General features: G+C 34.7%; 1 pseudogene; it reads left to right on the forward strand.

Moving 5' to 3' along the window:
• Positions 1-18,956: 18,956 nt before the first annotated feature.
• LOC131762038 (ubiquitin-like modifier-activating enzyme 5 pseudogene) lies at positions 18,957-149,267 on the forward strand (annotated as a pseudogene).
• The last annotated feature ends 139,091 nt before the right edge of the window (positions 149,268-288,358 follow it).

A 288,358-nucleotide genomic window follows, 5' to 3' on the forward strand; every position in this document is an offset into this window, starting at 1 on the left:
ATGGGATACTCCATTAATGAGCCTAAAATATAGTGGGACAGATTTTCAAATGATGATCCACAATCAAAGGAATGATCAGATAATTGGTATCAAAAGGATATAAACAATGTGGTAATAGTAATGGTGAGTAGAATTCCAGACTGAGGGAATGCTGCACAGAGAAAGGAAAGCTATTCTTACATTCCGGATTTAAGTGTAGCTGGAGACTAGAGGGTAAGTTTGTGTTTGTATCTACATATACATAAATGTGTCATATGTGTCTATGGAAGTGGAATTGTAATGGCCTGTGGAGTTAAAACATATAATTGAAGTTATGGTTACTTTCTGCAAACGAGCTCCTACAAAAAGCATGCCAAGTTGCCATCCTTATCACATTACAGCTATACCACGTTGAACAATAGATTCTCACGTCTGCTGAACAACGTGGATCCTGCTTTGCTATGTTAGCCACATCTCCATTTTCTCAGAAGCTGTATCTGAGCAATTCATCCAAAGGTGCCATGACTAATTTGTGTATGGATAGGAGATAAACACAGTAGAATAATAGGTCACTCTTTCTTGTTCTGTGACTCTGTAAGTCATCTGTCTGTATTTAACAGACCAAGGCCAGAGCTCCTCATATTCACCAACTGGTAGACATCCAGACAATTGTTAAAACAAATTAGATGGAAATAAGGCTGTGATATTTGAAATGGAAAACTAGATAATTTTCTTGATATCTCTATTATATAAAGTTCTAAAAAAAATTCTTAAATATCACATATTTACCTGGTTACTAATAGAATGAATTTAGAGTATTATAAGATTCATGGGAAAAAAAAAGATTCATGGGATCTAAGTGTGTTTGTTTTATTGTGGAAATGTAGAGGAAGAACATTTAAGTTCAGCAGAAATTAGTAAATTATAGTTCTCCAAGGCATAACCTCATTCTCTACCACTGAAGAAGTTCTGATAAAAGTAAGAAGCTTGATTCCTTTTCTGTCATTACCATCTCTTTCAGTCCTGCCTTAATGAATTTTTGCATAGGCTTTTCTTCTCTCAAACATTTACTGATTATATTTTGTAATCTCCTAATTACATGATTTGGCTTGAGAAAAATATTTTAAAATTTGAAGTTAAACAATTATGAATTAACAGATTGATATTATTTCAAGCTTCGTATAGATTGTATCTGCATGTTACATTTTACAATCTGCTATATAGGGTGTATATGAAAAAATTCCTTGCTGCTACTAGAGTTGCCCACACGATAAGCAGTTTAGTCACAAATCAATGTTTCCATGTTTCTAACTCTGAGCATCTACCCTGGAGCCTCACAGTCAAAACTACAAATACTCATTAGGTTCTCCAGTCTTTTGAAACAAGAGTGGTTTGATCATTCATTAAAAAAAACAGTTTAGCAGCTTATTGTGAGATAGGCACTGTTCAGGCTAATGGGGAACTAGAAATAAATGGGATATGCAATAGCTCTGTCCTTACCAAACTTACCTTCTATTAAGGGGAAGAAATCGATTTCCCTTACGTTCTTCCTACACTGTTGTGGTGTCTGTGGGGGTGGGGTATACCTCTGTGTAGACATAGAGAGATGGATAGATACACAGATAGATTGATTGAAATAATGTCCAGTTTCTGTAGGCTGTTTCATCCAATAATATTTCAATAGGACATTTTGGATTATGTAACATAAATTGTGGAGCCTATTTTAAACTACCATTTGCTTGCTTTATTTGTAGCGTCTTCCTGTCTCAATCTGTGCTGCATGGTTATTTTGTCATACCTCAGCTGCTCTGCTTTGCTGCTGTCTATATTCTTGGGTCCCTAAGTTTCTCCCACATTGACATCAACTCAGTTGCCCTTGAAAAGCCACAGCCTTCCTATCACCTCTCAACATTATTCACATTCACTTGCCATCAAAAAAGTATTTTTCAACTGTTATATATAGGTTGTCATTCCTCTCAGACACTATCAAAATTCTCTGTCTTTTTAGCTCTCAGTAGTGTGGAACTAAGACTTATTGATCTTCAGATTGCGATCTTGTCCAGTTTAATTTGTGTTTATTCACTAAAAAAGTGAAATTAAGATCAATTACTTTGGAAAATTAATATGAGCCCCCAAATATATAATTATAGAAACATTTGAAACATGTCAATTTCTGAAATCATCTACTGAAAATATGAAAATAACTATATTTCTTGCAACCCTATTATGCTTACAAGAAAAAGACATACATAAAACCTTTAAATCCCTCAAAATGAGAAGCAAACTCCTCAAAATTATATCAGTAAAATTTGTAACTTCTCATGATGTGTTTAAAAACGGATAGAAATTCAGATAGTTTTGTTTTTGTAGTATTGTATATGTGTTAAATTAATTAAAACAAATTTATGAATAATATGTATAAAATGTAATACAGTGGTAAATATTGATTTATAAGGAACCTAATATTAAGGCTAAGATCTATTGTTTATAAATAATTCAAACAACCAATGTTGCCATCACTGTTGTTGTCTTTAAATGTAATTGAAGGTCAGATGGTAATACAGATTAATTGAGTTACTTGTTATCTTATATATTTCTGTCCTTTCCTTCACATTTAAGATTTTACCAAGATAGAAGCCATGACAGATTTAGTCACACTTCTATACACTGTACTTAGCATGGTGTCTGAGTCCATGAAAGGAGCTCAGTAGGTGTTCAGTAAATAAATGACAAAATAAATAAATTTGGTTATGTTTGTAAAATAAAATATAATCAATATAAATTTGGAGCATTTATATAAAAATATGAAAAAAAGAAGTATAGGTAGGTGGTATTATGTCAATAGTTTTATTGAGAATTCACTGTGCAATTGCTTTCTAGAGAAACTCAGGATACAAAATGTTTAGGTACATAATTTGGTTAGAAGCAGACACTCATTCCAGAGTCTCATAGAGACCTTTTATCTAAAGCCATAACATATAAACGAATGGGAAATAAACCGTTGGTGCTATTTGTGTATAAAGTGAAGTAACTCACCTGACACTGAAACAGATGAAGGGCATGAGCAGAGAGGAGGCAGCTTATGTGCCTATGTGTCTGTCAGTCTGTGGGAGGCACTAGGAAGGTGAATAAAAGATAATAAAGTTGCTTGCTTACTCACATCCTTGGTGTCACTTGTAGTTAAACAAGTTTAATTTTCATTTCTTTAACAAAGGGGTTCATGTTTGGTCAAAGAGAAAAAAAGGTAAATTGCTAATAAAACTCTACATTCTAGAATCTTTTGTACATATTCATAATCACTGAGCAAAATTATCTAAGGACAAGGATTTTACTAATTGTGTACCTGAAAAACAAGTCATCAGTAAATAAACAATGACTGAAAAGAGGCATTTTTCCTTCTTTATTAGCTGTGGATTAAGCTGTAGATTGATATGGAGGCAGAGATTATTATCAGTTAAATACTGAACAATGACTGAAGAAGACTATTATGTTTTCCAGATGATGATCCTTACCACACAATTTTAAAAAATATGTAGGCAATTTTTATTTAACATTAATTCATTAAATATCATTTGTGCATGAAGATGTTGATGTTACAAAAGGGCCTAGAAAAGACAAGTATTTAATAAGAGTTTATTCCAATCTTGAAATTTCTGAATAGAGCAATAAGAATAAGCATGCACTCAGGAACTTTAATACACAATGATGTGTTATTTGACATTCAAGAATCCATTGGACCCATGAGTCAATAAGTCATTTTCATGACTAGCTTAATAATTTTCTTTGAACTGCATGACTATTTTTAAGCAATTACAAAACCCAGGGAGCAGAATAGAAGAAAATTATCAAAAAATTAGAAAACACTTTATATTAAGGTAGGTTATAATCTAAATAATACCATTTTAAAAAAAAATGGTCCTCCAAAGTAAGACTTCTACAACTTGTGGCAGATGTCTAAAAGTCTATTAAGCTGGAGTGATAGTTTTCTTCTCAAAGTAGTGACTCTACCTCAGGAGATAAATCATTGATATGTGATATATACAATTGAAGAAACTAAAGGAAGACTTGATTGAAAATAAAGAATTAGGGTCCTTACAGGTGAATGGGGTTTCCCATGTAGAATGTGTAGAGCTGGAAGAGAGGAAGCAGAGAGCTGAGGAACCTCAACACGGGATGACCACAATAAACTGATTTGGCCACATTAAATTACTGACAAAATTCATATATACATTTGTTCAAATCACAATTCTGCCCCCCCAAAATAATAATAATCACTTTATATTAAGATGAATGCTGATGTTAAATGCACATCTATGATGTATAAATACAAGATTAGGTGTTAATGTTAGTTAATGTTCTTCATTTACAGAAACAAACACTTCAAAGTATTCTTGTTACAAAAGTTGATCAGAACTTAATGTGATTTATGTATGGCATGAGTACTAATATAATCTTTTTGCTATATTTAAGAGTTTACCTTTTTCTTAAAATTTATTGAACTAATCACCAAAATAGAATTTTACTTAAAATAGTTTTATTAGAAATAATAAAGTAATTTAAAATATAACTCAGAAGCATTTAATAATCTCTATTATATGTTTAAAAACTATATATTAACAGTCATGAATACAATGGCATATGTGATACATATGCAATGCGTATTTACTTTTTTCTAAATATGGAAACTAACTTATTACTCTATAATCATTACTTTTTGGAAGAAAGGTTTTTACAATTGAATACAATTTCATTAAAAGCAGGAAGTATGTAATTTGTCATCATTCAATTGAGAAATTCCAATTAAAGCCAAAAGTCAGTAATTAAAAATCTATTTTAGTTTCAGTAAGAGTTAGTAGCCTAATGTTGCTGATTCATTATGTGTTTGGTTTTAATTTAAATTTATTCCCTTAAATTATATATTTTGCACTTACACTATAGTTTTTCACCAGATCCATTTTAGATGATTTTGAGGAGTACGTTCTACTCGTGTTTGTGGTCATTGGCTACATATATCCAGTTCTTCTCCCTTCTAATCACGTTAGATGTGCAATTTTTTGACTTTTTTTTTAAACATCTTTATTGGAGTATAATTGCTTTACGATGGTGTGTTAGTTTCTGCTTTAAAAAAAAGTGAATCAGCTATACGTATACATATATCCCTATATCTCTTCCCTCTTGCGTCTTCCTCCCTCACACCCTCCCTATCCTACCCCTCTAGGTGGTCACAAAGCACCAAGCTGATCTCCCTGTGCTATGTGGCTGCTTCCCACCAACATCTATTTTACATTTGGTAGTTTATATATGTCCATGCACTCTCTCACTTTGTTCCAGCTTACCCTTCCCCCTCCCCGTGTCTTCAAGTCCATCCTCTAGTAGGTCTGTGTCTTTATTCCCATCTTGCCCCTAGGTTCTTCATGACCATTTTTTTTTATTACATAGATATGTGTTAGCATACAGTATTTGTTTTTCTGTTTCTGACTTACTTCACTCTGTATGACAGACTCTAGGCCCATCCACCTCACTACAAATAACTCAATTTCATTTCTTTTTATGACTGATTAATATTCCATTGTATATATGTGCCACATCTTCTTTATCCATTCATCTATTGATGGACACGTAGGTTGCTTCCATGTCCTGGCTATTGTAAATAGAGCTGCAATGAACATTGCTGTACATGACTCTTTTTGAATTATGGTTTTCTCAGGGTATATGCCCAGTAGTGGGATTGCTGGGTTGTATGGTAGCTCTATTTTTAGTTTTTTAAGAAACCTCCATACTGTTCTCCATAGTGGCTGTATCAACTTACATTCCCACCAACAGTGCAAGAGGGTCCCCTTTTCTCCACACCCTATCCAGCATTTATTGTTTGTACATTTTTTGATGATGGCCATTCTGACTGGTGTGAGATGATATTTCATTGTAGTTTTGATTTGAATTTCTCTAATGATTAATGATGTTGAGCATTCTTTCATGTGTTTGTTGGCAATCTGTATATCTTCTTTGGAGAAATGTCTGTTTAGATCTTCTGCCCATTTTTGGATTGAGTTTGTTTTTTTGATATTGAGCTGCATGAGCATTTGTAAATTTTGGAGACTAATCCTTTGTCAGTTGCTTCATTTGCAAATATTTTCTCCCATTCTGAGGGTTGTCTTTTCCTCTTGTTTATGGTTTCCTTTGCTGTGCAAAAGCTTTTAAATTTCATTAGGTCCCATTTGTGTATTTTTGTTTTTATTTCCATTTCTCTAGGAGGTGGGTCAAAAAGGATCTTGCTGTGATTTATATCATAGAGTGTTCTGCCTATGTTTTCATATAAGAGTTTGATAGTGTCTGACCTTACATTTAGGTCTTTAATCCCTTTTGAGTTTATTTTTGTGTATGGTGTTAGGGAGTGTTCTAATTTCATTCTTTTACATGTAGCGGTCCAGTTTTCCTAGCCCCACCTATTGAAGAGACTGTCTTTTCTCCATTGTATATTCTTGCCTCCTTTATCAAAGATAAGATGACCGTATGTGCGGGGGTTTATCTCTGGGCTTTCTATCCTGTTCCATTGATCTGTATTTCTGGTTTTGTACCAATACCATACTGTCTTGATTACTGTAGCTTTGTAGTATAATCTGAAGTCAGGGAGCCTGATTCCTCCAGCTGTTTCTCTTTCTCAAGATTGCTTTGGCTATTCAGGGTCTTTTGTGTTTCCATACGAATTGTGAAATTTTTTGTTCTAGTTCTGTGAAAACTGCCATTGGTAGTTTGATAGGGATTGCATTGAATGTGTAGATTGCTTTGGGTAGTATAGTCATTTTCACAATGTCGATTCTTCCCATCCAACAACATGGTATATCTCTCTGTCTATTTGTATCATCTTTAATTACTTTCATCAGTGCCTTATAGTTTTCTGCATATAGGTCTTTTGTCTCCTTAGGTAGGTTTATTCCTAGGTATTTTATTCTTCTTGTTGCAGTGGTCAATGGGAGTGTTTTCTTAATTTCACTTTCAGATTTTTCATCATTAGTGTATAGGAATGGAAGAGATTTCTGTGCATTAATTTTGTATCCTGCTACATTATGAAATTCATTGATTAGCTGTAGTAGTTTTCTGGTAGCATCTTTAGGATTCTCTATGTAGAGTATCATGTTATCTGCAAACAGTGACAGCTTTACTTTTTCTTTTCCGATTTGGATTCTTTTTATTTTTGTTTCTTCTCTGATGGCTGTGGCTGCAACTTCCAAAACAATGTTGAATGATAGTGGTGAGAGTGGGCAACTTTGTCTTGTTCCTTATCTTAGTGGAAATGGTTTCAGTTTTTCACCATTGAGGAAGATGTTGACTGTGGGTTTATCATATATAGCCTTTATTATATTGAGGTAAGTTCCCTCTATGCCTACTTTCTGGAGCCTTTTTATCATAAATCGGTGTTGAATTTTGTCAAAATCTTTTTCTGTACCTATTGAGATGATCATATGGTTTTTATTATTCAATTTGTTTATATGGTGTGTCACATTGGTTGATTTGCATATATTGAAGATTCCTTGGATTCCTGGGATAAACCCCATTTGATCATGGTGTATGATCCTTGCAATGTCCTGTTGTATTCTGTTTGCTAGTATTTTGTTGAGGATTTTTGCATCAGTGTTCATTAGTGATACCAGCCTGTAGTTTTCTTTCTTTGTAACATCTTTGTCTGGTTTTGGTATCAGGATGGTAGTGGCCTCGTAGAATGAGTTTGGGAGTGTTCCTCCCTCTGCTATATTTTGGAAGAGTTTGAGAAGGATAGGTGTTAGCTCTTCTCTAAATGTTTGATAGAATTCCTCTGTGAAGCCATGTGGTCATGGACTTGTGTTTGTTGGAAGACTGTAAGCCACAGTTTCAATTTCAGTGCTTGCGACTGGTCTGTTTATATTTTCTATTTCTTCCTGGTTCAGTCTCAGAAGGTTGTGCTTTTCTAAGAATTTGTCCATTTCTTCCAGGTTGTCCATTTTATTGGCATATAGTAGCTTGTAGTAATCTCTCATGATCCTTTGTATTTCTGCAGTGTCAGTTGTTACTTTCCCTTATTTATTTCTAATTCTTTTGATTTCAGTCTTCTCCCTTTTTTTCTTGATGACTCTGGCTAATGGTTTATCAATTTAGCTTATCTTCTCGAAGAACCAGCTTTTAGATTTATTGTTCTTTGCTATTTTTTCCTTCATTTCTTTTTCATTTATTTCTGATCTGATCTTTATGATTTCTTTCCTTCTGCTAACTTTGGGGGTTTTTTGTTCTTCTTTCTCTAATTGCTTTAGATGTAAGGTTAGGTTGTTTATTTGAGATGTTTCTTGTTTCTTAAGGTAGGATTGTATTGCTATAAACTTGCCTCTTAGAACTGCTTTGCTGCATCCCATAGGTTTTGTGTCATCATGTTTTCATTGTCATTTGTTCCTAGGTATTTTTTTATTTCCTCTTTGATTTCTTCAGTGATCTCTCTTGGTTATTAAGTTGTATATTATTTAGCCTCCATGTGTTTGTATGTCTTACAGATTTTTTTCCTGTAATGAATATCTAGTCTCATAGCATTGTGGTCGGAAAAGATACTTGATATGATTTCAATTTTCTTAAATTTACCAAGGCTTGATTTGTCACCCAAGATATGATCTATCCTAGAGAATGTTCCATGAGCACTTGAGAAGAAAGTGTATTCTGTGGTTTTTGGATGGAATGTCCTGTAAATATCAATTAAGTCCATCTTGTGTAGTGTATCATTTAAAGCTTGTGTTTCCTTATTTATTTTCATTTTGGATGATCTGTCCATTGGTGAAAGTGGGGTGTTAAAGTCTCCTACTATGATTGTGTTACTGTTTATTTCCCCTTTTATTGGTGCTAGTATTTGCCTTATGTATTGAGGTGCCCCTATGTTGGGTGCATAAATATTTACAATTGTTAAATCTTCTTCTTGGATTGATCCCATGATAATTATGTAGTGTCCTTCTTTGTCTCTTGTAATAGTCTTTGTTTTAAAGTCTATTTTGTCTGATAGGAGAATTGCTACTCCAGTTTTCTTTTGATTTCCATTTGCATGGAATATCTTTTTTTTTTTTTTTTTTTTGTGGTACGCGGGCCTCTCACTGTTGTGGCCTCTCCCATTGCGGAGCGCAGGCTCCGGACGCGCAGGCTCAGCGGCCATGGCTCACGCGCCCAGCCGCTCTGCGTCATGTGGGATCTTCCCGGACCGGGGCACGAACCCGTGTCCCCTGCATCGGCAGGCGGATTCTCAACCACTGCGCCACCAGGGAAGCCCTGCATGGAATATCTTTTTGATCCCCTCACTTTCAGTCTGTATGTGTCCCCAGATTTGAAGTGGGTCTTTTATAGACAGCATATATAGGGCTCTTGTTTTTGTATCCATTCAGCTAATCTATGTCTTTCAGCTGGAGTATTTAATCCATTTACATTTAAGGTAATTATCAATATGTATGTTCCTATTACCATTTTGTAAATTGTTTTGTGTTTGTTATTGTAGTTCTTTTCCTTCTTTTGTGCTTCCTGTCCAGAGAAGTTCCTTTAGCATTTGTTGTAGAGCTGGTTTGGTGGTGCTGAATTCTCTTAGCTTTTGCTTGTCTGTAAAGGTTTTAATTTCTCCGTCAAATCTGAATGAGATCCTTGCTGGGTAAAGTAATCTTGGTTTTCGGTTTTTCCCTTTCATCTCTTTACATATGTCCTGCCACTGCCTTCTCTCTTGTAGAGTTTCTGCTGAAAGATAAGCCGTTAACCATATGTGGATTCCCTTTTATGTTTTTTCTTGTTTTTCCCTTGCTGCTTTTAATATTTTTTCTTAGTATTTAATTTTTGATACTTTGATTAATATATGTCTTGGCGTGTTTCTCCTTGGATTTTTCCCGTATGGGATTCTCTATGCTTCCTGTACTTCATTAACTATTTTCTTTCCCATATTAAGGAAGTTTTCAACTCTAATCTCTTCAAATGTTTTCTAAGTCCCTTTCTTTTTCTCTTTTTCTTCTGGGACCCCTATAATTCGAATGTTGGTGTGTGTAATGTTGTCACAGATGTCTCTGAGACTGTCCTGAATGGTTTTCATTGTTTTTTCTTTATTCTGCTCTGCAATAGTTATTTCCACTATTTTATCTTCCAGGTGCCTTATCCGTTCTTCTGTCTCAGTTATTCTGCTATTGATTCTTTCTTGAGAATTTTTAATTTAATTTATTGTGTTGTTCATCTTTGCTTGTTTGCTCTTTAGTTCTTTAGGTCCTTGTTAAATGTTTCTTGTATTTTCTGTATTCTATTTCCAAAATTTTGGATCATCTTTACTATCATTATTCTGAATTCTTTTCCAGGTATACTGCCTATTTCCTCTTCATTTTCTAGGTCTGGTAGGTTTCTACCTTGCTCCTTCATCTGCTGTTTATTTCTCTGTCTTCTCATTTAGCTTAATTTACTGTGTTTGGGGTCTCCTTTTTGCAGGCTGCAAGTTCGTAGTTCCCATTGTTTTTGGTGCCTGCCCCCAGTGGGTAAGGTTGGTTCAGTGGGTTGTGTAGGCTTCTTTGGTGGAGGGGACTAGTTCCTGTGTTTTGGGGGATGAGGCTGGATCTTGTCTTTCTGGTGGGCAGGTCCATGTCTGGTGGTGTGTTTTGGGGTGTCTGTGACCTTATTATGATTTTAGGTATCCTCTCTGCTAATGGGTGGGGTTGTGTTCCTGTCTTGCTCGTTGTTTGGCATAGGGTGTTCAGCACTGTAGCTTGCTGGTCGTTGAGTGGAGCTGGGTCTTGGTGTTGAGATGGAGATCTCTGGGAGATTTTTGCCATTTGATATTATGTAGAGCTGGGGGTCTCTGGTGGACCAATGTCCTGAACTTGGCTCTCCCACCTCAGAGGCACAGCCCTGATGCTTCGCCGGAGCACCAAGACCCTGTCATCCACACAGCTCAGAATCAAAGGGAGAAAAAAAAGAAAGAAAGAAAGAAAGAAAGAGAGGGAGGGGGAGGGGGAGGGGGAGGGGGAGGGGAAGGGAGAAAGGAAATAAAATGAAATAAAATAGTTATTAAAATAATAAATAGGGCTTCCCTGGTGGCACAGTGGTTGTGAGTCCGCCTGCCGATGCAGGGGACGTGGGTTCGTGCCCCAGTCCGGGAAGATCCCACGTGCTGCGGAGTGGCTAGGCCCGTGAGCCATGGCCGCTGAGCCTGTGCGTCCGGAGCCTGTGCTCCACAATGGGAGGCCACAACAGTGAGAGGCCCGAGTACCACAAAAAACAAACAAACAAACAAAACAAACAAACAAACAATAAATAAATAAATATTTAAAAAATGTATACAGTAATGAAAAAAAAAAGAAAGAAGAGAGCAACCAAACCAAAAAACGAATCCACCAGTGATAACAAGTGCTTAAAACTATACTAAAAAACAGACAGACAGAACCTTATGACTAATGGTAAAAGCAAAACTATACAGACACAATCACACACAGAAGCATACACATTCACACTCATGAAAAGAGAAAAAGGGCGAAAAAAATATATATCCTTGCTCCCCTAGTCCACCTCCTCAATTTGGGATGATTCATTGTCTATTCAGGTATTCCACGGAGGCAGGGTACATCATGTTGATTGTGGAAATTTAATCCGCTGCTCCTGAGGCTGCTGGGAGAGATTTCTCTTTCTCTTCTTGTTTGCACAGCTACTGGGGTTCAGCTTTGGATTTGACCCCACCTTTGCATGTAGATTGCCTGAGGGCATCTGTTCCCACTAAGATAAGACGGGGTTAACGGAGCAGCTGATTCGGGTACTCTGGCTCAATCAGGCCGGTTGGGGGTGGGGGAAGGTAGGATACGGAATGTAGAGTGAGCCTATGGCCTGCGGCAGAGGCTGGTGTGATGTTTAGACAGCCTGAGGCGCCGCTGTGTGTTCTCCCGGGGAAATTGTCCCTGGATCACGGGACCCTGGCAGTGGCGGGCTGCACAGGCTCCCGGGAGGGGAGGTGTGGACAGTGACCTGTGCTTGCACACAGGCTTCTTGGTGGTGGCGGCAGCGGCCTTAGCATCTCATGCCCGTCTCAGGGGTCCGCACTGATAGCCACTGCTCATGTCTGTCTCTGGAGCTCCTTTAAGCAGCGCTCTTAATCCCCTCTCCTCGCACGCCAGGAAACAGAGGCAAGAAAAAGTTTCTTGCCTCTTCGGCAGCTCCAGACCTTTTACTGGACTCCTTCCTGGCTTGCCGTGGCGCACTAGCCCCCTTCAGGCTGTGTTCACGCCACCAACCCCAGTCCTCTCCCTGGAATCCGACCGAAGCCCGAGCCTCAGCTCCCAGCCCCGCCCACCCCGGTGGGTGAGCAGACAAGCCTCTCGGGCTGGTGAGTGCCCGTCGGCACCGATCCTCTGTGCGGGAATCTCTCCGCTTTGCCCTCTGCACCCCTGTTGCTGCACTCTCCTCCGCGGCTCCGAAGCTTCCCCCCTCTGCCACCCGCAGTCTCCGCCCATGAAGGGGCTTCCTAGTGTGTGGAAACCTTTCCTCCTTCAAAGCTCCCTTCCACTGGTGCAGGTCCCGTCCCTATTCTTTTGTCTCTGTTTATTCTTTTTTAGTTTGCCCTATCCAGGTATGTGGGGAGTTTCTTGCCTTTTGGGAGGTCTGAGATCTTCTGCCAGCCTTCAGTAGGTGTTCTGTATGGGTTGTTCCATGTGTAGATGTATTTCTGATGTATTTGTGGGGAGGAAGGTGATCTCTATGTCTTATTCTTCCACCATCTTGAAGCTCCTCTCTACCTGACTTTCTTATATAGTAACTATGTGATTGATTATGGCTAATGAGAATGTTACTTCCAGACTGAGCATTTAATTATTATTATTATTATTTGTGGTACACGGGCCTCTCACTGTTGTGACCTCTCCCATTGCAGAGCACAGGCTCTGGATGCACAGGCTCAGTGGCCATGGCCCACGGGCCCAGCTGCTCCGTGGCATGTGGGATCTTCCTGGACCGGGGCACAAACCCGTGTTCCCTGCATCGGCAGGCGGACTCTCAACCACTGCACCCCCAGGGAAGCCCTAATTATTATTTTTTGATTCTTTCCAAAACATCCTTCTTTCCTCTGCTATGGCAACTAGCAGTGTTTAAGACTGTGCCTACTCCATCATCCTGAGAGAATTCTCTCTCCATCTTTGATGAGTAATGTGTGACCAAGAAATAAGTTTTTGTTATGTAAGTGATAAAGATTTTGAATTTTTTTGTTACTATAGCATGATTCAGCCGATCCTTATGATATAGAATTTGGTACCTAGATAGGGGGGTACTACCGTAATAAAATCAGTTATAAACCATGTAGTAAGCAGGGAAAAAGTTATAATTAGAGGGTTGGAGAAAGGAATTTCTAATGCAGTGGCAAAACATTTGGTAAATTTGTTGTCTGCAATGGTGTTAAAAAGAAATAATATGCTTAAAGTGTTATATTCCAGAAGAAGAGGTTAGAAAATAGAATGCTAACAGCCTTTGGTCGTTACTATTGTCTCCATTTAAAAAGTACTAAAGGAAGAGACAAACATGAAATAATTGGCTGTTGTAACAAAGAAAAATGAAAAGAAATAGAGGGTTCAGAGATTTGGCGACTTAAGTGAGTTAGAAGAGGCAACTGCTCTCATCTCCAATGCGTAAAATATAAAACTGAGAAGGTTTTGATCAACAAAGTCTGCTTAGAACCTATCCTTTTGCATAATTGAAATCACTAGTCACATTCACACTCATATACCCACTACTAAAACCTCAATTTTTTGAGGTGATGCCCAGGAAATTCTTTCAGAGGAAGGAATTATGGCTTTCCTTTTAAAAACTGATAGACCCAATGTGCCATATTTTTGTTTTTCAAGTTGTAGAGAGGCATGTCTCCAAAAAGAATAAAAATACTCTGTGAAATTGTTACCACATAAAACTGACTAGAAGCTAATCTAGTAGGAAGTTGCCTAAGCTTGTGGAAAGCAGCATAAAAAATCCATAAATGTGGATTAGGACAGTTTGTGACTTAAAGTCTAAACAATCATTGGCTCAACTTCTGGATATGATACCCAGCATTCATTTAGGGGCTAGCGTCTATCTCCCTGACTTCCTTGACCCTGGCTTGATGCAGCAACAGGATTGTACTTTTGTTTCCCTTGAAAGGTGAGGGAAGAGTAACACATTTTGAGTGTGTGAAGGAGGGTGAGTGGATCTTTTGACAGCCAGAAAGGAGAACTATAATACTTATTTATACTGTTTACCAAATATTTCTTTTCCCTTTACCTTTTGGGATTTCATTTTGGGGTCTGCTTATGGTTGAATGGGAACATTTGAGTAGTTCTGGCCTATGGTTTATATATAAGCATAAGTGATGCATGACATTCTCATGGCAGGAATTTATTTAAACTAAAGACCTCTGGAATAACATTTCCTCTGGAATGGCATCCAATAACATTTGATGGAGGCTTCTCTATCAAGTTTGTTTTTGGATGGATGATTAGGAGACTGCCCATCCTCCACCCATTACTGACTTTCAGTGAACACAAAGTAAAGAGAAGAAATACACTTTTGTTGTTTTATACTATTGAGACTGGGGAGTATTTATAAGTGAACATGATCAAGCCTTTGGTGAGTGACACAGGGAAGTATGTTAGTTTGATGAATTCTCCATGCACAATGGAATCAACCTTTCAAAGGCCCAAGTAGAGCATGAAAATTAAGGCCTTATTTAGTAGGAAATGATTGCAGTACTTACCATATTGTTGAAGAGAAAGTGGATTAGGGTAATAGGTTTCCTTATGTTGTGTTCTCACATATGGTCTAGTGGCTTATTATGGATGAGAGGTCAAATGTTTCTTGTGGTATTACTACAAAGGAAAGCTTTAGTTGACTCCAGAACTTGTAGACTGGGAGAACCAGGATCCCTACATTATTTTGACAGAATAGTTAGATTCTGAGCAATAACCTCCTTGTACAGTAACTGTGCCTGGCATCTGTACTCTAGGCTTCCCATATCATGATTGGAGAGGCTTTTTTTTTAATCCAAAGTATTTGTTAAATTACAGAGTATAAACTTAGAGTTGTCATAGACCTAGGATAAGATTAACTATAGATCTAGAAATACTGATGAGATAAATAGTTTAATAAAAGTTTTTAAGTCAGAAAGTAACTTTAAATGCCAAGAAAATTGTTCTAAAGTCACAGGCATATTACTATAAAAATTTCCTATTTCTCAGGTATAACTTTGAGGTTCTAATAGATAAAAAATCCTCTTATAGACTAATAGGAAATAACAGGAGTTTGACCAAAATAGCATTCTTACCCATGGTGGTACAGCCTTTGTTGCAACCCATTTAAAAATAAAGTAAAAGAAAAAAAGAAAAGAAGCCTGAGTTTGATTAGAAAGGTAGCCTATTTCACTTTCACCCTTTACTCTGCTTGAGGAATAAAATAGCAAGGAAGTTGAAATTGCAAAGCGAGAACAAGGATAGGATGCTGGATCATTTTGGAACATTTTGAAAGAACAAAAAGATTGCCTTTACTGCCATTTTTGCTTGAGGAAACATCATTTCTTGTTAGGCCACTGTGCATTGTGCTGGACAAGTTTGGGCTAATGATGTTCATTCCCATCCGGGCCATCATTACTACAGCAGTGCTGATAGAGGAAGTGGACAACAAGTTCTCTTAAGCTGAAGGTATTTTAACCTCCTTTCAAAAATACCTTGTATAAACTCCTACGTGGTTTTAAATAGCAACAGTATGAATCATGAGTTTATTTGATATTAATTCAAGAAATTACAAAAACACTATTTTAAATAAATTTTTAGGGCCCTAGAGTAAAACTCTTAGCTAACCTGATGGTGTTCTACCTTTACATGAACAGATCACATTTTGCCAAATAAATGAAGAAATGTGAAAGGGTCAAGAGATTTTTCTGTGTAGAATGTTTGGTGAAGGGTTCTAATGATAGCGGTTACTGAAGAGAAGTTTCCTGCAAGGAAGGAGATTACTTGTCTTCAGTACCAAGATTTCTGTTAGGTTTTATAAGTAAGTAAATAAACACACAAAATCATCCTTTCAGGCTGTTAAAAGGATAAAATTCAAAGCAGAAATGATAAAGGCACACTGTCTGTGGGTATTTAGAATTGGTAATCATTCAGGTGGGGAAAAAAGAGCTTTGGTACCTGAAGATAATTTAAAACTCTGAAGACCAAATACTGCACATGTGAAACTTGCTTAAATTTTAACAACAACAAAAACAAAGTAAAAACTTTGGCCTGAGAAACAGTCAACAGGACTGTCTCAGGAGTCAAGGTTCCTCTTTAGAGAAACAGAAGTGGTCGGGTTAGCCTTGAAATGATTTGGCTTTTAACACAAAGATGAAATATAACCTTTGATTTCTAAATCTCCTATTTCTAAATCTCCTAGCTACCTGGATAGAAAATTAATGTACTGTGCTATTTGAGCAATTTTTTTCTGAAATGTATTCCACTGAATATAATGACATTGTTTGGATTTATTTTGATTCTTTGATTAAAAATAGGCATGCATAATCCTTATGGATTATTGTTACGCAGCTGAACACATCAGTGACACATATAAAATGCCAATTGATACATTTGGGATAACCTTATTTTTTTATACCTAATTTCTCCAGGAAATAATTCTTTACAAATATGTGAAAAACTTAATTTCCAGAATAAAGTATGCCTTGCTTTGGGGGCAAAGCCTATATTTATCTTGGTTTTTATTGGTCTGATCAAGGTCATATGCATTCAGGACAATAGCCTGTCAAATATAGATGTTAGGCTCTCTCTGATTGAAGCTAGACTTGCTAGAATGTTCATCTAGTAAATACTTTTAGCTTCATAAAATCATTCTTTTAAATTTTATTTGGAGGCCCTCTGCTAATTTTCAATTTAAAGTATACTAATATATTTTGGCTAGTTCAGAAACAGAATTAAGATGTGTCAATTAATTCATCCATTCAAAAATTGCTTATTTAGCATTAGGCATTATGCTAGATTCTAGGAAAATCCTTCTTAATATAATAGACATGGAACCTGGATTCTAGGAGCATCATTCTCAAATAAAATGACACAACTTACAGTCCAGTTATGGAAACAGGCAAATAATAATAATAATCACGCAAATATATATTTACTTGTGATAAGGTGCTAAGAGCTATGTTACATTTATTCAGAGACATTTCATTTATGCTGGAAATCTGAGCACGGACTTTTTTGACAACAAAATGTGGAGTATAGCAGAAGAAGAGAGCAGCATATATCAAGCGCTCATGTAGAAAGAACATTGAAGGATATAATTGAAGCATAGTTAGTGAAGGAAGAATGGTACAAGCTGAATTTGGAATTAAGCAGGTGCTTAGTTATACGAAACCTTGACCAAAAACTAAAACAAGAATATATACATAAAAACACACACGATGGGCTTCCCTGGTGGCGCAGTGGTTGAGAATCCGCCTGCCAATGCAGGGGACACAGGTTCGTGCCCCGGTCTGGTAAGATCCCACATGCAGCGGAGTGGCTGGGCCTGTGAGCCATGGCCGCTGATGAGCCTGCGCGTCCAGAGCCTGTGCTCCACAACAGTGAGAGGCCCGCGTATCACAAAAAAAACACCCCAAAAAACCAAAACAAAACAAAAACAAAAACACACACAAATGTCAGGATAGTATGAAGCTGAGGATGTTTGTGTGTGTGTATTTGTTCAAATTATACGTAGAGCCTAGATTTCTAGTAACATTGAAATTAGTCAAAAAAGTCTGGGATTGTGGAAATGAAACAAATCATGACAATGTTATAGAAAAGTCTGTTTGCTTTGTTAGTAAAATGGAGAGAGAAAGAACTGGAATTTGTATGTAGCTACTTCAGAGAAGTTCAGAATGTTTTCTATTTTCTTCATGCTGGGAATGAGAGGAAAAATACACGAGAAAATATTTTCTTACAAAGTGTTAGGTTCCTTTCTACCCCAAGTCAGTTCATGAAATAGGGAGAGCTGAAGGACTCACTTCTCTTCAGAACAGGCTATAACCATGTAAATATCTTCAACTGGTAGGGAAAACAAAGATTTAATTCTAGGTTTCTACTTAGATGTATATATACCTCTAGGTTAAGTAGAACTCTGCGTGTGTGTGTGTGTGTGTGTGTGTGTGTGTGTGTGTGTGTGTATTTGGAGAAACAGAGACCTCTGCCTCTATAGGTATACCTCATTTTATTGCCCTTCACTTTATCGTGCTTTGCAGATACTGCATTTTTAAATTGAAATTTTGTGGCAACTTTACATCGAGCAAGTCTATTTGTATCATTTTTCCAACATCATTTATTCACTTCATCTCTCTGTGTCACATTTTGGTAATTCTTGCACTATTTCAAACTTTATTATATTTGTTATGGTAATCTGTGATCAATGATCTTTGAGGCTACTATTGGAATTGGACAGCTCTCATAAAAGCCTGCAAACTTAATACATGTTTTGTGTGTTTTGACTGCTCCACTGACTGGCTATTCCCCCATCTCTCTCCCTCTCTTTGCCTTTCATATTCCCTGACACAAAACAGTATTGAAATTACGCCAATTAATAAGCCTACAATGGCCTCTAAGGGTTCAAGTGAAAGGAAGAGTAGCACGTCTCTCACTTTAAATCAGAAGCTAGAAATGATTAATCTTAGTGAGGAAGGCATGTTGAAACCTGAGACAGACTGAAAGCTAGGCCTCTTTTGCCAAAGAGGTAGCCAAATTTGAATGCATAGGAAAAGTTCGTGAAGTTAAAAGTGCTACTCCAGTGAACGCAAATGATAAGAAAGCAAAACAGCCTTCTTACTGATATGGAGGAAGTTTTAGTTATTTGGATAGAAGATCAGACCATCCACAACATTCCCTTAAGCTATAGCCTAATCCATAGCAAGGCCCTCACTCTCTTCAATTTCATGAAGGCTGAGAGGTGAGGAAGCTGTAGGAGAAAACTTTGAAGCTAGCAGAGATTGGTTCATGAAGTTTAAGGAAAGACGCCATCTTCAAAACACAAAAGTGAAAGGTGAAGCAACAAGTGCTGATATAGAAGCTGCAGAAAATTATCCAGAAGATCTAGCTGAGATAATTAATTCAGGTGGCTACACTAAACAACAGATTTTCAGTGTAGATGAAACAACCTTCTGTTAGAAGAAGATGCCATCTAGGACTTTCACAGCTAGAGAGGAGAAGTCAACATCTGCATTCAAAGCTTCAAAGGACAGGCTGACTTTCTTGTTAGGGGCTAATGTAGCCGGTGACTTTAAGTTGAAGTTATGCTCATTTACCATTTTGAAAATCTGAAGCATTACACTAAATTGACTCTTCACATGCTCTATAATTAGAACAACAAAGCCTGAATGGCAACACATGTGTGTACAGCATGGTTTACTGAGTATTTTTAGCCCATTGTTGAGACCTACTGCTCAGAAATAGAGATTCTTTTCAAAATATTACTGCTCATTGACAGTGCACTTGGTCACTCAAGAGCTCTGATGGAGATGTACAATGAGATTAATGTTGTTTTTATGCCTGCTAACACAACATCCATCCTGCAGCCCAGGGATCAAAGAGTAATTTGGACTTTTAAGTCTTACTATTAAAGAAGTACATTTCATACGGCTATAGCTGCCATAGATAGTGATTACTCTGATGGATCTGGGCAAAGTAGATTGAAAACCTTCTGGAAAGGATTCGCCATTCTAGATGACATTAAGGACATTTATGACTCATGAGAAGAGGTCAGAATATCAACATAAACAGGAGTTTGGAAGAAGTTGATTCCAACCCTAATGGATGACTTTGAGGGGTTCAAGACTTCAGTGGAGAAAGTAGCTGCAGATGTGGTAGAAATAGCAAGAAAACCAGAATTAGAAGTGGAGCCTGAAGATGTGACTGAATTGCCGCAATCTCATGATAAAACTTGAATGGATGAGGAGTTTCTTCTTATGGATGAGCAAAGAAAGTGGTTTCTTGAGATCGAATCTAACTCCTGGTGAAGATGCTGTGAAGATTGTTGAAATGACAACAAAGGATTTAGAATAACTGATAAAGCATGGACAGGCTTTGAGGGGGTTGACTCCAGTTTTGAAAGATGTCCTACTTTCGGTGAAATGCTATCAAATAGCACTGTATGCTACAGAGAAACTGTTCATGAAAAGAAGAGTCACTCGATGCAGCAAACTTCATTACTGTCTTATTTTAAGAAATTGCCACGGCCACCCCAACCTTTAGTTACCACCTCCCTGATCAGTCAGAGCCATCAACATCAAGGCAAGACCCTCCACCAACAAAAAGATTATGACTAGCTGAAGGCTCAGATGATGGTTATCATTTTATAACAATAAAGTATTTTCAACTAAGGTATATACATTTTTTTAACACATAATGCTACTTCATAATTAATAGAATCTAGCATAGCGTAAATAAAACTTTAATATGCACTGGGAGACCAAAATATTTGTGAGTCTCTTTGCTGCAATATTCACTTTATTGGGGTGGTCTGGAACTGAACTCACCATATCTCCCTCTGAGGTATGCCTGTATTTCCTTTTTTATTTGTTTCTTATTTATTTAAGTAAAGATTTATTTTAATACAGTAGATATAACATACACATGTTTAATAACCCTATAAAATGTTTAACATTAAAAAAATGCTAAATGCTAAAACATATACAGTAGATAAAATGGAAAAAAATACATGGGGTAACTTAAAGGAAATACACCAAAATGTTAATTATGGGTGAAATTATCAGTGATTAAATTTTCCTTTATATTATTTCCCTATTTTTAGAATTTTCTTTTTTTATAAAAACGTTTTTTATTATATTTGAGTATAGCCAATTAACAATGTTGTGGTAGTTTTCTTCCAGTTTTATTGAGATATAATTGATATGCAGGACTGTATAAGTTTAGGTTATACTGCATAATGACTTGACTTACGTACATCATGAAATGATTAATCACAATAAGTTTAGTGAACCTCCATCATCTCATATAATACAAAATTAAAGAAATTAATAGAATATTTTTCCTGTGATGAGAACTCAGGATTTACTTTCTTAACAACTTTTCATGTATAACAACTGTTAATTGTATTTATCATATTGTATACTGCATCCTAGTACTTATTTATCTGATAACTGGAAGCTTGTACCTTTTGATGATCTTCATCCTGTATTTCTTATATGCTGATTCCTTGTTTTCTGACTTCACATAGAAGCACAGGCAGAAGAAAACTGAAAGTAGAGATTCCCTCTATGTGAGTGTTAATTTTGTCATCCTGACATTAAAAAATAGAAATACCTAACAAATATAAATTCAAAGCATCTTATATTACAATGTCTACTTTTATTTCTTTCTTTTACTAAAACGTGAAGCAATTTCCTATGCTAGGGCAGAATTCAATAATAGCCTTACATCAGATTTTCTTGTTCACAGTCTGCTCAGCTTGAGCTTACAATAACCACAAATCTGACATGAGGTTTAAAACAAGTGCCTCTCACTAGACTTTTCTTATACCCTGAGACTCAGTGGAGACATCTGAATCTCATTTCTCTGAAATGGGACTTTAAACCTATATTTTTAGTTAAGTCCCTGTTAACTTGAAGTTACCATTTCCCCACTCAATATGTATTGCTTATTTTCTGTATATTATTTGAATCTCCACACTAGATTATAAACTAATTTATGACTGTTTGCTTTAGTCTTTGCATATACTAGATGCCCAGTAAATAATTTCTAAATATTCCCAAATATAATTCAATTGTAGAATTATTTCCCATATAAGACCATTCATATTCCTGGTTAGGTTTCATTCATGGGATATTCTTTATGTACGTTTGAGGGAATATGGTGTGCTCCATAGACCTCTCAGCATTATATTAGATCTACATAAAAGAACATGTCAATACAAATAGTGCCCTACGGTTTACCCAGTGTCCCTTCTCCCCTGAATAAAAAAAAAAAAAAAATTGAAAAAATAGAGGAGTGAGGTTAAGTGTATCAATAAGGAGGTTCCATGAATAGTTGACTTGACAAAGTTTTAAAGACTAAATATTAGGTATACCAAAAAGGCAGAGAATTCTGTGGTGCATGGATTCATCAAGTTCTTTACATGACATAATGAATGTTACATTTCTATGACCAAAATATTTCTGAGACTACATCTCATACTGAAGAAAAGGTCAATTGACACTTCATTAGGTTAACTTACCAATCCAGTTGCTCTATAAGTGAATTATGATTATAAGATTTATAAAGTTGGACAAAGAATTGTATTTCTAGTGAATTCTTAAAGAGCTTTTCAAACTGTTATTTGAGCCGGGAGTTGAAAAAGAAAGAAGTATCTATTAAGACACCAGCAAAAGAAATGGCATGTCTAGAATAATAGCCAATCTTTTCTGAGCACTTGCTATGTGCCATACATTATCCTAAGAGCTTCATTTACACAAAGTCATTTATTTCTCAAAACCCTATGCGGTAGGTATTTTATTATCTGCCTACTTTCTGAAGAGCAGAAAGTTGAATTAACTTGTCTCAACTAGTAAGTGGTCAAGTACAGAATTCAAAAGTGCATTGTGTTATTGAGCCATGGTAAGCAGCTCAGCATGGCTAAGTCACAGAGAAATACAGAATGTAATATTTAAAAAATATTTAAACTACATATTTATATCTTACATATTTACACACACACACACACACACACACACACACACACACACACACACACACCAGTGGTCCACTTGGATGTCATAATGTATATAAGTCCAGCTCTATGACTTATTACATGTGTGACTTTGGAGAAGGTCTTTTATTCTCATTCTGTTTCAGCTTCATCTTTGAAATGGATATGATGTTTATACTTACCCTGCAGGGGTTTGGTAAGGATTAATGAATTAATATGTGAAAAGTTCTTGGAGCAGTGCCTGGAATATTCCAAGTGCTCAACAAATGTTAGTTATGAAGACGATGATTGTTATGATGATGATGAAGATACATGGACACACTAAAACACAGAGTAAGCATTCTTTTGTTCATCTAAACCCTATAGCCAAATAAGTTTCTGTAGTACATTTTACTCTACAATCAGAACTTCTGGTCTCAATTGCATTCTCCTTATATTCGCCAGTCCTAATATCATTTCATTACAAAGATCTCTCTGGATTGGATCTACCACTGTTTTTGTAGCAAACACTATGTGGCTTATCTCCACTTAAAATTCAAGCTCATAGAAATTGGGATCTATATTCTGCTTATAAATGTGAATCATATTACACATCTAATAGGTGCTTAATAATGAACAATCAAGAAATAAGGAATAACCCCAATATTTGTCTGTGACTGCTTAGTCATTCTAGGTCATCTCAGGTGATGAAATAAGATGCAAACAAATGAGTTTTATATAGTTTAAATACCATGACTTTACAAAAGCATGCATAGCATAACCTGCCAGAATTTCATATATCTTGAAAAATCAGGTCAGCTGATACTTATTTTAAAATACCACAAAGTATAATTCTGAACAGAATTTCAGAAATGTCATTTTGATTGGGCACAGGGAAGAAAGGGCATAACTTAGAAACAAAACTTGCAGTTGAGGTTCAATGTGACTATTCCATAAGTAAATGCCTATTTTGTACTATTTTATCTATTCTGGATGTGGAAGCTGTGAGTTTTAAGTCAGGTCAAAAAAAAAAAAAAAAACCAAACAAGCCAAAAAAAAAAAAAAAACAACAAAGAAAAGAGAAAGAAAGCTATTTGTTAAAAAGAAAAAAATCTAGGCCACATTTGGCTTTAAAAACTTCTTTGCTCATTTTTTGACTGTTGGCCTAAATTTAAAAAGTCAAATTGCAAATAAAATAGTTTTTTTTTGTATCAGTTTTTGGGCTACAGATGAGGACAGAAAATAATAAATATTTTGGCATTTATGTCTTCAAGTGTCTATTTTATCTCTATTGTTTATTGCTAACACTCAAATCTTAAAATCATGTGTCTAACAGTAGTTCAACATTTTTGGTCTAGAATTTGTAATTCATTTATTTAATAACCATTTATTGATTCTATATTAAAACCTTACTCTACATGAGGCTTGAGAGTGGGGCTAAAATCTATTTCATCTTAATTAAATCTTCAGTACCTTAGCTTAGTAGAGAGGGAACCTCAACATATATATACTGAATGAATCTATTAATAAAAGATGTTGTGTAATATCTTCATTGTCAGTAGGAAAGAACTGAAGACCTTACACGTTAAGTACTTTGCCAAAGGTAACTTAAATGAAATTAACTGATTAATATTATTAAAAAGTGAAGAGTTTATCAGGATTTAGGCATAGGTGAACCTAAAGGCTCAAATTTGATTGTCAGGCTGTCTCTGGATTGATTAGACAGCGTCTTGCTACAAGGTAGGAAGATGGCTGTCACACACACAGACACACACATAAGCACATACACAGACACACACCTTTCTTTCGAAGCATACATAATCAAAGAGCATTCATGCCTAATTTATATATTGTATGATATCTAAGAATTGAGGTGCTTGGCTTCATATTCAAGCACCTAATTTTTCTAGCTGTAAGACTTTGAGCTAGTTTTAAAAAAATGATCTGAGGCTTTGTTTAAGCATCTGCAAGAATGGGAATAATAATGATATCTACCTCATAGAATTGCCTGAAGGACAACATGAAATTATCTAACTTGAAAGGCAGGTATCATGCCTGGCAAATAGTAGTTATTCAGTAAATGATAATTGTTATTAATATCATTATTGTTATGATACTTTCACACATAGTAAAAAATGCCCTCACCAATGCCCAAGGTAGACAACCCTATATCTCATCATCTGCTAAATCCCAAATTGATGTCATGGGGCAAATGTTCTCTGAATCTAGAATGCTCAATCAATATGCCTTCCTCAAATCAGGTATGGATGTTGTTTATCATGGTCCAGAAATCTTCGGCTAAATAATAAACTTAACTACTCATAATACCTCCAATATATGATCATGGGGAAACAGCAACAGAACAGACAGGTGGGGTGATTAGAGTCTCAGATACCATTTGAAGGTGAATAGAAGACATACAGCATGCAAAATCCAGTGTTCAACAGCATATGTCATGTTTATCTGGAATGGGATATCCGCTATATTCCCTGTCTTGCCCATGGCATGAATTATTGGTTCTATATATGTTTATCTCAATTTCTGTTCTCTGAAAGGATTTATTTTGCTCAATTTATCTATGACCATATCTAAGAGACGGGAGGCGGGGCCTATAACACTTTAGCAGAACTCTTCTTATTCTTGTGTGTTTAAGAACTGGGGATTTCGTTAGGGATGAGCTATACTAGGCCCATGTTTCCAGATTAAAGTATCTCTGGAACTATAACTCCCTTAAAACTCTGTATAATGCCCCTCATTTTAATTACTGGAAACTCCAGGAACTACAAACACAAATCTCAAATCTTGACAATAGTCTTTGTTCCAAAATCTGCTTTGCCCAATAGTGATATAGATACTTTATCCTTTTTTTAAAATAAATGTTTTCATGTTATACCTTTTTTCATCTTTTAATTTTTAGCCTAACTGAAGGCTTATATTTAATATGGATTTATTGTAGGCAGCATATAGTTGGATCTTCATTTTAAATAAAAATTTTCAATCTCTGCTTTTGAATTGAAGTGTTTATACAATTTAATCTGATTGATTTGGTTGGGCTTACTTCTATATCTCACTAATTATTATTTTCCTATCCACTTTTTAGTGCTTTTCTGCTTTTTTCCTACCTTCATTTGGGCTAATTATTTTTATGATTCTGTTTATCTCAGATATTGCTTATTAGCTACAACTTCTTTTGTACTTTGTTTTTGGTGGTTGCATCAGGGTCTGTAATGTACGTCATGGACTTATCACAATTTACTTTCAAGTAATAGTTATACCACTTCAATTATGGTTTAAGGACTTTACAACACTGTATTTCCATTTTCCCCTCCCATCCTTTGTGCTATTTTTATTATATATTTTATTTCTATGTATGTCATATACCTCCAAAGACACTCTACTTTATCCAGTTAATTACATTTTGAAAGAGGTTTAAAAAATGACAAAAATATATTTATCACATATTTATTATTTCCAGTATTATTCACTGAATTTAAATCCAAATTTCTGTTATTATTTTTCTTCTGCAAAAATCCTTTCTTTAAAATTTGTCTTGTAGTGCATATTTGCTGGTAAGTTCTATTAGTGTTTGACTATCTGAAAAAAGTATTTCTTATTTACTGAAAATATTGATTTATAAATGCATAAAATAAATGTTTAAGTATGTAGTCTGATATGTATTGACATATGTTTACAATCTAGATAATGGACTTTTCCATCAACCCCAAATTTTCTCAAATTCCTTCCTACTGCTATTTACCACCCATTCTGATCACCAGCAACCATTAATCTACTTTCAGTTGCTATGGATTAGATTGCATTTTCTACAGTTTTATATAAATGGGTTCTTACAGTATGTACTCTATCTGGCATCTTCAGCTCAGCGTAATTACTTTGAAATTCATCCATTTTATTGCATACAGCAAATTGCTGAGCATTTCATTCCATCAAGGAGTGGAAGGACTGAATGGTAGAGTTGGTGTGTATTTAACTGTTAAGAAACTGTCAAATTATTTACCACTGCAACAGAAGGATGTGAGACTTCAAGGTGCTCCACATTCTTGGTAACACTTCGTATGTTCAATCTTTTTAGTCTTAGAACTAATAGGTTTGTAGGGATATCTCATTGCAGTTTTACAGCTAATAACGTGGAACATCTTTTAGTATTATTTGCCATCCATATGTTGATTTGATTAAATGTTTATTTAAGGTTTTTTGCCCACTTGTAGTTGGCTTGTATGCTTCCTTTTTATTGAATTTTGAGTTCTGTATGTATTTTGAATATAGGACCTTTATAAGATATGTGATTTGAATATATTTTCTCCCAGTTTGTGCCTTATTTTTTCATTCTCAACATTATCATTTAAAGAGTAGAAGTTCTTAATTCAGATAAACTTCAGTGTATTGATTTTGTCTCATAAATTATGCTTTTGGTGTTGTATCTAAGAAATCTTTGCCTAACCAAAGTTCACAAACTCTTTTTACTATGTTTTCTTCTAGAAGTTTTATAGTTTTGGGTTTTACATTTAAGTGTATGAGCCATTTGATTTAATTTTTATAAATGTGAAGTGTAGATAAAAGTTCATTTCTTTTTTTCATGTGAATTTCCAAAAATTCAGGCACTATTTATTGAAAAGACAATTATTTTTTTACTGATCTTCCTTTGTGTCTTTGTTAAAAACTAAATAAGTACATATGTGTAGATCTATTTCTGTACTTCCTATTATTCTATTTATCTATCTATTTGATACCTAATCCACATTTTCATAATTTCTATAGCTATAATGCAGGTAGTGTAAGTTCTCCAACTTTATTCTTCTTTCTAAAAAATATTTGTTATTCTAGGTCCTTTCAGTTTCTGTATAAAGTTTAGAAGTAACTTGTTAATCTCTACAAAGAAGCCTGCTGGGACTTTGATCTGAATTGCATTGGGTTTGCGGATAATTGATCCTTTAACAATATTGAGTTTTCTTATCCATAAACATGGTATATTTATTTATGTAGCTCTGTAAAAAATATTTTCTGTATATTTTGTAGCTTTCAGTATATAAAGCTGCACATTTTTGTTAGATTTTCCCTTAAATATCCCATATATTTGATGCTAATGTTATTTCTTTAAAATTTTCAATTTCTTATTGATTATTGATAGGATATAGGTTATGAAAATATCATATAATTTATATAATGATCTTATGTTCTACTGCTGTGCTAGTCTGACTTATTAATTCTAATAGTTTTTTGTAGATACCAAAAGATTTTTTTTTTTTTTTTTTTTTTTTTTTTTTTTGCGGTACACGGGCCTCTCACTGTTGTGGCCTCTCCCATTGCGGAGCACAGGCTCTGGACGTGCAGGCTCAGCAGCCATAGCTCACGGGGCCAGCCGCTCTGTGGCATGTGGGATCTTCCTGGACCGGGGCACGAACTCATGTCCCCTGCATCGGCAGGCAGACTCTCAACCACTGTGCCACCAGGGAAGCCCCCAAAAGATTTTTTTTTTAAAGATTTTTGACATAGATGATATTGTCATGATCTTGTCATCTGTGAGTAAAGGTAGCTTACTTTTTATGGATTTGTGTACTTTTGTCTTTTCTAATATGTGTTTGATGCTATGTATTTTGCTTTAAACGCTGCTTTAGCTGCACTCCTCAAATTTGATGTTTGTTTTTTATTTTCATTCAATTAAAATTACTTTGTATTTTTTTTATTCTAAGTTTTTCTTTGACCCATGGTTATTTAGAAGTATATTATTTCATTTGCAAGTACTTGGGAGATATTTCAGAAATCTTTCAATTATTTATTTCAAATTTAATTACAGTTTGGTTGGAGAATGTGCCTTTTATGATTTTTCATTTTTTAAAAATTTATTGACTTTTGCTTTATTTTATATGTTGGTATCTATCAATTAAGTTTTACATATATTTCTCACATAACATAAAATTTACCATCTTATCCATTAAAAAAATTATTTATTATTTATTTATTTATTTTTTGGCTACGTTGTGTCTTCATCACTGCACTCAGGCTTTCTCTAGTTGCAGCAAGCGGGGGCTACTCTATGTTGCGGTGTGCAGGCTTCTCATTGCACTGGCTTTTCTCGTTACGAAGCACAGGCTCTAGGCACGTGGGCTTCAGTAGTTGTGGCTCATGGGCTCGAGAGCGCAGGCTCAGTAGTTGTGGTGCACAGGCTTAGTTGCTCCATGGCACATGGGATTTTCCTGGACCAGGGCTCGAACCCATGTCCCCTGCATTGGCAGGCAGATTCTTAACCACTGTGCCACCAGAGAAGTCCCCCAACTTATCCATTTTTACTTTTACTGTTCAATAGTATTAAGTATATTCATGCTGTTGTGCAGTCAGTCTCCAGAACTTTTTGATCTTGCAGAACTGAAACTGAATATTCATTAAGCAACAGTACCCCATCCTCTACCAAAATTTGGTAACCAACATTCTACTTTTGTCTCTATGAATTTGATTATTCTATGTACCTCATTTCAGTGGAACCATACAGTATTTGTTCTTTTGTGACTGGCTTATTTTACTTAGTATGTCCATAATCTGTTTCCTTTTTGAGATTGAATAATGTTCCATTTTATGTATATACCACATTTTTGTTTACCCATTTATCCATAAATGGACATGTGGGTCCCTTCTACCTTTAGGCTATTATGAATGCTGCTTTGAAGGTGGGTGTACAAATATCTCTTGAAGACACTGATCTTGGTTTTTTTCTTTTGTTATATATACCCAAAAGTGGAATTGCTGAATCAAGCAGAAATCCTCTCATTATTTGAGGAACTGCCATACTCTTTCCCATAGTGACTGTACCAGTTTACATTCACACCAATAGTATGATCATTCCACTTTCTCCACATTTTCACCAATATTTGTTACTTTACGGTTTTTTTTTGATAGCACGTGATCTCATTTTGGTTTTGATTTGTATTTCGTATGATTAGGAATTCTTTACATATTCTGGATATTAATCCTTTATCGGATGTAAATGTTAAAAATCATTTTTTTCCCCATTCGTTTACAGCCTTTTTACTTTATTGGTTCTGTCCTTTGATACACAAAAGCTTTCAATTTTGGTGTGGTCAAATTTAACTATTTTTACTTTCATTGCCTATACTTCGGTATCATATTTATATAATCACTACCACATTCAGTGTCATGAAACTTTTTCCCTATGTTTTCTTCTAAGTTTTATAAGTTTAGCTCTTACATTTGGGTCTTTGATCCATTTTGGATTAATTTTTGTAAGGTGTTAAAGAAGGGTCCAACTTCATTTTTTTGCATGTAGATATCCAGTTTTTCCAACACCATTTGTTGAAAAGCCTGTCCTTTCCCCATTGTATGTTTTTGGCACCTTTATCAAAAACATTTGACCATATATGTGAAAACTTATTTCTATTCCATTGGTCTGTATGTCTGCCTTTATTGATATTACCACACAATTTTAATTATTATAGCTTTGTAATTTTGAAATCAGGAAGTATGAGTCCTCCAACTTTATGTTTTCTTTTTCAAGATTGTTTTGGCAATTCAGGGTCCCTTGAGACTTCTTGTGAGTTTTAGGTTGGATTTTTTCTGTTCCTTCAAATAATACTGTTGGGATTTTGATAAGGATTGCATTAAATCTGTAGATCACTTTGTGTAGTATTGACATCTTAACAATATTAAGTCTTCCAATCCATGAACATGAGATGTCTTTCCATTTATTTGTGTCTTCTTTAATACTTTCAGTAATTTTTTTGTAGTTCTTATTTGTACAAGTGTTTTGAATCTGTGCAAAAGTTTAATCTTTAGTATATAATTCATTGTGATTCTATTGTAAATGGAACTGTTTTTAAATTTCCCTTTTGCATTGTTCATTGAAGTTTTATTTTTTTTATTTTTCTGTATAGTTGATTTATAATATTATATTAGTTTCAGGTGTTTCTGTTGTTCTATAAGTGTTATTCAGGTCATGTTGACTAACAGTTTTTCTTATTTTTTGCTTTTTTTTGTCTTTTATACCTACTGATTTTCTGCCTAGTGTACTATCAATTATTGAGGGGAATATTGAAATCTCCAACTTTATTTGATGAGTTACAATGCCATTAGGTTTTATTTTATGTACTTTGAAGTTCTTTTTCAGGCATAAAACTGTTAAGCATTATAACGTCCTCTGAATTAAATGACCCTCTCTTGTCATTATGAAATGACTCCCTAAAGAGAGTGATCTAAATTAAAATGACAGTTGAATTAAAGGAGTTGGTAACATTTCTGAATATGGAAAGAGAATTAAAGAGGGTAAAACAAAGATAAATTCAACCCTAAATACAATGAATGGCAAGCCCAGAACACAGAATAACTATTAGACTATGACTATTTTAGTCAAGTAACAACTTCTATGGCCCCCAATAAATATTCTTTTTTTTCCTCTCTGAGTCATGAAGGAGTACAAACCAGAGTTAGCAATATGAATGAGAGAGTATAGAAGAGCAAGTTTGAGAAAGAAAAAAGCCTATCATAACTCCTTTTTCTTCTAAAGGAGGGGTACCCTGCCAAAGACTGAGTTGAGCTTTATCATTAAATAAAGTTTATAAAATTTAATTATTCATTTGTACTGGCATTATTAACTACTGACCTGACACTACTTTTATGACTGCAAATGATTGTAGGAATTTATGTTATCTACAAGTGTACATAGAAGCTATAGAACTTTCTCTGATTTACCTAAAAAATCAGAAGTGAATTTGATCACACTATGAAAGACAAAAATCAAATCATTCCTGGCTTTCTTTCATAATCTTGCTTTTAATCTAACATTTACATTTATTTTGATGTCTTTCCAATTTTGCCTTTGGCTTTTTCCTAGACTTCCTTGATCTGACCTGCCTCTTATTAGATGCCAGTTTTTGTAAATTCTACAAAACTACTTCCTTCTCATCTTTGAAGCATCTTTAATTGTCAATGAGATGACAGAGTTTAAGTCAAGACAGGAAATGAAACTCAGAGTCCAGTTTTTACTGGCTTTTCATGTAAGGCAGTTAGCAAGGATTTTGATTGAGGAGCTTTATTTTGAAAAGAAGGATATTACCAGGTTACTTATCAAAAAGTTTTGAAGAGGCCTCAAAAAAGCATCCTTCTTTCCACATTTTTTGCCTCTCTATTCTTCAGTTGACAATAAAAAAATTGAGTTTAGCTATATAAACATCATACTAATCACATTGATTTATGCAGGCTGCTTAACATTGTGCCTAATTACCATGAAGCACAATAACGATTAGTTGCATTATTAACTATGCTAGATAATTTTGCTGTAAATTGTATTGATTAAAACCCTAAATCCTGCTCATATGTGTTCAGACATCCTATTATGTTGCTCAGGAAACACAGTTATCTACTCACAACTTGGAAAAGAAAGCCCATTCTTTCCTTTTTTTTGTCATTTTCTATCCTGCCATTCAAAGTTCTCTTAATGGCCCACATGGCCTTTTATTCACAAGTAGATGGCTCTAGCATGCTGAGGACATGTTGTGTAGGCAGTAGTTTCTTCTTCTTCTTCTTTTTTTTTTTTTTTTAATTTTTATTGGAGTATAGTTGATTTACAATGTTGTGTTAGTTCAGGTGTCCTTTGGACTTTTCTTATCTACCCTCTTTCTAGGCCATGGGATTTCTCAGGCCATGTCATAAGCCCTCTTTTTTTTTCATTCAAGGAGAGTGTAGAGTCTTCTCATCTTTACTCATGGCTTTATGTTTCATCTGTATGTAAAAGTTTATAAATCTTTATCTTCTATCTAGATTGCTTCATTCCACTTCTCTTTCTCAACTCTGATGAATCCACATCTCCATTTTGAAGATTCAGAAGCATTTCCAAATTAATGTATCCAAATATTCCACATGAAACCCTCAACCTGTAGTTGTTATTATCTCAGTAAATAGTACCACTTATTTCACTTATTGAATAGATATTAATTCAGTGCCTGCTATATTAAATACATTGATTCAGGCACTAGGTAATAGCTTTAAATAAAAGAATGACCCTGTCTTTATGGTGCTTATGCCCCAATATGTCCAGTTTTTCAAATCAAATAATGAGGACTGTCTTAAGAATTCACTTTCACTTTAACCTTATAGATTTAACCTCCAATCTACATATCAAATGAGTCTACTTCTCTTATTTTCCACTGCTACCATAGTTGTTCAAGACCCTACTTTGAATTTTTCAGTGGTTTCCTATTTTACTTACACCAAATTTTTACCAAGACCTTTATGGTCCTGTAAAATTTAGCCCCTACTCAAGGGGGAGAAGGAGAGAAGAAGGGAGTAAGGAAGAGTGAGATGGGAGCTCTTTCCTTTTTTTTTTTTTCTTTTCTCTTCTGTGGAAACCTAGATAATTTTCTAATTTTGTATTTTTCTGTTTTTTTCTTGCTGTCATGATATATTCTTTTGTGGATTTTCCTTACTTGTTAATGAATAAATGTTAACATACATTGTGTTCTAGTTAGGATATAGACTAGACTTCTGTGACAATAACACTCCTGTGTTTAATAAAATCACTCTGTAACAAGAATACTTTTTGCTTAAAAAGACAGAAGTTTCTTTCACATGGAATTGTCCAGAGAGGAACTTTCCATGGCTGTTGAGGCAGCTCTCTCATCCTCTATATGATGCTTTCATGTCCAGGTTCATGGTAGTGCTTTTGTTGCTGCCTTTCCAATGAGAAGGGAGAAATAGGTGGGGAGAAAGAAACTTTCATTTTTAAATAGTACCATTTGGAGGTTGCACACGCATCCCATTGACCTAAACTTAGTCACATAGCTACATCTATCAATAGCTACAATAAGATGCTGGAAAATATAGCTTTAGTTGAGTAACTGTCTAGCAGCTAAAACACGTTGGAGAAATGGATTGACGTTCCATCACTAAAAGAACATAGAGACAGTGACTCCTGGGAATGAATCAGTAGGCTGTATCCCAATTAGATCTTGTACAAATTTTGCTTTGTAGAAATTGTGCATTATTTTTGTCTCTTCTTCATGCTTTTCCTTGTCTGTTTTAAGCATGAAACATAGTGTATTAATCAGTCAATGTGCATGATCAAATGAATATTTCAAGAAGGACCTCTCTGAGCTGAATTTTTAATTTAGTAAATCATAATTTTTAAAGTATAGCACATCTTAAATAGTAGTTTATAGAACACAAGAACTGTAGAAAATATTGTTATGAAATTGGCACAAATTTTGTCTTTCATTAAGAAAATGATGACCAAGCTCCATGCAGATTTAATCTCATTTCTCATCTGTCTTCATATTCATTAAAAATTAGCCACACAGATTTCTAAGTAAAGATGATAGTGGGAAGTCAAACTATAGATTTTCCATACACCACATATACTTAAATAATTCACATATCAAAAATAAATAAATAAAAGTAAAGTCTCTAGTGATTGTTAAACAAGAAAAATTCCTCAACTGTATAGCATAAACTTTAAAGAAGCAAAAGTCCAAGGAAAAGAGGAGAAAGATTCTAACACAGAATAGTGACACTTTTTATAAAGCTCCCATTTACCAAAAGTGGAATTGACACATCAAGAGGATCTTGAAAATTGTTACTACATTTCCCCACATTCTAATAGAAATTGATAGATTGGTTGAATAAGTATGATGGCACAGCAAAAACTGCTTCTGTAATTTTACAAGCAAAATGATGAAGGTGAATGAATAGAAGTGGTTTCATCCTGAATTGGAAGAGTAATCCCCATCTTAAGAGTATTTCTCTATGGGAATAAAACAGTCTCCTTCTAGGTAGAATAAACCCAGGAAAGGATATGTAACAAATTCCAAGAAGAGACGACATAGTTTAGGTTGTCCACAACCAGCTCTAGCTGAGTTCTTTCCCTCTCTATAGATAGTTTTGCTTTAGGGTACCGAGTAGATTCTCAACTTGTGAGTGAGAAGTGAAGATAAACATCTCAGATTATGTGGAAAGTGCAAGAAGAAAAAGCCATCCCTAGATCAAAGCCAGGAGATTGGCTGAATTGAACTTTCCAGGAATAAAAGAAAACCATATGGCCTGAAAGAAGCAAAAGTATAAGGCAACAACAAATATATTAAAAGGAAAGGGGAGTCTAAGAGTTAGATGAAAATATCTAGCATTGAATAATACATAACCCAAGAAATAGAAGAAAATTCCGCAATGCTGACTTCATACTATAGAATAACTTAATGAGATAGTGAATTTTATAAGGAAGGGATAGTTGAGACATCATACATTCAAACAACAGAATGAGATTAACATGGAAACTGCAAAACTGAGGAAACAAAAATAACATCACTATAGAACAAAAAATAAAAAGAAACTGAAAGGAAGGCAGTAGAGACCAGTGACTTTTTATTTACTGATAGAGGAAAAGCCTTGAGTTAATAACTAGAAATCAAAGACAAGAAAGGATAAAGAGGTCACATCAACTCACAAAATGTTTAATAGAGAAGACAGGAAAAATTGTACTATGAAAGAATAATTGAAATTCCCAATGGGTGGAACAAAAAGCTGAACACAAACACATGTGCCATTTCTCCCTAGAGAAACATATCTTCAAGGCCAATATTACAATGATTGGAGTATTGCCATTATAAAAAGTGTCTTATTGAGAGGTTTCCATGCTCATCTATTTTCTAAAATATTATTCTTGTTTGAGTATTTTTAGTAACATGAATTTAACTGGAATCTCTAGAAGTATTAGCATATCATTTTTCAAATAGTAAAGCCATTTTGTTTCAGTCAAAACTAGTGATCCCAATGCTTTTGCTAATCATGACAAGTTTTTACTAATTTCAAAAGGATATGATCTTACATTAATCAATAAATCCATTGATAGAGCTGTTTTGTTTCAGAAGCTTTTCATTATTTTCTAAGTACAGAGTCTGATAGAAACTACAAAAAGCTCCTACAAATAAGGATATAAGAGAAATATATAAAAATGTATGTCTCTATATACTAGCAGTGAATGTTTAGACACTAAAATAAAAATAATTTAGAATAGTATAAAAATACACTTATTGAGTCTTCTGAACCAGGATATGTAAAAATGTCACCATTTACTTATGTCTTTAAAAATTTTTCTCAGCAATGTTTTGCAGTTTTCAGTGTATAGGTCTTGCATGTTTTTCATTAGACTTACCACAAAGTGTTTCATATTTGTATATCCAAAATAAGTTGTGCATGACCTATACACTGAAAACTATAAAATATCACTTAGTGAAATTTTTTTTAAAGATCTAAATAAATGGGACTATAATGAGTTCATATTTCTAAAGACTCAATATTGTTAAGATGTCAGTTCTTTCCAAATTAATCAATAAATAGAATTCAGTCTCAATACAAGTCCCTGCAGGGACTTCAAGACTTACTATAAAGCTACAGTAATCAAGACAGTATAGTATTGGTGAATGAATAGAGAAATAGTTCAATGGAACATAATAAGACAGCTCAGAAATAGACCCATTTACATATTGTCAACTGATCTTTGACAGAGGAACAAAGGCAATACAGTGTAGCGAAGGTAGTCTTTTCAATAAGTGGTCCTCTAACAACTGGACATTCAAATGCAAAAAAATTATTAATCTAGACACAGACCTTATATACTTAAAAATGTACTCAAGATAGATCTTAGACTTAAATGTAAAAATGAAAAACTATAAAACTCCTAGGATATATCATAGGAGAAAACCTAGATGACCTTGGGTTTGGTGATGACTTTTTTAGAGATAACACCAAAGGCATGAAAGAAAAAAAATGAGAAGCTACACTTCATTAAAATTAAGAACTTCTGCTATATGAAAGACACTTAACAGGGATTTAAAAGACAAGCCACAGACTAGAAGAAAATATTTGCAAAAGATATATCTGATAAAGGACTGTTAACCAAAATATACAAAGAACTCTTAAAACTCAACAATGAGAAAACAACCAGATAAATAATTGGGCTAAAGACCTTACTGACACCTTGCCAAAGAAGATATACAGATGGCAAATAAGCATATAAAAAGTTGATCCACATCATCTATCATCATGGAAATGCAAATTACAAGATACTACTTCACACCTATTAGAAAGGCCAGAATGCAGTACACTGACAATACCAAATGCTAGCGAGATTGTGCAGCAATAGGAACTCTCTCATTTGTTGCTGGCGGGAATGCAAATTTAACAGCCACTTGGGAAGACATTTTGGTGTTTTCTTATAAAACTAAATATACTCTTACCCCAATGAGTTTACTCAAATGAGTTGAAAAATTACGTGCACACAAAAACCTACAACAGATGTTTATAGCAACTTTATAATTGCCAAAACTTGGAAGCAACCATGGTGTCTTTCCATAGGTGACTGGTTAAATTAATTGTGGTACATCAAGAAAATGGAATATTATCCAGCACTAAAAAGAAATGAACTAACGAACCATAAAAATAAATAGAGGAAACTTAAAAGCATATTAGTTAATGAAAGAAGCTAATCTAAAAGACTATATATTGTGTAATTCCAACTATATAATATTCTAGAACAGGCAAAAATATGGAGACAATAAAATGGTCAGTGGTTACCAGGGGTTAAGGTTGTGGGGAAGAAAGGGTAAATAGGTGAAGCACTGAGGATTTTAGGGCAGCAAAATCATTCCTTGTGATACTACAATGGTGTATACCTGTCATTATGCATTTGTCAAGAGTCATAGAATGTATAACACCAATAATGAATCCTGATGTAAACCATGCATGGACTTTGGGTGATAATGATATATCAACTAAAGTTCATCAGTTTTAACTGTTTATTTCTCTGGCTGGACATGTTGGAATGGAAGAGTCTATGCATGTGCAGAGGCAGAGAATATATAGGGAATTGTACTGTGAACCTAAAACTGCTCTAAAAAAACAGTCTAGTTTTGGAAATTTTTGGAAATTGACAAACTGATTCTCAAATATATATGTAAATGACAATAACCTAGAATAACCAAAACTACTGAGATAGAGAATGAACAACACTATCTTATTTCAAGATTTGTTTTAAACTACCTTAACCAATACAGTGTTACTGGCATAAGATAGACAAATTGAATAATGGGACATAATAAAGAGTACGTAAATAGCCCTAATCACATATGGATGACTAATTTTCAGCAAAGGCAATCAAGTGGTAAAAAGTGTTTTTAACACATGGATGGAATAATTGGATATTCATGTTTAAAAATAAACTTCAATAAAAACTTTGCACTATGTAAAATAAATAACTGAGAATGGATAATAGATCTAAATGTAATAGCTAAAATTTCACAACTTGTAGAAAAAAATTGGAGAAAATATTTGTGATTTTGGCTTAGGCAAAGAATATTTAACATATAACATCAAAAGCATGATCCATGAAAAGTAAACTGATAAATTAGATTTAAGCAACAATTTAAACCTCCTGTTTTCAATAGACACTGTTAAGAAAATGGATAGTCAAATTACAGACTGCAAGAACGTTCAGTAAATTATTTTCAGTTCCTAAGCACATAGCATCTTCATCATCATCATCATCTAAACTCTATTATTTATTTTTTTATTGCCATATGCCTGGTACTGTGCTAAATGTTTAACATGCATTATTTCATTAAATTATTTGAACAGTCCTATAAGGAGGATATAATTTTCCTTATTTCACACATGAATAAAGAGATTTGAAGGATTAGGTAAATTGCTTTGGGTCAAAGAGCTAAAACATCTGAATATGAATATGCATTTAGTCTTCTCTTCCCCTACTACCTGACAAAATAAAGCACCGCAATTATTGACTGATGTAATAATTCTTGAATAAATGAATTGAACACGATGAGAAATGAAGACTGTCACTGGCCACTCAACAGGTCAGCAAAAACAGAGCTTAGTGATTGAACTTCAATGCACTGACTAGTCCAGAGCACACGTATTGTATTATACGTGTGTCAGTCTTTTTTTTTTTTTTTTTTTTTTTTTTTTTTTTTTTTTTTTGCGGTATGCGGGCCTCTCACTGTTGTGGCCTCTCCCGTTGCGGAGCACAGGCTCCGGACGCGCAGGCCCAGCGGCCATGGCTCACGGGCTCAGTTGCTCCGCGGCATGTGGGATCTTCCCGGACCAGGGCACGAACCCGTGTCTCCTGCATCGGCAGGCGGATTCTCAACCACTGCGCCACCAGGGAAGCCCTTCAGTCTTAAATATCCAGATTATTTCTTATTTGCTGCTTCCTCTCTCACTCCCAGACCACCAGTACAATGCTGTCTTCTTTTCCTTGCTTTTCCTTCTACTAAGTGATGCCAGATTGCCATTTAGGGTGAATTTTAATACTCTAAACATCACTTACTTATCAGTACATCAGTGTATCACGCTGTTTACCAGATTCCCACTAGATTTTAAACATACATATGCAAAATACTGAAAAATGGAAGTTACTAACTTTTGTGGGTTTTGTCCTCCCTCTCCTATTTGGACATATTCATTCAAATGTATACTTTTTTCCAAGAAAAAAATAGAGGGATTCATAAAATTGGATCCATTTAGACTAAATTCTTCCCAGAGAGTTTTTGAAGATGCAGTTGAGATAAATACAATTAGAATTTCTTAGTGACTACTACGATGGATAAAATTATTTAGAAAATATGACTATGCCCAGATGGTGTGTATTTACTTCTCTCTCCTCAGCAGTTCCTGCCTTTTCGAATGTGTTAACACAATGTGAATTTCACTTTACTAATGGAATCAAATCTGAATGAATACGAAATAATGGCTCCTAATTGTGCCAAAAGACCTTCCTGAATTAGCCCATCTTCCAAACAGCTTCTACTTTGGTTTCATATTTAGGCTCTGAGCAGTTTTAAATCATATCTATGGCAGTGTGAATTGCATTACTTTTCTATATTTTGTAAAATATTGGCTGACTTTCCCAAGTGAAACTCTCTTTTTCTCTTTATTTAGCAGAATCCAAGTAATTAAAGTGCATTTCCCCCTCACTTTTATTTAATCTTTCTCAAGGTGCTTTTATCTGACTGAAAAACAATGCTTTCAATTTTCTTACAGATCAAAATATCCTAGTAGAAACTTTCACATTTGCAGAATAGGTTTTACGTTGCAGCTTTATATATTTTCAGTGGACCTTAGACTAATTCATAAAATATAAAAGAGTAAATTATTTGTCCACTTTTTGGAATGCATGGGAGAAAAGAGGCTTGGATATCTACCTAACCTTCATGTATTCCTCTTCATAAACGCAGACTTGTTAGACATCTGTCCCAGGTAAAAAGTAAACTTTGTGATTACTAAAAACACTTCCAATGAGAGAGATACTGTACTTTCTAAATGGACTGCATACTGCTCAAAACATCAAGTGACTAATTTGTTTGATACAGACAGGAATCAATCTAATTAAAAAAATAAAATAAATCCTTAATAGATATAAAGTCAAAACATATGAACAATTTGACATGAGAAATATATTTACATAGAAATATAAGGAAACATGTTCAACCTCATCAGTAATCCAGTTAAAACTGATTAGGTTAATCTCTCATCTGCTAAATTAACTGGCATTACTAATAATACTGATAAGAAAATGGTGAGACTACTATACTCGGTTACTATTGGAGCATATAACCCTCCATATATTTAAGACATTTATTAAACACATATGCTAAACATTGATGACACATCAGTAAACAAGAAGAATAATAAGGCTCCTGCTGTTATGGAAAATGTGGTCTATAATGGGAAGAAGTTAAATAATTAAATAAAAATAGTTACAAATTTCCTTCCATCTTAAAAGGCACCGTTTTCCTCTTTTAATTCAAATAAAGTTTAGAATTTGGTAATATATTTCTGTGAATGGATTTTGTCTTACAATCACATATTGCATATGCATGCAACTTGTAAGTCAAGTTTCTTCCCTTCTGCAGATATTAATATAAATTAATAAATTAGTTAATATAACTGAGGAGTTAGCATGATTTCTCCAAAATAATTCAAAGAATAATAAAAATTATGTTCAGAAAAATCTTTACTGTCTAAATATTTAAAATACTCTAATGTTCTTGTTCACCATCCATTTAGACCCTAAGGTAATTCAGGTAAACAATGAGGCATAGAAAGTAATGAGGTAAAATCTGTACAGTTTTTGAGAATAGTGCCTTAATTCATGATATCCCCCAATATCCTTCACTCCTTATAGTGTTCTCTGATAAATATATTTTTAAAACTAAAAAGTTCTGTAGGCCATTAATTTTGAACTGGGACCTAACAAGTTCTGGGCCTACTGTGAGAAGCGGTGTGCTGCAGTGGGTAAAACACTGACTCTAGGGTCAAGCATCTTGCATTGAAATCTCAGCTCTCACATCTGCTTTGTGAATTTGGGCAAAATACTAAGTTCAGTTGTTTTGTTTGTTTTTAATTTGTATTATAGTAATAATAGTAATGATAAAAGCTACATTAGTCCCCTACATTAGCAGGGATTTTCATTTTGTTTATTGCTTTATAGTCAGTGCCTAGAATGGTGCATTGCAGATAGAAGATGTTCAGTTAAATACTGTTAAGTAAAGTAATCAACTTATAAATGAATAATAAAGTCCAATTCATAACATTCATGTGAAAATTAAGTTGGAATGTTAATTACGATTAAGCACTTAGCAGTTCATGTAATGCAACATTCCATTTCTTTTATGTCCTCTGGGTTTTGAAGGTACATTTTGTACTTTATTATGCATTGGTCAAGGGTGTATAGAGGAATTATATTGTTTATGTGATTGTGTAGATACACCCATTTTGAATTCCTATAGAAAATACGCAGTGACCAGACATAATAATAATCACAGCAATTCACTGACATGTTACACTCTGTTGGTACAGTGATACATATCAGACACATGTAGGACCATTGGGGGATCTCAGGGATAAAGATATTATCCTAATAAATGTCATTCCTACTCTAAAGTCTACAAAAAAAATTTTATAAATTATGCAAGCTTTTAAAAATATACATTATAGAAGTAATCATTGAAGCACGATTTAAAAATAGAAAATAAAATCTATACGTTTCAGTCTTCTTAAGATTCACTATCTAGGGACTTCCCTGGCGGTCCAGTGATTAGGACTTGCAAGCTCCCAATGCAAGGGGTGTGGGAACTAAGATCCCACATGCCTCGCAGCCAAAAAAAAAAATCACTAAGCCTAAATTTAAACATAAGCCGTTTCATTTTCATATTTCTTTTGTGTCAGTGTAAACTTATAAAGTCTTTTTGGAAGTCAATTTAGTGGTATTCAGCCAAATATTAAACAGAAGTACATTTTGATCCCCCCAGACACTTTATACATGAGTCTGTTCTATAGGGATATATAAATGCACAAGGATATTAATGCATTTCTGTATCTGTACATATGTGTGTATTTACAAAAGCTATGAGAACTTGGAAAATGTAAATGTACATCAATCATTAGGGGACTAATAAAACATATTTTAGGATGCCCAATATTTAGAATAATATGTAGTCAATTAAACAAATAAGATGTACCTAAATATTACAAAATAGAAAGAACTCCAAGATAAAGGAATATATATATGTTGTATATGTGTGCATTATATGTGTATAAATTATATATGTTATATATATAAACACATACATTCTATTTCCTTATAAAATTATTTTCTTCATACATGATATGTATATTATATTTATAGAGGTAATAAACCTTCAAATATGAGTGTGTTCATTTAGGTGGGAGGGTTAGTGAGAGAATGTTATGAGTGAGTTTTGATGTAAATTCATGATCCTAAGCATACACTTACAACTGTAAAACTGTTAAGATGGTTACAGTTAGAGTGGGGATTCTGGGAAAGTGATGAGTAGGAAGAGTTATTTTTAGATTTTTCTGTTTATTTCCATATGGTTGAATGTTTTCCAGAGAATATTTTCACATATACCTATGTAATTTAAAAAGAACCAAAAATAGAATTAACAGTTCTTCTTATTCTTTAGAACATTAATTTATTAATTTGGCACATTAAATACATATATTATTAATGAAAAATATTGTCTGCTCTCACCTACTTCCCAGTCTGATTTTGGTAGATCAGGAAGCATTTAGGCTTTCGCACCAACTCCTCTAGATTTAACTTCTTTCTTTGCCTCATTTCCTCTTCTGAATGGGAAAGTGCTTGGTGGAGAGGGGAATTTTTATGTTTCCTATTTCTTCATTTAGAAGTCTTTGGAACACTTAAATTGTATTACTCTATTAATCAATTGTAGAGTGACAGTCAAGGTATTGATTGTTAGATGTAAAATTCAATAATTCTGTTTATCAAAATAGAATATATTTATCTCCCTACTCTGTGTTCTTCCCTCTGCTAGGTAAAGGAAATACTTTATGTAAGTCAGGGGTTCACAAACTTAGCATTCATCACGTATCAGGCTTCTCAACTCACAGATTTCTGACCCCCTCTCAAAGTATCTATGATTAGTTTTTTCTGGGTTGGAATGGGTTAATTATCATTTTAGTAAGTCCCCAGATGTTCTGAGACTGTGAATTCAGGTACCATACTTTAACAATCAATGGAATAAGTAAAAGAGAGGAAATAATTCCAGACTTCATGGAATTTATAATCTAGCTAGGGTTTTATTAGTTTTCTATTATTGCTGTAACAAATTACAGCAAGTTTAGTGGTTTAAAACAACACAAATTTATTATCTTAAAGTTCTTGAGGTCAGAAATCTAAAGTGGTTTGGTAGGACCATGTTCCTTCTGGAGGCTTGAGGTGAGAATTTTTTTTTCCAGTTTCTAGAGACTTCATGCATTCCTTGGCTCATGACCCTATCTTCAAGGCACAGTGTTTTCATCTCTCTCTCTCGCTCGCTCGCTCCTACCTTTGTCATCACTTCTTCTCTGGTTCTGATCCTTCTGCGCTTCTGTAATAATCGCATTGGAACTACTCTAAGAAAATCCTTCCATCTTCTTTATCTTTTGCTCTGTAAGGTAACATATTCAGAGATTTTTGGGATTAGGATGTGGATATGACACGTTCTGAACCATAGAAAAGCATACTTGTAGGTATGGTGGTAAGTTGAAAGTAGCATTGAACCAAAAGATAAAAAGCTGAAGCTGTGTGTGTGTGTGTGTGTGTGTGTGTGTGTGTGTGTGTGTGTGTGTTGCTTTCAGAGAACTAGCCAACGAATCAACTGTACAACCTTGGCTAACTGAGTAGATCTTTTGAACATTTATTTCATTGTAAATGGAGTGATTGATTTAGTGATTTCTAAAATAACTAATAGTTCTTAATGGGATTCTACAACTAGGGACTAGCTCTGATGTTTTTATGACAGTCAAAGGTAAAATAGGTGCTGATTTAAAAAATGCAAATAGTCGAGATTTCAGGGTTTCTGTCTTTATATTTCAGTATATGTTTCTTTTCTTTTATAATGTAATTTCTGTTTGTACAATTACGTTATGGCTATGTTTGCCTGAAAAAATGTTGCCTTTCTCATAGCAGAAGCCCATTTTAGATGGCATCTAACATACAATCAAGCATATAGAGATTGCAAGGATAAAAAAGAATATATTAAATTAAGTTGATAAGTTGCATTCTTTTTTTTTTAACATTTATTTATTTTTGGCTGTGTTGGGTCTTCGTTGCTGTGCACGGGCTTTCTCTAGTTGTGGAGAGTGGGAGCTACTCTTCGTTGCAGTGTGTGGGCTTCTCATTGAGGTGGCTTCTCTTGCGGCACAGGCTCTAGGCGTGCGGGCTTCAGTAGTTGTGGCACGTGGGCTCAGTAGTTATGGCTCAAGGGCTCTAGAGCGCAGGCTCTGTAATTGTGGCACACAGGCATGTGGGATCTTCCCGGACCAGGAATCGAACTCGTGTTCCTTGCATTGGCAGGCAGATTCTTAACCACTGCGCTACCAGGGAAGTCCCAATAAGTTGCATTCTTTATACAGATCTTCAGAGTACTGTGCCAGTAAAGAGAGACATGGTTTTCCCAATCTTCAAGCAGACACATACAACGTGAAAAAGGCTTCTTGGGGCAGTGCAGAGAACTGGATGGTAAGGTAGTTGGGGTTTATTTCAAGGGGTTGAATGAAGAAATTCTGAGACTTTGTAAATTTTTTCTTGGTGGATTTTTAATCAAAATTCAAATGGGAAGAGGAGTTCATCAAAGAATTTAATTCAGTCTTGGCAATACCATTCACAAGCAGAGACATGGTGACACTTTTCATGTAGTGAAATTTGTTTCACTAAATTCCAAAGGGACTGAAATGTCCCAACAACATCCAAAACCATTAAACATGTGAATTCGTTAATGTAAACTATAAGGTTTTATTCTACTCTAATTTGTGTAAATGTGAGATTTGCTGTAGCAACACGGTGTTTTCAGTATATTTTTAACCTTTATTAAGTACCACTAGAGGGCAGGGTTATTTCTCAATTTTACTTAAATTGATTTCCTAAATTATGAGATTAACAAAATAGCATCATACTTACATTTTTGTTAACTTTTATTTATTTATTTATTTATTGTGGTACGCGGGCCTCTCACTGTTGTGGCCTCTCCCGTTGCAGAGCACAGGCTCCGGACGTGCAGGCTCAGCGGCCATGGCTCACGGGCCCAGCCGCTCTGTGGCATGTGGGATCTTCCCGGACCGGGGCACGAACCCGTGTCCCCTGCATCGGCAGGCGGATTTTCAACCACTGCGCCACCAGGGAAGCCCTGTTAACTTTTATTGAAAGGCAATTTTTATATGATGGCACTTTCAGATTAACTTCATTATAATCATTTAAGATCTTTTTAAAAAATTTCAAATTCCATCCTACTTCACAAATTATTTTACACATTTAAAAAAAGACATTAATAGTTCAAGGACAGATGCTGTTTTAAGTTTGAACAATCCCTGGTTTATTCAAGTATAGGAGAAGATGATTTTTGTTTTTGGGGGATTCTTTTCAGTCAAGAAGGACATCAAGGGAAATAACAGTGTAATTATATTATATTGTCAAAATATCATTTTAGGGCTTCCCTGGTGGCGCAGTGGTTGCGAGTCCGCCTGCCGATGCAGGGAACACGGGTTCGTGCCCCAGTCCGGGGGGATTCCACATGCCGCGGAGCGGCTGAGACCGTGAGTCATGGCCGCTGAGCCTGTGCTACCGGAGCCTGTGCTGCGCAACGGAAGAGGCCACAACAGTGAGAGGCCAGCGTACCACAAAAAAACCCCAAAAAACGAAAAAAAATTTTAGATTCAACAAGTCATTAAATATTTCTTAATTATTGACCATTTTTTAGTTCCTGAGGATGGGCATAGTAAAACATGTTATTGTAGATATTATTTTCTTTTGAAAACTGACCTTTATCCCCCTTTCCAGAAATGAATTTGAGTACTTCCTATGTGCTTATGTACTTACTTCCATCTCAGAATTTAAAACATTGTGCTAGAATTGCCCTCACAAGACTTGTGAGCTCTTTGGGCAACGATTCAAAATTTTGTCCACACTGTAGGTCAGCAAGCAAAATAGGATTTGCCAGAGAATAGATACTCAATAGAAATTTGCATCTTTATTTTAGTAGGGTAGAAAAAAAATCAATGAAAAATTAATCATTTACTATGGTAATATCTGTACTGTGTATTATTTTATTTTATTCAGTTTCACATTAATGTAGTATTGATTTTAAAATGATGTATGGAGAAAAGTGAGCCAACAACAACTTGGTTCTCAATTCAGTTCAGCAAGCATTTCTTGGGGACCTAATATGTTTCTTGTATTATGCCCAGTGCTGGGCATAAAAAGATTAAAAAATAGTCTCAGCCCTTAAAGGACCAGTGCAAATAAAAGCACATAAAACAGATAACTTTAATGTTCGTGAGATAAAGCATTTTGGTCAACTTATAACTGATTTTCAGGCCAGCTAAGAAAAAAATGTCATGTTCAACTTTTGGATTATGCAGCTACACAAGAAAATGGAGAACAAATGTTTTGCCAAATGACTCTGTAACATAATAAATTCAAGCTATATCATTAAATGATATGTAATATAAAGCATGATATCAAACTAATGGGTGGATAACAAGAGTGCTCTTGGGCAGTGATAGCCTTTAAGAAGTGCTACTTATTTGGCCTGCCAGCCCTGGCCTCAAAACCTTGTGTAACAGTAGCCACAGAGTCTGTCAGATTCAAAAACTCTTCTTGTCGATACTAGAAAATAATTTAGGAAATTTCAAGGATATCTGTATCATGTGTATTTATTCATTCAAGTGTTTGCTTATACTGCATATTTATATACTGTGTTAAATATATTCAGAAATATATACACACAGACATATTCATACACATGCACATAATATCAACTACAAACACTATTTAGTTTTAATGTTAGGAGATTATGTGTTTAAAATACTCAGACCCTTCTTTATAAACATCTGATGAAACTGTAAGCCAGATGTGACTAAGATACATATCATCATTCTAGTCTAATTCATATCTTCCCCGTTTCTCTTAACTTGTGTTCTGTCATTTGCTGAAATACATGTGTCTGTGACATTTGGTTTACATAGTCTTCCCTGTTATTTGGATATATTTTTGTATCAGAGCTGTGTCTGCTTTTATTTGTTGTATGTTTTATATTTTAATTTACAGGGTCTTCAGATACTATGTTTTTTTTTCCCTTCAGATATTTCTGTTTATGTTTGATCTTGTACTGACTTATGATAATTCAGGAAGATTGAGGTGAACACATATATGAAGTGGTAGTCCATAAATATTACTCTGGGAAATGAAGTGAAAATTAATTGGACTAAGCAGACTGGGGTGAAAAAATAAAAGAGTGGCTTAAGATTGGAGAACCTTCTTATTAAAGGAACAGGTCAAGTATACTGGGAATAACAACAACAATAAAGAAGCTGTAATTATAAAGTATGATCAGAGACAGGTTTTTAAATTTCAGTGTTAATCAGCTGTCTGATTAAAAGAAGAAGGATAAAAACTTTCTCTCTGTTGCCAGGACATTTCATGGAGTGAGAGATACTCTCTGAGGGTGGCTTAAATTTCTCTACTCTGAATTTTAAGGACTGTACTTTATCCTGACTTCCCATTTCACCATGTCCTTTACAAGTAGCAGGAGTTAGAACTGTACTTGAGGTCCTCAAGCACTTGTGATATATTGTATGTAATATATGAAATATATTATATTATTAAATATATAATTAACATATAAGTATATATTATTAATTATATATACTTATATGTATGTATGGGAAAAAACGTGATGGGACCCTCAGTTTCTTTTTTTCCTGCATTTTCCTGTTGTATGTAGGAAATAATTATTTTTCTAAATTAAACAGCTCGTACTATTGTGAACACAGGAATGATTGCTTTTTCCTTGAGTGCATTTACTAGCACACGAGGGTAAATATTTAGAGCAATGCATAGGGATTTAGCCTTGTGATTCCCATTATTATGAAGAAAGATAAATATTTACAGTATATTTATCCTATGATGTTTGTCCTAGGACTCAGTATAATGAAATGAAACTATTTAAAAAAAAGTTATCTGAAGCCTTGAATAAATTTATGACAACATGATGTAGGAGACATTATGGCTTCCTACTATCTTTGGATGCACTAACATAATCAGTCTAAATATAGCCAACACTCGAAAGACAAAGTTGAAGTAATGAGTAATCCATAAGTGGTTTAAGAAATGTGATATTTTTTTAAAATGTGGAAAAAGGGGAACTGTTAATTACAATTCTCCACATTGTTCCATAAACATAGAGAGACAGCATGATAATTTTGCTGATTCTTTTTTTAAAAAACACAATATGTTACACACTCTGCCAGTGTAGAAATATAAGTAAATTTTCCTTAAATGATATGTTCTGAGGATGTATCATGTTAGCAGAAGAGAAGAATATATTATTATAGCATAGCCTCTGTTTTTAGGATAAGTAAAATCATGCCATTTTTGCTTTCTCTCTTTTTAAATTCACAGTCATAATTTGAAGGGATTAAAAGCTCTGGTTTTTATTTTATTTTATTTTTTTAAGATTCATCCACTTTATTTTTATTTATTTATTTTTAACATATTTATTGGAGTATAATTACGTTAAAATGGTGTGTTAGTTTCTGCTTTATAACAAAGTGAATCAGCTATACATATACATATATCCCCATATCTTCTGCCTCTTGCATCTCCCTCCCACCCTCCCTATCCCACCACTATAGGTGATCACAAAACACCGAGGTGATTCTCCCTGTGCTATGCAGCTGCTTCCCACTAGTTATCTATTTTACATTTGGTAGTGTATATATCTCCATGTCACTCTCTCACTTCGTTCCAGCTTACTCTTCCGACTCCCCATTTCCTCAAGTCCATTCTCTATGTCTGCGTCTTTATTCCTGTCCTGCCCATAGGTTCTTCAGAACCATTTTTTTTTAGGTTCCATATATATATATATATATATATATATATATATATATATATATGTGTGTGTGTGTGTTAGCATACAGTATTTATTTTTCAATTTCTGACATACTTCACACTGTATGACAGACTCTAGGTCGAACCACCTCTCTACAAATAACTCGGTTTCGTTTCTTTTTATGGCTGAGTCATATTCCATTGTGTATATGTGCCACATCTTCTTTGTCCATTCATCTGTCAGTGGACACTTAAGTTGCTTCCATATCCTGGCTATTGTAAATAGAGCTGCAATGAACATTGTGGTACATGACTCTTTTTGAATTATGTCTTTCTCAGGGTATATGCCCAGTAGTGGGATTGCTGGGTCGTATGGTAGTTATGTTTTTAGATTTTTAAGGAACCTCCTTACTGTTCTCCATAGTGGCTGTATCGATTTACATTCCCCCCAACAGTGCAAGACGGTTCCCTTTTCTCCACACCCTACCAGCTTTTATTGTTTGTAGATTTTTTCATGATAGCCATTCTGACCGGTATGAGATGTTACCTCATTGTAGTTTTGATTCACATTTCTCTAATAATTAGTGATGTTGAGCATCCTTTCATGTGTTTGTTGGCAATATGTATATCTTTTTTGGAGAAATGTCTGTTTAGATCTTATGCCCATTTTTGAATTGGGTTGTTTGTTTTTTTGTTATTGAGCTGAATGAGCTGCTTGTAAAATTTAGAGATTAATCATTTGTCAGTTGCTTCATTTCCAAATATTTTCTCCCATTCGGAGGGTTGTCTATTGGTCTTGTTTATGGCTTCCTTTGCTGTGCAAAAGCTTTAAAGCTTCATTAGATACCATTGTTATTTTTTGTTTTTATTTCAATTTCTCTAGGAGGTGGGTCAAAAAGGATCTTGCTGTGATTTATATCATAGAGTGTTCTGCGTATGTTTCCTCTAAGAGTTTTATACTGCCTGGCCTTACATTTAACTCTTTAATCCATTTTGAGTTTATTTTCGTGTATGGTGTTGGGGAGTGTTCTAATTTCATTCTTTTACATGTAGCTGTCGAGTTTTCCCAGCACCATTTATCGAAGAGGCTGTCTTTTCTCCACTGTATATTCTTGCCTCCTTTGTCAAAGATAAGGTGATCATATGTGCATGGATTTATCTCTGGGCTTTCTTTCCTGTTCCATTGATCTATATTTCTGTTTTTCTACCAGTACCATACTCTCTTGATTACTGTAGCTTTGTAGTGTAGTCTGAAGTCCAGGAGTCTGATTCCTCCAGCTCTGTTTTTATTTCTCAAGATTGCTTTGGCTATTCGGGGTCTTTTGTGTTTCCATACAAATTGTGCAATTTTTTGTTCTAGTTCTGTGAAAACTGCCATTGGTAGTTTGATAGGGATTGCACTGAATCTGTAGATTGCTTTGGGTGGTATAGTCATTTTCACAATGTTGATTCTTCCAATCCAAGAACGTGGTATATCTCTCTGTCTATTTGTATCATCTTTAATTACTTTCATCAGTGTCTTATAGTTTTCTGCATACAGGTCTTTTGTCTCCTTAAGTAGATTTATTCCTAGGTATTTTATTATTTTTGTTGCAGTGGTAAATGGGAGTATTTCCTTAATTTCTCTTTCAGATTTTTCATCATTACTGTACAGGAATGCAAGAGATTTCTGTGCATTAATTTTGTATCCTGCTACTTTACCAAATTCATTGATTAACTCTAGTAGTTTTCTGGTAGCATCTTTAGGATTCTCTATGTATAGTATCATGCCATCTGCAAACAGTGACAGCTTTACTTCTTCTTTTCCTATTTGGATTCCTTTTATTTCTTTATTTTCTCTGATTGCTGTGGCTAGAACTTCCAAAACTAGGTTGAATAAGAGTGGTGAGAGTGGGCAACCTTGTCATCTTCCTGATCTTAGTGGAAATGGTTTCAGTTTTTCACCATTGAGAACAATGTTGTTTATCATATATGTGTGTTTGTCATATATGATCTTTATTATGTTGAGGTAAGTTCCTTCTATGCCTATTTTCTGAGGGTTTTTAACATAAATGGGTGTTGAATTTTGTTGGAAGATTTTTCTGCATCTATTGAGATGATGATATGTTTTTTCTCCTTCAGTTTGTTAATATGGTGTATCACATTGATTGATTTGCATATATTGAAGAATCCTTTCATTCCTGAGATAAACCCTATTTGATCATGGTGTATGATTCTTTTAATGTGCTGTTGGATTCTGTTTGCTAGTATTTTGTTGAGGAATTTTGCAAATATGTTCATCAGTGATATTGGTCTGTAATTTTTTTGTGTTTGTGACATCTTCGTCTGGCTTTGTTATTAGGATGATGGTGCCGTTGTAGAATGAGTGTGGGAGTGTTCCTCCCTCCACTATATTCTGGAAGAGTTTGAGAAGGATAGGTGTTAGCTCTTCTCTAAATGTTTGATAGAATTTGCCTGTGAAGCCATTTGGTCCTGGGCTTTTGTTGTTGTAAGGTTTTTAATCACAATCTCAATTTAAGTGCTAGTGATTGGTCTGTTTATATTTTCTATTTCTTTGTGGTTCAGTCTTGGAAGGTTATGCTTTTCTAAGAATTTGTCCATTTCTTCCAGGTTGTCCATTTTATTGGCATATAGTTCCTTGTAGTAATCTCTCGTGATCCTTTGTGTTTCTGCAGTGTCAGTTGTTACTTTTTTATTTATAATTCTATTGATTTGAGTCTTCTCCCTTTTTTTCTTTTTTTTTTTTTTTTTTTTTTTTTTTTGCGGTACGCGGGCCTCTCACTGTTGTGGCCTCTCCCATTGCGGAGCACAGGCTCCGGATGCGCAGGCCCAGCGGCCATGGCTCACGGGCCCAGCTGCTCCGCGGTATGTGGGATCCTCCCGGACCGGGGCACGAACCCGTGTCCCCTGCATCGGCAGGTGGATTCTCGACCACTGCGCCACCAGGGAAGCCCTCCCTTTTTTTCTTAATGAGTCTGGCTAATGCTTTTTCAACTTTATCTTCTCAAAGAACCAGGTTTTAGTTTTATTGTACTTTGCTATTGTTTCCTTCATTTCTTTTTCATTTATTTCTGCTCTGCTCTTTATGATTTCTTTCCTTCTGCTAACTTTGGGTTTTTTGGTTCTTCTTTCTCTAATTGCTTTAGGTGTAAGGTTAGGTTGTTTATTTGACATGTTTCTTGTTTCTTGAGGTAGGATTGTATTGCTATAAAATTCCATCTTAGAACTGCTTTTGCTGCATCCCATAGGTTTTGGGTCATCATGTTTTCATTGTTATTTATTTCTAGGTATATTTTGATATCCTCTTTGATTTCTTCAGTAATCTCTTGGTTATTTAGTAATGTTATCTTTTAGCCTCCATGTATTTGTATTGTTTCCAGATTTTTTCCTGTATTTGATATCTAGTCCCATAGCATTCTGCTTGGAAAAGATACTTGATATGGTATCAGTTTTGTTGAATTTACCAAAGCTTGATGTGTGACCCAAGACATGATCTGTTCTGGAGAATGTTCCATGAACACTTGAGATTAAAGTGTAATCTGCTGCTTTGGAATGGAATGTCCTATAAATATCAATTAAGTCCATCTTGTTTAATGTATCATTTGAAGCTTACATTTCGTATTTATTTTCATTTTGGATGATCTGTCCATTGGTGAAGGTGGGGTGTTAAAGTCCCCTACTATGATTGTGTTACTGTCTATTTCCCCCTTTATGGCTGTTAACATTTGCCTTACGTATTGAGGTGCTCCTATTTTGGGTGCATAAATATTTACAATTGTTATATCTTCTTGGTTGTGTGAACCCTTGATCATTATGTAGTGTCCTTCTTTGTCTCTTGTAATAGTCTGTATTTTAAAATCAATTTTGTCTGATATGAGAATTGCTACTCCAGCTTTCTTTTGATTTCCATTTGCATGGAGTATCTTTTTCCATCCCCTCACTTTCATTCTGTATGTATCCCTAGGTCTGAAGTGGATCTCTTGTATACAGCATATATAGGGGTCTTCTTTTTGTGTCCATTCAGCCTGTCTATGTCTTTTGGTTGGAGCATTTAATCCATTTACCTTTAAGGTAGTTATCACTATGTATGTTCCTATTACCATTTTCTTAATTGTTTTGGGTTTGCATTCATAGGTGTTTTCCCTCTCTTGTGTTTCCTGCCTAGAGAAGTTCCTTTAGCATTTGTTGTAGAGCTGGTTTGGCGGTGCTGAATTCTCTTAGCTTTTGCTTGTCTGTAAAGGTTTTAATTTCTCTGTCAATCTGAATGAGATCCTTGCGAGGTAGAGTAATCTTGGTTGTAGGTTTTTCCCTTTCATCACTTTAAATATGTCCTGCCCCTCCCTTCTGGCTTGCAGGGTTTCTGCTTAAAGATCAGCTGTTAACCTTATAGGGATTCCCTTGCATGTTAATTGTTGCTCTTCCTTTGCTGCTTTTAATATTTTTTCTTTGTATTTAATATTTGATACTTTTATTAATATGTGTCTTGTCATGTTTCTTCTTGCATTTATCCTGTATGGGACTCTTTGCGCTTCCTGGACTTCATTGCCTATTTCCTTTCCTATGCTAGGGAAGTTTTCAACTATAATCTCTTCAAATATTTTCTCAGTCCCTTCCTTTTTCTCTTCTTTTTCTGGGACCCCTGTAATTCAAATGTTGGTATGTTTAATGTTTTCTCAGATGTCTCTGAGACTGTCCTCAAGTCGTTTCATTCTTTTTCCTTTATTCTGCTCTGCAGTAGTTATTTCCACTATTTTATCTTCCAGGTCAGTAATCTGTTCTTCTGCCTCAGTTATTCTGCTATTGGTCCCTTCTAGAGAATTTTTAGTTTCATTTATTGTGTTTTTCTTCATTGTTTGTTTGCCCTTTAAATCTTCTTGGTCCTCATTAAACATTTCTTGTATTTTCTCCATTCTATTTCTAAGATTTTAGATCATCTTTGTTATCAATACTCTCGATTATTTTTCAGGTAGACTGCCTATTTCCTCTTCATTTGTTTGGTCTGATGGTTTTTTATGTTGCTCCTTCATCTGCTGTGTGTTTCTCTGTCTTCTCATTTTGCTTAACTTACTGTGTTTGGGGTCTCCTTTTCGCAGGCTGCAGGTTTGTAGTTCCTGTTGTTTTTGGTGTCTGCCCCCAGTGGCTAAGGTTGGTTCTGTGGGTTGTGTAGGTTTCCTGGTGTAGGGGACTGGTGCCTGTGTTCTGGTGGATGAGGCTGGACCTTGTGTTTCTGCTGGGCAGGACCACTTCTGGAGGTATGTTTTGGTGTGCCTGTGCCCTTATTATGATTTTAAGCAGCCTCTCTGCTAATGGGTGGGGTTGTGTTCCTGTCTTGCTAGTTGTTTGTCATAGGGTATCTAGCATGGTAGATTGCTAGTCGTTGAGTGGAGTTGGATCTTAGCGTTGAGATGGAGATCTCTGGGAGAGCTTTCACCACTTGATATTATGTGGAGCCAGGAGGTTTCTGGTGGACCAGTGTCCTGAACTTGGCTGTCCCACCTCAGAGGCACAGACCTGACACCTGGCCACAGCACCAAGACCCTGTCAGCTACACAGCTCAGAAGAAAAGGGAGAAAAGAAAGAGAGAAATAAATAAATAAAATAAAATAAAATAATAAAATAAAGTAAAAGTTATGAAAGTAAAATATAAAATTGTTAAAAATTAAAAAAATTATAAAGTAATAAATAGAATTTTTAAAATGGACAGACAGAACCCTAGAATAAATGGTAAAAGCAAAGCTATACAGACAAAGTCACACAAAGAATCATACACATATCCACTCACAAAAAGAGAAAAAGAAAAAAAAATTTAAATATAATATATAATAATATATATTATAATATTAATATATTATTATCATATTATTATATCATAGTATAAAGTAAAAATTCATGAGTCTATATATATGTAAAAACTAAATGAATAAGTAAGTGATGACAATAATATTTTATAGCATCAAAGTATCTCCCAACAAAATACTCACTAATTACAAATGAAAACAAAAGTGCAGAATCCTGACAGACACAACCTTAACTGAGTATCAAAGTGAATATTACCAAGAATAAAGCAAGTTGAATTTGTGTGCTAGCTGATAGGAATGGTGGAGAAAAACACATTATTCCTATAGTATTCCTGCCAAAGATGCATAATCTGAATATAATCAAAAGGATATCTCAGACAAACCTAAGTCTAAGGCCATTCTGTAAAATAATGGGCTGTAATCCTCAAAAATATTAAGATCATGAAAAACAAGACTGAGGAACTGTTTCATAGTGAGGAGGTTAATAAGTGAATACAACACTATTTCTGAACTGAATCCTTTATTAGAAAGGATTGTTTTAGGAGGATATTTGGCAAAACTTGAGGGGGGTTTGAGGATTAGATGATTGTAATGTATTATTCTAGTTATCTATTTTTGCATATGAAATCATTCTTAACTTAGTGGCATAAAACAATAATTATTTTATCACGTTCGTGGATTCTGAGAGTTAGGAATTTGGGAAGAGTTCAATGGAGATGATTTCTTCTTGCTCTGTGATATCAGGGGTTTCAGCTAAAAATACTTGCTGACTACAGTGAAGTAAGTCAGAAAGAGAAAAACAAATACCATATGCTAACACATATGTATGGAATCCCCCCCCCTAAAAAAATGGTTCTGATGAACCTAGGGTCAGGACAGGAATAAAGATGCAGACATAGAGAATGGACTTGAGAACACAGTGGGGGGGAAAGGGTAAGCTGGGATAAAGTGAGAGGGTAGCAGTGACGTATATACACTACCAAATATAAAATAGCTGGTGGGAAGCAGTTGCATCACATGGGGAGATCAGCTCGGTGCTTTGTGATCACCTAGAGAGGTGGGATAGGGAGGATGGGAGGGAGATGCAAGAGGGAGGGGATGTGGGGGTATATGTATACATATAGCTGATTCACTTTGTTATATAGCAGAAACTAATACAACTTTGTAAAGAAATTATACTTCAATAAAGATGTTTAAAAAAATAAAAATACTTGCTGGTTGGTAGCAGGAATCATCTGAAGGCTTATTTATTCACATGTCCAGTTGTTGATTCTGACTGTTGGCTCAGAACCTGGAATTCACTGTGGACTCTCCATGCCCATGCTTACACTTCCTGACAGCATGGTGGCTCAGTCCCAGTAGTGGTTGTGCTAGGAGAATCAGACAGATTTATCACCACTTATGAATTAGCCTCAGAAGTCACAGGGCCTACCCAAATTCAAGGAGAGGAAATAAAGACTTTCCCACTTTACTTCCCCAGGCCTAAACCATACATTCCCTGAGGAATGTAAAACTCACTTTGTAAGAAGAGCATGTGAAATGGAAGAGATACTGATTGTAGTCATCTTTAGAAAATAATCTGTCTTATGTGTAATGATAATTAACAGATTTTGATAGTTGTGCTGTGGTTTTATAAGACAGTCACCTTAAATGTGGCAAATTGCCCACAAATGGTTCGGGAAAAGTATTTAATAGAAATGTTCTGTTCTTACAAAGCTTCTGTAAGTTTTTAATAATTTCAAAACCAAAAGTAAGGCAAACAAACATCTAAGAATACAAGTGGAGATTTCCAGGAGGATCTAATTGAGACTACTTTGTAAAATGGAAAGGGAGAAATCTACTTGAGGTAATATCTGTGGGAGGGAGGGAGGTTGGGAGAGAGAGGTATAGAGTGCTATTCATAGGGGAATGTTAAGCTATAACAGCGAGGATGTGAATACAAGGGTTTAGTTAAATGTGAATATTTGAATCAGATGTTCAATGGTAATCAACCATAGACACACTCTGCCCTCTACCTCACCCTCCACCAGGGTATGTGGAAATGCATGGGAGAGTTTTTAGTCATTACAATGAATGGAGAGGCACTATTAGAATTTAGTGAGGAGGCACTGTAACAGCACGCATCCTTCTCTGGGAAATGAATCGTGTATCTGAAATGCTATAGTGCTGCCTTCAAAATATACTGGCTGGGTGAATAAGTGAATTAAGTAGAAGAGATACATAAATATATTCTAAACAATTAGAATGATTTTTCATAGAGCAATAGAAATATAATAGAACATTGTTTTTTATGATGTGCAATCAGGCATTCATAACACAAACATAAGTACAATTGATAATTTGATTATTCCGTCTCGAAAGTTAGAGTGGTATTTCGGATAGCACTTTCATGCTACAGTAATATTAGACAGTAAATCATAGTTGTTAAAGGTACAGGCTTGGGCTTCCCTGGTGGCGCAGTGGTTGAGAGTCCGCCCGCCAATGCAGGGGACATGGGTTTGTGCCCCGGTCCGGGAGGATCCCACATGCCGCAGAGCGGCTGGGCCCGTGAGTCATGGCCGCTGAGCCTGCGGGTCCGGAGCCTGTGGTCCGCAACGGGAGAGGCCACAGCAGTGAGGGGCCCGTGTACCACAAAAAAAAAAAAAAAGGTACAGGCTTTATGGCAGATCTTGCCTCTATTACTTACTAGTTTTGTGACCTTGAGCAAATTATTTATTTGTTTTTATTTTCCTGTGAAATAGACTTAATATCTTATAATATTATTGTAAGATAAACAGATCTCAGGTACTTAGCACAGTACGTTCTTATGTATCTAATACATGACAGATGTTATTGTGAATAATCGCAGTACCAGTGGTGGTGGTAACAATGATGGCAGGAAGAGTAAATAGAAGACTTCCTAAGTTTCATCTACTAAGGAGAAGAAGAACTAACTGTTGTTTCACAGAAATGTCATAGTATTCCTGAATGGGGGAATTGAGTTTTCAGCCCCTGCTTCAAGTAGAAAATAGCCTATCCTGTCAGTAAAGGTTAAAATTGTTAAAAAATTTTTTTCCTTACCAATTTTTCAGGAAAAACAAAAAACAAAAAACTGTACTTTAAAGTTAATGTAAATGTAGGAGAGATTGAGGGAAAGATTTTTCAGGTTAGAAAGACAGAATTGGAGGAATCATACATCTTTCTTGTATGATTCAACTATCTTTCTTAGCTATAATCAACTATCTTTCTTAGCTATAATGCTTAAGTGTTGTTTTAAATTCCTAAGTGGATGAGAAATTATAATTGCTATCAGAATCCACATTTTATTCTCTAGAACAGCACTGTTCAATGGAAATGTAATGATAACCACATATGTAATAATAAATTTAACAGTAGCCATATCATAGAAAAAGTAGAAAGGAAAAGTTAATTTTAACAACATATTTTAACTCAAAATGATAAAAATATTATTTTAACATGTAATAAATGGTAGAAATTATTGGGATTTTTTTTTTAGAGTGAGTCTTCAAAATCTGAAGTGTATTTTATATTTAGAGCACATCTCAATTGGATGAGCCACATTTCAAAAGTACTCAATAGCCTCATTGGACTAGTGGCTGCCATATTGGACAGTACATCTCTGTAGACTATACGTATACATAGTACCCAACATATAGTTTTATTACTGAATATGGACTCAGTATTTGCCAGTAAAACCTTCTGCTATTTTAAAGTCCCAGATTGAATAATGCTATTCAGATACTATTATGTATCTATATCTGAAATGTTTGAATCCTAGATACTTAATCCAGTAAATATTCAGATGCCCAAGGAGTCTCAGCAATATTTCTTACACAAGTACTTTCTCTGAGACTTATTCACTGTGGGCAAGGCAAGAATTTATTCCAAAAATTAATTAAAAAATTTTTTTACACCCCAGTGCAGATACTTTGCAAAAATCACTTCTCATAAAGGAAAGCCAAAATTGAAGAGATTTTGTCGAAGTGTCAGAAATTCCCTGACTGAAAAGACATCGAATGTCCTCTGGAGAGAGGATATTCAAGATTTCTGAGCTAATGGTAGAGGGAACTTCAGTACCAGTAAGGGGTGATGACTTCTTGAAAAGTTTGATTCTGCAGACTTGCTGCTTATTGGATGACTGTGCCTCTGATAATTATTAATTATTAATTTCTGAATGTTACTAGGATGCAGTATGACATCAGTTTATAATTTAATTTACTAAAATACTTAACTAAGATATCATCTCATTTAGCAGCAAATGGAAGGCAGGAGGATCAACCATGAATCTAAATACTGAGGTATGGGTCCAAACAGAGGCAAGGGTAAGAGTGTATTTAATGTGAACAGAGTTAAGTTCTTTATATGCATTTGTTTATTTAACCTTTACAGTAACACTTAATGGACAGTATAACCATTAACCACCAGTATTTCCAATGGGAAGTAGGGAAGTTAAGGTAATTGCCCAGGTCATATAGGTAGTAGGAGGTATATAGCCAGGATTCAAACTCAAATTAGTCTGACCCTAGAGTCAGTGACCTTAACATCTAGACTGCCTGTCTACCTGTCAAAAAAAAAAAATGAAATTGTTTCTCCCATGAACCCACCATTTATTCAGTTATTTCTGATGTATACATTCTTTGGGCTGTATCATATTAAAGAATTTTTTCCAGTTTAATTTGACTACATATGAATAAAAGTTAAATTTATTTTCAAGCTTAGAAGTTTTGAAATTATGTACCTCTACTAAGTTGAACAAAATATCCACTTAAGGGTGCCTAGTGACCATCATCTTTATCGGCCTCAGTAATCTCCCAAGTCTTTTTTGGTGTAACCATTCTGAATTCTATGTGCTCTTCCTCTCAGTGTGACTAACACTTTAATTTTTTTCCCAACTTTGAAACCAAATAAAATTTAGTACTTCCATTTCCCTCTGTGACTTCTAACTGATTTCCTCTGTTCTGAACCAGTGGAGAATAACCACAGGCAGTAGAATTTCTCTGTGTCCCAAACTATCCTCACTTATTCTGCTGGCTGCATCAAAGATTGCCTAGCTGGCATTTCACTATGCTGCTAGAAATTTAACAGTAAACAGAGCAATATCCAGTGTACTCCACCCATCAGTTCATGCACACGTACCTAAGTCACTCATCCAGGACTCAGGGGGGTAATGAAGTATTTCTCTGCCATCTCAGCAGTATACCCCCATTTATTTCAGAATAATAAAACTGACAATGCTGCCAAAAGATCATTCTGTTTTGAAGACCTCCCTGACTGGTGTCAATCTTGTTACTGTTTTTTTTTTTTTTTTTTTTTTTTCCTTTTCTGTTTAAATTATAACCATTCACAAGTTTTTAAATCTGTGGTCTCTCTAAATGCTATATTTGAAAAACAAAAACAAAAACAAAAACAAGTGTTTACTGACTGTATGACTCAAGGCAATAGGAACCCACAGTTTTACTTAACAGCAGGTGCCCTATAACATTCCTAATCAGCCTCTTTCTGGTTAGGTTTAACTGGGACCAAATAGCAGCTTTATTTCTTAATTGGTAAAGGATGCAAGATCTACTTTTCTTAAGGCATCTAGACTAGGTTGACACAAAAATTAGCACTTGAAAGAAATAATTTTATTTTGGCATAAAAATAAGTGCTGAGAGTTTGATCTCTGTAGCTGATGAAACGAGTTCAATTAATCAGTAGTCTATCTGAATATTCTATTTTCATGAAAAATAAATCAATTTTCCACTGGATGAATAATCTCAAATAAGGAATTCTATTCTGCTCTTTAGAAGGACCCCTCCCTCTGTTCTCCACTTAACAGTAAGAATAAAAACAGTAAAACGTGATTTTTCCATAAAGCAGAACACTCATGACATAAATCACAGCAAGATCCTTTTTGACCCACCTCCGAGAAATGGAAATAAAAACAAAAATTAACAAATAGGACCTAATGAAACTTAAAAGCTTTTGCACAGCAAAGGAAACCATAAACAAGACCAAAAGACAACCCTCAGAATGGGAGAAAATATTTGCAAATGAAGCAACTGACAAAGGATTAATCTCCAAAATTTACAAGCAGCTCGTGCAGCTCAATAACAAAAAAAAAAAACAACCCAATCCAAAAATGGACAGAAGACCTAAATAGACATTTCTCCAAAGAAGATATACGGATTACCCACAAACACATGAAAGAATGCTCAACATCATTAATCATTAGAGAAATGCAAATGAAAACTACAATGAGATATCTCATACCAGTAAGAATGGCCATCAGCAAAAACTCTAGAAACAATAAATGCTGGAGAGGTTGTGGAGAAAAGGGAACCCTCCTGCACTGCTGGTGGGAATGTAAATTGATACAGCCACTATGGAGAACAGTATGGAGGTTCCTTAAAAAACTAAAAATAGAACTATCATATGACCCATCAATCCCACTACTGGGCATATACCCTGAGAAAGCCATAATTCAAAAAGAGTCATGTACCAAAATGTTCATTGCAGCTCTATTTACAATAGACAGGACATGGAAGCAACCTAAGTGTCCATCATCGGATGGATGGATAAAGAAGATGTGGCACATATATACAATGGAATATTACTCAGCCATAAAAAAGAAACGAAATTGAGTTATTTGTAGTGAGGTGAATGGACCTAGAGTTTGTCATACAGAGTGAAGTAAGTCAGAAAGAGAAAAACAAATACCATATGCTAACACATATATATGGAATCTAAGAAAAGAAAACAAATGTCATGAAGAACCTAGGGGTAAGACAGGAATAAAGACACAGACCTACTAGAGCATGGACTTGAGGATATGGGAAAGGGGAAGGGTAAGCTGTGACGATGTGAGAGAGTGGCAGGGACATATATACACTACCAAATGTAAAATAGATAGCTAATGGGAAGCAGCCGCATAGCACAGCAAGATCAGCTCGGTGCTTTGTGACCACCTAGAGGGGTGGGACAGGGAGGGTGGGAGGGAGAGAGACACAAGAGGGAAGAGATATGGGAACATATGTATATGTATAACTGATTCACTTTGTTATAAAGCAGAAACTAACACACCATTGTAAAACAGTTATACTCCAATAAAGATGTTAAAAAATACAAAAAACAAACAAACAAAACAGTAACACATGATTTTTCCAAACTGCTTCAGTTTCCATCTTCCATTGTTTCCATTTTTAAGGTAAGCTCTAGTAGTCTTGGCATGAAGTGGTGACACGGTTACCTAGAATTACCATCTGTAGATGCCTACCTTGTATTCAAGCACCTAGAAAGAGAAAGGAGAAATACTGCATGACAAGTAGTTGCTGCCATGAAACATTTTAGTGAAAATAAACAGTAAAATTGAGTTGGTTGGTTGCTTATAAATACAGTGGAGAACTTGTAGAAGTAAAATCATGAGCTTTGGGCTATAAATACACAACTCAAGTTCATGGGATTAGTAAACTTCTATGACTGCCCTGTAAGAAACCCTTATTTCTTGTAGCTATATGGTTGTGATTTCTGAAAACTAAACTAAAGTCGATTTCTGCATATAGTTGGCTTGCATGCAAATTGAATTCTCCTGCTCATAGGATCCCTTATATTAGATGTAGGGCATTGATTGGGAAGGACTTAGTTTCTGAAAATTGGAATGGGAACATACAGACAGATTTCCATGAAGCTGGGGACCTTAATCTCTTAAATTCTACAGAGCCTCATTTCATAGTAAGAATAGCCCTTCCTTCTATCTCCGAAGTTAGTCTTCTTTTGCCTGAAGATCTTGTAATGTATGTTTTTAAGGGATTGTTGATCCTCTTCAGGAAGATCATGGCTTCTAGATATATAACTAGACTTAAGTCCCAGTTGGTTCCAGAGAATTAATTACAAAGTATGAACAATTGATACTATAGTCTACACCAATATAATTGTATTATTTTCCCAATTTATGACAGACATTTATGACAAAAAACATTTATGGGGAAAAATGTGTCCTAAGGGTGTTGGGTTCAGTTGGGAAGAATATAATGTTTGGTCAGGCTGAATATTTTATAGATGTGAGATTCTCAACTGAACCAATTAGCTCAAATAGAAAGGAGTAGCTCTAACAGTTTCATGTTGACTGATACGTGGACCCAAATGTGGTCTACACCAGAGAAAATTGAAATGTCAGAACTTTTTGGGTATGTTGTAGAGGAAGTTATCCAAAGGTTTTAAGGAGATTGGTATTGATTATATTGTACTACTTCTATCTTGGAAGAAGTGACACTGTTATTTTTTTCACGGGAGCAAATACTTACTCAGGATCTGAATTTGCCTTCTTTGCCTGTAATGCTTTTGCTAAAATCCATGGACTTACAGGATGCCTAACTCACTATCAAATAGCATTTTACAGCAAGTGAAGGGCAGTAATATGATCATGTTCATGGAATCTACTTCTCCTACCATTTTACTCATCATCTTGAAACAGTTTGCCTGACATCCGGTGAACTGGCCTAGTGAAGTCTAAGTTATGATGCTACACTGTGGTTATGTTGCCCAGGATAGAACATATGGCTTAAATCAGTGATAAATTTGTGGTGATTTTTTTGAACCATAGCCAAGATTCACAAGTCCAGGAAATAAGTGTCCTTTCTTACTCTTACCCCCTGTGAAAATGTTTGCTTCCCATACCTACAGTTTTGAGCTCTGCTGGTCTAGATGTTCTAGTACCCAAGGGAAAATAGTTCCACCAGGGGTTAAACTAATAGTTTCATTAAACTTAGAGCTGAAACTTTAAATAGCTGCTTTGTGTCTTAATGTTAGTGAATCATCAGGCAAAGGTTAGGACTGGGTAATTTGTCCTGTCAAAGGATATTCAGTTGTTACTATACAGGAAGAGTGAGAAAGGACATGTCTATAATTCAGGAACCCCCCTGGAATACCTCTTAGAATTTCCATGTTTTCTGATTAAATAGAAAACTACCATAATCTAATCTTACAGAACTTCTAATGACTCAGATTCTTCAGGAATGAAGGTGTTAGACAACCCACCATGCAAGAAACCATGACTAGCCAAGGGACTATGGAATGGCTTGTGGAAGAACTTTGGCCATGACCAGTTGCAGAATCAGGCACTGCAATAATTATGCGTTTCTTCCTTATTGTGATATTATATCTGTGCATAAATGAATCAGTTATTTCTCCCCCTCTGTCATTCCCCTACCATCTAACATAAACTGAATTAATAGTAGTAGTAGTTTATCTTGTAATCTCAGTGTTTAAGTTATAAGATACCTAAGGGTACCGTTCATCTAGAAGAACTTTCTTTTGGAAAGAAACTGCCTCTTTTGGGGCTGTGCTTAGCATATTTTCTGTTGCACAAGGAGTACTTTCAGCATGTTAGGCAAAATCACGGTTTGTTCTCTTTATTTGGGAATTTAAGGATGCATATTTGCCAGGAAGTGGACTTCAGTGCTTTTATCGATTTAGCTAAGCTAGTACTGCATTTCCCCAGATTTCCTCACTGTGTGGTTCTGTGTTAGCATTGTCATAAGAAGCATTCAGATGCTTTGGGGAAAGCAAAGAGAAATAGCAGGTGTGTTCTTTTACACTCTGAAGGCCTTTGTAGGTTGCCACAATAACTCTGGCACATTGACACTGATTTGATAGCTTATCTTGTTGGTGTAAGGCAGCACCTAGATCTTCAGCTCCTGCCAAATCTCTTCTTTCAGCTTCTCTGAGTCCTAGGCCAAGTACATGTGTAGCTTTCTGGTGAAGGGGAGCAGCATTTATTTATTTATTTATTTTCCTTCCAGTTTTATTGAGATATAATTGACATACAGCACTGTATAAATTTAAGGTGTACAGCATGACAAATTTTTGTGATGAGAACTCTCAGGATTTACTCTCTTAACAGCTTTCATATATAACATACAGCAGTGGTAATTATATTCATCATGTTGTACATTATATCCTTAGTACTTATTTATCTTATAACTGGAAGTTTGTAACTTTTAACTGCCTTCATCCAATTCCGCCTTTCCCTCTTATAACCACAATTTTAGTCTCTTCTTCTGTATGTTCGTTTGTTTTTGAAGTATAATTTACCTACAACCCTATGCTAGTTCCTGTTATACAACATAGTGATTTGGTATATCTATACATTTCAAATGATTGCCGTAATAAGTCTAGTTACAGTATGTCACCATACAAAGATAGTACATAGTTATTGACTTATATTCACCACACTGTACATTTCATACCTGTGACTCATTTATTTTGCATTTGAAAGTTTGTACCTCTTAGTCTCCTTCACCTATTTCTTTCCTGTCCCCATCCTCCTCCCCTGTAGCAACCACCTTTTTGTTCTCTGTATTTATAACTGTTTCTGTTATTTGTTCATTTGTTTTGTTTTTTAGATTCCACATATAAGTGAAATCATGTATTATATGTCTTTATAATGTCTGACTTACTTCACTTAGCATAATACCCTCTAGGTTCATCCATGTTTTTGCAAATGGCAAAATATCATTCTTTTTATGACTAAGTGATATTCCATTTTATATGTATACACCACATATTCTTTATCTATTCATCTGTGGATGGACACTTAGGTTGCTTCCATATCTTGGCTATTGTAAATAATGCTGCAATGAACATACAGATGCCTATATCTTTTGAATTAGTGTTTTTGTTTTCTTTGGATAAATACCCAGGAGTGGAATTGCTGGATCATCTGGTAGTTCTACTTTCACTTTTTCAAAGAATATCCATACTGTTTTTCATAGTGGCTGCACCAGTTTACATTCCCAGCAACAGTACATGAGGGTTTCCTTTTCTCTACATCTTCACCAGCACTTATTTGTTGTCTGTTTGATAATAATCATTCTGGCAAGTGTGAGCTGATATCTCATTGTGGTTTTGATTCGCATTTGCCTGATGATCAGTGTATCAACGTTGGAGGTAGTGCAAGACAGGTGTGAGTTGTATTTCATCCTTTTGGGTTCCATTTTGCCCTTATTCTTTTCCATATCTAGCTTGTCTTTTTTATTATTTTCTGGCTAAGTTATAGTGACTCATGTTCAACACTATTTGTAGAGACCTTAACCCACAGAAACTGATCCACCAAGTCCCATAGTTGCTTAAACTCTAACCCTTGTAATAAATCACTTACTCTATATTACTCATATTGATTTTGCTTTTCTTTGTACACTGACTGATACACATATTAGTGTAAATGCAGTGGATCTTGTAGCACTGCACCTTAGGAATTTGAATTGTGTGAAGTGCTCATTCAACATGCTGAAAGCTGAAAGTAATCAGGATAACCACAGAGCTAACTTAAAAAGCATTGCTGCCTCTTACGAAATAATAAGAGGAAAAACAAAATCAGAATTGGTTTTTCATAATCTATTTAGAAACTATTAATGAAACAAAGAAGAAAAGTTAGAGATAAAAATTAAAGGCTAGACAGCAGAGCTCACTAAATTTTGAATGTATGCTCTGAATGACAGTAAAGTTTCATCCTCATTTTTTTTTCCCTTCAGCCAGCTACTATGCATCACTGTTGTTTTTGAGAGCAGAGGATAAAAAGCATGTTGGCACTTCCAAGTGCCTCTTTTATTCTTCAAAGAAACACTCATGTAACAGAGACTGTGAATAGCTGGCAGGCCTTGTTTAGACCAACTTAGTTTTTTTAAACTCTCACCATGCATACAAAGTGTTGCAACTACACTATTGATATAGATCTCCTGATTTTGTTCAAGCGGTACCTCTGTATATTTAGAGACACTGAAATTACCTTCACCTTTTCTAGCTGATATTGATGTGTCAGCTCTCATTTCAGGAGTAAACGTGACACTATGTGGCTTCATCCGTGGATGTTTTGTTTAATCCTTTCTTTATCTCTCTACTTTTCTTCTTCCTTTGTTGGGTCTTTTACTGTAAGCTTCTAATAATGCTAAGTAGGATCTCATTCTTTTCTTTCCATTTCATTTTAAATTACTTGAAATTTTGTACCCTGATGCACAAAGTTTGTATCATCATTTGAACTCAAATTTTTTCTCAACATGAGCTGAGAAAATTTAAACAAATAGAAGACAAAATAATTTGAGACAATTGTTATTTTATAAATAATCTTTACACAATTTGTTTCTGCCAGGAATATTAGATTTAAAGATCAGGGATCAGACTATATCAATACAACCTCAGACCCATTAAGTTTAAAAGTAAGATGGTTTTTGTTTGTATAATTTTTATAGACAGTCAGTTTTACCTTCTTTTAAAATTAGACATTTTTTTCTCTTTGCAAACTTTTTTTCTTAAAATGTAACCTTTGTAATATATTCTAAATGTTTTGTCATTAAGTTTTAACATCATTTTATCTTTCTTTTTAACTGAAAGCACAGTAATACTCCTGTTTTTGGTGACAACTGGTCAGCATCGACAGTGGAAAACAACAGTCCTACTCTCCAACCCCCTCCCCCCAATAACATTGGCACCAGGATATCAGGAAATGCTCCTGCTGCTTGATCATGCCAAACAACATTTAGAGAGGTGTGACCTATTTAAATTCTGGGCTTTGAAGCCCTACTCCACATTCTTGAGAATAACAGATATGTTATGGTATTTTATGTTCCAAGAAGCATCACTGCAAAGACTGATCTATAGGTGAGTAATTAATGATCAGTGAAAGGCTGACACATAGCACAAGGTATAATAACTATTATGGTTAAGAATCTGATATGCTGTCAGCAGAGTTTCTTCAATTCACACTTCCATTTCCTTATTACCTTGATGCTTGGATATAGCACAGGTAAAATGAGGGTGAGACCACAAATGAAAGGCTTTTAGAAGAAAAGCAGGAAATCTTATTGATGAGCTCTTTCAATCATATCTTTTGAATTCACACTGAAATTCTTTCCATTCCTCAAAGGTGCTGTACTAAAACTAGCCTCATAGCCTATGCACATGCTGTTTCCTTTGCCAGGAATATACTTTCCCTTAAATTGTCTTCCTTTTACTTCCTTTCTTTGACTGAGACTTCAAATTATAGCTTAACTGCATTTTCTCGTAGAAACCTTACTTGGCACACCATATTAAATAAAGTCTACCATTAATTACTCTTATATCTCCCTGTACATTTTTCTTAAAAAAATAAAATTTTTTGTTGTTTGTCATTACTTTATGTGCTTTTAAAATACTTTACTCAACATTTTCTAAGCCCCTTAAGGCCAGAAATAATATATTTTGTTCAACATTACCTTCCTAGCATCTAGCACAGTGCCTGGCAAATAGGTGGTTGTTGCAGATACCAAAGGTGGCACCCATTTCCCACATTTCCTTACTAGCAGAATCTAGTTTGGTTCAGGTGTGCACTGCACCCACACATGACTGAAGTAATTGCATTCCTCACTTCAGCTCCTAGGATAATTCTTTGTTGATCTAAGTCAATCATTATGATCCAACTCCCCTTTCAGGTGACTGGCTAGGGTTTGACATGTGACACATTCTCCCCACTGAGACTTGAAAATCTATTTGAGGACTTAAAGGAAAAAATCCCTTGCTCTTAAAATTTGATACATGAAAAGAAACAGTACCTCTTCTGCTTCCTTCTTGAGTTCATGAGGTGGGTAAAGCAGAGATGGCAGGACAGAAAGGTGGAATGAATCCTGGTACTGGTTAACATTGTTAAAGTCACCAAGTTAGTCCATTTTAAAGCTATATTACTTTTAAAAATCTTATGTGATATAAACAGTCTTGAAATCCATCAAGAGAATTTTTTGTTCTTTTCAGCTAAAAGTTTCCTATTTATATGTACTCGACACCTATTTCTTGAATGAATGAAAAGTTATATACTTAGTGCCTAGTAAACAATACACATAGTACATGGACCTGTTTCCAAGACTGGGAAACAGACTTCCTCAGCTTGAATACCTTCCTTATCCTCACTTCACCAACTCCCAGTCTTTCAAGACTCAGAACAGGTCTCCAGGATGTCCTTTCTTTTACATAACTAGGTCAACAGCCCCTGTTTATACTATCACACCAACCTGGACTGCTACCATAGTCTACTGTATTATATTCTTATTATATCTTTCCTTGTGCCTTTTCCCTCACTCAGCCAAAAATCTCCATGAAAGAAGGGGCCACAATGACTAAGACTGAGCCTGGTATTGAATATATAAGAGCTCTTCAGAGGGAAGGAATTGCATACACTGAATAACTAGGGAGAGCTTTGTTGAATAAGTGGGAATTCAGTTGAGACATGGCAGACAGCTAGATCTTTATAATGTTTGGAGGGTGAATGAAATGAGAATTGCTGTAGGAGATCATAAAATGGCAGAAAACTCATTTTTTTCTTCAGGAAGTTGGTGATTAGAGCATTAGAGTATATATTGGTAGGGATACTATGAGGAAAGATTGGAACAACAAATTACATTGGAGCAGCTTCTGAATGTCACTCAGGAGTTTGGATTTCACTTTGCAGATGTAGGAACGACATGTTGAGAATATTCATATAACAGTACATAAGAAGAGTTGGCAGTGATGGTGAAAGATGGGTAAAGTGACAATTGCAAGAGTCAATGATACAAGAAAACTAAGGTTTTGAAAATAGGTGGTGGTATTGGATATGAAAGAATATACCTTGGAAATAAATAATAAAAAGATCTATTGCCAGGTCAATGAGTTTTTTGAAACTTAGTTTATCCACAGTTTAAGTTATAATAAAGTGAAAAGAGCACAATTCTCTCTTTTAAAAGTCCGTTTTCATATATTTTACTGAAGCAATAAAAGACATTGACAAGTTTACTGGTGACCATTTTGATCATCCATAGGATGCAAATAATTTATTTTGTCATCAAATATATTTACTGAATTTCCAAAACTGTATAACTTAACTGTGACATGTGTGGTGGCAGCAATCAAGGCATTTTCACTTAAAAGTTCTACTGATATAATATATAAAGCAGTGGAAAATTATTGCTCTATATTTTATGTGTATTTATGTTTCAAGTTAGAAATGATGTGAACAAGAGGAGGTGGATTATTCTAAATCTAAACTTGAAATTCAGGGTTGTAAAGTCTGGAGGAAGAGACCACTTACTTAAATGTACAGATACCAACACAGGGATACAAGGGTCACCAAAAATCAAGTAAACATGAAATCACCAAAGAAAGTAATAAAGCTCCAATAACTGACCCTAAAGAAATGGACATTTATAAACTATCTGACAAAGATTTCAGAATAATACTTTTAAAGTTCAGTGAACTATAAGAACACACAGAGAGAAAACTAAACAAAATTGGGCAGATAATTCAAAAAGAAAATAAGTTCAACAAAAATGTAGAACTCATCCAAAAATCCAAACAGAATTCCTAGAGCTGAAGAATACAATGACTAAATTGAAGAATTTAATAAAGAACTTTAACAGGCTCAGCCAAGCAGAAGAATAAATGAATTCAAAGACAGATTATTTGAAATAGAAAACAATGAGCAAAATGGCAATAGTAAGTCCTTGTCTATCATTATTACTTTAAAAGTAGAGATTAAATTATCTAATAAACAACATTAAAAACCTGAACAGATTTTAAAAAATCAAGATTCAATGGTATGCTGTCTACAGGAGACTCACTTTAGCTTTAAGGCTGTATATAGGCTGAGAGTAAAAGGATGAAAAAAGATACTTCAAACAAATGGTAACCAAAAGTAAGCAGAGAAAGCTATATTTATGTTATAAAAAGAGATTTTTTAAATGGTCACAAGAGACAGAGAGTATTATTATGTAATGATAAAAGGAGTTAATTCATCAAGAAGATATAACAATTGTAAATATGAAACAAACATCAAAACACCTAAATATATAAAACAAATAGAACTAAAAGGAGACATACATAACAATACAATAATAGTTGAGGCCTCCACTTTCAACAATGGATAGATCATACAGACAGAAAATCACTAAAGAGTCAGTAGATTTGAACAACAGTATAGACCAAATGAACTTAATAGACATATACAAGACATTCCATCCAACAGCAGTAGAATACACATGTTTCTTAAGCACATATGGAGCATTTTCTAGGATCATTTGTAAGGCCACACAATAGATTTCAACAAATTCAATAGAATGGAAATGATATTAAGTATCTTTTCTGACCACAATTATATGGAACTAGAGCTATAACAGAAGAAAAGCTGGGCAATTCACACACAGAAAAAGTGGAAATTAAACAGCATGCTCTTTAAAAACCACTGGAACAAAAAGGAAATCAAAGGTAAATTAAAAAAAAAAAAAACACCTTGAGATAAAAATAGAAATGCAGCATACTAAAACTTATGGTATGCAGGAAAAAGACGTGACAAGAAAAGAAAACTAAGGGTCAGTATCCCTGATGAATATGGATGAATTCAAAATTCTTAGTGAAATGTTAGCAAATGGAATTCAAGGGCACATTATATACTATGATCCAGTGGGATTCGTCTCTGGGATGCAAACATGCTTTAACATATACAAATCAATAAATGTGATACATCCCATTATAGGATGAAAGGTACAAAACATGATCATCTCAATGCACAAAAAGAATTTTTTTTTTTTTTTTTTTTTTTTTTTTTTTTGCCACGTGCTGCAGCATGTGGGATCTTAGTTCCCTGACCAGGGATCGAGCCCGCACCCCCTGGAGTGGAAGCATGAAGTCTTAACCTCTGGACCACCAGGGAAGTCCCCAGGAAAAGAATTTGATAAAATTCAATATCCTTTCATGATGAAAGCTCTCAACAATTTGGTTATAGAAAGAACACACATCCGCATAATGAAGTCGTATGTGACAATTCAATATCACAATCAATGATGTGTAACATCACATGGCTAACATCATACTCAGTAGTGAAAGTTTGAAAGCTTTTCCTCTAAGATCAGTAACAAAACAAGGGTACTCACTCTCATCAATCCTATTCAACATAGAACTAAAATCTTATCCAGAGCAATAAAGCAAGACAAAGAATAAAAGTCATCCAGATTAGAAAAGAAGAAGTAAAATTGTCTCTGTTTGCTAATAACATGATCTTATATGTAGAAAACCCTGAATACCAAAAAAACTCCTAGAACTAATAAATTCAATAAAGTTTCAGGATGCAAAGTCAACAAAATCACAACAAAAATCAGTTGTGTGTCTATACACTAACAACAAGCTGTAAGAAAAAGAAATAAGGGAAACAATGTCATTTAAATCTCATTTAAGATATTATCAAAACAGTAAAATACTTAGGAATAAATTTAAATGATTTGAGGTGATGAAAGATCTATATCCTGAAAACTGCAAGATATTGATGAAAGAAATTGAAGACCCATGTAAGTGGAACACTATCTAATGTTCATTGATCAGAAGAATTCATCTTGTTAAAATGTCAATATTGCTCAAAAGCATCTATGGATTCAATGCAATCTCTATCAAAATTTCAGTGGCATTTTTTGTTAGAAATGGAAAAAACAATCCTACAGTTTGTATGGAACAACAAAAGACTCTGAATAGCCAAAGCAATCTTGAGAAAGAACAGAGCTGGTGTATCACACTTCCTGATTTTAAACTATACTACAAAGCTATTGTAATCAAAACACTCTGTTACTGGCATTTAAAAAGACACATAGACTAATGGAACAGAATTGAGATCCCAGCAGTAAACTCATGCATATAGTCAACAAATATTTGACATGGGAGCCAAGAACACTCAGTAGAGAAACGACAGTCTCTTCAAAATATCATGTTGAGATAACTGGATATTCACATGCAAGGGAATGAAATTGGACCCCTATCCTACACCACTCACAAAAATTAACTTTAAATTGTTTAAAGACTTAAATGTAAGACCTGAAACCATAAAACTCCTAAAAGAAAACATAGAGGGTAAACTCCTTGATATTTGTCATGGAAATTATTTTTTATAGATGGCACCAAAAGCATAAGCAGCAAAAGCAAAAATAAACAAATGGGATTGCATAAAACTGAAAAGTTTCTGCACAGCAAAAGAATGTTCAACAAAATGAAAGACAATCTATATAATTGGAGAAGATATCTGCAAACCACACATCTGAGAAGAGTTTAATATACAAATGGTATAAGGAACTCACATACAAATGGTATAAGGAACTTATATACCTCAATAGCAAAAAACAACAACAACAATTAAAAATGGATAAATGACCTTAACAGACATTTTTCCAAAGACGATATACAAATGACTTACAGATATCACTTCACATCTGTTACAATGGCTAGTATCAAAAAGACAAGAGTTAAGTTTGGTGAGGATGTGGAGAAAAGGAACCCTTGTGCACTGTTGTTGGGAATATAAGTTGGTACAGCTACTATGGATAAGAGAATGGAAGTTCCTCAAAAATTAATGATAGAACTACCATATAACCCAGGATTCCCACTTCTGGATATACATCCATAAGAAATAAAAATAGGATATCAAAGAGATACCTGCATTTCAATGTGTATTGCAGCATTATTTATAATAGCCAAAATATGGAAACAACCTAATTGTCCATAGCTGAATGAATGGCTGAAGAAATACACACACACACACACACACACACTGAAGTATTATTCAGTCATAAAAATAAGAAATCTTGCCATTTTTCATGACATGGATGAAACTTGAGGCATCATACTAAGTGAAGTAAGTCAGACAAAGAATGACAAATAGTGTAAGATCTCATATGTGGAATCTAAAACAAATTCATAGAATCATAGTGTAGAATTGCAGTTGCCAAGTGCAAATGAGAGAAGGTGATCAAAGCATACAAACTTCCAGTTATAAGATACATAAATTCTGGGGATTTAATGTACTGCATGGTGACTGTAATCAACTGTGTTATATTTTATACTTGAAAGTTACTAAGAGAGTAGATCTTAAGTGTTACCACCACACAGAAAGAAGACAACTATGTGAATTGATAAATGTGTTGTTTAACATATTGTGGTAATCACTTAACAATATATAGGTGCATCAAATCATCACATTGTACACCTTAAACTTATACAATATTACATATCAATTATATCTCAATAAAGTTGGAAAAAATAAAAAAGAAACTCGATATCAACTTGTCAATTTAATGCAGTGTTCTTATCTTTATAGCTTGCTTGCAACACCCACCTAGTCAGTGAAACAGATAAGAAATTTTGTGTGTGTGTGAGTTTTTTCAGGGGAATATATAATACAAATTTTATTTAAAGCACAGTACAGATTACAATATAAAACTTTAAAAATTTGTATTATTATAAATAGTAATTTAAAAGACAGTTCATATTAATGATAATGTTATTCCAATCATACCCCTATACACCTTGGATGCATGCCCTCCAACCTTTTTACCATTAGGAAACATTTGAAAGTCCTAGGATAAGGACAAAACCCTTGGTTCTGTAGTAACACTGTTATGAACTCATCATAGAATCAGTTTTGTGTGAGTCTCATAATTTCTCTGACCAAACTCTCATAATTTTTCAATATAGAAGAGTTAATTAGATTATTACTAAAATGTTTCAAATGATATCTGCAAAATAGAGAATCCTCAGAAGTTGATAATGCAATGAGAACAATAATAGTGAAAAATTAATAAAGCATTACATACTTTTTCTGGAATTGTGTTTTTGGAGAACATTTATAATTAATAACTAAATAACTTAAAATTTCACATTCAACCTAAATCAATGTTTTACCACCCTTTTCCATTAAAATTGGGTTCTAGCTAAATGATGCTAAGCTACCTGTGTACTTGTTTGCATTTAGAAGGATTGACATCCTTTTCATCCCTAAGGTTTGTTGTGCCTTGTACTGATAGCAGGATCAAGTTTGATACTTTGCTTTTATCATACAATGATAGGTCTACAGGCATTTTAATGATCTGTTACTCCGTATGTACCAACTTTAACTTTGAATCAGTTGTTTGACTTCTTAAAATTCCCACCGTTCATTTTAACTATTGGGAAGGTGAGCCCCTTTGTCAGTTATTCCCTACTATGTCCAATGTAAACCCAGGAAGGTCTGAGAAATTCAGTCATTGCTTACATCTGGACAAAGTGGATCAAAAAGTATCTCAGGATCTTTCACAATATCATTTCAGTAATAAGGTTTGGCCTAAATATTTTTCAGTTATTCTGTTATTGTTTCTGTCTCTCATGCACAGCCATGTGTGATAAGCAATTGCAGAGGATCATGTTTGAAATTGCATTATGTTGTGCTGTGTTCTGTGTTATATGTAACCCAAGGCATTTATCTTTACAACATTGAATTAATTAAAAGAATGTGGAATAGTTGGAAGATAATAAGAGCAAGTGACTCAACAATTTGACATTTAACTGTTAGGAGTGATTCTCAAGGTTATATCAAATACAAAGTATTTTCTGTCCTTTTTGTCTTTGTATTTAGAAATGTGAAAGAACAAACAGTAGGGAATGCAGCATATATTTAATTTTAGCTGTGAGCAACTTCCATTGTGAATCAAGAATTGATTCAAAGCACATCTGACTTATGGTTTAGCTTTTAACAGTAAAAGTGGCAACATCTAACCTCGTCGCAGGTGAAGACAAAGTGATTTTATTTTTTAGAGAGCCACATATTTTTAGATTTCAGATAATTGCAACAGCTTGCAAAATGTAGGGAAAAGATGAGCCTTGTAGTTCCTTCAAATAAAGAAAACTTCCACCTAAATCAGAATACCATACTAGGTGTGCTACATACATGGGAAATGAAGCTCAGCTCTGTGATTATTATTTTTTCAATTGTTAATAAACAAATACAGGTGAAAAAAATTTTGTGCTCATTTTTTTCCTTTGATAGGGAATAACAGGGCAAAAATGCAGTATATCCTGATGTAGAATTCATAGTGTAGCATATAAAATATGAAATACCTTATTATTTACTTTGCTAATTGTGTCTAAATTTCACATAGAAAATATGGTAAGACTGCATCCATTTTATAACTATGCCATGTGAATTTGGAAAGGGATTAGTATTCCTAAATTTCATCTATTTCCAGAATCCATGAAGCATAGTGCCATTAAGGATAGTTGATTTGTCACTGTGTTGTCAGATAAGACAAAGATGATAGTGAATCTTCAAAGGAAGAAAGCTTCCTGAGATCCACTGATTCCATGGCAGGTAGGGTACATTTCAAAACAGAACACTAAAGAACCTATAGCTCATAAACTATCTTCAAAACCATACATTTCTGGGCTTCCTTGGTGGCGCAGTGGTTAAGAGTCCACCTGCCAATTCAGGGGACACGGGTTCGAGCCCTCGGCCGGGAAGATCCCACATGCCGTGGAGCAACTAAACCCTTGTGCCACAACTACTGAGCCTGTGCTTTAGAGCCCACGAGTGACAACTACTGAGCCCATGTGCCACAACTACTGAAGCCCACGCACCTAGAGCCCATGTTCCTCAACAAGAGAAGCCACTGCAATGAGAAGCCCGCAAAGAAGAGTAGCCCCAGCTCGCCACAACTAGACCTGCAACGAAGACCCAATGCAGCCAAAAATAAATAAATAAATAAATAAATTTTAAAAGCCCCTACATTTCCCAACAATCCTTAATATTGCCATTTAGAGTTTTAGAACTAAACCTCAACTATATATGTGTGTGTGTGTGTGTGTGTGTGTGTGTGTGTGTATGTATATATATATATATTTTATTACATATTGATATATATATGTAATAAAACTACTAAGCAATTGCTGGATTTCTGATTGATGTGTAAATAATCAGTATGTCAGGATGTCAGGAAAGAGCTTTCACTGGGTAGAATCTTACAGCAACATTACATTCCTTGAAATGTATTGAAGAAGTTCTTTTTTTTGCTACTGGATGAAAATTCAGGCTGTTCCATACCTTTTCAAATAATACCTAGTATCATCATCATCATCATCCCATGATCACTATGAGCTGCCAAATATAGCAGCAGGTTATTTTGTTCATTCTTATATAATGCTCAAAATTCTAACCATTTGATTTTTTTAAAGCTAAATCTTTTTCCCTCCATCAGGCAGGCTTGCAATTGGTGGAAGGGGATGTCTCCTTCTCTCTCTACCTCTCACTCAGCTCACCTTTAGTATTTCTGAACTCTCTGCAATTGAAAGTGAAGAGAGTCAAGAGAGATAAGGAGGCACAGCAAAATTCTTACCTAACTGCTACTGCCATGAGATATAACACTAAGCTTTTTAGACCTGGCTAATATTTAAAGTTTCCTTTACTTCAGAGGGGACATTTTTGGTATATCAGGTAGCTTTTTTTGTGAGCAAATTGTCCCAACACTTGGTGTCTTAAAACACAGCTCTTTATTTATTTTTCATTAGTCCACGGGTCAGCTGTGTACTTCTGCTGACTGGGCCAGGCCTTTCTTCTCTTGGTTGGGTTGGCTCATATGTCAGATCATGGCTAAACTGGGACTGGATGGTTTCAGAAGGCCTTACTTATATGTTTGGAGGTAGGTTTACTATCGCCTGAGACAGCAGGCTTAGCTGTGTTTAATGTCTCATCTTTAAAGAGGATAATATGCCCTCTTCACATGACAAGGTGCAAAGAACAGGAAAAAGGAAGACTATCCCTGATGCACAAGCACTTTTCAAATTTCTGCCAGTTTTGCTTTTATTCTATTGGAAAAAAAAAAAAAAAAAATTATGTGACCAAGCACAGAGTCGGCATGAGAAGGGACAACCGAAGGGTGTGGTTACAGGGATTTGTGACAAATTGTCATTCATTATTGTAACAACTTATCACATATGGCCTTTTCAGAGAGCGAGTCCCTGGTCATCTGTAACATTTCTTTCCCTCAATGCAGATCTTGCACTCTCCTCTGTCTTGCTGCTTACTTATTTAGCAGCTCCAAAGAATCTACTGATATCCGTGGTTTCTCTTTGTTGAGGTTTCCAGCCCATTATCCAAGAAAACCTAAAGCCACCTCTCTTACTCATGTGGCCTATACTTGGTCTCTGGGAAATATATCTTTTGTCCAAACCAGGAAATATAAGCTGATCCCGATTCAATTATCTCTTATTTGCTCCCACATTTGGAAGGTCTAGCCATCCCACCTCTCCCCTTTTAACTGCAGGAGTCAAAGTGTCCACTTTATCACCCCAACTTCAGGAAACACATATCAAGCTCTCCACACAATTCTGTTGAAGCCACTCTCACTAATCTTGAGATAAGGGTCAGGCATCCATTATCCTTTACACTTGGGAATTACTTGACTCACAGTACACCAATAGCTATCTCCAAAATATATCTTTCAGATCTCTCTTAATCACCAATGACATGATTCTTTAAGAGCCTGGATCTAGGTAATGGATTAAGAATTATGTAACAAGATTTTTTTTCTTCGAAATATTCATCTTAGTCTGACACTTCAGTTTAGAGTTTCATAAATATTATACCTGTGGTCTCTTGGCGCCTCAGTTAAAACTGCTTAATTAACATCTTTTTGTATGTGGAAAGTGACAAAATTCATGAAATATGCATTTACCCTCCAAGTAAGAAGAATGATGAAACAAATTATAATAAAAATGTATTTAATTTTGTATGTATTGATTTAAACTCATCATTATGAGCTAGGTAGATTATCTTAAAGACCACTCTTTGATTATTGCATTACTTCTTTCACCCAGATCTATACCAATTAAAAATCTGATGGTTGTGCTAATTTTGCTTTTATTTAAGTAAATGGTAGACCTGTTGAAGAATAGAGAGCCAATAACAAAGTCTAAGTCTTGCCATGAGTGAATTTCCTACTGGTTGAAATAGAGTTATTCACAATTTATTTATTAAACATTCTAGGTTATTTTTCAGCAAAGGGTGAAAAGCCAAATGTCACATGAAAACTCCAAAGGAATGAATTAGTTGAGGTCATTTATTATTACTATGAATTAGTTGAGGTAGAACACAGGATCTGACACACAGTAGAAATGCAACAAATGTTAGCTATTCCTACTATTGTGATAACATGTTTGCATGGATCCTTAGGTTAGCAACTACTAGAGTTAAGGTTAAATTTCTCATATGTTCTTTGTTTAACCACCTACCCTCTGAACTCTCCATTTCACCAAACATCCAAACAGCATCTACTACATAGACTCTAACAATTCTTTATTTTGAAATAATTATAAAATTAATCTCTCTTTGGACATATCCTGAATATAGGAGGAGGGTCCAGGATAATAGTAGGCCTAGCTTTTCAGATTGCACAAGGTTGCTGCTAGTCTCTGAGAGATACTTTTTCTAAAATCCTATCAACACCCACACATGTGCTACTGTCTGAAAATCCATTTCTCTACTATCTCTTCTACTATTCTTAAATGATGAGAATTTAGGCCTTTAACTTGCCTTGCAATAAAGCAACTGTTCTTCCAGAAACAGGGATTGAACAGATTGATTGCCTTACCTAGACCATTTCATTGATCCTAGGGCAGACTTCCCAGATTCCCTTTACCCTTTGGGGAAGCTCTTCCTAGGGAGCTCAGGACTGCAAGGCAGGCCACTCATGTGCCTTAACCACAGGCCTCTTATGGTCCCTTTGTGTTTGTCTCTGACTTAACACTCAACCAAAAATTGATTTAGTTCTGTCTCCCAATTTCATTTTCTCACAGCAGGCAATGGTACCTATACATCTTCAATCATTACAGTCTTCTTTTCTTTCATACCTCTTTCAAGAAGTACTCTGATATTTTTCTCTTCTTTCTACCCTTTCCTTGTAGAAGGTAGTTAACTACTTTGACTTATATTTCTTTTCTAAGAAGTCTATAAACTTTTAATATTTCTTCCAGTTGACTCTTTTATTTGCTTTTTATTTTTTATTTTTTTTTCGGTACGTGGGCCTCTCACTGTTGTGGCCTCTCCCGTTGCGGGGCACAGGCTCCAGACGCGCAGGCTCAGCGGCCATGGCTCACGGGCCCAGCCGCTCCGCGGCATGTGGGATCCTCCCAGACCAGGGCACGAACCCGTGTCCCCTGCATCGGCAGGCGGACTCTCAACCACTGCGCCACCAGGGAAGCCCTATTTGCTTTTAATAAGGACATAAGCTGGGGATTTAGCACTCATGCATAGTTTATTTTAATAACATTCACACTAGTTTCTCCCACTAGAATATGGATAGGACTTTGATTTGCTTACCACTTGTATTAGTCTGCTCAGGCTGCTGTAATAAAATACCAGAGACTGTGTGGCTTAAACAACAGTAGTTTATCTTCTCAAGCACAGTGTGCCGGTTGATTCAGTTCCTGGTGAGAGCTCTCTTCCTGGTTTGCAGATAGCTGCCTTCTCCCTGTGTCCCCACAAGGTAAAGAGAAAGAGTCTCTGGTGTCTCCTGTTATAAGGACGTTAATCTTATTGGATTAGGGTCCTACCCTTATGATTCTGTTTAACCTTAATTATTTCCTTACTCCAAATATAGTCATGTTGGGGGTTAAGTTTTCAACATGTAAGTTGTGAGAGGACACAACACAATCCTTAGTACCACTTTAGCCCAGGACCTAAAAGTGGTGGATATATAGTAGTCTCTTTATGAATATTTATTGAATGAAAATATATATGAATGAATGGAATATTTCTCTGCTGAGGTGTCTATATACCACAGTATTACAAATGAGTTTTCTATCAAAATGATTAACCTATTAATCATCCTAAGGAGCCATACTGTATATAATACTTATATTATGAAAAGATGAATTTTATTCCTCACTTCATACCAGAGTCCAGATAGCTCATGTTCAACCAAATTGTAACATTTATTGAGTTCCTGTGCTACAAAAGTACGTGGAGTCCAGATCAAGTGGGAGAGTCTATGAAAGCACAGAATAGTATATAAATAATGGTCGAAAGGAAACAATGACAAAAGGGAAATATAAAAATAAACTCTGATAGTGTCTAGGAGGGACATTATATCACTTTTAGCATGGGAAGTATTCAGGGAAAGTGTCATAAGGAGATTTGATTGTTGGGTAGAAATTGCTCTAAAATAGAAGGGAATTTGGATAGAGCTAAAAATCAGAGCCAGAGCATGGATACAGGAATGTCAAATGGTCCAGTTTCAGAGTGGGAAAAATCTGGGCATGTTCCAAATCATATTCAATATTTTCCTTAAACATACTGTACATATTCTTGTATCTGCATTAGAGATGGTACCCTTCACTGAGTTGCTATAATCTTAATCCTCCCTAAATTTTATTTCCTAACCTTATGCCTCACACAGAGACACTCGATAAGTTTTTTTTGGTAATTACATATTATAAAGTTAAAAAAATAGTGAAGTTTTCTGAATTCGGAACTCAAATATTAAAGGTAGATCAGTGATGACTGGGAGTTTGTTGGGGACCGAGGAGTACATGGGGGGAATTAAGTGATCAGAGATGGTAGGCTGGGGTTACCGCTAGGCCACGGTTCTCTCACTGAGCATCTTGGAGACAGCCATGTGAATGTCCCTTTGGCAATCAGCTCCTAGCATTCACAGGCGTGATATCCCATAGACTAGAAATGAGAAGAGTAAAGAGATGTTTGAGATAAAACTGGTTCAGTACCACTGAGATGATACTGCTGTTAAGGAGCTGGACCTGGATTAAAAGAAGGAAATTGCTAGTTGAGATTTATGTTGTACTAAATTACTACAATGTGGTTGAGAAAGATGGACTGAAGGAGCAAGAAACAAGGTAGCAGGACCACTTAGAAGGCCACAGCAAGGGCATGACTCAGAGGTGATGAAGACCTTAATTTAAACAAGGAGAGAGAGAGAGAGAGAGAGAGAGAGAGAGAGAGAGAGAGAGAGAGAGAGAGAGAGAGAGAAGAGAGGTGAATCCTTATAATGCTGCAAAATATTTATAATTCTGAAAGTTTGCATTCCCATACTGACCCGGAGTCTCACAATCACTTGCATGTTTTCAAGGAGGTAGAATCAGTTCAGTGTCTGGATGGCTAAAAGGTAACAACATAATTTCATCTGAAAATTTCAGTGGCACCTGAAGAAAAGGAGAGGAATAAATTGAGACTTAGTACTAAAAAGAAAAAAAGCAACTCAATAAGAAAGAGGGGGGAAGTTTCAACAAAACAAATATAAAAACGACCATTAGCACATAAAAAAAGAAGTATTCAACATCGTTTGTCATCTGGAAAAAGAAAATTAAAACCATGATGAAATATCACTATACACTGGGCGAAATAGCTAAAATTTAAAAGGTTGGAAACAATAAATGTCACTGAATGCTAGCTTGGCAATGAGAATTCTCATAGTGATTTTGGAGGTACAAAGTATCAATATGGCCTCTCCTGGCTTTAGTTGTAATTATAATCACCTGTGTTTATGCAAAGTTTATTATTTTCAAATTACTCACCAGGGACCTGATTAAAAATGGTGTGCATGCTCGTCATTCCTTAGTTCACTAAACTCCTCTGATAATGCATGTTTCCCTTTTCAGTCATGCTACAGGGAGGTAAGAAATCTAAGGAAAAGACAGAAGGAAGAAAAATAAAATTAAAAGAAATTAACACTGCCCAAAGGTACATATGTATCTCTATGGTAGAAATTAGGCACATACATCAGAGAGAAGAGAAAAATTCCCATGTTAGGAAACTGCCTATTGCCTACTACAAGTTTGTTCCCAGCCTTCAATATCTTCAATATATGCTCTATTTGCTGGATCTCTAAGGATGCTTTAATTCTTCATGACATTGTCAATAGCTCACCAGAACCTCCAATATTACTGCTGGTTTTGTATGCAAGTAGGATAAAAAATAACTGTGCAAAAAGAAAATTGGATAAGATTAATTTTACTTATTAAAAATTACAAGAATTACAAGAAATACAAAATTCATTGCCTATTGCAAATCTTCAGGCCAGCCTGAGGGTAAAAGATTATGTTTTTCTTATATATGCCAATTGTTACTACCACATTACTTCTTAGGGTGAAGTAAAAATATAGCCAAACCATTAAGGACATTTCAGTCTCAAAAGTTATAGGCATAGGTATAGATATGGCAATAGTAAAAGTAATAGGAATAGGAACAGATATAGGGATGGATATATAGATGATATATAGGTATAGATATAGATATAGGAGAGTATGCAGTTGTGAAAATAGAAGTGAGTGTAGGTATAGGTTTAGGTGTCAAGACTTAGGTATAGGTATTGTTATTATTTTTTAACATCTTTATTGGAGTATAATTGATTTACATTTTTGTGTTAGTTACTGCTGTATAAAAAAGTGAATCAGCTATATGTATATATATATCCCCATAACCCCTCCCCCTTGCTTCTCCCTCCCACCCTCCCTATCTCACCCTCTAGGTGGTCATAAAACACTTAGCTGATCTCCCTGTGCTATGCGGCTGCTTCCCACTAGCTGTACATTTTACATTTGGTAGTGTATATATGTCCATGCCACTCTCTCACTTCGTCCCAGCTTACCCTTCCCCCTCCCCATGTCCTCAGGTCCATTCTCTACAAATGCGTCTTTATTCCTGTCCTACCCCTAGGTTCTTCAGAAACATTATTATTATTAGTTTTAGATTACATATTTATGTGTTAACATACGGTATTTATTTTTCTTTTTCTGACCACTCTGGATGACAGACTCTTGGTCCATCCGCCTCACTACAAATAACTCAATTTCGTTTCTATTTATGGCTGAGTCATATTCCATTGTGTATATGTGCCACGTCTTCGTTATCCATTCATCTGTCGATGGACACTTAGGTGGCTTCCATGTCCTGGCTATTGTAAATAGTGCTGCAGTGAACATTGTGGTACATGACTCTGAATTCTGGTTTTTTCAGCGTATTTGCCCAGGAGTGGGATTGTTGGGTCATATGGTAGTTCTATTTTTAGTTTTTTAAGGAACATGCATACTCTTCTCCATAGCAGCTGTATCAATTTACATTCCCACCAACAGTGCAAGAGGGTTCCCTTTTCTCCACACACTCTCCAGCATTTATTGTTTCTAGATTTTTTGAGATGGCCATTCTGACCAGTGTGAGGACATACCTCATTGTAGTTTTGATTTACATTTCTCCAATGATTAATAATATTGATCCTTTCATGTGTTTGTTGTCAATCTGTATATCTTCTTTGGAGAAATGTCTATTTAGATTTTCTGCCCATTTTTGGATTGGGTCGTTTGTTTTTTTGTTATTGAGCTCCATGAGCTGCTTGTAAATTTTGGAGATTAATCCTTTGTCAGTTCCTTTGTTTGCAAATATTTTCTCCCATTCTGAGGGTTGTCTTTTGGTCTTGTTTATGCTTTCCTTTGCTGTGCAAAAGCTTTTAACTTTCATTAGGTCCCATTTGTTTACTTTTGTTTTTATTTCCATTTCTCTAGGAGGTGGGTCAAAAAGGATCTTGCTGTGACTTATGTCATAGAGTGTTCTGCCTATGTTTTCCTTTAAGAGTTTGATAGTGTCTGGCCTTACATTTAGGTCTTTAACCCATTTTGAGTTATTTTTGTGTATGGTGTTAGGGAGTGTTCTAATTTCATACTTTTACATGTACCTGTCCAGTTTTCTCTGCACCACTTATTGAAGAGGCTGTCTTTTTTCCACTGTATATTCTTGCCTCCTTTATCAAAGATAAGGTGACCATATGTGTGTGGGATTATCTCTGGGCTTTCTGTTTTTGTGCCAGTACCATACTGTATTGTTTACTGTAGCTTTCTAGCATAGTCTGAAGCCAGGAAGCCTGATTCCTCAAGCTCCATTTTTCTTTCTCAACATTGCTTTTGCTATTCAGGGTCTTTTGTGTTTCCATATAAATTGTGAAATTCTTTGTTCTAGTTCTGTGAAAAATGCCATTGGTAGTTTGATAGTGGCTGTATTGAATCTGTAGATTGCTTTAGGTAGGATAGTCATTTTCACAATGTTGATTCTTCCAGTCCAAGAATGTGGTATATCTCTCCATCTGTTTGTATCATCTTTAATTTCTTTCATCAGAGTATTATAGTTTTCTGCATACAGGTGTTTTGTCTCCTTAGGTAGGTTTATTCCTAGGTATTTTATTATTTTTTTTGCAGTGGTAAATGGGAGTGTTTTCTTAATTTCACTTTCAGATTTTTCACCATTACTGTATAGGAATGCAATAGATTTCTGTGTATTAAGTTTGTATCCTGCTACGTTACCAAATTCATTGATTAGCTCTAGTAGTTTTCTGGTAGTATCTTTAGTATTCTATATGTAGAGTATCATGTCATCTGCAAACAGTGACAGCTTTGCTTCTTTCCAATTTGATTTCCTTTTATTTCTTTTCCGTTTCTGATAGTTGTGGCTAAAACTTCCAAAACTATGTTGAGTAATAACGGTGAGAGTAGACGACCTTGTCTTGTTCCTGATCTTAGAGGAAATGGTTTCAGTTTTTCACCATTGAGAATGATGTTGGCTGTGTGTTTGTCATATATGGCCTTTATTATGTTGAGATAAGTTACCTCTATGCATACTTTCTGGAGAGTTTTTGTCACAAATGGGTGTTGACTTTTTCGAAAGCTTTTTCTGCATCTATTTGGATAATCATATGGTTTTTCTCCAATTTTTTTAATATGGTGTATCACATTGATTGATTTGTGTATATTGAAGAATCCTTGCATTCCTGGGATAACCCCACTTGAACATGGTATATGATCCTTTTAATGTGCTGCTGGATTCTGTTTGCTAGTATATCGTTGAGGATTTTTGCATCGATGTTCATCAGTGATATCGGCCTGTAGTTTTCTCTTTCTGTGACATCTTTGTCAGGTTTTGGTATCAGAGTCATGGTAGCCTCATAGAATGAGTATGGGAGTGTTCTTTCCTCTGCTGTTTTTGGAAGAATTTGAGAAGGATAGGTGTTAGCTCTTCTCTAAATGTTTGATAGAATTCTCCTGGGCAGCCATCTGGTCCTAGGCTTTTGTTTGTTGGAAGATTTTTATCACAGTTTCAATTTCAGTGCTTGTGATTGGACTGTTTACATGCTCTATTTCTTCCTGGTTCAGTCTCAGATGTTTGAGCTTTTTCAAGAATTTCTCCATGTCTTCCAGGTTGTCCATTTTATTGGCATATAGTTGCTTGTAGTAATCTCTCATGATCCTTTGTATTTCTGCAGTGTCAGTTGTTACTTCTTCTTTTTCATTTCCAGTTCTGTTGATTCGAGTCTTTTTCCTTTTTTTCTTGATGAGTCTGGCTAATGGTTTATCAATTTTGTTTATCTTCTCAAATAACCAGGTTTTAGTTTTTTTCTACTTTGCTATTGTTTCCTTCATTTCTTTTTCATTTATTTTTGATCTGATCTTTATGATTTCTTTCCTTCTGCTAACTTTGTTTTTTTGTTTGTTTGTTTGTTTTCTTTCTCTAATTCCTTTAGGTGTAAGTTTAGGTTGTTTATTTGAGATTTTTCTTGTTTCTTGAGGTAGGATTGTATTGCTATAAACTTCCCTCTTTGAACTTCTTTTGCTGCATCCCATAGGTGTTGGATTGTTGTGTTTTCATTGTCATTTGTTTCTAGGTATTTTTTGATTTCCTCTTTGATTTCTTCAGTGATCTCTTGGTTTTTTAGTAGTGTATTGTTACGCTCCATGTGTTTGTATTTTTTACAATTTTTTTTCCTGTAATTGATACTTAGTCTCCTAGTGTTGTGGTCAGAAAAGATACTTGATACAATTTCATTTTTCTTAACTTTACCAAGGCTTGATTTTTGACCCAAGATATGATGGATCCTGTAGAATGTTCCATGAGCCCTTGAGAAGAAAGAGTATTCTGTTCTTTTTGGATTGAATGTACTATATATATCAATTAAGTCCATCTTGTTTAATGTACCATTTAAAGATTCTGTCCTTACCTTATTTATTTTCATTTTGGTTGGTCTGTCCATTGGTGAAAGTAGGGTGTTAAAGTCTCCTACTATGATTGTATTCCTGTTGATTTTCCCTTTTATGGCTGTTAGCATTTGCCTTATGTATTGAGGTACCCCTATGTTGGGTTCATAAATATTTACAATTGTTATTCTTCTTCATGGATTGATCCATTGATCTTTATGTAGTGTCCTTCTTTGTTCTGTGTAATAGTCTTTATTTTAAAGCCTATTTTGTCTGATATGGAAATTGCTACTCCAGCTTTCTTTGGATTTTCATATCATGGAATATCTTTTTCCATCCTCTCAGTTGCAGTCTGTATGTGTCCCTAGGTCTGAAATGGGTCTCTTGTAGACAGCATATGTATGAGTCTTGTTTTTGTATCCATCCAGCCAGCCTCTGTCCTTTGGTTGGAGCATTTAATCAATTTTCATTTAAGTTATTTATCGATATGTATGTTCCTATTACCATTTTCTTAATTGTTTTGTGTTTGTAATTGTAAATCTTTTCCTTCTCTTGTGTTTCCTGCCTAGGGAAGTTCCTTTAGCATGTGTTGTAGAGCTGGTTTGGTGGTTCTGAATTTTCTTAGCTTTTGTTTGTCTGTAAAGGTTTTAATTTCTCCATCAAATCTGAATGAGATCTTTGCTGGACAGAGTAATCTTGGTTGTAGGTTTTTCCCTTTCATCACTTTAAATATGTCCTGCCACTTCCTTCTGGCTGCAGAATTTCTGCTGAAAGATCAGCTGTTAACCTTATGGGGATTCCTTTGTATATTATTTGTTACTTTTTCCTTGCTGCTTTCAATATTTTTTCTTTGTATTTAATTTTTGATAGATTGATTAATATGTGCTTTGGAGTGTTTCTCCTTGGATTTATCCTGTATGGGACTCTCTATGCTTCCTGGACTTGATTATTTCCTTTCCCATATTAAGGAAGTTTTCAACTATAACCTCTTCAAATGCTTACTCAGTCCCTTTCTATTTCTCTTGTTCTTCTGGGACCTCCGTAATTTGAATATTGGTGTGTTTAATGTTGTCCCAGAGGTCTCTGAGACTGTTCTCAATTATTTTCATTGTTTTTTCTTTATTCTGCTCTGTGGTAGTTATTTCCACTATTTTATCTTCCAGGTCACTTATCTGTTCTTCTGTCTCAGTTATTCTGCTATTGCTTCCTTCTAGAGAATTTTAAGTTTCATTTGTTTTGTTGTTCATCATTGTTTGTTTGCTCTTTATTTCTTTTAGGTGCTTGTTAAATGTTTCTTGTATTTTCTCCATTCTATTTCTAAGATTGTGGATCATCTTTACTATCATTATTCTGAATTGTTTTTCAGGTAGACTGCCTATTTCCTCTTCATTAGTTTGGTCTGTGGGTTTTTACCTTGCTCCTTCATCTGCTGTGTATTTCTCTGTCTTCTCATTTTTCTTAACTTACTGTTTTTGAGGTCTCCTTTTCTAAGGCTGCAAGTTCATAGTTCCTGTTGTTTTGGTCTCTGCTCTCAGAGGGTAAGGTTGGTTCAGTGGGTTGTGTAGGCTTCCTGGTGTAGGGGACTGGTGCCTGTGTTCTGGTGGATGAGGCTGGATCCTTTCTTTCTGGTGGGCAGTACTGCGTCTGGTGGTGTGTTTGGGGGTGCCTTTGACCTTATTATGATTTTAGGAAACCTCTCTCCTAATGGGTGGAGTTGTGTTCCTGTCTTGTTTGGCATGGGGTGTCCAGCACTGGAGCTTGCTGGTCGTTGAGTGGAACTGGGTCTTAGCGTTGAGATGGAGATCTCTGGGAGAGCTTTCACCTATTGATATTACGTGGGGCTGGGAGGTCTCTGTTGGACCAGTGTCCTCATCTCGGTTCTCCCACCCCAGAGGCTCAGGTCTGACACCCAGCCGGAGCACCAAGACCCTGTCAGGCCCACAGCTTCTAGAATTAACAGTGCTCATGATTCTTCCCTGTCCACAATACACAGGGATTCATCTAGCCAAGTGTGCTGCTCTGCATCTTTCAGCTCACTGATCCCAATCCAGTGGTCATGCACATTTCACACATTTAAGAAACTCCAGGGAGAGCCTCTGCACATCTGAAGCAAGGTCCCAGAGCAACACCACACCATGTACAGCAGTTGGCAGGCAGGATATGGCAGCAGTCTTTGCTTCCCGGGGCAGGAGGAGGTTAGCAGTTATCGGTATAGGTATTGTTATATACAAAATGTGTAAGAAATGTAAAATAATAAGAATTATGAAGAGTAAGGCAGTAGTTTTGTAGAAGTCTGTGGTAAGCATTAAACCTATTGCTAGTCATCTTAGATACCCAATGATAAAAAGCTTAATAAACCTTTTTAATTTTTATTTAGTTATATTTTTATTGAAAAATAGTTGATTTGCAATGTTATATTAGTTTCAGGTGTACAACATATTGATTCATTATTTTTATAGATTATACTCTGTTTAAAGTTATTACAAAATAGTGGCTATATTTCCTTGTCTGTACAATATATCCTTGTTGTTTATAACAAAAAATTGTCTACTATTTAAGGGAGATTTGTTCTTCTTTTATTTTTTAAACAAAGTTCTAGAAGAGTTTTGTCATGTGATGCTTTAAATAAGGAACAGAATTACATAATGAACAATGTTTTAAGCAGCAGTTTTTCAGCATCAGTCGTTAAAGGCCTGGCCCAGTTAGTGAACCACTTGATGGTTAAGTCAACAAGAAGATGTCTGCAGACAGTGAAGTAATTGTGATGTTATATATAGCCCTGCAGGGCTAAGGATGGAAACAAGGAGCTGATAAGCAGGGCTCTCTAGATCTGGTCAACTAAAGTTCCAAGGACTCAGTAATCAGCGACAAATCATGCATTTTAAATGCTTAAGCTTAACTTTAATATATATTTCTATATGCTGTGACTCCATATAGTATGAAACTACAAAAATAAAGCTGAAATTCAGAAATGCAAAGAAGATAATGCTGTTATATTTTTGATAACTTTGCTAGTCTGCTTCTCAAGCTGTGAACCATTTTATCTGGGTCCTTCAATGTCTGGAGAACCTCCCCTGTCAATTCCAACCCATATAGCTTCTTCTGATGTTGGGGATCTCACTCTAGCCTGCCTATGACCTCGCATTGATCTCTAGCTGTCTGCCTTGAAGCCATAGGCCACAGAATTGCTTTGTGCCATCATTCCCCAGCCTCCCTGATCCTATACACATACACATACACACCCAGTCAGAGACAACATTCAAGGATAAGTTACCATCTGGCATCAGAAGCTACATTTTGGTTTCCCCATGGGACAGAGGGAGAACTCTGGACCCCTATTACAGTATTCAAACTCAAACTAAGGGAAACTGAAAAGTAGAAACTCAGATCCTCTGTCCCTGCCTCCTCACCACACCACCATTTTTACTCTGTTGGAGACTTTTCTTTACACATGGTCATAGTTTGTCCCTGAGAAGCACTGTTCATTTACCTCCATGGAGATCCCTATGGAACATGGGACACCAAACCCTCCACTTTGAATTTCCATCACCCAGTCTAACACTTCTTTCCCATTAGCATGTTGTCTCTGGAAAAGTGCCTGTGTTACAGAACACTTTCCAATCTTCTCTTTCCTTCAGCTTCTCAACCAGTAGCTCTTCCTTTCACCCTTGCCATTGGACGAGGAATTGTCCCTTGTCACATTCTTGCTCAAGTGGCATTTGTCTTTTCTCTTTCCTGGGGCCATCCTGTCAGTGTGTTCCAAACCTGCTTCAAAAGGAAGAGGAATAAAAAGTATACTTGTTCATTCAATATGTTCAAAATATCTTAATTATACTGAATTCATTTTTCAACTTATCCCCTCATCCATATTGCTGCCTCTGCCATAACAATTTGGCTACGTTAAAATTTTAGATGACACCTATAGAGCAATTAAAAATTTTTCTGGCATTGGAGAGAAAACACACAAGTATATTTCCTAGATAACTGAATCATATCCATTGAGTCCAATGCTTTTTGAATTAATGAACAATTTTAATGCAAACATTTGTGGAATAAACATTATATCATCTTTTCTTCATAAACAGATTATTAAACATAATATTATGGAAACAAATACTTCCAGAAGATTTTTATTAAAATAAGCAATTGCATAATGATATAATATGGTAATATCCCCAGAAATCTTTGAAAGATTGTATAAGGCTTTTGCTCCTACAGTTATTGGCTGTGTATTCCTACATGTTTGGTACACTTGTTTTTAAACCTCTTCTTACTGTTGATAATGTCCCTGTCTATTAAATACTTTCCACTTGATAGAAAGCAGTGAAGGCAAGATTCAAAACCTTGTCTACTTGACTCAAAATCTCCTGTTTTTCTAACTGTAACATATTGCGCATGAAAACTATAAGTCTAAGACCATAAAATCTCTAAAATCACCTTATTCTAAAATCAGTATGGGGCTTCCCTGGTGGCGCAGTGGTTGAGAGTCCGCCTGCCGATGCAGGGGACGCAAGTTCATGCTCCGGTCCGGGAAGATCCCACATGCCACAGAGCGGCTGGGCCCGTGAGCCATGGCCGCTGAGCCTGCGCGTCCGGAGCCTGTGCTCCGTGACGGGAGAGGCCACAACAGTGAGAGGCCCACGTTCCGCAAAAAAAAAAAAAAAATCAGTATGAAGCAGTTTTAGTGCTAGTAAATTGTAAAATGGATTCCAGTACCTGTTCAATGAGATTTAGTTGGATCATATTACAGATAAAGAAGACTATTATATAAATATCCTCCAGATCAGTAAGATGACAGTCCATGTATACTATTTATGAAGATAAATGAAAGTTCATTAAATATTAAGAATTTTTAGGAAAAAAAAGTGCTGCATCAATTGATATAATAGAAACCTTTCTGGAGAGTCATGAAATCAGGTGTGTAACTCCTCTTCTTGATGGAGTCTCATTCAATTAAGTAGATTTCTCTATAGATGAGAGAGTAAGAAATTGATAGGAAAAAGTCAGGAAAATCATATAAACATAAAAGTGCTATACTAGGATTTCATATAGACCCATTATACATGTCTGGAATTCAGACTTCTGTTCTTTTGGAGGAAAAGATTCAAGACTTCCTCCCTAAGGTAAATGCCCCTTCCCTGTATCCATTCCATTTCATTAGAGCACCTTTAAAATATATTTATCACAATATTTAGCAAATAGAATCTGAAGTATTGATTTAACTATTTTCTTCCTCTTCCTTATCTGTGTGCTGTTGAAGGCAAAACTGTTTTTCACCTTCGTTTATCTAGTTTCTAGTAAAATGCCCAGATCCAGACCATTATTTACTGAATTATTTCAATTCAGTTTATTTAATGAATATTTAAACCTTCAAAAAATCTGGCATGATTTTCCTGCTTCAAGAGAATTTTGAACTGATAACATATTGAATATTTTTTTTCTTTCTGTGAAATATATTTGCATATATATTCCCATCACTGCCATTGAATCTGAGGTGGACCAATAGCATAAATCAATACACTGGTGAATCCAGGTTCAATTCTTATTGTATACATTTGTGCTCACTTCCCCTCACTAATTTCACGTGGCTAAAATAAGTTCTCCCTAACGTTCTATGCAGAAATAACAAGGAGTCAATCCATGTAATTTTTCAGAGTTTACTCTTTAAACATTTGCTGCAATACTTAATAGGTGAAATTATTTAGGTTTTTAAAAAAGTCTTACATGTCATAGTGTAGGTCCAAAAAGAAATAGTCAAATTAACATCCTAAGCACAATGGTCAACATACAGTCCTGTCCCTACAATTCTTGTTTAGCTTTAACACTTTTGAATTATTGCCTTCCTCTAACTGTGGAAGTATTTGTCTGATTGTTACTCAAGCCCTCAAAATGTGATGCCAGTCACACTCTCCAATCTTAAATCTCTGAGCTTCCTTTCACAAATTTTTGAACTACGTAAATTCTTTAAATGTTTTTCCCCACACATGTCCTGAGGTACAGTCTAGATCCAAGCTAGAAAACAGAAGAAGACAGTGAAGTTTGGATTTGCCCCAGGTTCAAATCCTAGTCTAGAAAATTATTAGCTATGAACTTCTGTGTTTTAGTTTTCTCATCTATAAAATGGAGGAGATGTTATTTACCTCATGTAGCTTTATTGATATTGAGAAGAAAATATCATGTTTAAAGCATCAACATGATATCTAGCTATAGAGTGCTCAGAACATGCTAGTAATTGGTACTAATGGTGCTATCAGCATCCCTAGCATTATCCCCGCACTCATGGTATTCCCTCTGTTTGAAATTATGTGCTCTGCATCTTTAACATATCAAATTCTTTTTAGTCTTTAGAATCTAACAGCCATCTCATTTTTTTTTAATGTAAAAAAAAAAAATAATTAAAGCACTAAACTGATTAGATCTCTCACTCTTTTGAGTCCCTACAGGAAGAGATTGTGTTGCTTTTATAGACTTCACTATATCTGCCTGATATTATAGTAATTCATATACATGCTTTACAATGTTTATCATTTATTTTGTTTCCTATAAAGCAAGTAGAACAGAGATGTATAAATTTTAAGTTCTTGCAAGTCTACTTTCTATCCACAGTAACTGTAATGAAGAGAGTTTGAACTGAATTCTACCCAACTCCTTCCCCACTTTGGATCTTTGAGACAAGAAAATCAAAAGGGAAAACTCCCTACCAGAAAACGGAAGATGTTTAGGGACAGATTAAGAAATTTTATGTATATAAATCACATTCCATAGAATTTGCCCTTTTGAGGTATACAGTTCTGTGGATTTGGTTATATTCACAGAGTTGCTCAGCCAGCACCACTATCTGATTTTAGAATATTTCTTTGTGTCCAGAAGAAATCCCATAGGGCTTCCCTGGTGGTGCAGTGGTTGAGAGTCCGCCTGCCGATGCAGGGGACACGGGTTTGTGCCCCGGTCCGGGAAGATCCCACATGCCGCAGAGTGGCTGGGCCCGTGATCCATGGCCGCTGAGCCTGCTTGTCCGGAGCCTGTGCTCTGCAACGGGAGAGGCCACAGCAGTGAGAGGCCCAGGTACTGCAAAAAAACAAACAAACAAAAGAAATCCCATAACCATTAAGAGTCACTTTCCACTCCCTCTTCTCCCCAGCTTCTGGTAACCACTAAATCTATTTTCTGTCTCCATATATTTGCCTATTCTGCACACTTAATATAAATGGAATTATACAATATGTGGCCTGTTGTCACAGGCTTATTTCATTAGTATAACGTTTTCAAGGTTTATTCATGTTATAGCATGTATCATTTCTTTATTCTTTTTATAGCTGTGTAATATTCCATTTTACTGATACACCACATTTTGTTTATCCATTCATCAATTGACATTTGTGTTGTTTCCACTTTTGGCTATTAGGAATAATGCTACTATGAGCATTTTTAATTTCTAAAAAACCCTCACCAATATTTGTTAGTTCTCTTTTTGTTTTTAGTTATCCTAGTGAGTGTGGAGTGGTATGTCATTCAGGTTTTACTTTACATTTCCCTAATGACTAATGATGTGATCAAATTTACATATGCTTATTGACCATTTGCATGTCATCATTCAAGAAAAGTCTATTCAAATCATTTGTTCATTTTTAAACTACACTATTTTTCTTTTAATTGTGTATATACATTTTGAATACAAGTCTCTTATCAGATATATGATTTGCAAATATTTTCTCCCATGCTATGGGTTATCGTTTTACTTTCTTGATGGTGTCCCTTGAAGCACAAGTCTGTTTTTTTTTTTAATTTTTATGCTTTTAATTGATGTCCAATTTGTCTACCTTTTCTTTTGTCAGTTTTGCTTTTAGTATCATTGCTTTTAGAAAGCATTGCCTAACCCAAAGTCACAAGATTTACTCATTTTTTAATCTAAGATTTTTATAGTTTTTGCTTTTAAATTTAGGTCTGATCCAATTTGGGTTAATTTTTATGTACAGTGTGTGAGGTAGAAGTCCAAATTTCATTCTTCTGCAGTTTATATTGAGTCCCACCATTGTTTGATGAAAAAAACTATTCTTTCTCAATTGAATTTTCCTGGCACCCTTGCCAAAAATCAGTTCATCATAAAAGTGAGGGTTAGGGCTTCCCTGGTGGCGCAGTGGTTGAGAGTCCACCTGCCGATGCAGGGGACGCGGGTTCGTGCCCTGGTCCGGGAAGATCCCACATGCCGCGGAGCGGCTGGGCCCGTGAGCCATGGCCGCTGAGCCTGAGCGTCCGGAGCCTGTGCTCCGCAACGGGAGAGGCCACAACAGTGAGAGGCCCGCGTACTGAAAAAAAAAAAAAAAAAAAAAAAAAGTGAGGGTTTATTTCTGTACTCTCAATTCTATTCTGGTCTATATGTCTATTCTTATGCCAGTACTATGTTGTCTTCATTACTGTTGCTTTCTAATAAATTTTGAAAGTGAGTCTTTCAGATTTGTTCTTTTTCATGACTTTTTTGTTATTCCTGGTCCCATACACTCCCATATGAACTTTAAGATCAAATTGTGAATTTCTGGAAAGAACAAAGCCAGCTTGGACATTGATAGGAATTATGTTGAAAATGGGACTTTGTTATTTTATATATATATATATATATATATATATATATGTTTATAACTGTTATGTATTCCTGAAGGATTATCATTTTATCATTATGAAATGATTTTCCTTGTATCTAGTAACAGTTTGTCTGAAAGTCTTTTTTTTCTTTTTTTTTTTGTATAGTTATATCCACTCCAACTCTGTTTTGCATACTGTTTGCATGGTATTGGTATATATTTTCCCATTCTTTTACTTTCAACCTATTTGTGTATTTGAATCTAAAGTGTGGCTTTTGTTAAACATTGTAAGTTTGATAATTTTTTAATCAATTCTGCTAAACTTTATTTTGATTGGAGTGTTTGCTCTATTTAACTTATATTAAGTACTGATAGTGTAGGATTATAGTCTGCCATTTTCTGTTTTTTTCTATATGTCTTATATCTTTCTTATTCCATTCTTCTATTACTGCTTTATTTTGCATTAAAGAATTAAATTCTATTATTCAATATTTTCTAGCATCTTATTTTAAATTCCTTCTTGTTTCTTTTACTGTTTGAATTATTTTTTATTTTACTAGTTGCCCTGGGGATTGCATTAATTTTTGTTGTGGACTGAATGTCTATATTCTCCCCACCCCAAACAGTTTCATATGTTCAAGTCCCATTCCTCAACATGATAGTGTTTGGAGGTTGTGTTGTTGGGAGGTAATTAGATTTAGATGAAGTCATGGGGGCCCTACCTTATAAGAAGAAGAGAGAACAGAACTTATTCTTTCTGTGCATGCATGAATATGAGGTCATGTAAGCACACAGTGAGCACACACATCTACCAGCCAAGAAAAGAGACTTTAGAATGAAACCTATCGTGCCAGCCTCTTAATCTTGGACTTCTCAGCCTTCAGAACTGCAAAAAATAAATTTTTACTGTTTAAGCAACTCGATCTATGGTATTTTGTTATGGCAGGCTGATAAGAATAAGACAACATCTTAACCTAAAACAATCTCATTTGAATTAATACCAGTGTAATTTCAGTAGTGTATAAAAACTTGTGTGCAATATAGCTCTGGTCCCTCCACTCTTCTTGTGCTATTATGGTCATATAAATTACATCTTTGTACATTACAAACCCATCAAAATGATTTAATCATTATATCTCTCTGCAGTTGCTTTTTAAATCAGAGAAGCAAAGAGGTTACAAATAAAAATGAATTAACTGTGTTTTATATGTAACACCATAGTTACCTTTTCTGATACTCTTGATTGTGTGAGTGAGTATGTGTGTGTGTGTGTGTGTGTGTGTGTGTGTGTGTGTGTGTATGTGTGAGCAGATTTGAGTTACTGTGCAGTGTAATTTCATTTCAACCTGAAAACTCCTTTTAGTATTTCTTGTAGGGCATGTCTGCTAGTGACAGTTTATCTCAGCCTTTGTCTGAAATGTCATAATTTCCCCTTTATTTTTGAAGATTGTTTTGTGACATATAGAATTCTTATTTGGCATTATTTTTCTTTCAGCACTTGGAATATGTTATCCCACTGAATTATTTGTTGTGTGTGGCCAGTGAAATGTATGCTCAATTTGATTAATAGTCAGCTAATGAATGAGCAGAGATTTCCTTAAATGCCTTTTAACTAGTAAGGCTCCATCCTTTGCTAAGGGTTTCTGTGTATGTTGGGACACAACTTCAGTACTTTAGCAATCTGCAACTTTGCGTTACCTATAACTTCCTAATTGCACAGGACCTCAAGGTTAGCCATTGGTCAGAGATGGGGCCTTCTCAGTCCTTTCCTGTGTATGCACACACTCCTGGATATGGGAATGTCCTTCTAGATCCTTAGGAATATGTCATAGCTTTTCAAAGCCATTGTGGATAACTCATTTCACAGATTTTTCGTGTAAGTTTTGCCAAGTTTCTTGTTTGTCCAATTGGTATTGCCTCCTTAGGCAGCTGCAATGTTAAACCATTGTTGCTGTTTTTTTTTTTTTTTTTTTTTTTAACAAAACCCTGGGGGATAGGGCTTTTCTCACTGAGTAGGCTCTGAATCATATCAAATAAAGACAAGCCCTTGGAGTGGGTCTTCTCCAGAGAGCTAATATACAAGTCAAATAACAATTCTCTGAGGAACCTTCTAAGGATCTTCAAACCTATTTGGCATCCTTCAGTTACTCCTAGACTGATTTTCAAAGCTGACTTGGTTGCATGATTAATGGTTTACAAGTCTACCCTGGAGCTGCAGAGAAACGGATGGGAAAAGGACAAATTAAAATACCACAGAACTCCCTCTTCTTCCTAAGATCATTATTTTCCTTAAGAAAATAATCCTCAGAATGTATCAATCCTTTGTGAATTACTAGGATTCAAAAAAAGTTGATACTGACCATTTTTGGCAGTGTTCTCATTCCTTTTATGGGAGAGTAGATCTTTGTATGTCCTTACTGTGCCATTCCAAAAAGTAAAATGGATTTCTATAGAAAGGAAGTAAAATATACCTGAAGGGTAAAATAGGTATTAAAAATTTCAGAATAAAAAGGAAATTCAATTTATACTGGTAGATGATAAATATGACTACAAAAGTTATCCATAAAGTGGGTTTTTAGAGATGAATTAATGATTTTGCAGTGGCGGGAAAAAATAATTTAAAAACTGCATTGGACAGGAAGTTATTGACAATTGGTGCATTCTAGTAATGTTGCACACTATTTTTCTATTTTAATTATTTTTCTCAAAACTCTAAAATATACACCCCCATGTGTATATTTTAATCTATGTGACTATGTATATACTGGCCAAATATATAAATGAAAATAAAGTGATTTTTCTTCATAGAAAAAGAACACATGCCTTTCAGCTTTAATAGAACTGATCACAGAAGGTGAATTAGTACACCACAGAGGGCCATAATGGTTTTGAGATAGTAATATTGAATAATCACGTATATCATTTTTCAGAGTTAATTTATTGTCCAATCTATAAGACTGATCTGCTATTTAAAATTTCCTTTTGAAATTTTTACCTAATAAATTTCTGGATGCCTCAGAAGAGATGAATGAATACTTTTCTAAAAGGAATGTTTGAAATTGTACTTGTGCATAAAAGCTTTTTAGTAAGTACTGTCTTTAGCCACCATATACACAAGTCATCTTGTGTGACCCTGATCGCCTGCCCTGCCACTATTCAATTAACCTGTCATCCTATGTTCCAACAAAGGACACAGAGGATTACACATCATAAATGGCTCACAAGTGAGCTCACTCAGCTGTGGTAAATACATTATGTGTGCCTCGAGCAGAAGGGGAACTCATAAAGATACAATTCTACTATCCCTTTGTGTTTAGGTAAATTTCTCTCAGTAATCCAATTCACCATGCTCTCTCAACTCCCAACAGTCTCTCTTGTCAAAATAAGTGACCATAACAAAAGAATATTAGACTTTGTTATGCTATATTCCAATCACATTTATTCTTGTACTCCAGGGGAGCCTTTAAATGGCTATTAACAAGCTATACCGATTTTTTATTACAGAATGCTTGTTCTCAGATCTTTTTTTTTCTTTTGTTTTTCTTTTTTTGGTACTACTAGCAGGGATCTTACACATAACTTTCTAAATATAAACCATGTCAGTGTCCTTATTCTGCATGCATATGTTTGTCTTTTAATGCTCAGGTAATGTCCTCAGCATTTTGTTTCTTTTTAATTTGAGATTTTTTCTTCATCTTTACATATGTGAAAGGAATGGGTACAAAGGTTAAGTGTGATAGGCACATGAAAGCAGATTCTTTAACTTGCTGATTTAGGGGTACTCAAGATCATCTTCTCATTGAGGAGTCTGCTTGTGTAATATATTTTAAAAGCTGTTTTTTTTTTTTTTAAGTCTGAAGAGCTACTTTCTGCTTCATTGTTTTGCTTATGTAAATATAATTAATTCATTAACTCTTGCCAGAAAGCAATGTGACTGATATTAAGTGATTTTTCTACATGGAATTTCAGAGATCATTTTTTTACTTTCCAATTAAGAGGCAATTTACTGCTAATCATAGAGCCATCTGTGTGAAGCTCAGTGTCCTTCAGTCTGAAAAATGAGGAGTTTGTATCTCAAACTAGAAGGAGTAATGCAACCCATCTTTCCCACAGGGAGGAAGTTTTGGAATCTCACAAATCTGGAATTTCAATCCTGAATTAATATTTACTATCTATAAGACCTTTACCAAATTATTTTACCTTTCTGAGCCTCAATTTCCTCATCTGAAATACAGGGTTGATGGTATTATTTATTTTATGGGTTCCTTGTGAGGATAAGATGAGATAACGTTTTAAATTCCAAGAGCCTGTGAAAGTATGCAGTGGGTAACAGATACATGGTTAAAATTTTTTTTTACTATATGTATATTTCCACTTCTTAAGACTCTCCTCTCTCTCTTTCTTGCTCTCCTTCTCTTGTACATTTTCTGTTTTACTCTCTATCTCACTCTGACTCACCCATTCACACACAAATATGCAATGTAATACAAATAAATAGACTACATTATATTGGGAAAAATACATATATCTTCTTTACCTGAAAATAAGGTTTTACTTATTCCATTATCATTAGTATTTATAGAAAGCCTATTTTCAAATGAATGTGCAAAACAAAATCAAGTGACTAATTAGTTGCTTTCAAATGCTTTTTGAGAAGGCATTGAATTCTCAGTGATTTTTATTTTCTTAACCCATTACATTTATTATTTTTTCACACACTGTCAATTGGAAGATTACTAGGGAATATTAATCTATGAACTAAAAGCACCTACAGTTAACTCTTAAGTAAACCATGAGGAAAACCCACTAAATCAGGACTGGGAAGGACCGATAGTGAAATAAAGGTTTTGTTTCTTTTGTTCTTGCTATCGTTATTGTTTTAATAGTATATATTTCCTGCTGACTATACAACTTTATGTTAGTTTTCATACTGTCACTCAAGAATTTAGCTGTCTTTGACAATAGCTCAGAAGAAAATTTATTTGAATCATTAGTTTTATACCTTCATTAGACTGAAACCATCAAGGACACAGAGTAAAACACAGTAGATTCTCAGTAAATATTTATTGAAATACTGGTTAAATGAATTAATGAGTTAATGAATGAATTATGGAAAAATACACCTATGACATCAAGTTCCCAGTAAAGTGTTCAAAGTAGCTGTGCACCTAGAACAGAAACCTCATATACTCTTTACTCCCATTCTTTGATTTCCAAAGATCATTTAAGAGCCTTTCTTCTCAGCAAGATCTCTGTTACTCATAAGTTGCTTCATATATTAAAGATATATTGCAGTTTAATTAAAAGTTTAAAAATAATACAGGATAACACAGGATGATTTTGTTCACCTAACAGAAAAATTATTAGAATTTTATTTTTTTAAACCTACAAACTCACAGTTAAGTGCTTCTGAAACTTTAATATCCAGATAAATTACATGGAGATTCTTTAGCATGTAGATTCTGATTTAATAGGCTTTGGATGGGACCTAAAATTCTTCATTTCTAACCAGCTTCCAGATAATATTAGTTCTGCTAATCTGGGACCACACTTTGAGTAGAAAGTAGCAACTCAGTCTCAGAAATTTTAGTTTAAATGGGGAGGAGGATCAAGCAAGCCCAAGATTAAGCAGGGAGGAGACATAGTTTTATTTAGATAAAGGCGTACTGAACAAACAGGGTGAGGTAAAAAATATCATTGGAATCAGGAGGACTAATGCTCTAAGTGAAGTGGACTAAGGCAGGGGTAACTGTAGCTCTAGAAAACTGGTTATAAGCTGGGGACTCAGAAAAACCAGGAAGCAAGCAAATTTATTGTACTAGACAGAGAGAGAAGAGCAATTGGTCCTAGAAAATATAGTTCCCATGAGAATCGACCAAATGAAACATTATTATAAATTATTACTCTTTATTATTTGTTTTAATCTGGAGACATCAAGTCTACATGGTTTCATCTCCAACATCAATGTGTGCATGTGTGTTTTAATTTTCAGTTTTAAAAAACTAAGTTCAATAATGAACAGTTTTATCTCCCCAATGTCAGAATCTATCTTCAAATATTCCTAAATATTGGTTGTGTTCATTTATTCATCCATTGAATATTTAATGAAAACCACCACTCATTCCTAAATGTTTTTGTAAACAAAGAATATTGCCTGCCATTCAAATTCTATAAGGATTTAGTCATTAATCACTACAGTCACTGACCTATAAATACTCTCAAAAGGAATTTGGGGTGAAGCATTCTATGTTTTGGTTTTATGGGCCCCTAGAAAGTTGAAATGCATATCTAAGGAAGAGTTTCAATGACCCTCGATTCTTGCATCTCCCCTTACATAGATAAGCACTAAAAATCATTAACTGAGATTTCTGATCCATGTAACTAGCAGCAAACTTTTACCAAGATATATACAACTACAACAAGATATATACAACTACCAATATATACACAACTACAACAAATTAAAGATGTAAGAAATTGTTGAGACTGAAAAACGCAATCTGTGTGCTAATCTCAAGGGAAGAATAGTTAGACACCTCAGGTTTAAACAATAAATTTGTTATGGAAGATTTTTGGTGGAAGTACATGTTACCAAAATGTACTGTTTGGGGAGTTCCCAGCACAGCTTACCAACTATTTTCCCAGTAGGACATTTTACTGCTTTTAAAACGAGAAGATAAAATAGCACTTTTCAGTATATATATTTTTAAACGAAATAAATAAGCAGAATCTAGTTTGTGTACAATAAGGAAGTAATGCAATGATGCCAGAAAATTCACATCAAGGTTTTTAAATTCTTCCCTTTTTTTTCTTTGCATTTGCTGATTCCTGCTGGATATAGTAGGTGTGTTTATTACAGGTGGAGTAAAATTAAGATACACTGAATATAGTAAAATAGGTATATCATGCCAGGATACTTAACTCCTAAGCCAAGTAAATATGTACTCCAAGGTATAATTGAATCTCTGCATCAGAAAGTTTATTTTATTCTTATTGGGAAAATATCCTTTCCAAATATTTTTAGTTTAATAGTCTTTAACACATAACTTTAAAAGATGGATTTTAGTTTTTATCAAACTAACCTTGAGATATTTGATATGTACTAGGTAATCAAAGACTTGGAAAAACAAAGTCAATATGTATATTTTAAAATCAGTAAATTGCAAGCAACTTCCGTTATCACTTATATTTTTCATGCTTGTTTCTTCTAGCATTTTATTTTGTTACTTCTTTTCACTTGGAGAATAAGAGAAAGCCAAGCAATATATCGAGAATTAATACTCATAGAATAAGAGGCAGTAGAGAACCAAAAGATGCAGTTTCAAGAAAGTGGAGGTGCCAGTCAATAAGTTCATAAGCCGTAGACTGGGGTGTGGAGATTGCTGCAAATACTGTCAGTAGAGTGGTAGGGACTGAAGTTAAACTGCATAGGTTGGGAAAAAATGTGTGGTTTGGAAGCAGAAAAAGCAAGTCTAAAAAACTGTACTTAGAATATCAGAAATATAATAGGTGCTCAAGAACAGTTTGCCATAGTTTGATAGTAGAGGGAAATGTATCTAAAATGAGAGCTTGAGGAGGAAGAAAAGTTACTTCTAGATTGTTTTAGGAGAGGAGAGAATTAAAGTTTTCCAATGAGCTGCCAACAGAAAGGGCAAGAAGAAAAATAGAAGGGAGAGAATAATTAATGGTTTAAAATACCATTGAGAACAATTTGGACAAAGAAAAAATAGAGAAAGTTGGAGACAAAAGCTGGAGAGAATATGAAGCATTTGCACTATGTGTTCATTTGTTTGTGTCTCTTAATGTGGAAGATTGATTGCACAAATGGCTCCAATTATCCACCCTCCCTGCACCCACATGCTTTAAATATGATTTTAGAGCACTTTCCATCAAGAAGGGAATCTACTTCCACATCCTTTGAATACTGTTCTTATAACTTCTTTAATTAATAGAATGAAGCTGTTGTGAAAGTAAGTCAGTTCTAACCTTTGTTCTCAAAAGGTCCTGCACATTTCCTCCGTCTCTCTCTCTCCTTTGCCTTCAGCATGAGGACATGCCCAGAATAGCCTTCTCTTGAGTGTCTGCTTAGACTATTAAAACCAGCCCAGGCTAGTCTAGTAGAGGATGAGAGATGACATGATGCAGAGACAAGTTGTCCTACCTAAGGTCATTTTAGAGCAGCTGTTCCCTAGGTCACTTGCCAGGTAACCACAAACACATGGGAGGTACCAGCTAAGATGCGCTAACCTGGCTCAGATCAGCAGTCACCCTGTTGATCTATAGAGTAATGAACAAAAATAAATGTTTATTGTAGTATACCACCAATGGCTTTGAGCTTGGTTGTTACACAGCATTGCTGTTGCTGTAGATAACTGATACATCTGCTCAAGACTAATACATCTTTGAAACAGAAACAGTATATTGTTTACAGTTATAGCTCCCAGATCTATCATAGGCTCTGAGATAATAAATGAATTTTAAAAATTACGTATTTTATGAATGGATAGATGATGGCTGGATGAATGACTTGATGAATGAAGGAGATATTTTTAAAAAAAGAAATTTTCTGTATATTAAGCAAAGACAAAGTCTGATTTTACAATGCTTTATATGTTAGGATTAGGAGTTAAGATACTACATGTATGATCAAAGGAGAATGTTTTCATTTCCATTTTTTTAATACAGTATAATTTGATGAAAACATTGATGCTATTTTAAGATACTTATAGCAGTTTACAAAGAGCTGTCACATTTTATTCAACTTTGATTTCACAGTAAATTGGTGTATCAAATAAGTATTTGAATGAATATTTTATAGGTGTGGAAAAAATAGTTTAGGGAGATTCATCACCTAGAGCCAACTATTCTAATATCATTTAGTCTAATATTCCCACTATATGACAAACAGTGATTGTTTTAGGAAAAGTAACTTGGTGGAATGAGAGACATATGAGGATTTTAATGTGAGACATTGATTAATATTAAAAAATAATATGCTAAAGCAACATTCTCCCATAGGAGTAATGTACAGGAAAAAGAGTGATTACCTGGTAGATAATAATATGTAAATTGCCTTGTTTATTAATTTAAATACATTTGATGCAAATACAATTCTATTCCTGGCCTTGCATACTATAAATGACTAAGAACAATGAAACACCATGCAGTCAAATCTAGTATTTCCAACATGAGGAATAGATAATTAGTGAATGTTTGTTATTTAAAAATAAAACTCCTAGAAACATTTTTAGGCATTGGTATTTTGCATTCCTTTTCCTGAAATTTTGTAATGTTAAGATCTTACTGATTTGATTTTTTTACTATTTTTTTGTTTTCTTTCTTTACAAATCAATATAGTAAGCAAAAGAGAAAAAGTTGATATATGTTAAGTGATAAAAAGACTCGAAGGCATGAACATGACTATGCCTAAAAAATGGTAAAATATTTTAAAAACTGTCTCACAGCAGTGGTTTATTGTAACTTGTTACATGTGTTTGATTTCATGTAAAGACCTACAAAGAAACTGACAAGTCACTTTTGTTCACTATGTCACCTCCATCTTCTATGCCTACCTTATTTTTTGCCACTTATATTCCAAAGGAGCCATGAAAGCTTACTCTTATCTTACATACATTTTCATGAACCCAAACCACAAAACCCTCCAGAGGCTCCTGATAGAGAGCAATAAAAAGAATAGTCTCAGATGGGAGAACAATGGTTGGTAAATATTCAGGATACATACCTCCAACTTGCACTTCAAAAATTTTCTTCAGATACCATATCACCCAGATCCCAAGGGGTTTCATCTCTCAGCAACTGCCTCAAAGCTGTGGTCCAAGTGGTTCATGGAACTTATATATATATAATATATATATATATATATAATATATATATAATATATATATATATTTGTAAAATCCATAATATATATGGAGCTTTACTACATTTGGGGGGAGAAAGAACTTAATTACATTTGGGGTGAGACCACAGATAGGAAACACAAAGAGAAACTTCTAAATTAAAGTTTATTTTATTATCTACATTAAATATCCTCAACCCCAAGATTACTGATCCAACTTCATAGGGTAATTACCTGTAATAAGTACTATTACATTTGCCCACATTAAAGGCTAGATTACAGGAAATAAATCACATATTCTGTTTAATTTTTAAAGGGCACATTTAAACTTAAAATTTTTGTTTTGCCATTTTCCTAAAGTTATTATTCCTAAGTAATCATTTAATTCAATCCAACTCCCTGGGTAGAAATAATGGATGTGACAAGTCAGGCAAACACTGAGGTTGAGGGCACAGTCCCCCAGACTGCCAAGTCTGCCCAGGACCCCCATCGTAAGGAGTTAGGGCTCAAATACAAAGTTAGAGGGAAGGGCCCACACAAGGCCATCCTCAGGTTTGATAATTCACTAGAAAGACAGAAGTAACTGAAAGCTATTATAGCTGTTGATTATAGGAAAAGTCTACAGAAAATCAGCAAAGGAAAAGATGCATAGGGCAGAGTCTGAGAACATTCCAAATGTGAAACTTCTATTGTCCTCAGGATGCTTTATTCTCTCAGAGTTGATGTTTGACCATCTGCACAGAATACTGCCAACTTGAAAAGCTCATGAGAGCTTTGAGTCCAGAGGTTTTATTAAGGTTGTTAGTTGCACATGTGGTTGCTTGTTCTTTTTATATGCTCATCATCCACCTTAAGACCATTGGATATCATTGGCCTCAACCTGACTCATCTTGTTAGCATAAAATATCAGGTATGGTCATTGAGGCCCACATGAATAACAAAGACACTCCTATTCTTATAGAAATTTCAAGGGTCTAGAGATTATCTTCCAGGAGCCAAGGATGAAGGTCATGCCTCTCTTTGAGTGAGGCCAAATTTCTCAGTACACAGAATGTAAGATGAGAGGGCTTAAGGAAACATCCATCTAACAAAAAAGTAGAAGTATTCCACACACTAGCACTAGCACAAGCCTACCAGTGATACTAGTTATTCTTCATTACATATGCACATGAAACAATTACATTGCTAGTTCTTGGCATTATAACCTTGTATCATAGTAATACTTTAACAGTAAAATAATCATAGGAATTATACACAGAGTAATAGAAAAGCTATTTAAACTTATAAAAGTGACCCCTAATAAGATAAAAAAGAGACATATCCCTTTCATATCATAAGAGGGAAAGAGATACAAACCATACAGCAAAAAAAAAAAAAAAAATCTAAATAAATACATATGTACTTAAAGACACTTATCTAGGAGGATGCTTAAACAAGTGTCAGTGGGAGTTCTTTTTCTGAGAGGTGGACTTTTAGTGGATTTTTGCTTTTTCATAATTGTTTCTTGTCCTTCCTGAATTTTATACAAGCATGAATATTTTTGTAAACAAATTAAACACATAGATTGTAGTTACTAGATGATATATATACAGGCCTCCTATGCATATGACTTGTGGATTTGTTTGCAAGAAACCACAGCCATCATCCTTTTCTTCCAAGAGTTTTCTGTTTCTGCATCATGTGGGAGATTCAAATCTTCTCAGTTAATTTAGGAATAGTAAGTGTTCGACTGCAATCTTAGTCTGTATGATTAATCAAGGATGTCTTGTCTTCTTCCTCATTTACTATGTCATCCCATAGTCCTTTACAGACAGCCTAAAATACCTTGTACTTGATACGTTCAAAGGACACAACAGTAAATAAGATATGCTACCAATCCTCAAGAAATTCAAAGACTAGCAGGAAAGTTAGTTTTCAGAGGGTATCATATCGCCTTCACAGGAGGTAGTACTAAGTGAGTTCATGGCCAGGGTCCTGAGCTTCTGAATCCTGAGTCTGAATATACAGAGCCTCTGATTCCTAAGTGTAGTAGATAAGTTGAACCTTAAATCTCTCTTTGCCCTGCTTATGGTAGATAATTTGTAGATTTGACATCAGCCTGGTTTAGGGTTCTGATGCCTGGGTGATTTCATTCCACAAACATCTGCATCAGATAATTAGGGAAAGTGACAACAGAAATATTTAGAATGCTAGAAATAAATTTAGCTTGTATTTGTCTGCAAGCATCTTTATTACAACTATTTTTGAAGGATATATTTGCTGTGTATTATAAGTTAGCAGTTAGTATCTTTTGGCCCATAATTTATTCAGTTGTCTTCAGACTTCCATATTCTCTTGTAAAGTCAGCTGTAAGTCTTATTTCTATGCCTTTGCAGATACTGTGTCTTTTTTTTTTTTCATTTAGTTAGTTTAAAATTTTATTTTCATCTTTGATATTTTGCAGTTTCACAATGATATGCTTAGATAGTTGTCCAGATATGTCTCTTGGGGTTCACTGACCTTACCTTTGAATCTGTGAGTTGATATGTTTCTTCAGTTTTAGGAAATACTTAGCCTTACCTTTTTCATATTGTTTATGCTCATCATATCTCCCCACTTTGTCTGGGCCTCTTATTTTGTGTTAACTTTTTAAATTTTGTCCTAAATTTTTTCTTGTATTCTTTTCCATTCATTTTTCCTCCATGTTTCAATTTCTGCATTTCTATTAAAATATATTTTAGTTCACTAATCCTATATTCTTTTATGTCTAATCTGTATTAAAACTTATCCAAACTGTTCTTAAATTCATAGTTTTTCAGTTCTAGATTAATTGTTTATTTCTGTGAATTTTAATTCTTTGTTACTTTCATCCATTTTATCTATATATTTTTCTATTTTGTGTACATACTAAACTTTTTAGAGTCCTTCTATCCTAACTTAAATAGGTGGCTCAGCTGTTGGTGTGCTTTTAGTCTATTTTTTCCTCGTGTGACATTCCTGGAACTTTTTATTAAATGCTAAACTTTATTAACAAAAAACTGTATTGGCTTCAGATAATATTCTCTTACCCAAATGACAGATCTCCTGTTCTATCTCTGTCTATCTCTGTCTTTCACATACACTCTGCTAGATTTATCTTTCTGAAATGTCATCTTTGTTAGATTGTTTCTCCATTTACAAAACTTGATTGCTCTCTCTTGCCTGCAGAATAAAGTTCAAATGCCCTAGGCTTCAAATCAGTTAAGACATTTTCAGAATAAAACATTAAATAAATCTGATTTTTCTGTCTTAAAATGTGAGGTGTGTATTATTTTGCATAATCAAAAGTCATGTGCTGTTTGTCCCAGGGGTAGCGGACTCCATGAATTGACCAGTATTATCAAACATACATGTTCAATCCATCTACTGAAAGGGTCATTCAAAGTCTGTTGACTTTTTTAATGGCTAGTCCCTCATTGTTATGCATGTATTCCACAATCCAGGAGCAGGTACTAACATGCCTAGTGGGGGAAGGTGATTATTTCTTCTTACTATCTTTCTTTTATGAGCAAGGAAACATTTCCCAGCAAACCCACAGAGGCAAAGTGCTAGAGCCCATGGAAGTCAAAATGGGAGTCTGAATATGGCTTAGACTAATTAGAATATAATCATAAATCACATGGGAGTGGGATAGACTTAACTCCTTAAAATGCAGATTCTGCTAACATGGAAAAAGTGCATAACGGCTTTGGCACATGAACGCAACACTCTTTTTCAAAGCCAATTAATAACATCATCTGCAGTGTAGTCTCAAGCAACCATCAACTATCACTTTATCATCATCTCCTCTTCTTCCTCCTCCTATTCACCCTCCTGCTTCTCATCTTTCTTCTTTTCCTTCTCTTCTGAGAGTGCCTTGCATCTGTTAGAGGAATTGGGGGTGGGGTCCATGTCTCTAAGGAGGTTTTGGTTTCTCAGAGAGAGGGTATGGAGGAGGTGATAGTATGTACATTAGAAAGCATTTAATGTAACCTATAATATAAATGATCTTATAATATGAGTTATAGAAAATAAAGCCTGATGCTCTATCTATTCTGGTAAACATATATAGTGAATGTGTCTATTTAAAGGGAGTTAATAGGAAGATAGGTTTTGGTATATTAAATTGTGCTATATGAATAAGTGGTTGGAATTCAAACATTTCTAATATTAAGGCATATTTGCACTATAAATACATAGAACTATAGATATTTCCTAGGAAAATTATTCTTACAATTTACTGAAAATTTAACCATATTTCTGATTCTTCATATATACCAAATTATTTCATTAAAAATTATAATATATAATGGCTTTAGTGCAAAGAAACACATTGTATACATATGGTAGTCCCAGATGCATATATATTAAATATTAAAACTGCATAGATAATACACATTTAAGGGAAAAGTCACATAAAAAAAAAAAACACCATAGATAATGTTTAACATGGACTGAATCTGAAAACCTTCTTTCTAATCTAGGCACTCCTTATAACAAATAGGTTTTGGGGATTATCTTATAGACTCTTCAGTTTCCTATAAAATGAGAAGTGTTTTAAAATTTCCATCCATTTCTGATAGTCTAAAATCAATAAAAAAGGAAACCAAATATACAGATGAAGAAATTGAGATACAAAGTATTTCCCCTTTAAAAAAATACTTTTGGCTGTTTTCCTTCCACCAGTTTCACGGTAAAATATTCACATTTATTTAACTTAGTGTCAGATACTTTCTATAGTCAAAGTCAGTTGCTTAATAAGGTTGCCTTTAATCTCTCTAAAGCTGATTTAGCTTTTTTTTTTTTTTCTTTTTAAAATATATCCTATGGGCTTCCCTGGTGGCGCAGTGGTTGAGAGTCCGCCTGCCGATGCAGGGAACACGGGTTCATGCCCCGGTCCGGGAAGATCCCACATGCCGTGGAGCAGCTGGGCCCGTGAGCCATGGCCGCTGAGCCTGCGCGTCTGGAGCCTGTGCTCCCCAATGGGAGAGGCCACAACAGTGAGAGGCCCACGTACCGAAAAAAAAAAAAAAAAAATCCTATTTGACAACTTTTATCTCTTATTTTAATGCACATACTGTCAGTAGGCCAGAGATCAGTGCCTTCTTCCTGACCATTTTTCAGTCCTTATCACCTGTGAGTATCTTTCTGTCTCTTTCTTATCATGCAATTGCATAGTCTTTAGTGGTTTCAATTCTCTCTCTTCTCAGAGCAGTACTGACTCTAGCATATCAGTGTGACAAGTTACACATTTCTAATGGAGCCATAGTCTTTTGTTGTTGACCAATAGCATGTGAAAGTTAATTCATTTAAGATTGATTCAATGAATCAAATACTTTTCAAATTATGATGTTTATTTCAACAATGAAGGATGTTAAGTCACCAAAACACATACAATTTTACCAATATAAAATTGTTTAAAAAAAGACTTTGATTTTTATTAAGAACAATGATGGTGTATGATTTGAGGATCTCCTTTTCACTCACTGAGAATAAGCTAGTCTGGCACAGTACTTTAATAATTCATGAGAGAAGAATAAAAGATTTATCAACAAAAACAGGGTCAAGTTCCCAGTGCAGAGCTTTAAAATATAAGTATATGCTAGAACAGAACAGCATCAGAGAAGAAATTATATATTTGAATTCATCCAGTGCAGATCTTTGTTAATAACTTAATACAGGAAATTCTCATGCCATCACAAAGCCTAGAATATTTGAGAATCACCGATTTTTAAATATTACTCTTGGGGAAAATCCTCTCATGCCTCTGAAATTATTTTCCACTATATCAGTTTTTAAGAACCACTCAAGTATCCTTAACATAGTAAGAGAAGGGTTTTCTTCCAACACAGGCACTCTTATAGCCTCGTGCAGTGTGGCATTTTTAAAGGGAATATCGCATAAACTTCTTGTCATCTAATACATATGATGTTATGTTTGATTCATATATATGTGTGGCTGTAGTATATTTATGCTACATATTCTTATATTTGATGAAGCTATAGGTGAATGATGAGGCAAGACCTTGTGGGTGTGATTACATGGCAGGCGTACATTTATCAGGAGTGGAGGAAGAACTGTCAGCTAATGTCCCTGCAAACAGCAATCATAACGACCCTGACAGGTTGCTGCCAAGCAGGCAGGGGCATTCCAGAGGTAGCACAACTGACAAAAGCAAGACAAATGTGTTTAGAATTGGTAATAAATCATATCAGCTGTCTCAAACTTCTCCTTAGTGTATTGACTATAATTAAAATAAACTAATTAGTTAGAATTATAATGATGATACACATAAATGTTGAGCTCACAGATGAGAGGGAAATGGCACTGTGGATTCTAGGGTGATGTTTAACAGTGATAAGGATGAACTGAATTTGGAAACCTCACCTGTTAAGCATGCGGAGAAATGATTATAGATTTTTTTTACACAAATATTCTGACCATATCAATTTCCTACTTAAAGGCTTTTTTTTTTTTTTCCCCTTAAAATTCCCTCTCCTAGGAACTCTCCCTTCCAGGAAGCTATGATATAATGTTAATTAATTGGTCACTTTTAATCACATTACCCTAAGTGCACCATAGTGTCATAATACAGATTATTTTAGAATTATTATTAATTTCATTAATAATACTCAACACACATTTACAAGGCATATACCTGATAATACATTTTAAAAAGGATTATATTTGTTCTTAAAAATCACATGATTTTTATCACCATAATTTTCCTCACACATTTGACAGTTTATTGTTTACAAATGGTAATGATGAAAGGCAACCCCTGCGCCTGAGATTTGCTAAAGTCCCTGAAACAATTTGCTCTTAGTCTTTGCTATAATATTAGTGTCCTAACAAAAGTACACGATTCTCTTGGTAGATACTGTGGAGTTTACTAAATGTGAATCTATATTATGGAGAACAGGATATCATCATCAATATTTATTTAGACTCGGATTTCAATGGATTCCAAAATAAATAGCAATACAATATCACTATATATGACTTTAAAAAATGGATATTTCCTCCTTGGGAATTTCTTTCATTAACTTACAACTTATTCGGAATGCCATATACAGAAATATTAAATTTAAAAGAAATTCCACAGCCTACCTTACAGAGAACTTTTTTTTTAAAAAGGGATACTGGATTGGGAGACAGTGAATTATTGTAAATAATATCTCATGGGCTATACATAAAAATGTTGAGAATTTTATTCTTAGAATTTTAATATATTGCTGGTACACTGTCAGCAGTGGAAGAATAGCAATTTTAAAGCTGCTTAACTTGTAGTCAGAAGTGATTTCTTAATTTAGAAGGATTGGTAACAGATATGAAAAATTCATAACTTCAACTGAGCAGTGAACTTTTTTTATTATACCCAAGTGTATATATCAGCATTGAATTTAACTGTGATGTTGCATGGGCACCTATAAATTGCTGAGCTTTTACTCTCTATTTTTTAAAAATAAATCTGATAATAACTAATACTCATTGGACAGATGTTAAGTGCTAAGGACTGTGTATGAGCTTTATTTATATATATTCCTTTTATCCAGTATAATAACCCTGTTTATAACATAGATATTACCCCCGATACACTTTTAGTGGTGTGTCTTGCCCAAAATAACAGAGTAGCAGTGGCTGAGGCAGCATGTGGCTCTATGACAGAACAGCCTTTGAAAACAAAGTCTTTGGTCATAAAAATAAAAGCAAGAATTATAATAGATTAAGGTTTGTAGGATGGTATAGCCTATTATACCATTAATCCCCAAATGTAATCAAGAACAAAGCTACAGTCCTTGAATGATGAAAGCTAGGATTCACAGATGGTTTGAGGTGAAAATAGTCTTTATTAAATACATCAGCAATTGACCTAAGGGCTTCCTTCTAATTAAACACCTGCTCACCTTACTACTATTACATACAAGAGTCTGTGAGGATAAAAACTGTAGCAACAGTAGACTTCCTTGAAGTACTTTACTTAAAAAAATAAATCCTTGGAAATGTTTAAGTAAATATAAATTTGTATAGGGCCTCATTCAATTAAGCATGCATATATTAAGTATTTTTAATGCATAATACACAGAACTGGTCTATTACAGTAAAACGATAGGTAAATAAAATCTTTGTCTCACATTACTCTCAATGAAGTGGGAGAGACAAATAAGGAAGTGCAAGATGATTTGATAAACATTGAGATAAGAAGGTATGGCTAGGGTACCACTGAAGCAAAAAATGTGGCCCAAATTTGGATCTGCCTGTTTCAGTCAGGTTTGAGCAGAGAAGCATAACCACTAGGAGATGATATAAAGCCACAAAATAAGATGGTCTGGAAGGAAAAATGGATAGGAAATGGGGAAAGCAAGGAAAAACTGGAATCTGCAAGGGTGAGCTGAAATCCACTACAGTGGACAGAAATGTCAGTATGTCAGTGTCTGATCACCTACACACTCAAAACACTGATGATAGAGGTGATTTGTATGAAAGGTTGATGCCATTTGAGCCTGAATTACATATGAACTTGACCAAGGTGTCAGTGAGGCTGAAGAAAGAAGACTGGCAAAGCTGGAAAACCTTCAGTCCTGGCTGCTGCCCTGCACCAACAAAGTGAGCCAGCAAAAAAGCAATAATATGTGTGATAAATATTGTAGGACCCTGGGCCCTGCACCAACTGTCTTCTGTGTAAAAAAGAATGTCCACCTTTTTCTTTTCTGCTTTTTTTTCCCATACAAAAAAAAAAAAAAAAAAAAAAAAAAGTGGCTCACCAAAATTGGAAATAAAATGGAAGGGAATTCTAGGAAAGGTGGTTCCAGCTTAGCTAATTTGATACCATAAAAATTCATCCCACTGCCTGAATATTCAAGAGATGTTAGATATCAGAGATGGGAAACCTGAATGAATAAAGAAGGCATTCACAAGTTGAAAAGAGCTCAATCATATTTGAAAAATGTTTACTATTGTAGTAGAAATGTGCCAGATACTTATATAGCTTTACAAAATACTCCTAATTTTTCTGACTTCTAAAAATTTTACTTTTATTTTATGCAGTATAGTTTCATAAAATGTGAAACAGTACAAAGTTTCCTATCCTAGAAACGTTTAGTTTGCAAATATCGAATGGGATGTATGCTTTGATTTTCATGTGTAAACAGATGGTTGAATACTTAAGATGAGGATGATAAGATGTCAGACATATAGTAGTGGGCACTCAATATTTTTGAATTAAAACACAAATACATTCATTCATTAAACATTCATTAAAATGAATGCTTACATTTATGATGTAATTGAAAATAAACTCTTTAAAAACAAACTTTGAAAGCTAACCATGTCAAAATGAGTTTTATAATGAAAAATATAAGAAAAAGGCATTGCTTTTGTGGATATGTATTATTTTTACATATGCAAGTCAGAAAATTGCACATTTACAAATACTATCCTAGTAATAAAAATACAAGAGTAAATTATTCACTATTAAAATGAGATAAAAAGAAGTATAACTAATATGCTAAGAAAGAAGAGAAAATGAAATCATATAAAATGCTCAATTAAAAGCACAAAAGGCAGAAAAAGAGTGGAAGACAAAAATAGGAACAAAGAATAAAGGTAACAAATAGAAAATAGTAAACAATATGACAGGTACTAATCCAGCTACATCAATAAACACTTTGAATGTTAATGGTCTAAATGCACCAATTAAAAGACAGAGATTGAGAGAGTGGATCAAGAAACAAGAACTAACTATATGTTGTCCTCAAGAAACCCACTTTAAATATAAAGATACACGTAAATTAAAAGTTAATAGAGAAAGATACCATGCTGAAACTAACCAAAGAAAGCAGGAATAGCTATATTAATTTCAGACAGAGCACACTACAGACCAAAGAATGTTATCAGAGATAAAGAGGGATGAGAATTTACCAAAATTTACATAAGAAGAAATAGACAATTTTATTAGACCTATATCTCAAAGATAATCTTTTTAACAAATGATGTTGAAACAACTGGACATATATATGTAAAAAAATTAATCTAAACACAGACCTTATATCCTTCACAAAAATTAATTCAAAGTGAGTAACAGACCTAACCTAAATGTAAAACCACAACTATAAAACTCTCAGAAGGTAACACAGGAGAAAATCTAGACAACCTTGAGTTTGTTGATGACTTTAGATAAAAGGCACAATCCATGAAAGAAAGAATTGATAAGCTGAACTTCATTAAAATTATAAACTTCTGCTTCACGAAAGACAGTGTCAAAAGAATTAAAAGAAAAAACCCAAATTAGGAGAAAATATTTTCAAAAGACATATAAAGGATATTTATGCAAAATAACTATCCTATAACAAAGAACTCTTAAAACTCAGAAATAAGAAAACAATCAACTTGGTTTAAAAATGGGCCACAGGGGCTTCCCTGGTGGCGCAGTGGTTGAGAGTCCGCCTGCCGATGCAGGGGACACGGGTTCGTGCCCCGGTCTGGGAAGATCCCACATGCCGCGGAGCGGCTGGGCCCGTGAGCCATGGCCGCTGAGCCTGCGCGTCCGGAGCCTGTGCTCCGCAACGGGAGAGGCCACGAGAGGCCACAACAGTGAGGCCCGCGTACCACAAAAAAAAAAAAAAAAAAAAAAAAAAATGGGCCACAGACCTTTAACACTTTGCCAAAGACAATATACAGATGATGAATACATATATGAAAAAAGATGTTCCACATTATATGTCATCAGGGAAATACAAATTAAAACAACAATGAGATACCACCACACACCTATTAGAGAATGGCCAAAATCCAAGAAACTGATGACACCAAATGCTGGTGAGGGTATGCAGCAACAGGAACTCTCATACAGTGCTAGTGGGACTACAATATGGTACAGCAGCTTTGGCAGACCATTTGGCAGTTTCTTACAAAACAAAACATACTCTTACTATTCAGTCTAACAATTACACTCCTTGGTATTTACCCCCCAAAAGTTCTAAATTTGGATCTACACAAAAGCACAGAAATGTTTATAGCAGCTTTATTCATAATTGCCCAAACCTGGAAGCAACCAAGATGTTCTTCAGGAGGTGAATAGATAAATAAAATGTGGTGTAGCCAAGGAATGGAATGTTTTTCAGAGCTATCAAGCCATGAAAAGACACAGAGGGACCCTAAGTGGATATTACTAAGTGAAATAAGCCAATCTGGAAAGTCTATATAGTATGTGATTCTACCTATATGACAGTCTGGAAAAGGCAAAACTGTGGACACAGTAAATAAATCAGTGATTACTAGGAGTTAAGGGAGAGGGAGGGATGAATAGGCAGAGCACAGAGAATTTTTAGGGCAGTGAAACTGTTCTCTATATCATACTATAATGGTGGATACATGCCATTATATATTTGTCCAAACCCATAGAAGGTGTAACACCAAGAGTGAAACCTAATGTAAACTATGAACTTTGGATGATATTGATATGTTAATGTTGGTTCATAGTTGTAACAATTGTACCAGTCTGGTGGGAGAAATTAATAACTGGGGAAATTATGTATGTTTAGGGACAGGGTGTATATAGAGAATCTCCATATTTTTCCCTCAATTTTGCTGTGAAACTAGAACAAGTCTAAAAAATATAGTCTATTTAAATAAGTAAACAAATCATTCTTTAGAGAGGGAGTTTTACACATCAGCATCCCAACTTAAATGGTTAGGCATTAAAACAGAGTAAGAGCTCATGCTTTAGAATTTGAACTTACCTGCATTCACACCCGGAGTCTGTACTGTGTATCCTGATACAGTTTACTTAATGTCATTGTCTCAGTTTTTTTCCTGTGTTAATAGGAATGTTGATTATGTACAGATCACATGTTTTTTTTTTTTTCCACTGGAGTCTAAATAATATATTTTATTTAAATAAAATCTGTTGAGTACTTCCAAGTACCAAGCACTGTGAAATTCTTTTTAAAAGTTTAAGTATGTAGGCTGCAGAAACTTGAGGAAGGGTAGTTTTGCTGCTTCTGTCATCCCTCCACCACCTCCCTGTCATAAGTTTTTCATATAATGTTCCCTCAGCTTTATTTTTCTGATGCACACTGATTGCCTTAAATATAACATACCTGGTTTCAGCCTGTTATCTCCATTAACATGAAAATTATACCAGTAATGACATCCAGTCCCAATGGTCACATCATTATATTCTACCTTACTTTCTTCATAGCATTATGACATGTCTTCTATTTTGTTAATTTTCTTCTACAAACTCCCTAGAAGTGGACATTCCTCTAGTTACTGCTGCTAATACACATTTCTTATACAGTTTGCCTTGGAGATTCTCATCTGTACCTTTGTGCTCAGTAACCCCTATTTGTAGCTAACTACCAAGTCTATATACTGTGATTTGTATGGATAACATACATATAGATACTATATAGTATAAATATATGCTAACTATATATATACTTGATAATATATATTAATGTATATATGTATACTAGTAGCTATAATTCTCTATAGCTATATCTATAATCACTTAAAATCTATACCCCTTTCTATTGAACCAGAGATCTGCTTTTCCAAATAACTGCTCTTTCTTAAAATTTACATGTATAATACTAGATTATATAGAGAGAAGCCTATCCACCACATAAAAGCTCACTTGTCTTCTCATATGTCTGCTCTTATCCTAGATTTTATAAGCTTTGCTTAACTGTAGTACCTTCTAAAATGAGCGATTATATCATATGAATGAGAATAATTTAAACTTTACTGTATATTTGCATAAAGAATAAACCCAGCTCCTTCTTAATTTTCTAAGTATATCTGGTAAGTCTCAGTAACTTTGGCAAGTCATGCTCAAGACCCATCCTGTCATATTCTCCCACTCTGGCAGTTTCCTGTCCAAGAATCTACTTTAGGGGATTGGAGGGTCTTTTTTCTACCCACATTGCTTTAAGCATTCTGATTTTTATGTCATGGGTTCTCTCTCTCAACTCTGCTTTGAGATTTCAAAGTGGAACCGTGGCTCCTCAGTCCTCACTATAAACAAGTCATTTTAAAATGGGGCAGTCTGCCCACCACATTCGATCACACTTTCTCTTCCATTAGGAACCCAGAGCAGTGATTTCTGTGGCTTAAAAAAGTAATTCAGCTTTTATTTGCAAGACTTCTTTCTATACTTTTTAGAAGTATGTCAGGAGTATCTGGAAACAAAATCTTAAAATGTGCAGTTGATTCAAAATGAAAAACAATGGTAATAAATAGATCAAGGAAAGGACACTATTATAGTGTGAGAACTGGAACAAGAAGGCAGAGCACCATCTCCTTCAACCTGAACTGGGAATAAACGAGTTGAATGAGATAAATTTTTCTCCATTCTGAGCATGTCTGCTAATGACCGCAAAGTATTGCTTTTGGGGTTGCAAATACATTGTAGTGAGTAAGCTAATTTACAAATACAGACTCTGTGAATAATGAGGATCAACTCTATTATGTTGTTCTACCTGTATTCTAATTCTGGGGTGTTTTATGAGATTGAATATATTTTATGAGTCTCAGGAGAAAGAGAAAAATCAATTTGAAATATATCAAATACTAATCTATCCATTAAATATGTATATCATTGACACTCTCACTGAGTATAAATTCTTTTTATTTTGATTTTTTGATTTTGTCTAAACATTTTTGTTCAAAGTGGTATTTAGAAAATCTCAGATGATTAAATATGATGAAGTATCTAATTTGGAACAATCGTGATTTTTGTTTTGTCATAGCTTGCTTATATGACGAATATAATTGAAATACTTAGACATTCACAGGATAATGCTATAAATTATGGGTTATTTTTATTCCTTTATAATGTATTATAGAAAATATTTTTCAAACAATCACTATGTTTAAATTTCAGCACTACTAAGAGATGGTAAAAAATGTTCTCCACAATGTCCTAAGCAAAACTGCTGGGAAAGAATGCTCTTAATATAAAAGTATCAACATCTTTCCAGAACACTACCATCCTGAAGCCAGTTTTCCCTTGGTAAACACATCATTCTCTCTGTATATATATAGATAGACAGATAGATAGAGAAACAGAGAGAGAGAGGGAACGTTCTATATATAGAAATAAATATATATATATGTTTATTTATTTTTGGCTCTGTTGGGTCTTCGTCGCTGTGCTCTGTCTTTCTTTAGTTGCGGCGAGCGGGGGCTACTCTTCCTTGTGGTGTGTGGGCTTCTCATTGCGGTGGCTTCTCTTGTTGCAGAGCATGGGCTCTAGGCATGTGGGCTTCAGTAGTTGTCGTGCACAGGCTTCAGTAGTTGGGGCTCCCGGGCTCTAGAGCACAGGCTCAGTAGTTGTGGCGCACGGGCTTAGTTGCTCCGTGGCATGTGGGATCTTCCCAGACCAGGGCTTGAACCCGTGTCCCCTGCATTGGCAGGAGGATTCTTAACCACTGCACCACCAGAGGAGCCCTGGTAAACACATCTGTAATGCACTGGTAAAATTTCTTACAGTAAAATGTGCTAAACAGGAAAAAAAACATGGAAAATGGGATTTAGTCTTATGGGAAAGTAAATCCCATAGATAGATTTTCATCTTTAATACTTCTCCAAATTATTTATGGAATTGTTTTTTATAAAGATCTTCCTGAGTGAAAGTACCATTGGATGTCTGTGAAGACTTGGCATTTTCCAAAAGAATTTTGCAGAATATTAGTGCCTTTGACATGTTCAGTATTCCTTTTCATAGGACTTCTGTAGTCAAAAAAAAAAGTGGGCAGCTCTGTACATGATTCCCTCTTGGAGATTCAAAACAAATCTTAAGTATTCTAAAATGTCCTGTGTTCAGCTGAGTTTGCTCTGGTGAAGCCAGTGTTTCCCAAGTTTATTTGAGCAAAAATATGTACTGATGAAAGTGTAGGTGATGCTTAAAGTTAGATTACAGAGTCAGACTGCCTGCCTTTGAATCTTAGTCTGACTGCTCACTAGCACTGTGAAGCAGGGCAAATTGTTTAGCCTCTCTTAGATCAGTTTCTTCACTAAGGGCAATACTCACCTTCTAAAGTTTGGGGAGCATTCAATAAGAATAGTACTTATTCCAAATTAAACTCTCACAAAACAATAGCTATTACAAAAAAGAAAATGGCCTTCATAAAGACAGTTTAGGAAACATCATCAAAGGATATTCAAGGTATTTTTAATACTCTCCTTTTTATTTAAATTTATTTCAAAATTGAATTTAATGAATTAGTTCTGGGCCTTGGATACCATTTTCTTTTTTGGGTGACGAAAGTAAACCTTGGAAGGACCAAATGACTTGTCCAAGGTCACACAACTCATTTGTGGCACAAGTAGGTTAAGAAATCAGGTCTCCTAACTGCTAATTGAATAGTGTTTTCTTTGCACTTGGCTGCCTTTCATATACTCAGATATTGACATATTGATTCTCTTTCAATCTAAGGGAAAACCCACTATGCAAGGGAGAGATGTTAGGAAATCAATTTCCTATTACGTAAGTCATTAATGCTATCAAATATCATGCTTTCTCATCACCAGTACTTCCTTATCCTTGAAACACTTCAAGGTTATGGTCAACTATGACACAAAGATTATTTTCTACCCAAAATACTAGGCTTTATATTCTGCCAGTTTGTACTTCTAATAGTATACTGTTTATTAATTATTCTTTTAAATTTATTCCATTAGCATGTTATTATTTTTCTTCTTAAACATGGTCAGTGTTAAACTTATTTCGCAAGAGCACAAGCAACTCCTATTTTCAGCATCTGCATTCTAAAATTTATTCAGCTTTATTATTTGTCTAAATAATATGCTATATGTTACAGAAAGTCACTATATTATTTCAGGTTAATATTAACCCACACATAGCAATGGTTTTCATGTAACATTTAAGTTGGTCAGTTATATGACTGATTCTTTAAAAATGCAAATTTTATTAATTCAATATTGAGTATCTCATATAGCTCAGAATGAGAAATTTTGCAAAAGTCAGTATCTATAAAAATACCTAAAGGACATCTACAAATTCATTAGAAAATGATGAATATGCCAATACAATAGAAATAGAAACACAGACAAATAACTTGGATGAGAAATTTATTTTTTAGATATCCAATAAGGAGATTTAAATTATCCACTTTTTAAAATCAGAAAAGCAAATTAAAACAAAATCATGTTCAGTAGGGTAATTAATGCATGCAAGAAACTAGCACTTACCTGAACTGCTTAAAAAATTCACTTGCACGAACTGATTGGCACAAATTTTCTGAAGGCCATTTGTGCATTCTCCCAAAGGCTTTTTAGAGGGTTATAGGAAAGATGTAGCTACAACAGTGCATCTCACAAAGTTGTTTATAAAAATCCAGATTTAGTATTTCCAATTTCCAACATTAAGAATGTTGATTAAATACATGACATGTAGAACATATCAAAAATACTATAAAAATGCAGGAGGATAAAAGATATTACAGAAATTTGCTGAATGATTCGATTTTCACCTTAAGTATATAAAAATGTCTAGATTAGGTTACATAGAGTAAGATGTTAACAATACCGGTCTCTGGGAAGTGAGACTTTTAGTGCATTTTACTTATTTATTTTGCCCTTGAGTGTGTATTACTTTGATGATAAAAGTGTGTCTATTTAAAATTACAACACCGTAATAATTTGTGTTGTGCTGCTCTCCATATGGAGAAATCAGAGGTGTAAAAGCCAAGTCATTGTTAATCTTTACTCCAAAAGTATGATTAGAAATTAGAGTTTGAAAATATGATTTTACTATAAAACTATAAGAGGAAGACATAGGGATGTGAACAGAATTTGCCCTTGACAATTTTTAAAATATATAACCAAGAAATTCGAATTCAGAATAATTGTTCTTTAAGGTAATATATCCATTATTAATTTCACTATTATCTTAAATGATTAATAAATAGTATAATTAAGCTTTTGTTTGTTTTCGAAGGATTGCTTCCAACAAACTGGTTGCTATTAGGAAATGTAATATTCTTAATGGATTAATTAGCACTTGATATTTTAAAATTCTTTGAAAAGACTACTTGGAACAAATTATGATCTTTGCTATTTCTCATTTCATTTTATGCATTTTATGCACATCATCATTTATCATGTGTGTTCGGTAAAAGAGATCTTCCTACTCATGTTCTTTCAAATATCAATCTGTATCCCCACAATAAATGATCTGTCCACTCTAAGTCTGAATACACAAGTGAAATGAGATTGTACCTTCTTTTTTTTTTTGGCTAATAACTAAATTTTTCATGACGATTTTATTTAATGCAAGCCTTTGCATGAAGAGAATATAGTCATCGCTTTAGTTCTCATTCAGTGAGCAGGCTACTTTTGCAAGTGGTGCATTGTTCTGTATTCCATAAGCAAAGCACCTTAAAAACTCAGGAAAGATAATAGCATGGTCAGTAGTCTATGGCAGGGCTCACCTAGTAGGTAAGCACCTAGGGAAACCAGACATTACTGGTAAAGTACTTTATTTTGTTTGTAAAGGGACTGATTACTTTGTAGTAATTTAAAATATAGTTAAAGGTTAGTATAGGTATTGTAGTAGTGCTTTTCCAAATAAAATGTGATGGAGCTCAGTTACAAATTGAGAAACGTCCTTTATACTACAGTGCTTTCTTCATTTCCAAAACTGCTTTGTTCTAACTAATATTTCCTGTAAAATATCTTAGCTTATTATCAAATAATAGGAAAGGGGAATACTCTTTGCATATGAACTATACCAAATACTTTTCTAAAAATGAGAGCTCCAAAACTATTTGGAAATGGAGGAAAAGGGCAGAGATAATCTTATTAGTGTTAGCAGGAATTTAACACAACAGATGCCAGATTGTTCTACCTATATATAATCCATCTTCCTGGGAGTTGCTGACCTTTGTAAAGGGCACCGAGAGTTGCCTAACTACACAGAGAAAAAAACGTCCTGTATAAATACCCATGTGTTGCAAATAATTCGGGTTGACAGCATATTTTGTATTCCTATCATCATCTAATCTATGCATCTTAATTTGTTAAAAGTCTTTTATTTACCCTTCAAATTTCCTAATTTCATTCGTATTAGGACACTATACTTGATCTTCATTCTTCAGTGTATACGCTCACATAAAATATATCCATTAAAATATCATTTTGCTATCTGAATCTATAAAACTTTCTATGCAAATTCTTAAGAACTAAGTAAGCACTTTCCAGTTAGTGTCTCTCAGGCCTGACCACAGTTCAAATAGAAAGCTTTCTCAATGCAACAGTAACAGTTTAAAGATGGAATAGGTATGTGTTATACAAAATCTTTAACCTCTGATTATTTTCAAGAGTGTTTTTAGTTCCATTATATGATAATATCTCATAAAATATTATTTTCCCTCAAAATAATATAGTTTAGGTTTTTACTGTTTAAATTCAATTCAATGACACAGCATCAACACATTTCTATAAACAGTACAGTTTTTACCTCAAATTAAATTACTAACAGGTTCCAGCAGAAGTTAAGAAAGGGAACAGGCCTGGAATTGAATTCTCACAACCTGAACCTCAACCTTCGTATTCTCAATGGTACCTCCATTCTACAGAATGTGTGCTTGTAAAGTCTACTCATTTGTTTTAGCTATCTAAAGTGCCCCTTTTAAAGTATTGATCTAACATCTCTGTAGTTTTTGACGTTGAAGAACACTTCCTCATTATTAAATTTACTGTAAGTTTTCCAGTTTTCACACTATGGTATTCTCATCTTAATTCTCAGTTTCTACTTCTAGCCTCTATATAATTTTTACCGGCAGAGAAGGGATAGTAAATACGCTTTAACTTTTACTCAAACTGATTGACAAGTAACAACTGCCTATTAGGCAAGATTTGAGGCTGCATTTATAAATCCTTTAACTATCACCCCCCAAAATCCTCTAAGAGAAATAATGCTTCTTCCCATATGCATTCCACTGCAACTTGAAGGAACCTTTATTAGAACCATAGCACATGGTTCTCTAATTTGCATGAGAAACTATTGCATTGGCCAAAAGGTTTGTTCAATTTTTCCATAAGATGGCTCTAGTAGCACTTAGTTGTCTTTAACTTCATTCGAAACAATTTTGTTAGATTGTATGTGACACCTGTCATATCAGCATGCATTTAAATAAAGACATCAAAATGAATTTTGAATTTTTGTGTAACCATTTAAATATTGAATATGGAAGAAAAAAAGCAATATTTTTGGCATATTGTGCTTTATTATTTCAAGAAAGGTAAAAACGTAACTCAAACACAAAAAAAGATTTGTGCAGTATATGAAGATACTGTGACTGATTGAATGTGTCAAAATTGCGAAGTCTCATGCTGGTAATTTCTCTCTGGATGATGCTCCACGGTTGGGAAGGCCAGTTGAAGTTGATAGTGATCAAATCAAGACATTAATTGAGAACAATCAATGTTATACAACACAGGAGATAGCCGACATACTCAAAATATCCAAGTCAAGCATTGAAAATCATTTGCACCAGCTTAGTTATGTGAATCACTTTGATGTTTGGGTTCCACATAAGTTAAGCAAAAATAACCATCTTGACCGTATTTCTGTATGTAATTCTCTACTTAAACATAATGAAAACATTCTGTTTTTAAAACAAATTGTGACAGGCAATGAAAAGTGAATACTGTACAATAATGTGGAATGGAAGAGATCATGGGGCAAGTGAAATGAACCACCACTAACCACACCAAAGTCCTGTCTTCATCCAAAGAAGGTGATGTTATGTATATGGTGAGATTGGAAGGGAGTGCTCTATTATGAGCTGTTTCTGGAAAACCAATTGATTAATTCCAACAAGTGCTGCTCCCAGTTAGACCAACTGAAAGCAGCACTCGAAGAAAAGCATCCAGAATTAGTTAACAGGAAATGCATAATTTTCCATCAGGATAACGCAAGACCACATGTTTCTTTGTTGACCAGGAAAAAACTGTTACAGCATGGCTGGGAAGTTCTGATTCGTCCATCATATTCAGACATTTCACCTTCAGATTTCCATTTATTTAGGTCTTTACAAAATTCTCTTAATGGAAAAAAATTCAGTTCCCTGGAAGAGTGTAAAAGGAACCTGGAACAGTTCTTTGCTCAAAAAGATAAAAAGTTTTGGGAAGATGGAATTACAAATTTGCCTGAAAAATGGCAGAAGGTAGTGGAACAGAAGGGTGAATACATTGTTCAATAAAGTTCTTGGAGAAAATGAAAAATGTGTCTTTTATTTTTACTTAAAAACGGAAGGCACTTTTTGGCCAACCCAATAGTCCATTTAGGTAAGCTTGGGAATGTTCACTTCTCAGTTTCCTGTTCCTAGCCCAGTGTCTATCACAGAGAAGCCACTCAGCAAATGCTTTTGAATAATTAATTAATTTTGAAAAATTAAATATTTTTGAAAAATAAATGAATATATGCCAGATCTTCTGGACCTTTGACTTTCATGCTCAAAGTTTGGACAATGTGATGAAGCAATTTGATCAGGGAAAAGAAATACTTTTTTTTTTTTTTTTTTTTCTGCAATAAGACCTGTGTTAATTTGACTTAAAGATGAAATCAACTGAAAGGATCACTGACATTTGTGATACTTCTTCTGAGAAGAATATTTTATTTATTTATTTATTTATTAACATCTTTATTGGAGTATAATTGCTTTACAACGGTGTGTTAGTTTCTGCTTTATAAGAAAGGGAATCAGCTATAAGTATACATAGATCCCCATATCTCCTCTGTCTTGCGTCTCCCTCCCACCCTCCCTATCCCACCCCTCTAGGTGGTCACAAAGCACCAAGCTGATCTCCCTGTGCTATGCGGCTGCTTCCCACTAGCTGTCTATTTTACATTTGGTAGTGTATATATGTCCATGCCACTCTCACTTCGTCCCAGCTTACCCTTCCCCCTCCGCATATCCTCAAGTCTGTTCTCTACTTCTACATCTTTATTCCTGTCCTGCCCCTATGTTCTTCAGAACCGTTTTTTTTCCTAGATTCCATATATATGTGTTAGCATACGGCATTTTTTGTTTTTCTTTCTGACTTACTTCACTCTGTATGACAGACTCTAGGTCCATCCACCTCACTACAAATAACTCAATTTTGTTTCTTTATATGGCTGAGTAATATTCCATTGTATATATGTGCCACATCTTCTTTATCCATTCATCTGTTGATGGACACTTAGGTTGCTTCCATGTCCTGGCTACTGTAAATAGAGCTGCAATGAACATTGTGGTACATGACTCTTTTTGAATTATGGTTTTCTCAGGGTATATGCCCAGTAGTAGGATTGCTATGTCATATGGTAGACGAAAAGACGACCCTCAGAATGGGAGAAAATATTTGCAAATGAAGCAACTGACAAAGGATTAATCTCCATAATTTACGAGCAGCTCATGCAGCTCAATATCAAAAACACAAACAACCCAATCCAAAAATGGTCAGAAGACCTAAATAGACATTTCTCCAAAGAAGATATACAGATTGCCAACAACACATGAAAGAATGCTCAACATCACTAATCATTAGAGAAATGCAAATCAAAACTACAATGAGGGGCTTCCCTGGTGGCGCTGTGGTTGAGAGTCTGCCTGCGGATGCAGGGGACATGGGTTCGTGCCCTGGTCCGGGAAGATCCCACATGCCGTGGAGCGACTAGGCTCGTGAGCCATGGCTGCTGAGCCTGCGCGTCCGGACCCTATGCTCCACAAAGGGAGAGGCCACAACAGTGAGAGCCCCGCGTACTGCAAAAAAACAAAACAAAACAAAAACTACAATGAGGTCCAGTCATAATGGCCATCTCAAAAAAATCTAGAAACAATAAATGCTGGAGAGGGTATGGAGAAAAGGGAACCCTCTTGCACTGTTGGTGGGAATGTAAATTGATACAGCCACTATGGAGAACAGTATGGAGGTTCCTTAAAAAACTACAAATAGAATGTGTTATTCTTAATTGTTAAAAATATTAGTAGCCCCCAGCACAACCTTCTGAGAAGAGTGGGCAAAATGACCCAAACTGACACAATGAATGTTATTCTAATAATTATTACATGTTATATATTTCTAAGGCACAATATTTGTATATCTTATGTAAACTAAGGTTCCAGACAGTATGACAATTCAGAAGATACACTAGTCACCCTCCTAGATACATTGCCCCATTTCTCTCTTTTTTAAAAATAATCTGCTCAGATGATGGTAAAAACAAATGAATAGAGGGTATCTTCTCTGATCTGATTTGTATCTTACTAAAAGGAAAAAAATAAAGTGGAATAAAACATGATACTAATCTATGATGTTGTCTATATATGCCACTCTAATTCATCTTGCACATGTTTTTCAAAAACATGAGGTTTTCCATAAAAAAGAGAAGCATCTCTAATTATGAAATATCAATATTTAATCTTTTGTAGTATGAACAAAGCTAGTGGTAAAGCAAAGCCACTGCCCCCCTTCTCCAAACCCTGTACCCAGGCACACAAAATGGAGATAGCAGTTATTTGAAAACAGATTCATTTGCATGTTGTTACTTTGGATTTTTATGCAAATAGGTTTTTAAGAAGTATTTTGGAACATTGCCTGTAATTAAGAGGCTAGCATCTTTTTGTCTCATTGCTTTAGAATTGTGACTCTTAAAATCAGAAACAGGCAATAGCCTTGTTTACCTCAAATAATTATCATGAAAACTCAAATAAAGAAAAAAGAGCCATTTATTGACCTCATGGGATAATTCTCTGTGAAATTGTTAGATTTTGGTTGATGTATCTTTTTTTAAGTTTGTGTGAATGTGCCTATGTTCATGAGCAATTTTAGACTTGCTGAGTTAAATTGCATGCTGCATTCTAGTTTTTGTTCTGATAATGTCATAACAAGAAAAAATATTATAAATATTATAACCACCAAAAACCTTTAACTTTATGCATTGGCATGTAAGACTGTGTATGTGTGTGTGTTTGTGTGTGTGTGTGTATGTATTTCTTTATCAGGAATGTAATAGGATTATTCTTTAATAAGAAAATGTTTTTCTAAGTAGTTCAAAGTAATTCTAAACATTCGAATATTGTATTTGGTACTTGTGATTATAAATTTGAGGGCCAGTAAATAGTTACTATTATATATCATTCAGGTAGGATTAAAATAGAGCAACTTTGAAGTAAATTTCCATTGATGGCTGAATAAAATATTAACAAATTCAACAAAGTAAATATTATTTGACTTTGAAACAAAGAGCCAGTTTCATATGTGTTATTTTATTTTATTTAAATCTCTAGAGCTAGCAAAAAGGCAACACAAAGGTTGCAATCAGACATATTTCCTTTTCTTTTAACTGTAAGAAAAAAGAAATGTGGCATTATATCCCCCAGTCCTTCCCTTGATCATATGAATGCAACCTTTCAAAATGGCCTGAGGTGACAGTGGGCATTTTATCAGTGATCTCAGAAGACATATTCTAGAAGTTATATTTCTTTGCCTTTTTTTTGAATCTCTTATTTTCAACAGACTCTTTGTGGCAAAACATACCTACTCTTTTCCTGAATTTTTCAAAAATCAAATAACTTTTGCACTTTTCTAAAATAAAATATAAATTTACATCTTTATGTGAGGTGATAATTTTTTTTTGTGGTATGTGGGCCTCTCACTGTTGTGGCCTTTCCCGTTGCGGAGCACAGGCTCCGGACGCGCAGGCTCAGCGGCCATGGCTCACGGGCCCAGCTGCTCCGCGGCATGTGGGATCTTCCCGGACCAGGGCACGAACCCGTGTCCCCTGCATCAGCAGGCGGATTCTAAACCACTGCACCACCAGGGAAGCCCGAGGTGATAAATTTTTAAACTCAGAAAGTCTATTAATATTGCCAACAAGTTACTTCATTCTTTTTTTCCTACAGCTTACTTTATATTGTTTTTTTCTCTTGCATATTATGTGCTACACTGTAAACATTTTGAGAAGCTTTACTGATTTAATTTTGTTATTGTGCTTGATTTATTGAAAATAATGAGATAAATTTTAATGGGAGTTATACATTTAACAAATTTCAAATCTTAACTTGTGGCTCTTTTGGTCCCATTTTCTTTCCTTTTTAATTTTCTTTTATTATCATTGACAGTTTATCATAATCATTTTTTTCTTTGAAATATTCCCAATAACCTCCAATGTACAGTTGCAGGGGAGAGATGTTAATTTGCCCCCTGTCCTTTCAGGAAATACCAGCATCTTCAGTGATTACTGCAAGTCATTTTTTAGCAATTCAATTTGTCACCAAACTCTTGCCTTCCAAAAATTCTTTTTTTTCTATCCTAAAGGTAGGATTTACTGATCCTCGCTTTGTTAACTCCGCCAAAGCCTTGATAAACCTACTCTTTGAGCATCCTACTTATTATATTGTACCTCACAATTAGCTTGAAGAATGGGTATCACGGGCTTCCCTGGTGGCACAGTGGTTGCGAGTCCGCCTGCCGATGTAGGGAACACGGGGTTCGTGCCCTGGTCTGGGAAGGTCCCACATGCCGCGGAGCGGCTAGGCCCGTGAGCCATGGCCGCTGAGCCTGTGCGTCTGGAGCCTGTGCTCCGCAACGGGAGAGGGGTATCACAATTATATCTCCTCACTAAAGGTAAACATTCCTTGCTGTCTGGCTTAATTATCCTCATTTCTATATGTATCTCTTTGTTTGTATTTATTATTTTTAATAACAACAATGTAAATTTTTCACATTACTTTAATTATATACATGTTCATAGGATTATGAGCATTTTATTGTATTTTAGCTATACAGTAGATCTATGGGCAGACTTATTTGAGTTTACAGATACAGAAACTCGGAAACATTGTTTATCCTTCTGGTAATTGGATGAGACAGAACACAAACCCAAACAAAAGTAAAGACCAGTGAGCTTCCTAGGGTGCCATAGCTGTCACCTGAGTAAGAGAAGGTGTGTAGACTGGGTAGAATCTATATATTCTACTCACCTTGGAATGGGCTCATAAAAGGGCTAATCGTTGATGAGGATCTCATAAATACTGAAAATTACAGCTGACACTGACTTCATTAGGTGATTAGTAAACTGATTAATTGATAGGGAAATAATAGAATGCTCTCAAAGAATGCATAGTGTATCATTTTAGAAATGGTGCTTGGCATTGCCTTCTGAATATGCATTTCATTGATCCCAGCACTGAAAGGCACATTGTATACCTGAGAGCCTGGCTAATACTTTTGACTTTCCATTTATATTTCTCTTAATTTATCTCCTTATCTTATTACCTCCTCAACCTCAGATAATAATTTACAGAAATCTATAATGGAAAATGAACCCAAATATCAATGTCAATAGTATTTGTTATGATAATGTATGAAATTTTAATATTATTGATGTTAAATAATTAACTTTCTATTAGCCTCAGGGGAAAAAAAAATGTAATCTTTTCCTCAGGTTAGAGACATTTTTATTCATTGGAGCCATTGTATCAACATAGTATTCTTTTATTTTCCAATATTTTCCACATTCAATGAAGAGAACAGATTCTTTTTTCTATTCTATGAATAATTACATAGAGTAAATTCTAATTTGAATCAACGATCTTAGGAATTTAGAAAGCATTTAAAAGTTATTATCAGTAATACTTATTTTCTCAATTTAGTTTTAGTTTACACAATTACTTTCAATTGCATTTGTGAAGTCCTAGAGATTAATAAGAAAATGGTCCAAATAGCATTTTTCTATTTAGGGAGCTGAATAATGATTATTCATCTTTGCAAAAAGCACAAAAAATAACACAGTATTTTCAGCCTTATTCTCCCTTATTTTCGTGGTACCATTCAATGTGAAATGGGTAAAAATGCCTTTTCAGGTTCTTCTCTAAAATAAGTAATTACCTGAGGGTCACTCATTCAATTTGTCCACACATATCTTTTACACCAGAAATTAATTTAGAAAGATTGACTAAGTGATCACCTATGTCAGAGACAGAAGAAGCCATCCAATCACTGTTAATCCTTACGAGCAAGGATTTTGGAAGTAAGATGAATATATGTTATAGTATGATATTATATATTGTGTATTATCTGATATAAGTATAAATATAGACTTAATATACACATAATTCTTACAGATCAGTAATATAAATATTACCTTAATTAAATATACAAATACATGAACAGATATTTTAAAAAGAAGTAATACAAATGGTGAATATGCATGTTTTTTTAAAAAATCAACCTTCTAAAAATCAATAAAGCAATTATAATAAAATTCTTTTTTTTGTTATACACTTATACAATCATCCCCTACAGACACATTCTTGGACAAGGTGTTGAGAAACACTTTAACAAAGTTAAAGATAAATATGACAATATGTATGATAAGTTTTAGAAATCTTCATATTCTTAGATCTACTAACTCTTCTAATAATTCATCCCATGAAAATAATCTTAGCATAAATGCCCTCAAATAACTGTAAACAAGAATTTTCAGCACTGCCTTTATGATTGCATCAATGACAAACCTAATATCTAAGTTGCAAATATATTAAATAAAGCATTATCTATCTATATATAGAATTTTAGAAATCACATTTTCAAAACTAAGAAATAAGATATAGTATATAGTGATAATGTAATTGTAAGCAAAAAATCAAGAAATAAAGCTTTATATAGTATAAGATACAATGTATTTAATACAATATAAAATAAAATGTATATTTTATAAATATACATATACATTTATACATGAAATAGCCATACAATAAATTACCACATTTTTAGAATAGATATTACTGTGTGATATCCATACCTTATTCTATACATTGAATTATATTTCTCTGTTTTCAAATTTCATCAATAAATATGTATTATATTATAATTAGAAACATATTACCAAACGTTTTAAAAGCTACACATTTTATATTGAAAAATTAAAATAGTGACATGTAAAGTATAAATGAGTTCAATACAACAGCAAGTATTTTTGGTAAGCTGCATTTAAATCAATTTTAAAAGTTAACCTCTGGGCTTCCCTGGTGGCGCGGTGATTGAGAGTCCGCCTGCCGATGCAGGGGACACGGGTTCGTGCCCCGGTCCGGGAGGGTCCCACATGCCGCGGAGCGGCTGGGCCCGTGAGCCATGGCCGCTGAGCCTGCGCGTCCGGAGCCTGTGCTCCGCAACGGGAGAGGCCACAACAGTGAGAGGCCCGCATACCGAAAAAAAAAAAAAAAAAAAAAAAAAGTTAACCTCTGTATAAATTAGTGTATGTAAGATAAAAAAGAAAAAGCAGAGAAAGAACAGGCAATCCATCAAATAACTATAAATAATTAATAAACATGGGAATGTTGTTCATAATCTTAAGCAATTAAAGCTATATAAGTGTAACCATTATAAAATTTTCAACTGTAAATTTGACAAAGATTAAGTAAAACACATGCATACTATTCAATGTTGAAGAGGTAAAAAGAGATGGGCTAATACACTACACATAGAAAATTAAAGTTGTACAATATCTGTGTAGAAGGTAGTTTAGAAATTTGCTTTTCTCTTACCTCCAGGAAGTAAGGTCTTCCTTTCCCTCAAGTACGATTGTATTTTTTGAAGTAGAGATTAAAAAGAGTTGTTCCACAAAAATGTGTTCTCCCTCCAGTCTAAAAACAGGTTGACTTTCTTCCTATATCCAGTTTCTGTATTAGAGATCCCACTTATGCAGGAGAGGCCCACACCTACCTAAAAAGGACTGTAAGCTTACTCTATGATACCTGCAAGATAACTTATCAAAATATTGCAGAATAAGACTAATATCTTAACAGCTAAAAACAAACTAACAAACAAAACTAGAAGCAGTGGCCTATGTATTTTTTACAGATATGATCAAATATGTTTACAACAGTGTTATTTACTAAAGTAAATAATTGGAAACCAGTAAATATTCAACAATAAAAAATAAACTATCCTGCAGCCATAGGATGTAATATGTATTTATTAAAAATAAGTTTTGAAGAATTATAATACCAGAAGGTTAAAAAAGCATAATGTAAGGATGTCTCTGCATTATGATCTGTTGTATCTCATACATGTGTGGGTGTGGGTGTGGGAATGTGTGGAAAAAAAGAGAGTGTCGGGGTGTGTGTAGGGAAGAAATGGCTTATGCGAAATATACCACATTTTAATGGGGGTTATATTTGGTTTCTGGAATTATTTTCTCTCACAATTTTTGCATTTGCTAAATTATTTTGAATCAGAAAATATTCAAAAAGCTTAAATTATCTGCTCTCATACTTCCACTATAAAGTTCAAATATTTAAAATAGGCTTACCAAGACTTAGGCATGAATGAATTTAAAAATACATTGACCAATAAAAATGGTCAATATTATTAACAATTTATCAATTTAAAAAATCATAGATGATATTACCATTTGTATCTGTCAGACTGTAATATTAACAATCTTCCTATTACCCAGTGGATGGGGGAAAAAAATCATACTCATACTATTACTGAGAGTATTAATGGATGACACAGTTTAGGAGGGTAGGCAGCAATGAACACCTGAACACATATATTCCTTTATTTAGGAATTTACACTTTTTCTGATCAAAAGTTAGGAATTTATGCTTTTTCTAATCAAAAACAAGTGCGTAGAGATAAATACGAATAATCTCTGTGATTTTTTTTTTCTAATAGCAAAAAATATATATGTTATGTAGTAACGATGCAGTGTTTGGAGGGTGTAAAATTAAATGTAAAGTGGGCTATAAGTAAAGATGTAGAAAAGTCTTTCAAGTTATTTTGTTAATTAAAAACATCTGATTTCAGAATGATATGTAAAATATTTTTACATTTTTGCATAATATACAGATTAAGCAGGAAGCTATCAATCATTTCAATAATTTATAAAATACAATTGTCCATACTTTGTGTCTGCATAGAAAATTTAGGAAAGAATACACTACAGATCTTTGACAATGTTTGTACTGATTGAGGTTCATGAATTTTTACTTTCTACTCTTTGTCCCGTGGTGTACACTACTTTCATAATAGTATTATTATAGTTAATAATGATAAGAAAAGCATGCCACTTTCTGCCATTTATTTCACTGCCATTAAGGTCGGAGCTGATTTAATTTTCCTTAATTAGTATGCTGAATCTGATATTATAGTTTGAAATTGAAAAAGTATAAATGCCCTCTTTTTTAACAAGGGAGTAAACATTTTCACTTTCAGAATAATGACTTGCTTTTGCTTTGTTCAGTCATACTTTATTGCTGTTAGGTTGGATTTCACTAAATCCTCCTGTGTTATCTGGGTATTATATAGAATAATAAACATTTTATTGCATTTAATTATTTTAGCAATTGAAAGCTCACTAATAATTTCCATTTTTACTTTTTTTTCAAAATCATAATTTTTATCCATCAGAAGTAATTCTTAATGAGATTTTTAAAAAACCTAAAAAATAAAAACTAAAACACTCACTCTGGAGGCAATCAGGATATCCAGAAGTAATTGATATTACAATTACCGAAAACAAAGAGAGGTGGAAGTATTGGGTGATAGTTAATTCTATAGAAAATAAGTCCTGATATCAGTACCTAAAGACTAAATATGTAAATCCTTAAATTTCAGTTAAGGGTGATAATAATAAATTTTGTTGTATCAGTTAAAACATTGAACTCAGTTAATAGAGGATATACCAAATACACAGTAACGTTAAAATTAGAACCATGCCTATTATTTTTCAACACAGTTAATTTCAAAAGAGAAGATGTATATCCTAAAATAACTCATTGTATGTAAAAATATTTTACAATTACTTTGAGTTCCAAAGAGTCATTTTATAGACAATATAATGCATTCCTCAAAATAAGCAAATGGATAAAAATACATTTATATACACTAGAAAATACTACACACACACACATACACACCCTAAATTAGTTTAATTCTTAAGTGTCCAAAGGAAAAAAAATAAGCTACCAATAAACCAGGGGTTGTTTCCCCAAATTGAGATTTTCCTGTTCAATATCTTTGATTTTTTTATCAAAGATTTTTTATCAGTAAACCTTTGCCAAACCTTTGTTTTACACATTTGAATTTACATCGTAGACCAAAGATACAATAGGGTAACTGCATTCAATTGTTAAATTCAAGCTTTCCCATTCATCTAATTTTTTTTATTACCATCATTTCTGTAGTTCCTTTCACTATGTTCTCTTATTGTGAAATGCAATTTGCTCTCCACAATTTGAAACCCTCCCACCCAAGTTCACAAACTAGCGCTCTTTTTATGTTAGACATAATCATTTGAATGGTCTTGTTAGGAATTAGTGGTAGAACTAGCAATGAATGTTTATTATTTTTGAGGCAATTATTAAGACAAAAGAGGCACGTTATTGACATGAAACCACATCTAACAAGGGCCCTAATCTAGGATCCATGATAGGTCTGGATTGCATCACAGAATGAAAGAGTCTGAAAATTGTGTGTGTGTGTGTGTGTGTGTGTGTGTGTGTGTGTGTGTGTGTGTGTGTTTCTGTGGGAGTCCTAAACTTTCATTGACTTAAGAACAGTGGGGAAACACTTTCCGCAAAGACTTCAGTAACTGGTTAAACAATCACCAATCACCCCTAGTTAGTTTTCTTCTCTCCTGAAAGCTAAAATGGTTGTTGCTGAGCTCCACCCCAAAAGAAAACTACTTGTTTTATAGTATTCAACTACATCAGGTATTGATTTTAGAATAATATTCAATTCAATATTATGTTGCTTAGATTATTTTTAAATTATTGATCTAAAGATCATAATACATAGTATTGTTTAAGCCTGTATAAGAGAGTTAGAAGGAAAATAGAGTATATTATTTTGATGTCCAATTAACAGGGCAAGAGAGACTCTCAGATGAGAAATAGTTGCGACCTAAGAGTTATTTTTTTATTCCTCAATTCCGCTTTACTAACTGAAAATATTGATTAGAAAATAATAAAGTTAGACCTCAGTGCCACATCCATCTTCTTGTGTTAAGAGGGCAGCACTAGCAGAGAGGTTCCTATTAAATATAGGTGTCATTTTTATTCCTTACGCACTTCTTTCTTTTCTGCACAGTTTCCTGAGGGATGTGAAAATAAACACACTTAAGAGATTTCACAAGAACTGTATTACTTCAAGATGATATGCTGCAATTTTTTTTCTCGAAAAAATATCAGATCTTTTATTATTGTGTCACTTATTCATATATTGGGCTTTTAATCTGTAATTGTGAGTGTGTCCAGAACATAAATACCATAATTAACATGAAAAGCATTTAAATGGAACAACAACCAATATTGGTTAAAAGCAATTCCACTGTACAAGAAGCTACATACCACATGTGGCAGAAATAAAAGTAGAAATTTGATTAAACAGCAGTGCAGGACACCTACCACAAAAATAGTGAGGTACAGATTTGTGAATTACAGGGCATACGAAATATGTGTTCTTAACTTCTAAGTGTATTGAGACAGAGATTGGGATATTATTTTATTGTTAGTTAATAACTGTATTAAATTATACTCTGAGAATGAAATTTGCATAAAAAGACCCATTTTAGGATATTTTTGTTTGAAAATCCTTTGTGACCTATTACACATGAATGAAGAGAATATGCATCATCTATTTTTCAGGAATAGGATCAATCTGTTTGTCTATGTGTCAATGAATTCATACACAGACATAAAATCAAAATTTTAAGTTTTTCTGTTCAACTCATATTGCCTCACTAAAATTGCAAGGCTTTATCTAACAAATCATTTTATGTGATTTTTTTTTTAATACCACTGTTCTATTACTTTACTCACTTTCAACTTCTTTATCAGTCTCTGAGACAGATGCGTGAAAATCTGCTGTGATTGTGGATTTTCCAATTTCTCCTTTTAATTATTAACATTATTTTAAAATATCTCTGGTAGTAACTTTACTAACATCATAGTGTGTATTGTTCTTTTTGCTGTTATAAACACTTTTTATTTCTATATTTGTGCAAATATTATTTTGAAAAAGGAGGATTAGCTTACATTAATTTACCTTTTATTGGGGTGAACAATGAACATTAAAACTGATTACTCTGTAATATTGAGGAGTGACATCTGATATAAGGAAAAATAAAGCTAGGTAAAGAGATAGCGTGTGATGGCAAGCTGCTTTGAGATGATGCTTTGAGATAGAGTCCTGACAGTTCGTGATAGATTAAGTCATGTTGGTTACTGGCAAATAGTGTTCCAGGAAGTAACCACAGGTTCTTCCAGGTCTGAGGAAGGTAGGCTTAAAGGAAAATTTCAGTAATGGAAAGGCTACCTGGATAGAGTGAGCAATGGGAAATGTGGAATAAAATGGTATTAGAGGAAGAGTTTAAGCCATGCAGAGGATTAAATTTGAGTTTTGATCCATTTGGTACTGAAAGCTACTAGAGTCTGTTAAATCTGCTGAAGCAGATTTCTATTAGTATTTACTAGGCATATTTTCTTCCATCTCTTATTTTGATATAGTATAGGTAATTTTGTTTTATGTGTATGTTTTAAAGAGCACCTTGCTGCTTGTTTGTCTCTTTTAATTGAGTTATATTTGACATACAACACTGTAAGTTTAAGATGTACAACATTGATTTGATACATTTATATTGTGGTATGATTACCATAGTGGCATTAGCTAACACTTGTATTGCTTCATATAATTGTCAGTTTTTCTTGTCTTGGGAACAGTTAAAACCTAATCTCTTAGAAAGTTTAATGTTGATAATATAGGTTGGTTGTCTATAATCACTATACTGTTTATTAAGTGTCTAGGACTTATTTATCTACTTGTTGCAAGTATGTACCCTTAAACAACATCTCTCCCATAACCCCCATGCCCCAACTCCTGGTAACCATCATTTAACTCTCTGCTTTTACAATTTCCAGTTTTTTTAGATGTCACATATAAGAGATATCATATAGTATTTGTCTTTCTCTGTCTGATTTATCTCACATATCATAATGTCCTCAAGATCCATCTATGTTGTTGCAAATGGAAGAATTTCCTTTTTTCTCATGACCAAATAGTATTCCATTGTATAAATATACCACACTCCCATGTTTATTGCAGTATTATTCATAATAGCCAAGATATAGAAATAACCTAAGTGACCATCAATGGATATTGTTTTTATCTAATCTATGATTGTCTGTATTTTTATGAGACAGAATAGAATGGTAATCAACAAAATGTTCTCTGGATTCAGTTTTGTGACCTTGGACAAATTTAAATTATCTAGACTGTGGCTTCCTTTTTGTGAAATAAGAATAATTATAGTACTTATATGATGAGTTTGCTTGGAGAAGTAAAAAATGTAATATATGTAAAGCCTTTAGAATAGTGACTAGTTTATGTACTTAGCATAAAATTAGCGTTTATAATATTATTAATGATTTGTTACATTCACATTTATTGTAGTGATTTTATACACACAGTTGCATGCACACATATACACATATATGTAATTATTAGTAATATCACACTGTGAGTTGTTTTCTTTCTTTGCTTATGTTTTCTTCCAACTTTAGGTTGGATTAACAGATTTCTTTTAACTACTTTGTTTAATCCATACAGTACAGAAGCTAATTGTATTGTATTTTTGTTTTGTTAGTGGCTATCCAATTAAGAATTTCTAAAAACTCTGCTTTTAGACATAAGGAAAGAAAATGATGTCTGTTTATGAACTAAAAGTGTATTGAAAATAAACAAGTAAAATATCAATGTGACAACACTGACTACTGGCACTAATATTGAGTATTTAGTATACTCAATTATTGTCTCATTGAACAAATTAAACAACATAGATTTTTAGCTTTAGAATAAATAAGTGCATGAATAAACTATTGCTTCTGGTATAACTTTTGTGACATGGACTACTGAAAATTTTCAGGAAAAAGGATTGGGGAGAAATCACAATAGTAAGTGGTCTTTCAGTAACTGATTTGGCAGGTTGTAGTGCATATCTTACTTATTTGAATGATATTTTGAGAATAAATCAATTCTTTTTGCTTTCTCTGTAAAAAAGAAATAAAAATTGTGGACCATATCTATCCAAACCTTTGTCCAAAAGGAGACATCCCTACGATACCCATTGAGGAAGGATACCTAGGACAAAAGAATGTTCTTCTTTGGGGACTGTAAGTGGAACTGATTATTGCTTTTGTTCTCCATAGGATTAACCAATTAGACCTCTTTTAAGACCTGCCTTAGTTGATTGGCCTATGGGATAAAGGAGATTGGACTACACAGTTTCCTTTGGTGCTTGGATCCTCTAAGTAACTCTATTCCAATGACATAAAGTTCTAAATCACCATTATTAATTTTAGTTAGAAACTCCGTTTATTAAGGAAAATTGTTCACAAGTTAGAGAAACCAATTGAAACTAGCTTAGGCAAAAGATATTCAAGTTTATTATGGGAATGCAGGGAGAATACATGAAACCAGAGGAGGGACGACTCTTGCCATCTTTCATTTCTGCTCCTCTTTCAGCATCTGCTTCATTCTTCTCTGACTCTGTGCACTGGCTTTTCTGTTTCTAAATGCACATGATGACAGTACAGTCTTACATCTTCTCTCTTTAAAAGGAAAACAAATATTGAAAATTAAATTCCTTAGTCACAATTCTAAGTTCCCAGAGAAATGACCATAGATCAGAACATATCATTGGATTGATTAACTGGTATAAAACATTATTGTTTTGTGTGTATTGAAAGTGAGTCTTTGGGGAAAAATTCTGAGTGGAGAATATTTAACAAACAAAGAGATACTTATCTCAGAAACCAAAAGTGTACTGAATAGGATCACCACTGTGAAAGAATAACCCTCATTTCTCTATGTACATATGATTCTGGCTATCCTAGTTATGGACTTATTTTCAGGGTCTGATATTTATTAGGTCCTTATATATTAGTTATTAAGATATGTTTATAAGGTTCAACCACATTCCTATGACTGGCCTGGAAAAGATAAATATCTTTAGATGGAAAAAACAACTAAATATGGGACCTAAAGTATACTTCTTAATAGCTCATTGCCTCTAAACATGTGTCAGTATATTTTCAATTACATATGAAATCTTCGTACAGTCAGTTATTTATAAAATAATATACTGTAGTATTATCTAAGTTAATTTTTATTCCTTAAAACAGTTATAGATGTTATGGGAAAGAATCAAGACAGATTACAACTGAAAATATTTTTATCTATCATTGCTCTTCTGTTAACTAAAATGAGACTCAAAAATAAATTGCCAATGACCTTTTAGGATTATAAAAGTTAAAACTTATTTTCCCATGAGTTATTTCTTGCTTATCAACCTATAATATATCAGTTGCCCATTTTGGCTCATATGCTTTATTGAAAACACTACGGCTACAGTTCAGTAGCTGGACTTCTCCTAGATCTTTGCTGGTGGGTAAACCATAGGTAAGAGTGGCCAACTATTAAACATTAAAACATTAAAGTTTTTTCAATAAAATCTGTTTGAAAATACCTCCTTTTAACATTTGTCATGTCTACAACTGAAAATTTAGAAGGTGAAGAAGAGAGATTACCCAAGAAGCCATAAATTGTCATACATGTTTAAAGCAATTAAAAGTGAAATTAAGGTACAATACAGAAGAGTAGTTTCTGTATTCTTTCCTGGCCTAAAGTCTATCATTAGGGCCAATATTTTGATTTATGTTTTAGCATTTCCTAGTCTAGAGTTACGAAATTAAGTATAGATATAACATATATGTATATAATGTATGTTCTAGTCAATGAATTCCACATTTTGATTTCTATACAATATAAAAGTCAAAAAAAGGTCAGAGATGAGAAAACTGAAACCCAAAGAAGAAAAATGTTATTTTTCTAAGGCCACATTAGTAGTAGTGGCAAAACATGATCCAGCACAAGCCTACTGGTTTCCACTTGTACTTTCACTACTTCACACACCCTCACCAGGTAGCCTTCCTGTTACTTGCTTATGGGTGAATTGCAGACTTCTCATCTGTTCTCATCTCACAGTATAAGATCCACTATTTCTACCACGATTGAGTTAGATAAGCAGTATTATTTACAAGACTCTAGTCATAGTGGTCTGAATATTGTTAGGCTGGAGCAAGTTTTGGTTGAAAACAAGTTGATCAACTCAAACATTTGGTTAAAATGACAATTGGTACATCCCAAGGAATAGCTTACTCTTAGATATTTAGTTTCATTCAAAATTTCCCCTTAATATCAAACATCTAACTTCTAAATTTTCTCCATAGCAATCAATGCAGAGTAGAAATAATTCATTACATACTTACATTTGTTTAAAATTGATACAAATGTGGAAACATCCATACATATTTGCAGTGCCACATCATGGTTATTATCAATTATGATTTAGGCCTAAGCTTGCTGTGAATTAACAAAATTGCATATAGCTCTATCATTCAAGTCATTTCACTAGGTACTGTGAATGTTGTGCTATATTATTATGTGAGCATCAAAACGTCTCTTTTTCCTACTCATGAAGTAAATTTATATCCATAAAGAAGCTCACCCCTCAGTAATAAACAAGGCATGCATTCAATGAGTTTATTTCTGAGGAAAAAAAAACCCAGTTATTTCCATCACAGTAATACTTTCTAGTAGTTCCTGTGGATGAGGTTGAAAAGCGGGGACACTCAATGCCTTTTAAAAGGAATGGCAGAGGGCATATTTTATAACTAAAAGCAGACAAGTCTCTTTTCTCCCAAGTAAAAAGGAATGTTTTCTAAAGAAGAAATTCCTTTTTTACAAATCACAGGAGCATTCTCATTTTTTCACCTGAAATACCTCTCCCATTTTTTTCATTGAATGTCCATAGTTCTTGGAACACAAAGAAATTACTTTAAATTATCACTTATTTTACTTTTTATATGAACGCTCTCCATTTTATTGGAAAATGAGTTTATCCTTCAGACATTTCAATAATTTATCTATGTTTCATGACCAGCTGCTTCCAGACATTCTTAAGATTTATCCCAAGTGCTTATGGTCAGTCAGCAATGCAGCACATGTTTATGGAGTATCAGGTTCATGGAAAATCTAGTGTTGGCATAAGTTTCATACAGAACTTAGATTTTAGGAATTATGTTTAAAAATATTTACTATGACTTTATATTCTCTTACCCTTACTTTCTTAGGAAAATAAGAATGTCATTAGAAATGCATATTACCATATATTTATTGAAATTGGTGATAATTATGATGTGAGTAAAAACATCTTTCTTGAAACACTGTTATCTTGGCTGTTTAATATTAGCAGCATTCCTGGTGGATTTTACAATTAAGTTGTTATTTGGTGAACATGCATAAGAGACTCAGATGTATAGGAATTATCACTAATTATAAACTAGCTGGTCATGAATGCATATTGACAGATTTCAATTCTTTTTTCAAATTACAATTAACTTTTCAATAAAAATACCAGAAGTTTTAAATTCAGTAAAAATTTGTGTAAAAATATGTAAAAATGTCTCCTTTTAACATTTATATGTTGGAAAACCAGGTTTTTGTTTTGAAGAAAGAAACCTCATCAAGGCCATGACCCTATTCATACAGTAAGGGCAGTAAAAGCCATTAGAAACACATGATCATGGATTCCTCCAGCCTCGTTAGTGAGTAAAGGATATGCATGTCATAAATCCAACTGAGCCACATCAGCAACACTACATTAAGCAGCATATACAATTTTCACATTTATGGAATGATATGCTTAGCATTTATAAAGACTCATTTTTCTATTGCCTGAAAAGAAACAATACTAATAGTGTGTGCAATTAAGGGCTCCCAAGAATAATGGAAAAATTGGTGACTTGTAACCACATTTAGTACTATGTGCTGCATTGAAAGCAAAATGAATTCCTCCCTATTGTCTTCACAGAACATCAGTGCAGATAAATAATTTATAAAACTGCTAGAATAACACAGGAGATGATGAAGGGATGGTGACCAAGGTAGTCTCTAAAGATGCAGCCTTACTTCCTTATTCATCTCCCATGCCCTAACTTACTGAAGAATCCTCTTGATAAATCAATTCAATTCTAAAAGCATTTATTAATAATCTTCTCTGATAGGTGCTAGACAGTAAGTAGGAGTCCTTTATCTCCAGGAATAATAAAGCACACTGAGAAAAAGAAACAATATCTCTATAGAAAATACAGTTAAGAAGCAAAATGAGTGATGGAAAATAACAAAAAAGTCAAAGAAAAATGCAATAAGAGGAAGGAGAAATTGGGAAATCTTTAGAAATGAGTAGGAACTTGGATAGTTGGTAATGTATGGATATAAAAGTGGTGTGGGAGAGAGACAGAGAGCAAGACAGAGAGAGAGAGAGTAAACAAGCAAGCGAGCAGATAGAAAAATGACTTAATGTGATGATGAAAGTCAGGTTGTCCTGGCCTTGTCCTCAGGGTGGTTTTAGTTCTTAGTTTAGATGTGTGGCCCCTTTGTAGAAAAAAATAATTGCACAATTAGACATCATCACTTCAACCATAGAAGACTCCAGCCAAACCAGAAAACATAGGAACTCTTGGGTTGGACGGTACCTGGGCCAACCCTCATATCATAGGGAACAATACAAACACAGGTGTTTTCTTTTATAGCTTAAGGAAAAGAATTCTACAAGAAAGTGTCAGCCTGGAAACACTGTAAGTTTTCCCAGGTCTACAAACAACATTTTTCACATAACTTCGTCACTCAAATACTGCTTTATCCCCTGCAGAGAATACAATTCTAAAATAATATCAGAATTATAAGGATTATTAAAGGCTACACATTTCAACTGTCAATTATTAGAACAAGTGCAAAGCCCGCAACTGGGCATTGTCTTATATAGGGATTGCTTGATGTCACAGCCTTAATTCCTCTTCTGTGACAACAATTTCCTGTCTTGCCTTTTCTACCACCTCCCTTGTTTCAACTTCAACCACTCTCTGCTCTCATCCTAGCCACCTCTTATTATGCTTCCATTTTCTTCTGGTTTATAAGTACTCTCCCTCCTGTTTTCACAGTCTTTCTTATCTAACAATGAATTGATGGCATAATTTGTTAATTACTCTCTTGTGAGCTTTCTCAAGGTCTTCCATCCTCTGTCCTTTTGTGTCTACAATCCTGAATCAATGTAAACATTTAGCTTCCCCATACCTACACAGTTGGTAAGTATGACTGCAAGAAATCACAAAATTGTGCACGTTGTTGCAACTACAAATATACATGGTATTAAATTTTAAATGGACCCTCAATATCCTTATTTTTATTTGTCTTAACTCCATTTCCTGTTACCCAATTTTGCTATAAAAAACTTAATTGCTTTTAAGTATCTTATTGTACCTTTAGATTAATTACTTTAAAAAAATGATATCTCCTACAGCATATAGAACAGTGAAATCACCATGTAGGAGAATCTTCAAGTTAATGACTTGTGACCCTATGATTATCTATTAAATACCTATTTTTACTTTTTTCTTCCCATCTCAGAAATTTTATTGTTTTCAGATTTTTTTCCTGAATTCTATTTGTTGATTTTGGCCCATCAATTATTTTCTACATCTTCAGCATATTTTTCTCTAGAAGCATCTGTCCTTTGGCACATTTATTTATTGATTTCTTTCCAATTTCTTTTAGCTACTATATCCTTCATACTAAAAATTAAAATTATTTCTTGAAGTACACATACCAGCTTTTGGGAAATCCACAATTACTGTATGATTTAGCATTCAAAAGGGACCACAGTTGAGATTAAAAGAAAGATGATATTAACAAGCAAAATCAGAACTGTGCAGGGCAGAATGAGGTGTATGGCCATCAAAATAATGAACTACCTAATTCCACCTTTGTATACAAATGATTGGAGTATGAATGGATGCTTGGCCTGCCTTGGGGGGCAGGGGTAGTTGGTTCAATTATTGCAATTAGTACTAAAATAAATCCACAGTGTTACCACATTTTCAGGTAATTGTCGATTAAATTGAAGAAGACATATAGAGTGACTCACATATCAACTGGCACCTAAAAATTCTGTGTACAGTAGGAAAGCCATTTGATTCATAAGAAATTAAAATCCCATTCATTTTTGAAGAGTTATAAAATATTTTGTTTTACAAAATTTGAGGAAATACTCTAGGATATTCTATCTGTATACTGGCATATATAAAACAATGATTAGAACTGAAGAGTTAACAGCAAATTTTGTTCTTTTTTCTTTCTGGATGGGTAGAAAGCAGGCAGAATATACTACAATTCCTTAATTAGTGTGCATTCCATTTCTGCTTGTTTTCAAGTTTGTTTTATCATTAAGTTGTCTTACAAATGTATAAAAAATATTGTTTTACCCTTTATTTTTGGATTCCTGGACCTGATTTCAACATGTATGGGTGGAGTCCCTACACGTACAACAAGCAGTGCTCTGACACCAGCTGGGTGTCTTATAATTTAACTCAGTTGTGACACTATTTACTTGGAGATAGCATCAGATTCCACAGGTTAAGCCTTCAGTCTTACAAGACTGCCGCCCGACCCCCACCATTTCAGCTGTTACCTATGCTTCTGCCCAACTAGCTTTAAATCAGAGGTTCCCATAAATCCTCTCCTTGGGTTCTATTAATTTGCTAGAATGGCTCACAGAACTCAGAGAAACATTTTACTAACTAGATCACTAGTTTATTATAAGAGGACATAACTCAAGAGTAGCCAGATGGAAGAGATGCACAGGGCAAGGTATGGGGAAAGGACATGGAGCTTCCATGCTGTCTCTGAGTGCCACTCTCCCTAAATCTCCACTTGTTCACCAACCTGGAAGCTCTCAGACCCCATCCTTTTGGGTTTTTGTGGAGGTTTCATTATATAATGATTGATTAAATCATTGGCTATGGGTAATTGATCCAACCTCCAGCTCTACCCCTGTCCCCAGAGGTCAGAAGGGTGGGACTGAAGACTAAAAGTTCCAATCCTCGAATCACGTGGTTGACTCTTCAGCCAACCAGCCAACAGCCTTAGGTGCTTTCCAAAAGTAACCTCATTAAATAACAAAAGACACGTTTTGCTGTCATCACTTAGGAAATTATAAGGGTTTTAGAATCTCTGTGCCAGAAACAGAGATGAAGACCAAATATACATTTATTATTATAAATCACAGTTGCATCTTTTATACAAAATTTAATTTAGTACTGTTTATATAGGAAATCTAGTTTCTAAGGAAAAACTGCCTCTTATATTAGATTTTTTAAAAAATTGTGTACCTCAGAATACTTATTCACAAAATAATTACAGATATTCAAAGAAAAATGGCAGAAGAAATTATCTATTTTAAAAATATAGTTTATTTTTACATCTCCAATTAATCAGTATGGTGTTTTAAAGCAAGAGTTATTTTTTCCGACATCACACATTAACTTTAAAATAAAAATACATATTTTCACATTAACATATATTTATGTCTTGTAAGCACTGTCAATGGAAATAATGAATCAATCTATAATAGGAATAGAAAAGAGTTTTTCTGAGCCAAACTGAGGACTATAGCCTGGGAGACACAGATTCAAGAAGGATTTTAATTGTGTTACACTGGAGTACTAAATGAAAGAGGCTTATAAAGGCAAAACCCACAAAATTACATAAACTGTTTTTCAATAGTTAGGTTTGGAGCTGGCAAGAAGTAAGGATCCTGCAACTACTAGTAGATATTGTTTTAAGAACAGCTGGTGATGTCCTTGAGTCTGATACAGTTCAGAAAATTCAAATTCTCAGTAATACAGGAACATATCTGAAGCCACATCCACAATGGCCACCCAACTCCATTTTGAATGCCTGAACCACAGAACTACATTCTGATCTATAAATGCTTTGTTTTCTTTAATGGTTAAAGCCGATGTATAATGAATGTTTAATAGGCCATGAAGAAGCTATTTTGGTTAGCCTAAAATTTAAGTTAAATCATGTATAAGTCAGCACGACTTCCCCATACCTCAATATGTGAAAATGTTTTCCATCTGTACCAAGTTAGATCCACAATATTACCACTTTTCAGGTCGGTATTAATTAAGTGATTAACTTGAAGAATATATATAGGGTGAAATACATATATATATATATATATATACACATATATATGACTTTGAATTAATATATGTATACATGTGTTAATATTAGAATAATAACATAAAATGGGAACATATTATAAGAATATGTATATAGTATTAATATAAGAATATATGTAGAGTTACATATATTTATATGTAAATATATATAATTTAAATTTGTCCTAAAAGTAAGGATTAAAGTTTGTTTTGAATAAACATATCTAAAGTAGAAAACAGAAGATTAGATTTTAGAGTATTTTCCACCTTAGAAAAGCCAGGTATTTAGTGCTCTCTGTGAACATAGAGTACTATATTATTATTAAATTATGCATTATTATTATTATTATTATTATTATATTTTGATGCCACATACTATTCGGGGCACAAATGTCTGGCCATATGATTGGACTTTGAAAGCTAATTGTTTAGTATGGGGAATAGATTAGATCTGCCATCAGTGGATTTTTAATACACACTACACTAGGTAATTCAAATCTAAAGACAGAGCATTATATCTAGAAGGTATAGCAGCATGCCACAGGTGGTGGTTTGTGTAAGCAGACTTTGCTAGAGAGATAGACCATGTTATAATATGAGTGTTCAAACAGATAAGTCGAGCGTTATAGCATGGAATCCTAAGAGAGGTAGCTTAAAGAAGTCTTTGCCTGAATCCCAGTGTGTTTTTGCTTCCAAGAGCAGTACTTCCTGCACTTTGTTGTTAGGCCTCACATACCCATTTGCCTGCATTTAGGAAGAGTTGAAAATGTCTGGGAATTAATGTCTCCCCAGAACTAGCATTTAACTAATGACTGAAAGATGAAGATACAAATATTTCAGGTTTCTTGTATACTAATAAAGAAAAGTCTGAACTGTAACATATACCATCTCCAAATTTCTTCTGTATCATTGAGCCAAAAGTAATATTCATAAACATAGATTAGTGTGTCACCCTTACTTGGACTTCCGCCTTTCTCAGTCCCAGTTTCCCACTCTCCTACCAGTTTCCCCTGGGAACACTTCAAATTAATCTCTTTCACACCAATCCTCCTCTCAGGCTCTGCTTCTGGGGAACCCAAATTAAAATATTGTTCACGATGAAGGAATAAAATAGGGCAACAGTGGGTGAGGGGAAAGGCATAACTTTATTTCTGGTGGAACTAATGATACTCATTAGGTTAGTAGAATTGTTTAAGATAGAGAAGGTGAAAAGGTTAGGAATCAGATGCCAGAACTCGAGTACAAGGGACAGGAAGAAGATTATTAACTAAATGTCTTAAAGCTATATAATGAAAATAAGCAGAACATAGATTGAAAATTATTAATTCTGATTTTCTTTATGAAATTTACAACAATAATATCATCACATTGAAAAATTTTCAGTGTTTCATGGGTAGAATAAATAATGGTGCGTTAGAAGAGGGAAAACCTATTGAACTAATTCTTAGCTTTGAGGACAATTTTAAAGTTCAAATAACAAGAAATAGGGCTTTTAATGAACTTGAACAAAGATGTATAGAGTTCAGTGAAAATGCACTTTCAGAACATATGCAGTTTATAATTCCTGGAGAATATTCTTGTTTTGCCTTCACCATTTGCAGTTGTTGCAAATATTGATTAAAAGACTCTGAAACAAAGAGAAATTTTGCAGCGAGTCTTCCTACCAATCTAGGAGTGGTTTCTGGAGCTTAGAACAAAATGTGTTAATCTTCCTGTTAAATTTTGGCACTATAAATTTCTACCTTGGATACACTTCAGCACAGGATTTTTTCCCCTATCATGTTCACGAAGCCAAACCCTAAGTGAGATGACAAAAATTATAGGAAGTAGCAGGTAAAATATAAGAAAAAGATAATGGCATGGCCCAAACAAGGGGTTGATTGGAAGAGATAACACATGAAGATAGTGAGGAGGTATTGAGCTGATATCTGAGATTTCAGAAAAAGAACAAAAAATTATTCAAGTCCAGTTCCTGACTTATCTGAAGGAATTACAGTAATAAGAAAATTCTGTGCCTGATACTACAAAACTCTGATGAGTGAAATAAAGAAAGAACTAAATAAATGGAGAGATAGTCCATGTTCATGGATAGGAAGACTCAATATTATCAAGATGTCAGTACTTCCTAACTTGATTTATAGATTCAGTGAAATCCCAGTAAAATCCCAGCAAGTTATTTTATGGATATGGACAAACTGACTCTAAAGTTTATATGGACAGGCCAAAGACTCAGAATAGCCAGCACAATATTGAAGGAAAAGAACAAAGTTGGAGGACTCATACTACCTATCTTCAAGACTTACTATAAAATTACAGTAATCAAGACAATGTGGTACTGGTGAAAGAATAGACAAATAGACAATTAAAAGATCAGTGGTTGCCAAGAGGTATGTGTGTAGGGGAAAGGCAGTGGGGGGGACAGGAAGGAGGAATGATTACTTATTAGTTAGAAGCCTCTCTTCAGAAAGGCTGAAGAGAGAAGTAACATTTCAGTAAGGATTGAATAGTGAATGGGGTTTCAATTTGCGTATGTTGCTATAGATTGAAAGGTATATGGGAAAAAGATATTATGAACTAAAGTATTAAAGGACAACCAGGCAATGTGTAAGTGATACAATGTGCATGTCAACATTCTAGTGTATGAGAGGCTTTGACTCAAGACGAAGATTAAAATGTATGTACTTTCTTAAGTGTTAACAATTAAGTGTGAACCTTATATTGTAAACTTATATGGTATACAAAGGGATATGGTTTGCTGTAATATTTTACATAGATATTGCTAATCAAGTATCAGCAGATAATAAATTTTGAGTAATTTTTAGTAATGGTATTAGTAATTGAGTAGACATAAATGGAGATAGATCAGATAAATTGTGGTTATGGAACAATTATTAATTACTTCTGTTTGTATTTGGCTCTGATGTTTTTATAACTTCAGAATTTTTTAAAAAGTCATACAACACATTCCCATTGCAATAATTGAGATGCAATTATGTAGCATAATATATTCCAGATTGAATTCCTCAGAAATATGTAGATAGGTGTTATGGGTTAGATTATACAGCCCACCCCCCAAATATATGCTGAAGTCCTAACCCCCCAGTACCTCAGAATGTGACCGTGTTTCCAAACTTTATTACTTTATCAAAGTAATCAAGCTGAAATTAGGGCATTATGCTAGGCCATAATCCAATATGACCAAAAGGGGTATTTTGAACATGTGAAGATGGAGACAGAGATTAGAATTATGCTGCCACAAACTAAGGAATGTCTGGGGCTAATAAAAGCTGGAAGAGGCTAGAAAATATCTTTTTTCTATAGGTTTCAGAGGAAGCATGTCCCTGCCAATACCTTGATTTCAGATTTGTAGTCTACAGAACGGTAAGATAATAAATTTCTATTGCTCTAAGACATCCAGTTATGGTACTTTGTTATGGCAGCCCTAGGAAACTAATACAATAGATACTGAGGTGAGAAAATAATTTAATGGTCAATACAAAGTGAGAAACATACTTTTACAAACAACTAGACAGAATTTAAGAATATCTCAGTGATATCACTGTATCAACCCTTATTTTGATGTTCCTAGAGTGAAACTATTGAATAAAATATTTCTAAAAATATTTGTTAATGGTATAGAACTTTTTCTGCATTGGTCATGTCACATAACTATTGCTCTATGGAACATAATTTGTGGAATGCAGACATAGAATGTTTAAATTTAAATAATCTCTATAATACTTAGAAAACTCAAAGAACATCATTTTCCCTCAGGTTGAATCAGTGAACCTTTTGTGCTTCATTCTTTAGCCTTAATATACATTTCCATTAGAAGTTCTCTGAATGCCAGTTGTGCACTTGAGAGTAAATCTCAGCCTGAGAAATGTTTGTTGGAAGCAGAGTTTACAAAACCAGATGCTCAGATTGGCAAGAACATCTGTAAGAACATAATACCACATTAGTTTCAAGAATCCACCTGCCAGGTAAACATAAAGCAACACCAAATGTAACAATTCAAATATTCGGTTGGGCAAGATTCCTACTGAACATGTTCTCCTTGAATTTTTCATGGAATAAGCAAAATGGCCAAAATTATATATTTTAAACAGTGATAATTAGAAAAAAAAATCCCCTAAGACAGTTGTATAATTATGACCTCAAAATTTGTTGAAATATAATGGGTATTATTAGATATTCATATTTAAGCAGATACCCTGTGTTTATTCTGTCCTTTTAATTACTTGCTGTGTCAGAGAATATTACTTCTTTATCAAACCCATTTCCTCTTCTAACTGGCCATTTCCTCTTCTAATGTGGCCATCAGACTGAATGCTAGCCAATGGAATGTGAATGAAAGCGTTGTAAACCAATTCAAGGTTTAGCCCTTTAAAATGTACCCAGAATATTCCCAGAATGAGTGCAGTCCCCCAGATAAGCTTGGAAACTGCATGTGAAAATGGTTGATTCACACTGTAGAAGGAGTCAGAATCCTTAAATCATCATTTGGAGAAGAATTACTGACTTTGAACATATTTATCAAACTATTACTTAAGCAAAGTTTAGCGACTGACCGTTCAGGTATATCTGTTATAGCAGCTGGTATTACCTTAATGAGAACCCCTGTCATTTTTTGTGTGTGACATACTGAGATCTATTTAGAATTTTGATATTTGTTTCTAAATTCAAAGTTTTTTTCAATTAATTCAGTGATTTTTTTTTTTTTTTTTTTTTTTTTTTTTTTTTTTTTTTTTAAACTTTTGGCCACGCTGCATGGCATTGGGATCTTAGTTCCCTGACCAGGGAACCCACACCTCCTGCAATGAAGCATGGCGTCTTAACCACTGACTGCCAGGGAAGTCCCAATTCAGTGATATTTATTGAGCACTTACAATGTACCAGATAAATCCTTGCAGATAAAGGAATTTTTAAAAAATGAAAAATAGACAACCAAAGTATTCCTGAAGTTTCCATTCACTGGAGGTTAGTTAGCAAGGCTGATGTGGAGATAGAAGAGGTAAATAAATATATAACTACATAGTAAATCAGTACTATATAAAATACAGTAAAATAATAAAATAGGGTACCATGGTAGCAACAAGGTTGGAAGGAAATACAACTGTTTTAAACAGATTGGTCATGGAAATCTAATTAAAACTATGGGAGAGGGAGGAAACTGTTTGGATATCTGGAGAAAACGTTTTATAAGATATTAAATACCAGGGACAAAATTCCTAAGGAGAAGGCAAGCCTGATGTTCAGGATAAGCAAAAATAGACATAGATATGAAACAGAGTAAGTGACAGGGAGAGTAATTAAGAAGTGACAGGAAAGCAATAAGGACGAGACATCACAGGAACCTATAGGCCATTGTAAGTTAATGGCAATGGCTTTTACTCTAAGGAAAATGGGAAACCATTAGAATGTTTTGAGAAAGAAACTTCCTGTATATCTAATATTTTACAATATTACTCTGGCAGCTTTGTAGAGACTAGGCCAAAAAGATAAGAGTATAAGAAAGGAGGCAAGTTGTATGAATCTAATGAAATATTCAAGCAGAAGATGATTGTGGTCATCATGGTCTTAACAGTAATTTAATGGTCCAATTCTGGATGTATTTGAAGGCAGAGATAATGGGATTTTCTAATAGTCTAGATATGGTGTATAATAGAAAAAGAGCCAAATATGACTCAAGAAAGTGGCCTGAGTAACTGGCAGAATACAGTTGCCATTTACTATGTGGATCAAACTGAGGGAAAATAAAGTCTGATAGGTGAGGACTGGGAGTACCATTTTGGACCTGTTACTTTTGTGTCATCTATAAGACATTCAAGTGATATAGCAGAAGGCATTTGGAATTATGAGATTAGTGTTCAGGGGAGAAGTTGGGGCTAGAGATTTACATTTGCAAGACAGTTCATAGAGGTATTTAAAAACATGAGATTGAGGTGTAAGCAGTAAGTTAAGTGCAAAATCAGATTACTGTGTAATAGCATACCTGGCATATTTGACACCCAGAGTGTATAATTTTATTTTAAGACTTTAATTTTTCAAAGAGATTTTGGTTTACAACAAAAATGAGAAGATGGTACAGAGATTTTCCTTAACCCCCACACATGCATAGCCTCCCCCAGTATCAGTATCACTTACCAGAATCGTACAGTTGTTAGAATTGATGAACCTACATTGACATATCACCCATAGTCAATAGTTTACCTGACTATGGGGTTGGTTAGGGTTGATTTTGTACATTATATGGGTTTGGAAAAATGTATAATGTTATATATCTATCATTAATATTATACAGAGTATTTTCACTGACCTAAAATCTGTGCTGTGCCTCTTCATCTCTCCCCCATGCCTCCCCCACTTCCTGGCAGCCAATGACTCTTTTATTGCCTCCATATTTTGCCTTTTCCAGAATGTTATATAGCTGGAATCACCATGTGTAGCCTTCACAGATTAGCTTCTTTCACTTAATAGTATTTATTTAAGGTTCCTCCATGTCTTTTTGTGACTTGATTACTCATTTCTTGTTATCACTGAATAATATCCCATTGTCTGGATATGCCACAGTTTATTTAACCATTCACTTACTAAAGGACATCTTGGTTGCTTCCAAGGTTTGGCAATTATAAATAAAGCTGCTATACACATCTGTGTTCAGGTTTTTGTGTAGACCTAAGTTTTCAAATCCATTGGCTAAATACCAAGGTGTGTGATTTGCTGAATCATTTGGTAAAAATATATTTAGTTTTTTAACAAATCATCAAACCGTCTTCTCAAGTAGCTGTAACACTTTGCATTCCCACCAGTAATGAATGAGAGTTCTTTTGCCCTACGTCCATACCAACATTTGATGTTGTCAGTGTTCTGGGTTCTGGCTGTTCCAGTAGGTGTGTAGTGGTACTTCACTATTGTAATTTACATTTCCATGGTGACGTATGATGTGGACCATCTCTTCAAAAGCTTAATAGCCATCTGTACAGCTTTTTTGATGAGGTGTCTGTTAAAGGTCTTTGGCCCATTTTTAAATGGAGTTGTTTGTTTCAATATTATGAGTTTTTTAGTTCCTTGTATATTTTCTACAGTAGTCCTTGATCAGAAGTGTATTTTGCAAATATTTTCCCTCAGTCTGTGGCTCATCTTTGACTTCTTTTGACATGGTCTTTGACACAGCAGAAGTTTTTAACTTTAATGAAGCCTAGCTTATCAATTTCTTTCATGGACTGTGCCTTTGGTTTTTATATCTAAGAAGCTATCACCATACCCATAGTCATGTAGATTTTTCTCATATGTTGTTTTCTAGAAGTTCCATGGTTTTGCATTTTACATTTATGTCTAAGATCCATTTTGAGTTAATTTTTGTGAAGGGTGTTAGGTCTGTTTCTAGAGTCATGTTTTTGCAAGTAGATTTACCATTGTTCCAGGATAATTTGTTGAAGAGACTGTCTGCTCCATTGCATTACTTTTGGTCCTTTGCCAAATATCAAATTGACTATATTTATGGGAGTCTATTTCTGGGTTCTCTATATTGTTCCATTGATCTGTTTGTCTTTTCTCAGTGTTACCACACTGTCTTGATAATTGTAGCTTTATAGTAATTCTTTAAGACAGGTAATATCAGTCCACCAACTTTGTTCTTTTCCTCAATATCATGTTGACTATTCTTGGGTCTTTTGTCTCTCCATGTAAACTTTAGCATAGGTTTGTCCATATCCATAAAATAACTTGTTGGAATTTTGATTGGGATTACATAGAAACTGTAGATCAAGTTAAGAATTGATATCTTGACCATATTGAGTCTTCCTATTAATGAACATGGAATAGCCCTTTATTATTTTTTACATGATTTTGTACATCAGAATTTTGTAGTTTTCCTCATATAGCTCTTGCACATAGTTTGTTAGATTTATACCTAATTATTTCATTTTGGAGGATACTAATATAAATGGTATTGTGTTTTAAATTTCAAATTCCACTTGTTCAGTGTTGGTATATAGGAAAACAATTGACTTTCGTACACTAACCTTGTATTCTGTAACCTTGGTGTAATCACTTATTAGTCCCAGGAGTCATAGAGGAACCCATACAATATTTTAAAATTTATCTCTAGGAGTTTGACCAGGTTCCCATGGTAAATATCAAAGGAAAATCTCCTTGGACTTCCAGCAGAGAGAGGGAAAGGAACCATTTTGAAATAATCCAGAGCATCTTGTCCTTCTTAACAAGGTCTGCCCTCAGAAGGAACTACTTAACCAGAGCCTAACCTGCCGTAGCAAAGCCTAACTGACCTGGGCTAGAAAAGAAGATTTAAAATCAAGAATCTAAGTCTCCACCATAGGAAATTAGAAAAACAGGAGCAAATTCAACCCAATGTAAGCAATAAATAAATACATAAGAATTAGAGCAGAAATAAATGAAATTTGGGAAATCAATAGAGAAAATCAACAAAATCAAAAGTTAATTCTTTGGAAAGGTCAATAAAATCAATAACACACTAGGCAGGCTAAGAAAAAAAGAGAGGGAACACAAATTACTAATATGAGAAATTAAAGAGAGGACATCATTACAGATCCCATGGAAATTAAAAAGATAATCAGGAATACTATGAACAACTACATGCCCCAAAATTTGATAACCTAAATGAAATGGACCAGTTCCTTGAAAGACACATGCTACCAAAACTCACCCCAGAATTAGAAAATCTGAATAGGCCTATATGTATTTTAATAAATTAATACTTTCCAAAAGAAAAAAAAAAAAAAAAGCCAAATAAGTTCACTGTTGAATTCTAACCAAACGTTTAAAAAAGAAGCTATATCAATTCTCTAAAATCTCTGTCAGAGGATAAAAGCAGAAAGAATATCTTCTAACTCATTCTGTAAGGCTACCAGTATGCTAAAACCAAACCAGACAAAGATACTACAAGAAAACTGCAGACTAGTATCCTTCATGAACATAAATGTAAAAATCCTCAGGAAGAAAATAATAAATGGAATACAAAAAAGTATGACAAGAATTATACACCATGAACCAGTGGGACTTATCTCTGGTATGTAAAGTTGGTTCAACATTCAAAAGTCAACTAATGGGAGGTACCCAGTGCAGCCATCTTGAATTGAGGTGCCCCAAGCAGCTCTTCAACACAGGGTCCATGGAGTTGGGGTGTCAATGTGGTCGTTCTGCACTGTGAACTCTAGTCTGACATGTTAAGTATAAGGCCTCTGCACATGGCTCCCTAGAGGTACCCAGTGTTCTGCCTATGCCTTTGGATGGTCTCGAGCTCAGCATTGCATCTGATCATTCAGTTGTCTCACTATCCCGTTTGGTGTTCAAGTGCACTTGTGTATTCTTTGGAGACACCTCATAGCTGCCGTATGGATGACAGGTTTTTGGTGCTCCAGCCAGGCATCAGGGCTGTGCCTCTAAGGTGGGAGAGCCAGTTCAGGACATTGGTCCACAAGAGACCTCCCGCTCCACATAATATCAAATGGTGAAAGCTCTCCCAGAGATCTTCATCTCAATGCTAAGACCCAGCTCCACTCAACGACCAGCAAGCTACAATGCTAGACACCCTATGTCAAACAACTAGCAAGACAGGAACACAACCCCACCCATTAGCAGAGAGGCTGCCTAAAATCATAATAAGGTCACAGACACCCCAAAACACACCACCAGACGTGGACCTGCTCACCAGAAAGACAAGATCCGGCCTCATCCACCAGAACACAGGCACTAATTCCCTCTACCAGGAAGCCTACACAAGCCACTGAACCAACCTTAGCCAATGGGAACACACACCACAAACAACGGAAACTATAAACCTGCAGACTGCGAACAGGAGACCCCAAACACAGTAAGTTAAGCAAAATGAGAAGACAGAGAAACACACAGCAGATGAAGGAGCAAGGCAAAAACCCACCAGACCTAACAAAGAGGAAATAGGCAGTCTACCTGAAAAAGAGTTCAGAATAATGATAGAAAAGATGATCCAAAATCATGGAAATAGAATGGAGAAAATACAAGAAACGTTTAATAAGGACCTAGAAGAGCTAAAGAGTGAACAAACAGTGAAGAACAACACAATAAATGAAACTAAACATTCTCTAGAAGGGATCAAGCAGAATAACTGAGGCAGAAGAACGGATAATTGACCTGGAAGATAAAATAGTGGAAATAACTACTGCAGAGCAGAATAAAGAAAAAAGAATTAAAAGAATTGAGGGGGCTTCCCTGGTGGCGCAGTGGTTGAGAATCCGCCTGCCGATGCAGGGGACACGGGTTCGTGCCCCGGTACGGGAAGATCCCACATGCCGCGGAGCGGCTGGGCCCGTGAGCCATGGCCGCTGAGCCTGCGTGTCCGGCGCCTGTGCTCCGCAACGGGAGAGGCCACAACAGTGAGAGGCCCGCGTATCACAAAAAAAAAAAAAAAAAAAAAAAGAATTGAGGACAGTCTCAGAGACCTCGGGGACAACATTAAACACACCAACATTCGAATTATAGAGGTCCCAGAAGAAGAAAAGAAAAAGAAAGGGACTGAGAAAATATTTGAAGAGATTATAGTTGAAAACTTCCCTAATATGGGAAAGGAAATAGTCAATCAAGTCCAGGAAGCACAGAGAGTCCCATACAGGATAAATCCAAGGAGAAACACACCAAGACACGTATTAATCAAACTATCAAAAAATAGATACAAAGGAAAAATATTAAAAGCAGCAAGGGAAAAACAAGTAACATACAAGGGAATCCCCATAAGGTTAACAGCTGATCTTTCAGCAGAAACTCTGCAACCCAGACGGGAGTGGCAGGACATATTTAAAGTGATGAAAGGGAAAAACCTACAACCAAGATTACTCTACCCAGCAAGGATCTCATTCATATTTGCTGGAGAAATTAAAATCTTTACAGACAAGCAAAAGCTAAGAGAGTTCAGCACCACCAAACTAGCTTTACAACAAATGCTAAAGGATCTTCTCTAGGCAGGAAACACAAAAGAAGGAAAAGAACTACAATAATAAACCCAAAACAGTTAAGAAAATGTGAATAGGAACATACATATTGATAATTACCTTAAACGTAAATGAATTAAGTGCTCAAACCAAAAGACATAGACTGGCTGAATGGATACAAAAACAAGACCTGTATATATGCTGTCTACACGAGACCCACTTCAGACCTAGGGACACATACAGACTAAAAGTGAGGGGATGGAAAAAGATATTCCATGCAAATGGAAATCAAAAGAAAGCTGGAGTAGCAATTCTCATTACAGGCAAAATAGACTTTAAAACAAAGACTATTACAAGAGACAAAGAAGGACACTACATAATGATCAAGGAATCGATTCAAGAAGATATAACAATTGTAAATATTTCTGCACCCAACATAGGGACACCTCAATACATAAGGCAAATACTAACAGCCATAAAAGGGGAAATTGACAGTAATAAAATCATAGTAGGGGACTTTAACACCCCACGTTCACCATTGGACAGATCATCCAAAATGAAAATAAATAAGGAAACATAAGCTTTAAATTATACATTAAACAGATGACTTAATTGATATTTATAGGACATTCCATCCAAAAACAACATAATATACTTTCTTTTCAAGTGCTCATGGAATATTCTCCAGGATAGAGCATATCTTGGGTCACAAATCAAACCTTGGTAAATTTAATAAAACTAAAACCATATCAAGTATCTTTTCTGACCACAACGCTATGAGCTAGATATCAATTACAGGAAAAAATCTCTAAAAAATACAAACACAAGGAGGCTAAACAATACACTACTTAATAACCAAAAGATCACTGAAGAAATCAAAGAGGAAATCAAAATATACCTAGAAACGTATGACAATGAAAACACGATGACCCAAAACCTATGGGATGCAGCAAAAGCAGTTCAAAGAGGGAAGTTTCTAGCAATACAATCCTACCTTAAGAAATAAACATCTCAAATAAACAACCTAACCTTACACCTAAAGCAATTAGAGAAAGAGGAACAAAAAAACCCCAAAGTTAGCAGAAGGAAAGAAGTCATAAAGATCAGATCAGAAATAAATGAAAAAGAAATGAAGGAAATGATAGCAAAGATCAATAAAACTAAAAGCTGGTTCTTTGAGAAGATAAACAAAATTGATAAACCATTAGCCAGACTCATCAGAAAAAAAGGGAGAAGACTCAAATCAATATAATTAGAAATAAAAAAAGAGAAGTAACATCTGACACTGCAGAAATACAAAGGATCATGAGAGATTACTACAGGCAACTATATGCCAATAAAATGGACAACCTGGAAGAAATGGACAAATTCTTAGAAATGCACAACCTTCCGAGACTGAACTAAGAAGAGATAGAAAATATGAACAGACCAATCACAAGCACTGAAATTGAAACTGTGATTAAAAATCTTCCAACAAACAAAAGCCCAGGACCAGATGGTTTCACAGGTGAATTCTATCAGACATTTAGAGAAGAGCTAACACCTATCCTTCTCAAACTCTTCCAAAATATAGCAGAGGGAGGAACACTCCAGAACTCATTCTATGAGGCCACCATCACCCTGATACCAAAACCAGACAAAGATGTCACAAAAAAACAAAACTACAGACCAATATCACTGATGAACATAGATGCAAAAATCCTCAGCAAAATACTAGCAAACAGAATCCAACAGCACATTAAAAGGATCATATACCATGATCAAGTTGGTTTATCCCAGGAATGCAAGGAGTTTTCAATACATGCACGTGAATCAATGTGATACACCATGTTAACAAATTGAAGAATAAAAACCATATGATCATCTCAATAGATGCAGAAAAAGCTTTTGACAAAATTTAACACCTATGCATGATAAAAACTCTCCAGAAAGTAGACATAGAAGTAACGTACCTCGACATAATAAAGGCCATATATGACAAACCCACAGCCAAGATAGTCCTCAATGGTGAAAAACGGAAACCATTTCCTCTAAGATCAGGAACAAGAAAAAGTTGCCCACTCACGCCACTATTATTCAACATAGTTTTGGAAATTTTAGCCACAGCAATCAGAGAAGAGAAAGAAATAAAAGGAATGCAAATCAGAAAAGAAGAAGTAAACATGTCACTGTTTGCAGATGACATGATACTATACGTAGAGAATCCTAAAGGTGCTACCAGAAAACTACTAGAGCTAATCAATGAATTTGGAAAAGTAGCAGGATTCAAAATTAAAGCACAGAAATCTCTTTCATTCCTATACACTAATGATAAAAAATCTGAAAGTGAAAGTAAGAAAACACTCCCATTTACCATTGCAAGAGAAAGAATAAAATACCTAGGAATAAACCTACCTAAGGAGACAAAAGTCCTATATGCAGAAAATTATAAGACACTGATGAAAGAAATTAAAGATGATACAAATAGATGGAAAGATATACCATGTTCTTGGATTGGAAGAATCAACAATGTGAAAATGACTCTACTACCAAGTGATCTACAGATTCAATGCAATCCCTATCAAACTACCAATGGCATTTTTCACATAAGTAGAACAAACAATTCCACAGTTTATATGGAAACATAAAAGACCCCGTATAGCCAAAGCAATCTTGAGAAAGAAAAACGGAGCTGGAGGAATCAGGCTCCCTGACTTCAGACTATACTACAAAAATACAGTAATCAAGACAGTATGGTACTGGCAGAAAAACAGAAATACAGATCAATGGAACAGGATAGAAAGCCCAGAGATAAACCCACGCACATATGGTCACCTTATATTTGATAAAGGAGGCAAGAGTATAAAATGGAGAAAAGTCAGCCTCTTCAATAAGTGGTGCTGGGAAAACTGGACAGCTGCATGTAAAAGAATGAAATCAGAACACTCCCTGACACCATACACAAAAGTAAACTCAAAATGGATTAAAGACCTAAATGTAAGGCCAGAGACTATCAAAGTCTTAGAGGAAAACATAGAACTCTCTACGACATAAATCACAGCAAGATCCTTTTTCACCCAGCTCCTAAAGAAATGGTAATAAAAACAAAAAATAAAAAATGGGACCTAATGATACTTAAAAGCTTTTGCACAGCAAAGGAAATCATAAACAAGACGAAAAGACAACCCTCATCATGGGAGAAAATATTTACAAATGAAGCAACTGAGAAAGAATTAAAATCCAAAATGTACAAGCAGCTCACGCAGCTCAATATCAAAAAAAAACCCAATCCAAAAATGGGCAGAAGACCTAAATAGACATTTCTCCAAGAACATATACAACATATACAGATTGCCAACAAACACATGAAATAATGTTCAACATCATTAATTTTAGAGAAATGCAAATCAAAACTACAATATGATATCATCTCACACTGATCAGAATGGCCATCATCAAAAAATCTACAAACAGTAAATGCTGGAGAGGGTGTCGAGAAAAGGAAAACCTTATACACTGTTGGTGGGAATGTAAATTGATACAGCCACTATGGAGAACAGTATGGAGGTTCCTTAAAAAACTAAAAATAGAACTACCATACAACCCAACAATCCCACTACTGGGCATATACCCTGAGAAAAGCATTATTGAAAAAGAGTCATGTACCACAATATTCATTGCAGCTCTATTTACAATAGCTAGGACATGGAAGCAACCTAAGTGTCCATCAACAGATGAATGGATAGAGAAGATTTGGCACATGTATACAATGGAATATTACTCAGCCATAAAAAGAAATGAAATTGAGTTATTTGTAGTGAGGTGGATGGACCTAGAGTCTGTCATACAGAGTGAAGTAAGTCAGAAAGAGAAAAACAAATGCTGTATGCTAACACATATATATGGAATCTAAAGAAAAAATAATAATCATGAAGAACCTAGGGGCAAGACGGGAATAAAGACGCAGACCTACTATAGAATGGACTTGAGTACACAGGGACTGTGTCGGGTAAGCTGGGACAAAGTGAGAATGGTAGTCTATATATGGACATATATGCAGTATCAAATGTGAAATTGATAGCTAGGGGAAGCAGTCACATAGCACCAGGAAATCAGTTCAGTGCTTTGTGACCACAAGGGTGGGATAGGGAGGGTGGGAGGAGGGAGACACAAGAGGGAGGAGATTTGGGGGTATATATGTATAGTTATAACTGATTCACTTTGTTATAAAGCAGGAACTAACACACCATTGTAAAACAATTATACTCCAATAAAATGTTTAAAAAAATGTCAGTTAATGTTATCCATTACATCAATAGGTTCAAAGGGAAAAAATCTCATGATCATATCCATAAGTGTATAAGAAGCATTTGATAAAATCCAACACCCATTAATGATAAAAAGCCAGGAAACTAGGAATAGAGGACAACGTTCTTAACTTGGTGAAGACCATCTACAAGATACCTAAATTATACCTATAAGTTAACATGAAACTTGATGAAAAACCTGAAACTTTCCCACTAAGATCAGGTACAAGGCAAGGACGTCCCCTCTCACCATTCCTTTTCAACATGATACTGAGAGTTTTGGTAATGCAGTAAGGCAAGAAAATGACATAAAGGGCATATGCAAATCAGGAAGGAAGACATAAAACTGTCTTTGTATGCAGATGACATGACATGTCCTCCAGGGAGAGGACAGCCATCTATAAGCCAACGAGGCCTGGAACAGATCTTTCCCTCAAAGCCCTCTGAAGGAGCCAACCCTGCTGACATTTGATCTTGAACTTCTAGAGATAATAAATTTTTGTTGTTTGAGTAGTCAGTTTCAATAAGAAGTAGAACATAAAAATAATTTTATACTACAACTAATGAAGTGAATTCATAATTTTTAATAACATTTTTTTGAAAAAAAGGAAGACATATTGGTCTATCACAGTAATTTATAATAATACTGCAGTTTTCTTAATTTATTTTTATTTTTAAAACAAATAATTAAAATAAGACTAAATTCCAGTTAATTCCAATTTTAAAGATATTATTCAAATTTAGTAGACTATTTCCCTTATTACCTAAAGATCACATAGAGTAAACAAAAACATTACACATTGAAGTTTCCTAGCTATCTCATTGTTTTAAATTCTATACACAAATTAAAAATCCCAGTTTAATATAGAATAATAGAATTAAAGTAATTCATGGCCTTTTTCCTCACCTTTACAGTCACTGGTGTGTCACTCCTATTTGAATCTATTGTTTAAAGGCAGGATCCACATGGGTTGGAGATACACACCACACTGGAAAAGAGTTCAAACAATTCTGAATCATCACAAGCTCATTCTGAGAAGGAAGGCTTGTAACTTAATCCGTGTGAGTCAAAGGCAGAAAAGGTGCTAACTTGAAGATTAAATATAAATTATTAAAATTCTACAGGAACTATAGCAATTCTTAAACATAGGCATAACAAAATGCCTTTTTTTTCAGTAAGGAGTATTGCTTGTGAATTGTGACAGTAAAAACAGAACATTTTAGTAAGTTGTGTTATTATTTTTAACTTCTCTATGGACTGTGCATAATCTTTCTCACTGAACCTAGGCAAATACATCCGTCTTGGAAACTAGAGATGTGGTGTTATAAAAGTCAAATGAAAAGATTTTTTTAATGAGGAGGTAATAATCAACTGAGTTAAATTCCACTGATGGTTAATTATAATAAACACTGAGCTGAGCACTGAGAATTAGCCTCTGTAATCGCCGAAATGGAGGTCATGGGTGACCTTGACTAGAGCAGTTCAGTGTTGTGGGGAAAACATTGACCAGAGAAGGTTCTAGGGAGTATGAAGAAAAGGAATTGAATTTGTGAGCACAGACAACTTCTGAGGGGATCTTGCTCTAAGGGAGGGAAAAGAAATTAATTAACAGCAGGAGAGGATATAGACTGGAAAAATACTTACAGAGATAGAAGGGATAGCATATTTCCATGCTCAGGGGAAATCATTCAGCAAGAGGGGTAAAAAAAAAGAGAGGAGTAAAGATTACAGGAGATGATAGAGAAAAAGAGAGTAAAATTATTGATCAAATAGATCAAGTGATGGATTTATAGGCCAATTGGATGGGTTAACAGAGTTGGATTTAACTCATGGGCTTTTGCCAATAGAGGTAATTGGATAAAAGATGCAATGGGTTTCAGGTTGTGGTCTTGAAAAGACAGAACAGAGGACATAAGACAGTGAGAGACAGTGAAAAAGTGGTAAAATCCATGAATAAATAAATAGTATATAACATTATCCTTGTTTAAATATTTTTATATAATTGAAGAGTTAAGGAGTGGAGGTAAATCTCTCTAAAACTTAGAGGGCATGTTATTTACATGGAAATAAAAATATGTAGGTCTTTTCTCTAATAAACTTTTAGTGTAGAAAAAACTTAAGCATTAAAATTATGAAAATGAGGCCCACTTCAAAGAGAAAAAAAGTTATAAAAATTATTCTCTTCTTTTGGAAGCATTAAATAACAAATCACTATTAGTACATTTATTTAAATAATTAATAAGTGCCTACTGCATTTTGCTATGCATTGCAAACAAAAAGACAATTCAGTTAATTATAGCATTTTAAGAAGGATTCCTGGAGAAGTTGAAGTGTGGTCTAGCAGAGGGGCAAAGATGGATGAGAATGCTGCAGGCAGAGGAGCAGCATGGGTGAAGTCATGGAAGGTGTGAAAAGCATGGGATGGATACGAACAACTTCACTGTGTGAATGGAGGGAAGGACACTCGCAGGTGAACAATAGGACAAGAAGCTGGCTGGAGAGTGATAAGCCTCAGTAGCCAGTCGCACAAATAAGAAAATCCAGTTTGGCCTCCATCTATAATCTTTAGATTATAGATGATATGTATATATTTCTTACCTACTGTAAAATGGGCCAGTGAACACCAGAAAGATAGGAAAATCTTACTTCTGAAGTAAGAGTAATCATTTCCATTTAATAGACAAAAGGGAAAAAAAACCCTAACAAATATTGTAACATATATTATTTTTTCTAAAGTTATAAATAACAGATTACCACATTCCCTAAATGAGGAGGCCACAGACTTAATTCTTAGAAATTGTAAGCCTTATGAATTTGTTGCTAGGTAGTCCTAAAATAACCTTCAGATTCCCTGCTTCCACTGATGAAAGGTCAGAGTCTGTCAGCATGTTCTCCATCGAGCTGAGGAAGGCAGAATTGAAACATCCCTAATATGCTGGAAATAAAGTCAGTGTCCTGATTTTACCTGCTGGCAGCCAAAGTCCTTCAGTAGTTTGGTGTTTGTCTTCTCTTGGGAAATCACCAGAATGCAACTGCCTTCATTAATGTTCCTTTCCTGCTCCTCTTTCCTACTGCCATGGCTTAGTGACAGGCCTCCTAAAAGATGGTAATGTAACAGGACTGTTACAGAATTAAATTCTGGGCTGTTTCAGTGAAGCAATGTATTCAGTTAGATGTCCTGCCTGCTGCAGTAAAATAACTTGGAAACAAAACACCTAACGGTATAGGAAACAATCTCAAAATTGATAGGCCAAGAAGCCAAAGTGTTAAACTTTGCTAATATAATATTTTTTCATAAAAATAGAAGAATATGGAAATATTGTAATATTTCTTATAACCTGAGATGATGAATCTAATATTTTTCTTAATAAAAGATTACAATGTTATTTTTTATTTTAAAAAGATACTGTTTTTCAAAATATGATAGTCACTTATTAAATGTACTAGGTATAATGGAAAAGAAAAATGTGTAAAAACAACCCTGGATTTTGAGAACTAGCTCTTATTAAAAGGTTATAAATTCAGTTAATGATAATCTGGAATGCTTGAATTCCTCATGAAGACTAATTTTCATTAGACTTATGCCTCTACCATAAATAATGCTTATTAGGTATTTAAAAAGTAAAAAAAAAGAGAAATCAAGACACTTTAGAACCAATTATATTGTACTTAGATTTGTTTTGTTTCAATTTTTTATGGAAGTTCTAAGAGACAATTTCTGATCATTTGTCCTCATTCACGTATCAGAAACCAAAATCCTGAGAATGACTATTAGAAGATCTCTCAGTCTGAAACTATTTCATAGGTAAAGGAGGAATATGTGAAAGTCAAGACAATGAGTCGGGTCAACTGATACTTTCAAATACTTCTCAGATCTCACACATTTATTCTGTGGACTCAGCACTTGCAGAGAAATGTTAAATTTCCTGTGTATATCCTTTTTTTAGGCCTTTTGTCAGTACTTGGATAATTACACTGAGACTTCTCTCAAAAAATTGGAAATGTGAGTATAAGAACATCCTGTGAATTTAAACTGTAAAAGTAATACATTAATATCCAAACAAAGTCATCCCAAGGAAACTAACTCCCAGGTTTATGAGAATTGACTATCCTTGTGGAATTTTCATAACTAGTGAAAAAGTAGTGAGAAGAGGAAAGGCTGGAGGGTAAGGATGAATTGATCAAGCTTGGATTCATAGAAAGATAGTAAATGAAGTAAAAATCAAAAGTTCTCAATCAAGCCCTAGTGGGGAAGAGAGCTAACACTGACGGAGAGGACAGAGGGTAGAGGCTTCGGTTGCTATTGGTAAGGCTCTTTGTGTTGTTGAGATATATAAGGAGATGTGGGCATTTTGAGTTTTTTCGATTTGATTAGATCATTGCACTGAGAAATTATTTATAAGGTTGCCTTATCTAATTTACCTTGTCTGATAATATCCTCACTCTGTTTATTAGTTATATTTCCACACTGACTAACATTAGTATTTTCACCCATGTGACAAATTTATCTAAGACTAAAACATAAATGCATAAAATTTATGGTTTATTATATCAGTCTTTTGGGGACACTTAATATGAGTCTGTTTGAGAAAGACAATAATTATTGTTTCCTAAGCTGCAGGGCAGATCATGGGCTAAATTAAATAATCTTAGGTAATAGACATTTAAAATATGGTAGCGCTTCCCTGGTGGCATAGTGGTTGAGAGTACACCTGCCGATGCAGGGGACACGGGTTTGTGCCCTGGTCCAGGAAGATCCCACATGCCGCGGAGCGGCTGGGTGCGCTGAGCCTGTGCGTCCGGAGCCTGTGCTCTGCAATGGGAGAGGCCACAGCAGTGGGAGGCCCACGTACCGCAAAAAATAAAAATAAAATAAAATAAGGTAAAGTGTAGGCTAAGAGAAATAATCCAAATTGTAAGACTTCCTTGTAACAGTTACACCAGATACCTCTAGCAACAACTTTGCTGTGTGCAGATCCAGTAATTTAATTTTCATTTAAATTGTTGACCTTCAAAACTCATTCAAAATAATAAAGTATTATGATTATATGAGTAGATGACAAAAATAAATTATTATTTCAATTATGGAAATTTTGTTTAAAAATTATGATTGAAAGAAAAAGATATAGCTATTTTACAAAAAGTGCCTTTCAATTAATTGACAAACAATTGCTCAATACAAGATCTTTCTAAAGATATCAGTGATGAATTGATTCAAAATTTTTAAGTTTGCATATTTTAGGTTTAGATTACAATATAAGAGACATTGACCAATTAATATTTCAGTATTTTTTTCTCATATTCACATTTACATCTGTCAAAGAAAAATTATTGCTAGATTAAATATTGTGTTCCAGATTTATTGGAATTTTAAGAAGAGACTAATGTTTACCTTGCTTTATTGCATTGTATGATCCATATTAAAAATATTTGTACTCAGTTTTCTGAAATAAAAAATATAAAATGTGTCAGGATATAGTTGTTAAAATTTTTCAGTATATATATGCAAATACCATGAAAAATCACGTTTTTGGAGCTACTGAAAGAAATGATAGACAATCTATTTACTGATATCCTGTCTGTTGTCAGTGTTCATTGGTTGAGTTGTGAAGAGTCTTACAAAGATTTAATATATTGTTAACTCAAATTCAAGAGTTTTCTTTAACAAAACTGCTTGCTTAATTATTCAATAATCAGAGACAAAAAATGACAATGTGATTCATATTTTTTCACTGACATTTTGAAGCACCAATGAATGGTGCTTATTGTGATCTAGCTGGACAGTTTGAGTTGTGTAATAGAAGACACACTGTTGAAATTGAAATTGTATGTAATACAATCAATAATAATGATTCCATGTATTTCTTCTAACATGAATCAATATGCAAAAGATTTTTCTTTTGTAAAAGAGCAAAAAGAAAAATTCTAAGGTTTTTTTTTTTGCTATTGATAAAGTTAAGATGGCTTTCAGTTTAGTCAACACCATTTTGAATTTGATTAAAATAATACGAGGGTAACAAAAGAATTAGATACGTTGTTCAACTTGGACATAGGTAGTTTTTAAATATGTATGCTTTTAATTTAAATCCAAATCAGTTCTACTAAAAAAAGAACTAGTTTTTTATATAGGATGCAGATATTAAGGAAAACTATTTTTTTGGTACTTGATTTGGTTTTTAGAAAACATTGAAGTAAAACATTTGGAAAAACTTGGCTATCTACTTTTTTTTATCAATAATCACTTTGTTCTTTAAAATTTTATATAGTTGATTAACAATGTTGTGTTAGTTTCAGGTGTACAGCAAAGTGATTCTGTTATACATATACATGTATCTATTCTTTTTCAAATTCTTTTCCCTTTAAGGTTATTACAGAATATTGAACAGAGTTCCCTATGCTATACAGTAGGTCCTTGTTGGTTATCTATTTTAAATACCGTAGGATGTACATGTCAATCTCAAACTCCCAGTCTATCTCTCCCTACAACCCTTCCCCACTGATAACCATAAGTTCATTCTCTAAGTCTGTGAGTCTGTTTCTGTTTTGTATCTTTTTTTTTTTTTTTGCAGTATGCGGGCCTCTCACCGCTGTGGCCTCTTCCGCTGCGGAGCACAGGCTCCGGACATGCAGGCCCAGCGGCCATGGCCCACGGGCCCAGCCGCTCTGCGGCACGTGGGATCCTCCCAGACCGGGGCACGAACCCACATCCCCTGCATTGGCAGGTGGATTCGCAACCACTGTGCCACCAGGGAAGCCCATTTTGTATCTTTTTTAAAAGATTCTGCATATAAGCAATATCGTATAATATTTGTGTGTCTCTGTCTGACTTACTTCACTTAGTATGATAATCTTCAGGTCCATCCATGTTGCTGCAAATGGCATTATTTCATTCTTTTTAATGGCTGAGTAATATTCCATTGTATATATGTACCATATCTTCTTTAGCCATTCACCTATCAGTGGACATTTAGATTGTTTCCATGTCTTGGCTATGGTAAACAGAGCTGAAATGAACATTGGTGTGCATGTATCCTTTTGAACCATGTTTTTCTCAAGATATATGCCCAGGATTGGGATTTCTGGATCATAGAGTAGCTCTATTTTTAGTTTTTTAAGGAACCTCCATACTCTTCTCCATAGTGGCTCTACCAGTTTACATTCCCACCCTACTACACTGTTGGTGAGAATGAATCTACTTTTCTAACTGCACATTTTATGAAACATGCATACATGTCATGTATTTTCAATAAAAATCCAGAATCTTAATTGAGATATGCTGTAATTATAAAATACACACTGGATTATAAGAATTAGAAATAAAAATATACGTAAAATATCTCAATAATATTTTTCTTTCAGTTTTATTGGGATATAATTGATATACAGAACTGTGTAAGTTTAAGGTGTACAGCCTAATAATTTGACTTATATACATTATGAACTGATTACCACAATAAGTTTAGTGAACATCTATCATTTCATATAGATACAAAATAAAAGATAAAGAAATTTTTTTTTTTTCCTCATGATGAGAAGTCTTAGGTTTTTCTCTCTTAACAACTTTCCATATCTAACATAGAGCATTGTTAGTTGTATTTATCATGGGTACATTACATCCCTAGTACTTCTTTATCTTATAACTGGAAGTTTGTATCTGTTGACTACCTTCATCCAGTTCACCCTCCCCCAACCCCCTCACAATAAAAATGTTTAAACTGTCAAAATGATAATATTTTAGATATATTGTATTAAATAAAATATATTAATAAAATTAATTTTACCCATTTTTTAACTTTTTAAGTATAGCTATTAGAAAAATATAAATTATATATATGGTTTATATTACATTTCTGTTTGAAAGCACTGTCTTTCTTCCACTGTTTGAACTAATTGTGTAAATTTCGCTGTTATATTTTTATTAAGATATAAGCACTTTAACTCACAAAGGGCATGAAGGGAAGGAGTCAGCAAAAATAGAAATCATGAATAAACAGAAGTAAAAGAAGAAAATTTATGGGACAAGATGCCTGAAGAATTTAGACATTTTCATATGTAGACATTCAACTCGGAAGAGAAAATGGAGTGGAAGATATAAATGAGTTAAAGGTAGATAATATTTGACTTTATGACTTTCATAATTAATTTTAAAAGAGTAAGAGAGAAGCTAAGATCAAGAATAAAGAAAATCCAACACCTAAAGATTTGGTAAAGGAGAATAAACCATCAAAGGAGAATGGAATCATCTAGTAAAGTAGGAAAATAATCAGGATACGATGGTGTCCTGGAAGTCAGTGCATAATTTTAACAGGGGATTAGACACAGATGAAAAGATAATTGTTGCATCAGAATATATATTAGAAGACCAAAAGAAAATCCTGAGAATGAACCTGAGAGAGACCAAACAAAGGAAAAAACAAAAGAGAGGTAAAGAGACATAAGGGGTACCTTGAGAAAGCCTAACATACATGTAATTAGAATCCTAGAAGGAAGGGAAAAATAGTGGGCCAAAAGCAATAAATGAGTCAATAATGACTGATTGCTTTTCAAAACCCTTGGAAGATATTAAGCCTATGAACCTAGAGCAGGATAAATACAAAAGAAACCAAACAGGTGTATCATTGTAAAACTGCAAAAGTCAAAGTCAAAGTGAAAATTGCAAAACCTGCCGGAGAAAAATTATAGACTACTCAAAAGGAGCAGAAGTAGAGTGATATCTAGCTTCTAATAAAAAAAAAAAGAAAAAGAAAAAGAAAAAAGGCAAAAGACAATGGAATTATATCTTAAAATGCTGAAAAAATTGAAAATATTCAACATAGAATTCAATAAGATTCTACAAAAGTGGAGGTCAAATAAGATTAATTTTCAGATTAAAAACTGGATGTTCTTCAGAAACTGATAATTTCAAAGGAACTAAAGATATTCAGAAATAGAAAAAGAATAAATACAGAACTAAATCTAAACTAGTTATAAGCAGTAGTAAACATCTAAAAATTAAATGCATACAGAGAATTCAAATGCAAGCCTTAAAACAGGTAAATCGGAAGGTATGTAAATGGAGTTAAACTTTTCCAAACTGTTAAACTAGTCCTTGTGTTACCAAGGAAGAGGGGAAAGTATTACTTTACATTATATTTGATAAGTAAGGTTGCAAGTTGTTATTTTTAAAAGAACTACAAAAGAAGAATATTAAAAGAGTGTATTATTAACAATATAAATGGAAAGGTGAGAAGAAATGGTTAAGTATGGTCAGTCAATCTAGAAATATGAGGGAAATGAGAGAAAAAAATAGAATAGAAAAAGACATGGAAAACAAATGCTTAGGGAATTCCCTGGTGGTCCAGTGGTTAGGACTCCACACTCTCACTGCCAAGGGCCCAGGTTCCATCCATCCCTGGTCGGGGAACTAAAATCCCACAATCTAAGCAGCGTGGCCAAAAAAAAAGCAAATGCTTAGAGGGTATATTGAAACCAAAAAGTCTGTGGTTACATTAAATATAAATACATGAAAAATCAACTATATGACACTTAGAAACACTTAAAATATAAGAATATAGAAAAATCAGAAGTTAAAAAAATTTAAAAAATATCACCACTAAATAACTGATCAAAATAAAACTACTGTAGTTATGTTTAAAAAGTAGATTTTAAAGCAAAAAATATTCTAATAAAGAAGAACACTTCATAGTAATACAAGGATCCAGTCATTAGGAAGATTTTACATTTATAAATTTATATTCAATCAATAACAGCCTCAAAATAGATTAAACAAAACAGATCCAAATAAAAGAGAAAACAGACAAATCTATATTCATTGTGTGAGATTTAGCACACTTATGAATGATTATGAAAAATAATTACAAAAATCACTAAGGGTTTATAAGTTTAGAGAAGCTTGATTAACAAAATGGTCTTATTGAGAAATATAGGAAAACTGCTTCCCAGAAGTCAGAATGCATATTCTTTACAAGTATACTTGGAACATTTTCAAAAAATAAGTATATCTTAGGCCATTAATCAAGCCTCAAATAATTTCAAAGGATTAAGATTATACAAAGTATACTTTCTAACCACAGCGGAAATAAGTTGGAAACAGTAACAAAGAGATAACTATAAAATTCCTTATTTAATTTACAATTAAGAAATACATAGATTAAAAAAGAAATCACAGTGGGTGTTAGGCATTTTTATTTTGAACTGAATAACAATGAAATGTTTGAATTATAAAATACAAGTTTATAGGAAAATATATACACTTAAATGCAAATATTAGAACAGAAGAGATTTTTTAAATAACTAATAAGTAGCCATTTCACTGAATTGGAAAAATAACATCAGGGAACCAAAGCTATTGGATCAGCATTGTTTGCATTCAGAAGTCAGAGATTTTCATGCTCCTAACTTGGGCAGAACCTACTTGATCTTAGCCAGCTTTTCTAAAGTTCCAAAAGATATCAGTGTTTGAGATTTAGAAACAAGAAATCAGAATTACTTAAAGTTCTCAAGAACTCACTTATCTTTGAGATGGAGTTGATAGATAATTTGTTAACTATAGAAAGTATCTTTTTTTTTTTCTAAATACTATCCTTTGATATACTGCAAAATGGTGTGTTATTTCTAAGCAGCAGTAGGTATTGGCTCAAAAGATTGAGTTTTGTCCTTTGTATGTTATCAGTATGTTCAGGATGCCTATGAAGTGCATTAGTCAATGATACTTTCTATTGCAGTGATTTCAAACATATCCGGCAATAAACTGAGGGATTTCCTTTATATATATTTTTAAAATTAATTAATTACTTTTTGTGGCTGCGTTGGGTCTTCGTTGTTGCATGCAGGCTTTCTGTAGTTGTGGCGAGTGGGGGCTACTCTTTGTTGTGGTGCGTGGGCTTCTCATTGTGGTGGTTTCTCTTTGTTGCGGAGCATGGGCTCTAGGTGTGCAGGCTTTAGTAGTTGTGGCATGTGGGCTGAGTAGTTGTGGCTCGTGGGCTCTAGAGAATAGGTTCGGTAGTTGTGGCACACGGGCTTAATTGTGCCGCATCATGTGGGATCTTCCCATATCAGGGCTCAAACCTGTGTCCGCTGCATTGGCAGGCGGATTCTTAACCACTGTGCCACCAGAGAAGTCCCTATCTTTCTTAAAAATATTCCTATTATTCTTTGTGCTTCTTTGTAATTGAAGTACCTTTGATTTATAATGTTTCAGGTGTACAGCAAAGTGATTCAGTTATTTTATATATATATATATATGACATGTATTCATTTCAGATTATTTTCCATTATAGGTTATTATAAGATATTGAATATAGTTCCCTGTGCTATACAGTAGTTCCTTGTTGTCCATCTATTTTATATATAGTGGGGTATATCTGTTAATCCCAAACTCTAATTTTCTTCTCTCTCTCTTTCCCCTTTGGTAACCATAAGTTTGTTTTCTAGGTCTATGAGTCTATTTCTGTTTTGTAAATAAGTTCATTTGTATCATTTTTTTAGGTTCCACATATAAGTGATATCATATGATATTTGTCTTTGTCTGGCTTACTGTATTTAGTATGATCATCTCTAGGTCCATCCATGTTGCTGCAAATGGCATTGTTTCATTCCTTTTTACAGCTGGCATTATTTCATTCCTTTATATGTGTATACACACACACACACACACGCACACACAAACACACACACATCACATCTTCTTTATCAATATCAATTCATCTGTCAGTGGACATTTAGGTTGCTTCCATGTCTTGGCTATTGTGAACAGTGCTGCAATGTACATTGGGGTGCATGTATCTTTTTGAATTCGAGTTTTCATCTTTTCTGGATATACATCCAGGAGTGGGATTGCTGGATCATACAGTAACTCTATTTATAGTTTTTTAAGAAACCTCCATACTATTCTCCATAGTGGCAGAGCCAATTTACATTCCCACTGACAGTGTAGGAGGGTTCCCTTTTCTCCACACCCTCTCTAGTGTTTATTATTTGTACTTTTTAATGATGGCCATTCTGACTGGTGTAAGGTGATACCTCATGGTAGTTTTGATTTGCATTTCTCTAACTATTAGCGATGTTGAGCATCTTTTCATATGACTGTTGGTCATCTGTATGTCTTCTTTGGAGAAATATCTATTTAGGTTTTCTACCTGTTTTGATTTATTTAATTTTAAAAAATATATTGACACTGTATAAGCTGTTTGTATATTTTGGAAATTAATCCCTTGTTGGTCGTATCAGTTGCAAATATTTTCTCCCATTCTGTAGGTTGTCTTTTCATTTTGTTTATAGTTGTCACTGTTTGTAGATGATATGACACTATACATAGAAAATCCTAAAGATACTGTCAGAAAACTACTAGAATTCATCAATGAATTCAGTAAAGTATAGGATATAATATTAATAACAGAAATCTGTTGCATTTCTATACACTCACAATAAAATATCAGAAAGAGAAATTAAGGAAACAATCCCATTTACCATCACATCAAAAAGAAAAGAATACCTAGGGGTAAACCCACCTAACGAGGCAAAAACTTGTACTCTGAAAACTGTAAGACGCTGATGAAAGAAATTGAAGATGGCATAAACAGGTGGAAAGATATATTGTGTTCTTGGATTGGAAGAATCCCTATTGTTACAATGACCATACTGCCCAAGGCAATCTACAGATTCAGTGCAATACCTATCAAATTACCAATGGCATTTTTTTACAGAACTGAAAGAAAAAAAATTTAAATTTGTATGGAAACACAAAAGACCCCAAATAGCCAAAACAATCTTGGAGAAGAAGAACAGAGCTGGAGGAATCAGCCTCCCTGACTTCAGACTATACTACAAAGCTACAGTAATCAAAACAGTATGGTACTGGCACAAAAACAGGCACTTTGATCAATGGAACAGGATAGAAAGCCCAGAAATAAACCCATGCACTTGTGGCCAATTAATCTACAATAAAGGAGGCAAGAATATACAATGGAGAAAAGACAGTCTCTTCAATAAGTCATGCTGGGAAAACTGGATGGCTATATGTAGAAGAATGAAATTAGAATATTCTCTAACATCATATACAAAAATAAACTCAATATGGATTAGAGACCTAAATGTAAGACCAGATACTATAAAACTCTTAGAGGAAAACATGGGGCAGAATATTCTTTGACATAAATTGCAGCAATATTTTTTTTGGATCTGTCTCCTAAAGTAATGGAAAAAAAAGCAAAAATAAACAAATAGGACCTAATTAAACTTAAAAGTTTTTGCACAGCAAAGGAAACTGTAAACAAAACCAGCGTTCTTCATACTTTTTATTAATTATTAGATATATCTGAAAATTGTTTAATATAGAAGAATTATCAATTCTTCTATGGTTTTTACAAAGAAATGTAACCCATAATGAATAATTCAAACACTGGAAAATACCAATGAATGTTATTGGGTATTCGAATAGCAATTAAATCTCCTAGCAAGGATTATAGCATGACACAGAATCAAATGTCAAAACTGTGAATTTAATGAGTAACTTTTCTTTCAAAACTTTTCTATATCTTGGAACAGCATTCATAGGATTTATGTAAAGTATACATACCTATTAATCTTCCTTATTAATATTAATTTTATTTACAAGAATGACTTATCATTACCAGAAAATGCAATCACAAACACATACATATTGCATGGCATCAGCTACAAGAAAGAGTGACATCCTGATAGCTTCTTTTCAACTAGCTCCTGTTCCTGTTCCCAAAAATGACAACCTTGACCTTTGACTCCACCTATGAGTGTTTTCTTATTTTCAGCCCAAAAACTTTTTTGCATTTCCCCAATTGTGCAACTGATTTTTCTCATGATTTGGAATTTGGAAAGGCATATGCATTAGTGACAAATGCTCTTTTCTCCACTCACATGATTTTAGGTAGCATTGGGAAGGAAGCTTTAGTCTGGTGACTGTAGCATTGTTCTCTAAAGCCAACTTACAAGATTGTAAAATTTGATGGGTCCACAGTCTTGAGGTAATGTCATCCTGGTGTCAGACACTGAGGTTAGTCACCCCTAAAAAAAGAAGAAGAAATAGGGATTTCAACCAAGACACAAATCAGAGCTAGTCTCATCTGCCCATTGTCATCCTTCTTAAATGAGAGACTCTCTGTTTCACTACTACAGCTCAAAGGATCAAGGATCACAAATTCCAAGTGACTAATGAAAAGAATGATGCCATCCCCACAGAAATCAGAGCTTCTAAATCCTCATTTGCCATACTAAAAGCTCCAGTCTCTATCCATATGGCCTAATAAATGTTCTTGCCTATATTTTGCAGGCCATTTTTCCACTCCTTGACATTACCTTGGATGCATGAACTTCATAAATTATTTTGGATCCATGAGCTTTAAATTACCTCTTATACATTGACCCCAGCAGCAATTATAAAGAATATTTTTTCAATTGAGTTTACCTGTGACCATATTATACAGTAAACTAAATGTCATTCTATTTGGTCATCTTTTGATATTGTGTTTGATGATGTTATCTGTCCAAGATCACTAGCAAGGAAGCAAAATTGACAACTCTTGTCCCATCTCCATTATAAATAGACATGCAGATAAGATCCCACAAATGAGGGGAGAAAAGAAGCACTTGCACTGTGAATTAAAAAGAAACAATTTTTAAAAAGACCCTTTATTCACCTTGTCTGGTTCTCATCCTCAAATTAAAATAAAACTTTTTTTTTCCTGTAAATTATAGATTTCCTGAAAAGATAATTTCATCCTTGACTTTGGAATGGTGACATCTGAAGCTATGTAACATTTGCAGATATAATAATTCTATGAGAAACATGCTGTTTTTCTTCTCAGAAGAGCTAACTATTAACTACATTGCAAAATATTTTAGAGTTTCTGTTTTTCTGTACAAATACCTTTCACATTTTTTTTTTCTGTCAGTCAATATTTCAAAAGCCTGAAACTCTTGCAATTGTTTCCACATAAACTACTCTTCTTAGAATGCTTGTATTTCTTTTTCTTGATTAGAAAAAGTGACATAACCTCCAAAATATGACAACATATCTCCAAAATACAAAATTAAGAACAGGAAATGTCCTTCTTTCATAAAAAATGAACTTTATACAAATACCCATTATCATTACAGATATAGTGAAGTCCATGGACTTAGACTGGCTGGGTTTAAATCCTAACTCATACATCCTAGTTCTATGTCTCGAGGCATATTACTTGAATCAATGCCATTATCTTCATCAGTAACATGAGTACCTTGTTACTCATGAATACCTTGTTACAATATACCAGTAATTTTACCTTGTTTACGAGATTTTTGAAATGTTAAAGAAAATAGTATATGTAAAACCCTTAGCCTAGAGGCTGATATATTAGGTAGCCAATAAATTTTAGGTACCATGATGATTAACCACAAATTCAGATTTTCATTGGAAATAAAACAAATTCTGTCATAAATACTTTCTTACAGTTTTCCCCCTCCAGAACATTATGAGAAAACTGAAAGTTACCAGTGGGAAAACCCATATAGAAAATAATTTAGGGATTAAAAACAATATTTATTGAACAAAAATTTATTAGTTGGAAGAACAATAGCTACTTAAATTATGTAGTCACTAGATTAACAGTTTAGCAATCAATTTATCCCATAATACAATGTTACCAGAACCATTTTTTAAATGAATATATGACATAAAAATTATAATCATGAAATGTATTTCTAAGATTATACCACAAATATTATATCAGTGTTAAATAAGAATAAATTTTTAAATAGACCATATTTCCACAAGAAAAGTGATGTAAATTTCTGATAAATCACATTGTATTAGATACACATAGAAAAATAAATTTAATATTTTATTACAGCCAACAAAAGATACTAATTGAATTATAATTTTACTGAAGATAATTAAATGTCAGAAAAGAGAAATAATATTTTAAAGTAAAATGCAAACCTGTGCAATCAGAACTTTAAAATGAAATAGATTCCCCCCAAAAATGAAAAAAAATATATAAATCATATAATATAAAAAATAAATAAAATGCATAGTGTTGGAATGAAAAAAGAAAAGATTTCCACCAAGCAGATACTTGATTTTTGCTTTAGCACTTTCTAATTTTAAATATTGAAATTATAATGAATAAAACTATTAATAGGAAGCAAAAAATGGGAATTCTATTCTTTGCAATATTCCTATGGAGGATTTAGATTTCACAAAATGAAGAAATGTCATTCTAAAACAAGTTTGTGTTTTCTAATTCTCAGTAAAGAAAATTATGCTAATGTTGAAATTATTGGGCATTTTGAGTTGGAGTCATATGAATGCCTGTGTTTGGCCATTATTGTTTCAACTATATATCCAGAATTAAGTCTATCATGAATTCTTCATAAAAAAAGTTGTGAACTATGAAAATGTTAATAATAAGATGTGCTACCTTGCTCACAAGTAGAATTCATTTGTAGCTGGGTTGATAGTAAGAAATTATAATTTCTGTTTGAGTTCTTGTCAAATAATTCTACCACCATTGCAACTGTAGTTTTGCCAGGATACATCCTTTCTTTTTTTCTTTTCCTTTTTGCTCTAACAGATGTGAAGGAAATTCAGGATATATTTAGAAGCTAACAACCAACCATATGAGGAAGAAAAGAATTAGAACAATGTTTCCCAAAAGATAGTGTCTGAGCCATATACCTCAATAGTGCCTAAATTGTTTTTAACAATTCAGGTCCCAGGGCTTCACTCCATATTATAGATTTCCCCCACCATCGGAAAATAGAGTGTAAATATGACATCAGTGGTAAGTGGAAATATTGTAGAAAGAAGAACCAGTTACCTCAGGACACATCAAGATAAAGCAAAGGTGCTCACAGATAGTTCATTAAGCTATGGAGGCTTAATGCTGAGATGCTGAGTGTAGTTCCCAGGGAAGGAGCTTGGTGGTGCCACTGTTGCTGCTTGGGGTTCACACCAGCTGCAAAATAATCTCTGAATGCCGTTTTCATTTTTCACCTTTTTTTGTAAGAGGGAAAATCCTTTTCAGATTTCTTTGGGTTAGTGAAAACAAGTACCAAAAAGAAGACTAAAAGAAGTCTTTTGTAAAAGTGAAATGGCATAGAGCAGACTTTCAAAAAGCAGGGGATATCTGTAATTGAATCAGAAATGGGAGGTGAATATTCCCAGGAATATTCATTTAAAAAAATAATTTAATAGGCCTATGAAAGATCATAGGCCAAGAATGATCAAGCAAAAGGAATATTTGTCCTTTATTCACATCCCTCAGACAATGGAGGTACCGCTGCAAAGAACAATTGTAGCTATTAGATGTCTTAAGGAAGCACCTGAACAACGCTCTCTAAGTACTTGGGTATGTGAACTTGATAACCTCTCTCAGCCTCACATGCTGTGATAGTACTTTGCTCTCTAGATGCAATTATAGTATGAGATTTCTTTTAGTCATTTATAGATGTGCTCAAGCATATTAATTGAGCACCTGCAATTGAAAGAAACTGGATGGTGGGGTTTACAAGGAAGAATAAAATATAGATGGGTTCTAAAAACTTAAAATCCAATAGGGAAGAAAAGAAAAATCACAGATAACAATGATATAAGTTAAAATGAGATAGATTCCAGAAAAAAAGGCAAAACCAACATGCAATAGACAGAAAAGAAAAAACAAATTCATTGCTATTAAGAGATATCAAGAACATCTTTTATGACTAACATGAAATTAAATTTACACCTTGAGTTAGGCAACATTATGAAGGGGCAATAATAGCAGTTTTAAGGACAGGAAAAGAATTAAATCTCTCTCAATGTGAATTCATAAAATACCTAATCTTTAGGTCATTTCTTTCATTGCATTATATCCTTAACTATACTTTTTCGGACTTCTCTATATTTTTTCACTGTAATGTTAGTATCCCAAAAATGCCTGGGGTGAGTGGTTGGTCTCGATATTGCAGGAATTTTCTTGCTTAAGTAAAACTATCACATATCAGACTCAGAAAAAGAAAAATCTTTACAGATCTTAAGTATAAAACTTTAAAGTATTAACAAATTCTTTATCTAAGGATCAAAAATCTTTTGAGGACCTGTGGGTAAAGCACAATTGAGACTGTATGCTTCAGGGAGCACAACTCTGTTAGGGGCTGATCATTATTGTTTCACCCGTATATGTAGATTGAAGTCCATCACAACACTTTTCTTTATAAATAGCAACTATAACTTAGATTTTATATATGAATCCTAAATACATGAATTTTTTTTAAGTGCTGTATCACCCAACAAGTATGTTTAAATCATCTGTATGCTCCTAAAACTATATTGCTAAAAACATCAATTAACTAGTGTTGTTTGAATCCATTTGGATAAATAATTTACATTCCCCAATCCATTTACATGAGCTATATTCTAAGAAAAATATGCAAATCTGAATAGAACTGAAGCACAATAATTAATTATGTTGATGTTAGTGTGGAGAGATGATTTGAATATTCAAAAAAGGAAGAAATAAGTTTTAAACAAAACCCCAGAATCTCAGATATACAAAGAGAACAAATTTATAGCCTAGGGATTTCATTTCAAACAAAGCTGTAAATTGGTAAAGCTTTCAGTTTATAATAAGAGTTTATAATCTCACGTGAAACAGTTCCAGAGGTAGGTAGTCCAGGACTGGTTTGATGGTTCTAAAAACACTTTAAGGGCTTGACGTTTTTGTTTGGTTTGGTCTTTTTCTCTCTCTCTGATTACCGTAGTTTCCAACTTCAGGGACACAATACGGCTACTGGAACGCTCACCATTAGGTACACAGTGCAGGAATCACATGTGGGTGCCATTTCCAGATGAGAAAATCCCTTATAAAGACTTTCCCAGAAATTTCAGTTCTATCTCATTGTCCAACCTGTGTGAAAGTATGACTTGGAGAATTTTTCCTCATTTGTTTTTTGTTAAGCCTAGTGCATTTCTTCATCCAAATGAAAACAAAAATGGAGATAGGAAGAATATATGTACTAGATTCACAAGTAGTAAACTCCATTATAAGAAGGTAAAGGAGTATAAAAATGTATTTAATCTACAAGATAGTTATTCTACTTTGTTGTTGAACTATTTGGAAAGGATGGCAAAGACTTGTCTTTCTGATAAAAAAAGAATAAAAAATGTAACTACTCAGAAGTTCATCAGCACCAAGTAAGGACTAGTTCTAGCTGTGATATGTCTAAAAATGTGTTTTCTGGTTATGCTTTAAATTCAATTTAAAAAAAAATTTGTTCTAGGTTTTATCAACATATTTTTGTTGCTTTACTTGTTCGCAGTATAAGTGGATTGTATTTAAAAAGTAATACTTCATTTAAAATGTCCACAGTATGTATCTTTCTATTTCTACCAAGGAAATGACTATATAAGGTTATATATTTCACAAAAAATTACAAGAAATAAGGTACAACAAAGAAAGGAAAACCCACAGGACTGCTTTGAGCCAAAATATTTCACGATGAAAAGAAGACTGCTAGTTTCCATATGCAGGTTAGAATACCACAATTGCAATGAATTAATACAAAAATTAGCTGCTATAGAAACTGGTATAAAGCAAAGGGGTAAGGATGACAGTTAAATTCTTCATAGTCACGCTGTAATAACACTTTTGGCCATGATCACAGACTCTGTCCACATAAAAATATCATAAACTATGCAGTCTACAAATGACTAGCCTCAAATCACATATAAACTCATAAGGTATTAGGATGGCCCATTTACTAACAATACTTGCTTCTATAAATGTCCTATGAAATGTCACATTTAAGCAATGACTATGTGTAAGGAGTTATTCTAACCAGGCAAATCATTCTACGTAGTATCACTGAGAATGTATTGAACCATGAGATGGTAGTACTAGCATAGAGTTAGCCCCAGAAATATACATTGTAGTTTTAAAAAGAACATGGGTTTTATAATATGATAAATATGGTTTAACATTCCTTCTTAACTACTTAGTAGAAATACTGTATCTGCCTTTCAACCAAGGTTTTAGGGAACTAGCCTCCATATTAGTTCATAAGATTTGAGTGGTACTTTGTATGACTTCCAGTTTAGGGATTGGACAAGAGACCCAAACGTGGTCAATCGGAATGTGTTACTCAGAGCTGGACCTCAGGGATGGGCATGTGACCAAAGTGAGCCAATGGGGACTGCTATGGCTTCTAAAGAGAGAGTTTTTCTCCTTCTAACATAATGGTGATAAAAAATAATGCTATTAATTATACATAAAAGATTTTAAAGTTCCTAGCTTGACAAGTAACAGACACATCATAAAATTTTGAAAATGTTATTTTATACTTGAGAAAGATCAATTTTATAACAAAAGATCAAAGTAAAATAAAGTAGTAGAAAGAATACTGGATCTGGAATAAGAAATATTATTCTACCACTTGCTATACAGTATATGGAAATTCACAAATTACTTAACATCTATGAGTCTTTTATCATTGGAAGAATAAGATGGGCACTTTTTTTTAAACCTCTCTGGTTAGTGTGTGTGGTCAGAAATGGCTACATAATTTGTGGTGCCCTGTGCAAAATGAAAATATGAGGCCCACTGTCCCAAAATTATTAGAAATGTAAATAGTGATTCATTAAACCAAGTGCAGTCCCCTTCTGCAGAGCCCTCTGCAACCAAACAGCTTATATGCCTTTAAAGCAGGTCCTGTGTGTGGTGGATTGAGTAAGGTCATGATTCCTTACCTGTTCTTCATATAAAGTGTTGTGTCAGTTCTTCCTTTCCTTCACATTGGGCTGACCCTGTCACTGACATTGACAAAGAGAATGTGGGAATGTGATGCTGGGGCATTGAACCTTCACCATTCCTGAAACCATGGGTGAAGTTTGACAATTTTGAGACCACTGTACTATGAGAAATCAAAGTTGGCCAAATACATACATATGTATACACACACACACACACACACACACACACACACACACACACACACACACACACACACACACACACACGTAGAGAGAGAGAGAGAGAGAGGTGAAAAAAATATGAGTAAGGTCTTCTTGGCTCTTCCAGCCCAGGCAAGCCACCAGCTGAATGAAGCCAATGGAATGATCCCAACCAAGCACTGCCCAAATTCCTGACCCACATAATGATAAGGAAGTAAAATAATTATTGTTTTAAGCCAAGCCATGGAGAAGTTTGTTACAAAGCAATAAATAATGAAATAGATAGTATTTGAATATTATTACAAATATAATTTATCATTAATGTTGTTAAGGTGGTATTACTTTACTGTGGGTTGAAGCAACCAATCTGGATTTGTTAGCAGTTACTTGTGATATATACTGACCCTCAAAAAGTAAAAGAATGTTGCATGATAACATTATTTTGTATAGTTATAGATACTTAGTATAGTTATGTGACATGGTAGGCAAATAATGGCTCTCAAAACTGCCACATCCGAATTCCTAGAATCTTGAATATGCTACTTTGTATAATGCATTAGTTTCCTAGGGTTGTCACAAAACAAATTGCTAAAAACTTGGTACTTAAAGCAATAGAAATTTACTATTCCATAGTTCTGAAGGCCAGAAGTTTAAAATCAAGGTGTTGGTAGGGCAATACTCCCTCCGAAGTTTCTAAGGGAGAATCCTTCTTTGCCTGTTTGTTTCCGATGGCTTCATATGCTCCTTGGCTTGAACCTACATAGCTCCAGTCTCTGTCTCTCTCTTCACATGGGCTTTTCCTCTGTGTCTTCTTCTCCTTTCTTCTCTATAAGGATACTTGTCATGGATTTAGGCCCTATTCTAATCCAGAATGATCTCATCTCAAGATCCTTAATTATATCTGCAAAGACCCTTTTTCCAAATAAAGTGACATTCACAGGTTCCAACTGGACATAGTTTGGGGACCACCATTCACCCCACTACATATGGCAAAAAAGAATTAAGGTTGCAGATAAAGTTAAGATTGTTAACCAACTGACCTTAAAATGAGAAAATACTTGATTATCTGGGTGGCTTCATGTAATCACAGAGGTCCTTGAAAATGGAAGGAGAAGAGGCAGAAGAGTAGGTCAGAGAGATGCCGTGTGTAAACAACTAGACCTGCCATTTATGGCTTTGAAGGTAGAGGAAGGAGTTTATAAGGCAAGGAATGCACACAACCTGTAGACACTGGAAAATACCGTGGAGCTTTTCCCCTAGTGCCTCCAAAGAGGAGGTAGCCCTTCTAACACCTTGGCTTAGGTGTGTCAGACTTCTGACCTACAGAACTCCAAGATAATACATTTTGGTTGTTTTAAGTTACTAAGTTTGCAGGGATGTGTTATAACAGCACTAGTAAACTAATACAGAACTCCAAGATAATACATTTTGGTTGTTTTAAGTTACTAAGTTTGCAGGGATGTGTTATAACAGCACTAGTAAACTAATATACACAATTACCTAATTTTTTCAGAAGTTAAGAAAGTAAAAATAACAATGCAATAATATAATCATTCTCATAGTCTTTCCTTTAAAAGGATTTTTATTGTGCAAATGTCAATTTATTTGTATCACCAATACTTAATAAGTATTTATCAAACATGTACTACTTTACTGCTGTGATAGTGGTGTGTAAGAAACAACCTCTAAATCTCAGAACATTGTGACAACGAGTCATTTAGTTCTTTCTAGTTTTGTGGCTTGGCTGGTGTGGCTCTGCTCCAGGTTGTACATTGGGTACACAGCTCGAGTCATGCTCTTTTCATTTCTGAGGGCAGAGTGCAATAGATATGAGTAGAAACACATGATACCTCTTGAGGTTTCAACCCTATTCCATTAGCCAAGGCAAGCCACATGGCTAAACCTAAAATCAAAAAGATACACCACTCACAGAAAACCATGACAATGGGGAAAAGGGATATAGCAATTTCTGTAAAAGCTATAGGTATAAAAATATCTGCCAATAAATTTATATGTACTATAAATGTAAAGTGAATAAAAATGCAAAAATTCATTGTACACTGTATGCACTGACTAGAACAGGGTATCAATGCTAACATGCAACAGCTAGAACACAGCCTAAAATTGTGCACACTTGAAGATTACAAAATACCTCATAATTCCACATTCAATGTATATTTCTCAGATTCATTTGTTCTGAAGCATTTTTTACTACCAACTATTCACTTCTTGCAACATTTTTCTCTCATCCCTTCTGTAACAATGGATGGTCTTTTCTCTTACCATGTTGTTTTCTTTTTTTCATTTGCTGAATCTTTATCCTCTAACTGTGCAATAATTTAGTATTTTTAAAGTTCTGTTGCTACTAAAGTGGAGGGCGTTTCTTAAGGTGAATACAGAGGAACAAACTCATAAAGGAAAAATATGTTTAACTGCATGTATTATTAAAACCGTGTCTAGGTTTGAATATCAGAGAAAAAAATTAACAGTGGATTAAGCATATTCGAAGCTTATTCTGGAAGTATGCAGTCTATGGCTTGTATAGTAGGTCTGCTCCATGAAATCCATCACTCCTCCATTCCTTAAAATCTTAATGTCTCAGGAGTCATCTGTATTTCAACAATAGGATGCAAATATTAATGAAGAACAAAGGGGAATGGGCATGCAATGGGTCTCAGGGAAGTCCCTGTAAACTGCACATAATATCCAAGTTACATTCTCCTGGACAAAGTTTAGACACATGTCTAAACTTAAGTACAAAAGGGGCTTGGAATGTAGTCTTCTTCTTTATTGTTTATGCCTAGCTGAAAATTTTGTCAGTATAGGAGAAATGGAGTATTGCAATTGGGGCCATGCAATCTCTACAAAGCTAAAAAAAAAAAAAATTTGAAAAAACCTGTAAAATGTCATAAAAATATTACAATTAAGAAATAGCGGGGCTTCCCTGGTGGCGCAGTGGTTGAGAGTCCGCCTGCCGATGCAGGGGACACGGGTTCGTGCCCCGGTCCGGGAAGATCCCACGTGCCGCGGAGCGGCTGGGCCCGTGAACCATGGCCGCTGAGCCTGCGCGTCCGGAGCCTGTGCTCCGCAACGGGAAAGGCCACAACAGTGAGAAGCCCGCGTACCACAAAACAAAACAAAACAAAAAAGAAATAGTGAAACTTATAAACAAATTCTAAAAACAAGAATACAAATTAATACAAATAAATAAGTATAAATTAGTTAAGAATGATGGAAAATTCCAATAACAAACACAAATAAAAGACCAAAAAAAGAAAAAAAAACAACTCCCAAAACAAATACAAATGAGGGACAGGAATTTACTTCCAAACTGTTGGAATAAAGGGCAGGAAATCTCTGAGGAAAAGTTCAGGAAAACAGATTCTTATGAGCACTAGGATATTGTTCTCTTTTATTAATAGAATAAATATTCAGCTTTAGGTTAGTCACTGAGGTGTCTGAATTAGAACTCAAAAGGTAGTTGGTCCCATGAATGGTTTAGGCTCTGGACTGGAACTCCTCCCAGTCAAATCAGAATAAAAGGAAACCATCCCCAAATAACAATCTGCATTTGTCTGTGATATTTCATTCATGTAGTAAACAGCTTCAGATTATCTGAGAATGGCTATAATAAATTATAGAAAAAACATTCTTCCAGGAACAGCTATCTCTATGCAGGAATTTCAGGCTTTGTCATGCCAATGAGAAAATTAAGTAATCTCATCACTGTTTACCATCTGTATGGGAAAGTAGGAATAGCAGGGAAATAAAATTGGAGCTTATGTAAAAACACTGAATTATTCCTGGGAGCAGGTAACAAAACAATATCATCCTTCTTCACGGATATGAAGACAAAAAGACAATTATAACAATGATTTTTATATTCAGAAAGTCAAAAAAATGCCACTAGTGAATCTCTTGTAAGAAATAATAGAGACACAGTTCCAAGGACAGCTATCTGTCACAAGAGATAAGAGATACAACACTGCCTTTTCCCCCAGGAGAAAAATGCAATGGTATGTACATGAAAGTTATAGGAAATTCACTTTCTATTGAACAAGTTAACATTTTTCATGCACCAAAATTGTGAATTTTTCCCAAAATATTTCAAATATATTTTCTGTAGTGTACATAGTGTGTGTTGTGTTTTGGTGGGTATTTAATGGTAGGGTTTCTGCTTATCTTGCAACAAACAAAAAGCTGTTTTCCACCATGGTTTTTTTTCAAGCTACTAACTCCATGTTACTGATCCCAGAGTTGAGAGGCAATGTACACAATAGGATCTCACTAGCTGGTATCAGCACCATAATCTGAATCCCTCCTTATAACTGTTTTACCCCTCCTAGTCTTTCCCATCTTAGCTCTTTTGTTATTTCCTTCAAGAAGTCTTTCCAGCTTCCCCTCCCAAATTTTATTAACTGTCCCTCCCATATACTGTCATTGCACCAGTTAATGAGCTTATCTTAACACTTTAAGCCTGTGTTGTTATTCCCTGTATGCATCACTAGATCATAAGCTGCTGAAGGGCAAAGGCTTCTAAAAATATATACAGTACCTGACCCATAGTAGATGCTCAATAAATATTTGTTAAATACAGTAACAAATGCATACAAGAGCATAATTATAAAATAATTTTGTGAAATAAGAAAAATTTGTTGTAGACTATAAGCAGTAAGTCAGCTCTGGGTTCAAAATATTTGCAGGACAAAAACATGAATCATATGTAAATTGATCATATGAAGCAGGGAAGAAATACATATTAAATGTTAGAATTCATAGTTTTTCACAAATGTTCATGGAGCACCTACTTTGCTCAAGGCATTCTTCTAGGTGCTTGGGACATTTGACAAGATAATGCTTAATGTTCTCTTCTATCCAAACAGCATAATAGAATCTTTTTCATAAAATGTAAGTCACAGCACCAGACACTATTTTAAGTGAGTTTTTAAAATGGCACATGTGTCGTTATATTTATCTTTCTGTATTTGTTTCTATTACTCAGAGACATCCAAAGAATATAGTTTAAATTGAGCCTAAATTTCTTTCAAGAAATATACTATTTTAACACATGGTTGTTGTTGATCTGTTGATGAATAGGTAGAGACATTTAAATCTTGTGTCTCGCTGCTAAAATCTAGAAATGACTCAGATGGCAAATAACTAAGACCTTTAAGATTGTGAAGAGGCTCTTAACATTGCCAGTCTGCCATTTGGCACAGCCATCAATGTCAATTGCCAAACTACTATGCTACTGTATTAGGCATAATATTATTTCTTTCACCAATCTGTGTTTGTGATACTTCCATATTCTAATTGGACCAGAAGAGTTATTATGTATTGCTACCCATAGGGCCCAAATTGTGACAACATTTTGATGGTTATTATGTTGTTGCCTGTGACCCACAATGGATAAATCACACTTTTTAAGTCTGAAGAGTCAATAGAGAGTAAGTAGAAGGAGATTGTATTCATCAACATAGAAATATCAAGATACATATCATGTCTATATATAGCTGTGTAGTTATATCCCTAAAGAATATAGACCTTGAAAAAACAGAAGGTTGTTGAAACTATTGGGCAGATGCTTGTGAAGAAATTAGGTAATTGTAGAGCAAAGAGCTAAAATGAAGAAACACTGCTGCTAGAAATTCCCAGAAAATTCACCATTTAGTATTTAAAAACAATGAGCAATAAAATGTCTACTTGAGAAGATCTGATGATTAATTCCAAGGGCAAGGACCCTGACAGAGCAAGATGTTTATAAGGAAGAAAAATTACAATGTATCCAAGAAACCAAACACTTAAGTTTGAAACTACAGTTTGGTTTCTATTTCTGATATCCAGAGCGTTACTCTCAGGATCATACAATGATATTCAGAAGTGAAAATATGATTCAGCTCATGAATAAGTAACAGTAACCTTCAAAGAAATAAAGTGATCGAATTAATAGAAATCCAATGTATACCTAATATATTTTTCCAGAGTATAAATATAAAATAGAAATAAACATATATAAGTGATAATATAAATATTTATAAATATAGAAATATTTATTTTAGTTATTACATATCTATCCTGTTGGAGCTTATAATCTGATTAAGAAAACAGAATATACATATAGAAGATTAGATCATACATAAGACAACCTTTAATGAGGTAACAGGTTAAAATGTCCTGAAGATAGGGACTATTTCTTAAGGAGTCTCTGAATCCCTTGCCACACATATTGGGGGAGTATTATGGTCATCTATATCATCGATGTCATTATATCAGTAATGAAATATGCTATTTTAAGCACTTCACAAGTATTTACTCATTTTATTTTCACAAAAACCTATGAGATACATACTGTAATTATCCACATTTTGCTTATCAGGAAACAGAGGCACAGAGTAGTTGAGTAACCCAGCAAAATTACATCACCAATAAATCATAAAATAAATATTTAAAACCAAGCAGACCTACTTGGGAAACTGAAGCTCTTAACCATTATATCACACAGCTTCAGTGAATGTAGTTAGTTGAATTCAATTAAATTAAATGTACAAACTACTTAAGTATAAGAAAACGGAAGAGATGAGATCAGTCTCACTTTAAATTAGGACAATGCAAGAGTTAGCACTCCAGTGTAATTTCAACTTTGAAGCAACAGGAAAAAAGATTTATTATTGTCACTGGAACCCTTTCACTTCAGAAATCATAAATGCCAATACCTCACTTTAACCCCATTCTTAGCCTTCTAACACTTTAATTCCTTTATTACATTTTTCTTTTATTCAGACTTATTGATTACCCTAAGTCTCCCTGTTTCTCAGTCTTTCAATCCATGACACATGTGTATGGAAGATGAGTGAGTATGTGAATGAATGAACATCATAATAAATAGCACGGAACAGAAATGAGCTCTGTTAAAAACCCTGAACTAACTCTTTATTTCATTCAAAGTAAGAGCTGAAGTCCTTAAAACTTTCTTCAAGGCTCAACACAAGAGTCTACTTTGTGTCTCAGATATCATCTTAATTACTGTATTCCCTGGCCGCAATCACAATGACATCCTTTTTTCACAAACACTATGCAAACTCCTGCCTCAAGTTTTGCTCAACCCTCCCCTCTGCCTGAAACATTATTTTCTTCCTTCAATCCTGTTTTCATGTCTCAACCTCTCAATGAGGCTGGTTCCCACCATGCAGTTTAATGCTATGATCTGTCCCCCTCACTTGCCCAGAACACCCAATCAACCTTACTTTACTATGTTTTTTGTTTTTCTTCTTCTAGCAAGTATTAGCTTCCAACATAGTGTATTAAATACTTACTTTATTATGTTTATTGTTTATTGTCTGTATTATAATGTAAGCTCCACAAGGTTGGGACTCTTCTATCCACTAATATACCCACTCAATATATATGTACTTATGATTGAATACAAGTAATATATTCTAGAATGTCTTTTTGCAGGGCAACACAAGGATCGTCATGGGCAGTGGTGGCACTAAAGTTTGGCTTGGAGGACATTACCTTCTAAATTCCATTAAAGTCTTTAAACCAACCTGAAATATGTAAAGGTAGTTTGCTTTACAAATGCAGCTTTGAAGTCAGTAATCTAACCTTTCCAAGCAAGTTTCCAATCCTAAGTGTCTTCTGTTTTGAAGTTGGGAAAAGTCACTAATGCTGGATTATAATGGAAGACTGTTGCAATTTTTGGATTCCCAGAATATTTCACAGTCATTCAGTCATTCATCCAACCGTACATCCATTTATTCGTCCAATCAATATTTTTTGTATACATCGCAGGAGTCAGGTATACTACTAGACATTGGGTAAATCAAGATGAAAATATATGGTTCTTGGCTGAATCAATCTGGGCACTGCATTAATATGTAATGAATGCTGAAAGCATGGGTATATAGAGGGTACAAAATCTTTATGTCAAAGTGGATAGAAAAACCACTCTCTGAGGCTTATTCCTTCATGTGCAAAATGAGAGTACAGGATAAATAATTTTAATATATACCTTTTATAAGTCCATGACTTGATCCAATGTAGAAGAGCAAACTACTAAAACGTATTAAGCATGGAGATGTCAGAAAGTAATATTTGATCAAGATTATTTTTGACAAGGACTTGGCAATGTGAATCAGAAAGAGAGAGGTATAGTAAGAGAGAAGATGAGCAGAGAAAAACAAACAGATACGTACATATACACAGAAATTGAAAGCTGGGAAAAGTGGAGCTTAAAGAATCATTTAGGTCAAGCCTCTGGTATTGAAGCATAAAGAGAAAACTACAATGTTTTAAAAGAGAGATCAACAATGTTTTAAAAGATCAACAGCACTTGGTGTCTGAATATTAGTAAGGGAGAATTTCTAAGACATATCTGCAAACATCTTTATTGTCTGCAGCTCTGCTATGGAACTGAATTTAAGCAATTTTATATTATTGTTTATGGCTGCATTTACTTGTCCTGACTGCCGTATTAGTTTACAACATTTTAAAGATCAGGAATAAGATCTTAAAACAAAAATGAGGCAAAAGAGGTACAGATCACAGAGTGTGTGGTGGAGAAAGTAAAGTGTAGGAAAAACTGTAATTTTTACATGCAGTTTTATATTTTATATTACAGTATCATGACATTTAAAACTTTCCATTAAATTCCAACTTTGTGGTAAGAGGGTGAACTATTATACACATCTATATGTCTGATATTTGGCATGGATTTAGAGAGAAAAAAAAGAGGTGGGAATTATCAAGAGAATAGGACCTTGATAAATGAAAATGTTTCCTGTGCATAAACTGTGACTCCAATAGAAATGTTATGAACCAAGTGAATTGAATATGAGATAATTTGAAATATCACCATTATGTAACCTGAGAAAGAACTTGCAGATTTTCCTAAGGATAATAACACAGTTAGCTGACTGCTAGTTTCTAGCCCCCAACAAACAAAGACAGTTTCTAAACCCTATGTCTTTCAAAATTGTAAGAAGACCCAGTTAATTAATTAGAAGCAGGCTGATTTTCTAACATATGATGGGCTTCAAAATTCCAGCTCAGAACAGTTTAATTTACACAGACAGTGATAAAAGGATTAAAATATTCTGAATGGAATGTACAGTTATAAAAGAACAAGAAAAAAGATGAGTTTGTAGTGGATATGTTGAGTTACGATAATCTCCTTTGTGCCCTCCTATATGTCAGAGCCTGTAAACTACATTCCTCAGACTCCCTAGCAGTTGTGTTCTCTCTGTAAATTAGATTCCTCCAAGTTGATGCACTCACATGAAGTTTGGAAGGCAGAAATGAGGAATACAAGGCTTTAGCTTTAGTTGATGATGTGCACAAACACTGAAATACTGAATTTTCTTCAACTGTGACCCAGTCATTAGCTTTGTGAAAGATTGAGGAAGATGTGGCAGATGTGGTATGGCTTCCACTTGAAGAGAGTAGGGAGCTCTTTGAGTCAAAGCTTCCACCAGAAGACCCCTGAAGCCCCACTTCCCGCAGTGACAGAAGTATCAGTTCTCCAACTGGGTCTTGTGGAGCTGTGGAGTAATTTCTGGAAAGTCAGCCTACAATGCCTCTTGCTGTCCTTCAGTTGATTTTTTAAGAAGCTAATTTCCTGTGTTTTAACCTCTTCATTAAGATGGATAGAGTGGCTTCAGTTTCTTGCAGCTGAATTTCACCAGATCTATCAATGACTTGATGGTCTACTGTGTCCCAATATTTTCTATCTTGTTTTTTAGTTTTCTTGACTTGCCTTGCTTCTGCTCTTTTGATAAGTTTTTCTAGAGTAGGATAGAGACAAAAGAACTGGAAAAATCGATGTCTTGTCAAGAATTGGCTTCATGGAAGCAGTGATATCTTTGAATTACAATGTGCTCACATACATCAAATAACTTTTTGCAGAAATTCATGTATAATTTTTAAACATACTAGTCATCATTTCATTTATTTAGCCACCTTTATTAAGAAGATATTCATTAACCTATTGGGTGAAGTCCTTTATTTAAAACTAAACAAAATTTATTTTACAATCTATCAGTTTACAATCTAACAGCTTAGGACTTGTTCAAATGAGTAAGAGTAGGCGTACTTCTAGAAAATTTCCTGTCTGAAAAATTAATAGCTAAACTGACAGTACTAGGCTAAAAAACAATGTAGCTTGTAAAAACAAAACAAAACAAAATAAAATACATGTCTTCAGAAAGAGCTAAAACTGAACATCATTCAATTTATAGTTAAGTAAATCAACATTGACTATGATGACAGGAAGAAAGCTCAGAAATAGTGAATTAACAATACAATTCTATATTTACAACTGAAAGCATATTTTAATACATCTGACATTTTAAAGAAGAACCCTCCATCAGAATTACAATGACTGAGTGATAGTATTCACATACTCATTAAGGGCATGCCTTGAAAACTATTTAACTATGTCCCTAAACCCTTCGTAAAGGTATCATGAGCTCATTATCCTGCATCAGGAAGCATTTGTTGGGCATTAAGTGAGAACCTGAACAACTGCAAGCAACAAGCAGGCTTCTTAACAAGACTTACTAAAGCATCTTAAGGATTTCTGAAGCTCCTGTGTGTGTGTGTGTGTGTGTGTGTGTGTGTGTGTGTGCGTGCGTGTGTTTTCTCAATAATTCCATTATTCAATTTCAATGTCTAAAGTTAATAGGACATATGAAATTATAAACCAATATGGAGGTAATGTATTAATTCAAAGGATTTAAGAATTCTTTCATATGCATTCCCAAACATGTCTGTGAACACTAACATACATTTTATGTATATCTATTTTAGCACCCTCATTAATTTGCAAAATGCTTTGAAACAGAGTCCAAGTCTTATTCACCTTCAGTATCTCCCCTGGTATTGAGTTCATAGTAGATTCACTAATAAATTATTGATTACCTGATTAAAAATAACTCATTCAAGGTATATAAAAGAAAAGCAGTTTCAGAAAGTTTAATCTATACTTTTGTCTTTCATTCTCAAGTGGTTACTAAGATAATAAAAGCAACATTCCTCTGATCTCAGTTTAAAAGTCATTCTTCAGGGAAAAAAAACCCGACACTGATATTCAATCACTACCCTCTACCCCCTACTGCTACCCACTCCTGGGCCCAACAATGTCAGATCCTCATGTCTACCTTTATAAATATCAATACAGCTCACCAGTTACGTTTCATATTCTGTGGTTATTTCATTAATGTTTCCTTTACTGGAATATAATCTCCCATACAAAGAGAAATTTCTTTTGAATCCCACTGTAATAGATTTTGGCAAATAGTATAATTTTTTATAAATATTGTAGACATGGGGGAGGGGAGGGAAAGAGAAGGGAAAGGAGGCCTTCAAAGTTTATTATTTACTTAGTAATGAGTTTTATTGATTGACTCCATTACCTAGAGCCTATTCCTCCTCTCCTCATGTCACCCCCGCCCCTACTGTGACCAAAGAATAAATTTATAATATGGGTGGCCAGGTTGGGAATGTAGTTTGGGAAAGGTTTCACTATTTATCTGTGTGTTAGAAGGTCAGGAACATAAAGTAAATGATGCTGAAGACATGGTTATGGTCCTGGCAATGCCTAATATTGATCCTATCCAAAAGTCTCTAGACAGAAGCTTTCATTCCTAGTTTGTATTGTTCTGTCATAGCATTAACCAAATTGTGCTATAGAGAATCCCAGTTTCTTAAGCTCTTAACAAGTACTCCTTTCACAAGTTTGTTGTGGTTATGCTGATTTGGGTGACTCTTATACTTCTTTGCATGAGGACCTCTCAAAGCCTTTAAAATATTAATAATATCATTGTGATTTTCCAGGAAAGGAAATCAATATGCAGCATTTGCTAAACTTATTTGAACATTGAAGATGTTTTATTTTATTTTATTTTTGAAGCAGCTAATCATATCTCTAAGAACTAGTATTTCACTGAGTGCTAGACTATTGGCTTGAGTCCCAAGGTTTGTATAAACATAGTAAAAACTTACAGCCTTCAGTTTATTCTACCCTTCAATTATACTAGTAAGGGATAAAGAGGCAGTAGTTGTAGTCTCTGATTCCACATTCTAGTTATTATTCTCATCATTCTATTACAAGAAACACAAGGATAGATATGCTGCATACTTTACAGACCTTTTCCCCCTCCTCAAGGGATAATGTTTAGCATGAAGGGTAGAAAAAATGGATCTGAACAACCTGGTAAAAATTTAAGTGAGAGTAGCAATTTTTATTCCTTCTCCAGAAAGAACTAAATTAGAAGTAACTCTGTATTTGAATCCTCGATTATACCAAAGTTTAGAAGAGGAAGCTTAAAAATCAATGTACTAAAGTTAAAGCTTCAGTATATATTGAGCTCCTGAACCATATGTTCTATTCAGTTACTCGGCTGTGGGCTTTACTTTGCAATGCTTTACTGTGTCTATGCAAGGAAGGCAGCACATTCTGATCAACCACCCCAAAGACTGTCATTAACAACTGAGTTTGATTTTATCTTTTGGCTTCTATGCAGATAAGAAGCACAATGTTGTAATTTTTTATGTTGTTAGTTTTTAGTACTTCACTGATTTATTTTCTCTAAAATAAGTGTGCATACTTAAAAAATATCTTCCTGAGGCCAGGGGGGCTTCATTTCTGTAATCTCAGAACCTATTTGTATAGGTTAGTTAGAGGTAAACTGGCAGTTTCTCTAAGTTTTAATAACTGAAATGTAAATAGGGTAAGTATATCAGGTAACACAGGGAGAAAACATTCCTATTGATTTGTATACGCTTACAATCTGTATAAAAATGCAAGAATTGTATCTTTATCATCTATCTTCTATCTATCTATCTACCTATCATCTATGTATATGAAAATAAATGGCATTTTATAAATGACTTTACAATTATATCTTAATTTAAGTGAAATTATAGAACTCAAATATTGAACAAACATTTCATTATTGGAAATGCATTTTTAATATTTTGATTAAAGATTCAATGGCAACTCTTTTTAACTGAAAACAAAATATACAGTAGGTCAGGCATTATTTTACACATGATAATTACTTTAAATACAGTTTAATATCAAATTTAGAAGCAGTAAACTTAGCGTGATGTCATTATTTTCTTTTCATAACTGCTAAAATAATTTTTTCACAGTTATTTTGAATAACCCCTCAAAGGCTGAGTCTTTGAAAATGGAATAAATGCTCTTAATGAGTTGTGTTTCTCAGCTGTGTGAACACATATTCAGGGCAGCCTTCTTTCTGTAAAGGGCGATAACACCATAACTCTTTAAACTTTGTTTTTGTTTTGTTTTTCCTTCCCCTTATTTGCCTTAATTTGAAAAGAAAACTTTGTGGATATTTTTGGAAGATGGGGATAAATATTTTCCAATCTTGTAACATACATTTATGCCCCCAGATTTACCAACCTTGACACATTCACTAAAAATAAGGTCATGATTTTAAGAAACTGCGATTGCTGGAAAAAAAATAATTTTGCCACCATATGTTTTACCTTGAATATGCTGAACCTATTTCTTGGAAAGGCAGAAATTATGCTGCCCTTCAGTCCTTATCTTATTTGCCCTCTTTTTATTGTTGATAACCTGGAAGGTTTCAGGGTAATCATTTTATGATGTAATCGAAAACATAAACACTTGAGCAACTTTTACTATAAGAATACTTGGCACGTGGTTTCAATAAGTATTTCTTTTTAGTTGTATTTGTTTTATAACCTACTTACTGCTCTAGAAGAAATATCTGAAACAGTTTCCTGAAGTTTACATTTAAGTCTAAATTATTGTTGATCCCCCAAACTAAATTGGATTCATCACCAGAAAAATATTTTTTAAATTATCCTTTTAGCCTATCATCTGGCAGTGAACTAGGAAAAGGAAACATAGGTTACCCTACCCACTTTGTAATAAGAATAATCATAACAATTTTTCAAGAAAGAAATGATAAAATGACACAAATGACATATGATATGTAGGTAAATAAAGAATTTACAGTAAAAGTAAACAAATGTGTCCTCAGTAGCTACTTTTCACCCTGAAAGAAGTTTGAATTCACAAAAAATATTTGAGATAGTACTAGTTTCAGCAACCAGAAGCTCTAGAAGTATGTTTATAAGAATTCCTTGGCATAAACCCTAAAAAAAAATACCTCTATGATAGAATCCCAGTGTTGTTTCAACCTCTAGTTTATCAGATTTTAAACCTAACTACTAAAAATATGCTATATTGACAAAGTATTAGCTTTCAGAAAAAGAGCTAATGATAAGAGGAAAAGAATGAAAAGTAGATACTTGAACACAGAAGTTGGAGATACATCCATAAATAAAGTTGACTGCTCTTGTTAGGCTATAAACAAATATAACACAGTCTAACAGATTTCTAATTGTGGATCTGTTGCAGACTTTGGGAGCACCTAATCGTACAGCCTCTATCTCAGCTTCTTAAACAGTCATATTTATATTAAAAGGGATCATTTTTGTTAGTTTATAAATACATAAGAGCTGTGATGTAACTTCCAATCTAAAACTGTATAGAAAAGGCAAATTTTGCAAGCAATTCTATTTATGTATTTGTCCAGATTAAGTTCATCAGGCTTTTTATTCCTGCATGCTCTCTAAAAACATGTTTCTTCAATTATTATAAAAAACCAACAACAGGGTTTATATAGCTTCGGAGTCATTTTATGTGGGTATTTAAAGAGAAACCCTGGCAAAGCTTTAAATAGAAAGAGAACACACAAATTAACTAGTCAGCATTACCTTCCTTCAGAACTCTAATTAGATTTAATTATTCAATAATTCAGATTCATAGAGCAACTGTAGGCAATTAGATAAAGAAAAAAAGTGTCTTCTTATGCAGTCTGGATCTCAATGGAAAAGGAAAAGAACAAACAAACATACCTTTATTTTCTTAATAATCACCAACCAACATGCAAAAATAATGAATTTAAGAAAGGAAATGCCTTTTGAAAAATTTAGGTTTTGCTTAAGACTTTTTGAATGGGGCAGGATTCAATGATTCCTTTAGTAAACAGCTCTTATTACATCCTTTAATATAAGGATTCCATTTTGTATGACTTGGATAAGATAGTCATACCATTTGTATTAGGCATACAGAAAATACAAACTAACTCAAATTTCCAATAAAATAGTATTGGTAGAGTTTGTTTGATTTTATAAATTTCTTTTCTATCTTTCACAATGTTAGGCATAGTAGAAGAGAAATGCCCAATGAGGTGTTGCTTAGAGCATGTTGCTCGCTCTTACTCAGCTGTAACTGCAACATGGGCCTCTTTAAAAAATTATTCAATAAAGGCCAAAAGAGCATCATGCCAGTCTCATAGCAGACAGAAAAGGGCATCATTGGGTCCATGTGATAGCTGTGAAACCTCCTGCTCAGAAGTGGCATTTGTCTCTTCTACTCACATTTCCTGGGCCAAAGCAAGGCTATTGCAAAGATCGATGAAAATAGTTGGAAGAAGATAATCCTTTGTAGGGGGAACAGGAAGTAATTGGACAAAACTATATGCTCGTGGTCGCAAGCAATCCATACTCTTAATCACAAGCAGATGTTTTTCTCCCTTCCTCAGCTAAAATACACTCATTTCTCCCCAAAGTTCCATCCAATCATGACAGAGGCTGAAAGTCCAGGATCTCACAATAGTATATGCTCTGGTACATAGCGATTCCAAAAACTTACGTGGGCAAATGTTGCAAGGAACCAAAGGTGGGAAATGTTCCTTTACCAGTGTTAAGGAATTCTGTCTTGGGATAGCTGATCCATTCCTTGGGATAGCTCCTCAGTTTATTGCTCTACATGGTCCTTCATTTATTCTTAGAATAGTCTTTACTTTTCCATTATCATTCTTCTCTGCATATGAAAGAAATATTAGAGAATATATGAAAGAAATATTAGAGAATATGCCAGCCTTGGGCACAGAGCTATTTTCTTATTATGCTTCCTGCTCAGAGAAAGTTAGAGACCCAGAATGTATTTTAAGTCCCAAGCAATCGAATTCTGCTTGATCCAGGTGGATAGCTCTTCTGAAATACAACTCTCTCAAAACTTTGTTTTAATCTCTTTGCTTCCAGTCAACAGTCTGTGCAAAACCACATAATTATTTTTCAGACATGCTTCTCTCTCTCGACATCTTACCTATACATGAATTTATCAAGCACAAGTAGAAGAACCCCTCTTTTGTTGCTCTTTTTCCCTTGAGCCATTTTGTCAACCTTAAGTGGTCTACTAGACAGTACCTTAAAATATTCAGAGACATTATCACAGGCAAAGAACTACCTCAAAGCTATTTTAACTGTTTTTTTCCATTTAAAGCAATTCTCTACTTTATTTTTTACTAGTTATTTATGAGAAACAGTTGCCTCTCTCACCCTGTAAATCCAAGAATTTCTGGATTTTCTCTATTCTACAGTTGTAAACCAGCTGATTCTTTTCCTGGGTCTTTTTTCATTGTATCTTGTCAAGTACGATCAGTAGTTACCAACACACATTAGTACCATTCTGTTTCACAAAAATTTACCTGAAGTCATTGACTTATGCAGTATGTTATCTTTCTTTCAAGTACTTTGAGGAATGGTTTTATCAAATGCTTCCCAAATGTATGATATAGATCACCATTTTACCAGCCTTTGATATTGATTTTGTTGTTTCATACTGCTGGGCTCTAAGGTCAATCTCACAAGTTTTAGTATTTTTATTAGAATAGTAACCAACTTCTGTAAGCAATTTTTGTATCAGCTTTCAGTAGGTTATGCTATGGTAGCAAACGTCCCGCAAATGTTAATGTGTTACAACAACTAAGGTTTATTTCTTGCTCTCGTTACATGCTGGCTCTAGGTCAGCTGTGACTTTGCTCCAGATGTCTGCTTCTTTCTGGGATCTAGGCCAGAGAAGCAGATCCTACCTGAGATATAAGATTCTCATACAGAGGGGAAAAGCCAATGGCAAAATCAACTGATAAATGTTATGCTCAGAAGAGGCATATGGCACTTTCATTCTCATATCATGAGCTAAAAGCAAGTCTTATGTCCCAGCCTGATATTAATGAGATAGAGCAATATAATATTCTCTCAGAGTGTGGTACAATCTATCATAGATTGGAAATAAGATGTCCATATTTCATCCTTGGAGTGTAGAACCCAGAACTGGTTGAAGGCCAGCATATAATATTAACCTCAGAATATTAACCTCTCCTAAGGACCAGTACGATAATCAGAGAACAATCAATGATTATTTAACCTCTTTGTTGCTACATTATTTTTATTCTTTATTCTATTTTGTTCATAATAATATTTTTTTAACCAATTCTATTAAAGGCCAGCATGAAGTATTAACACACAGACATAATTCCTATTGAGGCCCAATGCTATCATCTGAAATCAATTTTAGAACTGTCCATTTAATTTCAAATAAGGAAAGAAAGACCTATATAAACATATTTAAGCTCAGAAATGTACCTACTACTTTGATTTTAGGATGAGAGTAACATTCCACCCACCTTTACCCATTTAGTTACCCCAGGTCTCACTTTCAGCTATTAGAGGGATCAGCAAATTTACCCTTCAGGCCAAATCCAACCCACCATCTGTTTTTATGCATAAACTTTATTGGGACACAGCTATGCCTGTTAATTTATATATTGTCTATCATTGCTTTCATGCTACAATGGCAGGGTTAATTCACTGCAGTAGGTAGTATGGCCCATTTTAGCACTATTTTGTTTACCATCTAGCCCTTTAAGGAAAGATTTTGCCAACCTCTGCTCCATGGCATTAAATGTCAATTAAATAGTAAAATTTAATATACAATAATGTGATATGAGACTAAGGTATATTATGTCCTGAAAAACACATATTACATTGAAGTAAGATCAATATGCTATATCAGAATAGCTTCAATTTATTACATAGTCTAATTGATTGCATTGAAATTCAACAATAAAATTTATAAAACCTGAACAAAATGCTTGATTCTATTTACACACGGATACAGGTAAATTCAAGTAGTGCTTTTTAAAAAGTTTAATATCGGAAAGTCATAATAAGTACTATAGGAAAAAATACAGCAAAACAAATACATCCAAAATTAGCTATCCTGAAATAAACAAGGTATTATATGAAACAAGGTATCAATTTCCTTCATCAAAAATCATCTGTCCCTTTCTCTTCAATTATTTATTTCCTTGTTCTCTGTTAAGATCGTATATTCTAACCTTCTGAGTTGAGGTTAATTTCACATGTAAATTATTCCAGATAGCACATTAGTAGTCCATGAAACTATTTCAATTAAATGTTTTCTTCTAAAGAAATAAGGCAAAGTGATATTTTTTGGGAAGAGGGGTATATAAAACTTCTTACCACTCATGTTGTATAATACAGACAGATATCTCTTACAAAGGCCTGGTTGCTACATGCTGAAATAGACTGTTTACTGCAAAATTTATTTATAGCAAAGGCCCTTTATGGTGAAACCATTAAGACGTGTTCTACTGAACAATTCCCATAGCACATCAGGCAAAGGCCTTTCTACACAGCACCCCAAATGTCAGAGAACATTTCAATTCTGTTGTTACCATTAAAGCCTAGTCAGATATCTCAGGAATATAAAGGGATGACCTCACATCACAAATACCCATTAATAACATAATACATTATGAAAGTCAACACTATAGAATATTATATGGCTGGAAGAATGGTGTCAACCCATGCTTAATAATGTGGGGAGATGATATTGTGAAGTAAAAGGATAGAGTCATTGATATTGTATTCTTGTGGCTATAGCTATACCTATACATTTTAATGAACACATAGACAAGACTGGAATTTATATAGGTTGGGTTACACATGTAAGGAGCTTGGAAGTTGCCACTTCATCTGTTCAAAATGATTAAAGGCAATTTGAGTGATACACACAAACTTTATTTAACAGTTCATGAAGTAGGCAGTCTCCTGCAAAATGGGGCAGAGAGCAAGAAGCTATTATAGCAGGGGTCCCCAACTTTTTTGGCACCAAGGACTGGTTTCGTGGAAGACAATTTTTCTGTGGGCGGGGGGTGCGGAGTGGGGTGGGGATGGTTCGGGTGGTAATGTGAGCGATGGGGAACGATGCGGCGTGGCAGATGAAGCGTCACTCACTTGCCTGCCGTTCACCTCCTGCTGCACAGCCCAGTTCCCCAGGGGTGGGTTGGGAACCCCTGTTTTATAGGATAAAAAATAAAGAACAAGAATGAGACAAATAGAAAATATTTGATTTGCTGCAGCCATAGTCCACCTTGTTTGGGGTGAGAAGGTCCAGAGGTGGCTTGGCTTTGGGGAACTGGCATACTGGATATACAGTAGTCCCCCCTTATCTGAAGTTTCTCTTTTCACAGTTTTAGTTTCCTGCTGTCAACTGTGGTCCAAAAAACATTAAGTGGAAAATTCCAGAAATAATTCATAAGTTTTAAATTGAATGCCATTCTGAGTAGTGTGATGAAATCTCAAGCCATCCTGCTCAGCCATCCTATTCCAACCCTCCTGGGATGTGAATCATTCCTTTGTCCAGCATATCGATGCTGTATATGTTACCCTCCTGTTAATCACTTAGTAGCTGACTTGGTTATCAGATTGATTGTCTTAGTATCTCAGTGCTTGTGGTCAAGTCACCCTTATGTTACTTAATAATGGCCCCAAAGTACAAGAGTAGTGACGTTGGCAATTTGGTTATTCTCTTACTGTGCCTAATATATAAATTAAAATTAGCAGAGTAAGAATAAATAAGTTTAAATTATTAATAAATAAATTTATAGCTTTATCATAGCTGTGTATATATAGAAAAAAACATAGTATATATAAGGTTTGGTACTCTCCCTGGTTTTAGACATCCACTGGAGGTCTTGGAATGTATGCCCCGTGGATAAGGGGGGACTACCGTACTGTATTTCTGGTCAAGTGCAGCATTTATAGGGACACAAAAGTATCTAAGTTTTGGTTGGCTAACACCCTGGGTAGGAGCAACTCCATCTTGACCTAGAAAGTTACTTTAGTTCATCCTAACAATAAGTAAAAGGCTGAACAGACTGAAAAATCAACAACTTTTAGAATCCATAAGAGAGGGCAGGACAGGGCAAATCACTGCCCCCACGGTTGGAGAGATAAACAGGTGAATATAGGAAGTTATGACTTCCCAGAGCAGAAATCACCACAGAAACCAGTGCTGGGGGAGGGAGCCCTGAACTGTAATTGACTAATTGCTGATGAAGGAAACCTGAAGATATCATCCCAAAATATGCCTCTGACATAAAAATTATTTTGAGCTGAAGGAAAGTAAGAAGCAGCAAACCCAGAAAGAGTGCTTCCTTATCTACCTAAAGACAGCATATAAATTCTCCTTTTCCTGGAGACAGTCTTGTCAACCCAGAGGAATCTACTCCATTCATACTCTAGAACCATTAGTTTAGTACTACATTAGTTCCCTCCCATATATTTACCTTCCCACAGTTTGCCACCCTTTAGAAACCTGAAACTGCTTTCCTTTGTCCTCCCATTTCTTTACAAATTTATCATTCTTTGTTGCTAGATAAGCTGGAATTTTAAGCCATCATTTTGAGTTACTTTTCAATTAGATTTCGCCCATGTGATGTGTGCTGCATGCATTAATAAACTGTTTATCTGTTGTTAATCATTTCGTTGAAGAATCCTTGCTGAAAACCTAAGATGATTAGAGGTAGTTTCATCTCCCCTACACTGGAAGCTTAATGCTGTCAAAAACCAAACTCTGCACACTGAGTAAGACAAAGCAGAAACATGAGTTTATTACAGAGGTTTCAACCTGCAAGCTGGGAAATTCAAGGCTCTGGGAACAGTTCAGATCTGCCCACAGACTAAGGGGTTGGTTTTTTTCTGGGGTAAATACGGGAGTTACTTGAGTGATTTTTCAGGTAATTGGCTGCCTAGTGGTCTTTTTCCTTATTTGGATCAGGGTAGCAGAGTCATGGGAACAAGGAAGTCCAAAAGAGGCATGAACAGACTTGGTGTTTGGGGATTGGCTGTCATCCTCTGCTAATTTCTGAAAAGGGATGTAAATTCCTACAGCTTATGTTAGGTAAGGTTAAGTTTCGTTTTCTTTAATATACCTGCCCTGGCCAACTCCATTTTGTCCCCAACATAAGTGACTCCATGTTCGTTTTGGTTCTACGGTGTGAATAACTCTGAGAGTTAAAAACTCCAGGGGGACCTGGTCATGGGCTGTTGGGTGTGGGGTGAACACTTGTGAGATTTACCTCCAAGAGCTTGACCAGATTCCCACAGTAAATATGAGAGAAACTTCCCTTGGGATTCTGGCGGGGGGTGGGGGAAAGGAAACTTTTTGAAATGCCCCAGGTGGCTCAGTTTTCATAACAAGGTCTGCCCTCAGGGGAAGCCATTTAACCAGAGCCTAACCTGCTAGGGATTATCAGCCTAACTGACCTGGGAGAAGGAAACTACCCAACTGCAGCTCACTCTAGCCATCCTGTCCCACCAAAGGAGAGAGAAACAGAGAAACACTCGACAAGTTCACAGTCCAGAGGCATAGGCTCACATAGAAGATTGGAATCCTGAAGTGATATACACCAAATTTTAACTATGGTTTCCTCTGGGGAGAAAAGTATAAGGAGTGGAGATGGGCTTCTTCAAAACCTATATATTTTTTGCATGTTTATGAAATTTTCAAAAGTCATATGGTAAATGTATAAATTTTTAATAATCAGAAACTGCTGTCTTTATGAAGATGTGTGAAACATTTAAACTACCCTTGCAGAGTATGATGTAAGCTATTTGTAGAATTGAAAACGAGGGGAAGCAGTTTTCTAACAATGTGAAAGAAGGCTGAAGTCCAGTTATTAAGCTCTTCAATGATGGCCTGAAAATTATTTAGAGAAAGACAGACTCCTGGATGAAAGAGATACTATTTCAATTGACATTCTGCAGGAACTTTTGCTCCTTAGCTATTCTGAAAAAGCTGTTCTTTGTGAAAGAAGTACTTGACCATCATCTAAAGGCATACACTTCCAAATATCTTAAAAGCTACATGAGAGGCTGTGAAAATAATACAACTTTGTTTATAGTAAGTGTTGTGACATTGTGCAGCATATCCATATTAGTAGACAACAAGGATAAGGCTTTTCCAAAACCCCACTTTTTCACACATGAGTATATTACCAAATTAGATTTAAGGTCCCCCTCCTGGGGCCCTAGCTGAACTTCATGAAGCCCCTCTAGCTCGGTTCAGGAAGTTCTTTTACCGTTTACGTTGGCACAGCCAATAACAAAATCGATGATGAGACTGAAACAGCACAAGTTTTCTTCAAAGGCCAGAGAGTGGAGAAGCACAGACTTGGTTTGTAAATCTGCTTCTCATGTGGGGAGTGACCAAGGCAAGATTTTTAAAGGTAGCATTAATGAGGGGGAGGCATATGTATTGGTTTTCTGGAAAAAGGTGGGTTTCTCCCTGGAACCGGGGTGCCACCTCTTTTTCTTCCTTCTATGGTCTGGTGTTTCCTGTCTTGTCTGCCGGTAGGTGCGTCATTTATCATGCTAATAATTACGCTGTATAATGAGCCTCAGGATCACTAGAGGTCGAGACGGTGACGTAAACAAGTTACAGCTGGATTTTGGTTTTGTCTTTAGTTTCCTCCTTTTGAGGTTTTGTTCTGCAACTGAAGCAAACACAGTTTCCACTTGGCAGGGTTACGATTCTGGGGCAACAACCTCGGTAACAAATAGAAAGATTTGGGGAAACTATGCCAGGCACCAGGTTGCATATAAGTCAAGAACTTGCCCTTCCATGAGGAACCATTTTATAGTTTGTTGGTAATTAGAGAAAGACCAGATTTTGTTATCTGCAAGTAGCCTAACTCAGGTGTTATAGAGAAACCTGAGCATTTTGCTATGATCAGAGTAGGTTTTAGTTTTCAAATAAGACACATAACTGATGATTTTAATTACTGGGGGCATTCCAAGAGTCACCTCATTAACATAACAAAATATTTTTTTTCTCTTTCACTACTTAGGAAACTCCAAGGGTTTTAGAAGCTTTGTGCTAGAGGAAAAAGATCAAATATATATTTCTTATTAAATCACTATATCACACTAAGGGCATATATTATTTATATTTGTTAGAACTTTGAAAAATAGACATTAAAGATAAATATTAAACTATATAAAAATTAAGCAAGTGTGCTTTATGTGCCTCACTTCAGCATGGCTACCATCACTGAAGTGTTTTTAAAACATTCCATTTACAAAATCTTATAAAAACAGACATAAGCAGCACTTAAAATGGAAATTTGGACCTCAGTATGTAAGAAATCAAAAAAAAAAAAAAAAAGATAAATGTTGCCCACTAAGGCAGCATGTACTCAATAAGTATAATAAGACGAAAGGTTTTTTTTTGGCTGCATTGGGTCCTCACCTCTGCACGCAGGTTCTCTCTAGCTGCAGCGAGCGGGGGCCACCCTCCGTTGTTGTGCGTGGGCTTCTCATTGCGGTGGCCCCTCCTGCCGTGGAGCACAGGCTCGAGGCACGTGGGCTTCAGCAGTTCTGGCACGTGGGCTTGGCAGTTGTGACTCACGGGCTCCAGAGCACAGGCCCAACAGTTGTGGCGCACGGGCCTAGCCACTCTGCGGCATGTGGGATCCTCCCGGACCAGGGCCCAAACCTGTGTCCCCTGCATTGGCAGGTGGACTCCCAACCACTGCGCCACCAGGGAAGCCCCAAGACCAACGTATTTTTCTCCCATTTAATGGCATCATAGTACCTGAACTATTCCTTCATAAAATTTATTATGGCTAAAATAAATTAGGTGATGGTTTAATTCACATCCTCTCCTCTAGACTGTAAGTTCTTTGAGGGCTGGGCTATGTTCCCCAAGCATTTTATTTAGCAGATTCTTAATAATTATTTTTGAGATAAGTCAGTAAATTAATGGCTGTGGAAGGATATATAACACTGAAAGTGAGACATGTATTATATTACTTTGGGGTAGATAAGAATATCAATAATAGTATAATAATAATAAAAAGAACAAAATAGGGAATATGGGATGTTTGTTTTTAAACCTAGTTACCTAAAATACTGTGATAAGAAGACCATAGTCTTAACTTGGTCAGGGCGCAATGGTCCTGTTCATTCAACAAATGTTTATTGAACACCTACTAGGTAGCAAACACTGAAAGGTAAATGAGCAAGCATCATGGATTTTATGTTTACGGAAGTTATGCGTGTATCTCTATTTCCTTCTACTTTTTATTGTAAGAGTCACAAGGCAAGGATACATTAAAAATAGGCACAGTGAAAGTTCTACTAAGAATGGGCCAATTGCAGCTACATCTTTGTATGCAAAGTACATTTACTTCTGCAAAGGATGCTGAGGCTTTTGTGTTGCTATAATTTATAGAGTACCCTCAGAGGATTGGAACCAAACAAGGCAACCAAAGATAATACAGATCTAAATATAAAGCAGTTATGTTATAAAAATTTCCTTTCAGGAGATGCTAAATATGAAAATATGTATGCTAAAATTCTAGACTTCCATTATATAATTTGCAGTACTGCCCGTAATTTTTCTTCCTAGTCCTTCTTAAACCACTTCAGTCAGCCATCTGGAAGAGCCTTGACTTTGGCATTTGTGAAGCTGTGACTGTAAAGACTCCAAACTTGTTTCTGCCTTTCTGGTAGACAGAAAGGAGAGCAGGGCTCCAGTGGTCCTAATTGCTCTCTTTTGAAGGCGGAAGAAAGTCAGATGTGAATGAAGGAGATGGAACTAGAAAATGGATGGTTCTTTTGATGAGAATGAAATGGTGATATAATAATTGACAAACTCAAAGCTGTTTTTTGAAGAAATTTATTTCCTATTCAAAGAAATTTTTAAGCTTTCTGTACTTCATTTCCAAGACTGAAAAAGTTCTTTATGCTAGAAAAATTATTTTTATTTTCAGTTTGCATGGAAATAATTTGGGGGGAGAAACATGCACATTACTTACATTTCTCTAGTACCTCTTAGGGAAAAATATTTAAGTTGCTTCCAAATATTCCTCAGACTACTACATTGGCAAAAGGCGTATTGGCATTTATTTTCATTGATAAAAACTTTTTGAAATGAAAATCCTTCTTGCTCTATAAACATAATGATAATTATTTTCCATGGAAATATATTGCTTTTTTTTTTTTTTTTTTTTTTTTTTTTTTTTTTTGCTGGCACTAAGGAATTAAGCTGTAAGAACAATTAACAGCTGAAGCTAAAAGTGCTACAATCTGAAGGTGGAAAAGTGTGAACTTTGCTGTCTCCTGAGTTCCTATTCTTACCAAGTTTCTTTCTCTGTCTCTTTATTTTATCACCTCTAGCATTTCACTTCAGGAATGTAGAAGATGAAAGAGAAAAATTTTAACATACATTTGCACTACACTTTTGAGAATCAAAATAATTATATTTACCTTGTTTATCTGTGTTGCCTGACAGTAGGCCATATGAATAAAAGCAAGCAGGAAAAATATTTTAGATAATATCCCACTTAAAGTATAAAGAGAACCCTATAAAGAGCATCCTATTAGTTATAATATTTCAGTAACTATAGTCATGAATATACTTAGGCATTAATAAAGAATTTCTGGTAAGTAAAACTGGAATAAAAAAAATCGATCAATAAGATGTTAATACTGTGCCATAAGAGATGCCCACAATAATGTACTCAAAATCTGTACACTAAAGGTATATCATTCAATATGTTTTAATAATATAGAATCATTTTAAATATATTTCTTCCAATAGGTGGAATGAACTTCAGTTCTCTGCTTAATAGCATATAGTTTAGTTTATAATCTATGGTAGCCATCTTTAATTTAATCTTTCCTACAGGGCTAGGCCAGGGGTTACTTGCTGTCACAAATAATAGGACACTGTAGAATAGTTAACCTTAAAGAGGAAGAGGAGGCAGACAAAGAAATAGAAAGATGTGAAATTGCAGGACCAAGCTAGGGCACATTCAGTCACCTGCTCTTTTTCCTAGTAAAGTTGGAAGCAATTTTTTGTTTTTTTGTTTTTGGTAATCAGGACAGAGATAATTGGATTAAGGAAACTTGTGTATTTAATAAACACTACTGACCCTTAGAATAAAGGTTCACTCTAGTGAGTGATTTGGAAGGCATGGAAAAAGCAGTCAATCCAGAATGGTGGCTGACATGACTAGCACATGAATGTTATGGGAGTTTCTGTGGTGCCATTGGTTGAAATGATTCCAAAAGCAGTTAGCCAGGCAAAGTGAGAGATAAGAGGTTTGAAGTGATAGTGGGAAAAGCTGGAAAAACCTGGGAGTGCCACAAAGAATCTATTGTAGATGAGCAGAAGTATTGCCAAGTATTAATGAAAATATAGATGAGGTTAGATGGCCTTAACTTGTCGTAAGTCCAGTGAGCACAATTTCCTGTTTGTCTGTAACCTTTTTTAGTAGTAAAAATGAAGGTTATAAATTGTGAATTATGAAGTTATGAATTCCTCTAGAATTTGATCTTCTCAGTAGAGGAATTATCTTGAAGATCCAGATGAAATTCCATCTTCTAAAATCCTCCCTAGACTTTTCAGCCCCATTGACTGCTCTCAGAAATAACCCTGCTTTCCTGATCTTGTATGTGGAACCAGTGATGGCTCACTTGGATGATGAGTCAGTACCCAGAGAACCACCACCATGTCTGCAGTGCCCCACCTGTTAGTGACCACTCAGGATCTTAAAAAGAATAGGAATGATTGTGAGAGCATCGTTCTAATGGTTGGCCTCAGGAACCTGGCTGTGGACTGAAGAAGGTATTCACTGGAAATGTAATTAACAAAGAAATTTAGCATTATAGTGATGTTATTGGACATACTGAAGGCACTGAAGATAATGTCAGGAGGTGTATTGAGAAAGTAATTATAAATTAGATGCCCACATCCACTGAGGCAGTGGGAGAATATCAGTTTTTATTGGTTGATAAATAGAAGTAGAATGAGAACACAGTGTTACAAGGAAGTTCTGTGCACTTGAGAAGAGGGAAAGTGATATAACTGTGATTTGGAAGTAAGTAATTTAAACTAGATAGTATGTCTGTCTTTTCTTTAAAGGCCAGTGGGAAGTGGGAAATGCAAAAGCATCAACATAAGGGATTTGCAAGGTGATAGATGTAAACGGTGTGATAGGATTGAGAAAGATAAGAATATCATTTGCTGGGAGAGTGAGGTCTAGGATTTGTTCTCAGCAGGGTTGGCTTCATGGATGTGGGACCAGTGCAGTGAGCACAGGGCCTCCTTCTCAGAAGAGTCTGCACTTGGCATTTAATAATCTTCAGCCACTATCTTTAAATTCACAACAATTTAATTTTTGAATTTGTGTTTTGTGAGTGAAGTCCAGTGGGATAATAGAACTTGTGCCAATAGGTTGGAGTCTCAACTCAAATTCAGTCTCACTTCCTACCACCTCCAGTCTTCCCAGAAAAGGTTCTTTACCTCCCACTCCATCAACCCCTAGGGTCCATCAGGCCCTCCTGGCCTCTTCCTCCCCACTAACCCCCCAGTGACAGCTGCCACCTCCTGCCCCCTGCTGCCCCAGACCCTGTCTGGCCTTCTCCTCCCTGCATCCATCCAGCCATTGCTGCTGCCTTCCACCCCTGGTAGGGGACAGGGCATGGGTTTGAGGAGAGCCAAGGTTGAGTGCACTTGCCCTTTAGCATTTCAGAGCTGCATATGGTTGTGTCCATCCCTACCTGGGGCTTGCAATACCACAGTGTATTTGGTGAGTAACTTGGTGGGAGTGAACCTCTAGCCAACCCCAGATCCAGGCACCCAGTTGGTCTTGGTGCAGAGGTTGCAATTCCGTGGGAATTGTCCATCTACTGTGGGTTGGGGCAGCCAGCTCATGAGAAAGGGAGATTGACCTCTGTACCCCAGCTGGGGTATAAAATATTGGTGGCTGGTAAGAAGAGAAATTCAGCAGCTAGTGGCTGTGAGCTAAACATAGAGTTGCAGGGTGAGGCTCTCTGGAACCAACAAGGGTCCACATTCTGCAACATTAAATTGCAGATAAAAAACACCTTGACAGGTGAGAGAAGAAATAAAGGAAAATGTTTGCATTTTAGTACCTTAAGGGCACTTTTTTTTTTTTTTTTTTTTTTTTTTGCTTTTTGAACAAGTGGCTCTGCATTTTCATTTTATACTGAGAATTTATGATTTATGTAGTCAGCCTTGGAGCTCAGGGGTATTTTAAGAAGCTACAGAGTAATAATTATGGGAGTATATACTAGCAATGAGAGGACATAGTTTATTTTGGGAGGTGATTCCAAGAAATGCAAAATGGGGAGTTGGAAAGACAAAAATATTATACCACACTCCCCCACCCACCGAAAAATAAAGGTATGGTATTGAACAGGATAGTGCTATGGAAAACCGTGGGTAGTCTTCTTGGGGAACTCTGGCAGACAGAGTAGAAAATGCTTCAGTGTTGCTACAACCTCCATCTAAAGGTTCCAGGAAACTGGGGGTATTTGAGCTCCAGCTTACATTCACTGTGGACTACTTCCCATGGTCTTAACCCCTCAGCATTTCCAGGCTAGTTTGTGTATAAACTGAGAAAAAGTCTTCAATCCTGGAGTCCCAGAGGTTAACAGGAGACATTAAAGCCTGTTCTGGGTGGGAATGCTAAGAAGATCTGGCTGGGGCACCAAAAGGATTTGCTATACAGAATACTTCTTTAAACCATTTGATTTTAAGTGAGTTAACTCTAAGGATAATTCCACTGAACTAAGCCACACTAAATTAGGAGTACATACATGGTTTCTTCTTCCCAATGTTTATTTAGATGTGAAACTAATAATAACTAACTCTGGAGGCCTCAAAACTCTATTTGTCATTTAAAGTAATAAGAATTCACAAAAGAACAAACATGTGCAATGTGTTCTGTATAAAGTACCTGATTTCTTAATTTCTTGAATATACTTCCTTGTGTGAACAACAGTCTCTCTCAGCTCAGAATGTTCTAAATACAGGATTTTTGGTGCATTCAACTAAGTGTACTAGTTTTCCACAAAGCAAAGTTTTCATTTCAAGTTTAACCAAACTCAAAATGAAATCCAAACACCTATAAACAACTACAGTGTCCTGCTTTTCATAAATATATTATTAATTTTCTATTATTAAGAATTCTTAGTATTTAGAAAACATAATGGCATCTCATCTGACATTTATTAAATATCAAAAATTAGACTTTGGGAAGTACTAAAGCAAGAGTCTGCTTGGGGAACACCATACCTGGAAAACTGAGGTGGGTAGTGACATCATCTTTGGGGAAGAGCAGGGGTTCAGGATACATAATGCCCTGGCTTGAATCCTGTCTCTGTCACTTATTAGCTATGTAATCTCAGAAATTTACTTCACCTCTCTGTGCCTCAGTTTCTTTATTTGTCCTCACAATGCCTTTTAATATTTAAATAAGATAATATTTATAAAGTACTTAATAAATGCCTGGTACATGAAATAAGTGAACCCACTGAAATTGGCTTATTCTATAATCTTTGAATAAGCACTCAGAAATGTTTTGGGTTGTTACCAGTTATTTGAACCTGGGTGCAGAAATTAACTCCAAAACAGTCAGAAGAGGCTAGAAGTGTATAAAATCTCACCATGAAAATGGCTAAAGAAGCTTCACCAGGAAACTTGACAGGATAATCCCTCTGGTCTGCCGGTAACATTTAAGAACAGATCTCCTTGGTTAGAAGGTGAAGGCTGATGAGTTTCTAGGTTTATGCTGTAGGATCCATATATTTATTTCATCCTTTATCTATATTACAGGTAAAATATCACCACTATTAATTAAACATATAATCCCTGACTTATACAAACTTGTTCAGAGAATAAAAGTCCCCAACTGACTTTTATGTGGATAGTAAAACTTTGATTCCAAAAGTATGCATAGATACAAGAAGAAAGGAAAACAAATGGCCAATATCACCTGTAAATATGGATGGAAAAATTATAAACAAAGTGTTATAAAACCAAATGCAGAAATATGTGTGTACACAAACATATATTCATGTTTGTGTATATATAAATTGAGAGACATACACATGTATTATGTATGTTTATAATTGTAATCAAGCTGCATCACACATTGACCAATTTTAAAAAAGGAAAAAATATGTATAGTCATCCTTATAAACGGAAGAGACATCAACAAAACTAAACAATAACTTAGAGTTTTAAAAAATCCTCTTAACAAACTAGCAATAGTAATAGATGGGAATTTCTCTGGGTAAAATTTAAAATTGATTGACCATATCTCAGCAAATTCATGTTCAAATAAGTAGTATGAGAAACATTTCCTATTAAAAATAAAAAATGAGACAGGATGGCTAGCAACACCACTTCTATTTAATATTGTCCTGCAGGTTCTAAATGGCACAATAAGGGGAAAAAAAGAAAGAAAGATATGCAAAGTATGGAAAGGGAGAAAAGAAAACATCATTATTTTCTTAAATGATTAAATGATTGGCCATATAGACAGTCCCATAGAACCACAAATTACTAGAACCTATAGAACAGATTAGCAAGGTTTCTTGATATAAAATCAACAATCAGTAAGAAAGTTTGTTTTATAACTTTTATGTACAGTATCAAAGCATTAGAAATTGTAACTATAGATATCATATAAATTAGCAAAATTTAAAAATTTTTTCTCATAATAAATCTAACATATGCATATATAAAAGCAAAAGACTTAGAATATCTTTAAAAATTCTCAAGAATAAGATGTAGACTTACTCTACCAAATATCAAGTCTTATCCTGATCATATAGTAATTAAGACAGTGTCGTCTTGACAAATAGGCCAATGAAAGAGAAGCAATAACCACAAATCCTATTTCTGCATATAGAAAATTCGCAAACTATTGTATAAAGAATGGATAAACAACGGGATCCTAATGTATAGCACATCAATGTATATTAATGTATATTAATGTATATTGTTAAATTATATATATATTAATATATGTATAATAATCTATATCAATATCCTGTGATAAACCATCATGGAAAAGACTATGAAAAAGAATGTGTATGTATGTATATATATGTGTGTGTGTGTGTGTATATATGTGTGTGTGTGTATATGTGTGTGTGTGTGTTTATATATATATGTAAAGCTGAATCACTTGCTGTGCAGCAGAAATTAACACAACATTGTAAATCAACTATACTTCAATAAAATAAATTTTTTTAAAAATCCAAGTATATGACAGAGGCAGCATTACAATTCACTGAGGAAAGAGTGTACTATCAATATTCAGTCAGTAGTGCTTGGACAATTATTTGAGTGGGAAAAAATAAAAATAAGTTACTGTATTTTCCTGTACACTTATTTAGGTGCACTACAGTTGAAGACCCAGATGTGCAAACTAAAATAAAAAAATCTTAAAAAAGTGTAAAATAATATATTCATGACTGCTCATCAATAACAGATTTTTAAACAATACACTAAAATAACATTTAGTTAAATGTTTCTTTTTATTTAAAAAAAAAAGTTATATGTGAATGCATTAAAACTCAACATTTTTACAATTAAAAAAAAAATCAAAGTGAAAAGCTATGCCAAAGACTGAAAGAAAATAGATGCAACTGATATGAGTAACACAAAATATCTAGAATATATTTTAAAACTGCTATAAGACAAAAAGAAAAAGATAATATGTCCAAGATCAAAATATGTTAAGGCCATTCGAAGAGGAGAAACATTAATGATTTATATATAGTATAGTGGGTTATTTTAAATACCAATTAGAATGTCAAAACACTAACAAATTTTAAGATAAAGATTGTAAGTATAAGGAACTGCAGGTAATCTTACATGCTTTTGAGTAGGTATAAATATCCTCAGTATCTTTGAAGAGGAATTTTTCAATTTAAGAGGTATATTCTATGGATCAGCAGTTTATTCCCAGATGCACATCTTAGAGAAACACTTGTATTTGTGTACAAGAATATACATACAAGAATGTTTATTATTTCATAGATTACAATTGCAGAATCTTAGAAACAATCTAAAGTATCATTATATAGAATGAATAAATAAAGGGGAGTGAAAGGGAATAATCTAAAGTGGATAAAGTGAATGACCTGTAGTAAGAGGTATCATTAATACATATCAAAACAATATATTCAGCCAAAAAAATAGAATATGTTCTGTATGTCATCTGTGCTCACCTTTAAAAATGGAAAATCATCATATATAACTTGTGCACACACAGGTATGTAGTAAATTAATGAAAACATGCACAGGAAAGATAAATGCTAAATGAGGAAGGGGTGAGAGGAATTTGCAAGGGGTGAACATGGAGTTTAGCTCTATCTGTAATATTTCAGTTTTTTGTTTTGTGGTTTGTTTTTTTTTGTTGTTGTTGTTGTTTTTGCGGTACGCGGGCCCTCTCACTGTTGTGGGCTCTCCCTTTGCGGAGCACAGGCTCCGGACGTGCAGGCTCAGCGGCCATAGCTCATGGGCCCAGCCGCTCCACAGCATGTGGGATCTTCCCAGACTGGGGCACGAACCCATGTCCCCTGAATCAGCAGGCGGACTCTCAACCACTGCGCCACCAGGGAAGCCCAGTTTGTTTTTTTTTAACATCTTTATTGGAGTATAATTGCTTTACAATGGTGTGTTTGTTTCTGCTGTATAACAAAGTGAATCAGCTATGCATATACATAATATCCCCATATCTCCTCCCTCTTGCATCTCCCTCACACTCTCCCTGTCCCACCCCTCTAGGTGGTCACAAAGCACCGAGCTGATCTCCCTGTGCTATGTGGCTGCTTCCCACTAGCTGTCTACTTTACATTTGGTAGTGTCAATGCTACTCTCTCACTTTGTCCCAGCTTACCCTTCCCCCTCCCCGTGTCCTCAAGTCCATTCTCTATGTCTGCGTCTTTATTCCTGTCCTGCCCCTAGGTTCTTCAGACCATTTTTTTTTTTTTTTTTTTTTAGATTCCATATATGTGTGTTAGCATACGGTGTTTGTTTTTCTCTTTCTGACTTACTTCATTTTTTAAAAGAAAGCAAATATCACAAAATGCTAAGACTGATGAAGCCAGCCAATGATTTTAGGGGCAATTTTTATATTTTCTTTATATATTTTGGGATGCTGAAAATATTTTATAAAAAAGAATTACTAACAGCCAGAGAAAGATAGGGACCAAGCATGAAGGAGAGGCAACTGAGTGCAAAGGAGCAAGAGGGAAACTTTTAGGTTTACTATATCTGGACAGTGGTGGTGGTCACATGATTCTATATATTGTTAAATATAAAAGAATTATACACTTAACACTGATGACTTTTTATATGTAAATTATATCTCTATAAAGCAAATTTTAAAAAAGTCTTCCCAGGCTTCTTCGCTGTAAAAAAATGTCAGAGTTGAGAGTCATTACTCTGTAAGTATCCCCAGATATGTGTCTCTCTGCATCTCTTACTCAGTTTCTCTCCCAGATTTTCCTTCTCTTTATTTTTCTTTCTCCCTTCCCCCACCCCTTGGTCTTTCTCTGCTTTTGCTGGCCACTCTCAGCAGCTGCCTATTCTGCTTTTTATCTGTCTATCTTCCAGTGTTGCTATTGCCAGAATCTCATTTGCTTTCCTGATAACAGTGGGTCCTGCTTAAACCACGTCATGGAGAAATTCAAATCATTTCACAGGACTTCTAACCCCTTTTCTTCCTGGGGCTCACACATGTACTCTACTGCAGACCCTGATCTGGAAAAGGTGCTAGGGGAGGGAAAACAGCTGGTAGCTTCTTTAAGAGAGATAGATGCAGGGGGAAGGGAGAGGAAAATATACTGGGTTATGAGATCAACTATAATGCCTATGACATTTTGCTGGGGCTGTATGATGAGGAAAATATAGAGAAGTCATATTCTTATTAGTAATTACAGCATAGACAAAAGCAGAATCAGAAGCTCTTAACTGAAATATCCCGTCATTGCCTAGTAGCAGGGATGCTACTCCCTGAATTCCAAGTTAAGAATTTTATGCATTCATACCTTGTTGCAATGCCAGTTCCTTCATATCATTCCAGCTTCTTGCTTTTATTAACCCTACCTTAAGCTTTTACACTGTGATCTACTCATCATTCAGTCTTTGCTCTACTACTTCATTTCTCAAGCCACAGTTTGAAGTCAACAAACATTAGCCCCTGGCACATTCTGGGTACTCTGATAGAAGCTAGAGGGCTCAAGGAGATTGAGATACAGTTGTTGTCCTCAAAGATCACATGGTCTAGAGGGAAAATACACTTTATCTACTCATCTTGACTTTGAGATATTTAGACTAGCATCACAGTGTTTGCAATATCTGTATTGATGTCAGTAATATCTCTTAAGAAATGTTCCTGAGTAAACTCAGCTTGGCATCCTCAAGGGACACTCTAGTTATAAAGAGTGAAATGTTAAAGAAAAATGACCATGACACAAACTAATTTTATTTCTTTCAGATTTCTGATGTAGCATGATGTAGGCAGAGATTAGTGAATTTGATGGGGAATTAAGAACAGGAATTAGATATGATCAGCACAAAAAGAATTATCCCTAGATTGCCTTTTTCTTCCAAAGCATATCATCACCATTTATTCTCTTATTACTTCCTCCACTTCATGTAATTCCTTTTATAACACCCTAAACATGTTAGCTAGAAAACAAAGATAAAGAATGTATGAACCATTTACTGGATTTCGGCATGACTTTTCCACTCTATAGTAGAAAAGTAATGTACAAATAATTTAATAACCTTTAAAAATATTAAACTTGTCATTGGTTACCTTTTAGAGAATTTTTTTATATAAGCTATAATTTTGTAGATGGATTTTAATAAAAAATAGAATGCTAAAAATAAGCAAAATGAAAAACACAAAGTGTTATCTTTTCTTTAAGAATTTGTAATTAGAAAAAAATAAATTACTGTGAATGCAGTAGCAATATTAGATTTTTAATTTTTCTATGTTCATCATTTTAAAAACTATCATTTTTTAACTACTTATATTCTTTCTTTGTTAACTTAAAGTTCCTTTGAAAATTAGTGACATGAATGTAAGCATATCATGATTTTTCTTAATTAACAGCAATTATAGCTGACAAGACACAGGAATTTGTGGGAAGGAAGAAGAATGGTAAATTCAAGGTATTTTCATTTTAACCCCAGGAAAGCTTAACATTACTTGGAGAGTTTGGTTAATGTAAACTCAATCTCAAGAAAAACCCACAAACATTGCTCCAGGTGGATAAAGGCTAGTCATTGAATGTTGCCTAACTTTGTTACATTTTTATATCAAAATCACAATTTTCAGGATCCCTTAACTTATTTGGGTTTACTTTTATATTAGTTGACCTCAGTTATTAAATAAGGGAGTATCAGAGCCAAACTGTTATGAATTTCTAAAGAAAAAAAGACCTTATTATATGACTTAAAGAACAGTAGCATTGTTGGAAATGTCTCCCCATTTTATAAAAGCTAATTGGAAATGACACATTATATCTCACTCTAATAGGAACATTCATTAGTTGCCAAGATTGGGCATGAATAGATTGTGGTATGTGTTAAGACGTGTGAGTTTTAAAATAATGTTCAGAATACAAACAGGAGTTTTTAAAAATAACAAAAACTAAAGCAAATGCTTCTATAATATTATTTTACGCAGACAGTTTCTATCTCTTAGCTATATTTGATTCAGTAGTTAAGCTTTATAGTTCAGTACTGTAGATAAGTCTACCTTTGGCTTTTATGGCACATAAATGTAGAGCATTGTATTGGAAATCACGTAATAGTTGTTTGTTTGGTTTGGTGTCTGGCCACAATTCTTAGTATTAATAAAGTAAAATATTCATTATAGATCAGTTCCTAAGAGACCCTGGACCTATATTGTGGAGCCACAAAATCTTATTAAACACAAGAAAGTACACAGCATTAATGTGTACTGTCAGTTGGCTACAAATCCAGCTCATCTTCTTTAACAGCTTAGCTCTTAACTCCTGTGATATGTCCCCCATTTGATCACAGCATTGTAACAAGAGAAGCATATCTGAAAACTAAATTGCAAATCCATTCAATTTACTGTATGTCTTTAGCTGCTAAACTGCAGGATAAAGCTCCTATTTGTATAAAACGCATACACATTAGTCATCAGTGTGCTTTTACTTTTACTTCAAATCAAATTGTATGGATATTTAAGTGAACAATAATTCTATTTTAGTAGATTTTAAATTCAAGATACTTTTGATGAAAATAGATTGCTCTTATTGACATTTATTATTTGCAATTCGGAGTCATGTTACTGTAATTCACCACCTAAATTTCATTGCTATACATCTTTAACATGCATAAAGCTGTTCAGTTGAAAATGTATTTTTATAAACCTATATATTCTATACATGCTTTTAAAGTAAGAGGCGATATTCTTACCTTTGAGTCTAGTGTGATTACTTCAGAAGAATATGATGTTCATTTATTTAAGATTAATTAGTTCTTTAATATTCAAACATATTATCATACCAGTCAATTCCCAAGAGAAAATGCTCTGGATATTGGCCTGCAGTTGTCAAAGTTGAGGAGCTACAAGGAGTGAAGCAGCTAGGATTAATAGATTTTGGGAAAGATGCATCAGCCAAGGAGTTAGGAATACTAGCTCAAGCCACCTTACAATACTTGGGATGTATTGTACCTGCACGGGAATGTTTTTCAGATCGAATGAGACAGTACCTGTGGTACTTTCCTTTGAGGTATGGAATTTAAGTTCCAAGAAGTGGGAACAAACACCTGATGTCAAAGAGTGGACCGGTAAATAAAGAAAATTTCAGAGAGGGCAATGTTTTGCTCCCCCAAATACTGGGCAGCAACCAGGATGTAATTATATTTTAAAAATTAATTTGTCCAAAGCATGTGGCACTGAAAAGTATCTCAGGCTCCAAATTATCTGGTCACTTAGTAAATGTACATGATATTAGCTTTATCATTTTATATTTTAATTTAAATATAAAATAACTGGAAAGAGCACATACTCAAAATATCCATATTTGGCCCTCTCTTACCTCTCCAAGATCCATTTTCTTCAAGGCTAAGCTAGAAGTAATACCTACCTTGTAGAACCAGTGCACGGATCAGTAACAATGTCCGTACAATTTCCTACATGTACTCAATGGAGGTGCTAGATAAATAGTAAAGAGTTTGTTTCTGCCAAAATACTCAAACAGCACTTATAAGGCGGGTGAGTATGAACACCTTACCATTGTTTACTTAACTTGACATAATGCTTACCCTATGACTGCTCTTCTACTAGTATATGGCAACAGCAATGTGGAAATATCAGTTCTGTTATATTCTCTCCAATACTGAATGCTAAAATTATTTTCGCTCATTAATTTGATGAATATTTAAAATGCTTACTATGTGCCAGGGTCTGTACTAAGCAAAAGAGTTATAAAGATGAGTAATTGCACTCCTGTCACTGTAGGGTTTACTATCTACTCAGTGAAGCCACGAATATAACTGCATATCAAAGTATGGGCTTTAATTGTTAAGAATCCGTAGCCACACAAAATAGTACATCAAAATGCTACAATCATATCCTGGGTTCTGATAAATCTGTTTAGAAATCTCTCTGCCCTTATTTAGTTTGTGTGTGTACAGAGAGAGCAGGGGAAAAGGGAAGGGATGAAACACTGAGGAGCAAATATGTGGAGAGAGGGGGCCAAAATGTTATTGCCCCTATCATTCTCCACATACAGTATATAAAATACGGTCAAATAAAATGTAGATGTGTATATCAGACAACTGGGAAAATATTATCACTACATAAAATGAAGAAGCACAAATAATTAAGAAAAATATATCCCTAATATTAAACTACTTGTCAAAATAAAACTGAAACAGTAATTGAATGACTAATAATGAAAGTGCATAATATTTGTAATGACTTCACCAAATTGGAAGTTCAGTTTACCGCATCTGACTCTTCATGTCTATAATGCATCTATGGTAATCTCACTAAGTATTTATATATATTTAGAAGCTTATTCTTTGGGTTGCTAGTATTTATGGAAGTGGAAAATTTAAGCCCTGTATTCTTTTTGGTTTAATTTTTCTTTTAACAGTTTTATTATGTATAATTGACATACAATAAACTCATAATTTTAAAGTATACAAATTTGATATGTTTGAATATGTATATACATCCTTGAAGCCATTATCACAATCAAGATAGTGAACATATCCATTACCCCTAAAAGTTTTCTCATGTTCCTTGATAATCCTTCTCTCAAGCCCCTCCTCTCCATCCCAGGCAACTCTTATCTGTTTTCTCTCAGTAGAGATTAGTTTGTTTTCTAGAATTTAAATAGTCATAAAAAAATGTGCTCCTTATGTCTCCTTTCATTCAGCATAATTATTTTGAGATTTATTCATACTGTTTCTTAATAGTTTATTATTTTGTTGCTCAGTAATATTCCATTATATGGATATGCCATATTTGTTTATATATTCAGCTGTTGATAGACATTTGGATTTTTTTTAGTTTTTGGCTACTCTAAATAAATATGCTATGAATAAGTACTCATATATAAGTCTCTGTATGGATATATGCTTTCATTCCTTTTGGGTTAAATGGCTAGCAGGAGAATAGCCGAGTCATTTAGTGATTTTATGATTAACTCTTTGAGAAACTGCCAAACTGTGTTTTAGAATTGCATTTTACATCCCCACTAGCAGTTCTTGAGAACTCCAGTTGCTCCATATACTTGCCAACACTTGGTTTGGTAAATTTCTGAAATTCCCTCCATTATAATAGGTGTGTAATGGTATCTCATTACATTTTATTTTGCATTTCCCAATGAATAGTTATAAGAGATTCTCAAATCTCTTCATGTAATTGTTTGTCATCTCTATGTCTTCTTAGATGGAATGTCTGTTCAAATTTTCTGCCCATCTCTTTAGTGGGTCATTTGTTTTCATATTAATGTATTTTGAGAGTTCTTTATATAATCTGAATATAAGTCCCTTATCAAATATGTGATTTGAAATTATTCTCTTCCAGTCTGTGGCTTATATTTTGCATTCTCTTAAAAGACAGTTTTGGAGACAAAAGTTCATAAATTTGATGAAGTATAATTTATCAATTTTTTTTTTCTTTTACGGATCCTGCTTTTGGTGTTGTATCTAAGAGCTTCAGAATACATGGGAAAAAATGATTAAATAAAAGGAGAAATAAATCTTCAAATATACTTGGAGCTTTTAATAGTTCTTTTTCAATAATTAATAGAAAAATGCACAGGTAATCATTAAAGACATAGAATACCTGAGCAACGTCATCAGCCAACTTGACCTAGTTGACATTCACAGATCACCCTACCCAGCAATGGGAGAATACATATTCAAATCAAAAGCTACAGTATAGAAGAGACCAAAATTTGCACCATAAATTGAGTTTCAATAAATTATAAATGATTCAACCTATACAAAGTATGTTCTCTATATTAGATATCAATGATAAATAAATCTCTGGAGAGTCCCAAAAGGTATTTGGAAACTCAAAAACACAATTCTAAATAACCTATAGGTCAAAGAAGAAATCAACAGGAAATTGGAAAGTATTTTTTACTGAATGACAATGAAAACATAACATCACTCAGAGGGAAATTTATAGTACTAATGGCCTGTCTTAGAAAGCAAGCAAGGTCACAAATTAATGGCCTTAGCTTCCACCTTTAAAAACTAGAAAAATTGGACTTCCCTGGTGGCGCAGTGGTTGAGAGTCCGCTTGTCGATGCAGGGGACGCGGGTTCGTGCCCCGGTCTGGGAAGATCCCACATGCCGCGGAGCGGCTGGGCCCATGAGCCATGGCCGCTGCGCCTGCGCGTCCGGAGGCTGTGCTCTGCAACGGGAGAGGCCACAACAGTGAGAGGCCCGCGTACCGCAAAAAAAAAAAAAACTAGAAAAATAAAAGCAAATCCATCCCAAAGTAAGCAACACACACAAAAGAGATAAATAAAAATGATAAAAAATGATGCATATCAGACAGAACAAAAATCAAATGAACAGAAAAGAGAAAAATAGTGAAAATACATAGAAACAGAAGCTGTTTCTCCACAGTCGATAAAACTGATAAAAATTTAGCCTAGACTGATCCCCCCAAAAGACAAAAATTATCCAAATCAGGAATAACAGTGGTGTCATCACAGTAGGTTTACAGGTATTAAAAGGATCATAAGGGAATATTATGAACAATTTTATAACAATGTATTCATTAATTCAGTTAAAATGGGCAAATTGCTTGAAAGATACTAACTACCAAAGCTCACTCAGGAAGAAATAGATAAACTGAATAGCCCAGTATCCATTAAATAATTGAGCTGAAAATCTTCCCACAGAGAAAATTCAAGGCCCTCATGGTTTACTGATTAATTTTACCAATTAAAAGAAAATAACACCAAATTGAAACAAACTTTTCCAGAAAATTCAAGAGCCATTGTACTTCACAATCTATCCTATGGGACATCATCACTCTGATATCAAAGCATACAAAGTACTACAAGTAAAGAAAATATAAACAATAGCTATCATAAACATAGATGCAAAACTTCTAAAGAAAATTCTAGCTAGTTCAGTCCAAAAATATATAAATAGGATAAAACTTTATGACCAAGTGGGACTTATCCAACATACATTCCTATTTAAACTAAAAACTAAATTAGAAACTTCTGATGAGCTAAGCACAAAAGAGAACTTCTATCTGATAATGGGCACCTACCAATAACGTTAAACTAACATCCTGCTTGATGTTAAAAAAATGAAATGCTTTCCCCCTAAAATTATCAATGAGATGAGGATGTCTGTTCTCAGCAGACCTATTCAACATTGTACTGAAGTTTCTAACCAGTAAAATAAGGCACAAAATAAGTGACATGAAAATGTAAAAAGAAATAGTAAAATTTTGTTTAAGGCATCATTATCTATGTTCAAGAAAAGCTACTAGTGTGAGTTTAGCAAAGTTGCAAGGTAGAACATCTTTATTGTAGCAATGAGCAGTCAGAAATTTAATTTAAATTAATATTTTCCATAGCATAAAAATATGATTACTTTGGGAAAAATCTAACAAAACATATGTGAGGCTTACACATTTAAAACTAGAGACATTGCTGACATGATTTAAAGAAGACTCAAGTAAATAGTGAGATTTTACCGTGTTCCTGGTTCAGAGAACTAGTATTATGATAAAAATTTTCCCAAAATTTATCTATAGATTCAACACAATCCTAATAAAAATCACAGCAGAATTTTTTTATAGAAATCTACACTTTTGTTTTAAAATTCATAGGAAAATGCTAAGGATCTTGAATAGCTGAAGTAACTTTAAAAATAATTGGAGAGCTAGAATAAAGCAACAATAATAAAAAAAGATGTGGTTTTTGGCTTAAATGTAGTCAAATAGATAAAATAACGGAATAGAGAATCTAGAAATAGATCCGTATACAGGCATACCACAGAGATATTGTGGGTTTGGTTCTGGACCACTTCAGTAAAGTGAATACTGCAATAAAGTGAGTCACACAATTTTTTTTGGTTTCCCAGTGCATATGAAAGTTATGTTTATACTATACTAGTCTGTTAAGTATGCAATACTATTATGTCTAAAAATCAATATACTTAATTTAAAAATACATTATTGGTTAAAAAAAATGCTCATCATCATTTGAGCCTTTAGTGAGTCATAATCTTTACGCTGGTGGAGGGTCTTGCCTCGATGTTGATGCAAGTTACACATGAAGTTACTGATGTGACTGATCAGTGTGGTGGTTGCCAAAGGTTGAGGTGACCTTAGCAATTTCTTAAAATAAGACAACAATGATGTTTGCCACATCAATCGAGTCTTCCTTTCATGAATGATTTCTCTGTAGTATGAAAGTCTGTCTTTCAAAATTGGAGACAATCCTCTCAAACCTGCTGCTGCTTTATCAACTAAGTTTATGTAATATTATAAATCCTTTCTTGCCATTTCAACAGTCTTCACAGCATCTTCATCAGGGGTAACTTCCACCTCAAGAAACCAATTTCTTTGCTCATCCATGAGAAGCAACTCCTCATCCATTTAAGTTTTATCATGAGATTGCAGGAGTTCAGTCACATCTTCAAGTTCTACTTCTGATTCCAGTTCTCTTGCTATTTCTACCACATCTGCACTTATTTCTTCCACTCTAGTCTTGACCCCTCAAAGTCCTCTGTGAGGGTTGGAATCAACTTCTTCCAAATTCCTGTTAATGTTGATCTTTTGATGTCTTCCCATGAATCATAATTCTTAATGACATCTAGAATAGCGAATCCTTCCCAGAAGGGTTTCAATATACCCTGCCTAGATCCATCAGAGGAATTGCTATCAGCTATACCTATAGCCTTACAAAATGTATTTCTTAAAAAATGAGACTTGAAAGTCAAAATTACTCCTTGATCCGTGGGTTACAGAATGGATGTTTTGTTACGAGGCATGAAAGCAACATTAATCTTCTTGTATGTACATCTCCGTCAGAGCTCTTGAGTGACCAGGTGCATTGTCAATGAGCAGTAGTATTTTGAAAGGAAACGTTTTTTGAACAGTAGGTCTCAACAGTGGGTGGGCTTAAAATATTAAGTAAACGATATTGTAAATAGATGTATTATCATCCAGGCTTTGTGATCCCATTTATAGAGCACAGGAAGAGTCAATTTAGCCTCATTCTTAAGGGCCGTAGGATTTTCAGAATGGTAAATGAGAATTGACTTCAACTTAAAGTCACCAGATGCATTAGCCCCTAACAAGAGAGCCAGCCTGTCTTTTGAAGCTTTGAAGCCAGGGATTGACTTCTCTCTAGCTAAGAAAGTCCTAGATCGCATCTTCTTCCCAAGAAGCTGTTTCATCTACATTGAAAACCTGTTGTGTAGTTTAGCCATCTTCATTAATGATCTTACCTAGCTCTGGATAACTTGCTGTAGCTTCTACATCATCACTTGCTGCTTCACCTTACACTTTTATGTTTTGGAGACGGAGTCTTTCCTTAAACCTCATGAACCAACCTCGGCTAGCTTCAAACTTTTCTCCTGCAGCTTCCTCACCTCCTTCAGCCTTCATCAAATTAAAGAGAGTTAGGGCTTTGCTCTGGATTAGGCTTTGGCTTAAGGGAATGTCATAGCTGATTTGATGTTCTATTCAGACAACTAAAACTTTCTCTGTATCAGCAATAAGGCTGTTCCACTTCTTATCATTTGTGTGTTCACTAGAGTAGCACTTTTAATTTCCTTCAAGTACTTTCCCTTTGCATTCACAACTTGGCTAACCATTTGGTACAAGAGGCCTAGGTTTCAGCCCATCTTGGCTTTCAACAAGCCTTCCTCACTAAGCTTAATAATTTCTACCTTTTGACTTAAAGTGAGAGATGTCACTCTTCCTTTTACTTGAACACTTAGAGGCCATTGTAGGGTTATTAATAGGCCTAGTCTCAATATTGTTGGGTCTCAGGAAATTGGGAGGCCAGAGGAGAGGCAGAGAGACAGGGGAACAGCTGGTCAGTCTTAACGCACACATTTGTTGATTAAGTTTGCCATGTTATATGGAAGTGGCTTGTGTCACCTCAAAATATTACAATAGTAACATCAAAGATCACTGATCATAGATAATAATGAAAAAGTTTGAAATATTGCGAGAATTACCAAAATGTAAAATAGAGACAGGAAGTGAGAAAAGGCTGCTGGAAAAATGGTGCCAACAGACTTGCTTGACATAGGACTCCCACAAATCTTCAATTTGTAAAAAAAAAAAAAAAAAAGCAGTATCTGCAAAGAGCAATAAATCAAAGCACGAGGTATGCCTATATATATGAACAATTTATTTCTGAAAATGCTGTAAATGCAATTCAGTAGGAAAAGGTAACTATTCTCAACAAATGGTACTGGAACAATTGGAAATCTGTACAAAAAAAGGGAGAGTTCAATTTGTATCTTGCAGTTTATCCTAAATTGATCACAAATATAAATGTAAAGCCTAATACTATAAAAATTCTAGAGGAGAAACCAAGATGGCAGAGTAGAAGGATGTGCTCTCACTCCCTCTTGTGAGAACACCAGAATCACACCTAGCTGTTGGACAATCATCGACAGGAAGACACTGGAATTCACCAAAAAAGATACCCCACATCCAAAGACAAAGGAGAGGCAAGACAAAGGAGAGGCCACAATGAGGTGGTAGGAGAGGCGCAATCACAGTAAAATCAAATCCCATAACTGGTGGATGGGTGACTCACAGACTGGAGAACACTTATACCACAGAAGTGCACCCACTGGAGTGAAGGTTCTGAGCCCCAAGTCAGGCTTCCTAACCTGGGGGTCTGGCAAAGGGAGGAGGAATTCCTAGAGAATCAGACTTTGAAGCCTAGTGGGAACTGATTGCAGGACTTCAGCAGGACTGGGGCAAACAGAGACTCCACTCTTGGAGGGCACACACAAAGTAGTGTGTGCTTCAGGACCCAGGGGAAGGAGCAGTGACACCGGGGAACACTGAACCAGACCTACCTGATAGTGTTGGAGGGTCTCCTACAGAGGTGGGGGGTGGCTCTGTTTCACAGTGGGGACAAGGACACTGGCAATGAAAGTTCTGGGAAGTGCTCCTTGGCATGTGCCCTCCCAGAGTCTGTCATTAGCCCCAACAAAGAGCCCAGGTGGGCTCCAGTGTTGGGTTGCCTCAGGCCAGACAACCAACAGGGAGGGAACCCAGCCTCACCCATCAACAGTCAAGTGGATTAAAGTTTTACTGAGCTCTGCCCAACAGAGCAACAGTCAGTCCTACCCACCACCAGTTCCTCCCATCAAGCCTCTTAGATAGCCTCATCCACCAGAGTGCAGACAGCAGAAGCAAGAAGAAATACAATCCTGCAGCCTGTGGAACAAAAACAACATTCACAGAAAGATAGACAAGATGAAAACGCAGAGGGCTATATACCAGATGAAGGAACAAGATAAACCCCCTAAAAAACAACTAAATGAAGTGGAGATAGGCAACCTTCCAGAAAAAGAATTCAGAATAATGATATTGAAGATGATCCTGGACCTCAGAAAAAGAATGGAGGCAAAGATCGAGAAGCTACAAGAAATGTTTAACAAAGACCTAGCAGAATTAAACAACAAACAAACAGAGATGAACAATACAATAACTTAAATGAAAACTACACTAGAAGGAATCAATAGCAGAATAACTGAGGCAGAAGAACGGATAAGTGACCTGGAAGACAGAATGGCAGAATTCACTGCTGCAGAACAGACTAAAGAATAAAGAATGAAAAGAAATGAAGACAGCCTAAGAGACCTGTGGGACAACATTAAGTGCAACAACATTTGCATTATAGGGCATTATAGGGGTCCCAGAAGGAGGAGAGAGAAAGGCCCTGAGAAAATATTTGAAGAGATTATAGTCGAAAACTTCCCTAATATGGGAAAGGAAATAGCCACCCAAGTCCAGGAAGTGCAGTGAGTCCCATACAGGATAAACCCAAGGAGAAACATGCCGAGACACATACTAATCAAATTGTCAAAAATTAAAGGCAAAGAAAAATTATTGAAAGAAGCAAGGGAAAAGCGACAAATAATGTACAATGGAACTCCCATAAGGTTAACAGCTGAATTCTCAGGAGAAACTCTACAAGCCAGAAGGGAGTGGCATGATAAAGTGATGAAAGGGAAAAACCTACAACCAAGACTACTCTACCCAGTAAGGATCTCATTCAGATTTGATGGAGAAATCAAAAGCTTTACAGACAAGCAAAAGCTAAGAGAATTCAGCACCACTAAACCAGCTCTACAACAAATGCTAAAGGAACTTCTCTAAGTGGGAAACACAAGAGAAGAAAAGGACCTACAAAAACAAACCTAAAACAATTAAGAAAATGGTAATAGGAACATACATATCAATAATTACCTTAAACATGAATGGATTAAATGCTCCCACCAAAAGACACAGGGTTGCTGAATGGATACAAAAACAAGACCCATATATATATGCTGTCTACAAGAGACCCACTTCAGACCTAGGGACACGTACAGACTGAAAGTGAGGGGATGGAAAAGATATTCCATGCAAATGGAAATCAAAAGAAAGCTATAGTACCTACACTCATATCAGATAAAATAGACTTTAAAATAAGGAAGGTTACAAGAGACAAGGAAGGATATTACATAATAATCAAGGGATCAATACGAGAAGAATTTATAACAATTATAAATATATATGCACCCAACATAGGAGCACCTCAATACATAAGGCAACTGCTGACAGCTATAAAACAGGAAATCAACAGTAACATGATAATAGTGGGGGACTTTAACACTTCACTTTGATGATGGCCATTCTGACTGGTGTGAGATCATATCTCATAGTATTTTTGATTTGCATTTCTGTAATGATTAATGATGTTGAGCATTCTTTCATGTGATTGTTGGCAATCTGTATATCTTCTTTGGAAATAAACTCAAAATGGATTAAAGACCTAAATGTAAGGCCAGACACTATCAAACTCTTAGAGGAAATCATAGGCAGAGCACTGTATGACATAAATCACAGCAAGATCCTTTTTGACCCACCTTCTGGAGAAACGGAAATAAAAACAAAATAAACAAATGGAACCTAATGAAACTTAAAAGCTTTTGTACAGCAAAGGAAACCATAAACAAGACCAAAAGACAACCATCAGAATGGGAAAAAAATTTTTGTAAATGAGGCAACTGACAAAGGATTAATCTCCAAAATTTACAAGCAGCTCATGCAGCTCAATATCAACAAAGAAACAACCCAATCCAAACATGGGCAGAAGACCTAAACTGCAAGATCTTTTTTGATCCACCTCCTATAGTAATGGAAATAAAAACAAAAATAAACAAATGGGACCTAATGAAAGTTCAAAGCTTTTGCACAGCAAAGGAAACCATAAACAAGGTGAAAAGACAACCCTCAGAATGGGAGAAAATATTTGCAAATGAATCAACGGACAAAGGATTAATCTCCAAAATATATAAACAGCTAATGTAGCTGAATATTAAAGAAACAAACAACCCAATCCAACAATGGGCAGAAGACCTAAATAGAAATTTCTCCATAGAAGACATACAGATGGCCATGAAGCACATGAAAAGCTGCTCAACATTAATTATTAGAGAAATGCAAATCAAAACTACAATGAGGTATCACCTCACACCAGTTAGAATGGGCATCATCAGAAAATCTACAAACAACAAATGCTGGAGAGGGTGTGGAGAAAAAGGAACCCTCTTGCACTGTTGGTGGGAATGTAAATTGATACAGCCACTATGGAGAACAGTATGAAGTTTCCTTAAAAAACTAAAAATAGAATTACCATATGATCCAGCAATCCCTCTACTGGGCATATACCCAGAAAAAAACCATAATTCAAAATGACCCAATCATCCCAATGTTCATTGCAGCACTATTTACAATAGCCAGGTCATGGAAGCAACCTAAATGCCCATCGACAGATGAATGGATAAAGAAGATTTGGTACATATATACAATGGAATATTACTCAGCCATAAAAAGAAACGAAATTGAGCCATTTATTGAGACATGGATGGATTTAGAGACTGTCATACAGAGTGAAGTAACTCAGCAAGAGAAAAACAAATATCGTATATTTATGCATGTATGTGGAACCTAGAAAAATGATACTGATGAACCGGTTTGCAGGGCAGAAGTTGAGACACAGATGTAGAGAACAAATGTATGGACACCAAGGGTGGAAAACCACAGTGGGGTGGGTATGGTGATGTGCTGAATTGTGCGATTGGGTTTGACGTGTATACACTGACGTGTATAAAATTGATGACTAATAAGAACCTACAGTACAAACAAACAAACAAACAAAAAAACCAAGTAATACTAAACTTTCTTTGAGTTATTTGTATGAAAGTATGTTAATATAAATGTTTCAGACATTACATGAAATTTCTATAAATCTTATATGTTCTGGTATAATGTTATAAGTCATAACTCTAGTTATTACTTTAAAATGTATATCTCAGAAATAACTAAAAAACAATTCTAAAATAAAACATAGGAGTACATTTTGTAGCCTTGGCTTATGTTAAGATTCCTAAGATACAGCACCAAAGAAATCATTATAGGATATATTGATGAAATGACTTTCTGAAAATATAAAATGATGCTTTTATAGAGTAAATAAAAAAGCAAGCCAGAGACTGAGGGAAAATACTTACTAAGCATATTTTTGTATCCATAATACATAAGCAAACTCAAAACTCAGTAAGAAAACAATTTTAAAAATTTAAAATGGGCAGAGAATTTGAAAAGACACTTCAACAAAGAAGATTAAAGATAGCAAAAAGCACATGAACACATGCTTAGCATCATTAATTGTTATGAAAATGCAAGTTAAAACTTCAGTGATATACAACCTCACATCTACAGGGATGGATAAAATGAAAAACGCTGATTGTACCAATGACAGTGATCTGGAGCAACTGAAACTCTCATACCCTGCTGCTGAGAATGTAAAATGATACAACTTTGGAAAACAGTTTGACAGTTTCTTAAACGTTAAACCTTCACGTGCTGTATGATTTGGCTATTCCACTCTTGGGCATACACCTATGAGGAAAGACAGCATATGTTCATACCAACAACTGTACATGAATATTCACAGTAGCATTATTTGTAATAGCAAAAATCTATAAAACAACACAAATATCTGTCAACGGGTGAATGGATAAACAAATTGTGGTACAGTCCATCTTCATTATTTTTGATTACATACTTGCAAATTCAGCATTTGTGAACTCTACTACCAGCTAAAATTTATTTGTAACCTGCAAATCAGTACTTCCGGCAATTTCAGGGGCACTGGAGGAAACATGTGAGTACAGAGCAGTGAAAAATTTGACTCACTTAACGCACCTACTTTTCAGCTCAGGACGAACAAGCTCTTGTTTCAGCTCGCACGCTCTAAACAAATCTTTTCGCTGTGTATTTAGTACCATCGGGTTTTTTCTTTGTTTGTTTGTTTTTTTTGTTGTTTGCCGGGTTTTTTTGTATTTCTGTGCTTTCTGTTGGTGATTTCACTGTTTCAAATGACCCCCATCAGTGCTGTTCAGTGCTGTGCTTCATAGCAAAAATTGGTGTGTCAGACAAGCTACTTTTAGGCATGAGTTGTAGTGCTATTGGCTGCAAATTCAATGCTATTGAATCAAAGTATATGTTAAATAAGGTGCCCTTAAACAGAATACACATAAAACATGATTATGTATTGATTGGTTGATGAAAATGTGATCAGAGGCTGGTGGAAACCTAACCCTACATTTTTCCTAAGGGCAATGGACTATTTGCTGATCCAGTCTTTGCTGGGACTGTGTAGAACATAACTACTATGAATAATGATAATTCACTGTATACCCATACAGTGGAGTACTTCTTGCAATAAATCAGAATGAATGACTGATATACACAAGATAAATCTCGTAATAATTACACTGAGTGCAATAAATTAGGGAGAAAAATGAGTATATATTTATGATTCTATTTATATAACACTCTAGAAAATGCCTACTAATCTATAGTGACAAAGAAGATGAAGGGTTGCCTGGAAAAGGAGAGTTTGGACAAGAGAGAAGAATTACAAGGAGTGTGTTGACATGTTACCACCTTGATTTTGGCGCTGGTTTCATGGATGTATACATACATAAAAACATCAAAATGTACACTTTAAATACATGCAATTTTGTATATGTCAGTTACAGTATATGTCAACAAAGGTGTTTGAAAATAATTGATTTTTGTCAGTGGTATAATATAGAGACAAGAATCTGAATTATATATAAAGTTTGTAAGACACAGTTTGAGATGTTTGTTTAATATTTGAAGAATATAGGGCTTCCCTGGTGGCGCAGTGGTTGAGAATCCGCCTGCCAATGCAGGAGACACGGGTTCGTGCCCTGGTCCGGGAAGATCCCACATGCCGCGGAGCAACTAAGCCCGTGAGCCATGGCCGCTAGGCCTGCGTGTCCGGAGCCTGTGCTCCGCAACGGGAGAGGCCACAACAGTGAGAGGCCCGCATACCGCAAAAAAAAAAAAAAAAAAAAAAATTGAAGAATATAATCTCCAGCTCCTACTGGAGTGAAGTTCCTTCATACTTAATTTTTACCAGTTTTTAAATTTTGCTGCCCTCCTTTTCTGTATCCTGTCATATTATCTATGCTTCTTTGTTTCTTAGATGTCCTCAGTGAAACATAGTTTTTTCTTAAGTTTAAAATAATTTTCTTTATAATAATCATTATGATGTTCACATGAATTTGTTAATTTTCATGAAAAACATTGTAATGTAAACCACTATCTGTTAATTGAGTATAGAGTTAAAATTCAGTGTTAGACAAAATTAACAAGATCTTTTTATAGGCATTGTTCCCGTATATTTCTGATTGTAATAAATAGCTGTAATGACTTTAGTTTTCTTAAAAGCAACACAAAGATGATACTTTCTTCAAAAGTATATTTCACCTCTCAAATTTTATTAGCTTGATAGCTAAATATCGCATGTTTTTTAAGATTTCTTTTTTCACGTGGACCATTTTTTAAAGTCTTTATTGAATTTGTTACAATATTGCTTCTGTTTTATATTTTGGTTTTTTGGCCACAAGGCCTATGGGACCTTAGCTCCCCGACCAGATATCAAACTCACATCCCCTGCATTAGAAGGTGAAGTCTTAACCACTGGACTGCCAGGGAAGTCCCAATAATTTTTTAAAAAACCTCAATTTGACAAGAGGGGAAATACTTTTTCAAATATTATCAATAGTTTTTCTTTTCTAATTGAACTATATTTTTGTGATGATACTGTTTGTTGGCTAACCAGATATAGACCAACTACTCTTTCTTGCCACTTCCAATTTCTAGACTGGAAGATTGCATACTCATTTTTCCCAGCTCTGTTGCAGAGAGGCATGGCCATGTGACACAGATCTGATCAATGAAATGTAAGCAGAAGGTAGTGTACACTTTTAAGAAGGATTTTCCATTTCCTAAAATAGAAACAAATGCAGCTTGTGCCATTCATGTCTGTCTTCCTCTTTGAAACCCACACATGAAGCTTAGAGTTGCTTCAACCTTCATGCCACCATGACAGAAAGGAAAAGAGAAACACAGGGATTCTAAGACCAATATTTTTGAACTCTTTTTTTTTTTCAGATTTTTTATTGACATATAACATTATTTTAGTTTCAGATGTACAACATAGTGATTCAGTATTTGTATATATTGTAAAATAATCACCACAATAAGTCTAGTTAAATGACACCATGAATGGTTACAAATTTTAGCTCTTGAACTAATGTCACAAGCTACCTACTTTGTTATTCCTTCATATATGAGAAATATTGACTCCTATTTGTTTAATGCAGTGTAAGTCAGGATTCATTCTTATTGATATTGATGTCGTTATAGAGAGCTAAACATATTTTTAACTTGTGCAATACTTTTTTATTTGTTTTGTTTGTGTATTTATTTCAGGTTGGCTATTTCAATGAGCAAATTTTCTTCTATTTACATTATGGCTATGGTTAGATTTAGGCTGTTCATAAAAAGCCGAAAAAGCTGTGATTTCCTAATAAAATTCACAACATAAAAGCAGCAATCAGGTTTTCAGGTCAGGAGAATATGTTACCAGGTTAATTCAACATGCTATCAGAAATTTCTAAGCTAATAAACTTTCATTTTTCTTAGCTAGCATAGATTTAGCTGTATCTTATGCATACAGAGAGAATACTTAGGTATGCTGGAAGAAGTATCCTTAAAACAGAAAGACGAGTTTTCATAGATATGCAATTAAAATTATGTATATGTTAATACATATTCTGTTCCCTATTTACTTTACTTTTTACTTTATAATGATTATAATAATAAGACTAAATTTCCACATTAAAAACTTCTTTTCACAGAAAGTTTATAAAGCTAAGTTTGTGAAAAAATGCACATAATGGTAATAGTAATAATAATAGCTGAAATTTTTTAGTGCTTTCTGTGTTCTGGATGCTGGTGTGAGTGATTTACATATAAAGCAGTTATGAACTTATAAATCCAGTACTAATATTACTCCAGTTTTACAGATGAGGAAACTGAGGCACAAAGAGATAAAGTAACTTTCTCAAAGTCACGCAGTAGCAAATCTTAGAGTTAAGTCTAAACTGAGGCAATCCAGTTGAGAGCCTGTTTGCTTATTGTCTACAGAGCATCTCATTTCTTCTTTGTTTAGGGATGGGATATTTGTGGACAGAGGAAATATTCCCACTCATAGTCCTAGCTCAGTCTTGAAGGAGGGATTGGAGACTGTCTGCGATATTTTGAAAATGGAAACACAGTTTGGTGTTCAAAAAAACTTTCATTATCCAGTGGACAACTGTAATCGGTAATTGACCTTCTCTGTTATCATAAAAAAGGTCTGGAGCAGTTGCAAAGAATGAACAGATTGGTTTGTTAGTATTTCTCTCTCAATCCAAAATGTATAGTCTTAGTTTCTTAGTGAGTTCCTAAGGACACAGTCAATTGGAAATTAATCGTTTTCTCTCTTCCTTCCTTCCTTCCTTCCTTTCTTCCTTCCTTCCTTCCTTTCTTCCTTCCTTCCTTCCTTCTCTCTTTCTTCCTTCCTTCCACTAGACAAGATTCTGGAAATTTGAAAATAAATTTGATAAATATTATACAATTTTATGATTTTTAAGAGGAAAAGAAAATCAATTTGTCCTAAAAAATATTAGATCTGCTAATATTTTACATATATTGAAAGGAACAAATATTCTTTGTATTTTGATCCTATAGAAAAAATTTTTTAAAAAACTATCACCTAAATTTTATTTGAAAAACCTAATTTGGGTTGCTTTCTGGAAGAAGAAAAAAATTGAGGAATCTTTTGGAGTGCGAAAAATAGGTAGTCTCAAAGGTTAAATGGTAAAATTGAGAACCCATAAAGAATCTCACTATTGGGCATTAATAATAAATATTTATCATTTGAATGTAGGCTAGATTTAAGAAAAGAGGTATCATGCACACTGGGTGTAATAAAGTTGTTGGTGGCCTGATATGTTGCAAGTGTTTTGTCACCTACAGCACTGCATTCTTTAAGGATGTCTAACACAAAAAAAATCTCTCAGCTGAATTTATTGACTAAAACCAGTTCCACAGAACCAATTAGTATCTTACACAGGTTTCCCTGCAAGACTTATGAGGCCATCCATCACCTGTCCATTTAACTATTTAGCATTTGTTCGAGTAATTTGTCATCATGTCAGAATGCTAGCATTTCTGAATGGGAGTTGTTGGTTGAAAGAAATCTAACTCAGATACTGCAGATATTTCTCCTTTAATAAGACCTACAGAAGATTTACGTTTCTATTATATTTAACCCTAGACACCTTGTCTATAGGGTGAGATTCTTTGTACTGCAGATATTTCAAATTTAAATCAATTGTTTTATGTGAATTTAAAAATATCATGCAAGGGGCTTCCCTGGTGGCGCAGTGGTTGAGAGTCTGTCTGCCAATGCAAGGGACATGGGTTTGTGACCCGGTCCGGGAAGATCCCACATGCCGCGGAGCGGCTGGGCCCGTGAACCATGGCTGCTGAGCCTGCGCGTCCGGAGCCTGTGCTCCACAATGGGAGAGGCCACAACAGTGAGAGGTCCGCGTACCGCAAAAAAAAAAAAAAAAAAAAAATCATGCATGCAAAATGGAATTATTTTATATTTTAACAACTATTCAGAGTGCTAACATTGCAAAGTACCTTACCTCACAGGTTCAGTGATTACATTTTTATTACTTTTCCAATTCAGTCATTTGCTTTTATATTCGTTTCTCGTATCTGTTAATTTCACACTACTGAATGAATTATTTACCACTGAATGAAAGAGAAAATATCTGCATTGCTTGTAACATTATGCATCTCAGGTAGATTTGGAATTCTAGAAATATTTAATGGTGGAAGGATTACTGCAACATTTCAATTAAATTACATACAAGTTACAATGAAATCTGTACCCATTTCAAGCACCGAGTATTAATTATAAAGCAGCTTGGCTGTTGATTACAGATCATAGTCAACTGCTTAATTTTTCTTTCATAAAATGCTAAAAAATACTGTAATATAATTTGAAACATGCTGGTCACTTAATGTTGAGTAAAATGGTCAGAATCATAAAGTAGATAACTGTAGCAAAAATATATAATTTATGAAATGGGTCCAGGCAGTAGAACAATTGTAGAAAAATATAAGTTCTACATATTCTTTCAAAGACCCAGCCATTTTACTACTTTAGGCATGCCAAGCAAATGAAAATTATTCATGTGTCTAACCTTTAGATTAGATTCAAAGATAGGATGCATCTTTTACTGGTGAAAACATATATGTAGATGGCCTCTTTTCTAACTACCCTCTAAGTTCACCTGATTAAGATTTCTAATACAAAAGAGGCAGGCCTGATGCTGGGGAGTCAAATGCCATCTCCTCATCTGAATGCTGTTAAGCAGTTCCCATGGCATTTCTACAGACTTTCAATGTGTGCTTGTCACTAAACTCAATCCCAGAGATGAAACAGAAAATGTAAACTCCTGAAGGAGGATAATTGAGTAAAAAGCTTTCCTGAAGTCCTCAGAGTGCTGTGCTTCTATCACCAAGACTTCAATCACCAACCTCATCCCTCTCACCTTATACAGCCAAGAGTTTGACATGGATGAATATTAGGTTGAAGTAAGGAATGCACAATAAAAATGTAGATGTGTAGATGTGCACACATGCATGCATATAAACGTTCACAACTAACATCCACGTTTAAGACATTGCAAATTCCATCATCCCTATCCATTCCTGTAAATGTGTGTTGTTACCTAGAAAATGTATTTAACTAGTAAAGCAGACTTTAAAGGACAGAGAAAAGAAGAAGAATGTTTTTAAGGATTATTGATCTAATATTATGTAATATATACTAATATAACATTATATTATATTATATTCACACATATACACATACATAACATACACATAACACACATATACATTTATTACCTTTCCACATTGTTTTGAAATTCTTATTTTCAAAGTAAGACTACAAAGGAAATAATTTTACAGAAATATTTTTCTATTGGTATCTAAAAGAATAAATCAAGATATTTTCTTAAGGATTTATCAATTAAAAAATAAGATATCTGAAAAACTTATTTAGTTCAAGGATTTATTAAAGATGGCTATCAGAGGTTATAGCTTATCAGAGGCTAGAAAGTAGCTTTTCAGAGGTGGGCAGAGTAAAATATAGCTCTTAGGTAAGAAACAAGGCTCAAGAACCTCTTGAGAAACTCTCCCTATGAGTAAAAACGGTGGGGAGCAGAGACATAGAGAAGAGTGAGAAATAACTGATCTAGTAATGAACTGAAGCAAAGTAAATTGAAATGTCTTGGACACAATTATGAAAACTCCAGGATGGGGAGGACATACTCTGCTGATGACTAAAAGAAGTAACGGCTGATTTTGCTGATTTTCGTTATGCTATTGCTTTTGTCCCAGAAAAATTAATTTTTAGTGTGTAATAACAGGATGGTTTTGTTCTTTCATGAGTTAGTTCCCCAAGTAAGAATAAACATTAAGATTGAATAAAGGGAGATGATCATGTTCAAATGTTTGATTTCTTAATCTGCTTTAGCAAAGGGATTGGAAAATGTATCATTTCCTTACAAATATCTTACCAAATTCACAGACATAGCAGTTATACAGTTACCTCTGGTGGAGAGGGCTCCTTTTGTTCATTAAATAAAATAATAATAAATGCTATTAACTACACTCCCTGGCCACTCTTCTTTATATATCAAAACTCATCCAATCCTTTCACTCATCCAATCCTTTCATCTCTAAGAGCAAAAGGGTTTGTAAATTAGGACACCAAATTATCACAGTGGTGGGGTACAATTTGAGGCATAAAGTGCAGTTAACTCCTTTTAACCATCAACACTATTTATAGAAACAAAGAGAGAAACTACCATTTATTGAGTTCTTTCCTTTTTACATGGTAGTAACTTTATATATACGATCTCATTTAATACTTCTCAAAATCCTGTAAGGTGATTATTATTATCCCAGTTGAATTAAAATATAGTAACTTATCAGAGGTTATAGCACTAGTGATTGACAAAGAAAATATTCAAGCCCAGGTATGTATGGCCTCAAAACGCATATTTGATTGCCCTTTCAACAAGTGAACAGACTGCTATTGCCTGTACAAAGCCTCTGTTTCAGTTTTAATTTCAACCTCAGTCTTTCTAGTATCTTAAAGCGTATGTAGGAGCATAAATTAAGATGATGGATACCCAAATTTTCCCTATGGTGATAGGAATTCTTGAGCTATATAAGCACGCATCTTTCTCAAGTGAAAATATGATTTATACTATGCATCTTAAAGTATTATTTTGGAAATTTATGCTAAAGCTTGGAAAACAGTTGGTACAGCATGAATGTAGATTTTCTTTCTTCTCATGAAAAACAACTTGGACTGGCTATCTTAAATTTTCTTTAAAAATCTTCAAGGAAGAAGGGAGAAATAAATTTTCTTCATGAACCACATGCAGTGCAAGACTTAATAATGAATTCACAGGCATGAATATAAAGCTACTGCTCTAGATATGCCAGTGGCATTATTTTAGGAAAAGTTGAATGAGAGAGCTCCTTGAGGGCTTGGGTTCTTGCCTACTGAGCATGATTTGTCCAGGACCAGTAATAGTGTCTGTCACATAGTATGTACTTGGACTGACTATGTCCTGAAAGAGAGGATTTAGCATAAGGGTGGCTAAAACACATGGAAACAGTGGAGCAACGTCATTTTCGAAGTATACCAATCAAAAGAGTTCTGGAAGCTCCATTTGTCCATGGGACACTTTTTTAAGTTTGCTGGATGGGACAGGTTGGGAGCAGTATAGAGATGTGAGAGGGAAAACTTTCAAATCTAGTGCCCTAATCTCTTCAGTAGTGATCTTTGTACCCTATTCTAGAAATCTGGTGTTTGGTCATACTACCATACTGTGGTGGCCATCACCACTAATTAGGTGGTAGGATATATATAGAATAATTTGTAAGGAAGACCCTCAAAATCCTATTTGGAGCTTAAGCAGGAAAGCAAGTACTGGATACGATCTGAACAGACACAGAGAAAAGTGTGTGTGTGTGTGTGTGTGTGTGTGTGCGTGTGTGTGTGTGTGTGTTTGTGTGTGTGTGTATGGCATATATAGGTGAGGATGCTTTAAATATCAATGTTTTCTCCTTCCCCTATAAGTAACATTTGATTTAGGCCAGAGCTAATATTCTCAAATGAGCAAACATTCATGGATAAATGCCTCACATCTGGCAAAGTGAAGTTAGCTGACATTTACTTCGTACAAAGGAGAAGGGATTAAAAACAGGATTTCTCTGCTTTTCTGGTTTTTTTGAAGAAAAGTAGGAAAATTCATGATCAACTAGGAGGTTATAAGGGGAAATATTTATCTTTTAAACTGATTTTTCTTATTATGTCAATAGAAACATATTGTAAAAAAAATGGAAAGCACTGACGTGACTCGTAGATAATTTGGAAAATTTAGGAACGTGTAAACAAGAAAGAAAAATAGCTCATAACTCCTTAATTCAGGGAGAGACACTCTTAAAATTTGGATGTTGTTCTCCACAGTGTTTTCTTTTATATATGTGGATAGAGAGGTAATAGATATGTTGAAAGAAAAACAGTCCTGGATAGATATAGATTGATTTATATGTATATATGCATAAACATTAATTTTTACAAAACTCAAATCAAGCTATATAAACTCTTTGTGACATGCATTTGATTGCAAATATAGCCTGAGTGTTTTCCAATATCATTTCATAGTTTTTTAGACATTTTAAATTATTACATAGTATTCCATTATAATTATTTTATCTTAAAACAATAAGGTACCATTAAAGAATGTAAGAAAATTTACAAGAACACTTTTGAAAGATCATTTTGAATATACCTTGAAGCATGAAATTTTACTTTGAAGTGCACGTTGAGTTAGAAAAATGTCTAAGTTATCTAGACAGGATATGTTGGAGAGCTAAACCAGTGTTATGAATGTGAAGATGGGGAAAATTGAAAGATTAAAAAGAATGATGTGGGCAACTGGGTACATGGTTGGTGATGTTTCGTTGTGATTAGGAAGACAAGAAGAGGAGTTATATTCTTTTTTGAGGGAGTCAACATGTAATGATCACTTCAGTTGGTGCAAAATTAAAATCAGAAAAATAGACAATATTGGTAAAAATACGGTAAAATTCAGAATAATGTAATATATCGGATAAAGAAGTTGAAGATAGAAGGAAGCCAAATGAGGAGAGAGTAAAGGACCTAGAAAATGATGATTCATATGATTTCAAGGACATATAAGTTTAAAAATGCTAGGAAGGATAAGAGGTTATAGTCAAGGAGTGAATTTTTGATGCATATAATAGAATATATGTATTATATATCAAAATTATAAAGCATGGTAATACAATGAATCCTAATAATTCCAAAATCCAACAGAAGAATTAAAACATCACCAGGATTATTGAATAAACTGATATTTTCCTCTCTTATCCCATCCTCATACCATCTAGAGCAAAGTACTTTCAGGATTTTTAAATTTATTGTTACCTTGCTTTTTAAAATATATATCCATACCAAATACATGTTTCTTCTTTTTCTACTTCACATCAATTTTAATTCTTCAACCATACAACTTTATGATTTTAATAAGTATAAGGTAATAACTATTAAAATTGGAGACACTCTCACTGTCTCTGAAGAAAGGGTAGACACAAAATACCAAAAATTATAGTAGTCTTCTCAATTCCAGGAATTCCAAGCAATATACATTTTCCTTATCAGTTATGTATGTGGCTTCTAGTGATTTTCTGTTGACCTATGAAAGTGAAATTAAACATCATTAAAAATCCTCATTCTAAATGGGAAAGGAAGGGAGATATTTAAGCATACATACAAACAAGTAGATAAAATGTTTGTTTGATGTATGCATAACAGAAATATACACGGATAATGAGCTCATATTTTGTGAGTAGTCAAAAGGCTGTAGTTGATGTTTATCACTTCCTTTCTTTTTTACCTACATTATCTTCCATCACTCACAGCTAACTTCTCAGCTGGTTAGGATTCTCTGGTGGTGTGACAAATCATTTTTGAAGGGTTTGAGTCCTGTATGATTTTGCATTATTGAATTACTGTTTTTCTATTGGCATCTACCACTTATCATAGAAATACCAAGGAGTGCCCAGTAAAGCATTTAGGTTCCATTCATAGTTTTTTCTGCCTCCACTGAATACCAGAAACCTTATTTCCACTTGGTATTTGGAGTCAATCATGCTGATCTGTTAGTTCAAGGGCATGAGGAGCCTGTTGGCAATCTCAACTAAAATCAAGAAGACCAACGTTGTATCCCATTTTGAAAGTTTTTCTCCATTAGGATATATATAAGAAACCTAGGCAAAAAGAGCCCAAGATTGTGGGAAGAGAAAACAATGGTTTTGCAAGCTAATAGTTAAATAATATAGTAAGAGGGATCACCTGCACTCCAAATAACACTAAAATTGTTATTGTTTCAAAGCATATACTATATTGTGTAGGACAGTACCCCAGATTCACTGGATATTTTTTTCAGCAGTCTCCATAGCTGAAACTATTTTTTAAAAAATAGATTTATTTATTTATTTTTGGCTGCATCATGTCTTCGTTGCTGCATGCGGGCTTTTCTTTAGTTGTGGCGAGCAGGGTCTACTATTCATTGCGGTATGCAGGCTTCTCATTGCGGTGGCTTCTCTTGTTGTGGACCACGGGCTCTAGGCGCGCGGGCTCAGTAGTTGTGGTTGCCGCGGGCTCTAGAGCGCTGGCCCAGTAGTTGTGGTGCACGGTTTTAGGTGCTCCACAGCATGTGGGATCTTCCCAGACCAGGGCTCAAACCCGTGTCCCCTGCATCAGCAGGCAGATTCTTAACCACTACACTACCAGGGAAGTCCCCATAGCTGAATCTTTAATAAACTATTCCACAATTATATCAGGCTAGCTGACTCTGATGATGGTAAATTTGATAGGATGAGTGAAGTTCATGATCCATGAGTATTGCGGGGTTTTTTTGGTTTTGTTTTTTGCTGTTGTTTGTTTGTTTTTTAAGAAATGTATTCTTTGGTTACAGCAATGTAGTTTGTGATATCAGGATTATAAATGGCTTCCTAAAACCATTAATAACAGTACCACAGAAGCATTAGAGAGAGGGAAATCAAATCTGTATTCCCTCTCTCCTCCATAATTTTTCACTAAGAGCCTGACTGATATCTTTATGGAAGGACCACATCAGGGGCTCTGCAAATGCCTTTGATTTTAGCAGCTTTGATACTTATATATGAGTAGTGAGGTCGTCCTGCGGTATGGGGAACCCTGTTATTGATCCCATGCATTCAAAAAACTTGAATTTTTCACCATGACCACTTTGTAGGCAGGTAAGGAAGGAAGATGATAGACATCAAAAAAATGGGTCATTTTGTCTACCTGATTATAGAAAAACTCATTTTCAGTAGACTTTTTGGTGAGTACTAACAGGGGAAAATTATACTCACAAGCAATGCCCTTTTAGAGAAGTCAATCTACATGACTTTTAAAAAATATTTCCATATCACCAAATCTTATTTATCTCAAGTGCCTAATCAATCATCAAATTGACACTGCCCATGAACCATGAAAATCTGTTCATCTGGCTATCACTTCTTCCAGGCAAAATAGACAATCAGATATACTAGATATACTGCCTGAAGTAGTTCTCACTGGAACAAATCCTATTTACCACTGTCTTTCAGGGCCACCCCTGAATAAGTTGTGATATAATTTTAGACTACTTCTTTCTGGTGCCAGCATATCCATCTGCAAACCAGATCTGAGATATTTTTCTTCCTCCATCAACTGATAATAATTTCCCATGAAGGCACAGAAATTAGTGAAGGAGTAGCTCCATTTTTAGTTTTTTTGAGAAACCTCCATGCTTTTTCCACAATGGCTGCACCAACTGACATTCCCAGCAACAGTGTAGGAGGGTTCCCTTTTCTCCACACCCTCTTCAGCATTTATTATTTGTAGATTTTTTGATGATGGCCATTCTGACTGGTGTGAGGTGATACCTCATTGTAGTTTTGATTTGCATTTCTCTAATGATTAGTGATGTTGAGCATCCTTTCATGTGTTTGTTGGCAATCTGTATATCTTCTTTGGAGATATGTCTATTTAGGTCTTTTGTCCATATTTGGATTGGGTTGGTTTTTTTGATATGGAGCTGCATGAGCTTCTTATAATTTTGGAGATTAATCCTTTGTCAGTTGTTTCATTTGCAAATATTTTCTCCCATTCTGAGGGTTGCCTTTCCATCTTGTTTATGGTTTCCATTGCTGTGCAAAAGCTTTTAAGTTTGATTAGGTTCCATTTGTTTATTTTTGTTTTTAGTTCCATTTCTCCAGGAGGTGTGTCAAAAAGGATCTTGCTGTGATTTATGTCATACAGTGTTAGCCTATGTTTTCCTCTAAGAGTTTTATAATGTCCGGTCTTACACTTAGGTCTCTAATCCATTTTGAGTTTATTTTTCTGTATGGTGTTAGGGAGTGCTCTAATTTCATTCTTTTACGTGTAGCTGTCCAGTTTACCCAGCACCACGTATGAAGAGGCTGTCTTTTCTCCATTGCATATTCTTGCCTCCTTTATCAAGATAAGGTGACCATATGTGCATGGGTTTATCTTTGGGCTTTCTATCCTGTTCCATTGATCTATATTTCTGTTTTTCTGCCAGTACCATACTGTCTTGATTACTGTAGCTTTGTAGTATAGTCTGAAGTCCAGGAATCTGAATCCTCCAGCTCTGCCTTTCTTTCTCAAGATTGTTTTGGCTATGTGGGGTCTTTTGTGTTTCCATACAAATTGTACAATATTTTCTTCTAGTTCTGTGAAAAATGCCATTGGTATTTTGATAGGGATTGCATTGAATCTGCAGATTGCTTTGTGTAGGATAGTCATTTTCACAATGTTGATTCTTCCAATCCAAGAACATGGTATATCTCTCCATCTCTTTGTGTCATCTTTAATTTCTTTCATCAGTGTCTTATAGTTTTCTGCAAACAGGTCTTTTTTCTCCCTAGGTAGATTTATTCTTAGGTATTTTATTATTTTTGTTGCAATGGTAAATGGGAGTGTTTCCTTAATTTCTCTTGCAGGTTTTTCATCATTAGTGTATAGGAATGCAGTAGATTTCTGTGCATTAATTTTGTATCCTGCTACTTTACCAAACTCATTGATTAGCTCTAGTAGTTTTCTGGTAGCATCCTTCGTATTCTCTATGTATAGTATCATGTCATCTGCAAACAGTGACAGTTTTAATTCTTCTTTTCAAATTTGAATTCCTTTTATTTCTTTCTCTTCTCTGATTGCTGTGACTAAAACTTCCAAAACCATGTTGAATAATAGTGGTGAGAGTGGGCAACCTCGTCTTGTTCCTGATGTTGGTGGAAATGTTTTCAATTTTTCACCATTGAGAATGATGTTGCCTGTGCATTTGTCGTATATGGCCTTTATTATGTTGAGGTAAGTTCCCGCTATGCCTACTTTCTGGAGGGTTTTTATCATATATTGGTGTTGAGTTTTGCTGAAAGCTTTTTCTGCATCTATTGAGATGATCATATGTTTTGTCTCCTTCAATTTGTTAATATGGTTTATCATATTGATTGATTTCTGTATAATGAAGAATCCTTGCATTCCTTGCATTTCTGGGATAAACCCCACATGGTCATGATATATGATCCTTTTAATATGCTGTTGGATTCTGTTTGCTAGTATTTTGTTGAGGATTTTTGCATCTATATTCATCAATGATATTGGCCTGTAGGTTTCTTTTTTGTGATATCTTTCTCTGGTTTTGCTATCAGGGTGATGGTGGCCTAGTAGAATGAGTTTGGGAGTGTTCCTCTCTCTGCTATATTTTGGAAGAGTTTGAGATGGTAGGTGTTAGCTCTTCTCTAAATGTTTGATAGAATTTGCTTGTGCAGCCATCTGGTCCTGGGCTTTGGTATTTTGGAAGTTTTTTAATCACAGTCTCAATTTCAGTGCTTGTGATTGGACTATTTATATTTTCTATTTCTTCCTGGTTCAGTCCCAGAAGGTTGTGCTTTTCTAAGAATTTGTCAATTTCTTCCAGGTTGTCCGTTTTACTGGCATATAGTTGCTTGTAGTAATCTCTCATGATCTTTTGTATTTCTCCAGTGTCAGGTGTTACTTCTCCTTTTTCATCTCTAATTCTATTGATTTGAGTCTTCTCCCTTTTTTTCTTGATGAGTCTGGCTAATACTTTATCAATTTGTTTTATCTTCTCAAAGAACCAGCTTTTCATTTTATTGATCTTTGGTATCCTTTTCTTCATTTCTTTTTCATTTATTTATGATCTGATCTTTTTGATTTCTTTCCTTCTGCTAACTTTGGGGTTTTTTGGTTCTTCTTTCTCTAATTGCTTTCTCTAATTGCTTTTAAATTACGTATAAAGTTATGTTGTTTATTTGAGATGTTTCTTGTTTCTTGAGGTGGGATTGTATTGCTATAAACTTCCCTCTTAGAACTGCTTTTGCTTCATTCCATAGGTTTTCTGTCATCGTGTTTTCATTGTCATTTGTTTCTAGGTGTTTTTGAATTTCCTTTTTGATTTCTTCAGTTATCTCTTGGTTATTTAGTAGTGTATTGTTTACCCTCCATGTGTTTGTGGGGTTGTTTGTTGTTGTTGTTGTTGTTTTGCAGTATGCAGGCCTCTCACTGTTGTGGCCTCTCCCATTGCTCAGCACAGGCTCCAGATGCGCAGGCTCAATGGCCATGGCTCATGGGCCTAGCCACTCCACAGCATGTGGTATCTTCCCAGACTGGGGCATGAACCCATGTCCCCTGCATCAGCAGGCGGACTCTCAACCACTGTGCCACCAGGGAAGCCCATGTTTGTGTTTTTTTACAGATATTTTTTGTAATTGATATCTAAACTCATAGCATTGTGATCAGAAAAGTTACTTGATACTATTTCAATTTTCTTAAATTTACCAAGGTTTGATTTGTGACCCAAGATATCTATCCTCGAGAATGTTCCTTGAGCACTTGAGAAGAAAGTGTAATCTGATGTTTTGGGATGGAATGTCCTATAAATATCAATTAAGTCCATCTTGTTTAATGTATCATTAAAAGCTTGTGTTTCCTTATTTATTTTCATTTTGGATGATCTGTCCATTGGTGAAAGTGGAGTGTTAAAATCTCCTACTATGATTGTGTTACTGTTAATTTCCCCTAATATGGCTGTTAGCATTTGCCTTATGTATCGAGGTGCTCCTATGTTGTATGCATAAATAGTTATAATTAATTGTTATATCTTCTTCTTGGATTCATCCCTTGATCATTATGTAGTGTCCTTCTTTGTTCCATGTAATATTCTTTGTTTTAATGTCTATTTTGTCTGATATGGGAATTGCTACTCCAGCTTTCTATTGATTTTCATTTCATGGAATATCTCTTTCCACCCCCTCACTTTCAGTCTGTATGTGTCCCTAGGTCTGAAGTGAGTCTCGTGTAGACAGCCTATTTATTGGTCTTGTTTTTGTATCCATTCAGTCAGCCACTGTCCTTTGGTTGGAGCATTTAATCATTTTACATTTAAGGTAGTTATCGATATATACATTCCTATTACCATTTTCTTAATTGGTTTGGGTTTGTTATTGTAAATGTTTTCCTTCTCTTGTGTTTCCTGCCTAGAGAAGTTCCGTTAGCATTTGTTGTAGAGCTGGTTTGGTGGTGCTGAATTCTCTTAGGTTTTGCTTGTCTGTAAAGATTTTAATTTCTCCAGCAAATCTGAATGAGATCCCTCCTGGGTAGAGTAATCTTGGTTGTAGGTTTTTCCCTTTCATCACTTTAAATATGTCCTGCCTCTCCCTTCTGCCTTGCAGAGTTTCTGCTGAAAGATCAGCTCTTAACCTTATTGTGGTTCCCTTGTATGCTATTTTTTGCTTTTCCCTTGCTGCTTTTAATATTTTTCCTTTGTATCTATTTTTTGATAATTTGATTAATATGTGTCTTGGTGTGTTTCTCCTTGGATTTATCCTGTATGGGACTCTCTGTGCTTCCTGGACTTATTCACTGTTTCCTTTCCCATATTAGGGAAATTTTCAACTCTAATCTCTTCAAATATTTTCTCAGTTCCTTTCTTTTTCTCTTCTTCTTCTGGGACCCCTATAATTCAAAAGCTATTGTGTTTAATGTTGTCCCAGAGGTCTCGGAGACTGTCCTCAATTCTTTTAATTCTTTTTTCTTTATTCTGCTCTGCAGTAGTTATTTCCACTATTTTATCTTCCAGGGCACTCATCCATTCTTCTGCCTCAGTTATTCTGCTCTTGATTCCTTCTAGAGAATTTTTAATTTCAGTTATTTTGTTGTTCATCATTGTTTGTTCTCTAGTTCTTCTAGTTTCTTGTTAAATGTTTCTTATATTTTCTCCATTCTATTTCCAGGATTTGGGGTCATCTTTACTATCATTACTCTGATTTCTTTTTCAGGTAGACTGCCTATTTCCTCTTCATTTGTTAGGTCTGGTGGGTTTTTGTCTTGCTCCTTCATCTGCTGTGTGTTTCTCTGTCTTCTCATTTTGCTTAACTTACTGTGTTTGGGGTCTCCTTTTCACATGCTGCAGGTTCGTAGTTCCCTTTTTTTTTTTTAATGTCTGCTCCCAGTGGCTAAGGTTGGTTCAGTCGTTTGTTTAGCCTTCCTGGTGGAGGGGACTGGTGCCTGTGTTCTGTTGGATGAGACTGGATCTTGTCTTTCTGGTGAGCAGGACCACGTCTGGTGGTGTGTTTTGGGGTGTCTGTGAAATTATGATTTTAGGCAGCCTCTCTGCTAATGGGTGGGCCTTTGTTCCTGTCTTGCTAGTTGTTTGGCATAGTGTTTCTAGCACTGTAGATTGCTGGTCATTGAGTGAAGCTGGGTCTTGGTGTTGAGATGGAGTTTTCTGGGAGATTTTCCCCGTTTGATATTACATGGATCTGGGAGGTGTCTTGTGGACCAATGTCCTGAACTAGGCTCTCCCACCTCAGAGGCTCAGGCCTGACACCCGGCCAGAGCACCAAGACCCTGTCAGCCACACATTTCAGAAGAAAAGAGAGAAAAAAAAAGAAAGAAAGAAAGAAGAAGAAATAAATAAAATTAAATACAATAGGTTTTAAAATAGAGAAAATTATTAAAAAGAAAAAAATTAAAAAGTAATTTTAAAAAAGGAAAAGAGAAAGAAAGAAGAGAGCAACCAAACCAAAAAACAAATCCACCAATGATAACAAGTGCTAAAAACTATACTAAAACAAACAAACAAAATGGACAGTCAGAACCCCAGGACAAATGGCAAAAACAAAGCTATACAGACAAAATTACACAAAGAAGCATACACATACACACTCACAAAAAGAGAAAACGGAAAAAAACATATATATATTTGTATAAATAAAATAAAAAACTGATGAGAGCAACCAAATCAATAAACAAATCTACCAATGATAATAAGCTCTAAATACTAAACTAAGATACAAACATATAACCAGAAACAAATTTGATGCAGAAAGCAAACCCCAAGTCTACAGTTGTTCCCAAAGTCCACCACCTCAATTTTGGGATGATATGTTGTGTATTCAGGTATTCCACAAATACAGGATACATCAAGTTGATTGTGGAGATTTAATCCACTGCTCCTGAGGCTGCTGGGAGAAATTTCCCTTTCTCTTCTTTGTTCACAGAGCTCCTGGGGTTCATCTTTGTATTTGTCCCTGCCTCTGTGTGTAGGTCACCTGAGGGCATCTGTTCTTTGCTCAGAAAAGAAGGGGTTAAATCAGCAGCTGATTAGGGTGCTCTGGCTCATTCAGGCCTGGGGGAGGGATGGGTATGGAATGTGGGGCAAGGCTGCAGCGGCAGAGTGCTGTGTGACATTGCAACAGCCTGAGGTACACCGTGTGTTCTCCTGGGGAAGTTTTCCCTGGATCATGGGACCGTGGCCGTGGCAGGCTGCAATGGCTCCTGGGTGGTAGGAGTGTGAATAGTGACCTGTGCTTGCACACAGGATGTTTGGTGGCTGCAGCAGCAGACTTAGCATTTTATGCCTGTCTCTGCATTCCATGCTGATAGCCACGGCTTGCGCCCATCTCTGGAGCTCGTTTAGGTGGTGCTCTGATCCCTTCTCCTTGTGCACCCTGAAATAATGGTCTCTTGACTCTTAGGCAGGTCCAGAGTTTTTCACAGACTCCCTCCTGGCTAACTATGGTGCACCAGCCACTTCATGCTCTGTTCACACAGTCAACCCCAGTCCTCTCCCTGGGATCTGACCTCCCAAGCTGAGCCTCAGCTCCCAGCCCCCACCCATCCCGGTGGGTGCACAGACAAGCCTCTCAGGCTGGTGAGTGCTGGTCAGCACCAGTTCTTTTTGTGGGAATCTCTCCATGTTGGCCTCTGCATCCGTGTTGCTGTGCTTTCCTCCATAGCTCTGAAGCTTCCCCCCCCCCACTCACCCCCATCTCCACCAGTGAAGGGGCTTCCTAGTGTGTGGAAACTTTTCCTCCTTCACAGCTCCCTCCCTGAGGTGCAGGTCCTGTCCCTATTCTTTTGTCCTGTTTTTTCTTTACCCTACCCAGGTACGTGGGAAGTTTCTTGCCTTTTGGGAAGTCTGAGATCTTCTGCCACCATTCAGTAGGTGTTCTGTAGTTGTTGTTCCACATGTAGTTGTACTTCTGATGTATTTGTTGGGAGGAAGCTAATCTCCACATCCTACTCCTCCACCATCTTAAAGACACCCCTTCCTCCTCTAAGACTTTTATAGTATCCAGTCTTACATTTAGGTCTTTATTCCATTTGGAGTTTATTTTTATGTTTGGTTTTAGGGAGTGTTCTAATTTCTTTCATTTACATGTAGCTTTCCAGTTTTCCCAGCACCACTTATTAAAAAGACCATCTTTTCTCTGTTGTATATTCTTGCTTCCTTTGTCATAGATTAGGTGACCATAGATGCATGGGTTTATCTCTGGACTTTCTCTCCTGTTCCATTGATATATATTTCTGTTTTTATGCCAGTACCATACCATCTTGATTACTGTAGCTTTGTAGTATAGTCTTAAGTCAGGGAGCCTGATTCCTCCAGCTCTATTTTTCTTTCTCAAGATTGCTTTTGCTATTCGGGGTCTTTGTTTCTATACAAGTTGTAAAATTTTTTGTTCTAATTCTGTGAAATATGCCATTGGTAATTTGATAGGGATTGCATTGAATCTGTAGATTACTTTGGGTAGTATTGTCATTTTGACAATACTGATTCTTCTAATCCAAGAACAGGGTATATCTCTCCATCTGTTTGTGTCATCTTTTATTACTTTCATCAGTATCTTACAGTTTTCTGAGTACAGGTCTTTTGCCTCCTTAGGTAGGTTTATTCCTAGGTATTTTATTCTTTTTGATGCGATGTTAAATGTGTTTGTTTCCTTGATTTCCCTTCCTGAACTTTCATTGTTAGTGTATAGGAATGCAAGAGATTTCTGTGTATTAATTTTGTATCCTGCAACTTTACCAAATTCATTGATGAGCTCTAGTAGTTTTCTGGTAGCATCTTTAGGATTCTCTATGTATAGCATCATGTCATCTGCAAACAGTGACAGTTTTAACTTCTTCTTTTTCGATTAGGATTCCTTTTATTTCTTTTTCTTCTCTGATGGCCATGGTTAGGATTTCCAAAATTATGTGGAATAACAGTGGTGAGAGTGGACATCTTGTTTTGTTCCTGATCTTAGAGGAATTGCTTTCAGTTTTTTACCTTTGAGAATGATGTTTGCTATGGGTTTGTCATATATGGCCTTTATTATATTGAGATACTTTCCCTCTATGCCCATTTTCTGGAGACTCCTAGGCCTATATCCAGAGAAAACCATAATTCAAAAAGATACATGAACCCCAATGTTCATTGCAGCACTATTTACAATAGCCAGGACATGGAAGCAATCTAAATGTCTATCAAGAGAGGAATGCATAAAGACAATGTGGTACATATATACAATTGAATATTACTCAGCTATAAAAAAGAACAAAATAATGCCATTTGCAGCAACATCGATGGACAGAGAGATTATCATACTAGTGAAGTAACTCAGACAGAGAAAGACAAATATCGTATGATATTGCTTATATGTGGAATCTAATGAAAGGGTACAAATGAACTTACCTACAAAACAGAAATAGAGTTACAGATGTAGAAAACAAACTTATGGTAACCAGGGTGTAAGAGGGGTGGAGAGGGATTATTTGGAATATTGGGATTGACATATACATAGTACTATATATAAAATAGATAACTAATAAGGACCTCCTGTATAGCACAAGGAACTCTACTCAGTACTCTCTAATATGGGAAAAGAATCTAAAAAAGAGTGGATATACGTAAATGTATAACTGATTCACTTTGCGGTACACCTGAAACTAACACAACATTGTAAATCAGCTATACTCTAATAATTTTTTTTTTTTAAGTAAGTATTCTGTTGTCCAGAACAAAACACAACATATGTAGCGAATCTCCTAGGATGGACATTTGGACTGTTTTCAGGATATATTTTAATGAAAAATAAACAATAGAGCTATTACTTTTTTGGCACATGTGAAAAGCTTTCCCCATTGTATACACCTAGGATAGGATTGCCATAGTTTCAAAACAATGTGAAGTGCTTGAACTATTTTACCTTTTTTCTAACTTTATAAGAGTTTTTGTTATTTTACATCCTTGCTAAATGTTTTGCAAATATGGAATTTAAAAAATCATAACTCAATGTGGTTTAAGCATGGAAACATTTTTGTTTTCAAAATTAGAACAGTGAGGGTTCATATGGCAGAAGAAAAATATTGGTACAACCCCCTGTAGATGAGGAAGCCAAAGATTTGAGAGGGTAGGATATCTGCTGAGTCATCGTTACAGATTATAAAGCCACCCAGATAATAGCAAGACTTGAGATGAAGGAGATAGTAGAAGCAGGGCTAATTCCTGAAATAGGAGGTAATCGTTTCTGATGTTATCATAATATTAGTTTGGGGGTATTATATGCAGGCTTGAGAGCAATGGACTAGAGGAAACATTTGTGAAATAGATTATTTTAGATAATCTTTAAATGAAATTTGGACATTCTCTCTATTGGAAAACGAGAAGCCTTCACTAGAATGAACACCAGCAGATGATTTTGTATCTTCAAGGGAGATCAGGATTCAACAGAGGCATAATATTGGAAAAAAATTGGTAAAGAGATAGAGGAAATAGGGGACATTTGTACTGTGTTTTGAAACAATATTTGCAATATTTAGTTTTAATTGTATTTATAGATGATTTGAATCCATTATAAAACAAATGTCATATTATAACTTGCCTTTTTAGAGCTCTTAAATCATGTTTAAGGCTTGCACAACATATTGCGTATATAAATATAAAATATTTGTGTGTGTGTGTATATATATATATATATATATATATATATATATATATATATATACACATACATACTGAAGTTGGATACAAGAATGAATGATAGGACTTAATACTCTTTCATTCCTTGTATTCACTTGAGAAGTAGTCAGGGAATGAAAGTCTTGTGTCACAAATATTTTCCTCAAAACTATGTAGATGAATTATTGTTTTCTTATCTTCCTTCATTTAATATTATAGGTGAGAATATTAAAAGAAGCCCTAATTTTCTTTCTTTGTGGTAAACTGATATCCTACAGTTTTCTCCCTTTTCATTTTTTAAAACTTTCAGCTTATATTTTTGCAAAACTATTTCTGTATTTTTTTTTTTAATATACACAAAGTCAACATAATTTATGTAGACATTTGTATGCTTCCATTAATCTTCCCTGGAACCCTGTTGAACCCTTTCAGTCTTTAGACATGTGACATGCTTTCACTTTCATCTATTGTATTTTTTACTATAGCTTCCAGTCCACAGTGCTCTGAGGTCTCCCTAGTGTTATTCATACTCTCTGTTATTTCCTTTTCCTAAAGAGATTTTTCTCCCTGATGCTACATTTAATTTAATTTCAATATTTCCCTATCTCATCCATCTCTGTTTTATTTCAATCTAACTCTCAGCCAGAACTTTTGTCATGTCTTTTATCTTATTCCACATTTCATCTCTTCTTACAGAGAATCCAAGTTATATTGAATTATGTTGAAAACACAGATATAGTCTAACATTTATTCTTTTTTCTTAGAATAAGATTTTTTTCAAAGCTTCCTTTTTTTATTCTTGAATGGTATAACCATATTTCTTTTTCTTTCTCGCCGTTGTGGAATCTTTTCACAGGCTAAAAGATTTAGCCTTTTCTTCTCTGTTTAATAATATTAACACTAGAAAGATCTATTCAAGGATATCATTTGCACCAAGTGGAAAAGTTCACCTGCTTCTCATCCCTGGTATATTGCTGTTAGAATCTGCATCACAAACATAGTGACACAGAGCTCTGTTTCAAATGTTTATCACATATAGGTTTATGAAACTTTGATAATTGCCGTTCTGAAAACCTACAGTGGAATAGTTTACCCTGATTTTTACCAGGCTATAATTGAGGAAATTTTCCAGGTTTACAGCTCTAAAAACTAAATTTGAGTTAAACAAAACATGAGCTGTAATATAAATGTTTATATGTTAATATTCTTCCTTCTCCTTTTTTAACATTTACAATTTCTATTATATTTTTCCATATATATGGAATTCTAACATCAGAAAGAATATAAATTATTGATAGTATTTTATTTATATAATATATATATATAATTTAATATATATGTAAACTCCCTACTTCTGATAATAGAATTGAGAACTCAAAACTATTAAACCAGTAACTGATGAACAGGACATTTGGGATTACAGTGAAGATGCATTTGGAAGATATTGAAAACTAGAACAATTCTTCATAATGTCCAGCATGAAATCAGGGCAGGGAATCATCAGAGGCCATAAAACAGGCATATAAAGAGTTATGTCTTATATCGTGTAACAAAAAGATCAGAGCAGAGAATTTCCAGAGATGTACAGATGCTCAATCATATATCAAGCATACAGTTGCTCTGCAGTGTTCTGTGTGCGGAGATCTCTCCCTTTTGGGACATAAGATCACTGCAACAATCACACGTAGGAACAATTATGGCTTACCATGAAGAAAGGGGCACTTTGGTGAATATCTCTTTATTGTGTAGGAAAGCATTTCCCAAAAGTTGCCCAGCAAGGTTCCACTGGTCAGGATTTGGTCCCACTACCTGCTTTAGCAACAAGGAAGACAAAAGAAGGTGCATATTCAGCATTTTTAACCTCTAAGATAAAAGCCAGTCTCTACTAGCAAGGAAGAATGACACACATTCAGTTTATGATCTTATATCACACAGAACCAGACATGAATATATCTTTTCCTGGGCCCCAGAGGAAATGTTCCAATGTATCATCTCACTCTGAACTTCCAGAACTACTGCCAATAAAGTCAAAGATCTATTAAAAATATTCCCCCCAAAAAAGGATGTTTGGATCTGATTGATTCCAGGGAATTTATAAAGTTAGTGTGTAAGTTTTTCTTATTGGTGTGGCAAATAGGCTAATCTATTATTCTTGAATCATGTTTTAGACATCATTTGAATTAACATATATCAAAAAATCAAGGAATTTTGAAGCCACTCCCCCAATAATTTATTCTTTAGGGTTTAAAAATAAGTTTCTATATCCAGACTTATACAAAACCTACAACGAGGAAAAAGCAAAAATATCTTAATTTCACATGATGTGGCAGATGTTATCCTAAATATAATTTCTACTTCTTGTTTATGTCATTAAATCATCTGTCAGAGCCAAAGACTGCTTTTTCTCATCTTATTAGATAAACCTCACCCAGATCTATCCCAAACAGAAATGTTAGCTGGAGAGGTGGTTGATATAAAATTGTATTATCACTTCAAAGGCCAAGCTACCTGAGGTGAAAACCTAGAGTAACCTAACAGAAGAACCCATACCTGCATCTTTCCTTCTCTGGGAAGAGTGAACCTCAGCAAAGGTGCTCAGGGTTATGTCTACCTTTCTGTTTGGGCAGACCCTGTTGCCACTAGGCAACCCTGTGGTCCTTTCTGTTACTGCCTCCAGCCAGACCTGTTACCAGCTCTATGTCTGACTGCCTTTCTGTTTATTTTAGCCACTGACCAAATTAGGATATATAGTCATCACCACTGTTTTCTAATACTACATTGATTAAGAAGAAAAAATGAAGCCAAATCATAAGCTCCCTTGATTCCATATCTCAATCCAAGGCTTCCCTTTTCTCCATATCCCACTACAGATCAGAACTTTTTAATGGTCTTTTGCTTAGGTGTTTTCTCATAGCTTCCCTGGAATTCTACTGTTTCTTAGGAGAATAAGCAGGTATAAGGTGTCCTTGGTGACTTCTTCAAGCCTAGTTCAATATGCACTATATTTAGTACTAATTCCTTATACCTATGTGTAAATGACACCCTTCCCTAATTTTTAGCAGAGTTGCAGGGTTCTTTTTTTCAAATTTGAATATTCTATTAGTAATTTCAATAAGACCTGGGGGGGGAAATTGAACAAAATCTTCCTTTCTGCATCTTAACCTGATGTCTTTAGTTCATACTGCTGAAATTTGGGGGAAACAGTTGGAAAAACATTTTCACCCCTGAGAGATAAAAAAGAGATACTTTAATCTAACAAATATTTACCTGAAGCTCATGAAACTAATGTAAATCAACTCAATTTTCCATCTGTGGATACGTTGTTTTTATTGTTGTTCAGTTGTAGATGTGTAATTTTTGTAGTGAAAGTAAATCAATCTCAGACTATTCCTTAGTATAAGAATGATTTCTCAGCAGACAATACAAAGAGTGCATTCTAGAATCAAGAGCTTAATGGTATGTTTTGTACTTTTTCTCGTTCTAAGAGCTTACAACCAAAAAAAAAAAAAAAAAAAATGAATAAAGTTCGGTTAACACATCCACCAGTCTTTTCCCCCGCATTTCAAGAACACACATGTTCTTTTCTCCAATCTATTTCCAGAGAACACCATAATAAACACTTCCTCTAACTGCATGACATACAGCAGTCCTGAGCAGAACACAAAATGTTTAGATAAAAGAGATAAGACGTCTAAAAGTAAAATAAATGATACACACTTATGCTAATAAATACATATGTAAAATAAGAGATAGCTCAAAGAACTCTTAATAAAAAGAATTGTGTGTATGAAATCTGATTTTTTTTTTCAGAGCATATCCATGGTAACACATCTACTGAGAAATCTTTTAAGAAAGACTTGAAACTAAACGTAAATCATGGGAAATTGTGAATATAAAACATACAGTTATTCTCCAAATTATAATAAAGGTCCTTAGGCTCTAGCACAAGAAAGCTTATAAAAATGAATGCAGCCATTCTGGAAATAATTTTGCAAGTATTTAGTGAACCTTAAATTATACATATTCTACAAGCCAGAAACTCTATGCCCCAGTATTTACACAGCCTAGCAAAATTTCAACCAAGTGAATAGACAAATATGAGAATGTTCATGACTCTGTATGTGTGTGTGTGCATGTGTTTGTGTATGTATTTTGTAATAGCAAAGAGAAGAAAGCAATCTAAGTGTTCAGCAGTAAATTAATGAATAAATAAAATGAGTTATAAAGAAACAATGGCATATCTTACAGCAGTTAAAATAAATTACGTCTACAAATATAAACATGGATCTGAAATGTGTTAAAGGCCAATATTAAGACAAAAAATAAAACACAATTATAGTGCCATTAATGTAATTTTATAGACATGAGATCATGAAGAACAGTATTTTTTAATAAAGAATTTATAAATAGTTTTAAGACAAACGGTAGCTATCTGTAAGTTTTTGGTAAGAATGGGGGGAGGGAAAATGAGACAAAGAAAGATAAACAAGAAAATAAAGAAATATATAGGGATTCTACTTGGGAACAAAGCAGTATTCTAATTCTGAAAGTTATGGTCTATTTAATTTTGTGAACCTGAGATCAAATGTAAAAACAAAAGAAGTCAGTTCAAAATTGAAAATATTAAGGTAGATTATTTTTATAATTTCTTTTTGAGGAATAAACTCAAAACTAGTATTAGAACCTTATAGTTTAAATTGAGTTTATTTAAAATTAAAGTTAAATTAATTACAAAGTGTTTATGGATACACACACACACTATATAAAATCCACAAAAAGGCACTTTGACCAATGACCTCCATGTCCATATATACAATGAACATATTTCATTCTTGATTCTACGTGGTATCTTAAAGCATTTGCCACTCTTAAAATTTCCTCCTTATTGATATGCTCTCTTATCTTAGTTTCCATGTTTGCTTATGTTATTACTTCCCTAATTGTTCCCTCTCATTCTCTTTTCCTGGACTACCCTCCCCTTCCAGACCTCCCATTCTCTTTTCAATCCATAGCATTTATCTTGGGACCTCCAGTAGTTTCAGGTATACAGCAAAGTGATTCAGTTTTTATATATATTTTCAGATTCTTTCCCCATATAGGTTATTATAAAATTTTGAGTATAGTTCCCTATGCTAAATAGTAAGTCCTTGTTGTTTATCTATTTTATTTATTGCAGGAAAGGTGGGGGGAAGGACAAATTAAGAATTTGGGAGTAACATATATACCTTATTGTTGATTAAACCCCAATTCAAGCATCATCCCTTTTGGCAAGCTTTACTTGAATCCCATAGGTATTCTGTCTCTTTTCTGTGTTCCCATAGCATTTTTTCTTACGATACTTTCAAGCTTCCATTATAATTTCTGGTTTTATTAGCCTGTCTTGACAAAGAATGTTAGTTCATTGAGGTTATTATTCATCTGCATATCCTCCAGGCTTAGCATAGTATCTAACACGTAGTAGATGCTCAAAATCAGAAGAGGAGGAAGGGAAGAGGAGAAAGAACAGGGAAGGGAGGAGAAGAGAGCAGACAACCAAACTCTGAAAAAGAAGAGTACAATTATACGGGAAGTGGTTGAGATTATGTACGTAAGATAACAAAGAAAGACTGGAAAAGATGTGGAGCAGAAAGAAAAGCTAAAATTTGTCTTTGAGCTCATTGAAGACAACGAGTGTGATTTCTTGGAATTTCAAAAGGCTAATAAGTAATAGAATTTCTGAAGCTCCATGATATGTAATGAAATAGTAAATAAATAATAATTAGGAACTATTAACATACACAGTAATATCTTATAGTGGTAACTAATGATAGAGCCAAGCTCTTTTATTTTCAAATTATATACTACAGTTTAAAGCAAAATAGCAAAAAATCAACTGCTTGTATCATGAATATATCTTCAGTATTTAATTTGATAATTATGCTTCCTTTTCCAACAGTAATTAAGATGTGTGATTTCTTAATTTTGTGCACACTGATCATGTGGTATCTGAGGATTTAGGCAGTAGTCTTCATTATTATCATTATTAGAATCACAACAAATATCCTTTACTTGAACACTCTCACTATAAAAGGGAAGCCTTATCTTTCATCTTTTTATAATCGTTCTTACCTGCTTCATCTAATTAATATATCTATGAGATTTTAACAGATATGTCACTATGTAGGTATTCTTCAATCTTATGATCTCAAAGTGTTATAAAGTTGTCTACCATTGGTTTGTTTCTGTTCTTTTCAATATTATATTCATTATAAATGCAGCTGCAAAATTAATTTTCTCCTCCCTAAGCTCATGTTACTTTAGTTACTTAAAGAACAATTTCCTGCTCACAAGAGAATTGGGATGAAACAGCTATTTTTTGCAGTTTTGAGTTTCTGTTGAATGGCTCCCTTATATCTAATTAACAATCTGTGTGTGCACTTTTAGAGGAGAACTGCAGCCTTTCAGTGAATGCATCTGGGCCTTGTTCCATTTTTAAATCTAGGTCATTTTCCTATTTGACTGCCGATTGATGAAATGTTCTACAATTTGAAGTTCAAGCGTATAAGTTATTTAATTACTTTAAGATCCAAGATGAAGCATATACTCCAACATTCATGGTGTGTTTATGTTCATCTGCACACTGAACAGAGCCCATCTTGCTTTTCTGTAGACACTGATTTTCTATAATAATGAGATATAGGGAGGGCCTGGGCATACAGAAGGGGTACAAAATAGAGAACGAACGAAATGATGCTTGCTGTCAAGATAATTCCTGCAGTTTTAATATCATTTATAGTAAATTCTGTAAAACTTCTTTTGTAGTTTTAGGTTTTTTTTAATTAGTTAAGCCACAAACTTGGCTTAACTAATTCAGCTTTATTATCTTATGGTTCTGTAGGTGAGAAATCCAACACTGGTCTGACTTGGCAAAAATCTAAATGTTTTCAGGTTGCAAGGCTGCATTCTTTTCTGGGAGCTTTAGGGAATAATCTGTTTTCTTTTCTTACCAGTTTCTAGGGATCATGCAAATTCCTCAGCTCATGCCCCCTTCCTTTTCTTTAAATCCAGCAATAGTGTGTGGAGTTTTAATCATGGTGCCTTCTCTCTGTGTGTGGGAAAGCTTCTCTGCTTTTAAGAACCCATGTTACTATAGTGAGCCAGCTTAGATAATGCAAGCTAATCTTCCCATCTTGTTGTCGTTAACCTTAATCAAATCTGCAAAGTCCCATTTTCCATGTTAGGTAACATATTCCCAGGTTCCTTGGACTAGGGAGTGGCCATCTTGGTGGGGGCAGGGGCATCATTCCACCTACTATGACCTTAAATACATGTATCTATAAGCATCTCTTACACACCTGCTGAATACACTGGCAGTGTGAGCTGGAGTAATTCAGAAGCTTAAAAGTATCATTTAAAAAGTATTATGGGAGGATATGTTAAATGAAAAAAAAGAAAGAAAGAAAAAATGCAAGCATAAGTAATAAATGATGAAATTCTTACTTCATCTCCAAACTAACTCCAGTCCCATCCCTTCTGCCATAATAACCACTATATCCATACTTTATATATTTACATATACGTTTATACACATATGAGTAGGATTATGGTTTTATTTGACAATTGCTTTATTTAATAAATATATTATTGTTTTTACATGTCACTGCTATAGATGCAAACATTCCACAGTCTAGGTATAACACAATTTATTAATTAATCCAGAAATTAAAATAATTCAAATCATTAACATTTTTTAACTTTGAAAACAATATTCCAGTGAACATTTTTGCAATTAAAACTTTGACTACACGTGTATTAGTTAGGATGTTGATTGCACATGACAAAAATGCAATTCAAACAGTTTAGTAACAAAAACAATTCGTAGACTAGTGTAATTGGGAAACCAAAAGGTTCATGTAATTCAAGAACTGTTAGAGTTACAGGTTGAACAATGTCATCAGGCATCTGTCCATCCATCTGTCTGCTTTTCTCTATTTGGTGTTATTCTGAGATAGATTCCTTCAGTATGGTGGGAAGACTGTATCCAGCTGTCCAAGCCAACATCCAAGAAAAAAGAGTAATTTTCCAGACTATTTTGGAAAGAACCAGTAATGACACTGATTAGTCCAGTCTGAGTCATGTGTGTCCAGGGGACATATAAGGAGATGAATGGGAAGTAATCATTGTGGGTAAGAAGGTGGCATATTCTGGTCTTCAGACTTGAGTCACAGAAGACTGAAAGAGAGCATGGGGACCCCCCTCCCTGAAATAGCGCAGATAGAAAAGATTGCTATGGTTTAGAGGAAGGGTCCATTCCCTAAGGAAGGGAACTACAAACTATATTCCCATGGAGTCCCTGAGTTAAAGAGTATGGCCTAAATTTGATAGTTGTTATGGGATTAATTTTGTCCCCCGAATTCTTATATTGAAGTCAACCCCCAGTAACCTCAGAATGTGAGTTTATTTGGAGATAGGGCCTATAAAGTGTTAATTAAGGAAAAATGAGGTCCTATGGGTGGGGGCCTTTAATCCAATATGAATGGTTCCTTATAGGAAGAGGAGATTGGGACACAGGCAACACCAGACTGAGGGACAACCATGTGAGGACATAGTGAGAAGTTGTCCATCTGCCTGCCAAGGAGAGAGGCCTCAGAAGAAAACCTGCCTACATTTAGATCATAGAATCCTAGTCTCCAGAAATATGAAAAAATATATTTTTTTTGTTTAGCCACCCAGTCTGCAGTGCTTTGTTATGGCAGCTCTTGCAAACTAATACAGTAGTTATTGACAAATTTGCATAGAGAAGGATTATAACATTTAATACTTCTACGAGCCATATAAAAAAGTGGCTAAACTAGTCTTATAATTATTATCAATGTTTTCTATTTTTTGACTAGTCAAAAATACCTCATAAATGTAGGCGCTGTTTCCTAATGGTTAGCAAGATTAAATATTTTGCATCATTTTTGGTCATTTTGTATTTCCTTTTCTATGAACTCACTGTTTATATTCTTTCTCCATATTTGTAGGGTTATTTTTCATTTAACATATTTGGTTTGATTTTATGTTACTTCTAGTTTTCTGCATGTCTTTTAAATGTATTCGCTTGTATCTTTGCCTGAGTGTTAGTTTGAGTCTTCTGAGAAGCAGACAAAAAAAAATGGAATTTAATATGCAAGAGATTTATTGGGAAACACTATAAGGAAAAATGCAGAACGAGCCCAAGGAGACTGGAAGAGCCAGTTGGACCATGATGTAGGTTCTAACCACTGTGGGAAAAGGAACAGGAAAGAATCAATGAATAGCAAAAATCTTAGACTGTGTTTCAGTTCTAAGAAAATTTTGTCAAAGTGCCCATGAGCCAGTCACCATCAAAGGAGCTGCTCATCTCTCAGGAATGGGTCTGACATAGTAACTCTGCCACAAGCTGACATTTGTTGGGAGCAGCTCATGAAGGTATAGTAATTTCAGAAGCACAGAAGCTGGAGTTCTTCACCAATTAATTATGTTCCCTGCAATCAATGATCTGACAGGTGTACTTCCATGGCTGCTGCAGCCTGTTTTCTCTAAGATACATTCCTAGTGCTTCCCTGCTATGTTCACTAATGCAGAGAACTTCATTTCCCAGACTCCCCTGCAAACTTTCTTTAGGCAATTTCTACCAGTAGGAAGTTCTCACTGAAAGGCTGGGAAGTGGGAAAAAGAGAGAACCATAGTATTTCTCCCTCTCCTGCTCTGCTTTGGAGGGTGTCTCCAGCACTGGTGGCTCCTCCTCCAGGGCTCCAGCTTCTGTAGTCCCAGTTCTTATCAGCTCTTGCTTTCAATGTGGTTCTAGCTGCCTTTAAAGAGGTCAGCTTCTGGAATCTCATAACACTACCTCTTCTATTTGTCTCTCAAGCTTCCTGCTGTTGTAATTCCTAAGTTGTCCCACCATCCCTTCTTTGGGTCCTCAGTCCTTCTGTCACCTATAAACTAATTCCTTGTATTAAGACACATTTGTTTGGAATGCTTAGAATGGTTTTTATTTTTCTCACTTTAAGCAATACAGAATTATTCCTGTGTATAATAATTTTAAGGAAAATTATCTATGGTTTAATTTATATGTCAGACATTTGTTATCACCAGCTATTGCCAGGCCCTGTTAAAGACATTGAAGATAAGACACAAAACAAAATGGGAACATATGTATATGTATAACTGATTCAGTTTGTTGTAAAGGAAAAACTAACACACTATTGTGAAACAATTATACTCCAATAAAGATGTTAAAAAAAATAAAAAAAAAAAAACCAAACAAACAAAAGTCCATGTTGTGGAGGTTACAGTCCAGTGAATGAAGACAGATAATAAATAATGTATGTGCACATACATAAAATATATTGTAGTTTAGAAGTCAGTGAGAGTAATGGAAAAATAGAATAAGGCAATAGAATGTTTAAGTGTGATGGTATTTGAATGTAGTGAATTGTCAGGATAAACTCCAATGAGAGGATGACATTTAAGTAAAGACTTGAAGGAGGTGAAGAAGTAGTCCATGAGATTATCTGGAGAAACATTTCAAGGAAAGGAAATGGTTCAGGTAAAGACTTTAAAGAGGAAACATATTTAACATGTTCAAGAAAGAGCAAACAGACCAGTATGGCTGGCTAGGAATGATTTATGAGTGAGTAATATGAAGTAAAATCAGAGAGATAATGGGAAACCAGACCCATATCAGAAACCTATATCAGAAACATGACAGACTTAGAGCATATTGAAACTCTACTAAATCAATGTTATAAAATTAGTGTAATGTTAATAGATTAAAGGGGAAAAATATCTCAACAGATGTTGAAATGCCATTTGATAGGATTCAAAATATAAATATAATACAAGTTTATATATTCATTTATAAATGCTGTCACTGTTATTATTTAACTTTGTCTTAAATATACTAACTGAGACAATTACAAAAAAGACATAGAAATGAGGTATAAACATTGGAAAGTGGGTCAACACAATATTATAAATTTTTGATATCTTTTTCTCTCTTACTGATTACAAAGTAGTGAATTTAAGAGAGCTCCAATGGAAAAACAAATTCATTGAGTTTGGGAAAACTGTAGGAGGAATAGATCTTTGAGCCTGGGAAACAAGTGTTCCATGTTAAGGTCCGTCAGTCTTAAGCTATCAAATTGGAAACTGAATATGTGAAGCTGGAGGTCAGGGAAGAGGAAATCTAAGTATTTATATTTTGGTGTCATCAATGAATAATTGGAATTTAATGCCCTTAGGACTAAGGTGGTTTCCCTAGGAAGAAATTGCAAATAGGCAGGAGAAAAGGACCTATTGTATAGCACAGGGAACCCTACTCAGTATTCTGTAATAACCTATACGGGAAAAGAATCGGAAAAATAATGTGTGTGTATATATATATATGTATATATATACATATATATATACATATATATATATACACACACATATATAGATACAGATATATATCTGATTCACTTTGCTGTACACCTGAAACTAACACAACATTGTAAATCAACTATACTCCAATAAAAATTTTTTAAAAAGGAGTTGATCAAAAGTGTCAAATGCCGAATATAAAATAAAAAGTTTTTTAACAAGTGTCAGATGCTTCATAGAGAGATTGTTATCTGAAGATCACTTAATTTGAGAGAATGGAAGTGGTTGATGACCTTAACTTTTGTAGCTTTAATGAACTGTTGGGATAAGAAGTAGGTTACAGAGAAAATGAGACATGAAGAACAGACTCAATGAGCTCAGACAAATCTTTCAAAAACTTTTGTAATAAATAAATAGAAAAAAAAGGAAATGGGGAAGGGAAAATTGAAGAGGAATCTGAGGGTAATAATATGTTTTTGTTGTTGTTACTTTGAGTTCTGATTAGTTGTTTGTTTTAAAATAGGAACTATTACAGCTTGTTTGTATGTTGATAAGAATAATCCAGTAGAAAGGGAATATTGATGATGCAGGGAAAGGGAACATTTCAGGAAAAATTCCTTTAGTGGCAACGGTTTATGGTATCCAATGCATATTTGAGAGAGGGAGCTGTCTGAGGTAGGGACAGAAATATTCATTGAAGAAAGAAGGCAAATATTCATATGCAGGCAGGCTTCTAAGAAGATGAGACAGTTTCTTTTCACTCTACTTTTCAAAATGAAGTAAAAAGCAAGATCATCAGCTGAGAGTGAGGAGAAAGTGAGTTGTAAAGTTGTATAGACAAGAGGTATTGAATTACTATTTAGGATGAATATTCTTGGGATATATAGTAGGATTGTTGGATGATGTGGGAACACATTTGAAATGTGTGGTCCTAAATTTAAAGTGTGATCAGTCAACATATTGTCCACCCAACTTGTTCAGCTGCTCCTAAAAAGACATGCAATGATGGAATACTTGGGATTTATTAGAGTTGTTTTCCCAGGCAAATAGAATAGAGGGATATAGGATTTAATGACATTTATAAGATAGCTGTTACAATGATGCATCAAAGCATCTAAGCTGAGCCAGGAAAAAAATAGAACATGACATGTTAGGAAAAAGAATGAAGACTTAAAGGTGGTAGGTTAGAGATCAGGAATTCTCAGTGAGGCTGAAGAAAGGCTGGAATGGAATATGGAGCTGAAAGGATAATAGAAGGTGCTGAGGTAATCAGTGGGTATAAATCAAGATTTTGAATGAGGTGCTATTACTGGTGATGACAAAGTCAAGGTTATGGCTGAAGAATGGTGGATGAAAGTGAAACCAAGGAGATCAAGGGTCCAAGACACTCAGTAGTTAGTTGGCTCTTCCTCATGGGTTTTGACATTAGGCAATATTCACAACAGTGCAGGAATGGAAATATGGGCTGACAGATGACTTAGACTGTTGGCTTCCAGTAGTTACATAAGAAAAAGAGGGATAAGGACATAACAGACTTAGAGCATATTGAAACTCTGCTAAATCAATGTTATACAATTAGTGTAATGTTAATAGATTAAAAGAGAAAAATATCTCAACAGATGTTGAAATGCCATTTGATAGGATTCAAAAATATAATACAAGTGTATATATTCATTTATAAGTGCTGTCACTCATTATTTAATTTTGTCTTAAATATACTAACTGAGCCAATTACAAAAAAGACATAGAAAAGAGGTATAAGCATTGGAAAGTAGGAGACAAACTGTATACATTCATATTTTGTCATTTATTAGTAAATTTGGAGGAAAAATTAGGTGAATTGTGTGATCTCTTCTAGGATTAATGTTCTCCAATGCCTCAGTATTTCTTCTCTAGGATCTCCAAGAGGGACAGTTTAAGGGTCCCTGAAAAACTGCATGCTTTTTTGCTTTTCCCTCTTTGCATCACAAAGGTAATATCCATTGACTGGAAGAATCAAATAAAAACACTGATGATTATATAGGATCTCTATGTGTACCTACATTTACCTTCTTCACAAATAATTTATTTTGCTCTTTTACATTGGATACTGTGTTCCCTGCCCACACCAAAATTGTTTTCTAAATAGTAGGAGGGCACTTGTTTGACAGGAATAGTTTAAAAAAAATTATAATAAAAGCTTAAGCTTGGCTTTCAAGTTTTCTCTAACAATTAAATATACATTTATTTAAGCAAGCATGGTATGAAATAGTAGTCGATGAGAAATGAGGATAACTAGGGAATTAAATGAATAAACTGGTTTGAAAGGTGTATGTGTTTCACTCCACCTAGAAAGTGTATTCTCTCACTTACGTTTTGTTCTTTATTCTTGTCCTAATTCTCCACTCTCTCTTTTTTCCCTCTATTTTCTAATATTTATCAGACATTGTAAAAAAAAATTTAGTCAAAATAACAGAACCACTGATAAACCCAACAAAATTTGATAAATATAACCTTACACTAAGAATTTTCCAGAAATTCTTGAATTTGTGGAAAACCTGAAAGGACTAATATAACAAAATTTCATTGCTTGATCTATGCCTCAAGGACAGAATGGATATTACTCAACAAGCCGAAGGAGACACGAATGGATGCTCTCATAAACAAAATGCTGGAAGCCAGCTACATTGTCTCCAGCTTTATTTCCTAAATTCTCATTTTACTCTTCTAGACCAAGCACATCAAATGATATATCACCTTTCTGTAATGTCGGAGAGGATAGTGATTACAACCAGGGAACATGTTAATCAGTAGAATTGATATGTTTTTTCGATATTCCCATTTTTTCCTCTCTGCTTTTCTTTTCCCTCCCTTTTTCCTTTATTTTTCAAGTTTGCCCATCACTGAATTTATTGTGACCTGGATTTCTGCCCTCCCTCCATACCATTCAGAAACAAGCACTATATAGAGAGGAAATCAGGAAAGCCAAACACATTCATATATATAAATTTATAATATAAAAAGGAGTTATCGTGTGTACCAAACTTAAAAAATATACTATATTAGTAAATTTTGTTATTAAGCACTATACATGATACATAAATAAGAGAGTTTACCTTATCTTCATGGAGTTTGCTATCTGTTGTAATAAGACATTTACTCAAATAAAAATTAAAGGAAACATGATAAATATTTTCTCTAAAAAGAAGTAAACAGCATTATAGATTTTAGAGGAGAGATATAGCTCAACTATGTGGAGACTCAGAATAAAAATCATAAAAAAGATATGGAAAATAGAATTTGGCTAAAATTTTGAGGAAATGAATTAAAGGTATCAAGTGGCAGTAAAACACAAAAGTAAGAAATAAATAACTATATCTGGAATGTAGTTAGCAACCAAGTTTCACTGAAGATTATGGGAGTGGTCACTAAGGCTAGGAAGGTACTGGGTATAAAGAGTCTAGAATTTCAGGAGGGTATGGAATTTATTCATTGTCATTGTAAGCCATATGGGCTACATGATTTGCAGGGCTCACTGCAAAGAAAAATTCACAGACCCTTGTTAAAGTATTATTAAAACAGCTATAGCAGATCATAAAACCAAGTGTGCAGTCCTCCTAAGCATGGGACCCTAAGGGACTGCATAAATCATATGCTCATGAACTGGCCCTGCTGGTTAGTCCCTGTGTTTGAGTTTTAGAGTAAATGAGAGGAAGTTTTGCTAAGGGAAATAGATCTAGAGGGATCATCCAAGATAAACAGGAGGGTAAGAGAATAAGAAAGGGTTAATAATCAAAAGACACTAGAATCATAGAGAAGAGCTTGTAAAAGCCTAATTTTGGGGAACAAAGTAATAAAAAGTTTATGATATTTATTATGAAGTTAAAAAAAGTCATCCACAATAGATAAGAAATAACGACTAGAATTAAAAAGAATAGAATTGAACCAAAGATGAGTCCACATTTTCATCCTGGATGACAAGGAGAGAAAGCAAAAAATAACAAGACAAAAGAAAAATCAGAAAGAGAAGGTGATTTGAGGGGAACATTGGAATGATGCTGATCTTAACTGAGGGCTGCCAAAATACAATTGGATAGAAAAATATATGAGGTAGCTGGGGAAATGCTATCAGACACCAGTAAAAACCCTTATTAGGAAAATTGGTAAAGATTTTAAAGTTATATAATTTAAGGAGAGAATGGTTGTCCTTTTTAGGTTAAACTGTTCAAACAATTAATCCTTACAATCAATGGAGTAAATTATTCTCAGATGATATACTGATTTCCTCATCCTAGACTTGCATATGTTGTAGTCTATGTGAAGGTCAGAATTAAAGGTGAAGAAGAATGGGATAAATAATGAAAAGATATTTGAGTAAGATAATAACTTAGCCTCTAAGCTTGAAGATACCAACACTTAAGACTCAAGGAGAGAAAAAGGATACAATGAAGAATATTTTAAAAGAACAAACAGAAAAGTAAAGAGTCACTGATGTTATAGATGGAAAAACTTTCAAAATGCAGATGTGTGGAGACAAAGCATTTCTAATGGCACGGAAATGTAGACTGGGATAAAATGAGAGAAAATAGATGAGTTGAAGAATCGAAGGTTTAAAATACCAGTGATACCAAAGACCAGTTGTTGTAAAAGAAAGAGAAAAAAAGGCAGAGAGAGAGAGAGAGAGAAGAGAGAGAGAATGGAAGATACTCTGGTAAAAAATAAAAATTTCAGATTTCATGACCATAAGGACGAGACAAAGTTAAGGGGGTTTGTAAGTTTAAAAGAGGCCAAAAATAACCTTTTATAATATGCTTCATTTCTTTTCATTCTTTGAAAATTCTAGTTAGGGTTAAAACATTATTGGCATATTTTAATTTTTTTCATATAATTTATTTTCAGCTCTTAAAACTTCGGCTTTCTGTTTCCTTATTTGAAGACCTATACATAAGAGTTGTGCTCTGACTTTTTTGCTCTGAATCTATTTAAGTAAATTATATTTAGCAAGTATTTTCTGCAGTCTGAGAGCTAATGATGCAGCCTTTCACTTCCACTGTCTCATTTAAATTTTAATCCCACAAAAAACAGAAAACCTTGGGTTACTGGGAAGGTAGAGGAACTAAAACAAATTGCTATCTTTTGACTGTTTTACTTGCATTATAATAAATCACAGTTCAGAATTTAATGTGTATTCAGACTATACAGACAAGGAGCCAGAATTATCTTGGCTATTTCTCGGAGTTTATAAAATATATACACACCCTTAATTCTGACTGGGACAGATAGATATTTTGTATTCTTCCACCTGCTCTGTTGGGGAAATGGTTTTTGATAACAGTACTTCAGTGTGACCAAGGTCATAAACAGCTGCTGCAAATACAAAGTATACTTGCTGATACTCTAAAGGCATTTAAGAAATATCTCTCTACTTGGCTGTTAGAGATATCAGGGATGGCATATGTGAACACTGTGAAAAAGACAAGGTTTTCCCTTGGTTTTGTCTATAATTCTTGTCTTCCCCTGCTTTGCCCACTACTCCTACAGTTCTCCCACTGAATGTGATAATACTCATTAAAGAGTACAATAAGTAATTACTTACTTTTCTGGGTCTACCTTTGGGCACTGAACTCTCTGAAAGGAAGGTCTCTGACCTAATGATATTGGTATCAGTAATTCATACTATGGTGCCTGAAGTATGATAGGCACTCAACATAGCACTTTTTAAACTAATGTTGTCTGTACACATGATCTAAATTTTGTGAAATAATGAGATACACTTTCCAATTTCTCCCAGATGTAGAACAAGATTCCCCAAATAACAGTTTATAAGTTGTTCCTGTCATAGATGATGACCCTCAAAGTTTCACAAATATGAGAAACCTTAAGGTAAAAGTCTGGAATATCCTGAAGTCCTATGAAATCAGATAAAATAGGATAATGAGAATTAATGAAGAAGTGGACTTAGGGGTTTCCTCTCCATCCAGGGTTCATCTCAGTAATATTTTTCTCCTTATGAGAACATTTTAAAAATTGAATCATACAGTATATAACTTTTTGAGAATTTTTTTTTTTTCACTAAGCATAATGCCCTTGAGATCTGTCCAGGTTTTTGCATGCATCAATACTTTTATTTATTCAGTACTTTTAGTTGCTGAGTGATATTCCATTGCATGATATGCCATTGTTCCAGAACTGGTTTAACAATTCACCTATTCAACAGCAATTGAGTTGTTTCCAGTTTTAGGTTACTATGAATAAAGTCACTATGAATAATTGTGTATAGGTTTTTGTGTGAACATAAGCTTTTATTTCTCTGGGATAAATGTCATAGGGTGTGATTGCTGACCTATTTTGAAAATGCGTATTTCGTTTTAAAAGAAACTACCAATCTGAGAGGCAGACAGCAGAAGCAAGAAGAAATACAATCCTGCAGCCTGTGGAACAAAAATCACATTCACAGAAAAACAGAAACATGAAAAGGCAGAAGGCTATGTACCAGATGAAGGAACAAGATAAAACCCCACAAAAACAAACAAATGAAGTGGACATAGGCAACCTTCCAGAAAAAGAATTCAGAATAATGATAGTGAAGATGATCCAGAACCTCGGAAAAAGAATGGAGGCAGAGATCGAGAGATGTAAGAAATGTTTAACAAAGACTTAGAAGAATTAAAGAAAAAACACCTAGAAGAATTAAAGAATAAACAAACAGAGATGAACAATACAATAACTGAAATGAAAAATATACTAGAAGGAATCAATAGCAGAATAACTGAGGCAGAAGAATGGATAAGTGACCTGGAAGACAGAATGGTGGAATTCACTGCCGCAAAACAGAATAAAGAAAAAAGAATGAAAAGAAATGAAGACAGCCTAAGAGACCTCTGGGACAACGTTAAATGCAACAACATTCACTTTATAGGGGTCCCAGAAGGAGAAAAGAGGGAGAAAGTACCTGAGAAAGTATTTAAAGGGATTATAGTCAAAAACTTCCCTAACATGGGAAAGGAAGTAGCCAAACAAGTCCAGGAGGTGCAGAAAATCCTGTCAGGATAAACCCAAGAAGAAACACACCGAGACACATAGTAATCAAACTGACAAAAATTAAAGACAAAGAAAAATTATTAAAAGAAATGAGGGAAAAGTGACAAAAAACATACAAGGGAACTCCCATAAGGTTAACAGCTGATTTCTCAGCAGAAACTCTACAAGCCAGAAGAGAGTGACATGATGTATTTGAAGCAATGAAAGGGAAGAACCTACAACCAAGATTACTCGATGCCACAAGGATCTCATTCAGATTCAATGGAGAAATCAAAAGCTTTGCAGACAAGAAAAAGCTGAGACAATTCAGCACCACCAAGTCAGCTCTACAACAAATGCTAAAGGAACTTCCCTAAGTGGGAAACACAAGACAAGAAAAGGACCTACAAACAAACCCATAACAATTAAGAAAATGGTAATAGGAGCACACATATCGATAATTACCTTAAATGTGAATGGATTAAATGCTCCAGCCAAAAAAACAAAGGCTCGCTGAACTCATACAAAAACAAGACCCATATATATGCTGTTAACCAGAGATCCACTTCAGACTTAGGGACACATACAGACTGAAAGTGAGGGGATGGAAAAAGATATTCCATGCAAATGGAAATAAAAAGAAAGCTATAGTAGCTACACTCATATCAGATAAAATAGACTTTAAAATAAAGAATGTTACAAGAGACAAGGAAAGACACTACATAATGATCAAGGGATCAAACCAAGAAGAAGATATAACAATTATAAATATACATGCACCCAACATAGGAGCACCTCAATATATAAGGCAAATGCTAACACCTATAAAAGAGGAAAATGACAGTAACACAATAATACTGGGGGACTTTAACACCTCACTTACACCAATGGACAGTTAAACCAAACAGAAAATTAATAAGGAAACACAAGCTTTAAATGACACAACAGACAAGGTAGATTTAATTGATACTTTTAGGACATTCCATCCAAAAACAGCAGATTACACTTTCTTCTCAAGTGCACATGGAACAATCTCCAGGATAGATCACATCTTGAGTCACAAATCAACCCTCAGTAAATTTAAGAAAATTGAAATCATATTAAGCATCTTCTCTGACCTCAATGCTATGAGAGTCTAAATCAATTACAGGGAAAAAAATGTAAAAAACACAGACACATGTAGGCTGAACAATACATTACTAAATAACCAAGAGATCACTGAAGAAATCAAATAGGAAATCAAAAAATACCTGGAGACAAATGACAATGAAAACACAACGATCCAAAACCTATGGGATGCAGCAAAAGCAGTTCTAAGAGGGAAATTTATAGCTATAAAAACCTACCTCAAGAAACAAGAAAAACCTCAAGTAAATAATTTAACCTTACACCTAAAGGAACTAGAGAAAGAAGAACAAACCAGCCCAAAGTTAGCAGAAGGAAAGAAATCATAAAGATCAGAGCAGAAATAAATGAAATAGAAACAAAGAACACAATAGCAGAGAACAAAAAAACTAGTAGCTGGCTCTTTGAGAATATAAACATTAGCCAGACTCATCAAGAAAAAGAGGGAGAGGACTCAAATCAATAAAATTAGAAATGAAAAAGAAGTTACAGCAAACACCACAGAAATACAAGGCATCCTAAGAGACTACTACAAGCAACTCTGTGCCAGTAAAATGGACAACCTGGAAGAAAGGGACAACTTCTTTGAAAGGTATAATGTTCCAAGACTGCACCAGGAAGAAATAGAAAATATGAACAGACCAATCACAAGTAATGAAATTGAAACTGTGATTAAAAATCTTCCAACAAACAAAAGTCCAGGACCAGACGGCTTCACAGGTGAATTCTATCAAACATTTAGAGAAGAGCTAACACCCATCCTTCTCAAACTCTTCAAAAAAATATAAGAGGAAGGAATACTCCCAAACTCATTCTATGAGGCCACAATCACCCTGATACCAAAACCAGACAAAGATACTACAAAAAAAGATAATTACAGATAAATATTACCTATGAATATAGATGCAAAAATCCTCAACAAAATACTAGCAAACAGAATCCAACAGCACATTAAAAGGATCATACACCATGATCAAGTGGGATTTATCCCAGGGATACAAGGATTCTCCAATAGATGCAAATCAATCAATGTGACACACTATATTAACACACTGAAGAATGAAAACAATTTGATCATCTCAATAGATGCAGAAAAAGCTTTTGACAAAATTCAACACCCATTTATGATAAAAACTCTCCAGAAAGTGGGCATAGATGGAACCTACCTCAACGTAATAAAGGCCATATACGAGAAACCCACAGCAAACATCATTCTCAGTGGTGGTAAACTGAAACCGTTTCCTCTAAGATCAGGAACAGGCAAAGATGTCCACTCTCACCACTTTTATTCAACATCGTTTTGGAAGTCCTAGCCATGGCAATCAGAGAAACAAAAGAAATAAAAATACTAAAAATTGGAAAAGAATAAGTAAACCTGTCACTGTTTGCAGATGATATGATACTATACATAAAGAATCCTAAAGGTGCCACCAGAAAACTACTAGAGCTAATCAATGAATTTGGTAAAGTTGCAGGGTACAAAATTAATGCACAGAAATCTCTTGCATTCCTATACACTAATGATGAAAAATCTGAAAGAGAAATTAAAGAAACATTCCCATTTACCAATGCAACAAAAAGAATAAAATACCTAGGCATTAAGCTACCTAGGAGGAGAAAAGACCTGTATGTAGAAAACTATAAGACACTGATGAAAGAAATTAAAGATGATACAGACAGATGGAGAGATATACCATGTTCTTGGATTAGGAGAATCAACATAGTGAAAATGACTATACTACCCAAAGCAATCTACTGATTCAATTCAATCCCTATCAAATTACCAATGGCATTTTTTACAGAAATAGAACAAAAAAATTGCACAATTTGTAATGGAGCACAAAAGACCCCAAATAGCCAAAGCAGTCTTGAGGCAAAAAAAATGGAGCTGGAGGAATCAGACTCCCTGAGTTCAGACTATACTACAAAGCTACAGTAATCAAGACAATATGGTACTGGCACAAAAACAGAAATACAGATAAATGGAACAGGAAAGAAAGCCCAGAGATAAACCCACACACCTATGCTCAACTAATCTATGACAAAGGAGGCAAAGATATATAATGGAGAAAAGACAGTATCTTCAATAAGTGGTGCTGGGAAAACTGGACAACTACATGTAAAAGAATGAAATTAGAATACTCCTTAACATCATACTCAAAAATAAACTCAAAATGGATTAGAGACCTAAATGTACGACTGGACATATTAAACTTAGAAGAAAACACAGGAAAAACACTCTTTGACATAAATCACAGCAAGATCTTTTTTATCCACCTCCTAGAGTAATGGAAATAACAACAAAAACAAACAAATGGAACCTAATGAAACTTAAAAGCTTTTGCAAAGCAAAGGAAACTACAAACAAGATGAAAAGACAGCCCTCAAAATTGGAGAAAATATTTGCAATGGAATCAACGGACAATGGATTAATCACCAAAATATATAAACAGCTAATGCAGCTCAATATTAAAAAAAAAAAAAAAACACAATCAAAAAATAGGCAGAGACCTAAATAGACATTTCTCCATAGAAGACAAACAGATGGTCAAGAAGCACATGAAAAGATGCTCAACATCACTAATTGTTAGAGAAATGCAAATCAAAACTACAATGAGGTATCACCTCACACCAGTTAGAATGGGCATCATCAGAAAATCTACAAACAACAAATGCTGGAGAGGGTGTGGAGAAAAAGGAACCCTCTTGCACTGTTGGTGGGAATGTAAATTTATACAGCCACTATATAGAACAGCATGGAGGTTCCTTAAAAAACTAAAAATAGAATTACCATATGACCCATCAATCCCACTACTGGTCATATGCCCAGAGAAAACCATAATTCAAAATGACCCAATCACCCCAATGTTCATTGCAGCACTATTTACAATAGCCAGGTCATGGAAGCAACCTAAATGCCCATAGACAGATGAATGGATAAAGATTTGGTACATATATACAATGGAATATTACTCAGCCATATAAAGGAATGAAAGTGGGTCACTTTTAGAGACATGAATGGATCTAGAGACTGTCATACAGAGTGAAGTAAATCAGAAAGAGAAAAACAAATATCGTTTATTAACACATATATGTGGAACCTAGAAAAATGGTACAGATGAACCAGTTTTCAGGGCAGAAATAGAGACACAGATTTACAGAACAAAAGTATGGATACCAAGGGGGGAAAGTGGCTGGTGGTGGGGTGGGGAGGTAGTGGTGTTCTGAACTGGGAGATTGAGATTGACATATATACACTAATATGTGTAAAATGGATAACTAATAAGAGCCTGCTGTATAAAAAAAAATTAAAATAAATTTCAAAATTCCAAAAAAAAAAAGAAAAAGCAGCCACCAAAGTGTTTTCCAGAATGGCTGTACCATTTTGCATTCCTACCAGCAATGCATGAAGACCGTTTCTCCCCAGCCTCATCAGCAATTGGTATTATCACTCTTGGTTTTCTTTTTTTTTTTTTTTTTTGCCATTCAATAGATGTTTAGTGATAAATCATTGCAGTTTTAATTTGCATTTCCTTAATAGCTAATGATGTTGACCATCTCTTTATGTATTTGCTATCCATATCCCTTCCATAGTGAAATATCTCTTCATGTCTTTTGCCCAATTTATAATTAGATTTTTTTTTTTTTTTTACTTTTGAGATTTGAGAGTTCTTTTTATAGTCTATATATGAGACCTTTGTTGGATGTGGTTTGCAAATATTTTATCTTAGTATATAACTTCTTTTCATCCCCTTGATAGGGTCCTTTACAGCATAAACTTTTTTAAAATTTTTATGAAGCTCAATTTATCCTTTTTTTTAAAAGAAATCACAATTTTGATGTCATTTCTCAGAACTCTTCACCTAGCCATAGCTCCAAAAATATTGTTCTTATGTTTTCTGCTGATCCTTAATATTTTAAACAATTACCTATCCCAACAAATGTTATTCTAAAATGCTTCAATACTGCTGCAGCAAATAAGTGGTGTACTCAGTTTTAGTTATAAATTGAAATGTATGAAAAATGTATTGAAAGATGATATCACTTAACATGAAAATAACATTATCTCATTGGCATTCTATTTCATAATTAAGGTGTTGGAAGAAAATTGGCAAAAACATATGTTCACAGAAAGGATATCACTAAGTGGAGTATAACCAAAAACTTGAATAAAACTTGCTGTACCTACTTTTACATAACAGTTTAATTACTAATTAGTTAATTGTCCCCACCCATTTGCAAGACACATATACACATTGATAATCCCATAATAATCCATTAATTAAATTATCCCTTTAAAAGTGTCACATTTTTTAAAGTGAGGGCAGACAATAGTATTGTAAGAAAAAAGTAGGTTAGACATAATTGCTGCTATTAAGCACAAAAGTTAATTCTGTATTTCCTGGAGTGGCAAGCATAAATGAAAGCATAACTAGTTACAAAATTCTCATTATTTATTAGTAAGAAGTATACTAGCTGGTTAGGAGAAATTGTTCATTTTCTGTAAAAAAATCTCAAACTGTCTAATTACATAGATTTTTCTATCACTGCCATCAAGTGAGAAAGGAACATTATTTTAAAATGTAGTTTTACCAATAAGCAGAAAAGATATTCATATAGACATATTGACCTTTGTAAAACTAGGTCTCAAAAGAGCTAAGAATATTTTTTAGTTTCATAAATTTGTGGTGTTTCAATTTCATATACCAAAACTAATGGGGTCCAAAGGAATGAATATTCCTTTGTTAATTCCTCTTAAATATTCCAATTACCTCAATCTGAGCTAAGAGATTTCTGAGAGAAGCTGGAGATCAGATTATTAAAAAATCAAGGTCACAAGAAAGGAGTAGAAGGAGCTGACATTCACTGAGTACCTACTGCCTGATGTGATGGTGTATGTTCACAAGAAAATGGTGAGGAGAATAATTATTTTTTTTAATTGTTCTAGTTAATTAACTAGATTCATGTTCAATTGTTCAATGTTTCTCAAGAAATTCAAGCAAATTTGGAATTTCTTTCAATGTACTATTTGTTGTGTAAGTGTGTTTTTTTGAGTGTAACATTGTGCTTAGGTTAGGTTTTTATTCTGATTATATTTTAGAGCCATTTTAACACGTGTTGACCAACAGTGCAGTTGGATCTGCTATTAAAATTATTACTGTAAGCCAGAATTTTGTTTTTATTAAAACTACTCAGACTTTATACATAAGATATAATGTGGTTATGAATCTAAACAAACATGAGAGAGTCCAGCAATACCATGGGGATATCATTGTGATAGTAACAATAATTTTAGAACAGAATGTTTTCTTTAAGACTTGACTCAGACACCAGACTGACACATACTGAGAGTTTATTAAATTGGAGAAATCTAAATATCTTCTGAAGCTATGAATTGGAAATTAGATTTTACCCCAACTTCTGAGGACAGTGAATTTTCATACACTATTAAGGCTTTTTGCTGTTGTTGTTTTAATAGGTGAAGCTAATGTGATGCCTGCCTAGATTAATTTATAAATTCCACCTGGCACTTCCCTGGTGGCGCAGTGGTTGAGAGTCCGCCTGCCAATGCAGGGGACACGGGTTTGTGCCCCGGTCTGGGAAGATCCCACGTGCTGTGGAGCGGCTAGGCCCATGAGCTATGGCCGCTGAGCCTGTGCGTCTGGAGCCTGTGCTCCGCAACGGGAGAGGCCACAACAGTGAGAGGGCCGCAAAAAAATAAAAATAAAAATAAATAAATAAATAAATTACACCTGGCTACATTGGCTGCAGATAATAAGATACCCTGGAGAAATGGGGGTTGGTATTTTAGTTTTAATCATACATCCTTTGGAACAAAGATACAAGCCAATGTATTCCTACTCTAATGGTACTATACTAGGGACTGGAGAAAAAGAGTTCTGAGCTGTATTTGAGAGCAAGCCATCAACAAGACATAGCAGTGAATATCTACAGAGGTGAAGATCTGCCATTGCCTAAGAAGGAGTCTCCAAGGTCCAGAAGTCAGAATTATTTCAGGCCACAGGCCATAAGCCCTTCTACTTATTTGAAAGTCTCTCTTCTTTCAAACAATTGTGTGACAGAAAATCAGTGAGGTTAGGATTCAAAATTCAAATATATAATGTATAACCCAGAAGAGAATAGGTCTGACTTTGCATTCAGAGTGGAAGAATTACTATAAGAAGCCATGTCCAGGGAGGGTGGCTACTGACAAAGCATGTAGTTTCAGAAGCATCTGAGTCAATTTATATAGGAATAATTTTAAATCAGTATTTAGTAAATAACCCTGAATTTTTTGTAGCCCTAAGCAACTCTCTACCCACAATGCACCCCCAGTCATGTTGGTGAGGCTACTCAGGGCTGAGGAAGAAAAAGTTTCAGGTATGGCTACTCTACAGAAATTTGACCAAATACACTATTGGAACTTAAGTCTACTTGAAGAACCATAAATGATGGCAGTAGCGTGCAGCCTTTTTAAGTTAATATCTTAGGAGTTTGCACTAAATCAGTTTGGCAGTTCTGAAGAGGGAATTCCCAGATGTAATCTAGAACTTGTTTTTGATACCATTCTCCTTAATTTGCTTCTACTGAGGCAAAGAAAGGCATAAATGGAATCATTATGACTTACTGGACCTCTGATTCATGGGCATTTGCCTTCTCCAGCAGGGACTGGAAATTGCATAATTATTCTTTGAGAATGCCCAGAATTTTTGGAAATAAAGATAATTGTGGTTTTTATTATAGTTTTAGTGAGGATAGTGAGAAGTGGTGAGAATAGATATATATTGAGCTAGTGTCATCAAGTTTTGCTGATGGATTGAATCAAGGTTAGATTATAGCTTGGAAGCCTGAGCAAGTAAATGAAGTATGATACTTTATGCTGGAATGAGAAAGCTTGGGAAGGAACATTTTCAGGATGGTGTGAAATGGAGAATTCATGAGTTCATCCTTTAAACATGCCTAAGAGAGGTTTATTAAATAGCCAATTAGGGGTTGCAAATAGGTAGTTATTATGGGTTTGGAGCTGAGGCACAAGCTCTGCAATTGATGCCTTAGATACAGAGAGTCTAGACAAGTTGGTAAAAGGGAAACACTGAAACTGGTTGATCTATCCATGACAGAAGAGAATGAAATGCAGATTTAAAGTCCAGGATGACACCAATAGTTATGTGCTCCCCTTCTCGAAAGTCAGCAACTTAACTGTAATAACATGGCATGCTTTAATCTTCAGAAATCCACACCCCACAGATATCTTGAGAAAAGCTTTCAGAATAAGAATATAATAGTACTGAATGTGCTCTCCGTACTTTCTAATAGGGAAGAAGGGAGCAAGAGAGGAGGGTGCAGCATGAAATTATCAGCTATCCCTGACATCCCAGAGTGGACTGGACTGCCAGTGAATTTGAGTATACTCTGAGCACCTCCTCTCTAGCGAGAAATTAGTATGGAATGTCCAATGGAAAGAAAAAATTGAAAAGTCCAGATAGATAGGATGTCTGGGAGAGACATGATAAATGAGAGTGGGGCTGGGAAGAGAGACTTCAGGGTTAGCTATAGAATAGGATATTGATAGAAACAACAGAAATAAAGCTCCTACAGATCAAAAAACAGACTGAGAGAAGCAATGTTCTAACACCAGGTAAGATGGAGTAGGCATACTCTCTACTGTGTCTATTTGAGTGAAGATATAAAGTTGACAGAATGACAGAATGTAAGAAGCAATGGTTTGAAGTCTCAGAAAGTAAATAATATAAGCATATCAGGTAAGAAGACAAGAATTTGAAGTAGTATCCCTTGATCTGATCTCAATGATGCTTGAAAACTGGAAGTGGCCACTGGGACAGAGAGAGAGGTCCAGGAGAAATTCTTAATTCTAGCTTGAGGAACAGAAAAGGGAACACCTAATATCAGAGAAAATGCAGAAATATCTCCTATTTATTTGTATTTTTCCTCCTCTCTGTCCTGTCATTCACAGTGCCCAATCAATCCTGTGATGGTGGTGGCAGCAGTGGTTGCAGTAGGACCCTGGGAGAATCTTCCTCTCTGATTGGTGGAGCTGTGTTACCAAGCAGGTAGGATGAGCCCCATTATTTTATTTTATTTTTTCTTTCTGCCCTCTCACTACTTGTTCTAGATGCAGAGCAACTGTAGAATTGTACAAAAGAGTGGGGTAAATGAAGCCCCAGATTTCTGGTCAGAAGACCAAATAAGTGACTCCAGGAAACTGGAAAGTTCAAGTCAGGTTACGGAGAAGGAGAAGTTCAGGAAAGCTACTTCATAAAATTGTTTATGAACTCCCAGATTTATCCCTGAGATTTGTGTGCATTCACCTAATAGCAATTAGAATAACAGATTGAGAACTGAACTAGCAGATAGATCACCACCCAGTATCTACTACGTGGATAGCACACATGCAGGACAGATCCAAATAACATCTCAAAAGTCTGGTAACTGACCTGACACGGGAACCACAGCATGGAAAGAGTGGCTTGAAACTTGTGACCTGAACTTAAGTTAAATTATTCAATACCTTCTATAATAAAACAAAGTACTACGTTCTCCAGAGGATTTAAGTAAGACCCGGAATCTCATAGCATACTATTCAAAATGTGTGGGATACAATTCAAAATTACTTGGTTTACAAAGAAACAGGGAAATCTTAATTTAAATGAGAAAGGACAATCAACAGATACAAATGCTGGGATGACACAAATGTTGGAATTATCTGACAATGACTCTAAAGCAGCTCTTATAAAAATGTTTCAACAAGCAATCACAAACACTCTTAAAATAAATGAGAATATAGAAAGCCTCAGCAAAGAAATAGAAGATATGAAAAAGAAACTCACTGGATGGGCTCAATAGCAGAATGGAGATGGCAGAGGAAAGAGTAAGTCAGTGTGAAATAGATCAATAGAAAATATCCAAACTGAACAACAGGGAGAAAAAAAAAATCCTTAAAAAAAAAAAAAAAAAAAGGATTAACAGAAAGCCTTAGGGACTTGTGGAGTAATAACAAAGATCCAACATTTGTGTTATTGAAGTCCTAAAAGGGAAGAAGTGCCATGCTGAGAAAATATTTGAAGAAATAATGGATTTAAATTTACCGAATATAGCCAAAAAAACCAAACAAACCCAGAAACATATTAATTCAGGAAGTTTGGTGAATCCCAAGAAATTTGGTGAACCTAAAGAAACCCGTGCCAGCCACATCATAATATAACTACTAAAAACTAAATACAAAGGGAAAAAAAATAACTTTAGATCAGCTAGACAAAAAAGAACACATCACCTATAGGGATCAATAATTCAAATCACTGCATATTTCTCACAAGAAACCATAGATGCCAGAAGGAAATTGCATATTTCTCAAGTGGTGAAAGACAAGAAGTATTATCCCAGAATGTTACATTCATTAAAAATATCCTTTAGAAGTGATGGTAAAATAATGATATTCTCAAATAAGAGAAAATTAAGAGAACTCGTGGACTATAAAACTTCTCTAAAAGGTTTGCTAAAAGAAATTCTTCATATAGAAGAGAAGTTGGAGCAGAAAGGAACTTAGAACATTAGAAAGAAGAAAAAGTGAAAGAATGGTAAATATCTGGGCAAATATAACAGGGTATATTCTTCTTGATGTGTTTAAAATAAGTTTGAGTGTTGAAAGAAAAGAATACATTTCCTGATAGAGGTTTCAATGTATGTAGAGTAATATGTAAGAAAACTGTAGCATAAAAGGGGAAGGATAAAATGATCCATATAGTGATAAGGTTTTCTTGTTCTTTTGGTAAGCTATTGATCTAAGTAGACTGAAAAGTTAATTGTATTGTTTGTAATCCCCAGAGCAACCACTGGGGAAAAACCTACACAAATAGAGGAAAAAATCCAGTAGATAAATTAGATAAAATAATAATATAAAAAAGGCAGGAAAAGAGAATAGGTAGAGGAGCAATAAACCTCTAGGAAGACTGACCAAAAAAAAAAAAAAAAAAGGGTGAAGATGCAAATTACTAATATCAGAAATGAAAGAGGTGAAAAGAGTTCTGAGGAACTAATGTAAAACATGATGACTACAGTTTATAACACTGTATTGTATAATTGAAATTTGCTAAGAGAGTAGAACTTAAATTTACACACACACACACACACACACACACACACACACTCACAGATTTTTAAAAATGAAAGAAGTGTATTGCTAAAGACACCAGAAACTGTTAAAAGATAATAAAGAATGCTACAAAAATTTTATGGGCATAAGTGTGACAACTTAGATGAAACAAACTAATATAAGTATTAGAGAAACTGCACTCATATTTTAAAACCTCCTGGAAAAAAATCTCCAGGCCCTGATGGTTTCACTGGAAATCCTGTCACACATTTAAGAAATAACACCAATTCTATACAATCTCTTCTAGAAAACAGAAAAGGAGGAAATAATGCTTCCTAATCCAGTTGTTTAGGCCAGTAGTGCATAATTACTGAGAGAGAGAGAGAGAGAGAGAGAGAGAGAAAGGAGAGAGAGAGAGGGAGACCAGACCAATATTCCTCATCAACATAGAAACAAAAACTCTTAGCAAAATAATAGTAAATTGAGTAGAGCAGTGGAGTTTCTTCTGGGAATAAAGGGCTAGTTCAATATTTGAAAACCAACCCAAGTAATCTAACATATAATATAGAGAAACCCTTTATGACATGAGTTAAGCAAATAATTCTTAAATATGACACCAAAATCATGATACATAAAATAACAAAATTGATAAACTATCTTTCCCTGGGGGAAAAAATGAGCTATTTCAATGACCTTCTCCCTCACTATGTTGAAGAAATATCTTATATAGCAGTATACTAAAAAATATATGTGAAATAAATTACAAACATGAATTATTTTGCTGAAGTGTGCTGTACAATAGGTGTACAATATAGTGATTCACAATTTTTAAATGTTATACTCCATTTATAGTTATTATAAAATATTGGCTGTATTCTGTGTGTTGTACAATATATCCTTATAGCTTATTTTACAGCTAATAGCTTGTACCTCTTACTCTCCTACCCCTATATTGCCCCTCCCACTTCCCCCTCCCCACTGGTAATACCAGTTTGTTCTCTATATCTGTGAGTCTGCTTCTTTTTGGTTATATTCACTAGTTCATTGTATTTTTTAGATTCCACATATACATGATATCATACAATATTTGTCTTTCTCTGTCTGACCTATTTTGCTTAGCATAATGCCCTGCAAGTCCATCCATATTGCTGCAAATGGCAAAATTTTGTTATTTTTTATGGCTGAGTAGTATTCCATTGTGTGTGTGTGTGTGTGTGTGTGTGTGTGTGTGTGTGTGTGTGTAATTTCTTCCTCATCCATTCATCTGTCGATCAACACCTAGGTTGCTTCCATATCTTGGCAGTTGTAAATAATGCTGCTATGAACATTGCAGTGTATGTATCTTTTTGAATTAGAGATTTTGTTTTTATTTTGTTTTCATTATATGCCCAGGAGTGGAATTGTGAGGTCATATGGTAGTTCTATTTTTAGTTTTTTGAGAAACCTCCATACTTTTTTCCACAATGGCCGCACCAATTTACATCCCCACCAACAGTGTAAGAGGGTTTCCTTTTCTCTACATCCTAACCAACATTTGTTATTTGTGTTCTTTTTGCTGATAGCCATTCTGACAGGCATGAGGTTATATCTCACTGTGGTTTTGATTTATGTTACCCTGATGATTAGAGGTGTTGAGCATCTTTTCATGTGCCTGTTGGCCATCTGCATTTCCTCTTTGGAAAAATGTCTATTCAGTTCTTCTGCACATTTTTTCATTGGATTGTTTGGGATTTTTTGATGTTGAGTTGTATGAGCTATTTATATATGTTGGATATTAATCCCTTATCAGTCAAGTCATTTGCAAATATTTTCTTCCATTCAGTAGGTTTTCTTTTTGTCGATGGTTTCCTTTGCTTTGCAAAAGCTTTTAAGTTTAATTTGGTCCCATTTATTTATTTTTGCTTGTATTTCCTTCACTTTAGGAGACAGATCAAAAAAATATTGCTGTGATTTATGTCAGAGTGTTCTGCCTATGTTTTCCTCTAGGAGTTTTATAGTATCCAGTCTTACATTTAGATCCTTAATCCATTTTGAGCTTATTTTTGTATATGTTTTTAGAGAATGTTTTAATTTCATTCTTTAACATGTAGCATACATTAAATGGTATGAGTGAATAAATGTTATGAAATATCTGTTTATTTCCTAAATTAAATATACCAAAGAGTGTATACATAGAGAAAAATAGAGAAAGGTAGAGAAAGAGAAAGTAAATGAGATACATATGATGTATGATTCACATTTATAAATGATTGATAATCATTATTCTGAATCATCTTTGAAAGAGAGAAATAATCTTGTGATAAAGCAAAGCATTTTTCTGTTGTAAGAAACATATTCAAAGGTTTAAGAAAATTTAAATAATATATGTCTGTAAATGTTCAGTAATTTACTAATATTTAAGAGTATACAGAATAGTTAAGAAATTCTAAAGTTGTACTCTACCCTTTTAGTATTTTCTCAGGAATTTATAGTTTCATTATTTTATCAGTTATTTTAAAGTTCATAGGTTAATATCAGCCTGGTATCAACCTTGCTTTTAAGTTAACAAACTACTTTAATTGTAGTTGTAACTTATCCATCGTATTTTAATATCCTTGTGTAGAACAGAAATTTAAAATAAGAACTACAAGAGGTCAATATCTGAAATTCTTGCTTCACCAGTGGAATAAAAATTAGTATATTTCAAAGGTTGTAAAAGGATCTAAGGAAAGCTAATTTTACTTAATTTCCAGAATTAAAAATGTATAATTGGTCTTACTGTAGGAATTGGAACATTTGTAATTATTTAATATGATTTGTGGTAAATCTATAGTTAGAGAAGTGGATAGTTATCCTATCCATATATACCTTTTAAAATATAATCTCATTATCTTGTGCCTGATATCTGGTGTATCAGACTATTTTATTATGTAAGCCAGAAATTTCAAACAGCCCTCGCTATAATGAACAATTGAGAGTCACTGTCTATGAATTTTTCCTCAACTTACTCTGGAATCCCCATTTATCCTCAGTCACAGGAATTTTCTCAGTCCAATGACCATCAATATTTTTGTAACAATTATAATTTTTCTTCATGTTTCCTGCAATTAGCAGCCATAGAATACAACAAGCTGTTCAAAATCATTCTTCCTGGATAAGAAAAAAATTCTGTTATCAGAAAATTAACTCAGGACAGAACTATTCTAATTTCTCTTTTACCTCAATTTATTTCATTAATGAAAAGTATAGGCAAATACAAAAGTAAACAAAGTATTTTAAAGGAGAAATTAAGAGGAGGGATTTCTGTTTATGGTAATATATTGGATTGGAGATCCCCAGACTCACTGCCTGTAAGACATACAAAAGTTTAAAAACATTATTTTTAAGTAATGAAAGAGATGAAAGTAGGAGAATCATTTGAAACTAGAAATGAAGCAAGAACAGCCAACCAGGAAAGTACTAAGTGGGAGAATTGTCAAAATACCCTGATGGCTTTAAGCCTTGGTGCTTAGAGCTTCCATGTATAGAAAGTGCAGAGGGGGGAAGAGAGGGAGGCATTACAGCCTGAGCCTGGGCCTTAAGCTAGCTGGTGAGACAGAAGAGAAACCATTCTTCACAAATCTGGACCCAGGAAAAGCTATATTTTGAGGAAAATCATGAACTAAGAGAAATAGATTTTCTTGTGGGCTCTGGATAGTGGATTAAAATAAATAAATAAATAAATAAATAAATAAATAAATAAATAAATAAGCTCCTCCCTCCTCCTCCCTAGAATTTCAAAGGCATTAGTCACCCTCACTCTCCTGGGTTTAGAGCCTGAATGTTTACATCCCCAAATCATCTAGTTAGGATGGTACTTCTGAGAGTACCAGGAAAAATCGAACACAAGTCTTCTGGGAAAAATACACCCCAGTACACACATAGAGTGTAAATGATGTCACCCGGGCAGATGGTGTAGAGACCTTCAATCCAATATCATTGTCTTTGAACTTTTGTTCCAACAGTTCTCACAGATGTGAGCACACAATAGTAAAATCATAATCACAAGAAAATAAGAAGGAATTCAAAGCTAATAATCTATACAATACCTAAATCCTTTGCTATTTTCAGTGAATTTATTTTTCATGCTTTTTATAAATTACATCATAAAGTACTGATGAACAGTGTTGATTTTATGGCAGTTCCACTATAATTAATACTGGTTTTACAGTCATGGAGAATCAGAGTTGCTTAAAGGAAGGTGGTGGATAAATGCAGCAATATTCAAATTAAACCCATTTATTTCCAAAACTAAAGGGTAGTAATAAAAACACCATAATAAAGTATAGCCTGGATTGTTACACAGATTGTTTGGAAGTGCTGAAAGAGAAAGGAGTCATCAATAGCAAACCCTGTAGCAAAAAAAAAAAAAAAAAAGAAGAAGAGGAAAAAATAAAATCATTTCAAATTATGTTTTCCAAAGTATTCATAGAATTTTCAAATACATATACCCCATGGGATTAGTAATATATAGTTCTAAATATATAGATTTATTTAAAATATGAAGTTTTTGTTCAAGTTTTAATGTCCTTTTAGACTTGGCAGAGATTTAGTTTTACACATTTTTACATGTTATTGTACTGCTATATT

This window comes from Kogia breviceps, chromosome 1, assembly GCF_026419965.1.
Source record: "Kogia breviceps isolate mKogBre1 chromosome 1, mKogBre1 haplotype 1, whole genome shotgun sequence".
Taxonomy (NCBI): Eukaryota; Metazoa; Chordata; class Mammalia; order Artiodactyla; family Physeteridae; genus Kogia; species Kogia breviceps.